The sequence below is a fragment of the Pseudophryne corroboree genome, chromosome 10, assembly GCF_028390025.1.
Source record: "Pseudophryne corroboree isolate aPseCor3 chromosome 10, aPseCor3.hap2, whole genome shotgun sequence".
Taxonomy (NCBI): domain Eukaryota; kingdom Metazoa; phylum Chordata; class Amphibia; order Anura; family Myobatrachidae; genus Pseudophryne; species Pseudophryne corroboree.
This window is the reverse complement of record NC_086453.1, coordinates 130,924,502-131,212,859: the sequence shown is the minus strand read 5'-3', so window position 1 is coordinate 131,212,859 and position 288,358 is coordinate 130,924,502. Positions and strand designations below refer to the sequence as shown.

The 288,358-nt window shown below is 46.1% G+C and overlaps 1 protein-coding gene across 3 annotated transcripts; it reads right to left on the bottom strand.

Moving 5' to 3' along the window:
• Positions 1–82,191: 82,191 nt before the first annotated feature.
• Positions 82,192–227,167, bottom strand: LOC134966228 (pleckstrin homology domain-containing family A member 7-like). Of its 3 annotated transcripts, XM_063942796.1 has the most exons (26): positions 226,833–227,167; positions 224,775–224,925; positions 224,240–224,303; positions 151,617–151,765; positions 143,673–143,780; positions 142,977–143,049; positions 142,711–142,811; positions 142,259–142,374; positions 140,194–140,622; positions 139,004–140,045; positions 137,758–137,838; positions 135,491–135,583; positions 127,939–128,001; positions 125,853–125,933; positions 117,238–117,387; positions 104,104–104,202; positions 103,876–103,984; positions 102,055–102,164; positions 101,517–101,603; positions 100,713–100,764; positions 99,542–99,642; positions 98,654–98,833; positions 95,324–95,698; positions 91,866–91,975; positions 86,942–87,081; positions 82,192–84,617 (listed from the first exon to the last, which is right to left on the bottom strand). In XM_063942796.1, the coding sequence occupies exons 4-26, from the start codon at positions 151,701–151,703 to the stop codon at positions 84,124–84,126; spliced, it is 4,281 nt and encodes a 1,426-aa protein (XP_063798866.1). In that variant the 5' UTR covers positions 151,704–151,765; positions 224,240–224,303; positions 224,775–224,925; positions 226,833–227,167; the 3' UTR covers positions 82,192–84,123. The 3 variants fall into 3 exon arrangements, with proteins under 3 accessions (XP_063798866.1, XP_063798865.1, XP_063798864.1); XM_063942795.1 differs by lacking the exon at positions 224,775–224,925; XM_063942794.1 differs by lacking the exons at positions 224,240–224,303; positions 224,775–224,925.
• Between the last annotated feature and the right edge of the window lie 61,191 nt (positions 227,168–288,358).

Here is a 288,358-nt window from a genome sequence, read left to right as displayed (position 1 = left end):
TACACATTGCGGCAGCCAGGCCCCCTCTTTACACATTGCGGCAGCCAGGCACCCTTTTTACACATTGCGGCAGCCAGACCCCCTTTTTATACATTGTGGCAGCCAGTCCCCCTTTTTACACATTGCGGCAGCCAGTCCCCCTTTTTACACATTGCGGCAGCCAGGCCCCCTTTTTACACATTGCGGCAGCCAGTCCCCCTTTTTACACATTGCGGCAGCCAGACCCCCTTTTTATACATTGTGGCAGCCAGTCCCCCTTTTTACACATTGCGGCAGCCAGTCCCCCTTTTTACACATTACGGCAGCCAGTCCCCCTCTTTACACATTGCGGCAGCCAGTCCCCCTTTTTACACATTGCGGCAGCCAGGACCCCATTTTACACATTGCGGCAGCCAGACCCCCTTTTTATACATTGTGGCAGCCAGTCCCCCTTTTTACACATTGCGGCAGCCAGTCCCCCTTTTTACACATTGCGGCAGCCAGGCCCCCTTTTTACACATTGCGGCAGCCAGTACCCCTTTTTACACATTGCGGCAGCCAGGACCCCATTTTACACATTGCGGCAGCCAGGCCCCCTTTTTACACATTGCGGCAGCCAGACCCCCTTTTTATACATTGCGGCAGCCAGGACCCCTTTTTACACATTGCGGCAGACGGTGTCCCCCTGAGAGAGAGAGGGAGAGAGAAAGAGAGAGAGACATACTTACCTTCTCCCCGCTGACAGGCTCCTCGTGCAGCTCCCTCTCGGTGCAGGCAGTGTGAGGTGAGAAGGAGGAGGAGGGAGGGGGAGCAGGGAGCCGCAGCAGCGCTATTTGATTGGTAGTAAGCGCCGCTGCAGCATCCCCCTCTCCTTCTGTATTGGTTGCCTGGCGCTGCTGTGGATGCTGGAATGAAGGAACCGCATCCCAGCATCCATAGCAGCGCCGGGCAGCCAATACAGAAGGAGAGGGGGATGCTGCAGCGGCGCTTACTACCAATCAAATAGCGCTGCTGCGGCTCACTGCTCCCCCTCCCTCCTCCTCCTTGAACCCGGCGCTGGTCTCTCTCCTCCAGCGCGGCGCACGGCGCACACAGAGGCGGCATGTAATGAGTCAATTTGACTCATTACATGCCGCTGGCCGTTGCGCCCCCAGGGCAACTGCGCTGTGTGCCAAGCCCCCTTGGCACACACGTAGTTACGGCCCTGGGTAAAGGTTCCCCTTCTTCAACAGGGAAAGGGATACTATTCCACAATGTTTGTGGTATCGAAACCGGACGGTTCGGTCAGACCTATATTAAATTTAAAGTCCCTGAACATTTATCTGAAAAGATTCAAGTTCAAAATGGAATCGCTCAGGGCGGTCATTGCAAGCCTGGAAGAGGGGGATTTTATGGTGTCTCTGGACATCAAGGATGCTTACTTGCATGTCCCCATTTATCCGCCTCATCAGGAGTACCTCAGATTTGTGGTACAGGACTGTCATTACCAATTCCAGACGTTGCCGTTTGGGCTCTCCACGGCACCGAGAATATTTACCAAGGTAATGGCAGAAATGATGGTGATCCTGAGAAAGCAAGGAGTCACAGTTATCCCATACTTGGACGATCTCCTCATAAAGGCGAGGTCAAGGGAGCAGTTGCAGATCAGCGTAGCGCACTCTCAGGAAGTGTTGCAACAGCATGGCTGGATTCTGAATATCCCAAAGTCGCAGCTGATTCCTACGACGCGTCTGCCCTTTCTGGGCATGATTCTGGACACAGACCAGAAGAAGGTGTTTCTCCCGACGGAGAAGGCTCAAGAGCTTGTGACTCTAGTCAGAGACCTCTTAAAACCAAAACAGGTGTCAGTGCATCACTGCACGCGAGTATTGGGAAAGATGGTGGCATCGTACGAAGCCATTCCCTTCGGCAGGTTCCATGCGAGATCTTTCAATGGGATCTGTTGGACAAATGGTCCGGATCGCATCTTCAGATGCATCGGCTGATCACCCTGTCCCCCAGGGCCAGGGTGTCTCTTCTGTGGTGGCTACAGAGTGCTCACCTTCTCGAGGGCCGCAGGTTCGGCATACAGGACTGGGTCCTGGTGACCACGGATGCGAGCCTCCGAGGGTGGGGGGCAGTCACTCAGGGAAGAAACTTCCAAGGGTTGTGGTCAAGTCAGGAGGCTTGTCTGCACATAAATATCCTGGAACTAAGGGCCATATTCAACGCCCTGAGTCAAGCGGAGCCCCTGCTTCGCAACCAACCGGTGCTGATTCAGTCAGACAACATCACCGCGGTGGCTCATGTAAACCGCCAGGGCAGCACAAGAAGCAGAGTCGCGATGGCGGAAGCCACCAGGATTCTACGGTGGGCGGAGAATCACGTGCAAGCACTGTCAGCAGTGTTCATTCCGGGGGTGGACAACTGGGAAGCAGACTTCCTCAGCAGGCACGACCTTCACCCGGGAGAGTGGGGACTTCATCACAAAGTCTTCATTCAGATTACAAATCGATGGGAACTGCCACAGGTAGACATGATGGCGTCCCGTCTCAACAAAAAGCTACAACGGTATTGCGCCAGGTCAAGAGACCCTCAGGCGATAGCTGTGGACGCCCTGGTAACACCGTGGGTGTTCCAGTCGGTCTATGTGTTTCCTCCTCTTCCTCTCATACCCAAGGTGCTGAGAATCGTAAGAAGAAGAGGAGTGAGAACAATACTCATTGTTCCGGATTGGCCAAGAAGGTCTTGGTACCCGGAACTGCAAGAAATGCTCACAGAGGACCCATGGCCTCTGCCTCTCAGACAGGACCTGTTGCAACAGGGGCCCTGCCTGTTCCAAGACTTACCGCGGCTGCGTTTGACGGCATGGCGGTTGAACGCCGGATCCTAGCGGAAAAAGGCATTCCGGAGGAAGTTATTCCTACGCTGATAAAGGCTAGGAAGGACGTGACAGCAAAGCATTATCACCGCATATGGCGAAAATATGTTGCTTCGTGTGAGGCCAGGAAGGCCCCTACAGAGGAATTCCAACTGGGCAGATTTCTGCACTTTCTACAGTCTGGAGTGACTATGGGCTTGAAGTTGGGATCCATAAAGGTCCAGATTTCGGCCCTATCCATTTTCATTCAAAAGGAACTGGCGTCTCTTCCTGAAGTTCAGATGTTTGTTAAGGGAGTGCTGCATATTCAGCCCCCTTTTGTGCCACCAGTGGCACCTTGGGATCTCAACGTGGTGTTGGGTTTCCTGAAATCCCACTGGTTTGAACCACTTAAGACCGTGGAGCTAAAGTATCTCACGTGGAAGGTGGTCATGCTATTGGCCTTAGCTTCGGCTAGGCGTGTGTCAGAATTGGCGGCTTTGTCATGTAAAAGCCCCTATCTAGTTTTTCATATGGACAGTGCAGAATTGCGGACTCGTCCCCAATTTCTGCCAAAGGTGGTGTCATCTTTTCATTTGAACCAACCTATTGTAGTGCCTGCGGCTACTCGTGACTTGGAGGATTCCAGGTTACTAGATGTAGTCAGGGCTTTGAAGATTTATGTAGCCAGAACGGCTGGAGTCAGGAAAACTGACTCGCTGTTTATCCTGTATGCACCCAACAAGTTGGGTGCTCCTGCTTTAAAGCAAACTGTTGCCCGCTGGATCTGTAACACGATTCAGCAGGCTCATTCTGCGGCTGGATTGCCGCATCCAAAATCAGTGAAAGCCCATTCCACAAGGAAGGTGGGCTCTTCTTGGGCGGCTGCCCGAGGGTCTCGGCATTACAGCTTTGCCGAGCTGCTACTTGGTCGGGTTCAAACACATTTGCAAATTTCTACAAGTTTGATACCCTGGCTGAGGAGGATCTTGAGTTTGCCCATTCGGTGCTGCAGAGTCATCCGCACTCTCCCGCCCGTTTGGGAGCTTTGGTATAATCCCCATGGTCCTTACGGAGTCCCCAGCATCCACTAGGACGTTAGAGAAAATAAGATTTTACTCACCGGTAAATCTATTTCTCGTAGTCCGTAGTGCATGCTGGGCGCCCGTCCCTAGTGCGGACTTTCTGCAATACGTGTATATAGTTATTGCTTAATAATGGGTTATGTTATGTTGGCATCCATTGTTTGATGCCCTGTTGTTGTTCATACTGTTGACTGGGTAAGTTTATCACGAGTTATACGGTGTGATTGGTGTGGCTGGTATGAGTCTTACTCGGGATTCCAAAATCCTTTCCTTATAATGTCTGCTCTTCCGGGCACAGTTTCCTTAACTGAGGTCTGGAGGAGGGGCATAGAGGGAGGAGCCAGTGCACACCAGATAGTACTAAATCTTTCTTTAGAGTGCCCAGTCTCCCCATGGTCCTTACGGAGTCCCCAGCATCCACTACGGACTACGAGAAATAGATTTACCGGTGAGTAAAATCTTATTTTCAACTACCTTATTTTTATGAATGTCATTGCAACTTAACTGTGGCCCCATCCCTTCTTCTGTAGTAAATACTGAGCAAAAATAATTATTTAGGTGATCTGCTATTGCCTTGTCACCCTCCACCAAATGCTCACTCTCTGTCTTAAGTCTTATTATTCCTCCATTTGATTTTCTCCTTTCACTTATATACTTAAAAAAAAGTTTTGCCCCCTTTATCTACTGACTGGGCCATTTTTTCCTCAGCTTCTGCCTTTGCACGTCTGATCACTTTCTTAGCATCCTTCCGTCTGTCAAGATACACCTCTTTGTCATTATTATTTTGAGTCTGTTTGTATTTCCTAAAAGCTATCTTTTTTGCTTTCACACTAGTTGATACTAGTTGATAAAGTATCTCACGTGGAAGGTGGTCATGCTATTGGCCTTAGCTTCGGCTAGGCGTGTGTCAGAATTGGCGGCTTTGTCATGTAAAAGCCCCTATCTAGTTTTTCATATGGACAGGGCAGAATTGCGGACTCGTCCCCAATTTCTGCCAAAGGTGGTGTCATCTTTTCATTTGAACCAACCTATTGTAGTGCCTGCGGCTACTCGTGACTTGGAGGATTCCAGGTTACTAAATGTAGTCAGGGCTTTGAAGATTTATGTAGCCAGAACGGCTGGAGTCAGGAAAACTGACTCGCTGTTTATCCTGTATGCACCCAACAAGTTGGGTGCTCCTGCTTTAAAGCAAACTGTTGCCCGCTGGATCTGTAACACGATTCAGCAGGCTCATTCTGCGGCTGGATTGCCGCATCCAAAATCAGTGAAAGCCCATTCCACAAGGAAGGTGGGCTCTTCTTGGGCGGCTGCCCGAGGGTCTCGGCATTACAGCTTTGCCGAGCTGCTACTTGGTCGGGTTCAAACACATTTGCAAATTTCTACAAGTTTGATACCCTGGCTGAGGAGGATCTTGAGTTTGCCCATTCGGTGCTGCAGAGTCATCCGCACTCTCCCGCCCGTTTGGGAGCTTTGGTATAATCCCCATGGTCCTTACGGAGTCCCCAGCATCCACTAGGACGTTAGAGAAAATAAGATTTTACTCACCGGTAAATCTATTTCTCGTAGTCCGTAGTGCATGCTGGGCGCCCGTCCCTAGTGCGGACTTTCTGCAATACGTGTATATAGTTATTGCTTAATAATGGGTTATGTTATGTTGGCATCCATTGTTTGATGCCCTGTTGTTGTTCATACTGTTGACTGGGTAAGTTTATCACGAGTTATACGGTGTGATTGGTGTGGCTGGTATGAGTCTTACCCGGGATTCCAAAATCCTTTCCTTATAATGTCTGCTCTTCCGGGCACAGTTTCCTTAACTGAGGTCTGGAGGAGGGGCATAGAGGGAGAAGCCAGTGCACACCAGATAGTACTAAATCTTTCTTTAGAGTGCCCAGTCTCCCCATGGTCCTTACGGAGTCCCCAGCACCCACTACGGACTACGAGAAATAGATTTACCGGTGAGTAAAATCTTATTTTCAACTACCTTATTTTTATGAATGTCCTTGCAACTTAACTGTGGCCCCATCCCTTCTTCTGTAGTAAATACTGAGCAAAAATAATTATTTAGGTGATCTGCTATTGCCTTGTCACCCTCCACCAAATGCTCACCCTCTGTCTTAAGTCTTATTATTCCTCCATTTGATTTTCTCCTTTCACTTATATACTTAAAAAAAGTTTTGCCCCCTTTATCTACTGACTGGGCCATTTTTTCCTCAGCTTCTGCCTTTGCACGTCTGATCACTTTCTTAGCATCCTTCCGTCTGTCAAGATACACCTCTTTGTCATTATTATTTTGAGTCTGTTTGTATTTCCTAAAAGCCATCTTTTTTGCTTTCACACTAGTTGATACTTCTTTTGTGAACCACACTGGCTTCCTTTTCCTGGTGCTTTTCCTAACCCTTTTGATACAAAGATCAGTTGCACTTAGTATTGCACTTTTCAGTTTTTCCCACCTCTCCTGCACTCCTTCCAAGTACCACCAGTCCGCCAATGAATCACTTAAACATCTCCCCATTTTTGCAAAATCAGCATTTCTAAAATCCAACACCTTTGTTTTTGTGTGACAGGAGTTGGATCCTGTCTTTATACTAAACCATACTGCTTGATGATCACTGGATCCCAGGTGCTCACCCACATATATGTCGGATATCCTATCACCATTTGTAAGAATTAAATCTAATATTGAATCTTTGCGAGTGGGCTCCATCACCAATTGCTTGAGAGATGCTCCCTGTAAGGAATGTAGAAATTTGCCACTTGTAGCTGAACTTGCAAAGGACCCCTCCCAATTTACATCAGGTAAATTAAAGTCTCTCATGATTATGACTTCTCCCTTTAAAGCCATTTTAGTGATGTCCAACAATAGGTTCCTGTCCAAATCCTGCCCCTGGCCAGGTGGTCTATAGATCACCCCAATGCGAATAACATCCTTCTCCCCGGTTTCTATGGTGACCCAAAGGGCCTCAGTTTTGTCTTCAATATTTTGTATTAAAGTAGCATTTATGCTTTTTTTCACATACATTGCTGCCCCTCCTCCTATTCTTCCTATTCTATCCTTCCTAAATAAATTGTATCCTGGTATAGCTATGTCCCAGTCATGATTTTCATTACACCATGACTCTGTAATTGCCACAAAATCCAGGTTATCCCTTGTCATTATCGCAATTAGCTCTGGAATTTTGTCTCCTAAGCTCCTAGCATTTGCACACATAGCTTTAAGATTTTTGTCTGTGCATTTGTTATTAGTAGCCATGTCCAGACTGTACAAAATAAATGACAAGTTTAAAGTTGAAATTACCTGTCTGGGGATGTTGCTCAGTGTTTGATATATATATATATATATATATATATTTTTTTTACTAATCAGGAATCACACTGTGTCCTTTACACCATGAATACACCTCCCTAAATGTAAAGATATAGTACACCTGACCACAATGACCAAATGATCAAAGGAGGTAAACACCAGAGTACCGCTCAGTCTCATGCTTGTTCGGTGTTGCGATCTCCACCTGCTGTGTCATAGTCCACCAGGTGACTCAAGCAATTGTGTCTACCTTATACAAGCGCTTCATATCTCTACCACAAGGACAGCGCTTACAGGATACCATCAAAGGATTTGTGAAGCAAGGCTATCCGCAGTGTGGGGGAGCGATTGATGGGACACACATCCCCATTATTGCCCCACGTGACAACCATGCTGACTATTTTAATAGGAAAGGCTGGCACTCCATCATATTACAGGCTGCTGTGGACCACAAATATTGGTAAGTGTTTATTTTTGGGGTGGTGGGATGAGTTGCATGTGTGTGTTTTACATTCTATCTTTTTGAAATTTTACTGTTCTTTAGTTTCCTAGATGTGTTTATTGGCTGGCCAGGCCGATCTCATGACTCCCGAGTTCTTGCCAATTCTGACCTGTTTAACATCGTAGAGGAGAATCAGGGTGGCTGGCTGGCTGTTCCCCAAAGATTATGCAAAGATTGTGAATGGGGTGGAGATCCCTGTCCACATCATCGGGGATGCTGCATACCCTTTACGCCCCTGGATTATGAAAGGCTACACCCAACAGGTCCAGTTAACCCCAGGGAAACAAACCTATACTCACACCCTGAGTTCAGCAAGGATGGTGGTAGAGAACGCCTTTGGCAGGTTAAAAGGAAGATGGCGTTGTTTGATGAAGTGCAATGATGTTGACCTAAAGACCATGCCTAATGTAGTAGCTGCGTGCTGTATACTGCACAACATCTGTGAACTGAAAAATGAAGTTTCTCTAATGTCCTAGAGGATGCTGGGGTCCATATTAGTACCATGTGGTATAGACGGGTTCACCAGGAGCCATTGGCACTTTAAGAGTTTAATAGTGTGGGCTGGCTCCTCCCTCTATGCCCCTCCTACCAGACTCAGTTTAGAAAATGTGCCCGGAGGAGCTGGTCACAGCTAGGGGAGCTCTACAGAGTTCTCTTAGTAAAAGAGTATATCTCTTTTTTATTTTACAGGGAGGCTGAAGGCTCAACGGTACCTTGGTGTGGCGCTTGGGGGGGGGGAAGCTCCCTGGGCCAGCTCCGGACCCTGCACTGGTCGTTTCCTGCATGCCGGGGTCTGCGGATCCAGGTCAGCCAAATCCTCCAGGCCAGTATAATCTTCTTGAGAGCGGGAAGCCGGCGCCATTGAAGGGGGCGGAGCTTCTCCTCAGAGCGGACCCAGCAGCGTTCAGCGCCATTTTTCTTGCCTGCAGTCACTATCCACTGGATCCAGGTCCCTCCAGAGCTTTCTCCAGCAGTCTGTACGGTACCAGGGGGCTGTAGAAGGGAGGGGAGGCTGCATAATAGGCTGTGTCACCTATTAAGGGACACAGTGAGCACTGGGAAGGGACTCCCTTTGCCTAAAAAGTGCTGTGTGTGGGTTGGCTCCAATCTCTGTGTCTCTCTGCCTTTCTTGGGGGGGGGGGGGGGGGACTCTGCCTACATAATACCCTGTGTGTTTATGGGTGTGTGTGTGTGTGTGTGTGTGTGTGTGTGTGGTAACATGTCTAGGGACAATGTGTCATATGCTGCAGAGGATTTGTCCTCCCAGGAGGACCCCATACCATGTAATCAGGATTGCACAGTTTTAGCGCAGATCGCAGGTAGAGAGCCAGAATGATTAGTGTCTCTGAGGGGGACTATTTCCCAGATTTCTGATAGAGTTGTTAGGACTGAGCACGCCACTCAGGTACTCCAGTCCTCTATGGTGGTGTGGTCTGATTCTGCCTCCTCGGGGTCCCCGGCGGTACATTCTCATAAACATGCGCTTGCAATTATGCAGGATGACACGGACATCGACTCTGACAGGGTTCACTACGGCTGGCCGGCGGTCGGGCTCCCGGCGACCAGCATCCCGGCGCCGGGAGCCCGACCGCCGGCTTACCGACAGCGTGGCGAGCGCAAATGGGCCCCTTGCGGGCTTGCTGTGCTCGCCACGCTACGGGCACGGTGGCGCGCTACGCGCGCCACACTATTTTATTCTCCCTCTATGGGGGTCGTGGACCCCCACGAGGGAAAATAAGTGTCGGTATGCCGGATGTCGGGCTCCCGGCGTCGGTATAATGAGCGCCGGGAGCCCGACCGCCGGCATACAGAAGACCACCCCTCTGACACTGCAGACGGTGATGTGGATGTGTTGCATGGGACAACATCACTTGCCAAGGGGGTGCAGTTCATGATTGAGGCTGTTAGGGATGTTTTACACATTTCAGATACAGCTCCGGAACAGGTGGAGGAAGCCTTCTTCACAGATAATAAGAAGCCCCCCCTCACTTTCCCGTCATCCAAAGAATTGAATGCTATCTTTGAAAAGGCATGGGAAACTCAGGAAAAGAAATTCCAGATTCCCAAGAGGGTGTTGGTGGCTTTTCCCTTCCCAGAGGAAGATAGGAAGAGGTGGGAGTCCCCGCCGATAGTCGATGCCTCTGTATCCATGCTGTCCAAACAGGTAGTTTTACCCATCCCGGGATCTCCTGCGTTAAAGGACCTGGCAGATCGTAAGGTGGATGCTACACTGAAATCCATTTACACGGCTTCGGGGGCTATATTGCGGCCTACTATAGCCTGTGCTTGGTTTGCTAAAGCTATTGCCAGGTGGTCAATCACTCTGCAGGAGGATTCATCTACGCTGGACAAAGGTGACGTTGATTTGTTTTTGCGTAATATTCAGGATTCTGCAGGGTTCCTGGTGGATTCCATGAAGGACCTGGATTCCATGGCTGCGGGGATCTCCTCCATGTCAGTCTCGGCTCGCAGAGGTCTCTGGCTGCGCAACTGTTCTGCGGAATACAGGAAGTGTGTGGAAGGCCTTCCATACCAAGGTCAGGCTCTATTTGGGGAGGCGCTGGATGCGTGGATTGCCACGGCTACCGCGGGTAAGTCTCCTTTTCTCCCCTCAGCTGCACCGGCTACGAAGAAGCCCTTTTCATCTAACACGTCACAGTCCTTTCGGGCCGCAAGGCCTAGAAAGAATAAACCTTTGAACACCTTCTTCAGAGGTGGTCGTGCCAAAGGAAAGAAACCTGCTCCCGCAGGTTCCCAGACCCAGAAGGCCGCTTCTCAGAGGCGGAACTACCGCCAGTGCAAGCAGTGCGTTGCACTGGGGCCCGCCTCTGTCCAGGGGCCCAAGCATGTAATGAGTCAAATTGACTCATTACATGCCGCTGTGCGCTGCGGGCAACCGCTGCCCGCAGCGCACAGCCGCCCACAGAGGAGAGGAGCAGCGGCACGGACGGGGGAAGGAGGAGGAGGGAGGTGAAGGAGGGAGCCGCAGCAGCGCTTTGTTACTGGTGGAGGCGCTGCTGCTGCTGCCCCTCTGCTTCACTATAGGCTGTCTTCCGAGAACAGCCTATAGTGAAGCAGAGGGGCAGCAGCAGCAGCGCCTCCACCAATGACACAGCGCTGCTGCGGCTCCCTCCTCCACCTCCCTCCTCCTCATTCTCTACTGCCCGGGAATCGTCAGAAGCTGCACCGAGGAGCCTGAGCCAGCGGAGAGGGTAAGTATAATTCTTCTTTCTTTCTTTCTTTCTTTCTTTCTTTCTTTCCTACAAAAAAGGGGGACTGTGTGCCGCAATGTTTAAAAATGGGGAATCTGCATGCCGTAATGTGTAAAAACGGGGAATCTGCCTGCCGCAATGTGTAAAAAGGGGGAATCTGCTTGCCGCAATGTGTAAAAAGGGGGAATCTGCCTGCCGCTATGTGTAACAAGGACACGCTGTCTGCCGCAATGTGTAAAAAGGGGAAATCTGCCTGCCGTAATGTGTAACAAGGGCACGCTGTCTGCCGTTATGTGAAAAAAGTGTACGCTGTCTGCCGCTATGTTTAACAAGGGCACGCTGTCTGCCGTTATGTGAAAAAAGTGTACGCTGTCTGCCGCTATGTGTAACAAGGACACGCTGTCTGCCGCAATGTGTAAAAAGGGGGAATCTGCCTGCCGTAATGTGTAACAAGGGCACGCTGTCTGCCGTTATGTGAAAAAAGTGTACGCTGTCTGCCGCTATGTTTAACAAGGGCACGCTGTCTGCCGTTATGTGAAAAAAGTGTACGCTGTCTGCCGCTATGTTTAACAAGGGCACGCTGTCTGCCGTTATGTGAAAAAAGTGTACGCTGTCTGCCGCTATGTGTAACAAGGGCACGCTGTCTGCCGTTATGTGTAAAAAGAGGACGCTGTCTGCCGCTGTGTGTAACAAGGGCACGCTGTCTGCCGTTATGTGTAAAAAGGGCACGCTGTCTGCCGTTATGTGTAAAAAAGGGGGACGCTGTCTGCCGTAATGTGTAAAAAGGGGACGCTGTCTGCTGTAATGTGTAAAAAGAGGAATCTGTCCGCCGTAAGGTGTCAAAGGGTCTCTACCTGGTGTAGTGGTGCTACTGTGCGGCGTAATTTGAATAATGGAGACTACTGTGCACCGTTTTATGAATTGGTATTATTTTGTGGCCACACCCCTTCCCCACGAAGCCACGCCACTATGTATTTTTGCGCGCGCCTACGGCGCGCACTGCCCCTGTTTTGCATGCAGGGGTGGGGCTCCAATGCCGTTTCTTGCACACAATGCTAAAATGTCTAGTTACGGCACTGTTGCTAGGTATCCACTTCCCTCAGCAGGTCCCCCCTCACCAGATCCTCTCCAGGGGTGAGTGGGTGGACTTGGATGGGATGGGATGGGATGGGGGGGGGGGGCCCAAGCTATTTTGTCGCACATGGGCCCACCGCTCGCTGGTTCCGCCACTGCCGCTTCTGATACCCCTAAGTCCTCCACATGACGGTGGACAGCTAGGCCTGGAGGAAGGTCAGGTGGAGGCGAGACTCAGGCAGTTCAGCCACGTCTGGGAGTCGTCGGGTCTGGACCCCTGGGTTCTGGATATAGTGTCAAGAGCCCCCGCCTCACCGTTTCTTCAAGTCAGGCTTACAAGCTATGCTGGTGGACAGGACAATTCTTCTGGAGGCCATCAGGAAATTGGTGGTGTCAGAGGTCATTGTTCAGGTCCCTCTTCAGCAACGGAACAAGGGTTATTAATCAAACCTTTTTGTGGTACCGAAACCGGATGGTTCGGTACGGCCTATTCTAAATTTAAAATCTTTGAACCCTTATCTCAAGGAGTTCAAATTTAAGATGGAATCTCTGAGAGCTGTCATTTCAGGGCTGTCGGAGGGGGAGTTCCTGGTGTCCCTGGACATCAAGGATGCTTACCTCCACATTCCAATTTAGGCGCCGCATCAAGCTTATCTCAGGTTTGCGCTGATGGACGATCACTATCAGTTCCAGGCGCTGCCGTTTGGCCTCTCAACAGCACCAAGGATCTTCACCAAGGTGATGGTGGAGATGATGGTTCTCCTCCGCAAACAGGGGGTGAACATAATTCCATACCTGGACGATCTCCTGATCAAGGCATCATCCACAGAGAGGTTGTTGCTGTCCATCGCACGCACGACACAGCTGCTCAGGAAGCACGGTTGGATCCTGAATCTTCCGAAGTCTCATCTGGAGCCGACAAGGCGGCTGTCTTTCCTGGGAATGATCCTCGACACGGAAGTGCAGAGGGTATTTCTCCAGGCAGAGAAAGCATTGGTGATTCAAACAATGGTCCGGGGTGTCCTACGGCCTACCCAGGTATCGGTTCATCAATGCATACGTCTTCTGGGGAAGATGGTTGCCGCCTACGAGGCTCTGCAGTACGGCAGGTTTCATGCTCGACCTTTTCAACTGGACCTCTTGGACCAGTGGTCGGGCTCTCACCTACACAAGAGGATAAGCCTGTCTCCAAAAGCCAGGATTTCACTCCTCTGGTGGCTGCAACTTCCACACCTTCTGGAAGGGCGAAGGTTCGGAATTCAAGACTGGATTCTTTTGACCACAGATAATGTTATGATTCCAGCACTCTGGTCTGAGGAGGTCCTATTGCAAGGACCGGAGCACTGGAACGTAATGCTGGGGAAGGAAGCGGGAATAGAAAGTAGCCCCTGGCGCCCTAACTCCGTTGTCTCGCCCGTGCTGTCAGAAATCCCCTGCGAGACTATGGTTGCTTGAGCCCATGGCAGCCGCGTTTGAAGGGCGGATTATGTCTGCCCAACTCCGATGCCCCCTCAGGTCTTAATGGGAGACAAAGGGAAATCCGAGACAGGGTGATAACAAGGGGCCCTCTGACTAAACAACCAGGCCAGGGGCTACAAGCTAACTGACAAAAGCTGAGGTATGTGCGGAAACCCGCCAGGGAAAAGGACAACCAAAATCCACTAGTCCGTTACTCCTACCCAGCACCGCTGGATACCAGAGTGGATCTGTGGGAGCGGAATCCTCCGCAAAAGCTCTGAAACACAAATAATAAATAATAAATGATAAAGCGGCCAAGCCGCAACACACGGCTACGCCGTGACTCACGAACACCACTGGATGTTCAAAGGTGCTCAGTCAGGACTCCAGGAACAGATGACGACTTCCGAGTACAGGACAACTGAGAACAGGAACGACCGGATACAGCAGGACTGGAAACACTCTCAGCAAACAGATACAGCATGCAAGAAGCTATTACCGGCGTCTGTGAGAAGCCCAGGAAGTGTATTTAACAGGGAGTCCTCCAATCAGCTGTTTAGAGGCTGATTGGATTAGATGACAACAGCTGCCTAGCTGCATGGCCAGGAAACAGGTGTCCTATTAATTAAAATGGACCCAGCAACGGGGAACGCGGTCCGTCAGTGGCGTCCCCGTTGCTAGGGTCCGTGCGGCTCCGTGCGCCCGGCGTCTAGCGTTGCCAGGGAGCCGGCGGCTGTACGCGCACGGCGTCCCTGGTTGCTAGGCGCCGGGCCACACCGACGAGCGGACCCCGGCGCCTAACAGTACCCCTCCCTTGAGGAGGGGTCAAGGAACCCCTAAAGCCAGGTTTCCGAGGAAATTCCCGAAAAAATGCCCTCTTGAGCCTCGGGGCATGGAGATCCTTATCCAGGACCCAAGACCTTTCCTCTGGACCATAGCCTCTCCAGTGCATCAGAAAATAAAGCCGACCCCGGGACAATTTGGAATCGAGAACCTTCTCCACCAAGAACTCCTGATGACCCTGTACATCTACTGGTGATTTCCCCTGAGAGATCTTCCGAGGAAATCTACTGGAAGAAACGTATGGTTTCAACAGGGAGCAATGGAACGTATTTCCGATCCAGAGAGCTCTTGGTAAACGTAACCGGAAAGCAACTGGATTGATTTTTTTAATAATATGAAATGGTCCAATAAATTTGGGGCCCAATCTAGCTGAGGTTTGTCGAAGTTTAATGTTACGAGTCGACAACCATACCCTATCTCCCACCTTAAAAGTGCAAGGACGCCGGAGCCTGTCAGAAAAATTTTTCTCTCGAAATGCCGCTTTTCTGAGAGCAAGGTGCACTTTTTTCCAAATGACTCTGAGATGAGAGGTTAAGGTTAGCGAGGAAACAGAGGAATGTTGAAAAAAAGAATTAGCTCTGGGGTGAAAACCAAAAACTGAAAAGAATGGAGACACATTAGTGGAGGAATGACAAGAATTGTTGTAAGCAAACTCCGCCAAAGGAAGAAACTCGGACCAATCATTCTGGAGTTTGGCTGAGTACAAACGCAAATACTGTTTTAATGATTGATTAACTCGCTCGGTCTACCCGTTGGATTGGGGATGGTAGCCGGATGTTAAAGACAATTTCATCTTTAATGAGGCACAAAAAGACTTCCAGAATTGTGCAATGAATTGTGGACCCCGATCAGAAACAATATCAGTGGGCAACCCATGAAGTCTGAAAACATGGCGGAGAAACAAAACTGCCAATCCCTGGGCAGATGGCAGTCGGGGAAGAGCAATGAAATGGGCCATCTTGCTAAAACGGTCCACTACCACCCATATGACTCGGAATCCGGCTGACAGAGGGAGGTCTACCCCAAAATCCATGGAAATATGAGACCATGGCCTGAGAGGAACATTTAAGGGCATAAGTTGCCCGATAGGCAAGGAACGGGGAACCTTATGCTGTGCACAGACCTGACAAGAAAAAACAAACTCCTTAATGTCTTTAGAAAGACCAGGCCACCATACTGAGCGGGAGACTAATTCCAAAGTCTTAGAGATCCCCGGATGCCCGGCAACTTTGCTATCATGAAACTCAGTCAAAACAGTAGCTCTCAAAAACTCAGGGACGTAAAGACGACCAGCAGGAGTATTTCCAGGAGCTTGATGTTGAAGCTGCTTTAACTGGGTAAATAAATCTTGTGTGAGGCCTGCCCAAATGACTGAAGACGGAAGTATGGGAGTAACAGGACTGTTATTATGAACTGGAAGAAAACTGCGTGACAGGGCATCCGCCTTGGTATTCTTGGAACCTGGCCTAAAGGTGATAATAAACTTGAAACGAGTAAAAAATAAAGCCCAACGAGCCTGCCGGGCATTCAGCCGCTTAGCTGATTCGATGTACTGAAGATTTTTGTGGTCAGTCAATACTGAAATGGTATGTGTTGCTCCCTCAAGCCAATGCCTCCACTCCTCGAAAGCCCATTTAATAGCCAGTAACTCCCGGTTACCAACATCGTAGTTGGATTCAGCGGATGAGAATTTCCTGGACATAAAGGCACAAGGATGTAGTTCTAGAGAGTCCGGATCCTTCTGAGATAGGATAGCCCCCACTCCAACCTCCGAGGCATCAACCTCAACAATGAAGGGCAATTCAGGGTTGGGATGTCTGAGGACTGGGGCTGAGACAAAAGCTTGTTTCAAGGCCTGAAAGGATAACTCAGCTTCACGTGACCAGTTGGTAGGATCCGCTCCCTTCTTAGTCAGTGCCACAATGGGAGCAACCAGGTCGGAAAAAGCATGAATAAATCTTCTATAATAATTCGCAAACCCTAAAAAGCGCTGAATTGCTTTTAAATTGGTGGGTTGCGCCCAACTAAGGATGGCTTGGAGCTTCTTAGGTTCCATACAGAATCCCCGAGGGGAAATAATGTACCCTAAAAAGGATACCTCCGTGACATGAAACTCACACTTCTCCAGCTTGGCATATAGGTGATTTTCACGTAATTTTTGAAGAACCTGACGCACCTGGGTAACATGTTGTTCAATAGAGTCAGAATAGATCAGGATGTCGTCTAAGTTAACGACCACGAATCTTCCTAGAAAATCACGGAGCATATCGTTAATGAGATCCTGGAAAACTGCCGGAGCGTTAGACAAGCCGAACGGCATCACCAGATACTCGTAGTGACCCGACTGAGTACTGAACGCCGTCTTCCATTCATCTCCCGACTTGATTCGGATGAGGTTATACGCTCCCCTCAGGTCAATTTTAGAAAAAATCACAGCCGAACGCAGCTGATCAAAGAGGACAGAAATCAGCGGCAGAGGGTAAGTATTTTTAACTGAGATCTTATTCAGGGCTCTAAAGTCAATGCAAGGTCTGAGTGATCCATCTTTCTTCTCCACAAAGAAGAAGCCTGCACTTAAAGGGGATTTAGATGGCCTGATAAATCCTTTCCCTAGGCTCTCCTTAACATACTCATTCATGGCCGCAGTTTCTGGCCCGGACAATGCATATAACCTTCCCTTTGGCAATGTGGCACCAGGAATTAGCTCAATAGCACAATCATAAGGCCGATGGGGAGGCAGAATGTCCGCATTGCCCTTGGAAAATACATCAACAAAGTCCTGGTATTCCACGGGAATGGGTTCGGGAATGGCAGCAGCTATTCTGACGGGAAATGTAATACATTCCTTATTACAGATGGTACCCCATTGTGAGATCTCCCCTGACTGCCAATCAATGATGGGATTATGAAAGGCCAGCCAAGGGTGACCCAGAACCACTGGAACTGCTGGGCAATGGGTAAGGAAAAACTCAATTTTTTCGGAATGAAGAGCTCCTACCGTAAGTAGTACAGGGGGTGTACAGAGGGAAATAACCCCATTGGACAAGGGACTCCCATCTAAACCATGCATGGTGATACACCTACCCAAAGCTAACTGAGGAATACCCAAGGCCTTGGCCCACGTTAAGTCCATAAAGTTCCCTGCAGCTCCACTGTCAACAAAAGCCGACACCGAAGAACTGAGGCTGCCAAAGGAAACTTTAGCTGGGACTAAAAGGGAGTTATTCGAGGAGATAAGCTGCAGACCAAAGTGAACCCCCTCACAATTCACTTGGTCGAGGCGTTTCCCGACTTATTCGGACAATTACGGGCAAAATGTCCCTTACCCCCACAGTACAAACAAAGACCAGAGTTTTGCCTTCTGGCTCTTTCTTCTGGAGACAGCCGGGAGAGACCCATCTGCATGGGCTCCTCTATGTCCTCAGGAATGGAAAATACACATGGAGTAGACCTGACAGGTGCTCCTTTTTCAGCCCTCCACTCTCTGAGACGATGGTCAATCTTAATAGAAAGCTCCATGAGTTTATCGAGAGTCTCAGGAGCGGGATACTGAAGGAGACTGTCTTTTATAGACTCAGATAAGCCGAGGCGAAACTGACTGCGCAGGGCTGGGTCATTCCAGCCACAGTCGTTCGACCAACGGCGAAACTCCGTAGAATAAACCTCTGCAGGATTTCTACCCTGTCTGAGAGCGCGTAACTGACTCTCAGCGGATGCCTCTCTATCAGGGTCATCATACAAAAGCCCTAAAGACCCCAGAAAGGCATCTACTGACAACAATGCCGGATCCTCAGCTTTTAAACCAAAAGCCCAGGTCTGAGGATCCCCCTGGAGCAAAGAAATAATAATTCCGACCCGCTGAGATTCAGTACCTGAGGAGATTGGTCTTAAACGAAAATAAAGTTTACAGGACTCTTTAAAATTAAAAAACTCCTTCCTATCACCAGAAAAGCGGTCAGGCAAGTGCATTTTTGGTTCAGGGACTACCCTCGGGGAAGTTCGTAAAAGATCTTCCTGCGACTTCACCCGAAGGGAAAGATCCTGAACCATCTGAGTAAGTTCTTGAATCTGGCTAACTAGGAGCTGGCCAGGATTTGGTCCTAAACCAGTGGGATTCATGAGGCCGATAAATCTTACAAAACTGAATAAGGAAAAAATCAAACCCTGTTTAATCTTAAGTTTGGGTGTGGCCGGTAATAATGTTATGATTCCAGCACTCTGGTCTGAGGAGGTCCTATTGCAAGGACCGGAGCACTGGAACGTAATGCTGGGGAAGGAAGCGGGAATAGAAAGTAGCCCCTGGCGCCCTAACTCCGTTGTCTCGCCCGTGCTGTCAGAAATCCCCTGCGAGACTATGGTTGCTTGAGCCCATGGCAGCCGCGTTTGAAGGGCGGATTATGTCTGCCCAACTCCGATGCCCCCTCAGGTCTTAATGGGAGACAAAGGGAAATCCGAGACAGGGTGATAACAAGGGGCCCTCTGACTAAACAACCAGGCCAGGGGCTACAAGCTAACTGACAAAAGCTGAGGTATGTGCGGAAACCCGCCAGGGAAAAGGACAACCAAAATCCACTAGTCCGTTACTCCTACCCAGCACCGCTGGATACCAGAGTGGATCTGTGGGAGCGGAATCCTCCGCAAAAGCTCCGAAACACAAATAATAAATAATAAATGATAAAGCGGCCAAGCCGCAACACACGGCTACGCCGTGACTCACGAACACCACTGGATGTTCAAAGGTGCTCAGTCAGGACTCCAGGAACAGATGACGACTTCCGAGTACAGGACAACTGAGAACAGGAACGACCGGATACAGCAGGACTGGAAACACTCTCAGCAAACAGATACAGCATGCAAGAAGCTATTACCGGCGTCTGTGAGAAGCCCAGGAAGTGTATTTAACAGGGAGTCCTCCAATCAGCTGTTTAGAGGCTGATTGGATTAGATGACAACAGCTGCCTAGCTGCATGGCCAGGAAACAGGTGTCCTATTAATTAAAATGGACCCAGCAACGGGGAACGCGGTCCGTCAGTGGCGTCCCCGTTGCTAGGGTCCGTGCGGCTCCGTGCGCCCGGCGTCTAGCGTTGCCAGGGAGCCGGCGGCTGTACGCGCACGGCGTCCCTGGTTGCTAGGCGCCGGGCCACACCGACGAGCGGACCCCGGCGCCTAACAGTACCCCTCCCTTGAGGAGGGGTCAAGGAACCCCTAAAGCCAGGTTTCCGAGGAAATTCCCGAAAAAATGCCCTCTTGAGCCTCGGGGCATGGAGATCCTTATCCAGGACCCAAGACCTTTCCTCTGGACCATAGCCTCTCCAGTGCACCAGAAAATAAAGCCGACCCCGGGACAATTTGGAATCGAGAACCTTCTCCACCAAGAACTCCTGATGACCCTGTACATCTACTGGTGATTTCCCCTGAGAGATCTTCCGAGGAAATCTACTGGAAGAAACGTATGGTTTCAACAGGGAGCAATGGAATGTATTTCCGATCCAGAGAGCTCTTGGTAAACGTAACCGGAAAGCAACTGGATTGATTTTTTTAATAATATGAAATGGTCCAATAAATTTGGGGCCCAATCTAGCTGAGGTTTGTCGAAGTTTAATGTTACGAGTCGACAACCATACCCTATCTCCCACCTTAAAAGTGCAAGGACGCCGGAGCCTGTCAGAAAAATTTTTCTCTCGAAATGCCGCTTTTCTGAGAGCAAGGTGCACTTTTTTCCAAATGACTCTGAGATGAGAGGTTAAGGTTAGCGAGGAAACAGAGGAATGTTGAAAAAAAGAATTAGCTCTGGGGTGAAAACCAAAAACTGAAAAGAATGGAGACACATTAGTGGAGGAATGACAAGAATTGTTGTAAGCAAACTCCGCCAAAGGAAGAAACTCGGACCAATCATTCTGGAGTTTGGCTGAGTACAAACGCAAATACTGTTTTAATGATTGATTAACTCGCTCGGTCTACCCGTTGGATTGGGGATGGTAGCCGGATGTTAAAGACAATTTCATCTTTAATGAGGCACAAAAAGACTTCCAGAATTGTGCAATGAATTGTGGACCCCGATCAGAAACAATATCAGTGGGCAACCCATGAAGTCTGAAAACATGGCGGAGAAACAAAACTGCCAATCCCTGGGCAGATGGCAGTCGGGGAAGAGCAATGAAATGGGCCATCTTGCTAAAACGGTCCACTACCACCCATATGACTCGGAATCCGGCTGACAGAGGGAGGTCTACCACAAAATCCATGGAAATATGAGACCATGGCCTGAGAGGAACATTTAAGGGCATAAGTTGCCCGATAGGCAAGGAACGGGGAACCTTATGCTGTGCACAGACCTGACAAGAAAAAACAAACTCCTTAATGTCTTTAGAAAGACCAGGCCACCATACTGAGCGGGAGACTAATTCCAAAGTCTTAGAGATCCCCGGATGCCCGGCAACTTTGCTATCATGAAACTCAGTCAAAACAGTAGCTCTCAAAAACTCAGGGACGTAAAGACGACCAGCAGGAGTATTTCCAGGAGCTTGATGTTGAAGCTGCTTTAACTGGGTAAATAAATCTTGTGTGAGGCCTGCCCAAATGACTGAAGACGGAAGTATGGGAGTAACAGGACTGTTATTATGAACTGGAAGAAAACTGCGTGACAGGGCATCCGCCTTGGTATTCTTGGAACCTGGCCTAAAGGTGATAATAAACTTGAAACGAGTAAAAAATAAAGCCCAACGAGCCTGCCGGGCATTCAGCCGCTTAGCTGATTCGATGTACTGAAGATTTTTGTGGTCAGTCAATACTGAAATGGTATGTGTTGCTCCCTCAAGCCAATGCCTCCACTCCTCGAAAGCCCATTTAATAGCCAGTAACTCCCGGTTACCAACATCGTAGTTGGATTCAGCGGATGAGAATTTCCTGGACATAAAGGCACAAGGATGTAGTTCTAGAGAGTCCGGATCCTTCTGAGATAGGATAGCCCCCACTCCAACCTCCGAGGCATCAACCTCAACAATGAAGGGCAATTCAGGGTTGGGATGTCTGAGGACTGGGGCTGAGACAAAAGCTTGTTTCAAGGCCTGAAAGGATAACTCAGCTTCACGTGACCAGTTGGTAGGATCCGCTCCCTTCTTAGTCAGTGCCACAATGGGAGCAACCAGGTCGGAAAAAGCATGAATAAATCTTCTATAATAATTTGCAAACCCTAAAAAGCGCTGAATTGCTTTTAAATTGGTGGGTTGCGCCCAACTAAGGATGGCTTGGAGCTTCTTAGGTTCCATACAGAATCCCCGAGGGGAAATAATGTACCCTAAAAAGGATACCTCCGTGACATGAAACTCACACTTCTCCAGCTTGGCATATAGGTGATTTTTAGAGATGAGCGCCTGAAATTTTTCGGGTTTTGTGTTTTGGTTTTGGGTTCGGTTCCGCGGCCGTGTTTTGGGTTCGAACGCGTTTTGGCAAAACCTCACCGAATTTTTTTTGTCGGATTCGGGTGTGTTTTGGATTCGGGTGTTTTTTTCCAAAAACACTAAAAAACAGCTTAAATCATAGAATTTGGGGGTCATTTTGATCCCAAAGTATTATTAACCTCAAAAACCATAATTTACACTCATTTTCAGTCTATTCTGAATACCTCACACCTCACAATATTATTTTTAGTCCTAAAATTTGCACCGAGGTCGCTGTGTGAGTAAGATAAGCGACCCTAGTGGCCGACACAAACACCGGGCCCATCTAGGAGTGGCACTGTAGTGTCACGCAGGATGTCCCTTCCAAAAAACCCTCCCCAAACAGCACATGACGCAAAGAAAAAAAGAGGCGCAATGAGGTAGCTGTGTGAGTAAGATTAGCGACCCTAGTGGCCGACACAAACACCGGGCCCATCTAGGAGTGGCACTGCAGTGTCACGCAGGATGGCCCTTCCAAAAAACCCTCCCCAAACAGCACATGACGCAAAGAAAAAAAGAGGCGCAATGAGGTAGCTGTGTGAGTAAGATTAGCGACCCTAGTGGCCGACACAAACACCGGGCCCATCTAGGAGTGGCACTGCAGTGTCACGCAGGATGGCCCTTCCAAAAAACCCTCCCCAAACAGCACATGACGCAAAGAAAAAAAGAGGCGCAATGAGGTAGCTGACTGTGTGAGTAAGATTAGCGACCCTAGTGGCCGACACAAACACCGGGCCCATCTAGGAGTGGCACTGCAGTGTCACGCAGGATGTCCCTTCCAAAAAACCCTCCCCAATCAGCACATGATGCAAAGAAAAAGAAAAGAAAAAAGAGGTGCAAGATGGAATTGTCCTTGGGCCCTCCCACCCACCCTTATGTTGTATAAACAAAACAGGACATGCACACTTTAACCAACCCATCATTTCAGTGACAGGGTCTGCCACACGACTGTGACTGATATGACGGGTTGGTTTGGACCCCCCCCAAAAAAGAAGCAATTAATCTCTCCTTGCACAAACTGGCTCTACAGAGGCAAGATGTCCACCTCATCTTCACCCTCCGATATATCACCGTGTACATCCCCCTCCTCACAGATTATCAATTCGTCCCCACTGGAATCCACCATCTCAGCTCCCTGTGTACTTTGTGGAGGCAATTGCTGCTGGTCAATGTCTCCGCGGAGGAATTGATTATAATTCATTTTAATGAACATCATCTTCTCCACATTTTCTGGATGTAACCTCGTACGCCGATTGCTGACAAGGTGAGCGGCGGCACTAAACACTCTTTCGGAGTACACACTTGTGGGAGGGCAACTTAGGTAGAATAAAGCCAGTTTGTGCAAGGGCCTCCAAATTGCCTCTTTTTCCTGCCAGTATAAGTACGGACTGTGTGACGTGCCTACTTGGATGCGGTCACTCATATAATCCTCCACCATTCTATCAATGTTGAGAGAATCATATGCAGTGACAGTAGACGACATGTCCGTAATCGTTGTCAGGTCCTTCAGTCCGGACCAGATGTCAGCATCAGCAGTCGCTCCAGACTGCCCTGCATCACCGCCAGCGGGTGGGCTCGGAATTCTGAGCCTTTTCCTCGCACCCCCAGTTGCGGGAGAATGTGAAGGAGGAGATGTTGACAGGTCGCGTTCCGCTTGACTTGACAATTTTGTCACCAGCAGGTCTTTCAACCCCAGCAGACCTGTGTCTGCCGGAAAGAGAGATCCAAGGTAGGCTTTAAATCTAGGATCGAGCACGGTGGCCAAAATGTAGTGCTCTGATTTCAACAGATTGACCACCCGTGAATCCTTGTTAAGCGAATTAAGGGCTGCATCCACAAGTCCCACATGCCTAGCGGAATCGCTCCGTGTTAGCTCCTCCTTCAATGCCTCCAGCTTCTTCTGCAAAAGCCTGATGAGGGGAATGACCTGACTCAGGCTGGCAGTGTCTGAACTGACTTCACGTGTGGCAAGTTCAAAGGGCATCAGAACCTTGCACAACGTTGAAATCATTCTCCACTGCACTTGAGACAGGTGCATTCCACCTACTATATCGTGCTCAATTGTATAGGCTTGAATGGCCTTTTGCTGCTCCTCCAACCTCTGAAGCATATAGAGGGTTGAATTCCACCTCGTTACCACTTCTTGCTTCAGATGATGGCAGGGCAGGTTCAGTAGTTTTTGGTGGTGCTCCAGTTTTCTGTACGTGGTGCCTGTACGCCGAAAGTGTCCCGCAATTCTTCTGGCCACCGACAGCATCTCTTGCACGCCCCTGTCGTTTTTTAAAAAATTCTGCACCACCAAATTCAAGGTATGTGCAAAACATGGGACGTGCTGGAATTGGCCCAGATTTAATGCACACACAATATTGCTGGCGTTGTCCGATGCCACAAATCCACAGGAGAGTCCAATTGGGGTAAGCCATTCCGCGATAATCTTCCTCAGTTGCCGTAAGAGGTTTTCAGCTGTGTGCGTATTCTGGAAAGCGGTGATACAAAGCGTAGCCTGCCTAGGAAAGAGTTGGCGTTTGCGAGATGCTGCTACTGGTGCCGCCGCTGCTGTTCTTGCGGCGGGAGTCCATACATCTACCCAGTGGGCTGTCACAGTCATATAGTCCTGACCCTGCCCTGCTCCACTTGTCCACATGTCCGTGGTTAAGTGGACATTGGGTACAGCTGCATTTTTTAGGACACTGGTGACTCTTTTTCTGAGGTCTGTGTACATTTTCGGTATCGCCTGCCTAGAGAAATGGAACCTAGATGGTATTTGGTACCGGGGACACAGTACCTCCAACAAGTCTCTAGTTGGCTCTGCAGTAATGATGGATACCGGAACCACGTTTCTCACCACCCAGGATGCCAAGGCCTCAGTTATCCGCTTTGCAGTAGGATGACTGCTGTGATATTTCATCTTCCTCGCAAAGGACTGTTGAACAGTCAATTGCTTACTGGAAGTAGTACAAGTGGGCTTACGACTTCCCCTCTGGGATGACCATCGACTCCCAGCGGCAACAACAGCAGCGCCAGCAGCAGTAGGCGTTACACGCAAGGATGCATCGGAGGAATCCCAGGCAGGAGAGGACTCGTCAGAATTGCCAGTGACATGGCCTGCAGGACTATTGGCATTCCTGGGGAAGGAGGAAATTGACACTGAGGGAGTTGGTGGGGTGGTTTGCGTGAGCTTGGTTACAAGAGGAAGGGATTTACTGGTCAGTGGACTGCTTCCGCTGTCACCCAAAGTTTTTGAACTTGTCACTGACTTATTATGAATGCGCTGCAGGTGACGTATAAGGGAGGATGTTCCGAGGTGGTTAACGTCCTTACCCCTACTTATTACAGCTTGACAAAGGGAACACACGGCTTGACACCTGTTGTCCGCATTTCTGGTGAAATACCTCCACACCGAAGAGCTGATTTTTTTGGTATTTTCACCTGGCATGTCAACGGCCATATTCCTCCCACGGACAACAGGTGTCTCCCCGGGTGCCTGACTTAAACAAACCACCTCACCATCAGAATCCTCCTGGTCAATTTCCTCCCCAGCGCCAGCAACACCCATATCCTCCTCATCCTGGTGTACTTCAACACTGACATCTTCAATCTGACTATCAGGAACTGGACTGCGGGTGCTCCTTCCAGCACTTGCAGGGGGCGTGCAAATGGTGGAAGGCGCATGCTCTTCACGTCCAGTGTTGGGAAGGTCAGGCATCGCAACCGACACAATTGGACTCTCCTTGTGGATTTGGGATTTCAAAGAACGCACAGTTCTTTGCGGTGCTTTGCCTTTTGCCAGCTAGAGTCTTTTCAGTTTTCTAGCGAGAGGCTGAGTGCTTCCATCCTCATGTGAAGCTGAACCACTAGCCATGAACATAGGCCAGGGCCTCAGCCGTTCCTTGCCACTCCGTGTGGTAAATGGCATATTGGCAAGTTTACGCTTCTCCTCCGACAATTTTATTTTAGGTTTTGGAGTCCTTTTTTTACTGATATTTGGTGTTTTGGTTTTGACATGCTCTGTACTATGCCATTGGGCATCGGCCTTGGCAGACGACGTTGCTGGCATTTCATCGTCTCGGCCATGACTAGTGGCAGCAGCTTCAGCACGAGGTGGAAGTGGATCTTGATCTTTCCCTAATTTTGGAACCTCAACAGTTTTGTTCTCCATATTTTAATAGGCACAACTAAAAGGCACCTCAGGTAAACAATGGAGATGGATGGATTGGATACTAGTATACAATTATGGACGGGCTGCCGAGTGCCGACACAGAGGTAGCCACTGCCGTGAACTACCGCACTGTACTGTGTCTGCTGCTAATATAGACTGGTTGATAAAGAGATAGTATACTCGTAACTAGTATGTATGTATAAAGAAAGAAAAAAAAACCACGGTTAGGTGGTATATACAATTATGGACGGGCTGCCGAGTGCCGACACAGAGGTAGCCACAGCCGTGAACTACCGCACTGTACTGTGTCTGCTGCTAATATATAGACTGGTTGATAAAGAGATAGTATACTCGTAACTAGTATGTATGTATAAAGAAAGAAAAAAAAACCACGGTTAGGTGGTATATACAATTATGGACGGGCTGCCGAGTGCCGACACAGAGGTAGCCACAGCCGTGAACTACCGCACTGTACTGTGTCTGCTGCTAATATATAGACTGGTTGATAAAGAGATAGTATACTCGTAACTAGTATGTATGTATAAAGAAAGAAAAAAAAACACGGTTAGGTGGTATATACAATTATGGACGGGCTGCCGAGTGCCGACACAGAGGTAGCCACAGCCGTGAACTACCGCACTGTACTGTGTCTGCTGCTAATATATAGACTGGTTGATAAAGAGATAGTATACTCGTAACTAGTATGTATGTATAAAGAAAGAAAAAAAAACCACGGTTAGGTGGTATATACAATTATGGACGGGCTGCCGAGTGCCGACACAGAGGTAGCCACAGCCGTGAACTACCGCACTGTACTGTGTCTGCTGCTAATATATAGACTGGTTGATAAAGAGATAGTATACTCGTAACTAGTATGTATGTATAAAGAAAGAAAAAAAAACCACGGTTAGGTGGTATATACAATTATGGACGGGCTGCCGAGTGCCGACACAGAGGTAGCCACAGCTGTGAACTACCGCACTGTACTGTGTCTGCTGCTAATATATAGACTGGTTGATAAAGAGATAGTATACTCGTAACTAGTATGTATGTATAAAGAAAGAAAAAAAAACCACGGTTAGGTGGTATATACAATTATGGACGGGCTGCCGAGTGCCGACACAGAGGTAGCCACAGCCGTGAACTACCGCACTGTACTGTGTCTGCTGCTAATATAGACTGGTTGATAAAGAGATAGTATACTCGTAACTAGTATGTATGTATAAAGAATGAAAAAAAAACCACGGTTAGGTGGTATATACAATTATGGACGGGCTGCCGAGTGCCGACACAGAGGTAGCCACAGCCGTGAACTACCGCACTGTACTGTGTCTGCTGCTAATATATAGACTGGTTGATAAAGAGATAGTATACTCGTAACTAGTATGTATGTATAAAGAAAGAAAAAAAAACCACGGTTAGGTGGTATATACAATTATGGACGGGCTGCCGAGTGCCGACACAGAGGTAGCCACAGCCGTGAACTACCGCACTGTACTGTGTCTGCTGCTAATATATAGACTGGTTGATAAAGAGATAGTATACTCGTAACTAGTATGTATGTATAAAGAAAGAAAAAAAAACCACGGTTAGGTGGTATATACAATTATGGACGGGCTGCCGAGTGCCGACACAGAGGTAGCCACAGCCGTGAACTACCGCACTGTACTGTGTCTGCTGCTAATATAGACTGGTTGATAAAGAGATAGTATACTACTAATATTATATACTGGTGGTCAGGTCACTGGTCACTAGTCACACTGGCAGTGGCACTCCTGCAGCAAAAGTGTGCACTGTTTAATTTTAATATAATATTATGTACTCCTGGCTCCTGCTATAACCTATAACTGGCACTGCAGTAGTGCTCCCCAGTCTCCCCCACAATTATAAGCTGTGTGAGCTGAGCAGTCAGACAGATATATAATATATATAGATGATGCAGCACACTGGCCTGAGCCTGAGCAGTGCACACAGATATGGTATGTGACTGACTGAGTCACTGTGTGTATCGCTTTTTTCAGGCAGAGAACGGATATATTAAATAAACTGCACTGTGTGTCTGGTGGTCACTCACTATATAATATATTATGTACTCCTGGCTCCTGCTATAACCTATAACTGGCACTGCAGTAGTGCTCCCCAGTCTCCCCCACAATTATAAGCTGTGTGAGCTGAGCAGTCAGACAGATATATATAATATTATATATAGATAATAGATGATGCAGCACACTGGCCTGAGCCTGAGCAGTGCACACAGATATGGTATGTGACTGAGTCACTGTGTGCTGTGTATCGCTTTTTTCAGGCAGAGAACGGATTATATTATGTACTCCTGGCTCCTGCTATAACCTATAACTGGCACTGCAGTAGTGCTCCCCAGTCTCCCCCACAATTATAAGCTGTGTGAGCTGAGCAGTCAGACAGATATATATAATATTATATATAGATAATAGATGATGCAGCACACTGGCCTGAGCCTGAGCAGTGCACACAGATATGGTATGTGACTGAGTCACTGTGTGCTGTGTATCGCTTTTTTCAGGCAGAGAACGGATTATAAATAAAAGTGGTGGTCACTGGTCACTATCAGCAAAACTCTGCACTGTACACTACTGAGTACTCCTAATGCTCCCCAAAATTAGTAAATCAAGTGTCTCTCTAATCTATTCTAATTCTAAACGGAGAGGACGCCAGCCACGTCCTCTCCCTATCAATCTCAATGCACGTGTGAAAATGGCGGCGACGCGCGGCTCCTTATATAGAATCCGAGTCTCGCGATAGAATCCGAGCCTCGCGAGAATCCGACAGCGTCATGATGACGTTCGGGCGCGCTCGGGTTAACCGAGCAAGGCGGGAAGATCCGAGTCGCTCGGACCCGAGAAAAAAAACATGAAGTTCTGGCGGGTTCGGATTCAGAGAAACCGAACCCGCTCATCTCTAGTGATTTTCACGTAATTTTTGAAGAACCTGACGCACCTGGGTAACATGTTGTTCAATAGAGTCAGAATAGATCAGGATGTCGTCTAAGTTAACGACCACGAATCTTCCTAGAAAATCACGGAGCATATCGTTAATGAGATCCTGGAAAACTGCCGGAGCGTTAGACAAGCCGAACGGCATCACCAGATACTCGTAGTGACCCGACTGAGTACTGAACGCCGTCTTCCATTCATCTCCCGACTTGATTCGGATGAGGTTATACGCTCCCCTCAGGTCAATTTTAGAAAAAATCACAGCCGAACGCAGCTGATCAAAGAGGACAGAAATCAGCGGCAGAGGGTAAGTATTTTTAACTGAGATCTTATTCAGGGCTCTAAAGTCAATGCAAGGTCTGAGTGATCCATCTTTCTTCTCCACAAAGAAGAAGCCTGCACTTAAAGGGGATTTAGATGGCCTGATAAATCCTTTCCCTAGGCTCTCCTTAACATACTCATTCATGGCCGCAGTTTCTGGCCCGGACAATGCATATAACCTTCCCTTTGGCAATGTGGCACCAGGAATTAGCTCAATAGCACAATCATAAGGCCGATGGGGAGGCAGAATGTCCGCATTGCCCTTGGAAAATACATCAACAAAGTCCTGGTATTCCACGGGAATGGGTTCGGGAATGGCAGCAGCTATTCTGACGGGAAATGTAATACATTCCTTATTACAGATGGTACCCCATTGTGAGATCTCCCCTGACTGCCAATCAATGATGGGATTATGAAAGGCCAGCCAAGGGTGACCCAGAACCACTGGAACTGCTGGGCAATGGGTAAGGAAAAACTCAATTTTTTCGGAATGAAGAGCTCCTACCGTAAGTAGTACAGGGGGTGTACAGAGGGAAATAACCCCATTGGACAAGGGACTCCCATCTAAACCATGCATGGTGATACACCTACCCAAAGCTAACTGAGGAATACCCAAGGCCTTGGCCCACGTTAAGTCCATAAAGTTCCCTGCAGCTCCACTGTCAACAAAAGCCGACACCGAAGAACTGAGGCTGCCAAAGGAAACTTTAGCTGGGACTAAAAGGGAGTTATTCGAGGAGATAAGCTGCAGACCAAAGTGAACCCCCTCACAATTCACTTGGTCGAGGCGTTTCCCGACTTATTCGGACAATTACGGGCAAAATGTCCCTTACCCCCACAGTACAAACAAAGACCAGAGTTTTGCCTTCTGGCTCTTTCTTCTGGAGACAGCCGGGAGAGACCCATCTGCATGGGCTCCTCTATGTCCTCAGGAATGGAAAATACACATGGAGTAGACCTGACAGGTGCTCCTTTTTCAGCCCTCCACTCTCTGAGACGACGGTCAATCTTAATAGAAAGCTCCATGAGTTTATCGAGAGTCTCAGGAGCGGGATACTGAAGGAGACTGTCTTTTATAGACTCAGATAAGCCGAGGCGAAACTAACTGCGCAGGGCTGGGTCATTCCAGCCACAGTCGTTCGACCAACGGCGAAACTCCGTAGAATAAACCTCTGCAGGATTTCTACCCTGTCTGAGAGCGCGTAACTGACTCTCAGCGGATGCCTCTCTATCAGGGTCATCATACAAAAGCCCTAAAGACCCCAGAAAGGCGTCTACTGACAACAATGCCAGATCCTCAGCTTTTAAACCAAAAGCCCAGGTCTGAGGATCCCCCTGGAGCAAAGAAATAATAATTCCGACCCGCTGAGATTCAGTACCTGAGGAGATTGGTCTTAAACGAAAATAAAGTTTACAGGACTCTTTAAAATTAAAAAACTCCTTCCTATCACCAGAAAAGCGGTCAGGCAAGTGCATTTTTGGTTCAGGGACTACCCTCGGGGAAGTTCGTAAAAGATCTTCCTGCGACTTCACCCGAAGGGAAAGATCCTGAACCATCTGAGTAAGTTCTTGAATCTGGCTAACTAGGAGCTGGCCAGGATTTGGCCCTAAACCAGTGGGATTCATGAGGCCGATAAATCTTACAAAACTGAATAAGGAAAAAATCAAACCCTGTTTAATTTTAAGTTTGGGTGTGGCCGGTAATAATGTTATGATTCCAGCACTCTGGTCTGAGGAGGTCCTATTGCAAGGACCGGAGCACTGGAACGTAATGCTGGGGAAGGAAGCGGGAATAGAAAGTAGCCCCTGGCGCCCTAACTCCGTTGTCTCGCCCGTGCTGTCAGAAATCCCCTGCGAGACTATGGTTGCTTGAGCCCATGGCAGCCGCGTTTGAAGGGCGGATTATGTCTGCCCAACTCCGATGCCCCCTCAGGTCTTAATGGGAGACAAAGGGAAATCCGAGACAGGGTGATAACAAGGGGCCCTCTGACTAAACAACCAGGCCAGGGGCTACAAGCTAACTGACAAAAGCTGAGGTATGTGCGGAAACCCGCCAGGGAAAAGGACAACCAAAATCCACTAGTCCGTTACTCCTACCCAGCACCGCTGGATACCAGAGTGGATCTGTGGGAGCGGAATCCTCCGCAAAAGCTCCGAAACACAAATAATAAATAATAAATGATAAAGCGGCCAAGTCGCAACACACGGCTACGCCGTGACTCACGAACACCACTGGATGTTCAAAGGTGCTCAGTCAGGACTCCAGGAACAGATGACGACTTCTGAGTACAGGACTACTGAGAACAGGAACGACCGGATACAGCAGGACTGGAAACACTCTCAGCAAACAGATACAGCATGCAAGAAGCTATTACCGGCGTCTGTGAGAAGCCCAGGAAGTGTATTTAACAGGGAGTCCTCCAATCAGCTGTTTAGAGGCTGATTGGATTAGATGCCATACAGCTGCCTAGCTGCATGGCCAGGAAACAGGTGTCCTATTAATTAAAATGGACCCAGCAACGGGGAACGCGGTCCGTCAGTGGCGTCCCCGTTGCTAGGGTCCGTGCGGCTCCGTGCGCCCGGCGTCTAGCGTTGCCAGGGAGCCGGCGGCTGTACGCGCACGGCGTCCCTGGTTGCTAGGTGCCGGGCCACACCGACGAGCGGACCCCGGCGCCTAACAGATGCAAGTCTAAGAGGTTGGGGAGCGGTCGCTCTGGGGGAAACCTTTCAAGGACGATGGTCGGATCAAGAGTCACTTCTCCCAATAAACATCCTGGAACTCAGGGCCGTTTACAACGCCCTTCTGCAAGCAGCACACCTTCTACAGGATCGGGCTGTTCAGGTGCAGTCGAACAACGTGACCACAGTGGCCTACATAAACCAACAAGGCGGAACAAAGAGCAGAGCTGCCATGGCAGAGGTGTCAAAGATCCTCATCTGGGCAGAAAGGCACGCAGTGGCGATGTCAGCAATCTTCATTCCAGGCGTAGACAACTGGGAACCAGACTTCCTTAGCAGACACGATCTCCATCCAGGGGAGTGGGGCCTCCATCCAGAGGTGTTCGAGGAGATAACCGGTTGGTGGGGGGTTCCTCACATAGACGTGATGGCCTCCCATCTCAACAAGAAGCTACGGAGGTACTGTTCCAGGTCAAGAGACCAACAGGCAGTGGCGGTGGACGCACTGGTAATGCCTTGGGTGTTCAAGTCAGTGTATGTGTTCCCTCCACTTCCTCTGATACCAAGGGTTCTTCAACTCGTGAGAAGAACGAAGGTTCTGTCAATCCTCATTGCTCCAGACTGGCCAAGGAGGGCTTGGTACGCGGATATGCTGGATCTTCTGCTGGAAGATCCACGGCCTTTACCTCTTTGGGAGGATCTGCTTCTGCAGGGGCCGTTCACTTATCAAGACTTACCGCGGCTTTGTTTGACGGCATGGCGGTTGAACGTCAGATCTATGCTCGGAAGGGTATCCCAAGTAAGATCATTCCTATCCTGATACAGGCCAGGAAGGGGGTAACGTCTAAGCATTACCATCGCATTTGGAAGAAATATGTTTCTTGGTGTGAGGCCAAGAAGTTTCCGGCGGTGGAGTTTCAACTTGGTCGTTTTCTCCTTTTTCTGCAGGCAGGGGTGGATATGGGGCTGAGACTGGGATCCATCAAGGTCCAGATCTCTGCTTTGTCCATCTTCTTCAAAAAACAATTGGCTGTTCTTCCTGAGGTTCAGACCTTTTTGAAAGGGGTTCTGCACATCCAGCCTCCCTGATGTGGTGTTGCAGTTCCTACAATATGCTTGGTTTGAGCCTCTACAGGAGGCTGATCTCAAGTTTCTCATGTGGAAGGCGGTCACCTTGTTGGCCTTGGCTTCTGCACAAAGCGTGTCGGAATTGGGGGCTTTATCTTGTAAAAGCCCCTATCTGATCTTCCATGAAGACAGGGCAGAACTTAGGACTCATCCACAGTTCCTACCTAAGTTTGTGTCGGCTTTCCACATCAACCAACCTATTGTGGTGCCAGTGGCTACTGACTCCTCAATTACTTCAAAGGCCTTGGATGTAGTGAGGACTTTGAAGATTTACATGAAGAGGACTGCTCGTCATAGGAAAAGTGACTCTCTGTTTGTCCTCTATGATCCAAAGAAAATTGGATGTCCGGCTTCTAAGCAGTCGATTTCACACTGGATTAGGTTCACTATCCAGCATGCTTATTCCACGGCAGGATTGCCGTGTCCGAAATCCGTAAAAGCCCACTCTACTCGTAAAGTGGGTTCTTCCTGGGCGGCTGCCCGGGGTGTCTCGGCGATACAACTCTGCTGTGCAGCTACTTGGTCTGGATCGAACACGTTTGCCAAGTTTTACAAGTTTGATACTTTGGTCTCTGATGACCTCAAGTTTGGTCAGGCAGTGTTGCAGGAGCCTCCGCGCTCTCCCTCCCGTACTGGGAGCTTTGGTACATCCCCATGGTACTAATATGGACCCCAGCATCCTCTAGGACGTTAGAGAAAATAGGATTTTGGTTACCTACCGGTAAATCCTTTTCTTGTAGTCCATAGAGGATGCTGGGCACCCGCTCAGCGCTTCGTTTCCTGCATTGGTTTATGGTTCAGTGTTACCTGGTTCCTAGGTAAGTTCTGCGTTATTTACTGTTTCAGCTGTTGCTGAGTTGTTCCGGCATGTTGGCCGGTTTTCATGTTTGTGTGAGCTGGTATGTATCTCGCCACTATCTGTGTAATTCCTTCTCTCGAAGTATGTCGTCTCCTCAGGCAGAGTTTCTAGACTGAGTCTGGTAGGAGGGGCATAGAGGGAGGAGCCAGCCCACACTATTAAACTCTTAAAGTGCCAATGGCTCCTGGTGGACCCGTCTATACCCCATGGTACCAATATGGACCCCAGCATCTTCTACGGACTACGAGAAAAGGATTTACCGGTAGGTAACCAGAATCCTATTATTCCTTCCTGAGTGGACTGTGCAGGACCCTGAGGTTATAAACCCACTTGTGGAAAGTGCTTTGTTTGGGGCTGCCTCAAACTCCGCTGCAGAACAAATACGTCACACTATTACGTCCAACCTTGCAGCACTGGTACAATAGTCTTTAAGAGACAGCCCAACATGTTTGGTTAATTAAAAAAAATATGTTTTGTATTCCACCTTTGAACTTTGTGTTCATTTATTATGCTTTCCAAAAAAAACACATATCCAGAAACTGTGTATATATGGAGAAACAATGTTGTAGAAAACAAAGAAAACATGGTCTACTGATACGCCCATTTGGGTATATTATGCATAGATTTGCAAACAAGTATATTATTACTGTGTAAAAATTAAATAAATAGTGACACTATACAAAACAGTACAGAACATAGAAAACCAACGAAGAGAATGCACAAACAGTAGTGCATACACACTAACCACACTGTGGTTATTTAACAACAATTGAAATTTCACTGTGAGTGATAATTCACAGCAGCCAAATAGCTCCTAACTCCCATCTGTTTGTAAACTAACATCTGGGTGCTGTTTGGATGCTGCAAGTTATCACTTACAATGAAATGAATCACTCCTAGAAAAACTTCACGGCAAATTGCGTAATACAGTAAACTCCGAGGTTTGGGCGCTAGATGGTGAAGTATTTGGGGCATAGTATGGGCCAGGATTAAATGTGGAAAAACCCTGCTCAGGGTATTGTGAGTTGTGGTGTTGGGTTGGTGCTCTTGAGATATTGCTCAAACGTTCAAAGAACGCCATGTTCATTTGCTGGAATTCCCTGTGGCGCTCATACTGCTCTCTACCCATGCGTTCCTGCATTGTCATGACTTGGGTAAGAAATCCATCATGCATTTGGCATTCGGCCTCTAGAAACCTGTCGAGCCTTGCATCCTCCCGTCAGTGGCGCACCCAGGGGGGGTTTCCGAGCACCCAGAAACCCCCTCCACCATAATAATGCTGCATGAGTATTATTAATGGCTGTCTAGCGTCCTCTGCAGCCTGCTGTCTTCCTGGTGGCACTTGTAAGTGCTTACTAAAAGTTTACTTTATTTTAATTATAGTACATATATATCCATGTGCATACATATATACACATGTATATATATACATACATACATACATATAAACACGCAGACGTGTACTGTATGTATGCATGTTTAATATATATATATGTGTATATACAGTATATATATATATATATATATATATATATATATATGTGGATCGGCACTCCCACTGATGGCCATAGTAAGCATCGGTGCCCTCTTGAAACAAATACTTACAAATACGGAAAGGAGGAAGCGCCACTCTGCGTCTTTAAACAGGCAAAAAGTGTATTCAACAACACATCTACAGGTCCTGTAGATGTGTTGTTGAATACACTTTTTGCCTGCTTCCTCCTTTCCGTATGTGTGTGTGTGTGTGTGTGTGTGTGTGTGTGTGTATGTGTGTGTATGTATATATATATATATATACACACACACACTAGTTTTATGGACCCAGCATATACTAGGTCACCTCAGTCCCCATCCCCGTGATTGGCTCCACCCAGTTCTGGAAACCCCCCCCCATGCAAATCCTGCGTTTGCCACTGCCCGTGCAGACATTGCAGCGTCCATCTCTCTGAGTTGGTCAACAAGTACATTTGACATGGCTTTAGCTACTTGCTCAGCTTTGCTCGGTTTCTTCCTTCTAGGTGGTACGGTGTAAACTGTGAAGAGAAGAAATAAAAAATGAGCGTATATAAAAATAGCAGCGTTTGCAAACATGTGTTTGTAACCCTGAATTAGGGTTTAAACAACACTTATACTGAGGTAGTTATAATATGGTGACTAAAATGGAGTATAAGCATATATATTATTCATATAAAAGTTAATGGATGTTGTAATACTGTATGCATGTTTTGAGGTAAATAATACAGTTCACATATATGTAATTGTATGTACATTGATGTAAATGTAGTGGTGAATACAATTAAGGCTTATTTTATGGTTTCACAGTGTATCTAAAGGGTTAATGTCCTTGGGCTCCTAACTGTCAATCACCTAGTGGGGTGATTGCCAGTGGGCGGGGCATCACCCCAGAGTGGGTCATGTGACTACTAGAGAGGTGCTGTGAGTGTAGCTGGGGGAGAGACTGCATATTCCTTGGTGAGAGGCAGGGCCGGCGCTTCCACTAGGCAGCTTTAGGCAGCTGCCTATGAGCGCAGGGAACTAAGGGGGCGGCACACTGAGACTGTCAGGAGCCCTGGTCATTCTAGTGGTTAGACCGCCTCCCTGTATCCCCCATGAAATAGCAGGCCAGCAGCAGCAGCAGCAGCAGCAGGGTACCAGGCGGCATGGACATTGGACACACTAGTAGCAGCGCTGCGGGGGTAGTCCTGCAACGCTACTAAACCAAGTGACAGCAACTGATGCTTTTTGGCCATTCCAGGCCACTATACCCTACTCAGTGTCCCGGGATCCACCACCGTTTTTCTTTAATTCACCACCTCTCTGTAGAAGATATGCAGTGGCAGCAGAGAGGTGGTTTCCCCCTCGGCCGTTCCCGTTCCCGTGTCCCCTCTCTGCCGGCTCCATAGACTGCTGCTTTGGATTTTTTTGATGCTTTTGTGTTTAAGGGGGCGTGGCCACATATCCGTGATTAGGCCACGCCCCCCGACTTTGCCAGTTCTCCCCGCGGTCTGTCCGTGGCCCTGCCTGGCCTGCCTGCTCTTTGGGAGACTGGCTCCTGTGATCAGAGCTGGAGGTAACTACTGTGGTAGTGCCAGGTGTGTGCCTCCAATATGAGTGTGTGTGTCTCTGTCCCAGTATGAGTGTCAGGGTGTGTGTGTGTGTGTGTGTGTGTGTGTGTGTGTGTGTGTGTGTGTGTGTGTGTGTGTGTGTGTTTGTTTCAGTGTGTGCCTCTGCCTCAGTATGAGTGTCAGTGTGTGTGTCTCCGTATCAGTGTGTGTGTTTCAGTACGAGTGTGTGTGCCTCTGCCTCAGTATGAGTGTCAGTGTGTGTGTCTCCGTATCAGTGTGTGTGTTTCAGTACGAGTGTGTGTGCCTCTGCCTCAGTATGAGTGTCAGTGTGTATGTCTCCGTATCAGTGTGTGTGTTTCAATACGAGTGTGTGTGCCTCTGCCTCAGTATGAGTGTCAGTGTGTGTGTTTGTGTGTGTGTTTCAGTGTGTGCCTCTGCCTCAGTATGAGTGTCAGTGTGTGTGTCTCCGTATCAGTGTGTGTGTTTCAGTACGAGTGTGTGCGCCTCTGCCTCAGTATGAGTGTCAGTGTGTGTGTCTCCGTATCAGTGTGTGTGTTTCAATACGAGTGTGTGTGCCTCTGCCTCAGTATGAGTGTCAGTGTGTGTGTCTCCGTATCAGTGTGTGTGTCTCCGTATCAGTGTGTGTGTTTCAATACGAGTGTGTGTGCCTCTGCCTCAGTATGAGTGTCAGTGTGTGTGTCTCCGTATCAGTGTGTGTGTTTCAATACGAGTGTGTGTGCCTCTGCCTCAGTATGAGTGTCCGTATCAGTGTGTGTGTTTCATTACGAGTGTGTGTGCCTCTGCCTCAGTATGAATGTCAGTGTGTGTGTGTGTGTGTGTCTCAGTTTCAGTGTGTGTGTCTCAGTATGAGTGTCAGTGTGTGTGTGTGTGTGTCTCAGCATCAGTGTGTGTGTGTCTCTGCCTCAGTATGAGTGTCAGTGTGTGTGTCTCCGTATCAGTGTGTGTGTTTCAGTACGAGTGTGTGTGGCTCTGCCTCAGTATGAGTGTCAATGTGTGTGTTTCAATACGAATGTGTGTGCCTCTGCCTCAGTATGAGTGTCCGTATCAGTGTGTGTGTTTCAGTACGAGTGTGTGTGGCTCTGCCTCAGTATGAGTGTCAGTGTGTGTGTCTCCGTATCAGTTTGTGTGTTTCAGTACGAGTGTGTTTGGCTCTGCCTCAGTATGATTGTCAGTGTGTGTGTCTCCGTATCAGTGTGTGTGTTTCAGTACGAGTGTGTGTGCCTCTGCCTCAGTATGAGTGTCAGTGTGTGTGTCTCCGTATCAGTGTGTGTGTTTCAATACGAGTGTGTGTGCCTCTGCCTCAGTATGAGTGTCAGTGTGTGTGTCTCCGTATCAGTGTGTGTGTTTCAATACGAGTGTGTGTGCCTCTGCCTCAGTATGAGTGTCCGTATCAGTGTGTGTGTTTCATTACGAGTGTGTGTGCCTCTGCCTCAGTATGAATGTCAGTGTGTGTGTGTGTCTCAGTTTCAGTGTGTGTGTCTCAGTATGAGTGTCAGTGTGTGTGTGTCTCAGCATCAGTGTGTGTGTGTGTCTCTGCCTCAGTATGAGTGTCAGTGTGTGTGTCTCCGTATCAGTGTGTGTTTCAGTACGAGTGTGTGTGGCTCTGCCTCAGTATGAGTGTCAGTGTGTGTGTTTCAATACGAATGTGTGTGCCTCTGCCTCAGTATGAGTGTCCGTATCAGTGTGTGTGTTTCAGTACGAGTGTGTGTGCCTCTGCCTCAGTATGAGTGTCAGTGTGTGTGTCTCCGTATCAGTGTGTGTGTTTCAATACGAGTGTGTGTGCCTCTGCCTCAGTATGAGTGTCCGTATCAGTGTGTGTGTTTCATTACGAGTGTGTGTGCCTCTGCCTCAGTATGAATGTCAGTGTGTGTGTGTGTCTCAGTTTCAGTGTGTGTGTCTCAGTATGAGTGTCAGTGTGTGTGTGTGTGTGTGTGTGTGTGTGTGTGTGTGTGTGTGTGTGTCTCAGCATCAGTGTGTGTGTGTCTCTGCCTCAGTATGAATGTCAGTGTGTGTGTCTCCGTATCAGTGTGTGTGTTTCAGTACGAGTGTGTGTGGCTCTGCCTCAGTATGAATGTCAGTGTGTGTGTCTCCGTATCAGTGTGTGTGTTTCAGTACGAGTGTGTGTGGCTCTGCCTCAGTATGAGTGTCAGTGTGTGTGTCTCCGTATCAGTGTGTGTGTTTCAGTACGAGTGTGTGTGGCTCTGCCTCAGTATGAGTGTCAGTGTGTGTGTCTCCGTATCAGTGTGTGTGTTTCAATACGAATGTGTGTGCCTCTGTCTCAGTATGAGTGTCCGTATCAGTGTGTGTGTTTCAGTACGAGTGTGTGTGGCTCTGCCTCAGTATGAGTGTCAGTGTGTGTGTCTCCGTATCAGTGTGTGTGTTTCAATACGAATGTGTGTGCCTCTGTCTCAGTATGAGTGTCCGTATCAGTGTGTGTGTTTCAGTACGAGTGTGTGTGGCTCTGCCTCAGTATGAGTGTCAGTGTGTGTGTCTCCGTATCAGTGTGTGTGTTTCAATATGAATGTGTGTGCCTCTGCCTCAGTATGAGTGTCCGTATCAGTGTCTGTGTTTCAGTACGAGTGTGTGTGCCTCTGCCTCAGTATGAGTGTCAGTGTGTGTGTCTCCGTATCAGTGTGTGTGTTTCAGTGTGTGCCTCTGCCTCAGTATGAGTGTCAGTGTGTGTGTCTCTGTATCAGTGTGTGTGTTTCAGTACGAGTGTGTGTGCCTCTACCTCAGTATGAGTGTCAGTGTGTGAGTCTCCGTATCAGTGTGTGTGTTTCATTACGAGTGTGTGTGCCTCTGCCTCAGTATGAATGTCAGTGTGTGTGTGTGTGTGTCTCAGTATCAGTGTGTGTGTCTCAGTATGAGTGTCAGTGTGTGTGTGTGTGTGTGTGTCTCAGCATCAGTGTGTGTGTGGCTCTGCCTCAGTATGAGTGTCAGTGTGTGTGTCTCCGTATCAGTGTGTGTGTTTCAGTACGAGTGTGTGTGGCTCTGCCTCAGTATGAGTGTCAGTGTGTGTGTCTCCGTATCAGTGTGTGTGTTTCAATACGAATGTGTGTGCCTCTGCCTCAGTATGAGTGTCCGTATCAGTGTGTGTGTTTCAGTACGAGTGTGTGTGGCTCTGCCTCAGTATGAGTGTCAGTGTGTGTGTTTCAATACGAATGTGTGTGCCTCTGCCTCAGTATGAGTGTCCGTATCAGTGTGTGTGTTTCAGTACGAGTGTGTGTGCCTCTGCCTCAGTATGAGTGTCAGTGTGTGTGTCTCCGTATCAGTGTGTGTGTTTCAGTGTGTGCCTCTGCCTCAGTATGAGTGTCAGTGTGTGTGTCTCCATATCAGTGTGTGTGTTTCAGTACGAGTGTGTGTGCCTCTGCCTCAGTAAGAGTGTCAGTGTGTGAGTCTCCGTATCAGTGTGTGTGTTTCATTAAGAGTGTGTGTGCCTCTGCCTCAGTATGAATGTCAGTGTGTGTGTGTGTGTGTGTGTGTGTGTGTGTGTGTGTCTCAGTATCAGTGTGTGTGTCTCAGTATGAGTGTCAGTGTGTGTGTGTGTGTGTGTGTGTCTCAGCATCAGTGTGTGTGTGTCTCTGCCTCAGTATGAGTGTGTGTGTGTGTGTTTGTGTGTGTGTGTGTGTGTGTGTGTGCCTCTGCCTCAGTATGAGTGTGTGTGTGTGTGTGTGTGTGTGTGTGTGCCTCTGCCTCAGTATGAGTGTGTATGTGTGCCTCTGCCTCAGTATGAGTGTCATTGTGAGTGTGCGTCTGCCTCAATGTGTGTGTTTTTTACGCTGTGGAGCCCAAAGTGTTATTTTCTTTTTTTCCTGAAAGGGGCGAACGTGTTTGTTATTATATATTCCTGTGGTGGCCAATGGCAGGGTGTTTATTTATTTATTTATTTATTTGGGGGGGGGGGCGGTGGAGGATGAAGTTTTGCCTAGGGTGCCAAGAAACCTTGCACCGGCCCTGGTGAGAGGACATAGTTTTTTGCTGCTCCGGCCGTCGCCCGCATTAGAGCTGAGCGGTATACATTGCGGCGGCCGGAGGGGGCTTAGTGTGTGTAGCCAGAACAGGGCTTCCTTACTGTAAAGGTGGTGACAGCAGCATTGAGACTCAGCACTGTTCATAGAACTCGGCATCAGTGCTAGTCAACTCACCCAGCAGTATTGGAAGGGCGCACCTATGACAGGGAGACAGAGAGAGTTCCTTCCTACCTATTACCGGCACAGACTCTGACAGCCACAACAAAGAAGCCAGGACCAGCAGCAGAGGCTCCATTCTGTGTGGCTGTAAGTGTAAGGGAGGAGTCGGGGGAGCATCCTGCAGCAGCATCACTAGATCGTAGAAGTGCGAGTGCATAATCCAGCCATTTATATTACCCCTACACTAAGCACAGCAAGCCATAGGTGACTATTGTACATAGTCAATTTCATATTGGGACTACGGACTCCAGGGCTAGGCCACAATAACGGCTATTAAGCAGGAGGATAGTAATGGGTCACAGTAGTCAGAGTGACCTATAATTACAGTTCCATGTATGGCTTAATCATAGTGCTAAGGAGGAGGTAAAAAGCTCTGGATATATATATATATATATATATATATATATAACAGGAGGAGTGGAGTGAAACTTGAACTGTTTAACGCTTCATAAATAGTTTTAAAGCTCCCCCATATATCAGCATCACATCAGTCAAAGGAGAGCCAGAGACATTGTTCCGCAGCGCTAAATAGAAAGTAACACCCTAAAGCTGCCACCTAATGTGTGTATTTATGCCCCTGAATTAGCAGAATTAGAGTCAAGGACATTAAAGGTAGCCATACTACAGTGACATTGGATGAATGTTAAAGCCTCTTAGCCACAAAGGATTAGAATATCATCCCGATTCAAGGACTAGCTTGTGGCACTTTAATACAACTGTATTATATGTATATTCGTGAACCCGTAAGAAGGACTGACACGTAAGAGACTATTAGTTTTAAAGTTAAAGGATTTGAGCTCGCTGTGACTATGATAAGAGAAACCATCTCTTGCAGATATATTTAATATAGACTCATCCTAAGAGACAACAATAATTTGAGGCATACAGGATTCGAAAAGTTATATATGCGCTGAAATATAGAAAGCATCAGCTACTTCAAATGGACATGGACACAAGGACGCAGCATAACAAAGGTTTATCATACCAGCTTCTTAGGAGTTTAGTTTAATACTGGACAACTACGGTAACATTTTTACAGAGGAAAGGATACAGATTCCTTGGTAATCAACTGTTGATGTTACTATCTATGAGCTAAATAGATACTTTCTGTTATCTGCCAAGGAGGAACTATAAGTAACCTTGTAGGAGAAAGTAATCGCTACCATAAGTAGACTGAGCCAAACATCTTTCTCTTTAACTGAAGGGAGAACTGATAGTTGATACTAAAACATAGTGTCAGACATTCTGTATTAACTGCTGTTATTTTTAGGAAGTTTATGGGCCCTTATAGTGCACTATCATATTAAGAGTACCCTGGTCACTCTAACACCTAAGGGTGTCTTGAAAAGAAAAAGGAGTTGTTGTATTGCATGCAGGTACTGTGTATAGGCCTAATTGACAGGGGGTTAGCATGGATTAATGACTTAAAGGGGAATGTGTAATTGATGAAATGTTAATGTATACTTAATCCATTTGGTACTGGTCATTAAAGTGTTATACTTGCCATGTGTGTCTGGTCCGTCTGGAAGTTGATCTGAAGATCCTGGAAGAAAGAGACAGGTATATTAGATAATATATCTATGATATAAGGGAATCATCCCCTAAGGATAGAGATCAGGCTTACTCAAGCAAGCCTTAACGGTAGTTAAATACTACACATAGCTTGAGTGGAGGCACAACTATTAGGTAACCATCCCTTAATAGAATACATAGACAGCTCTCGTTCAAGGTATTGAGGGTAGGGTTACATGTTTGTGGCATTTACCTACCTACACACTAGCTACTCTGCAACATTGATCTATATATAAAAATGCAAAGCCCCCCTGGGTGGGGGCAGAAATTGCAAAGCGTGCCACCAGCGTGGCAAGCGCAGTGTTCACGCAAGGGGCTCATTTGCGCTCGCCACGCTGCCGGCACACCGGCCACTCATACTACCCACATAACCAGATGTTTAAAAATTGGGGAAGTGTGCTGTGTGTGTTAAAAATTGTAAACATGTACTTACTGTTTTTCTGCAAAGTTGGGGTGACGGTGACGGCACTTTGCACAGTCCCACTGTCACTGGTCTGAGCATCCACGACGTCATCAATGGTGTCAGTTATGCTGTCGTCATTTCTAGATGTGTTGATGGATGGGTGGGAGGATGTGTCATGTTCGCTGTCCTCAGGTGTGTCGTCAATTAACAGCAGTGATGGCGGGCAGACGTCACTGCTTGTCTGTGTGTCTTCTGGATCTTGACTGCCTTCTGTAATGTGAACTGGAAGACAGACTCACCGGACTGCAGATAGCTGTGTGTCCAAAGATATTTGCGCAGATATCATAGTATTGCCAGTCGATACGGCCAACCCCGCTCTTTTTACGGTTGTTGTCATGCACCTTCAAGAACTGCTTTTTAAGAGTTTTCATTTTGTTTAAGACTTGCTGCTGTGTGCGGATGGATTCCTCTGGATTCAAGCATCTTGGATATGTTTTTATAAATGACTGCATCTTTAACTGTGCCTGTGATTTGCCTCATTATTTCCTCCTCTCCCCTAATGCTCAGCAGCTCTCTCACCTCCTGGTCTGTCCAGGTTGCCATGCTGCCTTGCTCCAACGCTTCCAGGACGCTTCCTTGGGCTCTGAAAGATGACATCATCTTTTCTGAGCCCAAGAAAGCTTCAATCCGAGGCCTTTTAACAGTCCCGGGTAGTGAATCCCGGGACGGGCCCTTTCACACTACCCAGCTTCCCGGGACGGTCCCGGATTCAACCCTGGCCGAGACCTGGTATGAAATCCCAGGATGCTCATCCTGGGAAATTGTCCCTGTACCCTTTCACACTGAGCAAAATCCCGGGGATGATGCGCGTTCATGTGCAATATCTCGGGATATTTTTGCGAGTGTAAAAGGGGTATGTGTGACTCCATTCAACAGCTACATTGTATTTACTTGCGAGTAGTACAGCTACTTGCTGAAAGTTACATTTGTATCCATCTGCAATAGATGAAACTACTGCTGGAGGGATAACTGAGTTAATGTGAATGCTCACGGTGGGGACATTCTATAGCAGCAGCATTTGCGAAGTAATACAAGAGCTAGTAATCTATACTTAATTACATGTCCTCACAATGGGGTATATTTACTAAGGTCCCGATTTTGACCGAGATGCCGTTTTTTCTTCAAAGTGTCATCTCGGTAATTTACTAAGCAAAAATCACGGCAGTGATGAGGGCATTCGTAATATTTTGGAAGTCCTTGGAAAAAATCACGAATCAATACACCATCGGTCAAATACGCCTGCAATTTGGTAGAAATCGGTCATTTACTAAAAAGTGCAAAACACAAACACTGCCGACAATAGCCAAACACTGCCGTGCTAAAATACAAATCGTGAAAAAGTGCTAAAAAAAAACAGACCTGCTTTTTTATCCCGTGTTTGTATAGGCATGCACGGATCCATGAGATCCGTGCATGTTTTTCAGTGGGAAGGGGGGGGAAATGTTATAAATTTTCCAAAAAAAAATGCGTGGGGTCCCCCCTCCTAAACCAAACCAGCCTCGGGCTCTTTGAGCCGGCCCTGGTTGCAAAAATATGGGAAAAAAATTGACAGGGGTTCCCCCATATTTAAGCAACCAGCACCGGGCTCTGCGCCTGGTCCTGGTTCCAAAAATACGGGGAACAAAGAGTAGGGGTCCCCCGTATTTTTGAAACCAGCACCGGGCTCCACTAGCTAGACAGATAATGCCACAGCCGGGGGTCACTTTTATACAGTGCCTTGCGGCCGTGGCATCAAATATCCAACTAGTCACCCCTGGCCGGGGTACCCTGGGGGAGTGGGGACCCCTTCAATCAAGGGGTCCCCCCCAGCCACCCAAGGGCCAGGGGTGAAGCCCGAGACTGTCCCCCCCATCCAATGGGCTGCGGATGGGGGGCTGATAGCCTTTGTTCAAAGTAATGAATATTGTTTTTAGTAGCAGTACTACAAGTCCCAGCAAGCCTCCCCCGCAAACTGGTACTTGGAGAACCACAAGTACCAGCATGCGGCGGAAAACCGGGCCCGCTGGTACCTGTAGTAGTACTACTACTAAAAAAATACCCCAATAAAGACATCACACACACACCTTGAAAGTATAACTTTAATACATACATGCACACCAACATACATACATACTTACCTATGTTCCCACGCAGGTCGGTCCTCTTCTCCAGTAGAATCCATGGTGTACCTGTAGAAAAAATTATACTCACATAATCCATGGTTGAAGGCTCCTCTGCTTGTAATCCTTTTGTAATCCACGTACTTGAAAAAATAAAAAAACGGACACCCGACCACGAACTGAAAGGGGACCCATGTTTTCACATGGGACCCCTTTCCCCGAATGCCAGAAACCCACTCTGACTGATGTCTAAGTGGGTTTCTTCAGCCAATCAGGGAGCGCCACGTTGTGGCACCCTCCTGATCGGCTGTGTGCTCCTGTACTGTCTGACAGGCGGCACACGGCAGTGTTACAATGTAGCGCCTATGCGCTCCATTGTAACCAATGGTGGGAACTTTCAGGTCAGCGGTGAGGTCACTTTCGGTCAACCGCTGACCTGAAAGTTCCCACCATTGGTTACAATGGAGCGCATAGGCGCTACATTGTAACACTGCCGTGTGCCGCCTGTCATACAGTACAGGAGCACACAGCCGATCAGGAGGGTGCCACAACGTGGCGCTCCCTGATTGGCTGAAGAAACCCACTTAGACATCAGTCAGAGTGGGTTTCTGGCATTCGGGGAAAGGGGTCGCATGTGAAAACATGGGTCCCCTTTCAGTTCGTGGTCGGGTGTCCGTTTTTTTTATTTTTTCAAGTACGTGGATTACAAAAGGATTACAAGCAGAGGAGCCTTCAACCATGGATTATGTGAGTATAATTTTTTCTACAGGTACACCATGGATTCTACTGGAGAAGAGGACCGACCTGCGTGGGAACATAAGGTAAGTATGTGTATATGGAGGTGTGGATGGATGTATTAAAGTTATACTTTCAAGGTGTGTGTGTGTTGTCTTTATTGGGGTATTTTTTTAGTAGTAGTACTACAGGTACCAGCGGGCCCATTTTTCCGCCGCATGCTGGTACTTGTGGTTCTCCAAGTACCAGCTTGCGGGGGAGGCTTGCTGGGCCTTGTAGTACTGCTACTAAAAACAATATCAATCACTTTGAACAAAGGCTATCAGCCCCCCATCCGCAGCCCATTGGACGGGGGGGACAGCCTCAGGCTTCACCCCTGGCCCTTGGGTGGCTGGGGGGGGACCCCTTGATTGAAGGGGACCCCACTCCCCCAGGGTACCCCGGCCAGGGGTGACTAGTTGGATATTTGATGCCACGGCCGCAAGGCACTGTATAAAAGTGACCCCCGGCTGTGGCATTATCTGTCCAGCTAGTGGAGCCCGGTGCTGGTTTCAAAAATACGGGGGACCCCTACGCTTTTTGTCCCCCGTATTTTTGGAACCAGGACCAGGCGCACAGCCCGATGCTGGTTGTTTAAATATGGGGGAACCCCTGTCCATTTTTTCCCCATATTTCTGCAACCAGGATCGGCTCAAAGAGCCAGAGGCTGGTTTGCCTTAGGAGGGGGGACCCCACGCAATTTTTTTTTTTTTTTTTTACAAGGTGCACAATGAAGCCCAGCACGGATCTCTCAGATCCGGCCGAGATTCATTGTATTAAAGTCGTCAGTGTTTTACAAGTCACTCACGTAAAACACTGCCAAAAAAAAACGAATGACATCGACATCGGAAAACCCGAAAATGCAGAATACGGCAGCTTAGTAAATTAGTCGTAATTAATTCAAAAAGTTGCATATTTACACTTTCGATGTCATTCGTGATTGAACTTTGACCTCAAACGGGAAAATACGAATCTTAGTAAATTTACCCCACTGTATAGTTGCCAGTAATAAAGGTAATATATGAGCAATAATTGTAGACGAGTTCAGTCACAGGAGATACACTCAGTGATTATATTTATTTACTATATCCCAATTGCTTGCAATTAATGCAGCTACTGCTGAAAGTTACATGTGCATTTATTTATAACAAATAAAGGTAACACTGAAGGGTTGCCGTAATAAGTAATGTACTATGCAATAACACCAGCATTACAGATATCATGTAATTACTGGATAAGAGACTTAATTGTTGCAGAATATCTGGTGACTCTGACTAGCAATAACAAATGTATCCATTTACAATAAATGCAGTTATTGGAGAAGGGATATTACACTGAGTAAATCCCCAAACATTAACTTTGGACTGCTTTTATACAGGTGATTTATCTAGGAATATATATAGATTAATTCAACTGCTACAAACAGTACAATAGTGGCACTCATTTTAGGGGCCACATCAGCTCAATTTCATATGTAAAATGTCTCCAATATTATACTGTATGGGAACCAATTACCGTTATACTCCTAGTAGTATTCACACAGCATTTAGCACTACATTACAAGAATTAATCTCTGGGAATTAACACGAGAATTGTCTAGATACTGAATTTATTAGACTGATTATAGTCTTACTATTACATTGTATATAGACCATTGAATAATTATCCTAGAGCATTCAGATCCGTAGTAAGACATAACAAAATTGAATAAATACAAGATACGACACAAGTAGCAAGCTTTGGTTTTAAAAATTCACTTTATTAAATATTTCATTCACTGTGTGTAGTTAGTGTATTATTTGGTGTATTGTACTGTCTTATTTCGTGTTTGGACAACCTTAACGGATTTATTAAAACTTACATTTTAATTATCTCATGTGCGCTAACAAAGAGACATTCTTTCTCTTCTTCCTTATTAAAATTCTACCCAGAGACCTCCTGCTACATCAGTTAAGACTCTTAAAACTTTTCTTACATTTTGAATAGCGTATTTTGCACTAACTATATGCACTTTACTTGAGATTTTTATTCATATCCATTTCCCTTTTTAAAAAAACAGTCATCTATTAGAGAAACTGTATTTTTATTATGTTATATTTATTGGTACTGTATTTTCTATATACCTTTTAGTGCTGTGAAATAAAAATATATTTTTTTACAAACAAATTTTTATATATATTTAAATATATTGACATAATTTATTTGGTTATATACAAACACCTTAGGTCGCTTAGAACCCCTATCTGGTATCCCTATATATATATATATATATATATATATATATATATATACACACACACAAGAATGGTACCAAATTGCGCTCGGGATATATAAGCAGCACCTCTAGAAGAATCCCTCGTCAGCAAGGATTCCAAAATATTACATACACACCAAACCTAATTGGTGTATATTGAAATCTATAGATGTCAGATTGAATATCCATCCTGTATGGTGATAATGTTATTGACACTATGAAATGGAGATAACATTGTGTTTTATGAATACATTTTTTAAATTATTGTGACTGTAATAGATTAATAAGTCATTAGCGCCCTCAGATTTGGTGTGTATATATATATATATATATATATACATATATATATATACACAGCATACAGACGTGGCACTCACGCTGAAATAAATGAAGTTTCACACCTCACATAAGATGTAACGTTTCAGTGGTCTGCGCCACTGTCGTCAGGCCTTATTAACAGAAAAACATACAACACATACCTTTATACCCCTCATGTGCCTTCCCCACCCTCTTACAGGTGTCTCACACCTTGTGAATTGATTAAAAATCATTAAGCACACACTGAGCTGGAGAAACTAGCAGCCAGCACTCTGACGGCATCAAAGCTACACAGGACAGAGAGTGTAATAAAGTTACAATATTACAACATTGCAATGAAACAGACATCTAGCTGCAAAATGGAAACTGTGTGTCCATCAAAATATACACACAGTTATAACAGTTCATTAATACTGTGCATGCAATCCAATTGCTACTTTGCACTAATATCCGTATTTTAGAAAGCAAGCAGAAGAAATCTGTTCATTTAAACCCCTAGGATGTATTACATCCAGCCTAGCGATCCATCTGGCCTCAAGTTGTAATAATTTTGTGGCCCTGTCACCACCCCTAATATCAAAAGGGACCTGGTCAATCATCCTATAGCGAATGCTATTAAGGGGATGTCTACATGTCGCAAACTGCCTCGCAACAGGCTGTTCACTTGTCCCTGCCTCCAATGCATTCCTAATGGCCGATCGATGCCCTGTCATACGCTCTTTACATTTTCTTTCAGTCTTCCCAATGTAACTGAGCCCACAAGGGCATAAGATTTGATAAACTACATGGGTGGAATTACATGTTAGCAGAAATGTAATCAGGATTTTTTTACCCGTATGTGGATGATAGAAGAAATCTCCTGCCAGTAAAAACTGATACGTTACACAGGCACATCTAATACAGCCAACTCTTTTATGTGAACTAAGAAAGTTAGTTTCTGTAATCAAATTCACACCAGATCTAATTTTAGGGAAGTCAGTTTTCATCAAATAATCTTTAAGATTTCTGCCACGTGAATAACATGGCGTCCATCTTGAACCTGACAGTTGTAATTGTTTGTCTGCTTCAATAATAGCTCAGTGTTTTTTGGCTACCCTAGTGATTATATCAGATTGTTTATTGAATTGATTCACCCAGGGAAACCTTATCTGATGTTCTTCTAGTGGTGGTTTTTTCCGCAGCAGATCCTCCCTGTTCAACAACATCACTTTAGTTTTGTCTGACATCAGTAATTCCTTTGCATAACCCCTGGCCAACAATTTTGTGATCAGACTATCAATTTGTCTGTCAGCAGTTGCTGCATCACTATTAACCCTACGTATTCGGATCATCTGTGCATAGGGAAAGCCTCTTTTCAAAGAGGCCGGATGACAGCTTCGAGCGTGCAGTAGTTGATTACGGTCAGTAGGCTTGGAGAAGACAAAGGTAATTAATTTACCCTCAATGTAATTAATCTTAACGTCTAAAAAACTAATTTCTGTTTGGCTTACAGTGAAGGTAAATTTGATGGATCCAGTACCCAAATTATACTGTTCAATGAGAGACATGAGTTCATTCACATCACCCCTCCAGAGAACAAATAGATCATCTATGTAGCGATTAAACAACACTGCATTAATTCTATATGCAGCATTGCTGTAAAAAGCCACGATGTTGGCATATGTCGGTGCCACCGAAGAACTCATCGCACAGCCTTGGGTTTGTAGGTAGAATTGCTAGCCATAGAGGAAGAAATTGTTGGTAAGGATAAGTTCTCATAGCATAACAATCACCTCAATCTTACTCAATTCAAATACATTTTTCTTCATCAAAAACCGTTTGACCGCAGCCAGACCCAACTCATGAGGAATGGACGTATAAAGGCTATATATATATATATATATATATATATATATATATATATTACACACACATTTATAGACTATTTCAAGAAATATTCATGCACTTAAGTTGAGAGCTCATTGTTGTTCAGTTACAGTAACCTTGATTAAGTAACACATTTCAATATACTGCGATACCCAGGATTCAAACCTATAATATGTTGAACTCTAATCAAACACCCTACTCATACAGCTATTTGATTCTGCATAAAAACTATGGGGGTTATTCAGACCCGTTCGCACGCTGCCTTTTTTCGCAGCCATGCGATCGGGTCTGAACAGTGCATGCGTATGAACCACAATGCACAGCCGCGACGGCCACCGGCAACAGGGATCGCCGGGCAGCGACAGAACTAACAAAGAAAGCGATAGCACCGGTGATCGCAAGAAGATTGACAGGCAGAAGTCATTCGTGGTTGCAGCTCACCGTTTCCAGGGAGTGTCCAGAAAAACGCAGGCATACCCAGCCATGCGGCAGAAGGGTTCCTGACGTCAGCACCGGCCCGGATCGCCGCAGCGGCTGAGTAAGTCCTGGGCTGTGCAGAAACTGCACCAACTTTTGTTTGTGCAGCTCTCTGCACAGCCGATCGCACCCCTGCACAGCGATTACCCCCTCCCCTCTAGGCGGTGATTACCTGGTCGCCTGCGTGCGACCAGGTCTGAATTAGGCCCTATGAACACTATATGAAGCTACTGGTACTTGATCAGCATTGCAATTGAGCAGATCTATGTAGTGTGCAGTCACACATCCAACCTCTTGCAGCCACACACTACATAGATCTGCTCTGCTGCAAAGCTGATCATTTTTTTCACAAAGTAAAATGTAAGCTTCAAATAGTTAGAATTCTCTAGCTTTCTATGCAAGGGCAGATAGCTCAATGAATAGATTTTCTGACTGCAATGCCACAGGCATTGTGTCCCGGGTATGTTAGCATCTTGAAATGTAATAAAGGATAGTGTGACTAAATATCAAAGAAATCTCAAGTTGAGTTCATGAATGCTGTATAGGTATTAGCGACAGAAGGGGTCAGGGTAGGAGACAGCAGTGGTCATGAGATGCTGGGCTTCAAAGAGAGGGAAAGCTGCAAGTGAAATTAATTGAAACAGATTGCTGCCAACAGCGCCCCCTGCCCTGCATCGCTAGTTACATCCCTGCACCCGGGTGTCACCCTCAGATGGGATGACAGCCAAATTACGGCTCCAATGCAGTGACAGGAGCGAGTGCTGCATTGTGTCATTCTCCTGCAGCATCCGCTCCTGTCATTGAAGAGGAGCCAACACTGCAGGAAGCCCAGTCTCCGGTGGCAGCCAGCATCTCCAGAATTTCATCATCGGAATTTCTGCAAGGCCACACCCCACCAATTTAGGCAAAGACCCTTTTTGGCCACGAACGCACAGCACCAAAGGTTACAAAGTGCGCACTGTGACACCAGACCTGGCGACGCGTCTGCTAACACACTAAGGTTATTTTTTCTCAGGAGCAGATTAACCTACCTGTGTATTTTTGGATTGTGGGAGGTAGCTGGAGTACCCGGAGGAAACCCACACAAGCACAGGGAAGGCTGAGGCTTCTTTGGTTAAATATCAACACCTCTCCCATCTGCCCTTAGCTGTTTTTCATCAGTACAGGTTCTTGCATTGCTGTCTACATATTAGAATGGGTACTATTTTAAGGTAAGACCTGGATAAATTGATATAATGGGGGTCATTCCAACCCGTTCACATTCTGCGGTTCATCGCAGTGGTGCAAACGGGTCGGTTCTGTGTCGGGAACGAAGAAAGCGGTCGCAGCGTGGAACGCAAGAAGATTGACAGGCAGATCGGGGCGTATACTCACCGTTTTCCGGGCGTGGAGATCCGAACACAGGCGTGTCGAGGTGTTTAGCAGCCCTGCTATGCTAAAATACACTCCCCTGTAGGCGGAGTCTAGTTTATCGCATGAGCAGCAAAAAGTTGCTACGTGCGATCAACTTGGAATGACCCCCAATGTGTTATAGCATTAGGGATGTTAGGGACCCATCTGATGAAGTTCACCTGGAAATTGTGGCTAGAACTTCACTTAAACTCCATGTTAATTATAAGAATTTAGCAAAATGATGTTGTCTATCTGTATTTTAGTGCTTAGAGTGTACATCATGCATTATACTTTTTCCTCTATGGTACTACAAGTCTCAGCATGGCAGCACCTCTTGCAGTACAAGCCCCCACAAAATCGGTGGATAGTAAATGCACATTTTTACAGACAATGGGCCGGATGTAATGATGCCCGAGTTCGGCGGCCGTGTGGGATGCCGGCCGAATTCAGACAGTTTTTCAAAGGGCAATCACTTACAATTCTAAACCATACCTCGTAAGTGATTGCCCCTTTAAAAAGTAAAGTCAGAATTCGTCAGGCATCATGCACGGTCGCCGAACATCTGGCACAATCTGTCTATAGCCATCAGTTTTGAAACAGACACTCAGTAAATTCACCCTTAAGCCTCAAGAGTGGTATTAGGCTGCACTTCTCTTCTAAACCTATTGAACGGTTGTATGATGTCCTTTCCAATAAACAATGAGACACTGTGTACATGGGATACATAGTACATCGCAGCAGATGGGATGCCAGCTGTCACTGTGCCGACAGCTGCATCCCGTCTGCTGGAATTCTGGCTGCGAGGCAGCGTGTCCCCTTACCACAGGTTCTATTCCCACTCTGTTGGTGGCGTTGGACCAGTGCCGTAACTAGGCATTTTAGCGCTGTGTGCAAGAAACGACAGTGGCGCCCCTTTCCCATGTAAGATAGGGGCAGTGCGCGCCGTAGGCGCGCGAAAAAATATATAGGGGCATGGCTTCATGGGGAAGGGGCGTGGCCACAAAATAATAGCAATTCATACTACGGTGCACAGTAGTCTACATTATTCAAATTATGCTGCACAGTAGCGCCACTACACCAGGTAGAGCCCCTTTTATACATTACAGCAGACAGCATCCCCCTTTTTACACATTGCGGCAGCCAGTCCCCCTTTTAACACATTGCGGAGCCAGTCCCCCTTTTTACACATTGCGGCAGCCAGTCCCCCTTTTTACACATTGCGGCAGCCAGTCCCCCTTTTTACACATTGCGGCAGCCAGTCCCCCTTTTTACACATTGCGGCAGCCAGTCCCCATTTTTACACATTGCGGCAGCCAGGCCCCCTTTTTACACATTACGGCAGCCAGTCCCCATTTTTACACATTACGGCAGCCAGGCCCCATTTTTACACATTGCGGCAGCCAGTCCCCCTTTTTACACATTGCGGCAGCCAGGCCCCCTTTTTACACATTGCGGCAGCCAGTCCCCCTTTTTACACATTACGGCAGCCACGCCCCCTTTTTACACATTGCGGCAGCCAGTCCCCCTTTTTACACATTGCGGCAGCCAGTCCCCTTTTTACACATTGCGGCAGCCAGTCCCCATTTTTACACATTATGGCAGCCAGTCCCCCTTTTTACACATTGCTGCAGCCAGTCCCCCTTTTTGCACATTACGGCAGCCAGTCCCCCTTTTTACACATTATGGCAGCCAGTCCCCCTTTTTACACATTACGGCAGCCAGTCCCCCTTTTTACACATTGCGGCATCCAGTCCCCCATTTTACACATTGCGGCAGCCAGTCCCCCTTTTTACACATTACGGCAGCCAGTCCCCCTTTTTACACATTACGGCAGCCAGTCCCCCTTTTTACACATTACGGCAGCCAGTCCCCCTTTTTACACATTGCGGCAGCCAGTCACCCTTTTTACACATTATGGCAGACGGTGTCCCCCAGAGAGAGAGAGAGAGAGAGAGAGAGAGACATACTTACCATCTCCCCGCTGACAGGCTCCTCGTGCAGCTCCCTCGGTGCAGGCAGGTGAGAAGGAGGAGGAGGGAGGGGGACTGGAGCCGCAGCAGCGCTATTTCATTGGTAGTAAGCGCCGCTGCAGCATCCCCCTCTCCTTCCGTATTGGCTGCCCGGCGCTGCTGTGGATGCTAGGATGGAGGAACCGCATCCCAGCATCCACAGCAGCGCCGGGCAGCCAATACAGAAGGAGAGGGGGATGCTGCAGCGGCGCTTACTACCAATGAAATAGCGCTGCTGTGGCTCCAGTCCCCCTCCCTCCTCCTCCTTCTCCGCTGCCCGGCGCTGCTGACTTCTCCCTCCACAGCGCGGCGCGCGGCGCAGACTTCAGAGGCGGCATGTAATGAGTCAATTTGACTCATTACATGACGCTGGCCGTGCGCCCTCAGGGCAACTGCGCTGTGTGCCAAGCCCACTTGGCATACACGTAGTTACGGCCCTGGCGTGGACCCACCAATCGAGCGGCAATACCCAGCATATGTCGGGATTCCAGGAGTCGGTATTTCACCGGCTGTCGGTTTCCTGAATGCCGGGATCTCGACAGTCGGTTTATTGACTGCATCCCGTGCATATACATCGATGTCATGCAGAAGAAATATAAACACTGATTGAACATGTTCCCAGGAAGTGTGACAATGCATTTGACATCCAAAATGCTTGGGGCCAGAAGTATTTTGGATATTGGAGGTTTCCGTATTTTGGAATATTTGCATACCATAATGAGATATCTTGGGGATGGGACCCAAGTCTACACACAAAATGCATTTATGTTTCATATACACCTTATACACACAGCCTGAAGGTACATTTTATACAATATTTATAATAATTTTGTGCATTATACAAAGTTTCCGTACATTGAACCACCAGAAAGCAAATTGTGTTTCGGATTGTTCCATACTTAAAAATTTTGGATATGGGAGACTCAACCTGTGTTAGACAGGGACCTGCATTCTATTTGCAGTATTTATTTAATATCTGCAACCTGTCCATTGCACAACCGCAAATTCCCATTCCATTTTTTGAAAGAACTGAGTACTTTTATTTTGTATTTATATCTGAATACAATAGCATTTTATATGAGTCCATTCTTTACCCCTTTCTCTTCTGCTCCTACAATTCTCCCTTGGAAATCTCATCAGCTTCTTCAGCCTACAATACATCAATATACTGATGATACTAAAATCTCCCTCTCCTCTCCTGACCTCTCTGTATCCCTTCCTGGATGCACCCATGCTTCCTGAAACATAAATGGCCAAGATCAAGCTCATTCGTTTCCCCCTTCCATCGCTCCCCCCTTTCACTTTCCATTGAGATCAACCCCACTCCTGTCCACAAGTTTGCTGCCTCTATGTCAACCTCAACTCTAATCTCAGTTTTGCCCCACAGTCAAGCCTCTCTTAATCTTGACAATTCCACCTCCAGAACATTATCACTTTGTTACCTGACCTCCTTTTAAGTTGCCTTTCCCCTTCTCAATCTATCTTTAACACTGCTGCTCATCTTATTTCCTGCTTTCGGTATACATTCCCTCTCAGAAACCTGCCTCTATCTAGCGCTGCATACACTCACACACAAAAAAATAAACAGAATACTCACCAGCCCTGCTCCTGCAGAACTAGTTCCGTCACCAAATGGAACTGACGGAATGCAGTTCCAGCTTACTTTAACCCCTGGTCCTCGTTATTACCTTCAACCTACTGTAACTACCTATTCTGCGGTTGTTACCAGTTGTGTATTGTGGGCAGGGCTGTTTCTAGTCAATTTGGCTCCCAGTGCAAGATTTAAAAATGCCCCCCCCCCCCCCCCCCGGCATAAATGTGCCCCCCCCTGGCATAAATATGCCCCCCCACCTAGATTTTTTTTTTGTAAACCTTGTGCGCGTTCCCGGTGAGGGGGCGTGGCCTCATTTAAATGGGCATGGCCTCATCTGAAAAGACTATCAGTTTTTGACCCTGCTCCAACAGATTACGGCCACCATAGGAAAAAAATTCTACCATATTAAGCCCCACACAGTAATGCCCCCTGCACCATATTATGCCACACACCGCAATGCCCCATTTTCCACATTACGGCAGGCAAGAGTCCCCATTTTCCACATTACAGCAGGCAAGAGTCCCCATTTTCCACATTACGGCAGGCAAGAGTCCCTATTTTCCACATTACGGCAGGCAAGAGTCCCCATTTCACACATTACGGCAGGCAAGAGTCCCCATTTTACACATTATGGCACTCAGAGTGAGAGATTGAGAGAGAGAGAGAGAGCATATACTTAGGGGCGATTCCCGCTCTTCGGCCCGCCTCCCCAGTCGTTCCTCGCACCGGCCGCCTCTCCCTCTTCGTAACTTGGTTCCTCCTCCTCCTCCTCCTCCTCCTCAGTACTCCGCTCGGGGGGGGAAGCGGAGTTTCACGGAATGACGCGGTTGCGTTGTGATGTCACAACGCAACCACGTCTTTCCGCGAAACTCCACCCACCCACTGTTAGGGGGGGGGGCGCTGCGCTGTTAGTGCAGCGACGGGTGCCCCGAGAAACGTCCCTGATTGTGGGCCTAATTCATGACTGTACACACATGCTATGCAGCTGCGATTTTCAGGATAAACATCACAAGTAAAGCGGCCACCCAGAAAAGAATATGATGCAATAATGAGGAACATCTATTTCCTGAGTGAGTCTATGATCATGCAGACTGGCCGCGGCAATAGTGACGCTGGTACTATGTTTCTCTGTGTACGTGATAGCAGCTAAAGGCAGATACATGCCCCAAAAACGTCCATGATACGCCTGAGTTTTTGCTGACACTCCCCGTTACTCCTCCAAACGGTCCCTCCTTGTCACTGCTTTTAAATTCTCACTGCAAGCGTCATCACAAAGGTAACTTGGCATGTGCACTGTGCAATTGTGTCACATGTCCAGTGTACCGATAATCGTTCAGCTGTGTGAACATTGGCATTGCATACAAACATGGTCATGCTTACATACCCATTTATATTGCAGTGGGTTGTTGTTTTTTTTATGTTGACCCTATATACAGCATGGTAAACATTTTTTAGCACCTTACAAATAATAGATAATGATAGCATGGTAAATGTGACTTAGCATATATTGCATGCCAGAAGGGCGGATGGCCAGTTCAGCAACACAGGGAGACTAGCTGGCCGAGCAGCACTGCTTCCTGGCACTCTGCTCGGCTGCCCGGCACCTGTAGAAAAAGGATGACAGAGCAGCTCCAAGTCTTGGCATTCTGCCCGGCAAACAAACATACAGAAACATGGTAGCATGGTGCAAGGCCACACCCCCTTTGAGCAGTGACCATGTACACGACTGCTACTATGTTATGGCCCTTGTACAGCCGTCCCTGAGTCTTATGTAGAAGAAACTTCATTAAAGAACTATTTTGTTTAATGCCCATGCGTTGTCTTCGACTTCTTCCTCTTCTATTTCAGGTTCAGACACCGACAGTTTCAAACAAGGGTCAAATAGTAGATGCCATGTGCCTGCTTCTCAGCCTTCACTTGCCACTGAGTCTACTACGGCAGGGGAGCTTGACAGCGAATTGGTGCGGAGAATGGCTCCTCCTCCAGTAGTGGTACCCAGAGCCTGTGGTATAGCATGGTGATAAAACTGCATTGTAGCAACTCTCATGCCACTTGCACTGCTAAACTGTTTCTATATTTTTTTGACATGTTATATAACTTATTAGGCTATTTGCAGACTTGTCTGGGTGAAGTCATGAATGTTAACAGATATCTGCATATAATTCATGCCTTGTTTCATTTGCCTCGGGGAGCATTTTGGTGGTGGTACGATTAGGAGATCAGTTGTAGTCTGGCGTTCAAATCATGGACTTCAGCTGCAAGGACATTGAGGTCTGGTTGTAGGTGATGCAGCTGCTGAGACTTTGGTGGTTCCTGTGCCTGCCCCTGCTTATTTCTCAAGGCTTCCTGCAACCAATATGCTTATAACAATGCCACTTGTGCCATGGGGGTACAATGTTAATTAACAGCTTTGTTTGTGCTATGGTACCCCTTACCCTGTTAGCAAATGCCCCAGGTTATCTAGCCCTTTCCCAATCCTGCTAGGGCCAGTTATGCTCACTAAGCCCAGTCTCTGGTGGATGCCATGCAGAAGTGGCTGAATTGGTATGCGCTATGGCAAGTTGCAGAGTTTTTGCGTGCTGGTTTTACCGAGGGATTTAGGTAAAGTGGCTATCGGTTCCCCATGGAATTTCCTGCCTGTGAACGAGTTGCCACTCGCTGAGAAAGGAAAGGTTGCCAAAGAGGTGCAGCTGGTCCGCATGGTTGGTATCTTTGCTGCATCTTTACTGGCTGATCTGGTTATGACCTCTGTCGGCGTTATACCCATAAAGGCAGCTGAGAAATTTTGTTTAACTCAGCACTTATCTTTCCTTGCTGGGAGGCATGTCGATGATGCCATTCCCAAGCCTATGGCCCTGGCTTGTTATCAGTCATTTGATGAGGCCCTCAAGTACGTGAAGGTGGATGGTTCGGATGTTCTATTGCGTAAAGTCGAAGCGGAGTCTGCTTTCCGCCTCTTTCCTTCGTATCCTGACTCATTTTGGTTTACGGGCTTTAGGATGGTTTCTACATTGCTAAATGCCTCCCCATGCGGTTTTATTTCCTGTGGGTTTTTTTTTGGAGACCTTTAGTGCATTTTTGCACTTGTGTGTTATTGCAGACACAGGTGTGTCTGGAATAGACCACTCTCTCAATGACTTGACTTTGTGTGCAACCAACCCCCCATTGCGCAGAGCTTGTGTGTTCTCTGCAGGCTTTGTTCATAGACTTTGGAGTGTCAATTGTGGCTGATAAGTCTGAGGGCCTCTGTACTCAATTGTCGTACCTCAGCACAGAGATGAATACTGTTGCTTGTTGTTGCCTACTGAGAAAGTAGTGAAGCTCCAGGGGATAATATTGTGCTGGCGCTGGTGGTGTGTAAAGTTACTCTTCATCAGGCGCAGTCTTTGGTAGGCCTTTTTAATTTTTGTGAGGGTTCAGGGGAAGGGTTTTTAGTCATAAGCTTGAATGAGCGATAGCTGGTATGCATGTGTCTCACCATTTCATATGGGTGTCTTTGAAAACTGTCATGGACACCTTTTTCGCAGAGTTTAATGGTATGAGTGTTTGGCTCCTTCCACTGCCTTGATTGGTAATGTTTGCCCTACTCATTGTTGGCCGGATATTTGGCCAAAATGGAGGTTAGTGCATTGTTCGGTACAGAGGCGGAACTACCGGCAGTGCAAGCAGTGCGTTGCACTGGGGCCCGCCTCTGTCCAGGGGCCCAAGCATGTAATGAGTCAAACTGACTCATTACATGCTGCTGTGCGCTGCAGGCAACCGCTGCCCGCAGCGCACAGCCGCCCGGAGAGGAGAGGAGCAGCGGCACGGACGGGGGAAGGAGGAGGAGGAGGGAGGTGAAGGAGGGAGCCGCAGCAGCGCTTTGTTACTGGTGGAGGCGCTGCTGCCCCTCTGCTTCACTATAGGCTGTCTTCCGAGAACAGCCTATAGGGAAGCAGAGGGGCAGCAGCAGCGCCTCCACCAGTAACAAAGCGCTGCTGCGGCTCCCTTCTTCACCTCCGTCCTCCACCTCCTCTACTGCCCGGGAATCGTCTGACGCGGCTGCACCGAGGAGCCTGAGCCGGCGGAGAGGGTAAGTATAATTCTTCTTTCTTTCTTTTTCTCTTTTTCTTTCTTTCATTCTCTTTCTTTTTTCTTGTGCCTGCCTGCCGCTATGTGTAAAAATGGGGGACTGCCTGCCGCTATGTGTAAAAAGGGGAATCAGCCTGCCGCTATGTGTAAAAATGGGGGACTGCCTGCCGCTATGTGTAAAAAGGGGAATCAGCCTGCCGCAATGTGTAAAAAGGGGGGACTGCCTGACGTAATGTGTAAAAAGGGGGAATCAGCCTGCCGCAATGTGTAAAAAGGGGGGACTGCCTGACGTAATGTGTAAAAAGGGGGAATCAGCCTGCCGCAATGTGTAAAAAGGGGGGACTGCCTGACGTAATGTGTAAAAAGGGGGAATCAGCCTGCCGCAATGTGTAAAAATGGGGGACTGCCTGCCGCTATATGTAAAAAGGGGTAATCTGCCTGCCGCTATGTGTAAAAAGGGGTAATCTGCCTGCCGCAATGTGTAAAAATGGGGAAACTGCCTGCCGTAATGTGTAAAAATGGGGACGCTGTCTGCCGTAATGTGTAACAAGGGCACGCTGTCTGCCGTAATGTGTAACAAGGGCACGCTGTCTGCCGTAATGTGTAAAAAGGGCACGCTGTCTGCCGTAATGTGTAAAAAGGGCACGCTGTCTGCCGTAATGTGTAAAAAGGGCACGCTGTCTGCCGTTATGTGTAAAAAGTGTACGCTGTCTGCCGCTATGTGTAACAATGGCACGCGGTCTGCCGTTATGTGTAAAAAGGGCACGCTGTCTGCCGTTATGTGTAAAAAGGGCACGCTGTCTGCCGTTATGTGTAAAAAGAGGAATCTGTCCGCTGTAAGGTGTAAAAGGGTCTCTACCTGGTGTAGTGGTGCTACTGTGCGGCGTAATTTGAATAATGGAGACTACTGTGTACCGTTTTATGAATTGGTATTATTTTGTGGCCACACCCCTTCCCCACGAAGCCACGCCACTATGTATTTTTGCGCGCGCCTACGGCGTGCACTGCCCGTTTTGCATGCAGGGGTGGGGCTCCGATGCCGTTTCTTGCACACAGTGCTAAAATGTCTAGTTACGGCACTGTTGCTAGGTATCCATTTCTCTGGCCCTGAGCAGGTCCCCCTCACCAGATCCTCTCCAGGGGTGAGGGGGTGGACTTGGATGGGATGTGTGTGGGGGGGGGGGGGATGTGTGTGTGTGTGTGTGTGTGTGTGTGGGGGGCCCAAAGCATTTTGTCGCACCTGGGCCCACCGCTCGCTAGTTCCGCCACTGGTTCGGTAGCCCCAATGATGTTTAGGTTGCATCAGAGGTAAGACTGTGTACCAGATATTTTTGCCTTTCATTTGGCGACTTTACATGGCCAGTAAGTCCAGGGTAGTTGTTTTGCAAATGATTGGCAGCGCTAAAAATTTCTTGCGTTTGCACAGTCATCAGGATTTTACTAAAGGTTTCTTGATGCAGGGAGCTGTTAAAGGTTGGGCCCGTTTGGCCCCTTTTCCTGATGATGCAGGCATTCTATTACTGTTCCTTTGTTATCCATTTAGTTTTAGTTCTGGCTGTCATTTGAGACTCATTATGAGAGTGTTGTTCCAGCTCGCTTTTGGGATGGTTTTCCATGGGACATTTTCGTGTCAGCGGGCTGGTTGCCGCACTCAAAAACAAATCAATTGAGGCATGGTCGCTGGGTCTCTCTTGCACCACGTTCCGATTCTAGGATTGACCTGCGGCTTTAGCCAGGGAATATTTGCTGCTCAAGACCACGAGGTCTGGTGCCTGGTTGATGCATGGTGATGGTTCCCCATTGACGGTGTATCAATTTAGGTGTATTTTTCTGCGCAGTATCTCAGCACTTGGTTTGCCTGCCAGCAAGTATGATACCCATTCTTTGTGGATTGAGGTTCCTACCACTGCTGCTTCTTTAGAGATTTTTCAGTGCCTTAGACAAAGGCTCTTTGGCGCTGGAATTGAACGCATACAAGTGTTACGTGCATTAACCAACTGCTGCCTTGTTGGTGTGTATTGGTTTTAATTGAGATTTTTCTTCTTTCTTTAATTGCACATTAAATTTGAAAGCGTAAGGCTGAGGGATTTTGCCCTGAAATACAGAGACTGATTGGCTGTTGTACATTTTCAAGTTTTCACCTCAGGTCAAGTGTAGTCTTTTGTTTTTGGAAAGTGTATTTAAAGGTTTGAGGAAGTTTAGCATAGGTTATGAGGGTGGTCTGTTTTTCTTAGATAAGTAGCTGCACATGGTAGGAAAGAATGTCAGGACAGTAGCTATTTCTCTGTAATTGTATCAGGGTGTGCTCCCCTTCGTATTGAATTACACAGGGTAGGCCGTTTATAACCCTACTGAGATCAGCAGCACCGGCTGACTAGCCGGTCATTTGTATTGGTAGGGGAAGTGGAGACACTACTTCCTTGCCGTTGAGAAGGGCAATTGAAAGTGGATCGCTGTCTGGCGTAAGACATTTAGGGGTCTATTTACTAAGCCTTGGGGTCATATGTACGAAGTCTTAGAGAGCGATCAAGTGAAAAGAGTAAGTACCAGCCAATCAGCTTTCATAACTGCCATGTTACAGGCTGGGTTTAACAAATGACTCTTAGGAGCTGGTTGGTTGGTACTCTATCACTCTAAAGGCTTGGTAAATAGACCCCTTAGTCACTGATCAACTGTCCATTCTTTCTGCCACCATTAGATTATTTTCTTTTTTACGTTTTTTTTTTTTTAAATAAAAAGATTGATAATTTTAAATGCCATGTCATTGTCAGAGTTATTATTTTATATAGGTTTAGTGGTTAAAATCAGTGTTGGCTACATATGTGTGAATGCAGCAAGGTCCAAAATTCAAATAGGGTAGCCACAGCACTGCCCTCTCAAACATCTCCGGCCCGGACTCAGTGGCAGTGTGACTCCCCTATTTGAATTTTCATCCCCACATCTGAAACTGCCACTGCTTAAAATGTTCTACTGCAATAGTGGGTTTGCGATCTGCTGATACGGCGATTACAGTCTTGCTTTAAGGGTTCTGTTCCTCCATCCTAATTGTAGACAGTCGCCCACACAGCCGTTGTTGGACCTGAACTGTGACAATACAAGAATCCTCTGAACAGAAACAAAATAGTTACTGGACCCTTAATAGCCAGCACACAGTGCTCAAAGTGAATGCAGTATTAGGGCACATTCACTACCAAGTTAAAGGGCCTAATTCAGATATGATCGTAGATGTGCTAAATTTAGCACATCTACGATTATTTGCTCAGACATGCGAGGAGACGCCCGGCACAGGGCTAGTCCACCCCGCATGACTGGCCTTAATCCAGATACATACCAGCTCACACCTCAACCATGCCGCACAACATGGCATTCAACAGAACACACGCCAACAGGCATGAACCAATTACAGCAACATGCTGAAACTAATATAACACAACTTGTGTAATTCTAATAACAAAACTGCAGGTAAAGTACGCACTGGGACGGGCGCCCAACATCCTCTGCGGACTAGGAGAAAAAGATTTACCAGTAGGTATCAAAATCCTGTTTTCTCATACGTCCTAGAGGATGCTGGTGTCAACTTCATGACCATGGGGTTTATACCAAAGCTCCAGTATGGGCAGGAGAGTGCGGATGACCCTGCAGCACCGATTGACCGAACTTGAGGTCTTCATCGGCCAAGGTGTCAAACTTGTAGAATTTTGCAAATGTGTTTGACCCCGACCAAGTAGCTGTTTGGCAAAGTTGCAATGCCGAGACCCCCCGGGCAGCCGCCCAGGATGAGCCCACCTTCCTAGTGGAATGGGCCTTCACCGACGTCGGTAACGGCAATCCAGCCGTAGTATGAGCATGCTGAATCGTACTTCTGATCCAATGCGCAATAGTCTGCTTGGAAGCAGGACACCCAATCTTGTTGGGAGAATACAGGACAAACAAACAAAGACTCTGTTTTCCGTATTCGAGCTGTTCTAGCAACATAAATCTTCAAAGCCCTAACCACATCTAGAGACTTTGACTCAGTGAACATGTCAGTAACTACTGGCACCACAATAGATTGGTTTATGTGGAAAGATGAAACCACCTTCGGAAGAAAATGTTGACGAGTCCTCAACTCTGCCCTATCTTCATGGAAGATCAGGTAAGGGCTCTTGTGAGGCAAGGCCCCCAATTCAGACACCCGCCGTGCGGATGCCAATGCCAAAAGCATCACCACTTTCCAAGTGAGAAACTTCAACTCTATCTCTTGTAGAGGCTCAAACCAATCCGATTGAAGGAACTGCAACACCACGTTAAGGTCCCATGGTGCCACTGGAGGCACAAATGGAGGCTGGATGTGCAGAACCCCTTTCACGAAGGTCTGAACCTCTGGAAGAGAGGCCAATTGTTTTTGGAAGAACACTGACAAGGCCGAAATCTGGACCTTGATTGATCCCAATCGGAGGCCCGCCTCTACACCAGCCTGCAGAATATGGAGAAAACGTCCCAACTCAAACTCTTCCGTTGGAGCCTTCTTGGATTCATACCAAGACACATATTTTCTCCAAATACGGTGGTAATGTTTCGACGTTACTCCTTTCCTGGCCTGAATAAGGGTGGGGATGACTTCCTTGGGAATACCCTTTCGGGCTAGGATCCGGCGCTTGACAGCCATGCCATCAAACGTAGCCGCTGTAAGTCTTGATACACGCACGGCCCCTGCTGCAGCAGGTCCTCGCGAAGAGGAAGAGCCCGTGGATCTTCTATGAGCAACTCTTGACGATATGGGTACCAAGCCCTCCTTGGCCAGTCTGGGGCAATGAAGATTGCTCGAACTCTTGTTCTTCTTATGATTTGGGATCAGCGGAAGTGGAGGGAAGACATACACCGACCGGTACACCCACTGGGCCACCATCGCATCCACTGCTATTGCTTGAGGGTCTCTCGACCTGGAACAATGGTGGTCATCCCGAGTTGTTCGCTCATTGCCGATTTTTGCAACGGAGCGATTAAGGCAAAAATGCGCATGCGCATGGTACGCAGTGCGCATGCGCTAAGTATTTTAGCACAAAACTTAGTAGATTTACTCACCTCCAAACAAAGAATTTTCATCGTTGAAGTGATCGGAGTGTGATTGACAGGAAGTGGGTGTTTCTGGGCGGAAACTGACCGTTTTCTGGGAGTGTGTGGAAAAACGCAGGCGTGCCAGGATAAAACGCAGGAGTGTCTGGAGAAACGGGGGAGTGGCTGGCCGAACGCAGGGCGTGTTTGTGACATCAAACCAGGAACGAAACGGGCTGAGCTGATCGCAGTGTAGGAGTAAGTCTCGAACTACTCAGAAACTGCTAAGAATTATTTCATCGCAATTCTGCTACTCTTTCATTCGCTATTCTGCTAAGCTAAGATACACTCCGAGAGGGCGGCGGCCTAGCGTGTGCAATGCTGCTAAAAGTAGCTAGCGAGCGAACAACTCGGAATGAGAGCCAATATTTCTGAAGCTTCTTGTTGAGACGAGATGGCATCATGTCTACTTGAGGAACTCCCCAAAGACTTGTCACCTCTGCAAAGACTTCTTGGTGGAGGCCCCACTCTCCTGGATGGAGATCTTGTCTGCTGAGGAAGTCTGCTTCCCAGTTGTCTACTCCCGGAATGAAAATTGCCGACAGAGCCTTTACATGTCTTTCTGCCTAGAGGAGGATCTTTGTCACCTCTGCCACTGCCGCTCTGCTTTTCGTTCCGCCTTGCCTGTTTATGTACGCGACTGCTGTTACATTGTCCGACTGGATCTGCACGGGATGATCTTGAAGAAGATGTACCGCTTGTTGAAGGCCGTTGTAAATGACTCAATTCCAGCACGTTTATGTGAAGACAGGCTTCCTGACTTGACCATTTTCCCTGGAAGCTTTCTCCCTGAGTGACAGCTCCCCAGCCTCGGAGACTTGCATCCGTGGTTACCAGGAGCCAGTCCTGAATTCCGAACCTGCGTCCCTCTAGTATGTGAGAACTGTGTAGCCAGCACAGGAGTGAAATCCTGGCTCTTGATGACAGGATTATCTTCCGTTGCATGTGAAGGCGGGATCCCGACCTCTTGTCCAACAGGTCCCACTGGAATACTCTGGCATTGAACCTGCCAAACTGTATGGCCTCGTAGGCCGCCATCATCGTCGGTTCCAACTGTGACTTTGGATAATTTAAGATCCAACCGTGTTGTTGGAGTATTGACAGGGAGTGTGATGTTCTGTAACAACCGCTCCCTGGATCTCGCCTTTATCAGGAGATCGTCTAGATAAGGAATTATATTGACTCCTTTTTGACGCAGGAGAACCATCATCTCCGCCATCACCTTGGTGAATACCCTCGGCGCCGTGGAGAGACCAAAAGGTGACGTTTGGAAATGGTAATGGCAATCCTGAACCGCGAATCTCAGATAAGCCTGGTGAAGAGGATAAATGGGAACATGCAGGTAAGCATCCTTTATGTCTACAGACACCATGTAGTCCCCCTCCTCCAGACTGGAAATTACTGCCCTCAGTGATTCCATTTTGAACTTGAATCGTTTCAAGTAGAGATTCAGATTTTTTAGGTTTAGGATCGGTCTGACCGAGCCGTCTGGCTTCAGAACTACAAAAAGGCTTGAATAAAACCCTTCTCCTTGTTGTGACAAAGGTACCAGGACTATAACCTGATCCTGACATAATTTTTGGATTGCCGCTGTTACTGCTTCCTTTTCCGGAAAAGAAGCTGGCAAGGTTGATTTGAAAAAATAAGATTTTAAACCTACCGGTAAATCTTTTTCTCCTAGTCCGTAGAGGATGCTGGGGACTCCATAAGGACCATGGGGTATAGATGGGCTCCGCAGGACACATGGGCACTCTAAAGACTTTAGATGGGTGTGCACTAGCTCCTCCCTCTATGCCCCTCCTCCAGACCTCAGTTAGAGAACTGTGCCCAGAGGAGACGTACAGTACGAGGAAAGGACTTTTGTTAATCTAAGGGCAAGATACATACCAACCCACACCATCCACACCGTACAACTTGGAACATACGAACCAGTTAACAGTATGAAACAAAACAGCATCAGCCAGAGACTGATCAAAACTGTAACATAACCCTTATGTAAGCAATAACTATATACAAGTCTTGCAGAATGTAGTCCGCACTGGGACGGGCGCCCAGCATCCTCTACGGACTAGGAGAAAAAGATTTACCGGTAGGTTTAAAATCTTATTTTCTCTTACGTCCTAGAGGATGCTGTGGACTCCGTAAGGACCATGGGGATGATACCAAAGCTCCAGACCGGGCGGGAGAGTGCAGATGACTCTGCAGCACCGATTTAGCAAACATGAGGTCCTCCTCAGCCAAGGTATCAAACTTGTAGAATTTAGCAAAAGTGTTTGAACCCGACCAAGTCGCCGCTCGGCAAAGCTGTAATGCCGAGACGCCTCGGGCAGCCGCCCATGAAGTGCCCACCTTCCTAGTGGAATGGGCCTTTACCGAATCTGGTAACGGCAATCCAGCCGTAGAATGAGCCTGCTGAATCGTGTTACAGATCCAGCGAGCAATAGTCTGCTTAGAAGCAGGAGTGCCAACCTTGTTGGCTGCATACAGGACAAACAGTGCCTCTGTTTTCCTAACCCGAGCCGTCCTGGCTACATAAATCTTTAAGGCCCTGACTACATCAAGGGACTTGGAATCCTCCAAGTCACCCGTAGCCACAGGCACCACAACAGGTTGGTTCATATGAAAAGATGAAACCACCTTAGGCAAAAATTGAGGGCGAGTCCTCAATTCTGCTCTATCCACATGGAAAATCAGATAGGGGCTCTTGTGAGACAAAGCCGCCAATTCGGACACCCGCCTTGCAGATGCCAAGGCCAACAACATGACAACCTTCCAAGTGAGAAATTTTTAGTCAACTGTTTGAAGAGGCTCAAACCAGTGAGATTTTAGGAACTGTAACACCACGTTAAGGTCCCATGGTGCCACTGGGGGCACAAAAGGAGGCTAGATATGCAGCACTCCCTTTACAAAAGTCTGGACTTCTGGGAGAGAAGCCAATTCCTTCTGAAAGAAAATTGATAGGGCCGAAATCTGTACCTTAATGGAGCCTAACTTTAGGCCCATATCCACTCCTGTCTGTAGAAAGTGGAGAAAACGTCCCAGATGGAAATCTTCCGTAGGAGCATTCTTGGCTTCACACCAAGATACATACTTCCTCCAGATACGGTGATAATGTTTCGCCGTCACCTCCTTCCTAGCCGTTATCAGAGTAGGGATGACTTCCCCAGGAATACCTTTCCCCGCTAGGATTTTGTGTTCAACCGCCATGCCGTCAAACGTAACCGCGGTAAGTCTTGGAACACGCAGGGCCCCTGCTGCAACAGGTCTTCCCTGAGAGGAAGAGGCCACGGATCTTCTGTGAGCATTTCCTGAAGATCTGAATACCAGGCCCTTCGAGGCCAATCTGGAACAATGAGTATTGTCTGCACTCTTTTTCGTCTTATGATTCTCAGTATTTTTGAGATGAACGGAAGAGGAAGAAACACATAGACCGACTGAAAACACCCATTGTGTCACCAGGGTGTCCACCGCTACTGCCTGAGGGTCCCTTGACCTGGCACAATACCTCCGAAGCATCATGTCTATTTGCGGAAGTCCCCAATGACTTGTTATCTCTGCAAAAACCTCCTGATGAAGTCCCCACTCTCCTGGATCGTGTCTGCTGAGGAAGTCTGCTTCCCAGTTGTCCACTCCCGGAATGAAGACTGTTGACAGAGCGCTGATGTGATTTTCTGGCCAGCGAAGAATCCTGGTGGCTTCCGCCATTGCCACTCTGCTCCTTGTCCCTCCTTGGCGGTTTACATGAGCCACGGCTGTGACGACGTCTGATTGAATCAGAACCGTTAGGTCGCGAAAAGATTCTCCGCTTGTCATAGGCCGTTGTATATGGCCCTCAATTCCAGTATGTTGATATGTAGACAAGCCTCCTGGCCTTGACCATAGTCCCTGAAAATTTTTTCCTTGTGTGACTGCTCCCCATCCTCGGAGGCTCTCGTCCGTGGTCACCAGAACCCAGTCTTGAATGCCGAACCTGCGACCCTCGAGAAGGTGAGCACTCTGCAGCCACCACAGAAGAGACACCCTGGCCCTGGGGGACAGGCTTATTTTCTGATGTATTTGTAGATGGGACCCCGACCACTTGTCCAGAAGGTCCCACTGAAACGTCCTCGCATGGAACCTGCCGAAGGGGATGGCCTCGTAGGTCGCCACCATTTTTCCCAGTACTCGAGTGCAGTGATGAACTGACACTCTTTTTGGGTTTTAGCAGGTCTCTGACCATGTTCTGGAGTTCCTGAGCTTTTGCCATTGGGAGAAAAACCCTCTTCTCTTCCGTGTCCAGAATCATGCCTAAGAAAGGAAGCCGAGTCGTTGGAATCAACTGTGATTTTGGTAGATTTAGAATCCAGCCATGCTTCTGCAGCACTCTCAGGAAGAGCGACACGTTTTTCAGCAATTGATCTCTCGATCTCGCTTTTATCAGGAGATCGTCCAAGTACGGGATAATTGTGACTCCCTGCCTGCGCAGGAGCACTATCATTTCCGACATTACCTTGGTGAAAATCCTCGGGGCCATGGAAAGCCCAAATGGCAACGTCTGAAACTGGTAATGACAGTCCTGTACAGCGAATCTCAGGTACCCCTGATGAGGGGGATATATGGGGACATGAAGGTATGCATCCTTTATGTCTAGTGACACCATAAAATCCCCCCCTTCCAGGCTGGAGATAACTGCCCGGAGAGATTCCATCTTGAATTTGAACTTTTTCAAGTACAGGTTTAGGGATTTTAGATTCAGAATGGGTCTGACCGAGCAATCCGGTTTCGGGACCACAAACAGGGTTGAATAGTACCCCTTCCCCTGTTAGACTAGGGGAACCTTGATAACCACTTGCTGTTGACACAGTTTTTGAATTGCAGCTAAAACTATTTCCCTCTCTGTGGGAGAAGCTGGTAAACGCCGACTTGAAAAATCGGCGAGGAGGCACCTCTTCGAATTCCAGTTTGTAGCCTTGGGATACAATTTCCATCGCCCAAGCATCCACGTCTGAAAGAACCCAGACCTGGCTGAAGAGTCGAAGACGTGCCCCCACCGGCGCGGACTCCCTCAGTGGAGCCCCAACGTCATGCGGTGGATTTAGTAGAAGCCGGCGAGGACTTCTGCTCCTGGGAACTAGCCATAGCGGGATGCAATCAGTTTACCTCCAATCAAAATCCCGACGTTCAAAATCCCGACACCAATTGACCGATGGTCAAAATCCCGACAAGGTCAAAATCCCGACATGGACAAAATACAGACATTTAAAATGCCGACAGGTCAAAATACCGACATGAGTTATTCATGATTTTTTTCATTGAAACCGACTTGTTCATACTTTAGCATCTCAGTGGACCTGGAGGGGGAATATAATAGTGTGCCGAGCGCAGCGAGGCACCGTGCCCGAAGCATGGCGCGCGCAGCATACTTTATATGGTGTCCATGTTGACTTATGTCGACATACACACACCAAAAAAAAAAACTGCATGTCGGTATTTTGACCTGTCGGCATTTTACATGTCGGTATTTTGACCTTGTCGGTATTTTAAATGTTGGTATTTTGTCCATGTCGGGATTTTGACCATCGGTCAATTGGTGTCGGGATTTTAAACGTCGGGATTTTGATTGGAGGTATTTCATACCGATCCCGCCGTAGCAGGCATTCTTTTCCCTCTACCCTTACCTCTGGCGAGGAAGGAAGAGCCCGACCTCTTCTGGACTTATGCGACCGAAGGACTGCATCTGATATTGTGGTTTTTTCATTTGCTGTGGGGGAACATAAAGGTAAAAAAGAAGATTTACCCGAGGTAGATGTGGAAACCAGGTCCGCGAGACCCTCCCCAAATAAAACCTCACCTTTGTAAGGCAAAATTTCTATATGTCTCTTTGAGTCGGCATCACCCGTCCATTGGCGGGTCCACAGGGCTCGCCTAGCAGAAATTGCCATGGCGTTGGCTCTTGAACCTAACAGCCCAACGTCTCTCGCAGCATCTCTCATATATAAGGCTGCGTCTTTAATGTGACCCAAGGTCAATAAAATGCTATCCCTATCTAGGGTATCAATATCAGATGACAAGTTATCTGCCCATGCTTCTACTGCGCTACATACCCAAGCCGACGCTGCCAGTCTGAGCAAATTGATTTTAAGGTAGTTTCCCATCTGCGATCAGCAGGATCCTTGAGGGCTGCCGTGTCTGGAGACGGTAGCGCCACCTTTTTGGACAAGCGCTTCAAAGCCTTGTCCACCCTGGGCGAGGATTCCCACCGTAACCTGTCCTGTGCGGGGAAAGGATACGCCATAAGAATTCTCTTGGGAATCTGCAGTTTCTTACCTGGAGTTTCCCAAGCCTTTTCAAATAAAGCGTTCAGCTCATGAGATGGGGAAAAGGTTACCTCAGGTTTCTTTTCCTTAAACATGCATACCCTCGTGTCAGGGAAAGAGGGGTCATCTGTGATATGCAAAACATCTTTTATTGCAATAATCATATAATTAATACTTTTGGCCACCCTTGGGTGTAACCTCGCATCATCGTAGTCGACACTGGAGTCAGAATCCGTGTCGGTATCAGTGTCTGCTACTTGGGACAGGGGACGTTTCTGAGACCCTGAAGGGCCCTGTGATACAGCCAAAGCCATGGATTGACTCCATTTTTTTCCCTGGACTCTGCTTTGTCCATTCTCTTATGTAATAAAGACACATTTGCATTTAAAACATTCCACATATCCAACCAATCAGGTGTCGGCGTCGCCGACGGAGACACCACAATCATCTGCTCTACCTCCTCCTTAGATGAGCCTTCCGCTTCAGACATGCCGACACACACGTACCGACACCCCCACACACTTAGGGATATATATCTATATGGAGAGTCCCCCAATAAGGCCCTTTGGAGAGACAGAGGGAGAGTATGCCAGCACACACCCAGCGCCACCGGACACTGAAATAAAATCCCAGTCAGTACAGCGCTTTATATATATATATATATATATATATATATATATATATATATATACACATACACACACACACACACACACACACACACACACTGCGCCAAATAAATGTGCCCCACCCCTCTTTTTTTGCCCTCTGTACTTGTGTTCAGCAGGGGAGAGTCCGGGGAGCCAGCTTCTCTGCAGCGTGCTGTGGAGAAAATGGCGCTGGTTAGTTCTGTGGGATCAAGCTCCGCCCCCTCAACGGCATGCTTCGGTCCCGCCCAAATCTTTATACTGGCGGGGGTTTCTGCAATATACTGCCTCCGCAGTGTGTGTGTGTGTGTATGTATATATATATATATATATATATATGCCAGTGTCCCTAGAGGTTTATAATTGCTGCCCAGGGCGCCCCCCCCCTGCGCCCTGCACCCATACAGTGCTGCCAGTGTGTGTGTGTGTGTGGGAGCAATGGCGCGCAGCGTTACCTCATTGAAGATCTGAAGTCTTCTGCCGCCTTTGAAGTCTTCTATCTTCTCATACTCACCCGGCTTCTATCTTCCGGCTGTGAGGACGACGGCGGCGCGGCTGCGGGACGAACGGTGAGGGTGAGACCTGCGTTCCGACCCTCTGGAGCTAATGGTGTCCAGTAGCCCAAGAAGCAGAGCCTATCATTTAAGTAGGTCTGCTTCTCTCCCCTCAGTCCCACGATGCAGGGAGCCTGTTGCCAGCAGCGCTCCCTGAAAATAAAAAACCTAACAAAAGTATTTTTCAGAGAAACTCAGTAGAGCTCCCCTGCAGTGCATCCAGTCTCCTCTGGGCACAGGATCTAACCGAGGTCTGGAGGAGGGGCATAGAGGGAGGAGCCAGTGCACACCCATCTATAGTCTTTAGAGTGCCCATGTCTCCTGCGGAGCCTGTCTGTACCCCATGGTCCTTACGGAGTCCCCAGCATCCTCTATGACGTAAGATAAACCGGCATGGGGGAACGTCTTGAAACTCCAGCTTGTATCCCTGGGACACTATTTGCAACACCCAGGGATCCAGGCCAGACAGAATCCAACCTTGGCTGAACAGTTTGAGATGTGTCCCCACCAGAGCAGCCTCCCGCAAAGAAGCCCCAGAGTCATGCTGAAGATTTGGCAGAAGTAGGGGTAGACTTCTGCTCTTGGAAACCTGAAGTCACTGTGGACTTCTTTCCCCTTTGCTTTTTTGTATTTATTGGGCCGAAAGGACTGCATGTGTGGGTGATGCGTCTTTTTTGCCGATGCAGGCGCAGAGAGCAAAAATGTCGACTTACCTGCAGTAGCCGCCGAGGCTAACACATCCAGTCCATCGCCAAATAAGGCCTCACCTTTATATGAGAGAGCCTCCATATTTCTTTTGGAATCTGTATCCGCGTTCCACTGGCGATTCCACAACGCCCGCCGAGCCGATACTGCCATGGTAGTGGCTTGTGAACTCAAGAGTCCAATATCTTTCATCGCTTCTAGCATGTATGCGGCAGCGTCTTTGATATTCCCTAACTTAAGGAGTATCTCATCTTTATCAATCGTGTCAATTTCTGATGACACACTTTCTGACCATTTTTCAATAGCGCGACTCACCCACGCGCAAGCTATAGTGGGCCTGAGCAGCGTACCATTGGCAACATAAATGGATTTCAATGTAGTTTCCATCTTTCCGTCTGCCGGCTCCTTTAGTGAAGCCGTGCCAGGTGCAGAGAGAATTACCTTCTTTGTCAACCTGGACAGTGCACTGTCTAACACAGGGGGTGTCTCCCATTTTTTCCTGTCCTCCTCCGGGAAAGGATAAGCTATCTGAATTCTCTTGGGAATACGAAATTTCTTTTCGGGATTCATCCACATCCCTTCAAAGAGAGTATTAAGCTTGTGGGAAAGTGACCTTGGATTTCTTTTCTGTATATAAATAAGTCTTCTCCTGAGGTACAGGAGTGGCTTCCGTAACTTTCAGCACTTCCCTTATAGCTACAATCATATAGTGTATATTTTTTGCCAATTTATGATCTATTTCTCTGGAGTCACTATCGTCGACACAAGAATCAGTGTCCGTGTCGGTATCAGTATTCACAATATTCGCAAATGGTCTCTTATGTGACCCAGAGGGGTCGCCTGCGGATTGAAGAACAGAGCCCTGAAAAATCACATCTTCCACAGATTTTCTCCAGCACTCAGCATGAGATACAGACTTATCTAATCTCCTATTGATATGATGCATACTATCACGTATTTCTTTCACCCATGCATGCTCTTGGTGTGCCGGCAGTGCCACCACATTACAACTCTGTGTCCCTAAAATGCCTTCCTCCGGGGAGGAACTCCCTGCCTCAGACATGTCACACATGTGTACAACACACACTCAGACATACTGGGACTTATAGGGGACAGACCCACAGTAAAATCTGTCAGAGGGACAGTTTAGGAGCAGCCAGTTCACAACCCAGCGCCAAAGAAAAAATCCCAGTGCCGCGTACTTTGTACACAGAAACCTTTAAGCGCTATTATATTATGAACAATATGATTTAGCACCCAGGTCCCCCCTTTTTTCACCCTGATACTTGTTCAGAAGTGGAGGAGAACCAGCATCTTCTCTGCAGTCTGTGAATGAGAGAAAAAATAGGATTTTGGTACTTACCAGGTAAATCCTTTTCTTTGAATCCATAGGGGGCACTAGAGTACTCTTGGGATATGGACGGCTTCCAAAAGGAACAGGGCACTGAATATTCAAATTCAGTAACACTCCTCCCCTCCATACTCCCCGATTACCTCAGTGTTTTTTACTGAGCCGAACAGGAGCGATAGAGAGGTTGACACTGGAGAATTACCTATAACATAACGGACAACCATAAAGTTGACACATAACGTAACTGACAACGAAACAGTTGACACCATAACCGATAGAACTAGAAAATTTGAACCAGTCGGTGAAAACGTGTTACCATAAGATCCGCTGAGCTTACTACAACCCAGGTAAAACTGCTCTGGGTGGGCGTCCAGTGCCCCCTATGGATTCAAAGAAAAGGATTTACCTGGTAAGTACCAAAATCCTATTTTCTTTTTCATCCACTAGGGGTCACTGGAGTACTCTTGGGACGTACCAAAGCTTCCCCCGTGGGCGGGAGAGCTGTTTGACACCTGTAACACTAGGCGGCCAAAGCTAGATGCTGATGCCGCAAAACGTATCAAACTTGTAAAAGCGCACAAATGTATGCACTGAAGACCATGTAGCCGCACGGCAAAGCTGCGTCGTAGAAGCTCCACGACCAGCTGCCCATGAAGTTCCCACAGAACGTGTGGAATGAGCTGTTACTGATGTATGCGGCTGTAACCTAGCATTAAGGTAAGCCTGACATATAGTCAGTTTTATCCATGTGGATAAGGTCTGTCTAGAAACTGGGCAACCCATCTTGGCCGCATCATAGAAGACAAACAACGTATCCGTCTTACGAACTGTAGACGTTCGGGAAACATAAACGCGTAATGCGCGTACCACATCCAGAGTTCCAGAATGTGCTGTTAACACAGGAACTACTATTGGTTGATTGATGTGAAAAGATGACACTACAGTTGGTAAGAAAGCGGGATTCGTTCAAAGTTCCGCTCTGTCATTATGAAACACCAAATACGGTGGCTTGCATGACAAAGAACCCAAATATGAAACACGCCTTGCCGAAGCTAAGGCTAGAAGAAAAATAGTTTTCCAAGTGAGAAACTTTAAATCCACTTGCTGTAAGGGTTCAAAATATGAAGACTGTAAGAAATCTAAACCCAGATTCAAGTGCCATGGCGCTGTAGGTGGAATGAATGGAGGCAGTACTCTGAGGACACCTTGTAGAAAAGTGTGTACCGATGGCAATAGAGCCAATGTCTTTGAAAATAAATTGACAACGCAGATACCTGCACCTTTAGTGTAGATAAACGCAGTCCTCCATCTAACCCCGTCTGTAGAAATAACAAAAGACGGCATAACTTGAAAGATGATGTCGGAAACTCCCGAGCTTCACACCAACCTATATAGGCACGCCAAATTCTGTAATAATGAGCTGCCGTAACCGGCTTCCTAGCTCGTAACATGGTTGGTATAACAGATACTGTAATGCCCTCTTTTCTTAAGAGGGCGGTCTCAACAGCCACCCCGTCAAACGCAGCCGCGCTAAATCGGTGTAAAAGAACGGACCCTGTTGTAACAGGTCTGTACGTAGTAGGAGCGGCCAAGGATCGTATGCGAGTACTCCGCGGAGATCCGAGAACCAAGCTCTCCGAGACCAATGAGGCATCACTAGTATGACTGTGACGGACTCTCTTTTGATCCGTTTTAGCAACTGAGAGAGCAGCGGAAAACGGTGGAAACAGATACACGAGGCTGTACGGCCCCGCGATTGTGAGAGCATCCACCGCCACTGCCCTTGGATCTCTCGTTCTGGACACATACTGGGGCGTTTGTAATTGTGGCGAGATGCCATCAGGTCCACCTGAGGATAACCCCCCCTGTGGACCAGCCTTTGAAACACCTCTGGATTTAATGCCCATTCTCTTGGATGAAAATCCCGACGGCTGAGATAATCCGCCTCCCAGTTGTCCACTTCCGGAATGAACCCTGCCGACAATATCACCTGGTGGTATTTTGGCCAATTGAGGATTCGAGCTACTTCCCGCATTGCCATGTGGCTTCTCGTTCCTCCTTGCTTGTTAATGTATGCGACTGCCGTCGCGTTGTCTGACTGCACTTGGACAGTCTGAGAGGGAAGCATATATAATGCTTGTCGTAGTGCATTGTAAATTGCGCGGAGTTCCAGTACATTTTTAGACAGCAATTTGTCGTGATCCGCCCAGAGACCCTGTCGCTGACAATTTTGAACTACAGCTCCCCAACCTCTGAGACTCACGTTCGCCGTTAGAATTATTCAATTCCAGCCGCCGCCTGCGGTTAAATTGTGTACCTTGAGCCCCAGAGTAGAGACACCCTCGCCCTTGCCGACAACCTCACCCTGTGGGAAATCTACAGATGCGAGGCCGACCACTATTGTTGAAATGGACGGGAGGGAAAACTTCCGAACTGAAGCGCTTCGAAAGCCACCACCATTGTTCCTAATAGGCGAATACACAAATGTACCGAGAGTGTGCGTGGCTTGAGCACTTATTGTACCAGATGAATAATCCGTACTTTCTGTTGTAGTAGGGAAAATTCTTTGATTTACCGTAACGAGACTCATATTGAAGTCGGAATTAGATGAGATTTCTTGAAATTGACACTCCAACCGGGGTGTATGTTTAGCAGCGCAAGTTGGAGAAGCATCTGTTGAGACGGAGCTTTCATGAGCAGATCGTCTAAGTACGGAACGATAGTCACTGCCAGGGATCTGAGATGAGCTATTATCACAGACATCACTATGATGAATGCCCGAAGCGCTGACGAGAGGCCAAACGGTAGAGCCTGTGTGGCGTATTGCAAAACGCAAGAACCTCTGATGAGGTGACCAAATCGGAATGTGTAAGTACGCTTCCTTGAAATGAAGCGCAATCATGCAATCTTGTGGCTTCAAATCTGCAAATACTGACCGCAGAAATTCCATCTTCAATCTGTAGTAAGTGACTTACTGATTGAGACTGACGGAGCCCTCCGAAATCGGTACCACAAACAGACGGGAATAATAACCCTGACCTTGTTGGCGTACCAGGCTGGAATTAAAAACTGCTGAATCCAGCAGAGACTGAATGGCAATCTGCCAAAACGCCTTCTTGTCGTCCGACAGAGACAGTCCAGTTTTGAAAAAGTGCAGTGGCGGAAGACAGCTTTCTTTTAACACTAAATTGCGGATACATCCATCAGTGGATGTCTGGAATCCCGGCAAATGTAACATCTGAAGGTGCGCTCCCACAATTGGAAATCCAAAATGGCCTGGGAGCCCGTCAAGCTACTGGCTTGTTTTAGCGCCCTGGTGTTACAAGGCGTGGCTGTACCACAGCCTTGACAGGACTGAAGTCTAAAGTGAACGCTGGACCAGAGTATTTCCGTCTTGGTACCGGTGGAGGCAATGGCAGGAAACTAGACTCTCCCCCCCCTCCGCCTTGGCCTGAGAAATGCATTTGTCAATTTTAGGACCAAACAACTTCTGGCCACCGTATTCTTTTGACCTCTGACTCCGCTTGCCAAGAACGCAGCCAGAGAACCTGTTGTGCTGTAACTAGCGACGATGAAAGGCGAGAAGCGTGCTAATAGCCGGCAGCAGAAGCTGTACATAGCTACTGAGCAGCTTCTCAGATTTGATTAACGATAAGTATAACGTGATCGTCATTGTTTCCATACAAAGAGCGCCTTAGTGACCCAAATCTATCTTATCTGAAGGGTCTTTATAAGGTTTGACACAGACTAATCCACCAATGGCGGATTCTCCAATGTAGATGTCACTGTGTGGAAACGGGTAAATAGAATTAAATTTGTGAGGTATAGAACCGGTTATTCGGTTATTTTGTATTTCTACTCACATCTTATTAAGATATCCTAAATAAGAACCCCATTGCTCCTTAGTCTCTGTAAACTTCAGAGACTGACGCACTGGTCATTATCAATGTCTGGGCTGTCAAAAAAAAAACCGCACTTCTGACTGCTGGTCTAATGTGCCCTCCTCACCCTTATTTAGCGCCGTGAGGTTTGGCATAGAATTGTCAGACCGCAACATAGCAGAAACGGTTAACGTATAAGACCAATTAAATTAATACCGTTACCCAAAGTGAAGTCGGACTTTTGCAACGGCTGAGACTCCTCCGTTAGATTTGGCGATCTTCTCCGAGACTCGGATCTTGCCGCTCGTGTTGAACGGTGGCCAATTCTAATTGCAACCCAGCCATTACATTTGCGTAGCATAGGAATGAAACCTGGCTCCGGAGTGGAAACCTACAAACCATACGGAACATGTGGTAGATTCATGTACAGACATTTGCAGTAAAACGTCTTTTGTAGTCTTTGCTGGTGCCGTACTCCTTACGCAGACAGACCACACAATAAACAAAGACAGACACTTGCACGCTCAGTAAAAGTGTTACTTAAGGTGTGCCATATACATATATATATGGCCGAAATGCATTCACTTGGCCAGCCTATATAAAACCTGAAGCAAAAATTCCCACTAACACCCCTGCGCCTCCGGTGGAGTAGTGTTGTAGGACAGGAACGTTCTGGAATTACAAGCAGGAAAAAACAGGAAGCATGGTTAAAATGGCCCCCATGCCATGCTTACACTGATAATCACAGGCAGGGTACAATACATGCCTCCTGTGTTAATATAGGCTCAATAGTCTATTATAAAGTGATATCACAGGTCAGGTTATTAATATAACCTAGGAATGTGGCAGCCTGTCATGCAGCATATTATAAGTTTATCCTCCCTTGCAGCAGCGCTGCCTGTGGCTTGTCCCCGCCCCCCCTCCCCCTGTGCTCCGTGTGTCTCAGCGGGGAGCGGGAGCTGACCTTGCCGGGAGGCAGGGAACGTTGTGAGGAGAGCGGCCGAGTGTTCGGCTGGCTGGAGCAGTGTACAGCGGCTTCCGGCGGCGCTAGAGAGCGCTGTGCTGCGGCAGTCTCCCTGGCTTTGAAGTCCGTACAGTACGGACGGAGCGGCTGGGGCTGGCGCTGTATTAGCGGCGGGTGCGGGCGGTAATAAAAACGAACCCCACACAGCGGGGCGGCAGCGCGCGCTGACCGCCCCGTCCCCCCCAGCATACCTTGTGTAGGGAGGGCTGCGACGGGCTTCTTCCGTCCAGCTGTTCAGTTCATGGCTGCGACGGGGCTTCTTCCTGTAAGCTCCGTCCAGCTGATCACTCCTTCCTGGCTGCGACGGGGCTTCTATCTGTAAGCTCCGTCCAGCTGAACACTCCTTCATGGCTGCGACGGGGCTTCTTTCTGTAAGCTCCGTCCAGCTCTTGCAGCATTTAGTGTGCTTCGTGTGGCTGTGAGGGTGCTCTTTGTGAGGACCGACACGCCATGCGCTGCTCCATGCAGCGGCACCATCCCGGACCCATGTTTTTAGAAGAAACTGGGAAGGGATGTGTGCATAAGTAGTAAAAATAAAAATAAAAATATTCACAAAGTGTGGGATCCCCCCACACCAGCCCTGTTGCTCCGACGAGCACAGAAAAAACACTGAGGTAATCGGGGAGTATGGAGGGGAGGAGTGTTACTGAATTTGAATATTCAGTGCCCTGTTCCTTTCGGAAGCCGTCCATATCCCAAGAGTACTCCAGTGACCCCTAGTGGATGAAAAAGAAATGGCACTGAACAGTGTGCTGGCTGCCTGAGAAGGAAGCTCTGCCCCCGCAATGGCACATTTCTCCTGAGATTTTTCACATAATATTTATACTGGCGGGGGTAGGGCTGTGCCTTGGCATCTTATGCCCCCTTTTATCCAGTTTACGAGGTTATTTGCTGCCCAGGGCGCCAACCCAGCGCCCTGCAGTGCCTGTGTAAGAGTGGACAGCAATGGCATGCTGCGCTTTCGCCAGCCGCACGGTACCTCAGCCGTCACTTTACTTGCTTGAAGATCTTTCTTCTTACACTCACCTGTCTTCTGACTCTGTGAGGGGGGTGACGGCGTGCTGTGGGAGTGAGCATCTAGACACGGCTAGCGTTTAGTTCCCTTCCGGAGCTAATGGTGTCCTGTCAGCCAGAAGCAGAGCCATGAAACTCTTCAGGAAGTTGGTTCCTACTTCTGCCCCCTCAGTCCCACGAAGCAGGGAGACTTGTCAGCAGTTCTCCCTGAAAATAAAAAACCTAACATAAGTCTTTTCAGAGAAACTCAGTAGAGCTCCTCAGAGTGCATCCAGTCTGCCTGGGCACATTTCTAAAACTGAGGTCTGGAGGAGGGGCATAGAGGGAGGAGCCAGTTCACACCCACTGAAAAGTCTTAAGAGTGCCCATGGCTCCTGCGGGTCTATACCCCATGGTCATTAAGTGGACCCCAGCATCCTCTAGGACGTATGAGAAATATCAAGTACTTTTGTTTGCTGTTTGGAACTGCATACACACCCCAGCATGCCCAGCTAAAGTTTTGCTGTTAGGACATGCCAAAACTGGGGCAAGGTATGCCAGGATGTGTTAGAATTTCACTTGGTGTAGTCTCCCTGATGCCTTGAAAAATTCTGGCACTCTTCCAGGTGGATTCGGTATGGTTACCGCCAGACGCAATGCCAGCAGTCAGTATACCAACAACAGCATCCAGTCTGTCGGAATCGCGGCAGCGAGTCCCCCCGCATGCTCTCCACAGGTTATATTCCCACTCGGTTGGTGGCGTGGACCCACCAACCAAGTGGTAATTCCAGGCAGTGGTCGTGATTCCAAAAGTCGGCATTCACTGACTGTTGGGATCCCGGCGTCGGTCTCCTGAACGCCGGGATCCTGACAGCCGATATTTTAACTGCATCCCCTCCAGATCAGTCTATCATTGTACACATATTAATAATCAGCCAAGCAGGAATAAAACCAAAAAGCCAGGCAACTCATAGCTATATTCTCTGCCACAGGCTTCCTTATTTACAGGAACTTTGCCAGGCTCCCATGCGGGTTAAGCAGACAATGGATGCCTGCAGCACATGTATTGCTAGGAGCAGGTGCTGTTAGCAGTTTTCTTTTTTAACCACTTGCCTGGCATGGTTGCATCAGATGCGACCATGCCTGCAAGTGCTCTATCTGACCTGGTCGCACAGGATGCGACCAGTCAGATAGAGAGTGTTAGCAGCGGTAGGGAAGATAAACTTCCCTCCGCTGCTGCTGTCCCTCTGCCTCCCTGCTCCCTATATACCTGCAGGCTGTCCCGGCTTTCAAAAAAAGCTGCGATGGTCGCGATGTTCCCGATCGAGGTTTAACATTTTTTTTTTTTTTTTATAAATACATAGGTTTTCCCTTCATTTGCAATAAAAATTAAAAAAAAAGCTTGGTCACAGTAAAGGTCTTTTTGAATAAGTTGTTGCAAAATGAAGATTCCGGTTTTTTGTTTTGTTTTTTAAAGATTTCTCACTTCTGCTCTTCCCATGCAGTGAAGCCATATTGTATATATAGAAAACCAACATTGTAAATAGTGCAAACAACTTTGATGAAACATTATTGCAATATTAAATCTTCAGTATTATTCTTCTTCTTCAAATGAATACAGAAACATATATACTTTGTTGCTTTATTTGCACATTGCAGCTTGCATAGATTTTACAATACAGCATAAAGCCTTAAACACATTCCCTTGTAAGTTTCAATCTTCTCCTTTATAAAAAGATAAAAAATGGTTAGCAGAGATCTGCAGGTACTATAATACAAATAAAATTGGTAATAGCTAAATATGGAGATTGGCATAAGGAATGGTTACAGCAAAGACAGTATTAGGCATGCTAATAAGGCAACAGACCGTCCTAATATTTGGTTTTAGTGGCAATTAACAAAAATAAAAATTAAAAAAAATATGGCATGGGTGTAAGTTAAAATGATACAGGCCCTTCTTAAGAACAGCAGAATAACACAAGACAAAAACTGAAAACCCTAGTTGACTCGTCAAGGCACTGCAATGAAAGTAACAAGACAAAAAAAATTGCGTATGATTTAAAAATATAAAAATGACTAGACAGTTATGTCATAGGATTAAGTTGGTCTATTGTTAATGAAATATTTCCCTTGAACATATATCTGTCACTCAGGCCCTGTGAGAGAGGAGGCCTTGTTGTATTTATATCAACACTCTCCTTGGAGGGATGGCCATCGGTGGCTTAAACATCAAGGGTTACCATTGGTGGTTAACATCGATGGTATAAAACTATCGACCGGTAAACCAACAATGGTTTCATCTACCGATGGTCATCCCCTCCTCTATTACTCACTGGACTGTGGGCCAACAGCTGGGTGTGGCGCTTTCCATGTGCATCAGGGGCGTAGCTAGAACCTGTGTCCTGATCCCAAATAGAGAATGGAAAAGCCCCACTGGTGGAAAAAAATATCTGCCATTGGTGGTTAACCATCAATGGTTTTTTACCATGGATGCTCAAAGGCCAACCTTGCCTCGTTGTATTTCCCATATGACATTTAGGGAGATTTATGATCTCTCAAGCTGAGTACACACTATGCAATGTGTACCCAGCTGATATGCCGGCCCGGCAGGCAGATCAGATCCTGGGTACTTACCAGAATGAGTAATGAAGGAGGGAGCAACATATCGCGCCATCCTTCATTTACATATAACTAGGTCGCTAGCATGGTCGTTAGCCGTGCAGCAGGGCCGACCAGGCGCTGCCAAGATTTGATAAATCATCCCCTTTCACTCTAGTTAACTGTCTGGGCATCACAAATGTGCAGCTTACCAGGCATTGTGCTTGAACAAAAACCATTGTACTTGTTACACCATATACACACATATACTGTATGAAATTAACCAAGGAAAAAAAAAATGAAATTCCATGACCTCACTACTCTATACAACAGAGCGTTTAAACATTTTGTTTTTAAAAAAAATCTTATATAGTTAACGCAAGTTACCACAGCTTGTTTAACCAACTGAAACAATTTGCATACACTTCCACGGACAAACGTGAAAACCCCCTTCATATGATAAAGTCTACTTACTGTACTTCACAGCGGCACCTTCTACATACACAGAACTTTGTTTTTTGCTAATGCAACCGTTCTTATAAAATAATCCATTTTCCAACAAATCCATTCTGTTTACACTATATTTGACCAGCGCTAGTAATTCTCTTTACACTTTGCGCAATGCTCCATTCTCTCTAGTGAAACACTTACTACCAGTGTCCCTAAACAACATTCCTTGATCTATCGGGGCACTTCCTTCAATCTTTATCAACATTTTTACAGTCTCACCTTAGTTCCACCTCTGATTACTCCCTATGTATATTTATTTACATTCACAGACACTCTTTACAACAACATATCCATATCAATTCCAACTTTCTATATGAACCTTCAATATATTTTCTGTAATTCTACATAAATTGTTCCAACTTCATTAAAACATCCTTTGCCTCCAGAGTTCCACCTTATCATCAAATCTGTAGCATCCCTCTTCAACTCCATTCACAAGAGCCCCATACAAACTAAAAGCTGGACTGGAGGAGTGTGATCCGGATAGGCTCCCGCTCCTCGTTACAGTAGTCAGTGACTTTGCTTATGCTCAATGGGTTATAATGCAAGTCCTCTATGAGGAAGTCATAGTTCGCCACCTGTCCATTACATTTGGAAACTGCAGAACTGTCCTGTTTCGTGACTGAGCAGTGATCTCTGCTGTCGCTCTGTTTTTGGGCTGGCCAGTTCTCATAGTGTTGATTGTCTGAATGCAGATTATTAAATCTCTCTTTGGCTGTGTCAGGAGAACGTTGGTTTGACCCGTTTGAGAAACAGCAATGTTCATCTTTACTTGTATATGATCTCTCTTCTGGAAGGGAATGGGTCGTGGCTTTGACTTGGCAATGCTCCTTGGAGTCACGCTGTTTTTTGCTACAGGTATCTTGCAGAAAAAAATCCCAGGGATACATTTCATCTGATGTGGAGATATCACTGTTTGTATCGCATTCATCTGCCAGCGATGTAGCTGTAGGAGTAAAAACAACATTGCTTAGACATCATTTTGTCATTTCTGCCATCAATCTCTTTTGGCCTATCCTGAGCGGAGAAACAAATCTCTCCCTTACGGGTTCCAGTCACAATAGAAGCACTACTAAAGTTATCCAGATATAACCATGTACGGTTACTATATTCACAGTTTCATTTTATGGTTAAATATTAATTTCTTCTGAAAGCGGAACAACAACAACAACAACATATGAAGAAAAATGCTATTTGCACATAAAAAGGTAACTTAGAGTGTCTACCATTATGTATTTAATAATCATTCCTCCTGAAAATGCATAAAATTATTACATTTAAAAAAAATTTTTTTTATGGTTTGTGCTTTCTGGATTAGGGAAATATTTTTGAGACTTCTTATTAATACAGGTCTACTTTTCACCCTCAATCCTTCCATGTGCAGACATATATTGAGTGCTGTTTATGCATAATACTGTTTGTATGTATGTACAGGCATCCTCCAGCAACCATAGAAACAGAGTTGTGATGTATATTAGATGTTGGACCTGGAGCAAGCTCTCTAACTATCTCCAAGTTTAGCTTTTATAGTACACTAAAATAAGCGAAAGCAGGAGGTGCCTGTAGCAGGGACGTGCAGTCAGCGGAGGCAGTGCCTCCCCTATCCTAATGATTAAAGTAATACAAAGAAGATATTTACAACACAAATTCTGTGTCATAGCTATCTTTGAATTATTCTAAAACATTTCCCCCCTTCAAAATGCCTGCATTTGGGGATGGGAGGCAGCAGGAGAGGTGCCTCCCGCTGACAATATAAAGTTTGGGAAGTGGGGTGCAGGGCCAAGCCATGGGCTGTAAAAGTCCATTGAAAAAGCACAGAAAAGCGGCACCTATACATGTGCCTCAATGACAGGGGCGTGCATTCAGCCCACATTAAAGTACCCCCCTGTCAGTCCTGCAGATGTGCTTGGACCAGTGGATCCACTGGTTGCACTGGCCAGCGGGCACATGCAGTGGTGCGACACGGCAGGGGTTGTGGGCATTCGTGGCGGCGGGACCCAGCGGAGAAAGTGTGGCTGGTGGCAGACCTGAATCCAGTCCCTGCCAGCCATTCTGCAGAGTTCGGCAGCAGATATCCGGATACCCACTTTAAAAATAAATAAAAATAAATTGCTCCTCAGCGTCTTTTTAAATTCAAGATGGCTGCTGCGAGCCAATCATGGCTTGCTGTGTCATTGCCCCACCCCCTCAACTAGCCTACATAAGCAAGCGGCGTGGTGGTGGCTGTCAGTCCGCCGGCGGGGAGCGAGCAGGCAAGAGCTTCCGAAGATAGAAGAGGCAGCGGCCATGAAAAAGAGCTTAAAAGACCGCCGCCCCCGGGTGAGGACGATGGAAGCCCTGGAGAGGCGGCGGCCATGAAAAAGACCTTTAAGGCCGCCGCCCCCAGGTGAAGATGCAGCATAATAAACCATTAAACCATCAGGTGTTGTGTTTTTATTTTAATATTTTCTTTACAGGCGGACTACGGGTACCAGCAGGCCCTTAGTGTCCCGGCATGCTGGCACTTGTGGTTGCAGACTGTCACTCACCAACAAAGCAGGACCCAATCTGCACATGCTCAGTACAGATCCTGTGCATGCACAGTTCAACATATATCAGAGATGTACGTAAACCATTGGGTTTGGGTATATCTCTGAATTAAACCCTATGTGCGCTCCTGGGCTAGCTTCCTGTATGCTTCACAGCTCTCTTGTAGTAAAGTCTGAAAGACATACAGCATGCTTTGTAAAGTGCACTTGCCTGGGTGAGCACAAGGCATTATGTCATAAAGCATAAATAAGCCATAGAACCTAGTGCCCGGGTCATCTGTAAAGGCCCGTACACACTGGTCGATATATCGGCCGTTCTCTTGAACGGCCGATATATCGCGGGACCGTCGGCCAGTGTGTACGGCCGATAAGTCTGTGAACTCCGTCGTTCACAGACGTATCGCGTCGGCCGCGCAGCACAGCCGATGGCCAATATATCTACCGATATATTGGCGCGTCGCTGTGTGTGTACGGGGCAGTCGGCCGACCGCCCGTACACATGCTGCGGCGGCCGGCGGTGATTGACAGCTGAACTGGGCGGGCGTGCCCAGTTCATGACGTCAGTCCCCGACGGATCGAGCAGTGTGTATATGCTCAACACACTGTCCGATCCGTCCATAGATATATCTGCAGATCAATTGATCTGCAGATATATCCATTAGTGTGTACCCACCTTAACCCTCAGTTGAATGGCAAAGTTAAAAGTTAGTTTGTTGAAGTCAAACAGAAATAATAAAGTTACCTGTAATGATTTTGCTGCGTTCTGAGGCCTCTGTTGCGAGTGTATAGGACAAGCTGATTATGCGATCTCGCTCCCCCTCCATTGGGATGCTGTAACCTTCATCTGAAACTCTGCTGAAATCCCCATGGGTAGGAGCAGAGCTGAAATGATAAACAGAGCAGTGCTGTTTTAGGGTGTGACTGAATAAATGAATGCCAGCCTCTGATCAGCAAGTTACTTAAAACTAATTAACTGACGATTTTTCCCTTCAAAAGCGTTAACAACATTGTTTTTTTAAATTTATTTTATTTAATAAAGATGAAAAAATATTTTTTAAAATATTTAAACATTATATTATGCACATCTGCAGAACGTATCTCTTCGTCAAAAATGGGGGGACAGGGTGGGACGACGCAGTTGCATGAAATCTGACCATGCCAGTTAAGTGGTTAAAACACAAAAATACAGCATTTTTTTGCCACCACTGAACATTCTGCCCTAGCTTCCTGCTAAAATGTATAAAATATAAGAATTTACTCACCGGTAATTCTATTTCTCGTAGTCCGTAGTGGATGCTGGGAACTCCGTAAGGACCATGGGGAATAGACGGGCTCCGCAGGAGACTGGGCACTCTTAAAAGAAAGATTAGGTACTATATCTGGTGTGCACTGGCTCCTCCCTCTATGCCCCTCCTCCAGACCTCAGTTAGGGAAACTGTGCCCGGAAGAGCTGACATTACCAGGAAAGGATTTGGAATCCAGGGTAAGACTCATACCAGCCACACCAATCACACTGTACAACTCGTGATAACCATACCCAGTTAACAGTATGAACAACAACTGAGCCTCAGTAACAGATGGCTCATAACAATACCCCTTTAGTTAAGCAATAACTATATACATGTATTGCAGAGAGTCCGTACTTGGGACGGGCGCCCAGCATCCACTACGGACTACGAGAAATAGAATTACCGGTGAGTAAATTCTTATTTTCTCTGACGTCCTAGTGGATGCTGGGAACTCCGTAAGGACCATGGGGATTATACCAAAGCTCCCAAACGGGCGGGAGAGTGCGGATGACTCTGCAGCACCGAATGAGCAAAGGCAAGGTCCTCCTCAGCCAGGGTATCAAACTTGTAGAACTTAGCAAATGTGTTTGAACCCGACCAAGTAGCAGCTCAGCAAAGCTGTAAAGCCGAGACCCCTCGGGCAGCCACCCAAGAAGAGCCCACCTTCCTTATGGAATGGGTTTTTACCGATTTAGGATGCGGCAATCCTGCCGCAGAATGAGCTTGCTGAATCGTGCTACAGATCCAGCGCGCAATAGTTTGCTTTGAAGCAGGAGCACCCAGCTTGTTGGGCGCATGCAGGATAAACAGCGACTCAGTTTTCCTGACTCCAGCCGTCCTGGCTATATATATTTTCAAAGCCCTGACTACATCTAGTAACTTGGAGTCCTCCAAGTCCCTAGTAGCCGCAGGCACCACAATAGGTTGGTTCAAATGAAACGCTGATACCACCTTAGGGAGAAATTGGGGACGAGTCCTCAATTCTGCCCTGTCCATATGGAAGATCAGATAAGGGCTTTTACACGACAAAGCCGCCAATTCTGACACACGCCTAGCCGAAGCTAAGGCCAATAGCATGACCACTTTCCACGTGAGATATTTTAGCTCCACAGTCTTAAGTGGCTCAAACCAGTGGGATTTCAGGAAATCCAACACAACGTTAAGATCCCAAGGTGCCACTGGAGGCACAAAAGGGGGCTGAATATGCAGCACTCCCTTAACAAACGTCTGAACTTCAGGCAGTGAAGCCAGTTCTTTTTGAAAGAAAATAGATAGGGCCGAAATCTGGACCTTTATGGATCCTAATTTTAGGCCCATAGTCACTCCTGACTGTAGGAAGTGCAGGAATCGACCCAGCTGGAATTCTTCTGTAGGGGCCTTCCGGGCCTCACACCAAGCAACATATTTTCGCCATATACGGTGATAATGTTGTGCTGTCACGTCTTTCCTAGCCTTTATCAGCGTAAGAATCACTTCATCCGGAATGCCCTTTTCCGTTAGGATCCGGCGTTCAACCGCCATGCCGTCAAACGCAGCCGCGGTAAGTCTTGGAACAGACAGGGCCCCTGCTGTAACAGGTCCTGTCTGAGAGGCAGAGGCCATGGGTCCTCTGAGATCATTTCTTGTAGTTCTGGGTACCAAGTTCTTCTTGGCCAATCCGGAACGATGAGTATAGTTCTTACTCCTCTCTTTCTTACAATCCTCAGTACCTTGTGTATGAGAGGAAGAGGAGGGAACACATAAACCGACTGGTACACCCACGGTGTCACTAGTGCGTCCACAGCTATCGCCTGAGGGTCCCTTGACCTGGCGCAATATTTTTTTAGCTTTTTGTTGAGACGGGACGCCATCATGTCTACCTGTGGCCGTTCCCAACGATTTACAATCAGCGTGAAGACTTCTGGATGAAGTCCCCACTCTCCCGGGTGGAGGTCGTGCCTGCTGAGGAAGTCTGCTTCCCAGTTGTCCACTCCCGGAATGAACACTGCTGACAGTGCTAGCACGTGATTCTCCGCCCATCGGAGAATCCTTGTGGCTTCTGCCATCGCCATCCTGCTTCTTGTGCCGCCCTGTCGGTTTACATGGGCGACCGCCGTGATGTTGTCTGACTGAATCAGCACCGGTTGGTGTTGAAGCAGGGGTTCAGCGTGACTCAGGGCGTTGTAAATGGCCCTTAGTTCCAGAATATTTATGTGAAGGGATGTCTCCTGTGACTGCTCCCCAACCTCGGAGGCTTGCATCCGTGGTCACCAGGACCCAGTCCTGTATGCCGAATCTGCGGCCCTCGAGAAGATGAGCCTTCTGCAGCCACCACAGCAGAGACACCCTGGCCCTCTGGGACAGGGTGATCAGCCGATGCATCTGAAGATGCGATCCGGACCACTTGTCTAACAGATCCCACTGAAAGATCCTTGCATGGAACCTGCCGAAGGGAATTGCTTCGTAAGAAGCTACCATCTTTCCCAGGACTCGCGTGCAGTGATGCACAAACACCTGTTTTGGTTTCAGGAGGTCCCTGACCAGAGATGACAATTCCTGGGCCTTCTCCACCGGGAGAAACACCTTCTTCTATTCTGTGTCCAGAATCATGCCCAGGAAGAGCAGACGCGTCGCAGGAATCAGCTGCGACTTTGGGATATTCAGAATCCAACCGTGCTGTTGCAGCACTTCCCGAGATAGTGCTACGTTGACTAACAACTGCTCCTTGGACCTCGCCTTTATAAGGAGATCGTCCAAGTACGGGATAATTATAACTCCCTTCTTCCGAAGGAGTATCATCATTTCGGCCATTACCTTGGTAAATACCCTCGGTGCCGTGGACAGACCAAACGGCAACGTCTGGAATTGGTAATGACAGTCCTGCACCACAAACCTGAGGTACTCCTGGTGAGGTGGGTAAATGGGGACATGCAGATAAGCGTCCTTGATGTCCAGCGACACCATAAAATCCCCCTCTTCCAGGCTTGCAATAACCGCCCTGAGCGATTCCATTTTGAACTTGAACTTCCTTACATAAGTGTTCAAGGATTTCAAATTTAGAATGGGTCTCACCGAACCGTCTGGTTTCGGTACCACAAACATTGTGGAATAGTAACCCCGTCCCTGTTGAAGGAGGGGAACCTTGATTATCACCTGCTGAAGGTACAGCTTGTGAATAGCCACCAGCACTACCTCCCTTTCCCTGGGAGCCGCTGGCAAGGCTGATTTGAGGTAACGGCGAGGGGGAGTCGCCTCGAACTCCAGCATGTATCCCTGAGATACCACTTGTAGAACCCAGAGATCCACCTGTGAGCGAACCCACTGGTTCGCTGAAGTTCCGGAGACGCGCCCCCACCGCACCTGGCTCCACCTGTGGAGCCCCAGCGTCATGCGGTGGACTTAGTGGAAGCAGGGGAGGATTTTTGTTCCTGGGAACTGGCTGTCTGGTGCAGCTTTTTCCCTCTACCCCTGCCTCTGGGCAGAAAGGATGCGCCTTTGACCCGGTTGCCTTTCTGAGGCCGAAAGGACTGTACTTGATAATACGGTCTATATGAAACTAAATAGTTGGTCCAAAAGGCACATATTTAAAAAGGTATTATTGCAAAGAGTTTACTACTGATTCCTGGTCATGAGTTGTGAATCTAGTTGAACATTTTTAAAACTAAATGCCCAAAATACAATTACAATTCTCATCTTATATAAGGCCAGCTTATACAAACAATTATGACAAGGAATGTAACATAATAAAAATGGTGGCCTATAAATACATTTTAAGGCCCTCATGAGTTAAGTGTGTGAATCTGGATTGGGTACCACAGCAATTGTTTATTCCAATGAGCACAGGTGGTGTTACAGGATATTCTAGTAGAAAAATTAAATGTGCGCATTTATAAAACAGTAATAAATTGGCACAGCAACACTGTATATTTCTCTCTAGGGAATGCTGTAAGTAATGTTTCATAGGTTTGTCTTGATTAAACAAGTTACTTTCAATAATAATCTCTAGTGTGACTAAAGGTGGGCACACACTTAGCGATAAAGTAAACGACATCGCTCATTTTGACCCTTCCTGAGCGACGTCGTTTACTTTAATCGCTAAGTGTGTATGCTGACGAGCAATGCGCGGCCCCCTCAGGTCGTTAGCTTCCCTCGGTGTTGGCCCTGCATGCAGCTCAATTTGGACTCCTCGTCCAAAACTGCATGCTCTGGCCGGCCGCGGCATGACATCACTGTGCAATATCATTAGTGATATCGCACAGTGTGTATGGCCGCCGCCGGGCACCCGGCCCGGGAGGGGAAACATTACATGACGTCGCTCATAGAGCACATAGCCTAGTGTGTACCCACCTTCAAATACCATATTGACTAGGTTTTTCTGCTAGTAGATCACAAAATTACCTGGTCCTAGACACAGTAGTTTTGCTTTTTTCAACAGTTTTTGGTTTCAGTTCCAGTTGGTCAGGTTGATGGGTGGAATTTTTCTCTGAGGCTTCTTGACCGGGTCGGGGCTGAAATGAGAAGAAATCTTCAGTACTCACAAATGTGCCATTACAGCACTCCACCCTGACTCAGATTACCCAACACACCTTTCTTTGTGTAATGTCAGTGCTGAATTGTGAAGACGTTAATACTGTCCACTATACAGTGCAGATACACCTATTGTGCAGCACATAGCACACCACAATACTTGGAGTACAGAATAGCATAAAGCAGAGGTCCCCAGATAAGCTCCTCAAAGAACCCAAACGGTCCAGGTTTTAAAGATAACCATGGCTCAGCAGAGATTGCTAACTCAAATTAACTGAGGTACTAATTAAGTCACCTGTGGTCAAGCACAGCTATACTTAAAACGGGTGTACTACGTCTGGCCGGTGCTCGGGATCCCGACGCCCAGCATACCGGCGCCGGGATCCCGACCGCCGAAAGCGAGCGCAAAAGAGCCCTTTGCGGGCTTGCTGCAGGCATGGTGGCGTGCTATTCTATTTATTCTCCCTCCAGGGGTGTCGTGGACACCCCAAGAGGGAGAATAGCTGTCGGTATCCCGGCTATCGAGATCCTGGCGCCGATATTCTGAGTGCCGGGATCTCCGACAGCAGCTATATCGAGTGTTACCCACTTAAAACCTGGACCGTCGGGGTACCTTGAGAAAGCATTTGAGAACCTCTGGCATAATAAAATACGGTTTATAGTAGGCCGTCGGCTACCATATAATCCCAAACCCCAGCGTACTGCCCAGTGCTGTACATCGCACACTCAGGATGTTGAGTCGTAATTATGGGCATAAAGCCAAGATGTCTACCACATACATTTACAATCCCTTCACATGGTGCATTAGGCACCTTAAATATATAAATGCACCCTATGCCCACATTTCAGCTATGGGCCTAACATAATACACCATCATAGCAACTTGTGGCCTATTCATCAACCCCATACCCATCAAATTCCCATATCCACTAAAGCTTCATGCCCACACATTACTGTCCACTAAAGTTCTAGGAGGCCAATTTTTTCACAGTTGTGCGATTATGGGCCCATTGCTCATGTGCAATGAGTATCAACCTCCTGCCCCATGCACACCATATACACAACCCTGTCCCTGCTCACATAATACAGCCCTATACCAGTGTCCTTTATCCCCTCCCTACATTTCAGGCCTCTTGGTGGCAGTTAGTATTGCGGCCACACCTGCAGGGATGAAAGCATTTCAATCTCATCCAATGAAATTACAGACGTTTCCACTCTAACTCATTAAAGCTCACACAATCAGTCCGTAGAGGCTTTATATGGGGTTTCTATACGCAGTAACAACTAGGGAGACCACTTCTGCAGGAAGAATCAGTCGGCGAGACCAACTGCCTTCACAGGTAGCGGTAGTGCAGACTATTGTGTAAAAGGTCGCTACTGGAGCCCCTTTCCCAATGCTTCTAGAGATAACTCTCCGCAGGAGTTGTTCATTTTATGCCCCATAACTGTGCCCTAGCTAATTTTCTGAACCATAGTAGTCTTCGTTCACATTATGTCACACTGTAGGGTGGCCAGTACATATTATGCAACACAATACCCCCAATTCACATTATAACATACAGTGACCTCAAATTATGACATACAGTACCCCAGTAGAAGCGGATTTAGACCTCATGGGGCCCTAAGCAAGATACCGCCTTAGGGCCCCCCTCTCTCAAACAATCCATAGCACTATACAAGAATTCCTGATTTATGCCTAATACATTATTTGTTGTTTTTCCTCCTTATATTCTATTACAGTATATTACTTTCCACCCTTCACTGATTGCACCATGTCCATTCACTGACTACATTTTATATCAGCATTTTATAATACCCATTATTACCCCCTTCAGTCAGTGTGACTGCATGGATTATATATCAGTGCCCCACTGATTGCAGCAGGCAGGTCCCCATCGTCTATACACAATAGTGCAAAACACTTAACTGACGATTTTTCCCTTCAAAACTGTTAATAACATTGTTTTTTTTAAATGTATTTTATTTCATAAAGTTTAAATATTTAGAAAAATACTTTTTTAATCATTATATTATGCACATCTGCAGAATAGATCTCCTCATCAAAAACGGGGGGACAGGGTGGGACAGCACAGTCGCATGAAATCTGACCATGCCAGTTAAGTGGTTAAAATAGACTATAATAGCATATTGATATATCAGTTAGTGTGCCCCCTCCCCCGCCCTGAATGTAGCAGGCGGGTGTTATACACTACTTAAAATAACACTGCCCCCCCCCCCCCCCCCCCCCTGCCCGATTGGAATTTGAAGCAGGTGGATGTTTTACAAAATTAACATAAGTACTGCAATAAAGTACACTGGGAGACCTTGTGTTTTTCTCTATGCGCGTCTCGATTCCTCTCTGCGCATGTGACATCATAAACACGTGTTATGATGCGTCACACACACACACACAATACTGCAAGACTGGAGACACAGGAGTGCGCTGGATCCAGCCCCAACAGCTGTCTCATTACTTGCAGCTTGCCGGGAGTATTCAGCCAGCCCAGCGCTCTGACATTTTTGGCAAAGGTTGCGGTCCACCGGAAATGCCCTCCATACAGCCTTATCCATGGGACCCACAGGGCCACAGACACCTACAGGACCCTAAGCAGACGCCTTGGTTGCCTTGTGGTAAATCCTCCTCTGGACCCCAGTTCATACTATGCAACACTATAGTGCCTCCACTTCATATTGTGCCACATTACAGTGCCCCAGATCATATTATGAAATATTATAATCCCCTCTAGTTCATTTTATACCACATTATGATGAGCAGGTCCAGAGGCATACATAGATATATTGTAGGCCCCAAAAAAAAGGTTTGAAAGGGCCTCTATGTATCAACCAATGGTGAAACATGTATATAACACATGTAACTTTGACTGGGCCCCCTAGCAGCTGAACTCCCTGAACCTATGATAGCAATGCCTGTGCCCATAGTATTCTCAATCACACTTGCAGAACTTTTGTCAGGATCTACCAAAGGGGTCTCATGAATGCTAAATTTGCAGTGTAGTACATTCTATTATGAATTACCTCTTTTGGGGTCAAAGAACAATGCCACAGTGACACGTGGAGTGCCCTAGCAGCTCCAACTGGTCACACCTATGCATTTTCCCCACACAAGTGTACAATTTCTTCCAACTTCCTCGCTGAATATTCGATTATAAGGGCAGATAAAGCGGACAGGAAGACGCTCAGACTTCAGTGCTGCCTACAATTTCTATATAAAGTGTTATCTTCAAGTTCTATATAAAGTGTTATGAATACACATCTAGATACTGAGAAATACGTATATGCCATGTACGTAACTATGTGTAAACGCTTACCCCATGTTTATCATGGCTGCCATCTTGCATATCTTTTTTCAGTTGCATGCAGGCGGCAGTGACAATTTTACTGCTGGTTCTCAATGGAGGAGTGACTTTCAGCACAGGGGAGATCTCATAGTTTGTTGTGGAGATGACCTTGTCAGTCTGAGGTTCCATTGCAACACTATATATGGGCTCCTCCTGCACTACACCAGGGGAAGGTTTTTTGCCATTAACACTTCCTGGTTTTCCTTGCTGCGGAGTGGATACTGTGCTGGGGTAAAAGGAGGCTGTGACCCTCACCAGTGCTGGTTTTCTCTGTTCTACAGGCGCCTTCTCCGATAGCTGAGAACTCGTTCCAGATTGGAAAGAATCCGAGGAAGATGATCTCAGCTGCATAACGAGGGGAGACCACAAATTAGCAGCGATCTGAGCTATAATTACTACCATGCCAAACTGGCAATTACAGATTAAAGTAAATATGATATTCACAGACACAGCAGTTATAAACATGGACCGGTACACCATTATTTGAGCAAATAAAACTATATTATAAAAAAGCATAGAATAGAACAAAAAGATACAATTTGAAATTTCAAAACAAAAACAGAAAATAGTAAATGAAACAAAAGTTCATGGGAGGGGGAACACTTTAAAAATATACTACCCAATATTTAGCAAACCGCACAGAGCTTCACATAGAATCTTAAAAAGGTCTATGATGTGAGCAATGAAAGACAAACTAATATATATCATATAAACATTAAATGCAATACTCCAGGGGCTCCAAACCTTATCCTTCTGGTCTCTGATACTCATTTTCCACCGTAAACCTGGGTCCGACGTGGGTGACTAAACACTGGTTTCAAACCATGTCACAGTGACCTGAAACCCTGTTCACACTGCAGGCTGGACCCGAGTTAGTGGCGGGTCTTCCCTCTGCTGGCACTTGGAGAGGACATCTCCAAGACCTGCCAAGTAGCTTTCCCCATAGGGTTTTAACAAAACCTGGACACCTGGTAATTGGATTCCCTGGTATATATGGACCCATTTCCACTGAGCCCTGAAGCGGGTAGATCCGGCAATAACCCAGGTTACAGCAACAGTTAAAAAGTATAAATAAATTTGTAGCTCACTGTTGAGTTTTTATTTAAGAATACACTTTGCTGTTTCCTACAAATGATGAATCCTTATAAAAGTGATAGAAAACAGGATTAAAATAAGTCACCAAGAACCTCCCTAAATACATGTCCCATACCTTGGCAGCAAGTCCCAGGTTAAGATTTACAGAAAGATTTTTAACTCTTTTGCTATTGAGAGTTCTCTCGCCTTTCTCATGTTTTAGTTTATCAAATTCCAATATCAATGGTTTATATAGCTTGATTTTTTCAGAAGAATTGATACTTTCAGAAAATACGATGGCTTAAAAAGTCCTGCAAATTAATTATTTATGACCCTCATCCTGGCATTAACTCACCTTTCCAATATTGCAACCAGACAGTGGCAATTGCTCAATCATTCCTGGAGAGAATTATATATCAGGTGTTAACAAGGGGGAGGGGTCACAAACAAACAGCAGACAGAGATATATAGAAATATACCTGATACAGGTTGAGTATCCCTTATCCAAAATGCTTGGGACCAGAAGTATTTTGGATATCGGATTTTTCCGTATTTTGGAATAATTGCATACCATAATGAGATATCATGGCAATGGGACATAAATCTAAGCACAGAATGCATTTATGTTTCATATACACCTTATACACACAGCCTGAAGGTCATTTTAGCCAATATTTTTTATAACTTTGTGCATTAAACAAAGTGTGTCTACATTCACACAATTCATTTATGTTTCTTATACACCTTATACACACAGCCTGAAGGTCATTTAATACAATATTTTTAATAACTGTGTGTATTAAACAAAGTTTGTGTACATTGAGCCATCAGAAAACAAAAGTTTCACTATCTCACTCTCGCTCAAAAAAGTCCGTATTTCGGAATATTCCGTATTTCGGATATTTGGATATGGGATACTCAACCTGTATATAATTATCTCCAGGAATGATTGAGCAACTGCCACTGTTTGTCTGCATGTGTGAGAAGGCATTGAAAAGCATTTGGAAGGCATGCTGTTCCTTGTAGTGCTAATGGGAGATCCTGGGGTGGCTCCCGGGTTAGTCCTCTGTCTGGATGCGTTTTAGTATGAGCCTTCCTCATGAGGCCTTACTGTAGACAAATCACATGGCCCTATGGGGGCACTGCCATTATGTAGTGTTAGGACTGCTGATATCGGAGAAGCCTTGACACGGCCAGCAGCTAAACATGTCTTTCCAAACGCATGTGACCAATTTCTCTGAAATTCTATTACCAGATAGGTTCAGGCATTGTCACAGGTGATTTTTAATGTGCTGGGGGGATGCCGGGTGGGGGTGGGGCATAGGGGGGAAAGCGCCCCTCCCCCTCTGTCCGTAATATTGCAACCAGCAGTAGGTTTTCACACTCCAAAAAAGGAAAATAAATTTATGTATGTATGTATGTATGTATGTATGTATGTATGTATGTATGTATGTATGTATGTATGTATATATGTATGTATGTATATATATATATATATATATATATATATATATATATATATATATATATATATATATATAAATCATTCTCAGATTAAACGCCAAACATGAGAAGGTATAATAATGCTGCACAACAAAGCCTACCATTTCTTAAACTAGGAAACAGACCACATTGAATGGAGAGAGACGTATTGTATTTTACAGAATATAAGGGAGGGCTGGGCTTTAAAACATACTGTAGGTATCCCACCTCTCTAGTTGCCTGGGTGGGGGGGGATACTGGGACTTACAATCTCGTCCCCATTCCCTGACATTTTTCCTTTTTGTATTTTTTTTTTTAATGTCACTAGTCTGAGACTGCCACCATGGCCGCCTGCGGCTCCCCATCAGCATTTAGTACCTTTTGGGAGAAGGTAGGAGGTTTATTTTTGCTGTAGGACACTTCACTGCAGATGACGAGGCCAATTCCTCCGCAGTTTTAAGATACATCCAGAGGATGAGCCCCACTAGTCCTCCACAGCAAACAGAGGAATGGTCTTCCAACCATAAATGCCTTTTCAAATTAGAAAGGATCAGTAAATACTGTAGTTCTTTGCCAAATTTCTCCACTCATCCAATAGGAGGCCTAATATGTAATTTATTAATTTGAGCGAAACCATCACGTGATTTAGCTGCACACTGAATTATAAACCATAAATCAACAATGTGGTTTACAACTGGAGATTAGCCGGGAAGCATGTATCACATACAAGTAAGGCACACTCACCCTGCCACCTACTGAGCCTGTCGTAGACCTTTGAGAATTCTGACGTTGTGCCGTGACACCAGGTTTAGGTTTCTCATGGATCTGAGCCTCCTGGTGTCGCCGCATCCTCTCCAGCTGCTCCTCAGCACTCATCCGTTGTTTTCGAACAGTGCCCACCTCTGGAACATTAGGGGGTGAAGCCTACAAAACAATACAGTTGGCAGAAACGATTGTAGCTTCTTTAAAAAGTATAGACTGCAACAACACTCACCCCGTTTGAATGCTTTCAAGAAACTTTGAGGTCTATGTACTAAACCTTTCAGAGTGATAAAGTATGAGCCAATTAGCTCCTAACTGCCATACTACAGGTTGTGTATGAAAAATGAGCTAGTTGGCTGCTACTGTATCTCTCGCCAAGGTTTAGTACATAGACCCCGTAGAGACAAACCATAAAAAATGTGCAGGAGCACCCCAATATATATTCCCTATACCTGGTGTGCTGTGAGTGGACCTAGGCCTCAGGCCATAAGCAGGATTGACACTGCCAGTGAGAAGTGTTACCAAGCATGGTACTCACACCATTAATTACTGAAACATTCCTTTGTCATACAATTGTTGCACTTTATAAAATCTGTCCCCTTCTCGCCTTGGCAAAATAGACCTGTTTGCAGGAGGAACGCAATGGAACATACCATTCACTGCGTTGTGTTTACCCAGTTTAGTAAATGTTATTTAGAGACCAAAAAGATCTGGTGTCACTACGGTTCCCTGTTTCTTCTGAATATTGGATAACTGAATTGTGTGTATGCTACACTTTGAAATGATAGATGCTATTATTGCTAGCCAGAGCTGTCAATCATGTCATTCGTGATCACTTTGCTTAAACAATAAAAGATATGCATACTGTACCTTTGCCTCTAGAATCACTTTGTGAGACGAGGGTATGGATACGGGGCAGGATGATGGAGCTGGGCGAATGTCTGCTATATTTTTACTGGGCGATGCTGGATCTACAACAAAGGGAGAAATAGGTATATAGAGCTACAGTAGGTGCATACGTGGGTCACAAAATACTGAATACTAAAGAGACAGACACAATGCAATCTACACTAGGATACGTTTTGTGTTGCCAAGACCCCAGTTTATAATACACAACAAACAACGCTACAGAAAACAATTGTAAAAGTGTTATTCTCTTTGGGGTATCGCCTTGTATTTCAGTAGTGAATGATCCAGTTAGTGTTTGAGCCTGGGATAATAGGCCAAGGAAAGTACAGGGGAGTCTCATAGAAAATGATAGTTGTAGCTGCAGAAGTGCATAGAGGTGGCAGAATTTGTACAGACCACAGGGTCCTAACACTTCATTGTGTGCAATCCACAGAGTAACCTTCTTGTGTTTAAAGGTGCATTTAACAGACAACACTGCAGCACAGCAACTTTCTGATTAGCAGTTATTGCAACGCGTATTGTGCCATTTTACTGCAAAGGAACCAACATACAATTACTTTGGAAAATGAACGTTCCCAAACTTATAGGATTTGGATATTATCAGTTACTAATGTTTCCAGTTAACTTTTTATAGGAAAATAAGCATGTATTAAAAGAAGGTTTCAAACCCATCTACTTGTTAACTGGAGGTTTCTGCAGTCATGTTTCAATTAAGTTGGAAAAATATATTCAGTGGCAGAGTTCGACAGATCAGTTTACTCTTAGGGGTTGTAACACTGCCGTCATCATCGGCTAAAGTTACTCTTTAGTGCAGACAATATAAAGATCATGCCTTTTACCTTAAAAGGGACACAAAAAACAATATTGAGATTTGCAAATCAACTAAATAGTCTTTGGAAAATAAGCCAAAAGATAAGTCTTTGGAGGATAAACTGGCCTACGGACAAAATGTGTACTTTTATAGAATATAGCAAACTGCTCAAAAGATTTGTGGTAGGTGAACGCAGAACGGGGATGTAATCGTTTTTTCCAATTGTCCTCCATAAAAAAAAAAAAGGGGGGGGGGGGTTGGTTTGGAGATAAAATGAAAATACAAAGAAAAGTAAATAAGCGCAAAAACCACACGACTCACCACTTGGTGCAGATGACAAGGGAATTGCCGTCTTGCTCTCAGGCTGCTCATTCTGATGTTCCATTTTGCCATAAAAGACAAAGACCAGACAACAGCAATAATTAATTATTGAGTGTTCATTAAGCTGTAGTAAACATTTCCGTACTTTGCTTAGTATCCAGGCTTTAAGAGGACCCAGGTTACATCTGCAAGGGATATCGGATGTCTCCTGCAATGCTGGCAGCCTGGCACATACAGTATATGAATAGCCACAGCATCCATCTAAGAGCATAGGAAAACCATTGTCCCACCAGTTTCCCTTTCAAATTTGTGATGGGAACACTTTAGCAGCCTAATCACATAGTAAGAACCCCCCATAAAAGTAATAAATTAGAGCACAGGTTCTCAAACTTGGTCCTCAGGACCCCACACAGTGCATGTTTTGCAGGTAACCCAGCAGGTGCACAGGTGTATTAATTACTCACTGACACGTTTTAAAAGGTCCACAGGTGGAGCTAATTATTTTACTTGTACTTCTGTGTGGAGACCTGCAAAACATGCAATGTGTGGGGTCCTGAGGACAGAGTTTGAGAACCTATGAATTAGAGGATAGATGGGAGGCCAGAATAGACAGATTATGCTTTAGTGGGATATATTGCTTGCGTCATATGCATGATAGTGACCCATTTGTTTATACTAATTAAATAACAATAACACTAAACGGTCCACAGATATTTAATAGTGTGTATCAAATTTGAGACTTCACTTTAACAGTTTTCTGTTTTATAGAGTTTGGTTGAACATTTGAAATAGAATTGTACTGACCTGGTCATTGGGCTGTCCCTCTACCCCATCGGTGGATGCCTGGTTATCCTTAGGGAGAGGCGGTCTGGGCGGAATAGCTTCAGATTCCTTTAGAGATTTAAATACACTCATGATAAAAATCAAGGTCCCTCAACAACGGCCAACAAAAGGACCTTGGAAATGCAAAAATAAAAGCTGCAATAGCCTAGATGTATAGGCTTTTTCGCCATTAAAAAAGGGATTTAAAAGATACTGCAAATAAAGAAAAATACCCCATCCCTTTATAAACTATGGGTAACAAATTCAGGTGCAGATAGGAGCAGCTCTAAATGAAGCTTCGATCTCAACCCATCATGGTCTTCATTCATGGATGCTGGAAGATGGACAATTACCCTATCTGGCCTCCCCAGAATGCTGCATTGGTTTGCAGACCATTAGCCACAGACAAGAAAAAGAACACAGAAAACAAGAAAACAGATCTTTTCTGGTTATGGAGTGACTCCCCCTACGTCTGATGATTTCACTATAAATAGAATCCTGCAAGAGGTATAGGACTTACACTATGATTTTCTCTTGGACCAAGAGGATGGAGCCCAGAATGATGATAAATAAAGTTTCTCTGGTAGGTTGGCGGTGTCTCACTGGCTGGAGCAGGTGGGTTCCCCATGGCTAAATTCCATAGGATAAAAAATAAATAAATACAATACAATTAGTAAAGAAAAACAGCAATTACATTAATCAACAAGACTTGGTGGTGAGAGGTTTTTTTTTAGGTTTGTTAGCAAACCAATAATGCACACTAATGGGCAAACCCATGTTGCACTGCAGGTGGGGCAGATGTAACTTGTGCAGAGAGATATAGATTTGGGTGAGGCGTGTTCAAACTGAAATCTAAATTGCAGTGTAAAAATAGAGCAGCCAGTATTTACCATGCACAGAAACAATCTCACCCAAATCCAAATCTCTCCGCACAGGTTACATCTGCCCCACCTGCAGTGCAACATGGGTTTGCTCATTAGTGTGCTTTATTGGTTTGCCAACAAACCTGAATAACCCCCTTGGGCAGATACTTAATAAGCTGTGGTAATTTAACGCAGCTAACTGATTCGCCGGGGGCTTCTCAATTAGCCCCGATACCCAGCACTTTCGGGTATTATGATTCAGGTGCCTCAGGCACCCAAAGCATAATCCCCAATAAGCAGCCCTCGGAGCAGCGGTAACACATGGGTGCAGAGACTTATCCCGAATCCCATGTCTTATAGCACGATACTGGGACATTTTTCACCCAAATAAAAATGGGCTTTAATTGAATAGCTCAATAATGACCATCGGCCAAAAATCGAGAGAAAAATTAACAGAGCTAATTCAACACCGGCCTAAAGGTTAAATTCAATTAGCTTTGAGCACCGATAGAATGACATTTGTGGGTTAGGTCTCAGAGGCTGGTTTCTTCAGAGGCTTTGAGGTGCGAGCAACAGTCACTCTACCATAATTGGCCTAAGGACGCTCAAACTCAAGCTTCTAATGCTGCACATTGCCTATTCAAGTTTTGAAACCATTAATATGACATTAGAAAAGTAATCTAGATCTGCAAGTTAATAGAAAGCTTGAACATATTAAAAACGTCACAAGTGTGAAAGGTGTGTCCATGATCTGGGACAATCCACAGACTCTGGAGTTTGAGTGACCCTACAAGATAGCTGTATCTTCAGGTCACCCATATGTGTTAAGGAGCCCATACACCTAAAGATTTATCTTCTATTCTGGCTGGTTGGAACGAAAATCTGGTAATGGATGGGAGCAAATGATAGTTGACCATTTCAAATAGTCAACTGTCATTTGCTCCCATCCATTACCAGATTTTCGTTCCAACCAGCCAGAATAGAAGATAAATCTTTAGGTGCATGGGCACCTTAAGTCAGTACCCTAGTGGGAGATGTATCAAATCTTCTAAAGGGGACAATTAGAGACTTTAAACATAGAAACTGCCAATCAATTAGATTTTAGCGATCATTTTTCAGAATGCACTGGATAAATGATACCAAGAATGTGATTGTGGGCAACTTCGTCTTTGCCTGTTGTGTCTAAGGCTCCATACAAGGGGTAAACACTGACACGATACACAAGTACAGACTGTAGACACAAAATAAATATACAATACAGTGTCTAGGCATTTGTGTACAATGTAAAGGCAATTTAAAGGTTAAACAACCAAAGTAGCTGAAGTGTAAACGCTGCGGAATCGTGACAATATATAGATTTATACAGAACACACGCGGACTGACTCAATTTCTGCAAATAAACCTCAGATCTGGATAAAAATGAACTCTAATATGAATGCAACCAGAGATAAATAATCCAAATATATACATTATCATACCAGGGTGTCTTGCAGAATCTGGGATGATATGAAAATTGGTTTTGTTAAATCGAAGACCAGAAATGATATCATTGATCATCCAAAGGTCTCTCTGAGCGGCTACTTGGTCCTGTAATAAAAACACATTAAAACAAATTTCCATAAGCTTTAATGTTTTGCAGTAAAATATTCGGTAAAGAATGCATGCCATGTGACTGGAGGTAGGTTGTCGTTGTGCCTAATACATACCTGTGGATGTCCAATCTGACCGACACGCTCCAAAGTCTCCCTCACTGTATGCAGTTCATTTTCAAGAACTCTGTACTCCTCCCATGCTCGTTCCCTCTCCTGGGTAAGTAAAAGTAAAATATATATGAGCCTATACTTTGGGGTTTAGGAGCATTTAAGAGGGGAAGCAATTTTTAAGAGACAGACCGTCTTATCATGGTCACCAGGGGAACGAGTCTACATTTGTAATATAAAGTCATAATCCATTACTAGTTTATGATCACATCATTATTCTTATCTTTTACAGTTGGTTTAGCTTCATTTGGTATTTCAATACAACACAGCATTTAAGAAGTTTCTATGCATAGTATTACTCAAAGTGTGCCCAGATATGAGCCTTTCCACCAAAGTGCTACACTATGTAGACAAAAATAATTGGATAGTGACAGCAAATAGATCAGAGATTTTATGGACATCAGTACTCTGTAGCTCCACCACGTGCAGTGATTACTGCAGACACCCTTCTTGGCAAACTGTACACAAGTTCATGGACAACAGCAGGCAGTATGTTTTGCTATTCCGCCTTAATTACAGTGACCAACTGCGACACTGAAGAAGGTCAATTCGGTCTAGAACGCACCCCACGCTCCAATTCACCCCAGAGGTTCTCAGTGGTGTTAGGATCTTGACTCTGAGCTGGCTAGTCCATCCGAGTTACTGAATTTTCTGCATACCAGTCCAGCATCACCCTGGAACAGAGCCGGATTAAGGGGGGGGGGGGGGCCCTGGGGGTTAGTTCCCCAGGCCCCCCTTTCTAAAAGGGCCCCCCTGCGCCCGCACACAGATCGGACCTCTGATCTGCGGCACTGCGCTTCCGGCGGCTCTCCATAGGTTGCCATGGCAACCTAACAGCCGCGGCGCTGGCATTGTACAGAAGTGCAGGACAGCTGAGCGACGGCTCAGCTGTCCAATGGAGTGTAAAGGTGCAGCCTGCGGCTTAGTCATTGGCTGGGCGCGCAGGCTGCAGTGCATGGAAGAAGTGTGGACTGTGTGGAGCCGCCAGCGGAGGGTGCGTGAAAGAATAAACGAGCACTCACTCTCCTGTCACTTTCAGCCTGCCAGCAGCAGAGAAAAAAGTAAGCTGGCTGTTTTGTTTTTTGTTAAATTGGAATGTTTAGTTCTGTGTTGTGATGGCTTGGTGTGTATGTGGTGTGTATGTGTATATGAAATTTTTTCATTCAGCCCTCCTGGGCTGATGGTGCCCAGTTCAAAGATCCATTTGGATTCAATGTGTAGTAATCCCGCAGCATCCGAGGAGGGGACAGGGATCGAAGATTACTACACATTGAATCCAAATGGATCTTTGAACTGGGCACCATCAGCCCAGGAGGGCTGAATGAAAAATTTTCATGGAATATATTCATATAATTCTATGCTGCCATGTTCCACTCTGCGTTCCGGGGTGACCCAGCCACTCACTGCATGTTTCCCCATCCTGGTCCAGCCTGACACACAGGGCGCGCACATTGAGTCCTTAGCTGGCATCTGACAGAACTCGGTGAAAGCAGGTCCCCCTCAGCAGCATATACGGCTCACAGGTGGAGCATGTTTTTTCACCAGCAGGCACACCGGTCATACAACCAGCCCAGCCATCGGGTTTCATGCCCATGCGCACCACAACGGTCGCAGTGCCAGGCCGGCACGAGCCGCAGTCATTACCAGGGCACACGGTGGATCTCAGGAGTCTATATTTCCCACAGACCACAGCATGTTATCACTTTTATTAGCTTTGAGGGTCCAGCTCCCACCGAGTCCTGCCACAAGCATGCAATATTGTCCCTCTGCGCTCGGATCACATTGTGCCCCACGGAGATGTTGGGTTCCCCAGGCACTATTACACGTAGTCTTTTTTGCACTCTATGCATCACCCTGATATGGTCACCAGCTGAGTTATCATCACAGTTTTCGGCATCAGGCGTCCCAGTTGCCATAGCTACGAGCACACGCACCCGGACGTCACGTAGCCACGGACGGCTATTCGGGCGTCCCAGTTACCACAGCAACGGGCGCAGTCTTTCAGACGTCACAGAGCCGCAACCGGAAGTCCGGCGGCTCCACCGCGTCTCCGTTCACACACCTGCACTGAGTTGAACTTCACGGGGATATAAGGTAAGCCTTCACTCCTACACATTGTTATACACCTTGACAAAGGGGCATGTAAGCCCCGAAACGTCGGCCTCTTGTAACCCTTTTTTTGAATACAGTTTACTTGTTTCATTAAATCCTCGAGTGCCGCTGTTTTCTTCTGGATTGCTATATATATATGTACATATATGTGTGCGTGTGTATAGATGTAGACATACACTGTATATGCATGTGTAATATTATATATATATATATATATATATATATATATATATATATATATATATATATATATATATATATATATATATATATATACACACACACACACACACACACACACACACACATACTGGATGCGGGCAGCACAACCATTAACTACAAATAAAGTCCCAGTGCCCTCTGGAGGTACTCACACTGATGAGCCCATATACAACACCCATGGACGGCGGCACTTGTGTAACAAAACCCACAAACTGCAGAATACTGCAACGTTTCGATGTCGTCAGGCACATGTGCCTGACGACGATGTAATTAATACATTGAAACGTTGCAGTGTTTTGCAGTTTGTGGATTTATTACCGAAGTGCCGCCGTCCATGGGTGTTATAAATTATATATGTATATAAATAATTCACCTGCTTCCTTGTTAGGGGCCATGCTGTTTGAAGTGCCCCGGGCCCCCCATAGCCTTAATCCGGCTCTGCCCTGGAAACACGACATTATGCAGTCTACGATGATCCCTTTTTCAAACTCAGTTAGCTCCTTCCGACAAGCCATTTCATTAGTAAATGATCTAATCAATGCCCCTCTGCCAGTTTTATACCTACACACACGTGTCTGCTGCAGGAGCACGCCATTTCACTTATTTTTTTTTGTGTAAACTGTTTTTTATTAAGTAAAGCAGCAGACAAAACATTACAGCAATACTTTTCCAAAAAGAAAGAAGGGGGGACAAAAACATCACATATCATATATGTCAGTCCAATATACATAAAGCGCCCAGAGTAGAAAAATAATTTGTCTGCTTCGCTTACAACATCAGAGCTTACAAATGAGAAACATTTTAACAAAAAAGTATAGGAAAATGGGAAAGAGGAAAAAGAGAGAGAAGAGAAGAAGAAAAAAGAAAAAGAGAGGGTAAATTAAGACGGGTAGAGTCAGGTGTGAGAGTCTGCACAGTGGGGACAGGTTGTTTGGGGGACGGAGGGGAGGGGATCTCCACCATTTGAGGGTTTGAGCCATATTAAAGAGACATCATAATCGAAATATGAATATGGATATGAATATGAATATGAGGGGGGTTATGTCGTCATATAGGACCGATACAGAGGTGTGTCTTTAAAGTCGTACCAGGGAAACCAAATAGCTATAAAGTTAACGGTTTTCCCGGATGAGAAGGAGACAAGGGGGTAAATTTACTAAGATTCGTAATTTCCGAAAAAAGGTCAAAGTTCAATCACGACTGACATCGACAGTGTAAAACTGCAACTTTTTGAATTGATTACGATGGATTTACTAAGCTGTCGTATTCGGGTTTTTCTTTTCTTCCGATGTCGATGTCATTCGTGGTTTTTTACCTATTTTTACGGCAGTGATTAGCAAAACACTGCCGACTTTTTTTACAATCAATCTCGGCCGGATCTGTGTGATCCGTGCTGGGGTTTTTTTTTTTTTTAATTAAACACTGTAAAATAATAAAAAAAAATGCGTGGGGTCCCCCCTCCTAAGCATAACCAGCCTCGGGCTCTTTGAGCCGATCCTGGTTGCAAAAATATGGGGAAAAAAATGACAGGGGTTCCCCCATATTTAAGCAACCAGCATCGGGCTCTGCGCCTGGTCCTGGTCCCAAAAATACGGGGGACAAAAAGAGTAGGGGTCCCCCGTATTTTTAAAACCAGCACCGGGCTCCACTAGCTGGACAGATAATGCCACAGCCGGGGGTCACTTTTATATAGTGCCCTGCGGCCGTGGCATCAAAAATCCAACTAGTCACCCCTGGCCGGGGTACCCTGGTGGAGTGGGGACCCCTTCAATCAAGGGGTCCCCCCCCCCCCAGCCACCCAAGGGCCAGGGGTGAAGCCCGAGGCTGTCCCCCCCCATCCAATGGGCTGCGGATGGGGAGGCTGATAGCCTTTGTTGTAAAAGAAAAGATATTGTTTTTAGTAGCAGTACTACAAGGCCCAGCAAGCCTCCCCCGCATGCTGGTACTTGGAGAACCACAAGTACCAGCATGCGACGGAAAAACGGGCCCGCTGGTACCTGTAGTACTACTACTAAAAAAATACCCAAAAAAAGACAAGACACACACACCGTGAAAGTATAATTTTATTACATACATACACACATACATACATACTTACCTTAAGTTCCCACGCAGGTCGGTCCTCTTCTCCAGTAGAATCCAAGGGGTACCTGTTGAAGAAATTATACTCACGAGATCCAGGGGTCCAGGCTCCTCGGGAAATCCAGGGGTAATCCACGTACTTGACAAAAAAAACAAAACGGTGTCCCGACCACGAACTGAAAGGGGACCCATGTTTGCACATGGGTCACCTTTCCACGAATGCCAGAAAGCCACTCTGACTTCTGTCTAAGTGGGTTTCATCAGCCAATCAGGGAGCGCCACGTTGTAGCACTCTCCTGATCAGCTGTGTGGTCCTGTCCTCACTGACAGGCAGCACACGGCAGTGTTACAATGTAGCGCCTATGCGCTACATTGTAACCAATGATGGGAACTTTCTGCCCTGCGGTTGACCTAAAGTGACGTCACCGCTGAGCAGAAAGTTCCCATCATTGGTTACAATGTAGCGCATAGGCGCTACATTGTAACACTGCCGTGTGCTGCCTGTCAGTGAGGACAGGACCACACAGCTGATCAGGAGAGTGCTACAACGTGGCGCTCCCTGATTGGCTGATGAAACCCACTTAGACAGAAGTCAGAGTGGCTTTCTGGCATTCGTGGAAAGGTGACCCATGTGCAAACATGGGTCCCCTTTCAGTTCGTGGTCGGGACACCGTTTTGTTTTTTTTGTCAAGTACGTGGATTACCCCTGGATTTCCCGAGGAGCCTGGACCCCTGGATCTCGTGAGTATAATTTCTTCAACAGGTACCCCTTGGATTCTACTGGAGAAGAGGACCGACCTGCGTGGGAACTTAAGGTAAGTATGTATGTATGTATGTGTGTATGTATGTAATAAAATTATACTTTCACGGTGTGTGTGTCTTGTCTTTTTTTGGGTATTTTTTTAGTAGTAGTACTACAGGTACCAGCGGGCCCGTTTTTCCGTTGCATGCTGGTACTTGTGGTTCTCCAAGTACCAGCATGCGGGGGAGGCTTGCTGGGCCTTGTAGTACTGCTACTAAAAACAATATCTTTTCTTTTACAACAAAGGCTATCAGCCTCCCCATCCGCAGCCCATTGGATGGGGGGGACAGCCTCGGGCTTCACCCCTGGCCCTTGGGTGGCTGGGGGGGGGGGGACCCCTTGATTGAAGGGGTCCCCACTCCCCCAGGGTACCCCGGCCAGGGGTGACTAGTTGGATTTTTGATGCCACGGCCGCAGGGCACTATATCAAAGTGACCCCCGGCTGTGGCATTATCTGTCCAGCTAGTGGAGCCCGGTGCTGGTTTTAAAAATACGGGGGACCCCTACTCTTTTTGTCCCCCGTATTTTAGGGACCAGGAGCAGAGCCCGATGCTGGTTGCTTAAATATGGGGGAACCCCTGTCATTTTTTTCCCCATATTTCTGCAACCAGGATCGGCTCAAAGAGCCCGAGGCTGGTTATGCTTAGGAGGGGGGACCCCACGCAATTTTTTTTGATAAAATAAGCACTTTCCCACCCCTTCCCACTGATATACATGCACGGATCTCATGGATCCGTGCATGCCTATCCAATCACGAATAAAAAAAGCAGGTCTGTTTTTTTTTTAGCACTTTTTTACGAGTTGTAATTTTTCACGGCAGTGTTTGTTCTTTTTTTGCTTTGCACTTCTTAGTAAATGACCGAGATTCATACTTAAACAGCCGCGTTTTGACCGATGGTGTATTCATTCGTAATTTTTTACCTGAACTTGCAAAAAATTACGAATGCCCTCATCACTGCCGTGATTAGTGCTTAGTAAATTACCGAGATGACACTTTGATGAAAAAACGGCATCTCGGTCAAAATCGGGAGCTTAGTAAATATACCCCAAGGTCTTCCATATCTAAAAAGTAATCGACCTTTGAGATCCATAATTTAATCGAGGGTGGTGAGGTGGATCTCCAAAGGAGTGGAACAACCGCTTTTGCTGCGTTGCTAAGGTGTCTCAACAGTGAATGTTTGTAGGAGTGTGTTCCCGTGGGGGTGTGATTGAGGAGCCAAAAACCTGGGTCTTTCGGGATCTTATCTCCCACTATCTGTTCGGTGCATTTAAATACCTCTGCCCAAAATGGGGTTATGAGAGGGCAGTCCCACCAAATATGTATGAAGCTTCCTGGGGCATTTTTGCATCTCCAACACAGGTTCGAGAGAGAGGGAAACATTTTATTAAGAACACGAGGAGTCCTATACCACCTATATATAAGTTTATAGAGGGTCTCAAGTGTCGATAAGCATAGAGAACTCGCCTGGGCGTTCTTAAATACGGATTCCCAGTTAATCTGCGAAGGTAGCCCTGATAGTTCCTTCTCCCAGGAAGCCAGAAAGGTAGGGGGTTGCGGGAAAAAGTTTTCCATGATAAGCACATAGATTTGTGAGATTGTATGTGTGGGAGAGCTGGGAGAGGTGCATAGGCTTTCAAACGCGGTGAGGTCCCTGGTTATATCAGAGAGGTTCTTAGAGGATGATATAAAATGATGAACCTGCAGGAACCTCCAAAACTCAGCACTATGTAGGTTCCAAGAAGACTGAACATCTGAGAAGGAGCGCACCCTACCCGAGCTCACCAGCTGACCGACTCTAAAAATCCCGGCTTCCGCCCATGGAGCGAAAGCTGTCCCGTGAAGGCCTGGAGCAAACTCGGAGTTATAGAGAAGGGAGGTTAGAGGGGACCATTTGGAGGATATGTGGCTCTGGGATCTCAGCGTGGCCCATAATTTGAGCGTAGGGGAGACCGTGGGGTGTGAAACCTTCGGAAAGGGTGGGGAGCCAAGGTGCAATTTCAATATAGTGTGGGAAACAGCCCTCCTCTAGTAGGACCCATTGTTTGCGGTCTTTAGCACGTGTCCATTCCAGAATCCTATTCAAATGTACTGCGTGGTAGTAGTTAGGAATATGTGGGAGTTGTTGCCCTCCGTGGTGTTTTCTCCTAAATAAGATGTCGTGTTTAAACCTGGGTGTCTTACAGCCCCAAACAAACGCACGAATAAGATTCTGGACGTCTCGGAGCCAAAGCCGGGGGATGTGTATCGGAAGTGTCTGAAGAAAGAATAGTATCCTAGGGAGGGTATTCATTTTGACTACGTTAATCCTGCCGAACCAAGACAGTCTTAATTTCTTCCATTTCTGGAAGTCCAGGCGGAGCTTAGCCAATAGGGGAATAAAATTCAAGGAGAATAATTTGGATAAATCGTTGGTCAGTAACACCCCCAGGTATTTTAATTTGTGATCATGCCAAGTAAAAGGGAAGGCATGTTTCAAGCCCTCTACTGTATCAGGAGGAGTAGTTAAATTCATGGCAATAGATTTAGAATAATTTATTTTGAAGTTAGAGAGGGCTCCAAACTTATCAAATTCTTCCATCAAGTTTGGCAAAGAAGTGACCGGTTTTGCGATTATAGCGAGTAGGTCGTCGGCATATAATGCCAGTTTGTATTCTGTCCCGTTAACCAACAGGCCTGAAATACTCGGGTTCGCCCTAATGCTTCGAGCTAATGTTTCCATGCAAAGGACAAAGAGCAATGGGGATAGTGGACAGCCCTGTCGCGTGCCATTAGAGATTGGAAAGGAATCAGAAAGGGAGCCATTAATCCTAATTTTGGCGGACGGGGAGGTGTAGAGAGATAAAATTCTGTGAAGACAGGCGTTGCCAAGTCCCAGATGCTTCAGTATACCAGCCAGAAAGTCCCAGTCCACTCTGTCGAATGCTTTTTCGGCATCGGTCGACAGTATGATTGATGGGGATGAAAGCTGGCCGGCATAATGAATCATGTTGAGCACTTTAGAGGTGTTATCCCTAGCTTCTCGGCCTAAAACAAATCCCGCTTGATCACTATGTATCAGACCAGGTAATAATAGTTTGAGGCGGTTTGCAATCAGTTTAGCAAAAAGTTTTATGTCTATATTTAACAGTGAGATTGGCCGGTAACTGGAGCAAAGACTGGGGTCTTTACCCTCTTTGGGTAGAACTGCAATATGGGCTTCAAGAGATTGTGGGGAAAAAGGCGATTGATCTGATATGGTGTTAAAGGCTCTCGTGAGCATAGGGACTAATTTCTCTTTAAAAGCTTTGTAATAGGCAGTGGTGTATCCATCGGGACCAGGGCTCTTGCCGTTGGGGGAGGATTCAATAGCTTTCTGAACCTCCTCAGTAGAAAACGGGGCGTCTAGATCTTCTACTTCTTTTGTGGATAGTGTGGGGAAGTCTAAGGCCCGTAAGTAATCAGCTATAGCTGTTTGATGAGACAACTTATCAATTCTTCCGGTCGGGCCGGAGAGGTTGTACAGGGTGGAATAATATGCCCTAAAGGCCCTAGCGATGTGGGGTGTCTGGTGTTGGGATTGTCCGTGGCTATTTTTAATCGTGTGAATAAAAGTAAGAGCACGTTGTTCCCTAAGGGCTTTGGCTAGTAATTTCCCAGGTTTATTGCCCCATTGATAGTATCTGCTACGGCACTTCCGATAAGAAAACTTGATTCTATCAGAGAGTAACTTATTCAGATCTGCCCTAGCAGCTTCAAGATCGGCATAATGTTGTGTGGTCTGGGATTTTTTGTGTAGGAGCTCGAGAGATTGTATTTTAGACAATAAATCACCCCTAAGTTTCTCCCTCTGCTTTTTGCGGAAAGAACCTATCTGAACACAAACCCCTCTAATGACACATTTGTGAGCTTCCCAGACTGAGACTTTGGAAATATCATCTAAGTCATTAGTACTAATATAAGAATCTAAAGCGTTATCGATTCGGGACCTACAATCTGCGTCCTGCAGAAAAGTGTCGTTAAAGCGCCAGGACCATTGGCCACATTAAGAACAGGCAGGTGGCGAGCCAATAATATAGCTACGCCCAATGTCTTACCAGTAGAGTTATTAGACAGGAAAACATGAGGAAAGTAGTGGCATTTTAGGGACGGCACATGTCCCATCTTGAAATGTGTTTCCTGAATAAAAGCAACGTCAGCTTTCTCATCTCTAAGCCATTTAAGAAGTTTAGACCTTTTCTCAGGAACATTCAACCCTTTGACGTTAAGGGTAGTTACATGTAGATCGTTCACCCCCATTATCAGGCGGATCTAATTGCTTCACAATAGTCTTTCCTACGGCAGACATTTGGGGAGGGAAAGGAAGAGCAGCAAGGGAAAGAAATAGGAGAAAAGGGAAAGAAGAGAAAAGAAGAAAAAAAAGATGCAGCGTGGGAATCCACGCCGTAAAATACTTTGACAATAAACAGAGATGATAATACTATAAGAAGGACTGCTGCAAAAAGGACAGGAGCGGAATCCTGCCGACTCCCAGTCCAAAGAGACAGGGGATGCAGCATAGTGGGGGTCTTACGGGGGGCCCAGGACAGCGACCAACCACAAGATAGAATCTAATCAAATGTGTGGTATTACTGAGGTGTGTACAAAGGCATAAGTGACACAAAAATAAAAAAATATAAAAGCTTATATAAAAGTGTACATATAATCCTTAGACTATCAGACCAGGTTTCATGAAGGTTGGTCAATTGTGTATGTGAGTATCTTCAACAAGATAATGAATTCGGTATAAAATTAAACCGAAATAACATGTCGACGATACCACATCGCTTATCTTTGAAACCATGGCAACTGCATACTATTACTAAGTTACAAAAACCGATCTCACGTGTGAGCGACACATGGCATTATTTAGGAAAAAAAACAACAACAACAAAAACTCAGTGTGTAGCATGGGTAGCAAGTAAGTTTACGTCCACTCGGAGCGAAACTTCCCATTCAGGGAGGCTCTGAAGAACGTGGACCAGGATTAGCTCCCCGCCTCTGTGGGGAACGAACTTGTTGCCACGCGTCGTCTGGAGGGAGCACAACAGGCAGTTCCGGTAGGTGGTGAAAAGCGTCCCAATCTGGTAACGGTACCGGAGGAATTCCTAAGATCGTGAAGAAGGCCTGTGAATCCGTAGGTCTGGAGAGCCTCGCGACTTTGCCACCATGAGAGACCTGGAGGGAGAAAGGGAAGCCCCATCTGTATTTTAGCTCGAGTTTCCTGAGAGAGTCTGTAAGAGGTTTCAGGGCTCGACGTTGTTGTAAGGTCGACCAGGCAAGGTCAGGAAATATCTGAATCTTGTCTCCTTGAAAGTCAATGCTGTCCAGCTGACGGGCCGACCTCATTATTTCCTCTTTTTGGACATAATAATGGAGCCTGCAAATCACGTCTCGTGGTCTATCGGAGGGTAAGCCGCGAGGACGGTGGGCTCGGTGAGCTCTATCAAATATAATGTCCTTATTCGGATCCAGGTCAATAAGTTCTCCAAATATCGTAGTTAAGGCGGTTGTCAGGTCAGCCTGTTGGACACTCTCAGGTAAGCCCCTGACTCTGATATTATTTCGCCGGCCGCGATTATCCATATCCTCAATGCGTGATTTTAGAAAAGAAATATCGTCCCGTTGTTGAGATAGCGCCTCCCGAAATTTAGTCAGAAAGTCCACAGTAGACGATTCATGGCGTTCCAAGACATCAACACGAGTCGCAATTTGGGACATATCTTGTCGGAGCGCTGTCACTTCCTGAGTGATGGTGGAAAGTAAGCGAGACTCCAAGGCTGAGAAATCTTGCTTCGTGGGGAGCGATCTCACATGAGATAATATCTCGCTTATCTCCGCAGACAGAGAGGGGGCCTGTGGAGGCCCGGGGGATGACATGTCGTCCGCCGGACTGTGTAGATTCGGGGAGGTCGGGACAGTTGAGGAAGTAGTGGGGATTGAGGTTGGAGTAGATAAGAACTGACGTAGGTCCGACGAATGACGAATCGCAGGGGATGGGATCGCGTCCGGCTTGGTCTTGGCCTTATTTTTCTTAATCCCTCTCACCATGAGATCGGTCTTCTAGTAGAGCAATATAGAATTACACTTTCACATATCCTCAGCAGTATGCAGCATGTGGATTGTCACCGTGCAAGGACCCCCACGTGGCCTCGGGGCTACATTAGGCAAGCAGACACATAGCTAGGGAACCAATGGCCCTGCGGGTCCGCAGGCAGCGGGAGAAGGTGTTCAGGGCACAGAAAGTCAGGAGGAGGAGAGTTCCTCACCGCACCATCGACGATCCGCAGCAGTGACAGTGCAGCTCCCGTCTCCGGTCTTCTGAGAGCAGACTGCAGCAGTGGAGGTAAGATGGCCGCTGGTCGGTGTGAGGTGCTGGGGACGCAGTTTACAGCTCAATCCTCCGGGTGGCTGGGGCAAGGCAGTTCTGTTTGCCTTTGAGGTCCAAGGAGCCAACTTTATCTCTTATGAATGATCTCAGTATAGAGGGGCCCGTATTGCATGGAATAGCGTGGGCCAGCAGTTATGCAGGGGCTTCAGACTGTGGAGGTGATATAAAGGTAAAGGTACCCTGTCAGATTAAATTCGTGAGGGGAGTGGGGGTGATACACTATCTCCCTTTTCAATAGCGCAGCTCTGAGGTCTCCACTGCACCCGTCCCCGCAGGTCCGCCTGCGGTGTATCGCTGAGCGCCAAGTGCGGGAGCAAGCTCCGAGCTCGGATCAGGTCTCCCGTCACACGTGACCGCCGGGCGCCGCTTCTCTCTGACTCATGCCTGGCGGCTCCGGCTGGCCAGGGACAGGGCACGGCTGCCGGTCTCCAGTGGCTGCCTCGCGGAGCACGTAGTTGCTGCTCCGTCACCAAGAGGTAATGGGGGGAGGAACCACAGTGCCACTTCACTGGTTCCGGAAGGCCTTCCGCTCTGGGGAAAAATTGAGGTCCCGGTCCGGAGGACGCCCGCAGGCCGCAATACGCGGGAGCTCCTAAAGGTGCTCCCCGATTCCGCGGCTCCTTCAGGGGCACCTCTGGGTGGTCGGGAGGGGCCGGAGTCAACTCTGCTGAAAATAGGGACAGCAAAGGGCTATATAATAGAATACATATACTGCTAACTGCAGGAGCTCATGTAAGGCACGTCTGCTGCCTTCAGTATCCAGGCCACGCCCCGCCATTTCACTTATTACAAAAAAATAAACTAACATGTTAAGTATGGGAGAAGGCTATGTTTACAACAAATATTGAGCCACTGGAAAAAAAATAATAATTTTGTGTGCCAATGGCCAGATGGTCCAGTCTGTTAAACAGAGAGCGGGGCTGGCCGAGCAGAGCAGCCTCCCGGCACTCTGCTTGGCCATCCGGCATACAGATAGATGGTGGAACGCCACGAGTCCAGGCCCCCATAACTTGTGGCAACGCCCCTGTGAACCGTACACATGCTCCCTTGAGCCCTAGTAATGTACTAGGTCTGTATTACAGCCCCAGTCCGTACCGGATTACCGCTGTCAAATCCACCCTTTTGCGTCCCTGCAAGTGCCACAATTTTTTTTATATAAAATTGACAGTTTCCAGAATGTCAAGCAAACTTGTAGGTGCAAACGAATGCAAAATAAATAGGAGTTGAGGATTTGTACTTTTCAATGATTATACTGTAAATGCATGTTATTGAATATATTTGACATTAAAGCATTCTCTATCTTACTGTAATATATACACATTTATATAATAAAAAAACTAAAATATTAGCTACATTCAAATTTGCTTTATCACCTTAATGTATGTGAATACCACAAATAATTAGAGTAGGTTTTGCCAAATCCTATGACTAGCTAAACTATAGGTATATACCCACCAGAGAGAGGTCACACAGCCTGGCCCGCACATACACTAGGTCATCCTGCAGTAGCCTCTGCTGGTACCAGATGTTCTCAATCACTTGCTCCTGACCCTGGAACTCCTCAAGGTGTTGATGTGTTAGTTGAAGAGCATCCTCCAGTTTCTCCTAAAAAGCACAACATAAAACATCAATAAAAATGTCAAACTGTAAAATAGAAATGCAAAAAATAGGATTTTAATTACCTACCAGTAAATCCTTTTCTCGTAGTCCATAAGGTATATTGGGAAATTAGTACAATGGGGTGTAGATGTGGTTTAAAGGAGCCAGTGCACTTTAAATTTCTTCATCTGGGTGTGCTGGCTCGTCCCCTCTATGCCCCCTCCCTCAGGCAGTTATAGGTAAAATAGTGCCCGAATGAGAATGGACATACTTGAGAGAAGGAACATAACGAGTGGTGAGATTCACACACCAGCACACCAACAACAGAAAACGACCAGCAACGGCTGGTAACAATACAGCAACAGCTGAACAGGTAACCATATAAGAGAAAACCTGCAGAAAAGTCAACGCACTGAGGCGGGCGCCTAATATCCCTTAAGGACTACGAGAAAAGGATTTACCAGTAGGTAATTAAAATCCTATTTTCTCTAGCATCCATTGGGGAATTAGGTTGATGGGGACGTCCCAAATCTTCCATAACGGGCGGCAATGTGCGGAGACGTCTGCAGCACCACTTGCCCAAACTGGGTATTCTCTTTGGCCATGGTATCAAACCTGTAGAACTTCACAAAGGTCTTCTTCCCCGCCCAGGTAGCAGCTCGGCATAGTTGCAAGGTTGAGACTCCACGGGCAGCCGCCCAGGAAGACCCCACTGATCTCGTAGAGTTGGCCTTCAGAGACTGTGGAACGGGCAAAGCTGCCGACACATAGGCCTGTTGGATAGTAAGCCTAAGCCAACGAGCAATGGACTGCTTTGAAGCAGGGCAGCCCTTTTTCTGCGCATCATAGAGCACAAACAATGAATCCCTCTTTTTGATCAGAGCAGTTCTCTTGATATAGATCTTCAAGGCTCGCACAACATCCAGTGCCTCCGGAGGAGCAGAAGTGACAACCTGCAAAACCACAATAGGTTGATTTAAGTGGAATGCAGAGACGAGCTTCGGCAGGAACTGCTGCCTAGTCCTGAGCTCTACTCTGTCCTCATAAAAGACCAAATAGGGACTTTTACACGATAAGGCCCCCAATTCAGAGACACACCTAGCAGAAGCCAGGGCCAGTAACATCACAGTCTTCTGTCAAGTACGTGAGGTACTTGTCTTCTACCGTCATCACAGGTTCAAACCAGGAGGAGGACTGTAGAAATTCCAACACTACATTCAAATCCCAGGATGCTGTGGGCGGCACAAAAGGAGGTGGAGTAGACCTTGCAAGAAGGTCTGAACTTCTGGCAACACTGTCAATTTCTTCTGGAAGAAAGTTGAGAGAGCCGACATCTGGAGCTTAATGGAACCCAGACGTAAGCCCTTATCCACACCAGCCTGCAGGAAACGTAAGAAACGTCCCAAGTGGAACTCTGCAGGCGGATACGTGCGTTCCTCGCACCAAGAGACATATCTTCTCCAGATATGATGTGTTTTGACGTCACAGGCTTCCTGGCCTGAACCATGGTAGCAATAACCTTTTTGGAAAGGCCTTTGTGAGCTAGGAAGTTGCGCTCAACCTCCATGCCGTAAAACGAAGTCGCCGTAAATCCGAGTAGACGAAGATCTCTCCTCATTGGCAGAGGCCAAGGGTTTTTGACGGACATGTCCAGAAGATCCGCGTAGCACGCCCTCCGAGGCAAATCAGGGGCAATCAGAATTGCCTGGACTCCTTGATTCCCGATTCGCTTTAGCACCCTTGGGATCAATGGAATTGGAGGAAACAGGTAGACCAGCCGGTAAGGCCAAGGCAACGTCAGTGCATCTACTGTCCTCGTCTGAGGGTCCCTGGTTCATGAGCAATACCAGTGAAGCTTCTTGTTGAGTCGAGAAGCCATCGTGTCTATTTGTGGGCAGCCCCACCGGTCAATGATCTGCTGAAACACCTGATGGTGGCGCCCCCACTTTCACGGGTGGAGATCGTGACGACTCAGGAAGTCCGCTTCCCAGTTGTCCACTCCCGGAATGAAGATTGCAGACATTACTCTTGCATTTCTTTCTGCCCAGAGGAGTATCTTTGACACTTCTCGCATGCAGGCCCTGCTTTTAGTCCCTCGTCAATTTATGTACGCCACTGCTATGGCGTCGTCCAACTGAATTTGGATCGTGTGATCCCCGAGTAGAGGAGAGGCCTGAAGCAGAGCATTGTAGATCGCCCGAAGTTCCAGAATGTTGATCGGAAGTAGAGCTTTGTGGGCTGACCACCTGCCCTGGAACTGAGCCTCCTGGGTGACAGCTCCCCATCCTGTCAGACTCGCATCTGTCGTGAGGAGGGTCCAATCCTGAATCCCGAAACTTCGACCTTCCAGCTGGTTTGAGGACTGTAGCCACAACAGGAGGGAAATCCTGGTCTGAAGTGACAGCCGTATTATCCAGTGCATCTGAAGATGTAATCCGGACCACTTGCACAGGAGATCCATGAAATGTTCTGGCATGGAACCTTCCATACTGGATCGCCTTGTATGAGGCTACCATTTTCCCCAAAATCCACAGTGTCCAGCAACATTCCCAGGAACAGGAGCTGCTGAGTTGGCTCCAGGTGGGACTTCTGTAAATTGAGGATCCACCCATGGTGTGACAGAAGTTGGATAGTGTGGTCTACATGGAGCAATAAAAGCTCCCTGGATCTCGCCTTTATCAAGAGATCGTCCAGGTAAGGGACAATATTGACCCCCTGGACCCAGAGTGGGAACATCATCTCCGCAATCACCTTCGTGAACACCCTCGGAGCTGTGGACAGGCTGAAGTGTAGAACCTGGAACTGGTAGTGATCGTTCAGCAGGGCAAACCGCAGGCAAGCCTGGTGAGGTGGCTAAATCGGGATATGGAGATAGGCATCCTTTATATCCAGTGAAACCATGAACTCCCGTTCTTCCAGGCCCACAATCACTGCTCGCAAGGATTCCATCTTGAACTTTAGGTAAGGGTTCAAGGATTTTAAATTCAAAATGGGCCTTACCGAACCGTTCGGTTTCGGAACCACGAACAGGTTGGAGTTGTAACCCTTTCCCTGTTGTTGCAGTGGCACTGGAACAATGACTTGGGACTGGACCAATTTTAGGATGTCCTGTTGCAGCGTAACAGGCGTATCCTCCAAAGCTGGTAAGCTTGATTTGAAAAATTGTTGGGGAGGAGCGCTGTCGAACTCCAGCTTGTAGAAATTAGGTCCTTTACCCAGGTATCCTGGCAGGAGCTTTCCCAGATGCGGCTGAAGGGACGCAGCCGGGCTCCAACCCTCGAGATCCCCTCGGGGTGGGTGGGCACCATCATGCTGAGGCCTTAGTGGAAGATGAACTGGTGCTCTGTTCCTCAGAACCTGCGGTTGCCGGTTTTCTTGTCTTACCTCCGACGCCTCTAGTCGCATTGGAGGCACCACTGGCCCTAGATCTAAATCTGTTAGACTGAAAGGACTGAGCAGATGGCGCCGCTAGTAACGTCTAGCCGGCGGGGCCCCAAAGGGGAGAAACATGGATTTCCCCGCAGTAACTTTAGAAATCCACGTATCCAATTCAACCCCGAAGAGCCAATCCCCTGAAAAAAAAAAAAAAAGACTCTACACTGCGCTTGGATTCTGCGTCCGCTATCCACTGACGCAAACACAAAGCTCTGCGCGCCAACACTGCCATAGCAGTGGTCCTAACATTAATATTGCCTATCTCCTTGAGAGAGTCACACAGGATGCGTGCAGTGTCTTGAATGTCTTTTAGGCGAATCAAAGTAGTGACCAGGGACATATCCGCTGGGAGGCACTCTTGAATTTGAGTAGCCCACGTATGAATGGCATGAGTCATCCAGAAACCCGCTATGACCAGTCTTTGTGATATACTAGCCGCTGTGTAGATAGACTCTAGTGTAGTCTCTATTTTTCTATCCCCAGGGTCCTTTATGGTAAAGGAGCCCGGAGCTGGCAGTACCGCCTTTTTAGATAGGCGAGAGACGGATACGTCTACAGCCGGGGGTTCTTCCCAGAGATTCCTGCCTTCATGAGCAAATGGGAAAGTGTGCAAAAACAGTTTGTCACTTGGTATTTCTTATCTGGATTTTTCCAGGCTAACTTAAACAGATCATCCAGCTCTGCAGAATCAGGGAAAGTGACAGAGTTTGTTCTGTGTGAAGAAAAACGACTGCTATGCTGCAGCGTCCTCTAGAGGGAGTTTTAACACATCCCGCATAGCAAGAATGAGGGGCTCAATACCCTGTGCAGAAGGGGAATCCCCAGTAACAAAATCCAAGTCCTCCCCCTCCTCCTGCATCTCCTCATCAGGGTCTGAGAGTAAAGCAGGTAACCCACGTTTTTGTGGTCCTGATCTAGAAACGGGGGGCTGTTGAACATCTGCCCTTGCAACAAGGTCTGCAACAGCCTACTGCAGTTGTTGACTTTTTTTTTGAGTATTAGCAGTGAGCTGAGATGACACATCTGACATCATGGATTTTATGGCACCTAGCCAGGAAGGTTTTTGACCCTCCCCCAGCTCCCTCACTGAGTTGTGAGGACTGGCTGCATTGTTCACATGATATGGAACCAGATGTAGAGGGAGAGAATCTGGTGTGACATACACTGCATAATTGGTGTTTTACCATTTACAGTAAACAACACACATACAAGTAATAGCAAGCCTGCCCTTACTGTATGTGAAAGGGAGACACCCAGCTGGCCCTGCTCTGAGGAAGCTCCGCCCCTGTAATGGTGCCAGAGCTTCATAGATGTTTATACTGGCAAAGTCTCCATATAAGTGTAAAAACATCACAGAAGTGTTCGTTTCCACCACCACTGCCAGTGTACACAGGGGAGTTATAGCGGGTCCCCCCGGGAGGGTCCCATATGCCGCCCCTGCATTTGTTTCACACCAAGAACTGGGGGACCCCCCTAGCGGGGCCCCCGGTTTGTACTCTCCACTCTTCTCACCTTTAGGCTACTGTTAGGGGTGTGCTGCGATTGTGACAACTAATGCGCAGTGCCCCGCTGTACAACAACCTCTCAGGACGGTGGTCCTGTAGCAGGGAAGCAGCTCTAATGCCTGAAGAGACCAGTAACCGTCACCCCCCTAACTCCCATGGTGCATCCTCTCCTGAGGGCACTTTTTTCTAAACTGCCTGTGGGAGGGGGCATACAGGGGAGGAGCCAGCACACCCAGTTGAAGACCCCATCTATACGCCATCGTACTAATTCCCCAATATACCTAATGGATGCTAGAGAAACTAGATATAGGATGTTGACACCATGGGGCTTGGAATTATCTTTTGTCTGTTTTTGGATCATAAAGAGGTGTCCTAATTCACCTAGCGTTTCTGTGCTATATGGTGCGAGACGCTTGGCAGGACTTAGTTGCTCCACCATAGGTATGTATTTGTTCTGTCCTAAATTTTGGGTGACAGTTTATCAGGCACCCTAAATCATTCTTATCAGAACAATGGAGGTCATTCAGACATGATCGCTCGCTAGGGTTTTTTGCACTGCTGCGAGCACATAGTCGCCGCCCATAGTGGAGTGTATTTTTGTTTTGCAAGTGTTCGATCGCATGTGTAGCCGGCCGGTACAAAAAGGTTTTGTGCAGTTTCTGAGTAGCCCAGAACTTACTCAGCCGTTGCGATCACTTCAGCCTGTCCGGGGCCAGAATTGACGTCAGACACCCGCCCTGCAAACGATTGGACACGCCTGCATTTTTCCAAACACTCCCAGAAAACAGTCAGTTGCCACCCACACACGCCTTCTTCCTGTCAAATCTCCTTGCGATTGGCTGTGCCAATAGATTCTTCGTACAATCCATCACTGGGGCAACGATCCGCTTTGTACTTGTACAACGCGCCTGCGCATTGCGGAGCATACGCATGCGCAGTTCTGACCTGATCGCAGCGAACAAACCTAGTGTGCGATCAGGTCTGAATGACCCCCTATGCCTTCTGCCTTTTTTACCCAGATTAGTGGCAGAGACACACAGAAGTACATGAGCTGCCAGTGCCAGTAGTCCGTGTACCCTTGCATTGTACATTTGTTATCAGTGATGTGAATAAGATGCATTATTTGAGGGGGGGGGGGGGGGGGAGAATAAAACTCTGATGGGACACTTGCAGTTAAGTCGCAAAGTACCTGGCATGAGCTGGAGTGTATATGGACACTTCTGTATCGTTCGTCTGATTGCACCAAGATTGGGGCAGAAAACTAACTTATGTAGCCAAACTTCAGGAAGGGAGCATTCTCAAAATCCAATTTTCTCAATTGGACGCAAGCAAAAACATGCAAAGTAAGAGGTGTATCTTTTGCACCTAGTAGAAGTGCTACTGTAGTACTTGTAGCAAGCCAGGTGCATATGCTACATACACAGTGATAGATGTGATTGTATCTGTAGATGATTCAAGCTCTGCCTCTGGCAAACACATGCATTTGTAACATGCATAGTTTTTTTTAAGCAATGTATGCAGATTTACTTTGAACTCCGCATCAGCCTCTAAGTATGCAGCTGTCAAACACTCATTTTAAAAAAGGAGTTTCCTGCTGCATTTTTTTTTTTTTAAGAATGCAGCACGTTGGACTGAGTATTTGAGACTACACTAGATGCACTAGAATGTCAATGTGGATGACCAGCGCACTTAAAAAGATTCACGCTTACTCTCCGCACACTACAAGGTGTCAGGAGAGATGGAAAATATACTTTTGCGTGTGACCAATCACAGCTTTAGGGGATGGCCACTGGTGTGGCATCCATCGATGGCTACCATGCGCATGCACGGCAGCTGGCTCTGCTTCTGTGTGAGAGCTGGGGGCGGGGCTGAGATGTGAATGACAACTCAGCCTGTGTAGGAGGCAGGACATCCCATTCCCAGCTCTTACAAACAATGCTGCCGACTGACCGCTTAACACAGACCAGGCCAATCTGTGGCTCTCCAACTGTCATGGAACTACACATCCCAGCATGCCCTGCCACACAGTTTTAGCATTCCCTAATAGCAAAACCATTTTGCATACAGATACCATCAATGCCAGGAAACAATTCGGTTCTCTCCCATCGATGGTGAAAGGAAGGGGCGTAGCTACCATAGGTGCAGGGAGTGCAGCGGCTATGGGGCCCAGAGCAGAGAGGGGCCCATCTTCCCTGTCAAAGTTACATGTGTTATATACATTTTCACCATTGGGCGGTACGATGGGGTCCTTTCAAACTTTTTCCTTTGGGCCTGCAATATATCTAGGTATGCCCCTGGACCTGCTCATTGTAGTTTGGTATAAAATGAACTGGAGGGCATTTTAATGTTATATAATATAAGGGGCATTGTAATAAGGCACAATATGAACGGGAAGCACTATATATGATAATGTGATTTGGGGGGTACTGTGCGGCATAATGTGTACTGGCATCTGTGAAATGTTACATAGGGTGAGCTTAAGCACTACTGGGATTCATAAAAGAAAGTAGGGCACTACTATGGGGCATAACATTAAATAAGGCTCCACTATGGTACAGAAAATGATCTAGGGCACTATTATAGGGCATAAAATTAACAACTGCTGCAGAGAATTGTCTCTCTAGAAGCATTGGGACGGGGGCCCCTTCAAAATGTTGCTATGGGGCCAAAAAGTTTTGGCTACGCCCCTGGGGGAAGTATTCAACATCTGTAATAAACCATCAATGGTTTTGAACCATCGATGTTCACCCCAAAATAGCTTTCATTCAATTTAAAAGTTTGTTTTTGTCAGCTGAAAGCTGGTTCCAAAGGTATTTTACGCACAGCAAAGAATACTCAAAAATATGCACCATTTACATGCGTCCCTACAGCTGTTGTGAAACTACACATCCAAGCCTGTGTAGTTCCAGCTGGAGTGAATACCCATGTAATAAACTTTTTCTACACTGATGTGCCCACTTGAAGACTTAAGGCCAGTACTCACGGGCCGATGTCAGAGAGATGTGTGCTGAGCGAACCGCTCAGCACACATCTCTCCCGGCGCTCAGCACAGCGCGATCTGTGCTGAGCGTGCGGGGGGAGACGGGGGGGCCGCTCACTTCACCCAGCGGGTGAAGTGAGCGACCCGCTAGATTGGCCAATCTAGCAGCAGCGATAGCGATGCGCGGGGCTGCGCATCGCTATCGCTGAGGGGGCTACACACGGAGCGATCGTGCTTAAAATCTAAGCAATCTAGTCAGATTGCTTAGATTTTAAGCAGCGATCGCTCCGTGAGTACCCCCCTTAAGGTATACGCTTTCCCTTATAGTTTGTGCAGACTTGCAGAACAGATTATCTGTAACCTGAGGAAAGTATCACTGATTCTCCTACACTGGATAAATAGATCTCTCACCTTGTAATTGTTTAGATGCACGTGTACTATCATGTATGCTGTCCAGTGTGCCTGTGTATGTAACGCAGTGTTTGTGTCAGTATAACCCCGTTTCAATCCTATGGTGTTTCCAGAACATTTTCATAAAACAGACAAATTACCTTTTCAGATCGAAGGTGAGAAGATTCCTCTTCAATGCTAATGAGTAGTTTATCCTGACCACACATCTTATTTAGAAGAACCTATTAAACAAAATTGAAACATTATTTGATGAAATATAACTTTTATAGGCCTAGTTATAGTACAAGTATTAGTGTATTACTTAGCAGGTTTTTTTCCTCCTTTTAAAAAAAATAATCAGCTGTTTTATCATCATCATTTGAATGCATCACGTGTTACGCAGTTTTTGTGCCGTGGTGTATGCTGTGTTGCCTCTATTTAGGGCTACGAGGACAGATGTACTAAGCTAACCAACCAGCTCCTAACTGTCATTATAAATATGACCTGTGACATGGCAGTTAGGAGGCGTTTGGTACAATGGGGTCTACTCGTAAAGCAGAGAAAAGCCCTGTTTTGTGGAAAACAGGGCTTTACTCTGCTTAGTGCTATTCATGAAGTGGGTTCCAGTGGAGAAGTTCCTGACTTCTCCAGGAGCACGCCGGCTCTGTGCCTGAATCGCATCACAATACTTTAGTATGGGGAGTGCGATTCATGAAAGGATTCACCATCTCAGGATAGAGTTACCGGCAGGGAAGCTCCATGTTTCCCTGCACCTCCACCCCCTGAACTCCCAAGCAGGTCCCTGCAGCCTCCAGGGACCTCAGCTGCCTCACATGCGCAGAAGGGTCCCACCGACTGACTCCAAGCACCGCAGAGTGGACGCAGGAGAAGACAGCACTGCTGGAGCCCAGGATACCGTATCGCTTGCCAGAGAGGAGATTATACATGAATTGCTAATTATCAAAGCTATATATGATGTATAGTTATAAGTAACAATTTAATTTTCGTTCTGTACACGAATAGACCCCTTTCTCTCTCTCCATTAATTACTATCAAAGTCTTAATACATCTTCACTGCAGTGAGGTTTTAAAAGATCATGTTGCATAAAATGGAAAAATTCAGCACATGCATTATTTCTTTTTGTTTTATTAAGGCAGGCCTGCCCAACCTGTGGCCCTCCAGCTATTGTGAAACTACACATCCCACCATGCCCTGCCACCAGTTTAGAATTTCCTAATAGCAAACCTATGGCAGGGCATGGTGGGATGTGTAGTTTCACAACAGCTTGAGAGCCACAGGTTGGACAGGCCTGTACTAAAGGGTTCCAGGTTTTCCACACAAAGCCCACTTCCGGAATTAGCCTATGGAAAGCATTGGAACATAATGATGGCTGACAACCCTGAATTCAAATTGCATGTTAAATTGCCATCGCAGTTTTCTGCTTAAAAAACCACTAGTTTAAAATGGCTTATATAAACAGTCTGTACCAGTCTCAATACAGAGCTAAGGGTCGCTGACATGAGACGTAAATATTAACACCACACAGCTGCAAGTCTTCCTTTGACAAAAGCCTCCATTGTTGTGGCTTACATAAAAACCTTGTAGTTACCCCTTTGTTACCAGGTATAAGCTGGGACAGAATCGCAAAGAAGAGAGAAAGGAGGCTACGTTGCCAAATGCAAGATTGGAGACTAAGGGGAACATGTACTAAGCAGTGATAAAAGTGGAGAAGTGAGCCAGTGGAGAAGTTGCCCATGACAACCAATCAGCATTGACGTAACATTTATAATTTGCATACTAGAAATGTATACAGAGCAGCTGATTGGTTGCCATGGTCAACTTCTCCACTGGCTCACTTCTCCACTTTTATCACTGCTTAGTACATGTCCACCTAATTCTAAAATGCAAAATGCACTTGTTTCAAAGGGAAAACTTCACTAGAAAGAAATACATAAGTTTGTAGCTGGATAGAGGCACCTTCTAACATGGTGGAAGCACTTTCTCCTATGCACACCAAGGCTTCTCCAAGTAGGCTTACAGATGTACATGGCATTGAGATTTCAAAAGGGTTAAACAGTTTAAAGACAACAAAAGCTTACACACAGGACATTGTTACAAACCATCCACCAGTGCGTGGATCATAATATTATTCTGTAACATGCTGCCACTTAGAACGGCAACAAAACAAAATCTATACAGAAAAGGTTTTTGTTCTTCAGGTCAGTTGTACAGACTAAAATACTCACATCAATACTTTGCTCTGCCATGCGTGCTGGATATTGTGCCCTATATGGTGTCGGCCCTGACGGCTAAGAAAAAAAAAAAAAAGATAGATGAGGTTGAAAGAATGTAAACCAACTTTGTTAACAGCATAAAATGCTTACAAGTATTTGACACCTGTTGCACAGAAGCATAGATCTTTTCTAAACTGCAACAGTGTACAGAGAAACAAAACATAATAAAAAAACCCAAAACACAACATGTTTATTTATTTATTAACAGTTTCTTATATAGCGCAGCATATTCCGTTGCGCTTTAAACATGTGTACATTTATAAATGCTGACAATTGACAGCACTAAAGACGGTACCAAACGAAGGGATATATTCAATTCTCTGATGAGCGGACGTACATCGCTGTTTAAATATAGCAGACAATGTTTAGTGTGCAAGGAAACAGTAGCAACGCTCTTAGTCATATACTGCAAGGAAGTGAATAGCCCCCTGAGAGTCTGTGGATACATATTATACAATGTATAATTACATTTATCTTCAAAATCAGGAATTTATTTATTTATTACTGTAACACGCTATGGAGTTACTAGGTACAGAAATATTATTAGGCACACCCAGAGCAGGTACCTCTGGGAAGGTTACATTCTGTGGAAGCGGTTTTAAGATTTTGGATAATCTAGGAGTATAACATATACAAATATCCTACAAGAATTACAATAGTAAATGGTCTCCATTGCAGCCACATTGTTGGTAGTTCCAATTCTCATCTACACAGTAAGTGCTATTTACCCAATTTTCCTAGAGGTCATGTTAGCAAAATTAAAATGGTTAAGTAAAAGAAAACCATTAAGAAAGAAAAACTACAGTACACTAAATTCTATGCAGTTAAATGAAAAAAAAAAAAAACAAAACCCATCACTAATACACCATAAATAAGGAACATTTCCAAAACTACTTTTCTCTAACCCTGAAGGCTTGGGAGACGCTCATTACCACCAATGTCTGCCTCAAAAAATGTGTGCTCTATATAAATAACTGGTAATAAATAAATAAATAAATAAATAAATAATAAGATTTTACTTACCGATAAATCTATTTCTCGTAGTCCGTAGTGGATGCTGGGGACTCCGTCAGGACCATGGGGATTAGCGGCTCCGCAGGAGACAGGGCACAAAAATAAAGCTTTAGGATCAGGTGGTGTGCACTGGCTCCTCCCCCTATGACCCTCCTCCAAGCCTCAGTTAGGATACTGTGCCCGGACGAGCGTACACAATAAGGAAGGATTTTGAATCCCGGGTAAGACTCATACCAGCCACACCAATCACACCGTACAACTTGTGATCTGAACCCAGTTGACAGTATGACAAACGTAGGAGCCTCTGAACAGACGGCTCACAACAATAACAACCCGATTTTTTTTTTTTTGTAACAATAACTATGTACAAGTATTGCAGACAATCCGCACTTGGGATGGGCGCCCAGCATCCACTACGGACTACGAGAAATAGATTTATCGGTAAGTAAAATCTTATTTTCTCTAACGTCCTAGTGGATGCTGGGGACTCCGTCAGGACCATGGGGATTATACCAAAGCTCCCAAACGGGCGGGAGAGTGCGGATGACTCTGCAGCACCGAATGAGAGAACTCCAGGTCCTCTTTAGCCAGGGTATCAAATTTGTAGAATTTTACAAACGTGTTCTCCCCCGACCACGTAGCTGCTCGGCAGAGTTGTAATGCCGAGACCCCTCGGGCAGCCGCCCAGGATGAGCCCACCTTCCTTGTGGAATGGGCCTTGACAGATTTAGGCTGTGGCAGGCCTGCCACAGAATGTGCAAGTTGAATTGTGCTACAAATCCAACGAGCAATCGTCTGCTTAGAAGCAGGAGCACCCAGCTTGTTGGGTGCATACAGTATAAACAGCGAGTCAGATTTTCTGACTCCAGCCGTCCTTGAAATATATATTTTCAATGCCCTGACAACGTCCAGCAACTTGGAATCCTCCAAATCGCTAGTAGCCGCAGGCACCACAATAGGCTGGTTCAGGTGAAACGCTGACACCACCTTAGGCAGAAAAGGAAGACGCGTCCGCAGTTCTGCCCTGTCCGAATGGAAAATCAGATATGGGCTTTTATACGATAAAGCCGCCAATTCTGACACTCTCCTGGCTGAAGCCAGGGCCAGTAGCATGGTTACTTTCCATGTAAGATATTTCAAATCCGCCAATTTGAGTGGCTCAAACCAATGGGATTTGAGAAAATCCAAAACTACATTAAGGTCCCACGGAGCCACTGGGGGCACAACCGGGGGCTGTATATGTAGTACTCCTTTTACAAAAGTCTGGACTTCAGGAACTGAAGCCAATTCTTTCTGGAAGAAAATCGACAGGGCCGAAATTTGAACCTTAATGGACCCCAACTTGAGGCCCATAGACAATCCTGTTTGCAGGAAATGTAGGAATCGACCCAATTGAAATTCCTCCGTGGGGGCCTTCCTGGCCTCACACCACGCAACATATTTTCTCCAAATGCGGTGATAATGTTGTGCAGTCACCTCCTTCCTGGCTTTTACCAGTGTAGGAATGACCTCTTCCGGAATGCCTTTTTCCCTTAGAATTCGGCGTTCAACCGCCATGCCGTCAAACGCAGCCGCGGTAAGTCTTGGAATAGACACGGTCCCTGCTGAAGCAAGTCCCGTCTTAGAGGTAGAGGCCACGGATCTTCCGTGAGCATCTCCTGAAGTTCCGGGTACCAAGTTCTTCTTGGCCAATCCGGAGCCACGAGTATCGTTCTTACTCCCCTTTGCCGTATAATTCTCAGTACTTTTGGTATGAGAGGCAGAGGAGGAAACACATACACTGACTGGAACACCCACGGTGTTACCAGAGCGTCCACAGCTATTGCCTGAGGGTCTCTTGTCCTGGCGCAATACCTGTCCAGTTTTTTGTTGAGGCGAGACGCCATCATGTCCACCTTTGGTTTTTCCCAACGGTTCACAATCATGTGGAAGACTTCTGGATGAAGTCCCCACTCTCCCGGGTGTAGATCGTGTCTGCTGAGGAAGTCTGCTTCCCAGTTGTCCACTCCCGGAATGAACACTGCTGACAGTGCTATCACATGATCTTCCGCCCAGCGAAGAATCCTTGCAGCTTCTGCCATTGCTCTCCTGCTTCTTGTGCCGCCCTGTCTGTTTACGTGGGCGACTGCCGTGATGTTGTCCGACTGGATCAACACCGGCTGACCCTGAAGCAGGGGTTTTGCCAGGCTTAGAGCATTGTAAATCGCTCTTAGCTCCAGTATATTTATGTGAAGAGACATCTCCAGGCTTGACCATACTCCCTGGAAGTTTCTTCCCTGTGTGACCGCTCCCCAGCCTCTCAGACTGGCATCCGTGGTCACCAGGACCCAGTCCTGTATGCCGAATCTGCGGCCCTCTAACAGATGAGCACTCTGCAACCACCACAGAAGAGACACCCTTGTCCGTGGCGATAAGGTTATCCGCTGATGCATCTGCAGATGCGATCCGGACCATTTGTCCAGCAGATCCCACTGAAAAGTTCGTGCGTGGAATCTGCCGAATGGAATCGCTTCGTAAGAAGCCACCATCTTTCCCAGGACTCTTGTGCATTGATGCACAGACACTTTCCCTGGTTTTAGGAGATTCCTGACAAGTTCGGATAACTCCTTGGCTTTCTCCTCCGGAAGAAACACCTTTTTCTGAACCGTGTCCAGAATCATTCCCAGGAACAGCAGACGTGTCGTCGGGGTCAATTGAGATTTTGGAAAATTCAGAATCCACCCGTGCTGTTGCAGCACTATTTGGGTTAGTGCTACTACGTCCCCCAGCTGTTCCCTGGACCTTGCCCTTATCAGGAGATCGCCCAAGTAAGGGATAATTAATACGCCTTTTCTTCGCAGAAGAAACATCATTTCGGCCATTACCTTGGTAAAGACCCGAGGTGCCGTGGACAATCCAAACGGCAGCGTCTGAAACGGATAATGACAGTTTTGCACCACGAACCTGAGGTACCCTTGATGTGAAGGGCAAATTGGGACATGCAGGTAAGCATCCTTGATGTCCAGGGACACCATAAAGTCCCCTTCTTCCAGATTCGCTATCACTGCTCTGAGTGACTCCATCTTGAACTTGAATTTTTGTATGTACAGGTTCAAAGATTTCAGATTTAGAATAGGTCTTACCGAGCCGTCCGGCTTCGGTACCACAAATAGTGTGGAATAATACCCCTTTCCCTGTTGTAGGAGGGGTACCTTGACTATCACCTGCTGAGAATACAGCTTGTGAATGGCTTCCAATACCGTCGCCCTGTCTGAGGGAGACGTTGGCAGAGCAGACTTTAGGAACCGGCGAGGGGGAGACTTCTCGAATTCCAACCTGTAACCCTGAGATATTATCTGCAGGATCCAGGGGTCCACCTGTGAGTGAGCCCACTGTGCGCTGAAATTCTTGAGTCGACCCCCCACCGCCCCTGAGTCCGCTTGTAAAGCCCCAACGTCATGCTGAGGGCTTTGCAGAAGCCGGGGGGGGGCTTCTGCTCCTGGGAAGAAGCTGCTTGGTGCACTCTCTTACCCTTTCCTTTGCCTCGGGGCAAATATGACTGTCCTTTCGCCCGCTTGTTCCTATAGGAACGAAAGGACTGCAGCTGAAAAGACGGTGTCTTTTTCTGTTGGGAGGGGACCTGAGGTAAAAAGGTGGATTTCCCGGCTGTTGCCGTGGCCACCAAATCCGATAGACCGACCCCAAATAATTCCTCCCCCTTATACGGCAATACTTCCATATGCCGTTTGGAATCTGCATCACCTGACCACTGTCGTGTCCATAAACAACTCCTGGCAGATATGGACATCGCACTTACTCTTGATGCCAGAGTGCAAATATCCCTCTGTGCATCTCGCATATATAGAAATGCATCCTTTAAATGCTCTATAGTCAATAAAATACTGTCCCTGTCAAGGGTATCAATATTTTCAGTCAGGGAATCCGACCAAGCCACCCCAGCGCTGCACATCCAGGCTGAGGCGATCGCTGGTCGCAGTATAACACCAGTATGTGTGTATATACTTTTTAGGATATTTTCCAGCCTCCTATCAGCTGGCTCCTTGAGGGCGGCCCTATCTATAGACGGTACCGCCACTTGTTTTGATAAGCGTGTGAGCGCCTTATCCACCCTAAGGGGTGTTTCCCAACGCGCCCTAACTTCTGGCGGGAAAGGGTATACCGCCAATAATTTTCTATCGGGGGAAACCCACGCATCATCACACACTTCATTTAATTTATCTGATTCAGGAAAAACTACAGGTAGTTTTTTCACACTCCACATAATACCCTTTTTTGTGGTACTTGTAGTATCAGAAATATGTAACACCTCCTTCATTGCCCTTAACAAGTAACGTGTGGCCCTAAAGGAAAATACGTTTGTTTCTTCACCGTCGACACTGGAGTCAGTGTCCGTGTCTGTGTCGACCGACTGAGGTAAAAGGACGTTTTAACGGCCCTGACGGTGTTTGAGACGCCTGGACAGGTACTAATTGGTTTGCCGGCCGTCTCATGTCGTCAACCGACCTTGCAGCGTGTTGACATTATCACGTAATTCCTTAAATAAGCCATCCATTCCGGTGTCGACTCCCTAGAGAGTGACATCACCATTACAGGCAATTGCTCCGCCTCCTCACCAACATCGTCCTCATACATGTCGACACACACGTACCGACACACAGCACACACACAGGGAATGCTCTGATAGAGGACAGGACCCCACTAGCCCTTTGGAGAGACAGAGGGAGAGTTTGCCAGCACACACCAAAACGCTATAATTATACAGGGACAACCTTTATATAAGTGTTTTTCCCTTATAGCATCTTAATATATATAATTATATCGCCAAATAAGTGCCCCCCCTCTCTGTTTTAACCCTGTTTCTGTAGTGCAGTGCAGGGGAGAGCCTGGGAGCCTTCCCACCAGCATTTCTGTGAGGGAAAATGGCGCTGTGTGCTGAGGAGAATAGGCCCCGCCCCCTTTTCGGCAGGCTTCTTCTCCCGTTTTTCTGAGACCTGGCAGGGGTTAAATACATCCATATAGCCCCAGGGGCTATATGTGATGTATTTTTTAGCCAGAACAAGGTATTCTCATTGCTGCCCAGGGCGCCCCCTGCAGCGCCCTGCACCCTCCGTGACCGCTGGTGTGAAGTGTGTGACAACAATGGCGCACAGCTGCAGTGCTGTGCGCTACCTCATGAAGACTGAAAAGTCTTCTGCCGCCGGTTTCTGGACCTCTTCACTTTTCGGCATCTGCAAGGGGGTCGGCGGCGCGGCTCCGGGACCGGACTCCATGGCTGGGCCTGTGTTCGATCCCTCTGGAGCTAATGGTGTCCAGTAGCCTAAGAAGCCAATCCATCCTGCACGCAGGTGAGTTCACTTCTTCTCCCCTAAGTCCCTCGTTGCAGTGAGCCTGTTGCCAGCAGGACTCACTGTAAAATAAAAAACCTAAAAACTTTTTCTAAGCAGCTCTTTAGGAGAGCCACCTAGATTGCACCCTGCTCGGACGGGCACAAAAACCTAACTGAGGCTTGGAGGAGGGTCATAGGGGGAGGAGCCAGTGCACACCACCTGATCCTAAAGCTTTATTTTTGTGCCCTGTCTCCTGCGGAGCCGCTAATCCCCATGGTCCTGACGGAGTCCCCAGCATCCACTAGGACGTTAGAGAAAAATAAATAAATAATAATAATGTATTCTTCAGGAATAGCTTCGAGTAGTGTAAATCTTAATAGGATATAAACCAGGGTGTCGATTCATGGCTACATCCATTTATCCAATCAACGCTGCAAGCTGGATGAGATTTGGACAAATTCAAGCCATTTAGTTGTGATAAATAGAGTTCAGCTGGAGGTATCCTTAGAACAGAAGCAATCGTATATCAAATCTGAAAGCTCACCAAGAAATAAAATGTGTTCCCCATATAGTCTTAAAAACTTCAAAACCATCTGAGATGGAGATTGAACTAAAACTGCTCTAGAGAAGCAGAGCTTTAGGTCCCTTCTCCATGTCTTAAGCCATCTGGCTACAGTCATATCCAATGGAGCTGCCACAAACACTGGAATAAAACCGGATTAAGCTGCATAGTCATAGGGTGGTCCAAAAGTCTCCATATATAGGGAAACACTAACATAGGGAAAATTCACACTTGACAACATGGAACTTTATTTACAAGATGATTTATATGGTTTTCATTACTTTGAAAACACATAAGGATTAGACTCATTTTGAACTCCGTTAATACATCTGAGAAACATTGCACAGGTGTGGTTGGCAGAATAGGGTTTATAAGAAAAATAACAAAAGCGGTCATTTTTAGTGAAAACCAAAAATTGCGCCAACAGGCTTAACATAATTATAGAAGTCACGTAAAAGTGCTACAAATATAACATTCTATCATCTAATATTTACAACATATAAAGCCAATTTAAAAGAAAACATTTTTATGTTTGCAAAAGTTTTCAAACGTAACTTAATATATGCACAAATTCAATATGCCTATATCATGTGACCCTCACCACAGCACTCAGCGACATCCTCTTTCCTGCAGGTAGATGTGGACGATTGGAACCAGGAGGTAATGGAGGCAACTGTGAGTAACTAGCCGAGCCCTGTAAAAATGACAGGTTTGTTTAAGAAAAATAATAGATAAATTATATTTTATTATATACTGCTTAACAGGCTAGTAAGTTATGTGTAAATCCCAAGCTCCTGAAAACCTGTGTCCAGGTTTAATAACCGATCACAAGCAAAATAAATGTAACATGATAAATGCCATATTTGCACCAATATCAGGACGTGAAAATAAGCAGACATGGAATAAAATAAGATTATTGGATTTCTTATACCCCTTGCACACTGCACAAATAACCCGGTATCGACCTGGTATATTGCCAGGTCGACGCTGGTCGATGTGCGGTGTGAAAGGGTCACTCTAGAGATACCGGGTCGCCTGACCCAGTAATTCAACCTGGGAATAAAGAAAGTCAGGTGCAGTGTGAACAGGTTACCCGAGTCGATGAGACCAGATACCCGTTCACAGCATAGGGAGAGGCGGCGCGGAGATAATCTCATCTCCCAGCGCCGCATCCGCCCCTTATGCTGCCGTGGTCCCCGCCCCCGACGGCACCTGACCCGGCATATTGCAGAGTCGGGAAGCCAGTAGAAATGGTCCAATGCCAGGTCGCACCAGGGAAGGACCCGTTTACAATTCCCGGGTGTGACCGGCATTTGCCATCTGAAAGCAGTAATAGAGAGCATTGCAACAAATAATACATTTAGTATGCATGATTTTATTTATAACCCTTGTTCTCCACCCAGACTAGTAACACTGGTGTACATCCGTCACCTCCATTAGGACCAGCTGCAGGCTACGTGCAATGTAACAGAGTGGGAAGCATGGACAGGAAGTGCACTGGTATTTTAATTATAGATCAGGGTAAAGGGGGTAATTCCAAGTTGATCGCAGCAGGAATTTTGTGAGCAGTTGGGCAAAACCATGTGCACTGCAGGGGAGGCAGATTAACATGTGCAGAGAGAGTTAGATTTGGGTGGGGTGTGTTCAATCTGCAATCTTATTTGCAGTGTAAAAATAAAGCAGCCAGTATTACCCTGCACAGAAATAAAATAACCCACCCAAATCTAACTCTTTCTGCACATGTTATATCTGCCTCCCCTGCAGTGCACATGGTTTTGCCCAACTGCTAACAAAATTCCTGCTGCGATCAACTTGGAATTACCCCCAAAATCTCCCAAAATGAGAACAGCACCATCATGTGACTGGTTTCCCATATAGTATGGGAAAGTTGTCGGCAGTGCGCACGTTATTGTGAATGTATCAGACATTATATTTATAAACATGCTGCATATTTCTTACACCAGTCTGCTAACAGTATGGATTTTTCCATTTACGCTCAAATCATATGGAACCCATAGGAAATCCACATCTATATCAGTCACAGGCAACCTGATGCACTGTATGGGCAACACTGACCTTTATAAAAAAGACCACAAATTACACTTAGGGGCCCATTTTTCAAACAATGGGGCTCATTTATCAACGAGTGATATAACTCGCTGTGAATGATAAAAGGCGCTGCAGCAATCAGCTCCTGTCATGTGTTTGAAAACTGACAGCTAGTAGCTGATTGGCTGGGGCACTATTTATCATACACAACAAGTTTTATCAATCACAATGCGTTATTACTCGTTGATAAATGGGCCCCTGAATATCTAATAAATGAAAACAATAAATGTAATCAAATACAGAGACCTATCTGTAATGATCACCTGCCATTTTACACAAGCGATATCAAACACACGGCCTGCATATTGCCACTGGACCCCCCCCTTAAAAACTGGATGGTTAGGAAGCCTCGAGGACAGTGGACCCAAGTCAGACCTGATCGTAGCAGTAACTTTGTTAGCAGATGGGCAAAACCAAGTGCACTGCAGGGGGGCAGATATAACATGTGCAGAGAGAGTTAGATTTGGGTGGGTTATTTTGTTTCTGTGCAGGGTAAGTACTGGCTGCTTTATTTTTACACTGCAATTTAGATTTCAGTTTGAACACACCACACCCAAATCTAACAAAGTTGCTGCTACGATCAGGTCTGAATTCTGCCCGCTATTCGGGAACCACTGGAGTAAGTAAAAAAACTGCCAGATACAAGTGTTAATAAAACACAGCTGAGTTTTCGCATCAGCATTCTGCTATTAATGATCTTTATATTACAGACGTGTGTCTATTGACCATGTCCATTATCTCATACAACACGCCACTCACCATTTTGGACAGGTGCCTCGGTGAGCAGCCAAGACCCCGGCCAGAACATACTGAAGGAGGGATGAATGACCTCTCGGAATACTGTTGGCAGAAGGAGATGGAAAACTTATCAAAACAGAAAAACAATTGTATTCAAAGTCTTTCCATTGATTTCACTTTCTGTAGCACTACTACAGGAAACAAAAGCTGTTTGTAGGATATGACCCTCGTATCTAGGTGTGTTTTTTGTACTTTCGGTCCACTATGAATTCCATGAGTTGACATATTAACCACTTCACTGGCTAATATGTTTTTCAAAAACAACCCACAAATGGTCAGTTGTTTTTTTTATTGATTACATAATCTATTTAAAAATAAAATAAATGAACCAACAGGATTTTATTTAAAAAAATATATATATTTTTGAAACAGCAATAGCAATTTTTATGGTAGACTATGTTAACTTGACCGATTTAGGATAACTGGCCATCTATAATTGGAGGTCTCGTATTAATATTCTTAATCAATATGGAATAGCAATTATGAAACTCATCCATGAAAGCAGTTTACATCTGTTTCCCAATATTACAATAAATAAAAAAGTATATATTTCCGTGGCAGCAGTATCCCCAATGTTTATCGATGGTCAGGCAGCTATGCACTGCGGAAGGCGCAGAGGTGTTGGTAACTTTACATTTCCCCGGCAGCTGCTGCCGGTATGCATACTGGCGGGAGCTCTGTACCAGCAGATGCTCCTCTCTACAGCCACCGGTAGTAACAATGTGGGCAGTTTCTGACTCGTCATATCAGTTGCGACAGTGTCAGGTAAAGCCCAGCTTGGTATGAGGCCATCACGCCAAGTCAGTGGTTAAGCAAGCAGTATACCAGATTTTTTTTTGTCTTTTTATACCTTAAATCAGTTTTTACATTGTATTTTTTTAGGTTTTTCCTTACACTATGGATAACAATGTATTCACCTGTATTTTTGCTTTTCCAAATACAATTAGATTTTTATTTCTTTTTTTACATCTTTTGTGCCTCTTATGGAGGGAGTATGGAAGACGGCTGAGCACATTGTGTGCTATATGAAGTACAGAATGTGAAAATAAAATGATTACAGATTATAGTGAATATGTTGGCCAATACCACTAGATGCTTTCAGACATTGGATAACGGTCTTTATTTTGAACAAGGCTTTCTAGGTCAAATACATTTTAAAAATAAGAACACGCAACAGAATTGCATTTCCACAAAGACGTTCACCTACCCTTGGTCCTGTGCTTCTGTGTCTTCTTAGCGAGGGAGTAAGAGACAGTTCTGTAGAGTATTCTTCTACTATTATCCTGTCGGATGGAGCATTTGGTCTTATTTGCATTCTACTGTTGGGATATCCATGAGCTCTAGAAGGCAAAGTAACACCACATCCATCCACTAGCCTTTCATCTTCAGCCCCTAAAGGCTGAGACCTCCTAGCATATCGATTAGAACCCTTTGCCATTGTAGATGCAGAGAAAGGGTCATCAGATGGCAAAACATCATACCTATCAGATGGAGTTTGTGGTCTTGAGGCAGACTTAACCATGTTATTTCTGGTTCTGGAGCTTGTTACAAAGTACTCGCCTACTCTTTCATCTTTATGTCTTATAGTTGCAGAATTTGGAACTCTGTCTTCTGAAGGAATTATGTCTACCCTCCCAATCGGTGTATTGGATCTGACTGTTATCCTACCCTGGGATGGAGAACCAGTCACAGCAACAAACACATCCTCATTTGAAGTGGTTCTATGCTGATGAGATTGTATTTTTGTACTGAGACTTGGAGTTAGAGGCATGTCTTTTTTGGTAGGACTGCCAACAGGTGATGTAGTAGTGTTTTCTACATAATGGGGAGATTTCTCGCAAATCAAAGGGCTTCCATACTTCATATTAGGAGGAGGACTTCTTTTAGTGATTCTGTGTCTGGACACTTCTGAGGGAGTTGGTGGAAGAGATTGAGATCTTGAAGCCTTAACCAATCTCTGAACTACATATTCCACCCTTTCAGGTGAAGGACATGTGGTGGCCATTGATGGCGAGCAAGAAAGCGGAGTAGCATTCCTTCCATCTTGCATTTCAAGGGGCTCAGTTTGTGCTATTAGTTTGTCATTTCTCGAGTTCCAGTTCCTTTCAACAACGTCCGCTCTATATACATGAATAGGGATAATGGCAGGAGATGAAGGAGTAGAGTGTGAGCGAGGAGATGAATATTCATCATGTGGACATTCAAATCCCTTCTGAAGATGTCTAGGAGGACTCCTAGCTTTGGGGGACCTGAGAAAATATAAAATCATAGTTAAAAATGCTAACATATATAGACCTCTAACACTAGACTGTGCAACACCGAGTTCACAAAGAAGCTTTTTAGACACACTTTTTATACATTATTAAGCCATTCATGTTCTAACATAACAATGCTTACTCTATGGAGGGCTGATCCTTATGAAATGGAACCCACTCTTCGTCTTCAGGAATAGAGTCCTTCCCCTCTTGAGACATTTTGCTTTCTACTTCTTGTCTGCTGTAAGTGAACTCCATGTTCTTTACTGTGCTTTCTGGTGTTGGTGGTGGGACAGGTCCATTCAGGGATATAGATGTGTAGTGTTGTATAGCATCTGTCAAGGACTCCCTGAGTCCACTGAACAAACTATCTTTCTCCAGGTCTCCATTCCTGTCTTGTTCTGGGAGACTAGAGCACTCGTCGTTTGATCTGGTATCAGACAGGTGAGCAATCTCCAGAGACTCCGCACTTTTTCCATCTTCACCTGCAGTATTTATTTCAGAGTGGGAGAAATCCTCATAGCTGGCATAAAGTTCATCCTGAGGATTCATGCAATGACCATGGCTATTCCTGCAGGATGGGAAAACAACAGTATGCCCATCATACACCAGCATCTATTCTAGTGAATAGTAAAACAATAAGATCAGTACTTCAGACAGGGCTGTACCTAGTGTTCTGGCACCCCTTGCCAAGTGAAGGACTTGACACTGCCCCCCTACCTCACCATATAATAATTTTTCTTATTATATATTTCCTTGGCTATCGGTACTGTATAGAGCATATTAAACTTTATGTAAAAGGAAGGGTAATATACATTAGAAGAAGATGGTAAAGCAATGGACTTAGTGGTTTTTAGGAGAACTGAGGTAGATGACACTGTGCAGTATCAGTGGCAGGGCGATAAGGGTGTTGGGCAGGAAGGATGGGGAAGTGAGAGTACAGAATAGGTGTAGTAGGATAAAGGATGGGGGGGGGGGGGGGGGGGGGAGATATGGAGTAGAGAGGGTCGTGACCTGAAGCAGAATCAGTAGAGGGGGCATCACTTTGAGTCCAAGCAACATGAAGGCAGTGCTGCACAACGCAGTCTGAAAAAGGATTCATACTATTCATGACCTGGTCATGCCGGGCCCTCTAGTGGTTGGCAGGCTGAGCCAAGTGGTGACCTTGAAAAAGTTGTGTGAACACAACGAAACGCGTTGGTGTGAGCTGCCTTCCTGCATCACTCCCTGGACACCCACCATCTGGAGATTGGACGACCTGAACCAAGTTCCCCCCATTCACCGTGACTCCAGAGACCCTAATTGGAGGTATACCAACTGAACTGTGGACATTGCTCAACCGCTCATTTTACTGAGGGACTGCAATACTGCGGATTGCTGAGCCGCTTAAATCATCCTTGGATACACCGGCGGTAACTATTAATGTCGACCTTCGACTACTAATTGGGTCTATGGACTTTTGAAGGGGACTATATTATAGGAACAGGTCCTATTATCTCCACTATTGCTTGATCCATGCATATGGGAGTTTTTACTTTAAAATCCTTTCAATAGGGTTTTTTTTACATTTTATTCATTGTCCATTGTTATTCCATATGGATGTTATATTGATTTTTATTATGAATTAAATATGCAATTTGACCTACGTATCTCATCTATGACCTATTAGCGCTATTCTATTTGATTGTTTATTGTGTGTGAGGTCTGACCAACCTCTATATATAGCTGCTGTGTTGAACCTCCCCAATCAGCGCCTGGAGAGAATTACCATTTGGTAGGTTCGCTTTTCTTTGCATGAGCCAAGTGGTGCCCCTGGTGAATGTCATCCTGGCAATCCCCTACATATGGCCCCGACTTCAGGAGCCATACACAATAGTTATCCAAAAGCATATTCTTGAAAAGTCATTTATGGCATTTCAAGGTTAAAAAAAAAAAACCAAAAAAAACCCCCACACATACAATTTCAGCAGTGTTTGCACCCTTCGTGGACAGGAAAGAGTGCAAAGGTGGTAAACAATCCTCACTCCCACAGTTATGCTCCGTTTCTGCACCGAGAGCTACTTTATCATTTTCTTTCATCAAGTTTACTCCCAGTTTCATTAAGAATCTGACTGTGAGCCAATGTGAAACTATAGGAGATGCTCTATTCAGACTTCAGTGGTCTCGCAAACATGTCCAATATCAATCAAGAAACGGAATATTCATACTTGTTTTTGTGGTCACCGACTACCAAGGCAGACTGATTCATGGCTCGGATCCAGGCATTCATATCTTCTTGTGTGTCGGCTCCAAAGTAATAGGTCCTCATGCCAGGGTGTTCCGCCTGGAAGATTGGAGTACAATAAGATTGGTTACAAAGTTCTTGGTGGTGGTATTCTTTGTTGGCAGAAAGGGATAAAAAATATTTTTGCCCCCTCTCTTTGGAAGGTTCATTAACAAAAGAGGCAGTTGAGTGCACAATGTGATGACCACAAACATCACATTGAGTAGCTGCGTTAACCATAATATACACAAAGAATGTGCTTGTGTAGCTGCACCTGTAAAATCGTGGTTAATACCATGTAGACTATATAAAATCACTAAACAAACTGCAAAACTTCACCATGTAAACCTCTGAAAAAATATTCTAAAATGTAAAATATTTGTAGGAAAAACATACCTTAAAACTGAACCTTCGATTCTTCACTTCCCTTGGACTGGCAGGTAAGATTTCATAGCTCGGTAACAGGATGCTCCCGAGTACAGTTTCCTCACGGCTGTCTGAAAGATAAAATAAAATTACAATGACAAACCATAAAAAAAAAAAAAAAAAGTTTTGAAACACACAAAACCCTCAAAAAACAATGCGTAATTATACTGAATCATGTTATACTTCATATTTAGTGTTCTGGCAATAGACATAATATCTGAAAACTTTCACTTTACCTCGGTAATAAAAGAGGCAGAAATCTGACAGCACAAACCACCTTCTCTTCCAAAGCCGCAAACCTGAGCTATCCTACAAGAAACACAGGACAGATGACTTTCAGAAAACAATTCTCAAAAAATAAACAGCATTTAAAGGAAATAAATGTTTGTTTGTTAGATGGCCCTATGTTTCCCTGTACAGTATTCAATTTAAGTGTAATATACATTTAGCCCATGTAATTTTTTAATCCAACACTAGAGGGTAACCTAGTACAGTTAGTAAAGTTTCAGAAAATTCTCTTCAATCAACCATAACAAAAAATAAATATTTGTGGGGAACTGGGGTATTACCATGTTTATCCCATGGCTTAGAACCATTGATGAAGCTTAACGTAACAGACAAAAGAAACTCACTGATGTTGCAGCAGTCCTTAGACCACAGATTCTCAAACTCTGCTTTCAGGACCCCAAACCGTCTCCTCACAGAATCACAAGTTAAATAATTAGTTCCACCTGTGGACCTTTTAAAATGTGCCAGTGAGTAATAAATACACCTGTGCACCTGTTGGGTTACCTGGAAACGTTGACTGTCCTGAGGACCAAGTTTGAGAACCTATGACTTAGACTATATTCATTCCTGTGTAAATCATGTATCCAGTAGAGATTTATTTTTCATCAAACCAAAGTGTTATCTATGGATGCGAGTTCACTGACCTGTTTATAAAGCCAGCCTCTGATCACTACTGGCGAGTTAGGGTCTCTCTTAATAGAATATTCTCTTTTTCCAAATGTGTGCACCCGTTTTACTGATCTGGTTGAAGGCTAGACAAAAAGACAAAAACTGGTTAATATCCAGATTTGATAGCAATATTAACGACCAATTCATTCCTGGGATTTGTAAATGATTACATGTGTGAGCTTTTGGCAACTATCTGTGAGATTGCTAAAAATAAATAAATTAATTGAAAAAAAAAAAAAATTATAAATCAGGACCTTTCATTTGGGATGAAAAATAAATAAATAGGATTTTAATACCTACCGGTAAATCCTTTTCTCCTAGTCCGTAGAGGATGCTGGGGACTCCAAAAGGACCATGGGGTATAGACGGGATCCGCAGGAGACATGGGCACACTAGAAGACTTTGAATGGGTGTGAAATGGCTCCTCCCCCTATGCCCCTCCTCCAGACCTCAGTTATAGGAACTGTGCCCAGGGAGACGGACATTTTGAGGAAAAGGATTTTTGTTAAACTAAGGGTGAGATACATACCAGATCACACCACAAACACACCGTACAACTGGATTACCAGGAATACCAGGTAACAGTATGAACGAAAAACAGCAACAAGCTGAACATAGTCAATACACAACCTTCGTGTAACCGAAAACAACAACTAACAGTACAACTGCAAGTAACAGTACAACTGCAAGTAACAGTACGCACTGGGATGGGCGCCCTGATTCCTCTATGGACTAGGAGAAAAGGATTTACCGGTAGGTATTAAAATCCTATTTTCTCTTACGTCCTAGAGGATGCTGGGGACTCCCAAATGACCATGGGGTCTATACCAAAGCTCCAGACCGGGCGGGAGAGTGCGGACGACTCTGCAGCACCGATTGAGCAAACATGAGATCCTCATCAGCCAGGGTATCAAACTTATAGAACTTAGCAAAAGTGTTTGAACCCGACCACGTAGCTGCTCGGCAAAGCCGAAGTGCCAAGACCCCTCGGGCAGCCGCCCAAGATGAGCCCACCTTCCTGGTAGAATGGGCCTTCACTGACTTCGGCAACGGCAATCCAGCCGTAGAATGAGCGTTCTGAATCGTATTACAAATCCAGCGTGCAATAGTCTGCTTGGAAGCAGGATTTCCAATCTTGTTGGAAACATACAGGACAAACAGAGCCTCCGTTTTCCTAACAAGAGCCGTTCTGGCGGCATAAATTTTCAAAGCTCTTACGACATCGAGAGATTTTTGCACCGCCACGGTATCTGTAGCCACAGGCACCACAATAGGTTGATTTATGTGAAACGAAGAAACCACCTTCGGCAGAAATTGTTGACGAGTCCTCAATTCCGCTCTATCCACATGGAAAATCAAATATGGGTTCTTGTGAGACAAAGCCGCCAAGGCCAAAAGCATGACCACCTTCCAAGTGAGAAATTTCAACTCAACCTTTCGCAAAGGTTCAAACCAGTGAGACATAAGAAATTGCAACACCACGTCAAGATCCCACGGTGCCACAGGTGGCACAAACGGAGGATGGATATGCAGAACTCCCTTCACGAAAGTCTGAACTTCAGGAAGGGCGGCCAATTCTTTTTGAAAGAAAATAGATTAAGCCGAAATCTGCACTTTGATGGAACCCAATTTCAGGCCTGCATCCACGCCTGCCTGCAAAAAAAATGGAGGAAACGACCCAGCTGAAACTCCTCCGCAGGAGCTTTCTTGGCTTCACACCACGACACATTTTCTCCAAATACGGTGATAATGCTTCGCCGTGACCTCCTTTCTAGCCTTAAGGAGAGTGGGGAAGACTTCCCAGGGAATACCATTTCGAGCTAGGATTTGGCGTTCAACCTCCACGCAGTCAAACGCAGCAGCGGTAAGTCCTGAAATACGCATGGCCCCTGCACAGGTCCTCTCTGAGAGGAAGCGGCCAAGGATCTTCTATGAGCAATTCCTGAAGATCCGGATACCAGGTCCTCCGTGGCCAATCTGGAATGACGAGTACTGCCGGAACCCTTGTTCGTCTTATGATCCTCAACACATTTGGAATGAGGAAGTGGAGGGAATATATATACCGACTGAAACACCCACGGAGTTACCAGGGCGTCCACTGCACTGGCTTGGGGGTCCCTTGACCTGGAACAATACCTCGGAAGCTTCTTGTTGAGGCGAGACGCCATCATGTCTATTTGAGGAATTCCCCAACGCCTTGTCACTTCTGCAAATACCTCTTCATGAAGAGCCCACTCTCCTGGATGGAGATCGTGTCTGCTGAGGAAGTCTGCTTCCCAGGTTGTCCACGCACGGAAGGAAGACTGCTTACAGAGCGCTCACGTGCTTTTCCGCCCAGCGGAGAACTCTTGTGGCCTCCACCATCGATGCTCTGCTCTTTGTTCCGCCCTGGCAGTTTACGTACGCTACCGCCGTTACGTTGTCCGACAATCAGGACAGGTAGACCTCGAAGCAGGTGTTCCGCTTGCAGAAGGCCGTTGTAAATGGCTCTTAACTCCAGAACATTTATGTGGAGACAAGCTTCCTGGCTTGACCATTTTCCCTGGAAACTTCTTCCTAGTGTGACTGCTCCCCAGCCTCGGAGACTTGCATCCATGGTCAGCAGGACCCAATCCTGGATTCCGAACCGGCGCGTCCCTCTAGAAGGTGAGAACTTTTCAGCCACCACAGGAGAGAAATTCTGGTCCTGGAAGATAGATATATTTTCCGGTGCATGTGCAGGTGAGACCCGGACCATTTGTCCAGCAGGTCCCACTGAAACACCCAGGCATGAAAACCTGCCAAAACGGAATGGCTTCGTAAAACCTCAACCATCTTTCCTAGCACTCGAGTGCATTGATGAATCAACACTCTTGCCGGTTTCAGAATCTCCTTGACCATGCATTGGATTTCCAGAGCTTTTTCCGTTGGTAGAAACACTCTCTGCAGTTCCATGTCCAGGATCATGCCCAAGAAAGTCAGCAGAGTTGTCGGAATCAACTGAGACTTTGGCAAATTTAGAATCCAACCATGATGTTGCAGAACAGTCAGGGAGAGTTCCACATTTCTTAGCAACTGCTCCTTCGATCTCGCTTTTATCAGGAGATCGTCCAAGTACGGGATAAATGTGACACCTTGCTTGCGTAGGAGTACCATAATTTCCACCATAACTTTGGTGAAGACCCTTGGGCCGTGGAAAGCCCAAACGGCAACGTCTGAAATTGATAATGACAATCCTGCACCGCAAATCTCAGGAAAGCTTGATGTGGAGGATATATCGGGACGTGTAAGTAGGCATCTTTTATGTCGACTGACGCCATTATATCCCCCCCCTTCTAGACTGGAGATCACTGCTCGAAGAGATTCCATCTTGAACTTGAAAGTTTTCAAATACAGATTGAGGGATTTTAGGTTCAGGATCGGTCTGACCGAGCCGTCCGGCTTTGGTACTACAAAAAAGGCTCGAATAAAACCCTCTTCCCACGTTGGGACGGGGGTACAGATACAATGACATTCTGTTGACAAAGCTTTTGTATTGCAGCACTCACTACTTCCCTTTCTGGGATAGAAACTGGCAAGGCTGATTTGAAAATTGGTGGGGGGGGGGGGGGAGGGCACCTCCTGAAACTCCCGTTTGTACCCTTGGGACACCATGTCTAACACCCAAGGATCTAGGACCGAGCGAAACCAGACCTGACTGAAGTGCCCCCACCAGCACGGACTCCCGAAGGGGAGCCCCAGCGTTATGCGGTGGACTTGGCAGAGGCCGGGGAGGACTTTTGGTCCTGGGAGCCTGACACAGCAGGCGACCTTTTTCCCCTTCCTCTACCTTTTGAAGTAAGGGAGGACGAGCCTCTTCCTTTTTTGTATTTATTAGGCCGAAAGGACTGCATCTGATAATGGGGTGCCTTTTTCTGTTGTGCTGGAACATAAGGAAGAAAAGATGACTTACCCGCTGTAGCGGTAGACACCAGGTCGGTGAAGCCGTCACCAAACAAGACACTACCTTTATAAGGGAGAGCTTCCATAGCTTTCTTGGAGTCGGCATCAGCATTCCATTGATGAATCCACAGCGCTCTCCTGGCCGAGACTGCCATAGCATTGGCCCTTGATCCCAAGAGGCCAATATCCCTCGCCGCATCCTTTAGGTAAGCTGCAGCGTCCCTGATATAACCGAGAGTCAAAACAATGTTATCCCTATCCAGGGTATCCATGTCAGATGCCAAATTATCAGCCCACTTAGCAATAGCACTACTCACCCATGCCGACGCCACGGCAGGTCTGAGTGCACCCGTAGTGACATAAATGGCCTTTAAAGTCGTTTCCTGCTTACGATCTGCGGGATCCTTGAGGGCAGCAGTGTCGAGAGACGGAAGCGCCTCTTCTTGGACAGCCGGGAAAGGGCCTTGTCCACATTGGGAGATGACTCCCACTTTTCCCTGTCATCAGAGGGGAAAGGATATGCCATAAAAATTCTCTTGGGAATCTGCCACCTTTTGTCAGGCGATTCCCAAGGGCATTCAGTTCATGAGAGGGGGGAAACGTCACCTCAGGCTTTTTCCCTTTATATAAACAAACCCTTGTATCTGGAACAGCAGGCACTTCAGAAATATGTAAAACATCTTTAATTGCCACAATCATGTACTGAATACCCTTAACCACTTTCGGATGTAAACTGGCCTCACTAAAGTCGACACTGGAATCAAGAGTCCGTGTCGGTATCCGAATCCACCATCTGGGTAAATGAACGCTTTTGTGACCCTGAGGGGGCCTGTACCTGGGATAAGGCTTCCTCCATGGATTTTCTCCACGTTTGTGTCTGAGAATCAGATTTATCCAGCCTCTTAGACAATAACGCCACATTTGCATTCAATGTACTCAACATGGCCACCCAATCAGCAGTCGGCGGTGCCGACAGAGTCACTCCCAAATCTTTCTCTGCGCCCCCAGTAACCTCCTCCGGGGAGGAGCACTCAGCCTCACACATGTCGACACACCGTACCGACATACACACACTCACGCTGGCAATAGGGGACAGACCCACAGAGAAGCCTGATAGAGAGAACACAGAGGGAGTATACCAGCTCACACCCCAGCGCCCATATACTACAGAAAAAATAATATATGATCACTGCGCCCCCCCTGCGCCCTGTGAGTGCCTTTGGTGTATGTGTGGGAGCATGGTGCGCGGCGCGACCGCTGCGCTGTACCTCCGTTACTGAAGTCTTCTGCCGTCACTGAAGTCTTCTTGCTTCTGTACACTCACCCGGCTTCTTTCTTCGGACTTCTGTGAGGGGGATGACGGCGCAGCTCCGGGAACAAGCAGCTAGGCGCACCAAGTGATCAAACCCTCTGGAGCTAATGGTGTCCAGTAGCCTAAGGAGCAGAGCTCTTAACTCAGAAGAAGAAGTAGGTATGACTTCTCTCCCCTCACTACCACGAAGACTGTAGCCAGCAGGTCTCCCTGAAAATAAAAAACCTAACAGAAAGTCTTTTCAGAGAAACTCAGTAGAGCCCCCCTAGTGTGTGTCCAGTCTCTCTGGGCACAGAATCTAACTGAGGTCTGGAGGAGGGGCATAGAGGGAGGAGCCAGTGCACACCCATTCAAAGTCTTATAGTGTGCCCATGTCTCCTGCGGATCCCGTCTATACCCCATGGTCCTTTTGGAGTCCCCAGCATCCTCTAGGACGTAAGAGAAATAAAAATACTAGACAGTCTAAACACTGGCGAACCTACATAGCTAAATATGTGTGGCGAGTTATCAAGGGTAAATTTAAATACTTTACCTGTATGCAATGTTAATCCTACATTTGTCAGTGGTTTTTTTTTTGGTTTTTTTTTTAAACAATTTGTTTTTTAGAGCATCAGAAGCCGGATTAAGGGCAGCCACCATGTGGGCCCTTGGGTTGATAATGTTCAAGGGCCTATACCAAGAAGGGGCGGAGCTGTGACCAGTGCTGTGTGGGTGTGGCCAGAGCCAAATGGGTGTGTACATTATCAATCCCAACGTCTCCCTAAATATATAAAAACTGAAAAATTGGCAAAGTTTGTAATTAAACCAGAAATAATTTTTTCATGATTTATAGCCGACTGTGTGGACAACTGGTCATCCGCATGCTATAACGATGCCGAGCCTATTTTTATGTGTAGGCCTGGAGCTCTATTTGCCCCATTGTTAATCTGGACGTTTGAAGAACAGATACTTGTGTCTGGAATAACGAAAAATGAGGACCCTTTTCATTGGGTTAAAAACAAAATTATAAAAGGATTGTTGATTTACACAGTTTATTCATACAATGCTGCTAAATTATACAGCGTGTACAGTCACATAAACTTGAGAGATGCATCAATGTGTCTAAAAAAGACAAGTAGAGAAGTTGCTCATAGCGATAACGCTATCATTTTCAAGTACACTGTATGAAATGACAGCTAGAAGTTGATTGGATGGTATGGGCAACTTCTCCACCTGTCCTCTTCAGCAGATTTATTTATTAACAGTTTATTTATTTATTATTTATTTATTTATTTATTAAACATGTCTCTGCCACACATGGGTCCATTTTTTTTGTCCGCAATCAATTAGTCTACCAGTATGTTTTTGGACTGCAGGAGGAAACTTCAGAAGCGCGGGGAAGAGCCGTCAAACTCCCCATCTGAACTGAACCCTGTGTCTACAAATAGCAATGCTAACCACTATACAACCATTCTGTCCATTAAATGGTTTGCTCAAAATAAGAACCAAATAGCTCATACTGTAATTCTATTGTGTTAGACCGATACAGATTTATTCCGTTAAGGACAAGCACTGACAATGCCATATAGATCATTCATATTTAACATGCAGCTGGTACAATGGAAAATGCACAGATAGTCAAGAACTAGTTTATCTAAGATTATACGGTTATTTACTACTATCCATTACTAATAAAGTGGCAGCATATTATGTAACATTTTACTTTAAGGGGATCACGGTACACATAAGTATTATAATTAGAAGCTAGATGGCCTTGTCTAAAAAAACGTACAACCGTAAGGTGCATACACACGGTGAGATTCGGGCTAAGCCCGATTCTCACTATGCAACAGGGGCTAGGTCAGCATCGCAAGCACATAATGACTGTGCTTGTGATACTGACTATGTGCGATTTTTGCTAAGTGTCAATTTTGACTATCTCTTCTATAGCCTGCACGGTCTATCTAGGCTTGCGATGCCGACCGCGCATCGGCATCGAATCGGAATTGCAAGGCGACTTTCACCTTGCGATCTGCACTAACTTTTCTTACTATTTTGACTATATAGTCAAAATCGTAAGAAAAGATCTCACCGTGTGTACACACCCTAAGAGGTGTGGGGGAACAATGGAATCATAACGCCATAGTACACTATGTAGACCAAAGTAATTGGACACGGACAGCAAATAGATCATATATTAGATTTTACTGACATCAGTACTTTGCAGGTCCACCACGTGCAGCGATCACTGCAGACACCCTTCTTGGCACAATATCCACAAGTTCCTGTACAACAGCAGGTGGTATTTTTTGCCATTCTGCCTTAATTACAGTGACCAACTGCGATACTGAAGAAGGTCGAGTAGGTCTAGAACGCACCTGTTGCTACAATATATCCCAGAGGTTCTCAGTAGGGTTAAGATATGGCCACTCCATCCAGGTTACTGAATTTTACTGTATACCAGTTCAGCGTTGCCCTGGAAACGCGCCAATTAGTTAACAAATGATTTCTTCGTGCCCCTCCACCAGTTTTATACCTTCACAAACACGTTTGCTGTAGGAGAACATCATTTCGCTTGCATGGGGGGGCAATTACTTTGGTCTACATAGTGTATAATAACTGTAGCTGGTGTTTGGCAAAGTGTGTCTGGCAGCTGTAAGGCAGAAGCATTATCAGAAGATTACTTTGTTTTTAAAACTACACTCACCCTTGACCCAAGGTTGACAGAGGCCGTTGTTGCTACGCTGCTTGCCACACTGAGCCCACTCCTAGGACGCTCCATCTCTTCAGTCATGGTTCGTAGCTTCTAAAGAGAAGGGGATTTTCACTTGCTGGGTCAGGAGTTCATAAAAGACCCTGTAATACAAACATTTCATTAATGATCGATTCCCAGTTACTCAGCCAGAAAGCAAACATTTTAAAAAGGGCTGAACGTTTCATTGACTTTCACTAAACACATTTAAGCTCAGAGAACACAGAATTAGGAGGGGTAACTCAAGGCCCTAAAATAAACCTCTCTGTGGCCTTACAAACTCTTCAGAGGGCTAAATATTTTGCTTCTGAAAATTCAGCTCCTGCATCAAGTTTGAGGTAATGTCTGTATGAATGGTTCTAAGAACAGGAAGCGGTTAAAATACCGCTAGTCGGGATCCAGTCATTCATATTGAATCCCTAAGAACAGCCTCCTCCTGACCAGTAGAGCTTAAATTCCAAGAATGACATTTATTAATTCTGATGCTCATAGAAGACTCAGGTGGATGTTACCTAAAGTGATAGGACAACAGCAATGGCACATTCAATCAAGAACAACAGGTGACAACGTAGGTCTATCAGACCTCCACCCACTCTAGAGTTCCACAGGAATTACTACTTAATTGAGAATAATCTAAAATAAATATATGAATGGCATCTTAAATTGAGGGGAATTAGAAACCACTGTTGTGCGCCTCTTAAACAGCATTCATAAGAGATCTGTGAACCATTGACAATGAAGCCTTGAACAAAGCAGTTAAAAACCACCAATAACAGATCCCCCCCCCCACCCCACACACACACACACACACACACACACACACACACACACACACACACACACATAACCTTTATGTGCGCTTTTGGATCACTTTTTAGGATTCTATTGAACACGTCAACAACAGGAATATACAAAGACAAAAGAGGAGCTGTGCCCTAACACCACATCCACTCAGAAGGGCTATATGGAAGACAAACATTATTGAAAGGTGGGGAACATCTGTACTGACGTGATAACAAGTACAATAGGAGTCAACACAACTGTAATGCAGATAAAAAAAAAAAAAAAGTATTGAAACCACAACTGTTCTGCTTTCAGAGAAGAGATACGGTAGCCATTATTAGAGTGACAGGCCGTGAACCAACCAAAGTCTCCATGCACTAGCTGTAAGTGTAAAACAACGACACAAAGATATTTTTGGAAGTTTTATTTATTGCACTGTACAATTGGGAGTTACAGCTAGGACACACGATTGTAGAGGCACAAACAGAGCAACTACTGAGGTACAGGAAACTTTATACTCCAAATCCTTAAACAATACAACCATTTATAATACACACTTAACGTCATAACAAATGGCGATTAATCACTTGTGATCAGCTTTTTCCCCTAGAAGACCATTAGCAGGCATTAAATAGACCCACTTTTCAGTATGTTAAATGTATTTAGCCATCAGCAAGATGAGTCGCATTGAATTAGTCCTACATATTAGGAGGAAAGCATGGAGTTAATGCCTACTATCTAGGCCTCTCCTCATTTCAGTACCAGGGAGATAAACTCATTTCATGGAGCAGCACTGATAGGTACACAAGAGTTCCAATCAGTGTCAGGAGATACAGACCGACTAGAATAAACCACTGTCCTCACAGTTCAGCCATTATTTTAGGAGTGTGAAGAAAAAAAAAATATATATATATAAAAAAAAATAAAAAAAAAATGTAAAGGCAGAGAAACTGCGTTACAGATTCTAAACACATATTTAAAGGAAAAATAACTTGTGTTAAAAGAAAGAGCCTAACACTGAAATCCGGTAAATCCATAAAATACAGTAAATAAGATTTTACTCACCGGTAAATCTATTTCTCGTAGTCCGTAGTGGATGCTGGGAACTCCGTAAGGACCATGGGGAATAGCGGCTCCGCAGGAGACTGGGCACAACTAAAAGAAAGCTTTTAGACTACTGGTGTGCACTGGCTCCTCTCACTATTACCCTCCTCCAAGCCTCAGTTAGGATACTGTGCCCGGAAGAGCTGACACAATAAGGAAGGATTTTGAATCCCGGGTAAGACTCATACCAGCCACACCGTATAACTTGTGATACTATACCCAGTTAACAGTATGAAATATAACTGAGCCTCTCAACAATAACCCTTAGTTAGGCAATAACTACATACAAGTATTGCAGACAATCCGCACTTGGGAAGGGCGCCCAGCATCCACTACGGACTACGAGAAATAGATTTATCGGTGAGTAAAATCTTATTTTCTCCGACGTCCTAGTGGATGCTGGGAACTCCGTAAGGACCATGGGGATTATACCAAAGCTCCCAAGCGGGCGGGAGAGTGCGGATGACTCTGCAGCACCGAATGAGAGAACTCAAGGTCCTCCTCAGCCAGGGTATCAAATTTGTAGAATTTTGCAAACGTGTTTGCCCCTGACCAAGTTGCAGCTCGGTAAAGTTATAAAGCCGAGACCCCTCGGGCAGCCGCCCAAGATGAGCCCACTTTCCTCGTGGAATGGGCTTTTACTGATTTAGGATGCGGCAATCCAGCTGCAGAATGCTCCAGCTGAATTGTGCTACAAATTCAGCGAGCAATAGTCTGCTTAGAAGCAGGAGCACCTATTTTGTTGGGTGCCTACAGGATAAAAAGCGAGTCAGTTTTCCCGACTCCAGCCGTCCTGGAAATATAAATTTTTAAGGCCCTGACTATGTCCAGTAACGTGGAATCTTCCAAGTCCCTAGTAGCCGCAGGCACTACAATAGGTTGGTTTAAGTGAAAAGCTGATACCACCTTAGGGAGAAACTGGGGACGAGTCCTCAATTCTGCCCTATCCATATGGAAAATCAGATAAGGGCTTTTACATGACAAAGCCGCCAATTCTGACACACGCCTGGTCGAAGCCAAGGCCAATAACATGACCACTTTCCACGTGAGATATTTCAAATCCACAGTTTTAAGTGGCTCAAACCAATGTGATTTTAGGAAACTCAACACCACGTTTGAGATCCCAAGGTGCCACAGGAGGCACAAAAAGGGGGCTGAATATGTAGCACTCCCTTTACAAATGTCTGAACTCCAGGCAGTGAAGCCAGTTCTTTCTGGAAGAAAATCGACAGAGCCGAAATCTGGACCTTAATGGAACCCAAGTTTAGGCCCATAGTCACTCCTGACTGTAGGAAGTGCAGAAAACGACCCAGCTGAAATTCCTCTGTTGGGGCCTTCCGGGCCTCACACCACGCAACATATTTTCGCCAAATACGGTGATAATGGTTTGCGGTTACTTCTTTCCTGGCTTTTATCAGCGTAGGAATGACTTCCTCCGGAATGCCTTTTTCCTTTAGGATCCGGAATTCAACCGCCATGCCGTCAAACGCAGCCGCGGTAAGTCTTGGAACAGACAGGGCCCCTGCTGTAGCAGATCCTGTCTGAGCGGTAGAGGCCATGGGTCCTCTGATATCATTTCTTGAAGTTCTGGGTACCAAGCTCTTCTTGGCCCATCCGGAACCACGAGTATCGTTCTTACTCCTCGTTTTCTTATTATTCTCAGTACCTTTGGTATGAGAGGCAGAGGAGGGAATACATAAACCGACTGGTACACCCACGGTGTCACTAGAGCGTCCACAGCTATTGCCTGAGGGTCCCTTGACCTGGCGCAATATCTAGTTTTTTGTTTAGGCGGGACGCCATCATGTCCACCTGTGGCCTTTCCCAACGGTTTACCAACAGTTGGAAGACTTCTGGATGAAGTCCCCACTCTCCCGGGTGTAGGTCGTGTCTGCTGAGGAAGTCTGCTTCCCAGTTGTCCACTCCCGGAATGAACACTGCTGACAGTGCTAAGACGTGATTCTCCGCCCATCGGAGAATCCTTGTGGCTTCTGCCATCGCCATCCTGCTTCTTGTGCCGCCCTGTCGGTTTATAAGGGCGACTGCCGTGATGTTGTCTGATTGGATCAGTACCGGCTGGTTTTGAAGCAGAGGCCTTGCCAGACTTAGGGCATTGTAAATGGCCCTCAGTTCAAGAATATTTATGTGTAGGGACGACTCCTGACTTGACCAAAGTCCTTGGAAATTTCTTCCCTGTGTGACTGCCCCCCAGCCTCGAAGGCTGGCATCCGTGGTCACCAGGACCCAGTCCTGTATGCCGAATCTGCGGCCCTCTTGAAGATGAGCACTCCGCAGCCACCACAGTAGAGATACCCTGGTCCTTGGAGACAGGGTTATCAGCCGATGCATCTGAAGATGCGATCCTGACCACTTGTCCAAGAGGTCCCACTGAAAGGTGCTTGCATGGAACCTGCCGAATGGAATTTTGCTTCGTAAGAAGCTACCATTTTTCCCAGGACTCGTGTGCAGTGATGCACCGATACCTGTTTTGGTTTCAGGAGGTCTCTGACTAGAGATGACAGCTCCTTGGCTTTCTCCTGCGGGAGAAACACTTTTTTTCTGTTCTGTGTCCAGAACCATCCCCAGGAACAGTAGGCGTGTGGTAGGAACCAGCTGTGACTTTGGAATGTATAGAATCCATCCGTGCTGTTGTAGCACTTCCCGAGATAGTGCTACTCCGACCAACAACTGCTCCTTGGACCTTGCCTTTATAAGGAGATCGTCCAAGTACGGGATAATTAAAACTCCCTTTTTTTCGAAGGAGTATCATCATTTCTGCCATTACCTTGGTAAAGACCCTCGGTGCCGTGGACAGTCCAAACGGCAGTGTTTGGAATTGGTAATGGCAATCCTGTACCCCAAATCTGAGGTACTCCTGGTGAGGATGGTAAATGGGGACATGTAGGTAAGCATCCTTGATGTCCAGGGATACCATGTAATCCCCCTCCTCCAGGCTTGCAATAATCTCCCTGAGCGATTCCATCTTGAACTTGAATTTTTTTATGTATGTGTTCAAGGATTTCAAATTTAAAATGGGTCTCACCGAACCGTTCGGTTTCGGTACCACAAACAGTGTGGAATAGTAACCCCGTCCTTGTTGAAGTAGGGGCGCCTTGACTATCACCTGCTGGGAATACAGCTTGTGAATTGCCTCTAGCACAGCCTCCCTGCCTGAGGGAGTTGTCGGCAAGGCAGATTTGAGGAAACGGCGGGGGGGAGACACCTCGAATTCCAGCTTGTACCCCTGAGATACTACTTGAAGGATCCAGGGATCCACCTGTGAGCGATCCCACTGATCGCTGAAATTTTTGAGACGGCCCCCCACCGTACCTGGCTACGCCTGTGGAGCCCCCGCGTCATGCGGTGGACTCAGAGGAAGCGGGGGAAGAATTTTGATTCTGGGAACTGGCTGACTGGTGCAGCTTTTTCCCTCTTCCCTCGTCTCTGTGCAGAAAGGAAGCGCCTTTGATAATACAGTGCTTTCTTAGGCTGTGAGGAAACCCGAGGTAAAAATTTTTCTTCCCAGCTGTTGCTGTGGATACGAGGTCCCAGAGACCATCCCCAAACAATTCCTCACCCTTATAAGGCTCTATGTGCCTTTTAAAGTCAGCATCACCTGTCCAGTGTCGGGTCTCTAATACCCTCCTGACAGAATGGACATTGCATTAATTCTGGATGCCAGCCGGCAAAATATCCCTCTGTGCATCCCTCACATATAAGACGACGTCTTATGTTCGCAAAATAGTATCCCTGTTTGACAGGGTTACAGACCACGCTGCAGCAGCACTATCTGCAGGTCTCAGTCTAGTACCTGAGTGTGTAAATACAGACTTCAGGATAGCCTCCTGCTTTTTATCAGCAGGTACCTTCAAAGTGGCCGTATCCTAAGACGGCAGTGCCACCTTTTTTGACAAACGTGTGAGCGCCTTATCCACCCTAGGGGATATCTCCCAGCGTAACTTATCCTCTGGCGGGAAAGGGTACGCCATCAGTAACTTTTTAGAAATTACCAGTTTCTTATCGGGGGAACCCACGCTTTTTCACACTTCATTCACTCATTTGATGGGGGAACAAAACACTGCCTGCTTTTTCTCCCCAAACATAAAACCCTTTTTTAGTGGTACTTGGGTTAATGTCAGAAATGTGTAACACATTTTTTTATTGCCGGGATCATGTAACGGATGTTCCTAGTGGATTGTGTATATGTCTCAACCTCGTCGACACTGGAGTCAGACTCCGTGTCGACATCTGTCTGCCATCTGAGGGAGCGGGCGTTTTTGAGCCCCTGATGGCCTTTGAGACGCCTGGGCAGGCGCGGGCTGAGAAGCCGGCTGTCCCATAGCTGTTACGTCATCCAGCCTTTTATGTAAGGAGTTGACACTGTCGGTTTATACCTTCCACCTATCCATCCACTCTGGTGTCGGCCCCACAGGGGGCGACATCACATTTATCGGCATCTGCTCTGCCATCACATAAGCCTCCTCATCAAACGTGTCGACACAGCCGTACCGACACACCGCACACACACAGGGAATGCTCTGACTGAGGACCGGACCCCACACAGCCCTTTGGGGAGACAAAGAGAGAGAGAGAGTATGCCAGCACACACCAGAGCGCTATATAATTTAGGGATTAACACTATATTGAGTGAATTTTTCCCAATAGCTGCTTGTATATACAATATTGCGCCTAAATTTAGTGCCCCCCCTCTCTTTTTAACCCTTTGAGCCTGCAAACTACAGGGGAGAGCCTGGGGAGCTGTCTTCCAGCTGTACTGTGAAGAGAAAATGGCGCCAGTGTGCTGAGAGAGATAGCTCCGCCCCTTTTTCGCGGACTTTTCTCCCGCTTTTTTATGGATTCTGGCAGGGGTATTTATCACATATATAGCCTCTGGGGCTATATATTGTGATATATTTGCCAGCCAAGGTGTTTTTATTGCTGCTCAGGGCGCCCCCCCCAGCGCCCTGCACCCTCAGTGACCGGAGTGTGAAGTGTGCATGAGGAGCAATGGCGCACAGCTGCAGTGCTGTGCGCTACCTTGGTGAAGACTGATGTCTTCTGCCGCCGATTTTCCGGACCTCTTCTTGCTTCTGGCTCTGTAAGGGGGACGGCGGCGTGGCTCCGGGAACGAACACCAAGGCCAGTTCCATGCGGTCGATCCCTCTGGAGCTAATGGTGTCCAGTAGCCTAAGAAGCCCAAGCTAGCTGCAAGCAGGTAGGTTCGCTTCTTCTCCCCTTAGTCCCTCGATGCAGTGAGCCTGTTGCCAGCAGGTCTCACTGTAAAATAAAAAACCTAAAATAAACTTTCTTTCTAGGAGCTCAGGAGAGCCCCTAGTGTGCATCCAGCTCGGCCGGGCACAGAAATCTAACTGAGGCTTGGAGGAGGGTCATAGTGGGAGGAGCCAGTGCACACCAGGTAGTCTAAAAGCTTTCTTTTAGTTGTGCCCAGTCTCCTGCGGAGCCGCTATTCCCCATGGTCCTTACGGAGTTCCCAGCATCCACTAGGACGTCAGAGAAAATAATTGTTGTTTAGTGATAACAGCATACACACAGATATGATCTATGTACCAAGCCTTGGAGAGAGATAGTAGACAGAGAAAAATTACCAACCAGGTACTGTCATTTTCCAAACACAGCCTGTAACATGACCGTTAGTGTATAGTGAGGAGCAGATTGGCTGGTACTATCACTTTTCAAGGCTTAGTACATCTGGCCCTTTATCTATCTCCACAGCTTAGTACATAGAGCCCATGGTCACCAAGTGGCCTCTCCTACAGGTTCGGGGAGGAGCACTGCTAAACAATATAACGAAGGGGGCAATTGGCCCGATTCAGAGTCGCACATAGCAGCGTCTATGTATTTTGCCAGAATCGCGTGACATCTATGCCTTTACAGTAATGGTGCTACAAAGCCCTTCCCTTGTGTACATCCATGTAAGGACTCAGACACCGACTTTCTGCATCCGTAAGCACCAAAATACTGCATCGTTGTAACTTGCACCAGCTCTATGGTGGGTGTAGAATACCCATCTGAGTATGGTCTCATGTGTGCAATGCAATGTCCATGCACACAACCACTATTAGTGACACTTCCATATGACGTACCATCTCCATGCGTCTGTTTAGCCACCTATTACCTCCCAGTTACCGACAAAGGATGAAAAGTTTGATAAAACCTAAAACCCTGAACAAGCTTTAGGCCTCCAGACTTTTTTCAAACTACACGAGTGTAGTGTAGTGTAGTGTAGTGTGAGAGAGAGCGCGAGTGTGCGCGTCCAATTACATTAGGTACAAATGCTCTGCTCCTGGACTTCCTTGGGATTCAGTATGGTATCCTGGCTGTCAGAATCTCAGCGGTCAGGAGGCAGACACTGGGATCCCAATAGCCAGAATACCGGCGGTGAGCACAGCGTGTCCTCTTGCTGGTTCGCCACGCTTCGGGTTTGGTGGCGATCCCCTTGTGTGGTGGCGTGGACTACCCCCCAAGTGGGGATTCCGGACGGCGGTCGTGATTCCGACCTCCGGTATTTCAGCGGGTGTCGGGATTCCGCGCTTGGTATCCAGACAGCCCGGGATCCTGACAGCCAGCAAAATGAATGCCTTGCCTTCTTTGCCAGTGGCAGTTCATAATTCAAATAGGGGAGCCACACCAACTCTCGGACAGTGATGTAGCAGGTAATATGGCTCCATTATTTGGATTTTCACAGTGATTTATGTCTGCAGCTCCGGCCACTGTGGGACTTCGGCGGGGTAAGCATAATTATATGGGTGTGTGGTGTGGGACCCATGTGCATTGCACATCCTGCACCCATTACAGATATGCCAGTATATCCATCTATACGTATATCTAGATAAATGATGGCTAAAATGTGAAGTTTTCAGAAGTTTTTCTGTAGCTGCCATGAGTACATGTTTACACAAAAAAAAAAAAAAAAAAAACAACACTTCAGATTTTGTGAATAAGAGATATTGGGAATAAAAAGTAAAATTATTTTTATAATTTGCAAAGGCCAAATACCTCCTCTGGTTGGACTTCTGAAAAAGCCCTGCTTGTTTAGGTCAAATGACACCATGACGGAATGCATGACCAATCACAAACAATCATTGCAGATGCACAGTGCTTCTTTCTGCATGCAGTCGTACCTACTTATCCGCGTAGTGTATATCATAGTGCATGCCAACACATGCCTGAAAATGGGCTTGGTGGACACTGTAAAGAATCACTGCTAAATTCATCTTATCTATTTTTGCTCCAAAAATACTTTCGCCTCATTAGTTCTTAAAGTCATCACAAGAGGCGACAGAGGGTCTTGTCTTTGTTTATACTCCCCAATTTATGAAGGACTGTCATGCTATCCCTATAGGCAGCATACTTGTCCAGACTCCAGGCAAGATGGGAGAAAGGCAAGCAGGTGGCTCACAGCATTTTAATTCAAGCTATCAGGGAAGGAGGATGGCCTAGCGCTTCCGATTAGCCAAGCAAAACCTGGGACCTGTTATGTGCATTATTCCTCCATCATCTCAGACTGCTTGTCCCACCCAAGAAAAAAAATAAAATGTTTAGATTAGGGATAAGAAAAATCAATAACCGATGGTTGCAGCCATCAGTGTTTTTAATCAGACAGTTTTGGCATTCAATTCCAGGATTGCGATCAGGGCCTCATCTAGGATGCACAAGCTGTGCCTTGGGTTCAGGGCCCTGGGGACAGTACTATTGCATGATACCTGCAACAGCACATTACAGCCAATAGAGCCAAAGGATGTTCTAGACAGTGCTCCTCTTCCTGATGCCGATAGCCCACCCCCTTGGCGCGACATCACATGTTCAGGGAGGTGAGTCTGGCACAGGGCATAAACTCTGTTACGGCACTGACTGCGATATGCTACCAGGATTGGAGAAACACCGACTGCTCCTCTGTCTAAGCGGAAACCAGTTCTCTCTTGAGATTTTGTAGAAATGATGGTTACATGCAATCTTTAGGCATTTAATGATGGCAGTGAAAATTTAACCATTCGATGCCACTCTTCCAATGATCATCCATAGTTGAGAGGTAGGTTGTCTTGGTCACCAGTGTCAGTTACATTAAACTGGATGAGATATAGTTAAAAGCATTATCCCACAGAAGTGGGAGTGGAAAGTACAAATACAGGTTTGCACTCCCAATCTTGACCCTTGAAGTGCATAGGATTCCCCTGCAAAACAGTATGCAATTGTGCAAATGTAGCTGCATGGCCACACAAGTGTGCGTTTGCACTAGTGTTTTACACTTTTGCAATATTTGTAGATTACCATAATAGGGATGATCTCATACGACAAATATGGCATTTATTTTTTTATGGGAATTTATTTTATTTTTTTATCATTCCCATCCGTTAAGAAATACTATATAGCGAAACGCAAAAGTTCCTTTGAAGAGAATGTAGGAACACTGCTCCAGCAGTAAGTCTGGGGAAAGAATTTGTAAAACAGTGAATCACACGTAGTGGAGGCAGTGGTACATGCTAAGACACCTTGTTGTTTCAGCAGCTCTGAAGTGACCCGCTGACCCTTAGCCATGAACGGAGGTGACTTAGTGTGTGAAACTGTATCAGGAAACGCTGCTTGCCAGCAACTTCCAACAAAGTTGAAACACAATATACACAAGCGAGAGAGGGAGGCAGATTGAGACAGGGGCTGTCTCTTGGAAAAGGAGTAGGTCAAAGTAATGGTGTATCCAGGGGGTAGTGGAGAGGTGAGAAAGAATTTTTATACATTCCACAGAAGGGATATATTGCAGTTTCACTGCTCAGACTGGCTAGTATTTCAGTATTCTTCACAGACCATACACTACCATTAAAAAACTGCAGGTCCTGATTGCGCTCTAGTAAGCATTATCATTTTCAGAGACAAACACTAGGTAGAATGCAATTGTAACAAAATAATATAAGTAAGTCAACGGACCCCTGATCTGCAAATGTTTCAGAATTTCAGTTGCTGCTCCCAAATGATTGAACCCCCCCCTCCCCATGAGTTTGTTGAAGCTTGATGGAAAACAGTTAATGGCAGAACGAAAAAAGAAAAAAAAAAGGAAAAACAGCAATAGCTGCCTGCCAAGCTCTAATAAGCAGCAGAGAAAGGATGGGTAATTCTGTTGAAATGCTAACCATCCATTATTACCCTAACCTGACCCTTACCAGCCCTTTACTCTGTTACCTGAATGAAGATAGCTCAGCAACGTTGGGAGAAAAGAGAGCACACTGCAAACCATCCATAACGCTTCACTAGGGCTCTATTTAACCTGTTTTTGGCCAAGTGGGTTGTTGTTGTTTTTTTTTTACCAAGCACTTTAATAGTTCATTATATCGGGGCCCCGGGAGGGAGAGGGAGTGAGTGGGTTACACCAGATTATTCTCAATTGGGACAAAACTAGTCTTCCCTCAAGAAATCTAGAAAAATGGGTAGAAAAATGGGTAGAAAACTACCCACCGGGGCCAAAACGGGTTACTGGTTACAAAATTGAATAAAAAGAATTAAGTGTTATGGATGGAAAAGCTCATAGATTCAGGTAACATGGGTACAGTGGCAGGAATCATCCCAGTTAGCTAAACTCGGGAAGCGGTGTTAATTAAGAAGAGGTTACTCAAAGTGAGCACTTAACATAAACTGTTATCCCATCTCAAGGGAGAATAAAGGAATTTCACAAAAAAGATAAAGTAGACGAATACACAATTAAGAGTATTAAAAAAAATATAGCAAAAAAAAAGGAAAAACATCATTTTGGGTGACATGATTAAAACATGGGCCAACAAAATGGCATCAGGCAGATTTGTACACTATAAAATCAATTCAACAGCTCCAAAACATGATGGTGAGTTCACAAATTTGCAAGAGAAAACAAAAAACACACACAACAGACCCCAAACTTATTTGGTTAAAAAAAAAAAATGTTGTCCACAAGAGCTCAATACCACCTATGAATATACAATGATAATGAACAAGAATGAGTGCAAGGCCTGATTTGTGTAAAACAAGCTGGCAGGCATTCAGACACTCTCACTGACCGGCCCACAATCGGAAGACAGCAGACGTTTTGACGTGTGTTAGTAGCCCCTTTGTGTGCGACAGCCCAGTCTAGAACTCCAGGGCCCATGTACAGGATCAAGAGTGTGTGGGAAATGGTGTCAAAAACAAGGACCCTTAAACAATGGAAAGAATGTTCTCCATTTACAGATATAAAAAGAGTTAAGGGTTGAGATTGGGGAAAACCGTGAATGCCCTATTCATGCAGACACGAGAAAGGTCAGCGCTAGCTACCATTACACTGAACTTCTCTGCATGCTACAGTAATAATACTGTAATAGAAAATGGCCCATTTACATTAAGTTAACCATGGGGTTAAAATGGTTCAACTACAAAAGTTCTCCATCTTCATTTTATGCATGAAACCAACAAGAATGTAGGAAATATTTCAGTTATTAGTAAAAAAAAAATATAACTATGTTAGGAAAAAGAAACCTGAAACCCCACAAGGAGCACAACATTTACAGATGCCTACTCCCTGCACATAATGTAGATGACGGATGTAAATTTAAAAAAAACAAAAAACGATTAGGCCAAATTCAGTTATATTTCCCAGAACAAGAGGGACATTTAGCAAAGGATGGAGAGATATTTAGGGGTCTATTTACTAATCCTTGGATGGAGGTAAAGTGGACGGAGATAAAAAACTACCAATCAACCAGCTCCTAACTGTCATTCTTCAAACCCAGCCTGTGACCCGGGCCGTCTTTTCGTATGGACTCAATGTGCTCTTGTCCAAGGGCACCAGGAGTATAATGGCCCAAAGCTGATGCTGAGGGTCCCCTCTTTCCATGGGTACCAGATTTTTTAAAATCGGCCCAAGGGAACTGGAGATATCAGACTTAAAAGCAGTGGTCCCCATCCAAGCCTGTTAATTGCTCTTCTCAGCCAGATATCTGGGTTCCGTCTTACCTAGACTCTCCCCTTTTGGTGGACACTGGCAGCTTGTCTCTACTATGCCCAGAACCAGAGATATCAGCCTTCAAGCAGCTGATCCCTGCTCCAGCTCCGCATGCCCAATATGCAGTTTTAGATTTCCATTGGTGAATTGCTCTGGCTCCTGAACTCTGATCCCCAAGTCCCCAGAACCTCCTGAAAGCTGAGACTCTCTAGCTTTGAATGGGATAAAAAAAAAAACTAAGGAATATATTTTCAGGAACTTGAGATATCTGCAGTCAAGCAAGCTACCCTCCCACCGGAAAATGAAAAATATTAAGCCCACTCCACTATCCACCCCTCGCCTACATATTACACACCCCCTACCACCCTGGAAGTCATGTACCAGGGCTTCTTCATTCAGCCCAATGCCCCCTTCTACAGTTTAGCCCCATCTGTGCAGTAAAGGAGTAATTAGCAGAAATTACTGCTTCAGGTCTTACATGCTGAGCGGAAGACAGAACACACCCTACCGCCCGCAGGACATCAAAGCTGCAGCTTATAGCACCCCCCACCCCTACTGCTGGAGGATGGGTAGGGGGCCCAGTGCATTGCTGTGCACAGGGGCCTACACTGCTATTAAGACAGCCCTGCCTGTGACATGCAGTTAGGAGCTGGTTGGTTGGTACTTTTTATCTCCATCCAAGGCTTCGTAAATAGACCCCAAAGTACCAACCAATCAGCTCCTGTCATTTTCAAGCACAGCCTGTAACATGGCAGTTAGAAGCTAAATAGCTGGTACTTTTTCTCATCAAGGTTTGAAAAACCAGCACATTGCACTGGGTAGAAATCTATCTAGCACTTGTCTGCACAATCAATATTTCAGAACGATATGCGAACAATCTACATGATTGTGTCAGTGCCAAATACATTTCATGCACAAGTGATCATTTTGTTAAACTTTATTAAATATTCCGCAGCCACCTTATTAGATGCAGAGATAAAAGGGCCTACACGTCCCATCTTAAATTAAGCATCAGTTTTTTGTTTTTTTTAGTAGAGAGGAGTGAGGCTATTAGGTCACTTACCCACAATCAATAGGAATATTAAACACATGCAAAACACTATTGCATTTGACAAGTGATGTGTAACTGGCACTTTAAATCTGCATTGCTGAAGTCAGTGAAATGCACTCCGGACCACAGGCACAAGCTGAAGTGGGTATGGGGTCAGTGGAAACAATAGGTTTCATCTTGCTATACCTGTTTGCATGCTTATTTGGGCGTAAAAAAAAATAAATAAAAAATATATAGTAGTAGAAGAAGTTATTGTATTTTTAAAACACTGGCAGGTAACCAGCCCTAAGCCCGGGTTTCTGTTGAGCGTTAATTGATTTACAATGTCAGTTGCTATTTTATGGGGGAATAGAAAAACTAGAAATATATATTGAAACAAAGCAGTTAACTATTTGGAACTGCATTTTAGATTTGTTTTCTAACCCTGGAAAAAAAAAAAAAAAGAAAAAAAAAAGGAGGGGCTGGGGGGGGGGGGGGGGGGGGGGGGCAATATGCCGGGTTGGTGAGCGCTGTTGGAAAGGGGGCTATAGCACGGGTCGCAGCCGTGTCAGGCTCCCGGCTGCGACCTGTGCTACAGGTGGAAAAGGGGTACAAATTACAGAGGTTGTCCTAGAACGTTAGGCAAACTGGATGCAATTGAAATAATTATTCCTGCAACAGTTTAATAAAAGCCATACAACCATTACTATGTACCAGGGCATAACTACTACAGGTGTAGGGAGTGCAGCTGCTATGGTGCCAACCTTCTTGGTCAAAGTTACATGCAATATATACCAGTGATTCACCAAACTGAGTGCCGTGGCACCCTACACACCACACGTATAGGAGTGCTACGGAATTTGTGATCCAAAATAAAATTCAAACAATTTAAACTCAGTGCGACAGGTAACACCAGTGCTGCCAGCTGCCAATCATAACATGTGGACAAACAAAAGCACAGCCCTATCTACCACCACATAACTGAACCCAAGGATGACAGGTCGGCACAATTTACAAAACTTAAGTTTTTTGCTGAATTTCTCAAATGGAGAAACTTTTGGCCTGGGGATGCCATGCAGAAAAAAATTCTGATACTATAGGGCACCATGATTCAAAGTTTGGGACCACCGAAATACACATTTTTTTTACCATATGGGCTCTTATAATCTATTGCTATGGAAACTATTAGTCTCTTGCCTGCATAGAGGTGGTAAATTTTCAGAAATTAAAACAGAACCACCCACACCAGGCGGCATAGCATTTCAATTACACCCATCCAGTAGGACAATCATCTCTAAACATATCTCTCCTCGGGACAGGACAGTAATAGGACAACTTCCAAGGCAGAGATGCAGTAAGACAACAGCTGTATCTTAACCAAACATATTATGGGTGTACAGCTAAAATACAAGAAGTTGTAGATCGGTCACCGTGCACACAGGCTTGAGAAATACCTACATTATGATCATTGTGGTGTAGTGCCCTCACACTGCAGAGGAATGATGTGGTATCTAAACCAGTGTGATTGGTATTATAATAGCAAGGGCATCAGCAGCTACTACAAAAAAAAAAAAATATATGCATTCCAAATACAGTATCAGTCAGTACTATAAAATAAAACACCTATTGTTTTCAATAGTAGTCTTCTCTTTCAAGTCCATGGCCAAGAATCTAAAAACACACACAAAACCACACCTTTAACCCAATAAGAGTACTGTAAGGATTCCAATTATAATCACATGTTAAATCTGTACCTATGCCAAGCTTTAACTGTAAATTTAACATTGGTTCAAACTGAAATCTATACTTTGAATGTAAACTTAAATCAATCTTTAATGCTGGCTATTCACTTAACGATAACAGTTCAGTTCTGAACACTGAAAAATGGTCAAGATCGTTTGATCTGACTACCAAACATGGTCATTCAGCCAATCCTATGCAGTGAACATTATATGGGGCCCATATATATTGTTTCGCGTAAAGCAGCATGGCTATTTGTAACCATCTCTCAGCCTCCTCTGCAAGATTAATAGGATGATCTGACTAAATGGCAGACTTCCAGGTAATAAAAATAAGCTCTCTTATGATGCCCATACACTTGTGAGATAATCGGTGCTAACCTTCGATTTCGATCTCATCTGTGAGAGAAATCGAAGGGTTGTATGCACATTTTAGGTACCTTGAGACGCGATGCGCGGGCACACCGCTCGAATGTCGCATCTCAAGATATAATTTGCTGCACTTAATATCTCTCACATCACAGTGCGATCACATGTGGTTTTAAAACCACATGAGATATCGCACTGCGATGTGCCATGGGCACCCTCCGGGAGCGGCCAGAGGCTGCTCCCACTCGGCAGTGAAGTGTCTATCACGTGATTACCATGCGATCTATTGCATGATCGCATGGTAATCACTTTGGCAGTTCAGGTGCGATGAACTGCTGCTGCGATGCCCCGCGATGTGGCGTCGCACAAGTGTATGGGCACCATTAGAATTAACAAAACAAATAAAAAATCTGTGTCTAGCACTATTCAGATTATTGCTGTGAAGAGACCTTGCATAAAAGGGAAACAGTGCACCTGTCCTAATCAGCTTCATCTAAAGACTCATGTTAAGACAGACACGGGTTTATTATCTGTCCATCAGGACAGAACCTGGGACGGGATTCTTGTGAAAATTGTATGCAGTGCTTTGATCCATTAATTCTGACTGGTTTTCTTTTCGCATGCTCATGTATGATCTCGCGGACTAGGTGTCATCACATGCAGGGGCATCAGAACGTTTTTTGGTTGGGGGGCCGGGGCCAGAATAAAATCTCAGTTTGGCGCCCCTAGCTCCTGGCCACCTTAGACAGGTCTCTATGAAGCAGCTGGGAATGGCTGCTTGCACAAATTACACCTGGTAGATCCCCTTATACACATTATGCCAGGTAGAGCCCATTACACACATTACGCCTGCTAGAGCCCCTATACACATTACGCCTAGTAGAGCCCCTATACACATTATGCCAGGTAGAGCCCATTATACATATTATGCCGGATATAGCCCCTTGTACACGTTACGCCTAGTAGATCCCATTACACACATTACGCCTGGTAGAGCAGTGTTTACACATTACATCTAGTAGAGCCGCTTGTACCACATTACGCCTGGTAGAACCCCTATACACATTACGCCTGGTAGAGCCCCTATACACATTACGCCTGGTAGAGCCCCTATACACATTACGCCAGGTAGAGCCCCTATACACATTACGCCAGGTAGAGTCCATTATACATATTATGCCGGATATAGCCCCTTGTACACATTACGCCTAGTAGATCCCATTACGTCTGGTAGAGCCGCTTGTACACATTACGTCTGGTAGAGCCGCTTGTACACATTACGCCTGGTAGAGCCGCTTGTACACATTACGCCTGGTAGAGCCGCTTGTACACATTACGCCTGGTAGAGCCGCTTGTACACATTACGCCTGGTAGAGCCGCTTGTACACATTACGCCTGGTAGAGCCGCTTGTACACATTACGCCTGGTAGAGCCCATTATACATATTACGTCGGATATAACCCATTATACACATTACATGGAGGAGAAGGACAGAGGTACAGATGGCATAGGGAGCAGAGGTAAAGAGGGGGAAAAGGGGGGGGGGGGGGGGGGAGTATCAGACACAGAGAGGGGACATAGCATGGATGGAGAACATGCCATAGATATACAGACTGTACAGTATATAAGAAAGTGAGCAGAGGCACTAATGGGAAAGAGGACTGAGGCATAGAAAGGGGAGGGGTAAAGGCACAGTTGGAGGGGTGGGGAAAGCGGTGCACATGGGGACACAGGGGAAAGAGGCGCACATGGGGACATAGGGAGAAGAGGAAGACATGTGGATATAGGGGAGAGAGGCACACATGGGGACATAGGGGAAAGAGGTAGACATGTAGACATAGGGGAAAGAATCACACCTGGGAATCTTGTGAGAGCCTCTATCCAGTCCAGCCAGTGGATGCAGGAGGAGGAGGAGAACGGAGGAGCAGAAGGAAACCTGGGGGTGGGGCTACATGCAGATGAGTGAGGAGAGGAAGTTGAGCTTGTCGGGAGATCTAAACATTCCCCTGCGAGGCTGCTACTCCAGAGTGAGGGGGGCATACAACCCCCATGCCGGTAACTACAGTCTGCATATAATGATATAGTGCTGGCAGAGGGGGGCCGCTGGCATTAATAATCCCAGCTCCGAGCTGCTCCTTCTTACCCAGACGAATGTCTGCAGCAGGAACATCAGGGGCCCCTGTAGACCCTGTGCTTCCTGTAAACCCCCCTCTATTGCTTTGACTTCAGTCCCACTCTCAGCTGTACAGCGTTGTCTGCGAGGGGAGACCCAGCCGGGGATCGTGGTGAAGTGCTCTGCTCCCTCCTCCACTGCTGTAGCTTGCCACATCCCGTCAGTAGTGTGACAGACGCAGCAAGCAGCGGAACGGGGAGAGCGGCTTTCCAGGCAGGCGCCTCCCTGCATCACGGGCCACACTGAGCGGCTAGCGCCAGCTCTGCTGCTGGGTAACGTGCTGCTGCTGTATTAGCAATGGTGCCGGACACACTGCTGCTAATACAGCAGCACGGGCAGCGCTGAACTAGCGGCTGCACAGGCGTCCGGGTGGATGGCGCCTCTTTTGGGGGGAGCAAGCTGCCCCCTTGCCCCCCCTATTCCGACACCCCTGATCACATGTATACATAATTTTGAAAACAGACATACAAACAAATTTTTTTTTCGTTTTTCAGACAATTAAAATAAGATTTTACTCACCGGTAAATCTATTTCTCGTAGTCCGTAGTGGATGCTGGGAACTCCGTAAGGACCATGGGGAATAGCGGCTCCGCAGGAGACTGGGCACAACTAAAAGAAAGCTTTTAGACTACCTGGTGTGCACTGGCTCCTCCCACTATGACCCTCCTCCAAGCCTCAGTTAGGATACTGTGCCCGGAAGACCTGACACAATAAGGAAGGATTTTGAATCCCGGGTAAGACTCATACCAGCCACACCAATCACACCGTATAACTCGTGATACAATACCCAGTTAACAGTATGAAATATAACTGAGCCTCTCAACAGATGGCTCAACAATAACCCTTAGTTAGGCAATAACTACATACAAGTATTGCAGACAATCTGCACCTGGGATGGGCGCCCAGCATCCACTACGGACTACGAGAAATAGATTTACCGGTGAGTAAAATCTTATTTTCTCTGACGTCCTAGTGGATGCTGGGAACTCCGTAAGGACCATGGGGATTATACCAAAGCTCCCAAACGGGCGGGAGAGTGCGGATGACTCTGCAGCACCGAATGAGAGAACTCAAGGTCCTCCTCAGCCAGGGTATCAAATTTGTAGAATTTTGCAAACGTGTTTGCCCCTGACCAAGTTGCAGCTCGGCAAAGTTGTAAAGCCGAGACCCCTCGGGCAGCCGCCCAAGATGAGCCCACTTTCCTCGTGGAATGGGCTTTTACTGATTTAGGATGCGGCAATCCAGCCGCAGAATGCTCCAGCTGAATTGTGCTACAAATTCAGCGAGCAATAGTCTGCTTAGAAGCAGGAGCACCTATTTTGTTGGGTGCCTACAGGATAAAAAGCGAGTCAATTTTCCTGACTCCAGCCGTCCTGGAAATATAAGTTTTTAAGGCCCTGACTACGTCCAGTAACTTGGAATCTTCCAAGTCCCTAGTAGCCGCAGGCACTACAATAGGTTGGTTCAAGTGAGAAGCTGATACCACCTTAGGGAGAAACTGGGGACGAGTCCTCAATTCTGCCCTATCCATATGGAAAATCAGATAAGGGCCTTTACATGACAAAGCCGCCAATTCTGACACACGCCTGGCCGAAGCCAAGGCCAATAACATGACCACTTTCCACGTGAGATTTCAAATCCACAGTTTTAAGTGGCTCAAACCAATGTGATTTTAGGAAACTCCACACCACGTTGAGATCCCAAGGTGCCACAGGAGGCACAAAAGGGGGCTGAATATGTAGCACTCCCTTTACAAATGTCTGAACTCCAGGCAGTGAAGCCAGTTCTTTCTGGAAGAAAATCGACAGAGCCGAAATCTGGACCTTAATGGAACCCAAGTTTAGGCCCATAGTCACTCCTGACTGTAGGAAGTGCAGAAAACGACCCAGCTGAAATTCCTCTGTTGGAGCCTTCCTGGCCTCACACCACGCAACATATTTTCGCCAAATACGGTGATAATGGTTTGCGGTTACTTCTTTCCTGGCTTTTATCAGCGTAGGAATGACTTCCTCCGGTATGCCCTTTTCCTTTAGGATCCGGAATTCAACCGCCATGCCGTCAAACGCAGCCGCGGTAAGTCTTGGAACAGACAGGGCCCCTGCTGTAGCAGATCCTGTCTGAGCGGTAGAGGCCATGGGTCCTCTGATATCATTTCTTGAAGTTCTGGGTACCAAGCTCTTCTTGGCCCATCCGGAACCACGAGTATCGTTCTTACTCCTCGTCTTCTTATTATTCTCAGTACCTTTGGTATGAGAGGCAGAGGAGGGAATACATAAACCGACTGGTACACCCACGGTGTCACTAGAGCGTCCACAGCTATCGCCTGAGGGTCCCTTGACCTGGCGCAATATCTAGTTTTTTGTTTAGGCGGGACGCCATCATGTCCACCTGTGGCCTTTCCCAACAGTTTACCAACAGTTGGAAGACTTCTGGATGAAGTCCCCACTCTCCCGGGTGTAGGTCGTGTCTGCTGAGGAAGTCTGCTTCCCAGTTGACCACTCCCGGAATGAACACTGCTGACAGTGCTAAGACGTGATTTTCCGCCCATCGGAGAATCCTTGTGGCTTCTGCCATCGCCATCCTGCTTCTTGTGCCGCCCTGTCGGTTTACATGGGCGACTGCCGTGATGTTGTCTGATTGGATCAGTACCAGCTGGTTTTGAAGCAGAGGCCTTGCCAGACTTAGGGCATTGTAAATGGCCCTTAGTTCCAGAATATTTATGTGTAGGGACGACTCCTGACTTGACCAAAGTCCTTGGAAATTTCTTCCCTGTGTGACTGCCCCCCAGCCTCGAAGGCTGGCATCCGTGGTTACCAGGACCCAGTCCTGTATGCCGAATCTGCGGCCCTCTTGAATATGAGCACTCTGCAGCCACCACAGTCGATATACCCTGGTCCTTGGAGACAGGGTTATCAGCCGATGCATCTGAAGATGCGATCCCGACCACTTGTCCAAGAGGTCCCACTGAAAGCATGGAACCTGCCGAATGGAATTCTGCTTCGTAAGAAGCTATCATTTTTCCCAGGACTCGTGTGCAGTGATGCACAGATACCTGTTTTGGTTTCAGGAGGTCTCTGACTAGAGATGACAGCTCCTTGGCTTTCTCCTGCAGGAGAAATATTTTTTTCTGTTCTGTGTCCAGAACCATCCCCAGGAACAGTAGGCGTGTGGTAGGAACCAGCTGTGACTTTGGAATGTATAGAATCCATCCGTGCTGTTGTAGCACTTCCCGAGATAGTGCTACTCCGACCAACAACTGCTCCTTGGACCTCGCCTTTATAAGGAGATCGTCCAAGTACGGGATAATTAAAACTCCCTTCTTTCGAAGGAGTATCATCATTTCTGCCATTACCTTGGTAAAGACCCTCGGTGCCGTGGACAGTCCAAACGGCAGTGTTTGGAATTGGTAATGGCAATCCTGTACCACAAATCTGAGGTACTCCTGGTGAGGATGGTAAATGGGGACATGTAGGTAAGCATCCTTGATGTCCAGGGATACCATGTAATCCCCCTCCTCCAGGCTTGCAATAACCGCCCTGAGCGATTCCATCTTGAACTTGAATTTTTTTATGTATGTGTTCAAGGATTTCAAATTTAACATGGGTCTCACCGAACCGTCCGGTTTCGGTACCACAACCAGTGTGGAATAGTAACCCCGTCCTTGTTGAAGTAGGGGCACCTTGACTATCACCTGCTGGGAATACAGCTTGTGAATTGCCTCTAGCACAGCCTCCCTGCCCGAGGGAGTTGTCGGCAAGGCAGATTTGAGGAAACGGCGGGGGGGAGACGCCTCGAATTCCAGCTTGTACCCCTGAGATACTACTTGAAGGATCCAGGGATCCACCTGTGAGCGAGCCCACTGATCGCTGAAATTTTTGAGGCGGCCCCCCACCGTAACTGGCTACGCCTGTGGAGCCCCCGCGTCATGCGGTGGACTCAGAGGAAGCGGGGGAAGAATCTTGATTCTGGGAACTGGCTGACTGGTGCAGCTTTTTCCCTCTTCCCTGTGCAGAAAGGAAGCGCCTTTGACCCGCTTGCTTTTCTGAAGCCGAAAGGACTGTACCTGATAATACAGTGCTTTCTTAGGCTGTGAGGAAACCTGAGGTAAAAAATTTTCTTCCCAGCTGTTGCTGTGGATACGAGGTCCCAGAGACCATCCCCAAACAATTCCTCACCCTTATAAGGCTCTATGTGCCTTTTAAAGTCAGCATCACCTGTCCAGTGTCGGGTCTCTAATACCCTCCTGACAGAATGGACATTGCATTAATTCTGGATGCCAGCCGGCAAAATATCCCTCTGTGCATCCCTAGTCTAGTCTAGTACCCGAGTGTGTAAATACAGACTTCAGGATAGCCTCCTGCTTTTTATCAGCAGGTACCTTCAAAGTGGCCGTATCCTAAGACGGCAGTGCCACCTTTTTTGACGAACGTGTGAGCGCCTTATCCACCCTAGGGGATATCTCCCAGCGTAACTTATCCTCTGGCGGGAAAGGGTACGCCATCAGTAACTTTTTAGAAATTACCAGTTTCTTATCGGGGGAACCCACGCTTTTTCACACTTCATTCACTCATTTGATGGGGGAACAAAACACTGCCTGCTTTTTCTCCCCACACATAAAACCCTTTTTTAGTGGTACTTTGGTTAATGTCAGAAATGTGTAACACATTTTTTATTGCCGGGATCATGTAACGGATGTTCCTAGTGGATTGTGTATATGTCTCAACCTCGTCGACACTGGAGTCAGACTCCGTGTCGACATCTGTGTCTGCCATCTGAGGGAGCGGGCGTTTTTGAGCCCCTGATGGCCTTTGAGACGCCTGGGCAGGCGCGGCTGAGAAGCCGGCTGTCCCACAGCTGTTACGTCATCCAGCCTTTTATGTAAGGAAGTTGACACTGTCGGTTTATACCTTCCACCTATCCATCCACTCTGGTGTCGGCCCCACAGGGGGCGACATCACATTTATCGGCATCTGCTCTGCCACCACATAAGCCTCCTCATCAAACGTGTCGACACAGCCGTACCGACACACCGCACACACACAGGGAATGCTCTGACTGAGGACAGGACCCCACACAGCCCTTTGGGGAGACAGAGAGAGAGTATGCCAGCACACACCAGAGCGCTATATAATTTAGGGATTAACACTATATTGAGTGAATTTTTCCCAATAGCTGCTTGTATATACAATATTGCGCCTAAATTTAGTGCCCCCCCCTCTCTTTTTAACCCTTTGAGCCTGCACTGTGAAGAGAAAATGGCGCCAGTGTGCTGAGGGAGATAGCTCCGCCCCTTTTTCGCTGACTTTTCTCCCGCTTTTTTATGGATTCTGGCAGGGGTATTTATCACATATATAGCCTCTGGGGCTATATATTGTGATATATTTGCCAGCCAAGGTGTTTTTATTGCTGCTCAGGGCGCCCCCCCCCCCCAGCGCCCTGCACCCTCAGTGACCGGAGTGTGAGGTGTGTATGAGGAGCAATGGCGCACAGCTGCAGTGCTGTGCGCTACCTTGGTGAAGACTGATGTCTTCTGCCGCCGATTTTCCGGACCTCTTCTTGCTTCTGGCTCTGTAAGGGGGACGGCGGCGCGGCTCCGGGAACGAACACCAAGGCCAGTTCCATGCGGTCGATCCCTCTGGAGCTAATGGTGTCCAGTAGCCTAAGAAGCCCAAGCTAGCTGCAAGCAGGTAGGTTCGCTTCTTCTCCCCTTAGTCCCTCGATGCAGTGAGCCTGTTGCCAGCAGGTCTCACTGTAAAATAAACCTAAAATAAACTTTCTTTCTAGGAGCTCAGGAGAGCCCCTAGTGTGCATCCAGCTCGGCCGGGCACAGAAATCTAACTGAGGCTTGGAGGAGGGTCATAGTGGGAGGAGCCAGTGCACACCAGGTAGTCTAAAAGCTTTCTTTTAGTTGTGCCCAGTCTCTTGCGGAGCCGCTATTCCCCATGGTCCTTACGGAGTTCTCAGCATCCACTAGGACATCAGAGAAATAGAGACTAAACCTGCATCACCAACACTGTCTAATTTAATTGTGCCACTAGAGGTGTGCGGGAAAGTTGGCGGTTTTGGGCCAACGTAATATGTGGTATGGTATGCATCCACACATCGCAACCTGACATCCCTGAGAATCATCAAGGAGTCGAGGAGGAGAAGAATTGCCCAAGGAGTCGAACACTGCCACTGTTATGCAAGACCAATCAGTTTAGTGAGCTTCTACTGTGTATAAGCTAAAGGATATAAATAATTCAAGTGGCAAATGGAGAGATAAGGAACACGAGGAGAAATTCCCTATGTAAACAGTCTGTAACAGCCTCTTTTTTAAACAGGTGCAAAGACTGTTGTACACTATTTCAGTAGAACAGCTGTTAATGACTTGGCCTTTTCCTCTCCTTGTCCCCTCATTATCTTTCCTTCCCACTCTTTCCATTTGCAGCAGTGAAAGGCAGCCAGTGGAATGTGTGTCCTGTATTCGCCATGGGAACTATCCTCACCTCTTTCCGGAGTGAAGTAGTTACAGAAACACATATCGTAGCACAGGCATGAGCTCTTCCCTGTATCACTGCAATACACCCAACTTCTGGGTTCGTAGCCCTCTCAATCCTTTCCATCCAAACTGTTAGCTCTGATGTCCAAGAATAAACTCCCCCTAATATATCCCAGAGAAATTAGTTTGACACCGAGATGAATGGAACAGAAGGTGGTTTGCATATTTCTGCCTAGGACTGACAAAAGATCTTTGACCTACAGAACTGGGGGGTGTTACCATGCGTTTTGGTTTCTGGTCATAACCCCTTGTACGCTCAAGTTGCAGTATTCCAGTTCTTTAACAGGTAACTGCTAGGTAAAACACCATTGTACAATACATATACAGGTTGAGTATCCCTTATCCAAAATCCCAAATTTGTGTGTCCCCTACTGAGATAATGACATATATATTATATGTTGTTATGTGTACACATAGATATATTATATAGATATATAATATAATATACATATATGTGTCATTATCTCAGTAGGGGAACCAAAAATGTGTGATTTTGAATTTTGGATAAGAGATACTCAACCTGCACTTAAAAATACTAAATGCCAAAATGTATATTTGCATAAAAAGGTAAAGAACACAGTTTAGTGTAAATCTCGCAATACTTCTAAGGGCCCCATGTACCGCACAATGGCAAAAATACTCACATAGGGGGAGATGTATCAAGCCTTGGAGCGAGATAAAGGGAAGTTGCCCAAAGCAACCAATCAGCATCTCTCATTTCAAAGACTGTGCTAGATAAATAACCTGTTCGAAGCTTATTGGTTTCTTTGGGCAACTTCTCCACTTTCTCTCTCTCAAAGTCTTGACATTTCATAGAAACACAAGGCAGATAAGGATGACAGGCCGTGGACCCCATAACAGATGCACCTTTGGTAGTTATGCCTTTGCCACCCTATTCCATTACATCTCCTGCATGATTAGTACAGTCAACACCACTTTGGGAATCTCCTTTACATGATGATGCACCCCACATTGGGCAGTGTCATGCTACATCACAGACCATCCATTGATCTCACAAAAAACAAAAAAAGCTTTGATTGGCTCACGGACCGGCGCCTAGAAGAGAGACACAGCCGCCGGAGAGTGAGGGGCAGGAGAGGCGCACGCTGCGCTCTCCTCCCCTCACAGACAGCAGCAGCACGGGAGTAGGGGAGGCCAGGGCAGTGGTGGCCAGGAGCCGGCTGAGCCGCGGGTTGGCCACCCCTGCGGTAGTGCATGCCTTTCCAGCTGTTGTGAAACTATACAACCCAGCATGCCCTGTCTCAGTTTTAGCATGCCCTAATAGCAAAACTGTGACAAGGCATGCTGGGACTTGTAGTTTCGCAATAGCTGGAAAGCCACAGGTTGGCCAGGCCTGCCGTGGGACATGGTTGTCAACCCCAGTCCCCAAGTACCACCTTCGGGTCATGTTTTGTGGATTTCTTTATTCACACACACACACAAGTGAATATATCTAATTTTGCTGGGTCAGCTTCCACAGGCAGAAATCCTCAAAACATGACCTGTTGGGAAAACCTGAGGGCTGAGATGGAGAACCACTGCTGCAGGAAATTCACAGTTGCTTTGTTGCAAAGCAGCCTCCCTCATAACATGGTAAAAGTAATGAAAGAAAGCACAGCATACTTATTTAGTCAATTATAAAAGCGCCAGTTATTGCAGGTGCATGATTAAGCTCAACAATCGAAAGCCTTTGATATAAATTAATACCAGTCAGTGAATTTACTTGTACTTTAAAGGAAATAGGTTTACCTCAGCTGAGCCGCTAACCCTTTCAACTCCCGGCAGACACTTAAACTTGCAGTTTTATTGTGTACACATTCATGAAAGACTACAGTGCTTTGATCAAAGGTACATAAGAAACTGTGTGTTCCTGGTATGAGGAAAGAAATGTATTATCACATTGATTGCTTGGGAAAATGTTACACTACCCAATCTCATCTCTTCTTCACAAACCCATGGCTTCATTACAGAACTGTAAGGGCCCCTTCTTACAGTATAAACTGCATTAAAAAAAAAAAAAACCTCAACCACATAATATGAATTTTTAACGTATTTTAATATACATTTTACATGCAATTACTCAAATTGCAGTTTCTCCCATATAAACTATTGCGCTAGTAACACGGGAGGTCACAGCACTTCAAAATTGACAAAATATGCCCTTAAGAAAGCTTATTAAATGCTGTTTTCAGAAGCGGACAGCCAAATACACTGTGCATAAAATTATTATAAGGCTTAGTACACACTACGTGATTTAATGTTTTTTACAACCGCCAAACGATATATATCACAAAGTGCATCGCCTCCTCTGTACAGCCAACAGGTCTGTAAAGGGAATCGTTCACAGACATATTGCGTCATCTATTCAGCATGGCAGATACAGATATATCGTTACACCTGTGTACAGGTGTCCAACTGGCAGAGCAGACACTAACCTAAATGATGCGCTAGGCAAGATTTTGGCTGGTGCTTCCTAGCACCAACGCTAGTTCCACCTCTGACCCTGCATCCTTTTTCCAGCACCATCACCCCTCACCCATAGCAGTCCTCATTTTGGTGTTCCCACTCCCTATATTTTAAACAGGAACATTGCGCACATCTGGCACACAGCCCAAAAAGGTGTGTGTTTTTGCTGGCAAGTAGTGCAACTTTATTCACAATTTATCATGTGATAGTGTCCCTAATTCATGTTATATCACACAGTAGTACCACTTTACCTTATATACGTTACTCCTCACAGTAGTGTACCTTATTCACATTACATCACACTGAATTGCTCCTTATGCACATTACACCACACCATATTGCTCTTTATTCACACTAGACCACACAGTAGTGCCGTTTCTATATGTTACGCCACACAGTAGAGCATCTTACACACATAATGACACACATTAGTAATGCATTTATACACATAATACCACACAGTAATGCCCCTTACATATATGACACACATTATTAATGTCCTTATAAGCATAATGTGCCTTACACATTATGCCAACCTTTATTAATTCCCTTATACACATAATGTCCCTTACACATATGCCGCACATTATTAATGCATTTATACACGACACACTTATTGCCCCTTACACATATGCCGAACACTATTACACAACCAACCCACTCACACAAACACAGCACTCACATGGCCACTAACACTGTGACCTCTGCTTGGATACAGATGTGTCCTGATAAATCTTGCCTTAGTGCGCCATGCAGCAGGAGATGTCTGGTGTACGTCAGCTGGCAACTCTAACAGCAGGTGCCTGTTTTTGATGAAAATGTATCTCATTTGCATTGCTATGTGGCTAGGATATGCATGCAGCTTCGGATTAAAATGATATGCAGCATGCCTATATACTGTGTGCGACTGTGGCTGTATCTGCATACGAAATGCTACACACAGAATATAGGCATGCCGTATATCAGCAGAAGCTGCTTGTGCCCCTAGGCATGCCAAATGCCATAGGCAGTTGCCTAGTTTGCCTATGCCTAGGGCCAGCTCTGCCAACTGGATATGCTGGCCACAGGAACTGCTGACAATGACATCACAACTGGGCAGGCAAATGTAAATGCCTGCCCACTTGATATGTCTGGCCAGACCTATCAAGTGACCGATGGCAAAACATCTCTGCTTACCACGTCAGTCGGCCGGCCAGCAGGTGGGTCGGTTGGTCACTTAAGTACCAAGCCTTTACTTCTAATGGGACAGATCTGTGTTTTAATAAATCAAACCAATGCTCTTTGCAATTCTAGAAAGCATTTACCACGTAAAAGTGACCCATTTAAAAAATAAGAATTTACTTACCGATAATTCTATTTCTCGTAGTCCGTAGTGGATGCTGGGGACTCCGTAAGGACCATGGGGAATAGCGGCTCCGCAGGAGACTGGGCACAAAAGTAAAGCTTTAGAACTACCTGGTGTGCACTGGCTCCTCCCCCTATGACCCTCCTCCAAGCCTCAGTTAGGATACTGTGCCCGGACGAGCGTACACAATAAGGAAGGATTTTGAATCCCGGGTAAGACTCATACCAGCCACACCAATCACACCATATAACTTGTGATCTAAACCCAGTTAACAGCATGATAACAGAGGAGCCTCTAGAAAAGATGGCTCACTACAGCAATAACCCAATTTTTTTGGTAACAATAACTATGTACCAGTATTGCAGACAATCCGCACTTGGGATGGGCGCCCAGCATCCACTACGGACTACGAGAAATAGAATTATCGGTAAGTAAATTCTTATTTTCTCTAACGTCCTAAGTGGATGCTGGGGACTCCGTAAGGACCATGGGGATTATACCAAAGCTCCCAAACGGGCGGGAGAGTGCGGATGACTCTGCAGCACCAAATGAGAGAACTCCCGGTCCTCCTCAGCCAGGGTATCAAATTTGTAGAATTTTACAAACGGATTTGCTCCTGACCAAGTAGCTGCTCGGCAAAGTTGTAAAGCCGAGACCCCTCGGGCAGCCGCCCAAGATGAGCCCACCTTCCTTGTGGAATGGGCTTTTACAGATTTTGGCTGTGGCAGGCCTGCCACAGAATGTGCAAGCTGAATTGTACTACAAATCCACCGAGCAATAGTCTGCTTAGAAGCAGGAGCACCCAGCTTGTTGGGTGCATACAGAATAAACGAGTCAGATTTTCCGACTCCAGCCGTCCTGGAAACCTATATTTCCAGGGCTCTGACAACGTCTAGCAACTTGGAGTCCTCCAAGTCCCTAGTAGCCGCAGGCACCACCATAGGTTGATTCAGGTGAAACGCTGAAAACCACCTTAGGGAGAAACTGAGGACAAGTCCTCAATTCCGCCCTGTCCGAATGGAAAATCAGATGAGGGCTTTTACAGGATAAAGCCGCCAATTCTGACACGCACCTGGCCCAGGTCAGGGCCAACAGCATGACCACTTTCCATGTGAGATATTTTAACTCCACATATTTAAGTGGTTCAAACCAATGTGACTTTTGGAACCCAAAAACTACATTTTGATCCCAAGGTGCCACTGGAGGCACAAAAGGAGGCTGTATATACAGTACCCCTTTCACAAACGTCTGAACTTCAGGGACTGAAGCTAGTTCTTTTTGGAAGAAAATTGACAGGGCCGAAATTTGAACCTTAATGGACCCCCATTTCAGGCCCATAGACACTCCTGTTTGCAGGAAATGTAGGAATCGACCTAGTTGAAAATTCCTCCGTCGGGGCCTTACTGGCCTCCCACCACGCAACATATTTTCGCCAAATGCGGTGATAATGTTTTGCGGTTATATCTTTCCTGGCTTTGATCAGGATAGGGATGACTTCACCTGGAATGCCTTTTTCCTTCAGGATCCGGCGTTCAACCGCCCTGCCGTTAAACGCAGCCGCGGTAAGTCTTGGAACAGACAGGGTCCTTGCTGGAGCAGGTCCCTTCTTAGAGGTAGAGGCCACGGATCCTCCGTGAGCATCTCTTGAAGTTCCGGTTACCAAGTCCTTCTTGGCCAATCCGGAGCCACGAATATAGTGCTTACTCCTCTCCATCTTATAATTCTCAGTACCTTGGCTATGAGAGGCAGAGGAGGGAACACATACACTGACTGGTACACCCACTGTGTTACCAGAGCGTCTACAGCTATTGCCTGAGGGTCCCTTGACCTGGCGCAATACTTGTCGAGTTTTATAAACATGTGGAAGACTTCTGGGTGAAGTCCCCACTCTCCCGGGTGGAGGTCGTGTCTGCTGAGGAAGTCTGCTTCCCAGTTGTCCACTCCCGGAATGAATACTGCTGACAGTGCTATCACATGATTTTCCGCCCAGCGAAGAATCCTTGCAGCTTCTGCCATTGCCCTTCTGCTTCTTGTGTCACCCTGTCTGTTTACGTGGGTGACTGCCGTGATGTTGTCCGAATGGATCAACTCCGGGTGACCTTGAAGCAGAGGTCTTGCTGAGCTTAGAGCATTGTAAATGGCCCTTAGCTTCAGGATATTTATGTGAAGTGATGTCTCCAGGCTTGACCATAAGCTCTGGAAATTCCTTCCCTGTGTGACTGCTCCCCAGCCTCGCAGGCTGGCATCCGTGGTCACCAGGACCCAGTCCTGAATGTGCGGCCTTCTAGAAGATGAGCACTCTGTAACCACCACAGGAGAGACACCCTTGTGCTTGGTGACAGGGTTATCCGCTGATGCATCTGAAGATGCGACCCAGACCATTTGTCCAGCAGGTCCCACTGGAAAGTTCTTGCGTGGAATCTGCCGCATGGGATTGCTTCATAGGAAGCCACCATTTTTTCCAGAACCATCTCATTGATGTACTGAGACTTGGCTCGGTTATAGGAGGTTCCCGACTAGCTCGGATAACTCCCTGACTTTCTCCTCCGGGAGAAACACCTTTTTCTGAACTGTGTCCAGGATCATCCCTAAGAACAGAAGACGAGTCGTCGGAATCAGCTGCGATTTTGGAATATTGAGAATCCAATCGTGCTGCCGCAACACTACCGGAGATAGTGCTACACCGACCTCCAACTGTTCCCTGGATCTTACCCTTATCAGGGAATCGTCCAAGTAAGGGATAACTAAAATTCCCTTCCTTCGAAGGAGTATCATCATTTTGGCCATTACCTTGGTAAAGACCCGGGGTGCCGTGGACCATCCATACGGCAGCGTCTGAAACTGATAGTGACAGTTCTGTACCATAAACCTGAGGTACCCTTGGTGAGAAGGGTAAATTGGGACATGAAGGTAAGCATCCTTGATGTACCGAGACATCATGTAGTCCCCTTCTTCCAGGTTCGCAATCACTGCTCTGAGTGACTCAATCTTGAATTTGAACCTCTGTATGTAAGTGTTCAAAGATTTTAGATTTAGAATCGGTCTCACCGAGCCGTCCGGCTTCGGTACCACAACAGTGTGGAATAATACCCCGTTCCCTGTTGCAGGAGGGGTACCTTGATTATCACCTGCTGGGAATACAGCTTGTGAATGGCTTCCAAAACTGTCTCCCTGTCAGAAGGAGACATCGGTAAAGCCGACTTTAGGAAACGGCGAGGGGGAGACGTCTCGAAATCCAATTTGTACCCCTGAGATATCACCTGAAGGATCCAGGGGTCTACTTTCGAGTGAGCCCACTGCGCGCTGAAATTCATTGAGACGGGCCCCCACCGTGCCTGATTCTGCTTGTAAAGCCCCAGCGTCATACTGAGGGCTTGGCAGAGGCGGGAGAGGGTTTCTGTTCCTGGGAACTGGCTGATTTCTGCAGCCTTTTTCCTCTCCCTCTGTCACGGGGCAGAAATGAGGAACCTTTTGCCCGCTTGCCCACGAAAAGACTGCGCCTGATAATACGGCGTCTTCTCATGTTGAGAGGCGACCTGGGGTACAAACGTGGATTTCCCAGCTGTTGCCGTAGCCACCAGGTCTGAAAGACCGACCCCAAATAACTCCTCCCCTTAATAAGGCAATACTTCCAAATGCCGTTTGGAATCCGCATCACCTGACCACTGTCGTGTCCATAACCCTCTACTGGTAGAAATGGACAACGCACTTAGGCTTAATGCCAGTCGGCAAATATTCCGCTGTGCATCACGCATATATAGAAATGCATCTTTTAAATGCTCTATAGGCAATAATATACTGTCCCTATCTAGGGTATCAATATTTTCAGTCAGGGAATCCGACCACGCCAACCCAGCACTGCACATCCAGGCTGAGGCGATTGCTGGTCGCAGTATAACACCAGTATGTGTGTAAATACCTTTTAGGATGCCCTCCTGCTTTCTATCAGCAGGATCCTTAAGGGCGGCCATCTCAGGAGAGGGTAGAGCCCTTGTTCTTACAAGCGTGTGAGCGCTTTATCCACCCTAGGGGGTGTTTCCCAACGCACCCTAACCTCTGGCGGGAAAGGATATAATGCCAATAACATTTTAGAAATTATCAGTTGTTATCGGGGGAAAACCACGCATCATCACACACCTCATTTAATTTCTCAGATTCAGGAAAACTACAGGTAGTTTTTTCTCACCGAACATAATACCCCTTTTTGGTGGTACTCGTATTATCAGAAATGTGTAAAACATTTTTCATTGCCTCAATCATGTAACGTGTGGCCCTACTGGAAGTCACATTTGTCTCTTCACCGTCGACACTGGAGTCAGTATCCGTGTCGGCGTCTATATCTGCCATCTGAGGTAACGGGCGCTTTAGAGCCCCTGACGGCCTATGAGACGTCTGGACAGGCACAAGCTGAGTAGCCGGCTGTCTCATGTCAACCACTGTCTTTTATACAGAGCTGACACTGTTACGTAATTCCTTCCAACAGTTCATCCACTCAGGTGTCGACCCCCTAGGGGGTGACATCACTATTACAGGCAATCTGCTCCGTCTCCACATCATTTTTCTCCTCATACATGTCGACACAAACGTACCGACATACAGCACACACACAGGGAATGCTCTGATAGAGGACAGGACCCCACTAGCCCTTTGGGGAGACAGAGGGAGAGTTTGCCAGCACACACCAGAGCGCTATATATATACACAGGGATAACCTTATATAAGTGTTTTTCCCCTTATAGCTGCTGTATCTTTAATACTGCGCGTAGTTAGTGCCCCCCTTCTCTTTTTTAACCCTTTCTGTAGTGTAGTGACTGCAGGGGAGAGCCAGGGAGCTTCCCTCCAACGGAGCTGTGAGGGAAAATGGCGCCAGTGTGCTGAGGAGATAAGGCCGCCGATAAGGGGGCGGAGCCTATCTCCCGTTTTACTATGTATTCTGGCAGGGGTTAAATTCATCCATATAGCCCAGGAGCTATATGTGATGCATTTTTTGCCATCCAAGGTGTTTTTATTGCGTCTCAGGGCGCCCCCCCCCCCAGCGCCCTGCACCCTCAGTGACCGGAGTGTGAAGTGTGCTGAGAGCAATGGCGCACAGCTGCAGTGCTGTGCGCTACCTTGTTGAAGACAGGACGTCTTCTGCCGCCGATTTTCCGGACCTCTGTCTTCTGGCTCTGTAAGGGGGCCGGCGGCGCGGCTCTGGGACCCATCCATGGCTGGGCCTGTGATCGTCCCTCTGGAGCTAATGTCCAGTAGCCTAAGAAGCCCAATCCACTCTGCACGCAGGTGAGTTCGCTTCTTCTCCCCTTAGTCCCTCGATGCAGTGAGCCTGTTGCCAGCAGGTCTCACTGAAAATAAAAAACCTAAAACTAAACTTTTCACTAAGCAGCTCAGGAGAGCCACCTAGTGTGCACCCTTCTCGTTCGGGCACAAAAATCTAACTGAGGCTTGGAGGAGGGTCATAGGGGGAGGAGCCAGTGCACACCAGGTAGTTCTAAAGCTTTACTTTTGTGCCCAGTCTCCTGCGGAGCCGCTATTCCCCATGGTCCTTACGGAGTCCCCAGCATCCACTTAGGACGTTAGAGAAAAAAGGTTTCCAATAAAAAGGGCGATTGGGAGATTTCAGGAAAACAACCTTTCTTCAAGAACTTGTCAGAATTACAAAAATAGGAGGGTATTATATGAAGCATATTTATTGTGTTTTATTTCACACAAGACTTCCCGGCTGTATTCAGACGTAAGAGCACCATATGCACATCTACCCATATGTGCTTCAAATAACACTTAAAAAGTAAACGTACTTAATTCACTATTGAATTGCATTTTCCATTATACTGTAGTTAATAAACTTTCCAAACTATTCAAACAAAGAAAGGTGTGAAATCAGTACCAGCAGTATTCTGGAGAATGCTAAACGGCAATAGGTATGGTAACACTTACTAATGTAAATGAGTCTCTCATTTCATCATTCGCATCACAAAACGACCAGTCTGAATGAGGCCTAATGTGAGCACACGGTTGTGTCTATTTTCTCTTCGTGGCAAGGACTAGGAAGTGACAGACGAGGGTGGAAGTTCTCTATTGCCCTTACAGCACGTTAATGTTTGTTTTTGAGTATTTCGTTTTGTCTATGCACCACTGTACCCTCGAGGGTTCGCTTTGCTTGCCACAGGTTATTATTACAAATAGTTTGTGATGTGGACCCAGTGTATTATGGGAAAGGTCCTTTCCACGAAGGGAAACAAAACGCAACCGTGAGCACACCCCAAACCAAGTCTTACCGCTCAGCCCATGGCCAGATAGCTGGGCGTGTACAATCCCACTCTCCAAACACACATGTAATCAATCTGCTCCAAGATGAGCAAATTTGGGATAGTTATGGACATGTAGCAGCTCTGTGGTGTCATTTAAACTTTATATTATAACCGATCAACACTACATATGACTTACTGATTTATTGGTCCACTCAGATTTAGGAATACGAAGATAGATAGAATTTTTTCCCCCTCTATTTCAGCATCTTTTTGGCTTTGCGCAGCTAAAGAGACGCTTGATAAGTGGATCCAGAAGTTCTAAGCTTCATACCAGCTGGACTTCTCAGTTCTGGCTCTCTAACCTTTGCTTTGAAACAGAATACATCAGGATTCCAATACAAAATTAACATAGAAACAGAGACAAAGAGGAATTATGATCCAAATAGTCTCTCCCTCCCACGGCATTGTTGTAACAGTTCCAAACAGAAAGATGTTATAGTGAAAAGTGTTAACTGACATTGTGATCATGCAGAGAAACGAAGGAGATTATACCCAGCCCACCATGCATACATTTTTTTTTCTGCCTTTGCTACAGAACAAAAGCTCCTGTTTTTCTGCATGTCCATTTGTAAACACTTAAATGTCATTTAGAGAGGCCAGACCACATAGGAAAGTTCTGGAGGTAGTCAGCCATGCATAAGTTGGTGTTTCAACATTACCCGCATAATAGTTTTATTCAGTTAACAATTTGCCAGAGCAATTTCAGCTCAGAAGCAACATGAACGCAAAACAGTAGAACATGCTTACCTACTCAAGATTTTTCGGGTACTCTCCCGCACCCCCAGATGAGTGCGTACCCTCCAACATCCCACCCTCTTCCTAGTGAAGTGGGCAAGATAGGGAGATAATGCCGGAAATAGCAGGTCTGTATGGAGGGGCAAATATTATGCAAATCGCCGTGATGGGCTCCCTACTTACCTCAGCTACACCTCTGATGGTGTAATGAGAGATCAATCATGGGGGGTGCGAAACGAAAACGTACAGCAACGTTCAGGTCTGAATTAGCCCCTAAGAACATATCTGCTTACGCTGAACTGTAAGGCCGTCTTTTTCAAATACTCAGGGGTCTATTCATGAAGCAGTGAAAAGTGTGGAGAGGTGAGCCAGTGGACAAGTTGCCCATGGCAACCAATTAGCTGCTCTGTATACTTTTATAGAATGAAAATTATAAAATGTTATGTCAATGCTGATTGGTTGCCATGGGCAACTTCTCCAGTGGCTCACTTCTTTGCTTTTATCACTGCTTAGTACATCTCCCCCTCTGTCTGGTTTTAGCACAGTGTTGATTTGCACTGCAGAGTACATGGCCATTATATTATATTTTGATATCTGCACGTTTTTCAGCAAATATTTTTATGTGGACATGAAAAGCCAAAAAGTCAATCAACAGGCATTTCATATTCAGGTCAATAATCCGCTCATCTTAACTGAAGACACGCCAAATTCCGGGAGAAATCTGCACACATGTAAACAAAACCTTGTGGGAGGAGATATTTGCATGTGTCATTTTTCCCCAGGTACAACTGCTCTGAAAACAGTACTGCACCTGCCAAAAAGATGTATTTGTCCAACTATATACAGGAACAATGCAGCTTTTATTTTATGTGCTTAAAATCAGAGCATGCATAGAAAACGTTGCTGCCAGGGAACGCGAGGGCCAGCAACAAGCCTTGGAGGGCTGCATCTGGCCACAGACTGCCCAGATCTGGAATACCAACACAAGAGGCACAGTGTACGTTTGGGTTTCCTTATACAATGTACCCCAAATACTAGTGCAAATGAAAGAAAGTACTGAGCAGTACTGAAGCAGCAGATTTATGTGGTCTCAATTGTGCAAGGAGCCAATTAGCGTAAATAAAGTTTGGCACATGAAGAAACAGTCGGCACTTGGATTAAGTAAAAAGGTTTTAATAGTGCATGGGAAGTATGGCTGGAAAATCACATACACTGACAGCAGTACAAAAATAAATTAGCAGAAAAAAGTCCATCTAACTGCAGTTAGGCAAGCTCTTACAAAGAAAAACCTTCAACCACTTGTGATAAAACGAGCTGTGTAAATATAAAAAACACATTAGTTGCCCATCCTTGGGATGTCAGATGGACTCGGTGATTATGGTGTGACCTGCTGAATGAGTGGGTAACTACCTGAAAGTCACAGCATGTCTCGTAACCACATCCTAAAGCCCAGTGGACACTATATAGATGTCAGAAAGCCGTCCACACTCATTACTGAGCATAGATACAGAGAAAGAAAAAAAAAAAAAAAAAAAGAAAAAATTATAATATATATATATATATATATATATATATATATATATATATATATATATATATATATATATATATATATATATATATATATATATACATACATACATACATACATATATATACATACATACACACATATATATATATATATACATACACACACACACACACACACAACGATACAATACCTAAAATGTGCCTGATTTCAGCAATCAGTATAGCTGTTAGCGGATTTCAGATAAGTCCTTTTAGAAGGTACAGCAGCTGTCCTCGGGTAGAGTGCTTGGTATCCGGACTCCAGATCGACAGCAAAAAGGTTGACAACCCTTAGGTCGACATGGACAAAAGGTCGACATGAGTTTTTCACGATTTTTTTTCTTTTTTGGAACCTTTTCATACTTAACGATCCACGTGGACTACGATTGGAACGGTAATCTGTGCCGAGCGAAGCGGTAGCGGAGCGAAGGCACCATGCCCGAAGCATGGCGAGCGAACGCGGTGCACTAATTGGGGTTCCCGGTCACTCTACGAAGAAAACGACACCAAAAAACCCAAAAAAACACTGTCGACATTTTTCCATGTCGACCTTGTTCCTGTCGACCTTTTGTCCATGTCGACCTTTTGTCCATGTCGACCTAAGGTGTGTCGACCAATTGGCGTCGACCTAAGGTTTGTCGACCTTTTTGCTGTCTATCCTCAGTCCCAGACCCGAGTGCTTTTGCCAGTTAGGACCTGAAAAGCTTCCATAGTTGTTATTCCTGCAGAGCGCTTAGTGTATCAAGAGTGCTTTAGTGGCTTAAAGACCGATTTCTTTTATCCAATTCGTAATAATCTTATTCCCTTTTTAAAGGTGGTCCACAGATGAGTTTTCTAAACGAAGACCCTCATACCAGAGTAAACACATCAATCAATACCTTTCCATTTTTTTTTTTTATTTGATTAAAAATACAAATTTGATTAATAATAGTTCTTACATCACATAACATACTGTATGTGTTAAGATTAAAAAACAGCCAATTTATCCCACTTTGGACTCCCGACCATCTTCTAATGCGTTTCATTATTCACAACTTCGTCAGTTGGGTGTATTAATTATGCGTGGAATGTATTGCTTTCAGCTTGAACAACATCTATATGATCAACAACATAGTAGAATGGATTACTTTCTGAATAATGCTAGACGATTCCTTGATCCAAAAATCCTAAATGGACAGGCTCAAGAGTAATCTGTCGCATTTCAGCACAAATTTTTATCACCGTCACAGCATTAAGGCTCCCACATAAGTCAGCTGCCACAATTCTTTGATTTCTCAACCCAGCAGCACCACCGATCAGATTCACCGACTGGCGGCCAGCAATGATCAACGATCAGTTGGGGAAATGAAACATGTTAAAAATGCCTGAATCCCCTATCAAAAAAATGTTTTGATTGGGTAATCAGGGATTTTCAACATGTTTAATATTCCTGATTCCCTGACCCAGCTGTCGAGGGATTGGGACATTGCCCCAACACATCTGAGATTTACAGGGGTCTTTAGTTCCATCAATAGCCCCTAAGTGCGCATCTCTATTTACAGGCTCTGCTTTCATACAGCAATATCATTTGAAAATAGCAACAACTAACGTTCTGTACGAAAAGGCTTTAAAACATATCCATTTCCATTTGCAGGCAGTGCTACAGTATTGTCCCTTTGTGACATGCCTACCAAGGTGCTAATACTATATAAAATAAGTATCACACAGACTGTTCTAATCCTCTATCCTACTTTCACATGCCACCAATTTTCCATGTAGTCATGCTCTGTGTGCAGGCGTCTTCACCCAGCACTGTACCGACAGGAACATCTTCGGTCAAAGAAATTATTCAGCACCCACAATCATTCACTCATCGGAACACCAGGCTCTGTCTGCTAATGAGTGGCCAGCTGGAGACAGGAACCAGACAGATCCCCTTTCATAAAACTCCTACCACCATCTTCAATCCAGGCTCCACCACCCTCAGGAAATGAACAGCTCAGCAGAGCAGAGAAGCAGCACCAGATATGCTCCTTTGCACTGTGACTGCATTAATGCACACATTACATACAAGTGACACACACACACACACACACACACACACACACACACACACACACACAATGGGCAAAGGGACTGACATGACTATGCCAGACAGATACAATACATCTCTAAATAAAGGATATGCAGAAAAGGTTGCATTGTTTTTATAACGTGTTTTATATGCACTAATGCCAGGATTTCCAAAATCAAGACAGTCCTAATAATATCAAAAAATAAGAAACCGAATGTACAGCTGGGTACATACTAGACAGCATGCAAATTATACAATGTCGTTAACTATTTCCCTTGAACTCCCGGATAAATTCTATTGTGCGTACACAGTGAGCGACTTTACAAACAACCAAATGATATACGCGAGTCATTCGACAATACCAAATTGTTTCAGCCGAATTTAACATTTTGTTCGTCGTTGGTAGTGTACACCCTGGACGATTTGCACCTAGTCGTTAGTGACATTTTTGAAATTGCGTTGCATGTACAGACGGCAGACCTCGCTAGCAATCCATGGGAGCGCACATTGCTAGGGAGATTGTGGGTACACACTGGATGATAAAACACATTTGTCGTTACAATGTGTCGTTATCGGCAAATACATTTAAAATGTCGTCTGGTGTGTACCTAGTTTAAGTTTTAAAAAACAAGGGCCCTCCCAGTGCCAACAAATCTCTGCACCAGGATCCCATCTTCCTCCCCCGTCCCTGTTAGGTTTCAGTGTAGGATTTCTTATTTAGTATGTTTTTTCTGTGCAGTTATGTAATTCTATAAACAAACCTGATGAGCAGGAGCCAAGACTTCTAAAGATTGGAAAAGTTGCCCATAGAAACCAATCTAGCTAGCATTAAACAAGTGCATTCTGTAACATGATAGGTAGCAGCTGATTGGCTGCATCACCACTTGACCACTCTTTAGTAGGCTTGATGAATATCCTCCCAAGTATCTGTAATCCTGGTACACGGGATCTTCTGTGGCAACAACTAAACACCCACCACTTACATCTGTCTAATAATCATTATGTCTAGTGTATGGCTGACAATTGTAAATCAGACTCTTGAACGCAGATACAGAATTCTGCAACAGAACGCATAAACTCCGTATAAAAATTGGATAAGCATTTGTCTTTATACTTTCAGCTGTGATTATCAGGCTTAAAGTTCAATCAGAAAGAAAACCAAATAAAAAACAGCAACCACCATTCCTGCTGGAAACCTAATGAGAAGTGGCAGTCTATAAAACTACATAAACCAAGTTCAAACAAGCAGCATTAACAGGTTTTAAAGCTACAAAAGACTTTACGCTGAGATATAAAACAGTTGCTAAATTCCTCATCTTTATGCAATTTTTAATATTCAGGCTCTTTGAAGATATTTAATTGCCTATTGTGAATGTTTCTATTAGAATTATTTAATGTTCTCATATGACAATGATATACTGCAGAATAAGAACACAAAGGGTTATTTCGCTATAGCAACAAAATAGTAGGATTGAGGCAGTAATTGCATAATAAAAAATATTTTTATTTATATAACGCTTTTCAGGACTTTACAAACATCTCAAACATAACACAGCGTATTAAAGAAAGAAGACAACAAAACGACAATACACATAATGGGTACTGTGTAACATAATGCAGGGTTAGTGCAGCCATTTTGGTAATAACTTTCATGGGTTATAAATCCAACCCCTGAAGGATACCGGCTAGGCAGACATTTTGGGTGCACTACATAGATTACCCTGGGTGGAATATACAATGCCTAGAAGAGGACACAAAAACGAGCAGTTTGCGGTCTATTAAAGCTCGGAACAAGATCCTTACATAGCCATCAGATCCATGTATTTTTATATCCCATACACAGGCGTACCAGATGGGGCAGCCATCTTAGGCACGTTACAAAAGGTTACAGTGTGTGAGTTAAGCCATACAAATAACTATGGCATACACCTGTAAATTAAATGTATATAAAATATTATACACACTGCATGCATAGATCCACGTGTTGTTCATCCTGCCCAAGAAAGGCATGGATAATATAATGCAATACACAAAGAAATAAAAACCCACCATCACAAATTGTTAATAGTTACATAGAATTTGGGAATGAGCAAACCATAACCGACCCCAAGTTGTCCCTTATACAGTATATAGGAGGAACAAAATATTACAAGCAAATCAGGAGTGAGTGTGGCCACAGTTCACAGCATTATTAAATCCACATGAACATATTGTTCATGTAGGTTTAAAGAATAATTCCTTCAAAATGTATTATATCAATATGAAATCCAAACCCAAATGCGGGGTATGGAAAAAAGAATGTAGTCTGCATCTTTAGAATTCTGTCATCATTCACTTCACAAAATGAAACCACCCAATACCAGCTTAGGTTTCATATTAAAATCCAATCATAATTGATGTGTAATATTAATACCCACTATCATATGACTGATATCTATTCCTGCAATGTGACCAGCTCACATTCGTGTCATTGTGCATTACTGAAATTCTTGGGATCCTTTTAATCTATAACTAATGGGGGACATCTGCAGTCCATTATGAGAATGTCCTAATACCAGAAGGCACAGTTGTGGTCTACAGAACATAAATATAGAAGAATCCCTAAGGACCATTCCCTATCCATGGCCAGGATGCCTTACTTCACGCAGTGCACTAGGCTCACTTATACCATTTGTGTTACAGATGTTTAACTACTTCACCTGTACAGTATATGGGGCATAAATCACCCAATGCTTTGTGTAGAAGTGAAGCATCCAATGAACCATTGTTCCTGTTCTTACAGGGCAGGTCACCATGGGCTGGAGAGGTACCTGCAACAATGAATTCTTGACCATTCTGCTGTTCCAGGAAGTTCCCTGCTCTTCTGTCTCTAGATCTCTGCATGTGGGGCTCTTGACAGGGGTGGATTAGAAGCAGTTTGACATGGATAATATACACAGTGCTGTCCCTTGCACAGTCTAACCTTTTTATAGATGCTGTGAGACAAGGTTACTGAAGGAAATACTGAAGCACTGGATTTAGCAAAGTTGCAGCAAATTTTAATTTTGCAGATTTAGCATAGGAGCATAAAAAAAGTTTACAACAATAGGAGTCAATCTACATGGTCAGGATGCCCTTGCAGGTGAGCATGTATGTCAATGGACTTGCCCTCCTTAATTAGTGCACTGTGACCGTTGCTGAACTAGAGTATTTACCTTTGTCCTTTTGAATATAAAGTACATCTACAGAATTTAGCACATTGGTGGTGTTTCTAAACCAGAAACCACTTTAAGCAGTTTCATTACATTATGTACTTTTAGAATTTAGACACGCTCACCTCCACAGCACCCACAGACTCATCACCTGCTCATGCTGATTTATGACAGCCAATGTTGTATCATCTTATCCAGCTGTGATGTAACCAGCAAAGCCAGGGATGAGTCACCATGATTCAATGCAAGAAAAGATTATCAATGTCCAGTTCATCACAACAGGTGGCCTGTAAGCAAGATTCCACTTGTCATTACTGGAGTCATATAGTAAAGCTTTAAACTAAAGAGGTTATCAGCATTCTCTCTTTTATATGTAATGCATCAGAGAAAGGAGTGAAGCCAGGGTGAAAACTACTGCCCAGTCACATTTTGGACAAAACCTCTTTTAGAAGAGAGTTTATTGTAGAACATAAATCAACAGCAGATCATGGCTTTTTGTTAGGCTCAGCATTACGCTAGCTCTATTGATCACCGATTGACACTAGGGAATGTGTCCAATCCATTGGAAATGTTATAATGGCCATCCCTCAACACGCAAGTCCATTTCGATAAATTATAAATTTGTTACACATCTCTAGACGGGATGCGGAATCCTGACACATGGCCAAAATCCCGGCGCTGGAACGCGAACATCACCTTGAATACTGACTGCCGACATATGTCTCCTAGGTTTTAGCCGGGGGTGGACTTGCTATGTTTAGGCTGCGGGGTGAGGGTTAGAAGGGTAAGCATACTTTGGGGTTCTGGCCATCTTATGACCGCCAGCATCCCATCCACCGGTATTTTGTATCACACCCCTCTAGAGTTATTAGGACATGGCTTGAGGTTCTCTTGTGATCTCTAGCTACTTCCTCTTGTACTATTACAGCCATAAAATTATAAAGAAATGTCTTATAATTTATATCATAAGGTATGCTGGTCTCCAAAGAGGCGCTTCTAAATTGGTTTGACCACGGATAATAAATGTCCACAGTGTGCAGCTCCTATGGCTGATTTATTCCACCACTATTAAACATTTTTTGGGTTAATGTTTGAAAATTTGTAATCCATCATTTAGTTAGTCCCTTCCCTCACTCCGGAGTGAGCCATATTTGGTCTACTGCTTGAGGGTTCCTGTGTTCAGAAAGGCCCAAAACTATTATGATTAGCCGTATCATCAGCAGCTCGTAAGAGTGTATTACACATGTGGATATAAAACTCTCCTCCTAAAATGTCCCTTTTTAGAGCAAAATTATATTACATATTCTGTATGGATTGGCCTGAGGCCTCTTCAAAAAGAAGAACGTGTACAACAATGGTCTCATACATGGGAAAGCTTTACTGATACACTCCCACCTTCCATTAAAGCCCAACTTCGTAAAGGTTTTCAATCTATGATGTAGTTCGAAACCAGATTGCTTCTCTTGGAAGATCCAATAACTCCTTCTTCTGAATTTTGCTTTCTTCCTCTTTTTCACACTTCGATATCCCACAATTTGCTATATTATTTATCTTACAATTGTCTTTAATAATGGTACTAATGTGTCATGTTACTTCATTTCTGGCTTAGAAATGGGGCTTGATTTTGATTCAGAGCCCTGATATAATGGTATAGTGTATATATTATTGTTTTGCTCTCAAAAACATGGTTCTAATTTTTGAAAGTACTGAACAAATGCTAAAAAAAACAAACAAACAAACAAACAAACTACTGCCCATTGCCCTTGTGAACAGACGAGTCAACTCCTTCACAATACAAATAAAAACATGAATAAAAGAACTACAGAAAAGGCATTTGGTGACCACAAAAAGAACACAGCCATAAACTCATACAGAGAACAAAATGACTAGGCTGCTTTAGAATCAGGAGAGTACGAGGCTGGATGAGGGTTCCCTTCAGGGATGCTGCTCTTGGCGTTGGTAAACCTGCTAATGTCAACAATTGTCAGTAATGAAAACATGAGTAACGGAAACAGCTGCAGGCAGACATTGTGGTTGTCTGAGGCACTGGAGTAGCTTACTGTTGCAGATTCATGCGTTAAGAAGAACACACACTTTCTGGGGACTTATTTCCTGGTGGTTAACATAATATATTTAAAAAAAGTCAAAGACCCAGATACTTCAGCAGAAAGCAAAAAAAGGTCAGGCCCTGATTTGCACATAAATGAAAGCCTGAGTGACACCACTAAAACATAATAAAAAGACAAAATGACTGGGGATGGCCATCAACCATAATTGATTTGACAAGGTGACCATCGGTGGGTAAAACCCATCGATAGCTCCCTTACAGATCATTTTACACCATCGAGGTTATCCATCAATAGTACCTTCGATGGGGATCATCAATGGATAACCTACCGATAGCCATCCCGACAAATGACTAGAGGAGGAGATCTACTGTACCAAACCTTTAAGAGAGAAAATGTGGAGAATGGCCAGAGCAACCAGCTAATAACTGTCATTTTATAAAACACGCTAGATAAATGTCAGCTAGGAGCTTATTGGTTGCTATGGCCAACTTCTCCACTTTATTTCTCTCAAAGATTTTAAACATCTCCCCTTAAAAATGCTTTTCAAACAAAACCTGGTGAGGGGGGAGACTTCTGAATTAAAATCAAATAGGATTCACAACATTTTAGGTGAGATGCTCCAGTCACCTTTACACTATTATTTTTCAGCTGCATCCCAAATATTGTGGTTACCCGCCTCAACATAAATCACTCCGGTTTATGGTAAGGTTCTTTTTACTTTACTTATTTTCTTCAAAATAGAATTAATGAGTTATAGTTTGCCCTGTGCAACAACAACCATGGCAACCACAGTCGCATGACATAACAGAACGAGCCAAGTCACTTTATAATGCCTCTCTCCTAAAGTATGCTTTTTCCATCATGAAAAGAGCACCGCTTAACATCTGCTAAGTGTCTTAGACCGGTATCTCCATAAACTACATGTGGGGTAGGCGGCTATAAAGATAATAATAATAATAATAATAATAATAATAATCCCTTACACATCATATTACACAACTATAAATATGGGATGTGCGTTCAGCATAGCGTAGGTAAAATGAGAAGTATTACTGTGCAGTGAATCCAATACTACTGCACACATTGGACAACTACAATTTGTGGGCTGATATTCATAAGTAAACCCATCAATTTACCAGGAACTAATGATACCACCAAAGCATGAGACACCAAACAACGGACCACGTGTGGTTTTTGCTGCCATAAATGTAACTATAAATTAGACTCTGGATTTACAAAAATTACATGTTAAGATAATTTGTGGAAATAGGATCTTAAATAGCTTTTACTGCCTTTGGCACTTAAACAGAATGATGTGGCTTCAAAATAAAGAGTAATTTCTCAAGGTTGTGTCAGAGGCATTGAGAATGTTGTAATCAAATCCAGGAGATCCTCTCATCACAGCACAGACTCTCGCTGTGAGCAGTTTACACATTGCAGTGGCAGCGATTTAGGTCTTAAAGTGAGCGGGCGTGACAAGAGAGGCCGGGGTAAAAGCGCAGTCCTGAGCGGATTTGTTGGCATAGGTGTATAGGGTGTCCACTTATTTGCCTTGAGGAAACAACTTTATCTTTAGCAAGTAGGGAAAAAACACACACACACACACACACTGACTAGTAAGAAATTCTGAGCGTGGGCTGAAGAAACAGACCACCACAAACCCAAATGTAAAGCAAAGGGATAGAAAAAAAAGTTGACACTGATTATGATTTATGATCAGAGGTTCTCTGATTTTGTTTGTAATAGATGCTACATTTTGCAAAGGCAAGTCTGACATCTTCTACGGGCTTCCTAGAATATAGGGTTGTTGTTGTTTTTTTTAAAGAAAAAAGTGTCACTAATTACTACACTCAGAAACACACTTGTTGGCATCAGTCCTGTAATACTGACTGGTTTGGGGATCGGTAGAAAATCACCTAACCCTGGAAGATGTTTCGCTGCGGCTTAGCGTGGCTATTTTCTGCAAGCCACACATATCATAAAGAAGTCTTACACAGTTCAGTAATCATCCCACAATAAAAGGGACAAGCTCACTTAAAATATATAATAAATAGAATAATTATTATTTATATAGTGCTCTTTCTCCCATGGGACTAAGGTGCAGGCTGAGGGGTATATTCAACTGAAGTCGAAAACTGCCGTCTGTCGAAAAGACAGCAGTTTTCGACTTAAGGTTGACTCCTGATTCGATCTATTCAATATATCCCTACATTTTTTGACAAGTCGATGAATTCGACTTGTCGCAAAGCATGTAGATTGGCGGAATAGCTGCCGATCCACGTGCTTGTGTCAAAAACGTCGGTTTTGGCCCCCTTTTCCACCCTCTCAGTCCGACATAAAAACATGTCGGACTGAGATGAGGGATTAGAGCAGGAGGGAGGGGGGGGGGGGGCGAGCCGCAGGGAGACGGGGATGGGGGACACATGCGGCCAGGCAGGGGAGATCAGCGCTACAGCAGGATGTCACACAGCCACGCCGCTCACGACAGCTTCCACCCGGCTCCAGCAAGTGAGATCACGCTTGCTGGAGCCGGGTGGACACTGCCGTGAGGTCGGGCGGCTGTGTGACATCCTCCTGCAGCGCTGATCTCCTGCGTCTGCCAGCGGCTGTACCCCCGCCCCCCCTCTCCTCCTCTGGGTCCCTCATCTCAATTCGACTTGAAAAAGTCGAATTGAGATGAGATTTGAATAGGGCAGTGATGGCTAACCTTGACACTCCAGATGTTGTTGAACGACATATCCCAGCATGCCCTGCGACAGTTTTGTTATTTGGCCATGCTAAAACGGATGCAGGGCATGCTGGGATGTGTAGTTCAACAACAGCTGGAGTGTCAAGGTTAGCCATCTCTGGAATAGGGGTTGTCGGATCTATTCCGACAAATGCATGTTGGAATGGATCAGACTTCAATTGAATATACCGCTGAGTCTCCCAAACCCAAATACAGAATTTTTTGAGCATGACAGATAGTGAAACCTTTGATTTCTGATGTCTCACTGTATCCAAACTTTGCTTAATGCACATAATTAAACACTTTGTATAAAATTACCTTCAGGCTATAATGTATACAATATCTATATGAAACTGCATTCTGTATGTAGACTTGGGTCTCATTTTCAAGATATGTAGTTATGGTATGCAAATATTCCAAAATACAGAAAAATCCAATATCCCTAAATACTTCTGGTCCCAAGCATTTTGGATATGGTAGACTCAACCCGCAACTACAAATAATAGTTTTAAAGTAAGTAATTAAAAGAAAGTAACAAAAATTTCCGTCAATACCACGGACATAACTACCTGCCTACTTTTCTATGTCTGGAAGACTAACATTTCTGGGATCTGTCCTTAACACCCGAGTATGCTAGCCTCCTATCTCTGCCCACTTCCAATAGAGAAATAGTACAGGGGGACCATTGCGTCACACTCCCCCCATTTAGCACCTTACCTCAGAACACACCTAAAAAAAAAAAAATATATAACACTTTGGCAAGTGAGCCAACAGACCATATTTATGAAAGATGCCCTATTGCAGATATACCTGCTCGGTTATGGTCAACCCAGGATGGTGACCACAAAATAAATTCAAATGCTTTATAATTTGAATTAAGCCTTTTTTAAATGCATAAAGGTTTCTTTAAATGAAAATGGAAATACATTTTATCTACCAAGAGAAACAAAGTCCAAATCTGGGCTCAGGCAGGCATACAAAAGAATCTAGCCAGGCCAAACAACTCCTACCACTCTGCGCCAGTGCAGCCGATTTCACCTTCATCACATGACCGCTGGCATCCCAAAAGCCGGGATGTTGAACGCATCTCTATATGACCTGCATCAGTGATATTATTTTCATAAGCTGCAACATAGAATTCGAAAATAAAGCCAAACTTATCACTGCAAATGGATTTTAGTAATACATAGGCCACCAAGTCTTGCCTGCAGTGTTGCTGTAAGTCTGAAAGTATGGAGAAAGAAGGATGTTTACCCCCTAAAGCATGATGCTATAACATCTATATACCCCAGCCCAACACAATACAATGTACCACATATTTCTTTCCAGTTTGATCAACAAGACATCTATATTTCTCAGTGGCCCTATTGTATATACAAGGAGACATGTGCAAATTTGCACAAGCGGAAGACATCTGCTATTTACACTTCTTTTCAGAAAACAAATGTTACTGCACGGCGATTCTATGTGATATACTAATTCTAGCCTGCCAAGTACAATGGCACATGACTTATATCCAGCAGGCCAAGACTGCAGGATCACTGCACTGTAAGAGTTCTACCTGTGCTTTGTTGTTTGGGTGCCAATTGAGTTTCTGTTTTATAGTCTCCGTGGTGTAAAACCAGATACACAGTCAACAAAATTGGGTAATAAAAATACATCTCCACTATATAAAACAAGTAAACAAAACAGGAATTATACGGCATGGGTGCCGCTCCTATGTAATACTAACAAATCAGCTTTATACCCGATGACAAACAATGGCAAGAAGCATCACACTTACACTTGTTATGGCTCAGAATGGTTTTGGAGCATCTAGCACTTACTTTCGATATAACGTATAAGTATAGTTCTAAGTACCAAACGGCTTTCATGGAATACCCTGCATGTTGTTTTTTCTGGCTAGCGTTGCAGGGAGAAAGCCGTAGATACATTCACTCAGTAATTAAATGTTTGCTGCCTGCAGAGTTTGAGGATGAGGACATAAGCGATGCTGCAGACTGTAAAAATAAATATACCCCACGGTGCACAGAGAACATGCTGGCCAGACCCCCACCCAGTCTTCTTGTTACAAGCCTGTTAAAGCAATATAGAACTAAACGCCTTCCCCAAGATACCACACTATATATCACATCAAAGCACACAAGCGACAGTCCTATAAAGGAGCACATGAACATGGCAGTGACGTCCATGCGTTTTGTTTTACTGTTATTGCTAAATATAGATTTTCACACGGAGAACAGTAAGAGAAAAACAAAAAAAAGAAAAGAAGTCAACTATGATGTAATGAGAGTTTGTTTGTTACATTGCGTCATTACATGGGTACCGTAGAAAACAAGGAAATGATCATGTGATCCTGATCACAATTACTCTGTGGTCTAGTTCTCAATCTCGGTCCTCTGGACCCCACACGGTTCATGTTTTGCAGGTCACCTGCAGATTTTTAAAATGTGACAGATGGTGATACACAGAGCACCTGCTGGGTGATACGGAAAACGTGAACAGTGTGGGGTCCTGAGGACCGCGTTTGAGAACCACTGGAGGCTTTAAATTTGATGGGAATTTCCTTTGCAAGTCTGCTTAGGAGCATGGCTTACAAATTGTAATTACTGGTCTATTTATCATTGGTGGCTAATACCTCTTTCAGACTAGCATAAATATCTGCGCATCTGTCACTGGCCTAGACTGAGAATGTTGTGGACTCGGGGATTCTTCCGATGGTTGGGAAGGGGAACCACTACTGAGCCGGAACAGGGGCGGCCTAATATAGGATCTCCTCATACAGGACGCTGACAGTAAGGTTTGGTGAAATATTGAAGAGTTTTATTGTAGGAAAAGAACAACTTAAAGTCATATATCATAAAGGAACTTATGAGGGAATGTCCAGACCCATTGAAGGGTTTAGTGAGCAATTTTGGAGATGCTGGTGACTAAAGGAACTGTGGGTGATGTTCAAAAGTCACTGATAACTCAAAGAACTTGTAAATGTGGTTAAAGACACAGATGGTTAAAGAACTTGTGAGCGGAGGTTAAGACACTGGTGATTTGAAGGATTTAAGTGCAGGGGTTTAAGACGCTGTTGATTTGTAGAACTTGAGAGCGGTGACTGAGACGCTGATGATGTGAAGAACTGAAGTGCAGGGGTTTAAGACGCTGGTGATTCGTAGAACTTGAGAACGGTGATTTAGGGACCGCAGTCCACGCTGATTCCTAGGAGCACTGGTGACTGGACCGCAGAGAGATACACCGGCCGCTGAATTCACTGGAACCGGTGCAGCGAACTGGCACATGGAAATGCCGGAGACACTGGAGTACAACTTCAGAGAACCTTGTCGGGAACAAGAGCGCTGGCATCCACGTCAGGGAAAGACGATACTCAGGCGCTGAGGCTCTGTCCGGCGTCTGACTTTGAATCTCCCGCCACCGCTGGATTGGCGGAGCAGTCTGATGACGTCACCTGCCCCCCGTCCACGTGATGCCATGGCGGCGCCCATGCCCTGGAGAACCGCCGGGAGCCGCGCCAGCCAGACGCCGGAGCCCGCGGCCCACCAAGGTGGAGGCCGCAACACAGACCAGCAGACACACAGGGGTAAGCGGGGCGAACGCCGCCTCTGGCGTGTGACAGCATCAACCTGGTATTTTGCTTAATCTGAAATGGTCCTTAAGGAATATCCCGGGTCGAGCGTCCTGGCATTTCACCCCAGGTTGCGACCTGGGTTGAAGCCGGAATCGGCCTGGGATGCGTGCAGTGTGAACGGGTAAACCTGGTCAAGGCGACCCAGCGACCAGTCTCTGCATAAGAGGCAGCAGCACTTGGAGATGATCATCTCCAAGCGCCGCCGCCTGTAGCGTTGGCGTCACCAACCTGGCAATATGTCGGGACGGGCCGCAAGTCTGAAAGGGGTCTCAAGCCAGATTGCACACGTGTACAAATTCCTGGTTGCGAACTGGCTCAGCTAATCCGAAAGGAGTATAAATGGCTGCGCATAATGTACCGCTGCTATTTAATGCCTTTTAAATAATTTCCTTATTGTAGCATCAAATGTAGTCTTCCCACTGATGTTCACCATGCCTTGGTTACTCTGGGTGTCTCTTCTGTGAGGGGTTTTTGTTTTTTTTACTTACACATGCAGCCTATCGTTGCTGGCATAAGGAGGACATGCTGGACACCATCAACAAGTTAATCTAAAAAGTCATCCTGAGAGACGGTGTCAGTTTAAGGCCTTTTTTAGGTCTATGCAGTTCAAGATTTTGTTTTTTCAATGTCAACCTTGCGTTGAATTGCAAAACAGTAACAGAGCCTTTCATGTTGGCTTTTCCCCACTTCTTAAACCCCCCCCCCCACCCCCCAAAGAAAAACCAAAAAACAAACAAACACAACAACCTTCAATTATAATGAATATGAGAAGTATTTGACTAGCAAGTAAAGCCTAGTGGTGTTTATTTTAGAAGTTTTGTTTTATTGGCTTTGTGTCTTGTTTTAACGTAATTTCTGCATATACAGGGGCAGATGTACTAAGCCTTGGAGTGTGATAAAGGAGAGAGAGCGAGAGAGAGAGCGAGAGCGAGAGCCAAGTCTAGGAGCTGACTGTCTGGTACTTCACCCCTCTTCACTTTCTCTTTCTCTCCAAGGCCAAGTACATCTGCTCCACAATGTGATGTCAGAAATCAATCATTGTCTGTAGATTACAGGCTATTTCCTTGTAGTGCGGTATATATGCTGGACCAGTGGTTCCCAAACTTGGTCCTCAAGAAGCACAAACGGTCCAGGTTTTAAAAGATACCCATAGCTCCGCACATATTAGTTAAATCAAATATTTCGAGGTACTAATTAATGGCTCTATTTACTAAGAATTGGATGGAGATAAAGTGTACGGAGCTAAAATACCAGCCAATCAGCTCCTAACTGCCATGTCACTGGCTGGGTTTGAAAAGTTACAGTTGGGAGCCAGTTGGCTGGTGCTTTATCTCAGTCCATGGCTTAGTATATTGACCCCTAAGTCACCTGTGGCCAAGCACGGATATCCTTAAAACCTGGCCTGTTAGTGCTTCTTGAGGACAGAGTTTGGGAACCACTGTGTTAGACAATCACAATGTCATGCCAACATGAGAATGTTAACATGTTCATGATATTGACATTTAGTATGTCAATGCTGATGTTATGTTGACATTGTTAGAATGTCAACATACTGGTTTTCTTCTTAATCTGTCACTACACCTAACCCTAAATCTCCACATTCTGCAGTTGTTGACATCATCAATGCTGACATCACTTCTTGACTACTTGCTGTCGATATACTGAATGTCGACCGGGTGATCAGCAACATCGCAACTGTATATCATTTTAAGGGGTGGTAGCGCTTGTATAGTGCTATGGAAACCCTGTGGCATCTCCTATATAAAAATGAATAAAAAAATAATAAAATATCCAATGTGTGAATTAAAAGGAGATGAACCCGAACCATTACAGGGCTCTCCCTATTGAATCTAGTAAGATCACTCCACCTTCTCGGGGGGACATATTTTGGAGGCATTGGTGGGGAGGTACAAGTGGGGCATTATCTGCATGCATGATGCAATGCTGTCCCAGGACGCAGACCCTGTATTGGTGGACATGTACTTAGCTACTCCTGCTTAAGAGTATCTGGTACCTCAGTTTTCTCCCTTGCAGATGTTTCCCTCTGAAGTCAAGGTAAAAGCTTATTCTTATATGGCCAGGTAAATAAGCCCAGGTATGAAGATATAAAGGCTATCTATGCAGAATGTAGGTAAGCGCAAACGTAAAAAACACTCATAACAGCAGCAGTATTAGAACATCAAACCCAGCGCAGTGCTTTAAACAAATGCTTTCAAGGAGAGTGCAGGGCAGAAGCTTGGCAGCATGCCAGTCTAGGAATCAGTGGGCAAGTATAAGGTTCAACATTGTATTGTTATGAGGGTAGGGGGGGGATTTAAATAACTGAATTCCTGCTGCATTCCTATTTACACCCTTGTAGGAACGCCCACCCACGCAGCCAGCATATTTATTAATGTTAGTAAATAACTGCTTTTAGCTTTTTATACTAAAGTCTGTAGTTGCTCATGTAGCCAGGTACGGTAGCGTAGAGTTACGACATGAATGGCTGCATGAGTGGGTACACAGCCAACATGCTTGGTGCAAATCAGTTAGCATAACAGAGTACAGAACAAACCATTTCAGTATAGAAAGTTTCATTTGTATAGAAATTAGCTAACCTGGTATCCAGATTTATCCAATTCTACAAACCAGGCTTTAAAGGGCTGCCAATGACATACTCAAGTGGAGAACAGTAATTATGTTCCCACATTAATTGGGAGACATTTTTGAAATAGCAGCGATGCTAGTTTGCCTGGTGGAGAGGGGGGGGGGGGGGGGGGTATCTTTGATTTGTCATGTTTGATGAATGCTAAATAATCTTGAATCCTGAAAATAATTACAAGCGACTGAAACCCCTGCTTAGAATGTATTTCACGGTCTGGTTTGAAGCCTATGTAAGCTTTAATTTTGTAAATAAAAAGGGACCACCATAAGTAATTCATTAGGTACTCTGCTGGAAGTGATTCTCCGAACAGGTGTCCTGTAGGGAGAGGCCGAAAAACATTATTACAGAGCGGACCCCTGCCCTGTGTCAACATGATTTACATCCATTTTGGTTTTGAAGTACTGTAACCTTGAAAGATTCAAGAACCAAAATAAAAGGAATATTTGGAGGTCTACAACAGCAGTCAGAAAAACAGTTTGCCAGATTGTGTTCAAGTCCAGTATATAACCATTTTTATTTTAATTGGCTATACAGGTTGAGTATCCCATATCCATATATTCCGAAATACGGAATATTCCGAAATACGGACTTTTTTGAGTGAGAGTGAGATAGTGAAACCTTTGTTTTTTGATGTCTTAATGTACACAAACTTTGTTTAATACACAAAGTTATTAAAAATATTGTATTAAATGACCTTCAGGCTGTGTGTATAAGGTGTATATGAAACATAAATGAATTGTGTGACTGTACACACACTTTGCTTAATGCACAAAGTTATAAAAAATATTGGCTAAAATTACCTTCAGGCTGTGTGTATAAGGTGTATATGTAACATAAATGCATTCTGTGCTTAGATTTAGGTCCCATCACCATGATATCTCATTATGGTATGCAATTATTCCAAAATACGGAAAAATCCCATATCCAAAATACCTCTGGTCCCAAGCGTTTTGGATAAGGGATACTCAACCTGTATCAGTGGTTCCCAAACGTTTCCTCAAGGCATCCAAACAGTCTAAGTTTTAAGGCTATCCATGCTTAGACATAGGTGTCAGTTAGATTCTACCATCTGTGCACAAGCAGAGAGATACCTAAAATTTGTACTGTTGGGTTGCCTGGAGGACTGCGTTTGGGAACCACTGTGCAAAATGGAGAACACAATTTGATAGGATAATAATGATTTCAATATCAACGTGGTATGCTGTTCTGGAACAGCACCTTGAGGCTGTAGATTGCCAACATATGGTAACTATTAGAAGATTTGAAGACAGCTACTAATAAAATAATGAGCCTGTATTTGATATAAAAAAAAAATGGGATTTTAATACCTACCGGTAAATCCTTTTCTCCTAGTCCGTAGAGAACTTAGCAAAAGTGTTTGAACCCGACCACGTAGCTGCTCAGCAAAGTTGAAGTGCCGAGACCCTTCGGGCAGCCGCCCAAGATGAGCCCACCTTTCTGTTAGAATGGGCCTTCACTGACTTTAGCAACGGCAATCCAGCCGTAGAATAAGCGTGCTGAATCGTATTACAAATCCAGCGTGCAATAGTCTGCTTGGAAGCAGGATTTCCAATCTTGTTGGAAACATACAGGACAAACAGAGCCTCTGTTTTCCTAACAAGAGCCGTTCTGGCGACATAAATTTTCAAAGCTCGTACGACATCGAGAGATTTTGGCACCGTCACAGCATCCGTAGCCACAGGCACCACAATAGGTTGATTTATGTGAAACGAAGAAACCTTCAGCAGAAATTTTTGATGAGTCCTCAATTCCGCTCTATCTACATAGAAAATCAAATATGGGCTCTTGTGAGACAAAGCCGCCAACTCCGACACCCGTCTGGCAGACGCCAAGGCCAAAAGCATGACCACTTTCCAAGTGAGAAATTTCAACTCAACCTTTCGCAAAGGTTCAAACCAGTGAGACATAAGAAATTGTAACACCACATCAAGATCCCACGGTACCACAAACGGAGGATGAATATGCAGCACTCCCTTCACGAAAGTCTGAACCTCTGGAAGGGCGGCCAATTCTTTTTGAAAGAAAATAGATAAAGCCGAAATCTGCACTTTGATGGAACCCAATTTCAGGTCTGCATCCACGCCTGCCTGCAAAAAAAATGGAGGAAACGACCCAGCTGAAACTCCTCCGTAGGAGCCTTCTTGGCTTCACACCACGACACATATTTTCGCCAAATACGGTGATAATACTTCACCGTGACCTCCTTTATAGGCTTAAGGAGAGTGGGGATGACTTCCCCGGGAATACCCTTTCGAGCTAGGATTTGGCGTTCAACCTCCACGCCGTCAAACGCAGCCGCGGTAAGTCTTGAAATACGCATGGCCCCTGCAGTAACAGGTCCTCTCTGAGAGGAAGCGGCCAAGGATCTTCTATGAGCAATTCCTGAAGATCCGGATACCAGGCCCTCCGTGGCCAATCTGGAACGACGAGTACTGCCGGAACCCTTGTTCGTCTTATGATCCTCAACACTTTTGGAATGAGAGGAAGTGGAGGGAACACATACCAACTGAAACACCCACAGAGTTACCAGGGCGTCCACTGCACTGGCTTGGGGGTCCCTTGACCTGGAACAATACCTCAGAAGCTTCTTGTTGAGGCGAAACGCCATCATGTCTATTTGAGGAATTCCCCAACGCCTTGTCACTTCTGCAAATCCCTCTTGATGAAGAGCCCACTCTCCTGGATGGAGATTGTGTCTGCTTCCCAGTTGTCCATGCCCGGAAGGAAGTCTGCTGACAGAACGCTCACGTGCTTTTCCGCCCAGCGGAGAACTCTTGTGGCCTCCGCCATTGCCGCTCTGCTCTTTGTGCCGCCCTGCAGTTTACGTACGCCACCGCTGTTACGTTGTCCGACTGAATCAGGACAGGTAGACCTCGAAGAAGGTGTTCTGCTTGCAAAAGGCCGTTGTAAATGGCTCTTAACTCCAGAACGTTTATGTGGAGACAAGTTTCCTGGCTTGACCATTTTCCCTGGAAACTTCTTCCTTGTGTGACTGCTCCCCAGCCTCGGAGACTTGCATCCGTGGTCAGCAGGACCCAATCCTGGATCCCGAACCTGCGTCCCTCTAGAAGGTGAGAACTTTGCAGCCACCACAGGAGAGATATTCTGGTCCTGGAAGATAGACTTATTTTCCGGTGCATGTGCAGGTGAGACCCGGACCATTTGTCCAGCAAGTCCCACTGAAACACCCGGTCATGAAACCTCCCAAACGGAATGGCTTCGTAAGCCGCAACCATCTTCCCTAGCACTCGAGTGCATTGATGAATCGACACTCTTGCCGGTTTCGGAATCTCCTTGACCATGCATTGGATTTCCAGAGCTTTTTCCACCGGAAGAAACACTCTCTGCAGTTCCGTGTCCAGGATCATGCCCATGAAAGGCAGCCGAGTAGTCGGAATCAACTGAGACTTTGGCAAATTTATGATGTCGCAGAACCGTCAGGGAGAGTTCCACGTTTCTTAGCAACTGCTCCTTCGATCTCGCCTTTATCAGGAGATCGTCCAAGTACGGGATAATTGTGACACCTTGCTTGCGAAGGAGTACTATCATTTCTGCCATCACTTTGGTGAAGACCCTCGGGGCCATGGAAAGCCGAAACGGCAACGTCTGAAATTGGTAATGACAATCCTGCCCCGCAAATCTCAGAAAAGCTTGATGTGGAGGATATATCGGGACGTGTAAGTAGGCATCTTTTATGTCGACTGACGCCATAAAATCCCCCCCTTCTATACTGGAGATCACTGCTCGAAGAGATTCCATCTTGAACTTGAAAGTTTTCAAATACAGATTGAGGGATTTTAGGTTCAGGATCGGTCTGACTGAGCCGTCTGGCTTTGGTACGACAAAGAGGCTCGAATAAAACCCTTCTCCCCATTGGGACGGGGGTACTGAGACAATGACACTCTGTGGACACAGCTTTTGTATCGCAGCACTAACTACTTCCCTTTCTGGAATAGAAACTGGCAAGGTTGATTTGAAAAGTCGGTGGGGGGCACCTCCTGAAACTCCAGTTTGTACCCTTGGGACACTATGTCTAACACCCAATGATCTAGGCCCGAGCTAAACCAGACCTGACTGAAGAGTCTGAGACGCGCCCCCACCGGCACGGACTCCCGTAGGGGAGCCCCAGCGTCATGCGGTGGACTTGGCAGAGGCCAGGGAGGACTTTTGGTCCTGGGAGCGTGACACAGCAGGCAACCTTTTTCCCCTTCGTCTACCTTTTGAAGCAAGGAAGGATGAGCCTCTTCCTTTTTTGTATTTATTATGCCGAAAGGACTGCATCTGATAATGGGGTGCCTTTTTCTGTTGTGCTGATACACAAGGAAGAAAAGATGACTTACCCGCTGTAGCGGAAGACACCAGGTCAGCGAGGCCGTCACCAAACAAGACACTACCTTTATATGGGAGAGCTTCCATAGCTTTCTTGGAGTCGGCATCAGCATTCCATTGATGAATCCACAGCGCTCTCCTGGCCGAGACTGCCATGGCATTGGCCCTTGATCCCAAGAGGCCAATATCCCTCGCCGCATCCTTTAGGTAAGCTGCAGCGTCCCTGATATAACCGAGAGTCAACAGAATGTTATCCCTATCCAGGGTATCCATGTCAGATGCCAAATTATCAGCCGACTTAGCAATAGCACTACTCACCCTTGCCGACGCCACGGCCGGTCTGAGGAGTGCACCCGTAGTGACATAAATGGCCTTTAAAGTCGTTTCCTGCTTACAATCCGCAGGATCCTCGAGGGCAGCAGTGTCGGGAGACGCAAGCGCCACCTTCTTGGACAGTCGTGACAGAGCTTTGTCCACATTGGGAGATGACCCTGTCATCAGAGGGTAAAGGATATGCCATAAAAAAAAAATTATCTTGGGAATCTGCCACCTTTTATCAGGTGATTCCCAAGCCTTTTCACAAAGAGCGTTCAGTTCATTAGAGGGGGAAATGTTACCTCAGGTTTCTTTCCCTTATACAAACAAACCCTTGTATCCGGAACAGCAGGTACATCAGAAAATAAGATTTTACTCACCGGTAAATCTATTTCTCGTAGTCCGTAGTGGATGCTGGGGACTCCGTAAGGACCATGGGAATAGACGGGCTCCGCAGAAGACTGGGCACTCTAAGAAAGAATTAGTACTACTGGTGTGCACTGGCTCCTCCCTCTATGCCCCTTCTCCAGACCTCAGTTAAGGAAACTGTGCCCGGAAGAGCTGACATTACAAGGAAAGGATTTTGGAATCCAGGGTAAGACTCATACCAATCACACCGTATAACTTGTGATAACTTACCCAGTTAACAGTATGAACAATAACAGAGCATCAGACAACCTGATGCAAACATAACCTAACCCTTAGTTAAGCAATAACTATATACAAGTATTGCAGAAGAAGTCCGCACTTGGGACGGGCGCCCAGCATCCACTACGGACTACGAGAAATAGATTTACCGGTGAGTAAAATCTTATTTTCTCTAACGTCCTAGTGGATGCTGGGGACTCCTTAAGGACCATGGGGATTATACCAAAGCTCCCAAACGGGCGGGAGAGTGCGAATGACTCTGCAGCACCGAATGGGCAAACACAAGGTCCTCCTCAGCCAGGGTATCAAACTTATAGAACTTTGCAAAAGGTGTTTGAACCCGACCAAGTAGCTGCTCGGCAAAGTTGTAATGCCGAGACCCCTCGGGCAGCCGCCCAAGAAGAGCCCACTTTCCTTGTGGAATGGGCTTTCACCGATTTTGGATGCGTCAAACCAGCCGCAGAATGAGCCTACTAAATCGTGTTACAGATCCAGCGAGCAATAGTCTGCTTTGAAGCAGGAGCACCCAGCTTGTTGGATGCATACAGGATAAATAGCGAGTCAGTTTTCCTGACTCCAGCCGTCCTGGCTACATAAATCTTCAAAGCCCAGACTACATCAAGCAACTTGGAGTCCTCCAAGTCACGAGTAGCCGCAGGCACCACAATAGGTTGGTTCAAATGAAAAGATGACACCACCTTCGGCAGAAATTGCGGACGAGTCCGTAATTCTGCCCTGTCCATATGGAAAACTAGATAGGGGCTTTTACATGACAAAGCCACCAATTCTGACACACGCCTAGCCGAAGCTAAGGCCAATAGCATGACCACTTTCCACGTGAGATACTTTAGCTCCACGGTCTTAAGTGGCTCAAACCAGTGAGATTTCAGGAAACTCAACACCACGTTAAGATCCCCAAGGTGCCACTGGTGGCACAAAAGGGGGCTGAATATGCAGCACTCCCTTTACAAACGTCTGAACTTCAGGAAGCGAAGCCAGTTCCTTTTGAAAGAAAATGGATAGGGCCGAAATCTGGACCTTTATGGACCCTAATTTTAAGCCCATAGTCACTCCTGACTGTAGGAAGTGCAGGAACCGGCCCAGCTGGAATTCCTCTGTAGGGGCCTTCCTGACCTCACACCAAACATATTTTCGCCATATACGCTGATAATGTTTTGCTGTCACGTCCTTCCTAGCCTTTATCAGCGTAGGAATAACTTCATCCGGAATGCCTTTCTCCGCTAGGATCCAGCGTTCAACCGCCATGCCGTCAAACGCAGCCGCGGTAAGTCTTGGAACAGACAGGGCCCCTGTTGCAACAGATCCTGTCTGAGAGGCAGAGGCCATGGGTCCTCTGTGAGCATTTCTTGCTGTTCCGGGTACCAAGTCCTTCTTGGCCAATCCGGAACAATGAGTATTGTTCTCACTCCTCTTTTTCTTACGATTCTCAGCACGTTGGGTATGAGAGGAAGAGGAGGAAACACATAGACAGACTGGAACACCCACGGTGTTACTAGTGCGTCCACAGCTATCGCCTGAGGGTCTCTTGACCTGGCGCAATACCTTTGTAGCTTTTTGTTGAGGCGGGATGCCATCATCTCCACCTGTGGCAGTTCCCATCGATTTGTAATCTGTGTGAAGACTTCTTGATGAAGTCCCCACTCTCCCGGGTGGAGGTCGTGCCTGCTGAGGAAGTCTGCTTCCCAGTTGTCCACTCCCGGAATGAACACTGCTGACAGTGCTTGCACGCGATTCTCCGCCCAACGAAGAATCCTGGTGGCTTCCGCCATCGCTACCCTGCTTCTTGTGCCGCCCTGGCAGTTTACATGAGCCATTGCGGTGATGTTGTCTGACTGAATCAGCACCGGTTGGTTGCGAAGCAGAGGCTCCGCTTGACTCAGGGCGTTGTATATGGCCCTTAGTTCCAGGATATTGATGTGCAGACAAGCCTCCTGACTTGACCACAGCCCTTGGAAGTTTCTTCCCTGAGTGACTGCCCCCCATCCTCGGAGGCTTGCATCCGTGGTCACCAGGACCCAGTCCTGTATGCCGAACCTGCGGCCCTCGAGAAGGTGAGCACTCTGCAGCCACCACAGAAGAGACACCCTGGCCCTGGGGGATAGGGTGATCAGCCGATGCATCTGAAGATGCGATCTGGACCACTTGTCCAACAGATCCCACTGAAAGGTCCTCGCATGGAACCTGCCGAAGGGAATGGCTTCGTATGACGCCACCATCTTTCCCAGGACTCGCGTGTAGTGATGCACCGACACCTGTTTTGGTTTTAAGAGTTCTCTGACCAGAGTCACGAGCTCCTGAGCCTTCTCCGCCGGGAGAAACACCTTTTTCTGGTCCGTGTCCAGAATCATGCCCAGGAAGGGCAGACGAGTCGTAGGGATCAGCTGCGACTTTGGAATATTCAAAATCCAGCCGTGCTGTTGCAACACTTCCTGAGAGTGTGCTACGCTGATCAGCAACTGCTCTCTGGACCTCGCCTTTATGAGGAGATCGTCCAAGTATGGGATAACTGTGACACCCTGCTTTCGGAGGAGCACCATCATTTCCGCCATTACCTTGGTAAATATTCTCGGTGCCGTGGAGAGACCAAACGGCAACGTCTGGAATTGGTAATGACAGTCCTGTACCACAAATCTGAGGTACTCCTGATGAGGTGGATAAATGGGGACATGCAGGTAAGCATCCTTTATGTCCAGAGACACCATAAAATCCCCCTCTTCCAGGCTTGCAATGACCGCTCTGAGCGATTCCATCTTGAACTTGAACCTTTTCAGGTAAATGTTCAGGGATTTTAAATTCAATATGGGTCTGACCAAACCGTCCGGTATCGGAACCACAAACATTGTGGAATAGTAACCCCTTCCCTGTTGAGGGAGGGGAACCTGTACCACCACCTGCTGGAGATATAAATTGTGAATTGCCGCTAACACTACTTCCCTTTCTATGGGGGAAGCAGGCAGGGCTGATTTTAGGTAACGGTGAGGGGGCATCACTTCGAATTCCAGATTGTATCTCTGAGACACAATCTGTATAGCCCAGGGATCCACCTATGAGCGAGCCCACTGGTGGCTGAATTTTCGAGGGACGCGCCCCCACCGCTCCCGGCTCCACCTGTGGAGCCCCAGCCTCATGCGGTGGATTTAGTGGATCTTTTATATGCCCCAGGGTCAGTAAAATAGTATCCTTGTCCAAGGTATCCAGTTCCTCAAACAGTGTATCTGTCCATGCTGCTACAGCACTACACATCCAGGCCGACGCAATTGCCGGCCGCAGTATGGTACCTGAATGTGTATAAACAAACTTCAGGATACCTTCCTGCTTCCTATCCGCAGGATCCTTTAGGGAGGCCGTATCCTGTGACGGCAGGGCCACCTTCTTAGATAAGCGTGTCAGAGCTTTGTCTACCCTAGGGGAGGATTCCCAGCGCATCCTGTCCGTTGGCGGGAAGGGGTACGCCATAAGTAACCTTTTAGAAATCAGTACTTTCCTATCAGGAGAATCCCAAGCTTTTTCACATAACTCATTTAACTCATGTGAAGGGGGAAAAGTCACCTCCTGCTTTTACTCCCTAAACATATAAACCCTCTTGTCAGGGACAGGGTTTACCTCTGATATGTGCAATACATCCTTCATAGCTACAATTATGTAGCGGATGGCTTTAGCCATTTTAGGCTGCAATTTTGCATCATCGCCATCGACACTGGAGTCAGAATCCGTGTCAACAATATGGGATAGTGGGCGCTTCTGAGACCCTGACGGCCTCTGCGCTGTAGGATCAGGCATGGGCTGAGACCCCGACTGTCCCAAGGCTTCAGCTTTATCCAACCTTTTATGCAAGGAGTTTACATTATCATTAAACACCTTCCACATATCCATCCAATCAGGTGTCGGCGCCGTCGGCGGGGACACCTCATTCATCTGCACCTGCTCTACCTCCACATAGCCCTCCTCGTCAAACATGTCGACACAAACGTACCGACACACCACACACACAGGGAATGCTCTATATGAGGACAGGACCCCCACAAGGCCTTTTAGAGACAGAGAGAGAGTATGCCAGCACACACCCCAGCGCTATATGACCCAGGAATCGCACAGTAACTTAGTGTTTACCCAGTAGCTGCTGTATATATGATTATTGCGCTAAATTTATGTGCCCCCCCCTCTCTTTTTACCCTCTTTCTACCGTGAGTCTGCAGGGGAGAGCCTGGGGAGCTTCCTCTCAGCGGAGCTGTGGAGAGAAAATGGCGCTGGCGAGTGCTGAGGAAGAAGCCCCGCCCCCTCAGCGGCAGGCTTCTGTCCCGCGATTTGGTGTAAAAAATGGCGGGGGCTCATGCATATATACAGTGCCCAGCTGTATATATGCTGCTTTTGCCAGGAGGTACTCAATTGCTGCCCAGGGCGCCCCGCCCTGCACCCTACAGTGACCGGAGTGTGTGGGTGCAATGGCGCACAGCTGCAGTGCTGTGCGCTACCTCATGTGAAGACAGGAGTCTTCTGCCGCTGATTTTGACGTCTTCTTGCTTCATCCGCCGGCTTCTGTCTTCTGGCTCTGCGAGGGGGACAGCGGCGCGGCTCCGGAAACGGACGACCAAGGTTAAGTTTCTGTGTTCAAACCATCTGGAGCTAATGGTGTCCAGTAGCCTAAGAAGCGCAACCTAGCCGCAGTTAGTAGGTTTGCTTCTCTCCCCTCAGTCCCACGTAGCAGAGAGTCTGTTGCCAGCAGATCTCTCTGAAAATAAAAAATCCTAACTAAAATACGTTCTTAATAGCAAGCTCAGGAGAGCCCACTAAAATGCACCCAGCTCCTTCCGGGCACAGATTCTAACTGAGGTCTGGAGGAGGGGCATAGAGGGAGGAGCCAGTGCACACCAGTAGTACTAATTATTTCTTAGAGTGCCCAGTCTCCTGCGGAGCCCGTCTATTCCCCTGGTCCTTACGGAGTCCCCAGCATCCACTAGGACGTTAGAGAAATATGTAAAACATCTTTAATAGCCACAATCATGTACTGAATACTCTTAACCAATTTTGGATGTAAACTGGCCTCACTATATATATCCGTATCAGCTATTTGGGTAAATGAACGCTTTTTCTCCACGTTTGTGTCTGAGAATCAGATTTATCCAGCCTCTTAGACAATAACGCCACATTTGCATTTAATGTACTCAACATATTCGCCCAATCAGCAGTTGGCGGTGCCGACAGAGTCACTCCCAAATCCTTCTCCGAGCCCCTGGTAACTTCCTGCGGGGAGGAGCACTCAGCCATGTCAACACACCGTTCCGACACACACACACTGGCTATAGGGGACAGACCCACAGGGAAGCCTGTTAGAGAAAACACAGAGGGAGTATACTAGCTCACACCCCAGTGCCCATATAATACTGAAAAATAATATATGATGAGTGCACTGTTATGTAGCACCAAATTACCCCCAAATACTCACCCGGCTTCTTTCTTCTGGCTTCTGTGATGGGGTTGACGGCGCGGCTCCGGGAACAAAGCTAGGCGCACCAAGTGATCGAACCCTCTGGAGCTAATATTGTCCAGTAGCCAAAGAAGCAGAGCCCTTAACTCAGAAGAAGTAGGTCTGACTTCTCTCCCCTCACTCCCACGCTGCAGGGAGCCTGTAGCCAGCAGGTCTCCCTGAAAATAAAAAACCTAACATAAAGTCTTTTCAGAGAAACTCAGGAGAGCCCCCCTAGTGTGTGTCCAGTCTCTCTGGGCACAAAATCTATCTGAGGTCTGGAGGAGGGGCATAGAGGGAGGAGCCAGTTCACACCCATTCAAAGTCTTCTAGTGTGCCCATGTCTCCTGCGGATCCCGTCTATACCCCATGGTCCTTTTGGAGTCCCCAGCATCCTCTAGGACGTAAGAGAAAAAAAATAATCTGTAGTTTACTGAAAAATATCTGTACTATATGGGCACAGATTGGTGGATTGGGTAATCTTTAAAGTGGGAGGGAGGGGGTGGGGTTTACAGAATCAGATTTTTTTTGTGATTGCAGAGTTTTGGGGCCCTAAACTCAAAAAGTGGAAACAAATTTACTTACCAATTCAATTCACATTTTGATCAGAATTTGCAGGCTGTTAAACCCATACATTGCAGATTCTTTTTCTTTACATAATCATCTGCAAAATGCCCCAACTGATTGCTGACATATGGGGCCTTTACACAGAAACATTACTAGGTTGTACAGACAATGTTTTGCTCAGGAACACAGCAAGGTTAGGAGACTTGCCAAAGATCACAAGCAGATAAAGGGAATGAGCGAGGCTTCCCTACTGTGGGTCAGCATGGTTACAACTGAAGCCACTCCTGTTCAGGAGGATTATCTTTTATTTATGAAGCTACACTGTTCCACAGCACACTATGTGGTTTTATTTTGGCCAAACTGCAAAGGATAAATGATCCACATGTAAAACGATGGTGTACAAAAGAATGCAGAGGCACATGAATTTATTTAGGGTAATACACTATGGGGCAGATTGTATGACTGAGCACTGTCTTGCGCAACTATCTGCAGTATTCACAAAAAATCCTCTTGCCGGGACAGTGAGCCCATCCTGGCTATGACTGATTAAAAACTGGCATTCTTACGTCGCATGTGTGGTCGAGCCGCATATGCGCACAGCAAAGGCTGCCAGGATACAGTGGTCTTTCTCCAGTAAAGAGGCAGCCTATGTGCTCCATTCGTGACCGCTATCACAGGGTGTAGTACGGCTGACCGGCGGTCTCCTGACCGCCGGTCAGCTTACCGACGCCGGGATCCCGGCAGCATACCGACGCCGGGATCCCGGCGGGGAGGGGCGGGTGCAGCAAGCCCCTTGCGGGCTCGCTGCGCTCGCCACGCTGCAGGCTCGGTGGTGACCTGCGGTCGCCACGGGTTCTATTCCCACTCTGTGGGTGTCGTGGACACCCACGAGTGGAAATAGTCCCGGTTGGTCGGCATGCCGACCATCGGGACAGTGACCCGTCGGGCTGGTGGAGGAGGTCATGTGACTGTCGGTCAGCTGACCGGCGGTCACATGAATACCACCCCTATCAAAGACAAGCTCTTAAACGCATTTGGCCTACAGCGAAGTTTCCATAGAGGTCTTTGGCAATGGTGGTGCTCTAGAGGGCCTTAACGCAGACGTTATCTACTGTACCACTTAACCCAAATTATACAGGTTCCTGGAAATTGCACCCTTATTACATATACCCCAAGAAAGGGCCATCTGGAAGTATAGGCACACTGAATAGCTGCCAAGGGCCCCACAATTCTAGGGGCCTTTGAGCAATGGCGGTCACACAATAAGAAGAGCAAGGCAGCATTCTCTACTTGCCTCCCAGCCAGACAGTGAATGGGTGTCAGCATGCTGATTGGTGGATAGCTCCAGCCATCTACCAGAGTGCTAACAGCAAATCACTGCATGGAATCATGCAGAGAGAGGGTATGGAACTGCAGACGGGCCAAGGTATGTTTTTATTCAGTTAATTGAAGGGGTATCTAGGGGGCCAATTAACAGTTATTTATATAGCGTCCAATGCATTGCTTTGCCCAGGGCCTACAATGCTGTTAAGACTGCCATGCCCCAAGATGTCCTGTGGACTTTCATACATCAAAATCATCATCACAGGTCTTTTATACCACTTTTACACTCGCACTCCCGGGTCACTCCCGGGATGCTTCCCGGGATGCATTCCCGGGACTGACCCCTTTCACACTGCATTAAGACCTGGGATCGACCCGGGACAGCCCCATTTACACTGATCCCGGGATATCCCTGCAAATGCATTAGTATGTCATTAGAAATGGCCTTGGGCTCAGAAAAGATGACATCAGCTTTTCTGAGCCCAAGAAAGCTCCAATCCAAGTCCTTTTAACAGTCCCGGGATAGTGAATCCCGGGACGGACCCTTTTACACTACACAGCTTCCCGGGACGGTCCCGGGTTCAACCCTGCTTTTGACCTGGGATGAAATCCCGGGATGCTCGTCCCGGGAAATTGTCCATGTACCCATTTACACTGAGAAGAATCCCGGGATGATGCGCGTTCACGTGCAATATCCTGGGATTTTCCTGCGAGTGTAAAAGGGGTATTACTAGCACAGAGGTTCTCAAATGCAGTCCTCACAGCACCCCAGCGGTTCAGATTTTAAGTATAACTATGGCTCAGCACAGATGGTTAAATCAAATTGTCTGAGGTACTAATAAGTCACCTGTGGTCAAGCATGGATATACTTAAAACCTGGACGATTGGGGTGCCTTGAGGACCACATTTGAGACCCACTGTATTAGTACCATGGATGTTTCATTTAAAGCAGGGATTCCCAACCACTATCCTCAAGGCACACTAGCAGTCATGGTTTCAAGGCCATACCTGCACACAGTTAACTTAGGGCCTAATTCAGACCTGATCGTAGATGTGCTAAATTTAGCACATCTACGATCAGTCACACAGACATGCGCTCAGCACAGGTCCAGTCAGGCCCGATTCCCCCCCCCCCCTACCCACACACACAAGTACCAAAGCATCGCACAGCAGCAATGCTTTTGTACTGGTAGGGAGCTACTCCTTGAGAACGGCTCCTGCGCGCTGGCAGGAGCTACTCGTCGCTGTGAGGGTCGCAGCTGCTGCTTGTGAAGTCACGCAACCACCACGGCCCGCTCCCCCAACGGCCTGCTTTGCCCGGCCCGTGCCCCCTAAACGCGGCCAAACACCAGCGGGCCGCGCCCTCCTACCCAGCGACCGCCTCGGCCTGTCAAACAAGCAGAGGAGATCGCAGGGCTGAGACAGCAGTCGGCTGTCTGGCATGCGGGATGAAGAGGATAACAGTGCTGGCGGGCTAGTGCCAGCCAGCACATGCTGCCCGGGGGATTGCCATTGGTGGGTTATCCATCGATGGTCACCAGCATCGATGGATAACCTTGATGGTGTAAAACCATCTGGAATGGATCCATCGATGGTCATCCTTAATTTAGTACACATGTGGGCGGACCAGGGGCGTGGATTAGTGGGTGCCAGGGGGCGGCGCTAAGCTCCGTACCATGAAACTTTTAGGAAAATAAATAAATAAATAAAAATCTATTTGGTAGTACTGAACCATCGATGGCGGAAAACCAACTGGTTCTCCACCATCGATGGTAAAAGTATTCAACATTGGTCATAGACCATCGATGATTTTGAATCATCGATGGTCAGTGGCCATCCCTAGCTACCCCTAGGCAACGAGCATCCCCGTGGCAACGAGCATGGATCCCAGAGCATAAAACCCCTGGCAAAAACCATGACACAACATGCTAAACCCCTGGCAACGCGCAGGTGGAAAAAAAATAAATAAATAAATTTAAAAACCTGCCCTGGGAGGTATGACCAATTCGAAAAACCCGCCACTGAAGGGGTTAATCAGTACCTCAGTTATTTTGAGTTATCCATCTGCGCACAAGCATAGATATCACTAAAACCTAGACTGGTATTGAATGGCCGATATATCGCGGGTCCGTCGGCCAGTGTGTATGAGAGATATGTCTGTAAACGACAGCGTTCAGACATATCGCGTCGACAATGCAGCATAACCGATGGCCAATATATCTAACAATATATTGGTGCATCGTGCTGTGTGTACGGGCGGTCAGCCGACCGTCCGTACACTTGCTGCAGATGCCGGCTGTGACTGACAGCTGAACTGGGCGGGCCCACCACCCAGTTCGTGACGTCAGTCCCGACGGATCAGGCAGTGTGTATGCTCAACACATTGCCCGGTCCGTCTGTAGATATATCTGAAGATCAATTAGTCTGCAGATATATCCAATAGTGTGTACCCAGCATTAGTGTGCCTTGAGAACAGAGGTTGGGAAACACTGATTTAGAGTAAAACTAACACCAAATACATGTGTTTCCTCATATATTTCATAGTATAGTAATTTCACAGGAGCCACAGCTGTTAAGGGGGGTACACACGGAGAGATCCGTGCTTAAAATCTAAGCAATCTTGCTAGATTGCTTAGATTTTAAGCACGGATCTGCCGTGTGTATGCCCTCCAGCGATAGCGATGCGCGGCCCCGCGCATCGCTATCGCCGATGCTAGATTGAGCTGCATGCAGGCTCAATCTAGCGGGTCGCTCACTTCACCGTTGTGTGAAGTGAGCGGCCCCCCGTCGGCTTTCCCCCTCGCTCAGCACATCGCGCTGTGCTGAGCGGGGGGAGAGATGTGTGCTGAGCGGTCTGTGTTAAGATCGCTCAGCACACATCTCTCCCGTGAGTACCCCCCTTTACAGACAAAGTCTGGTCAGTGTTGCTAAAGTTTTCCTTAGCATAGCCTGGAGCCCTAGACAATAACCGATACTTGACCACTATACAAGACACTAATAGTTGAAAAGAAAACAAAGAAAGGGCTAAGAGGAGAAACGTTATTCTCTCTCACAACAAAACAGCTGGTGCGAGAATACGCCAAGAAATCTGACTAGGGGGCTAATTCAGACCTGATCGGTGCTGACATGCAGGGCGGACTAGCCCTGTGCTGGGTGTCCCCCCGCATGAGGTCTGAATCACCCCCTAGATTGCTTAGAAGTTAAGCACGGATCTGTCCATGTGTGTTCCGATAGCGATGCGTGGCCCAGCGCGCTGCTATCGCCGGTACTAGATTGCCCTACATGCAGACACAATCTAGTACATCGCTCACTTCACCGCTGTGTGAAATGAGCGCCCATCCCCACGCTCAGCACACATTGCACTGTGTGCTGAGCGTTCTGTGCTAGATCGCTCAGCACACATCTCCCCGTGTGTACCCCCCTTAACACTAATTGCCTTTCTTCTGTAACATGGTGTGGACACCATTTACAGCAGGTTTAGCGAACCTGTGGCTTGCCCGCTGCTGGTGAACAAATATAGCATGCCATGTCAGTTTACAACTGGCAGTGCATCCCGAGACGTGTCTTACCAGCTATTGTGGGACTACAAAAGTTCCATAGTCTGACTTAGACCATTGGAAGTTAGGGGTCTATTTAATAAGCCTTGTATGGAGATAAAGTCCCTGCCATGTCACAGGCTGGGTTTGAAAATGTCAGTTAGGAGCTGATTGGCTTGTACTTTATCTCCAGCGACTTTATCTCCGTCCGAATCTTAGTAAATAGACCCCTTAAGGCCCATATAGACGGGCCGATGCAGGAGAGATGTGTGCTGAGCGAACCGCTCGGCACACATCTCTCCAGCCGCTCAGCACAATGTGTGCTGAGCGTGTGGGGGGAGACGGGGGGCGCTCACTTCACCCAGCGGGCGAAGTGAGCGACCCGCTAGATTGGCCTGCATGCAGGCCAATCTAGCAGCAGCGATAGCGATTCGCGGGGCTGCGCATCGCTATAGGGGGTACACACGGAGCGATAATGCTGAAATTCTAAGCAATCTAGTCAGATTGCTTAGAATATCGCTCCGTGAGTACCCCCCCTTTAGTCTTGTTTTTGTAGCTGTACAATATCAACTCCTAACCATTTGATACACATCTCGTATTACATACAGCAGACTTCAAACAAAACACAGAACGATGGTCATACCCATGTAAATGCCTCTTCATCAGATGATACAACCAACACCCAGCATAGAACAGCACAGGAATTCCACAAAGAATCCTAGCTCTTTCTGGAATGAGCTAAAAATTCAAAAACCTCAATATGGATCACAAGAAGGACAAACATCTACTACTACAGCAACATGTCCTTGTCTAAATCAAAATTATGTGTAGACTGCTCAAAATAATCATGCTATAATAAAAAGGACTTTTTTAAATTGATTTTGTCGCCTACGAACAGGCAGCAGCAATTTTCATGAACATCGCAGAGTGACCTCGGGGATGCCACACGGTCCTAGTAAACGAGGCAGTATGCTCAGAAATATTGCTTAAGGTCACAAAATAGCTGCCTCCACAGCGTGCGACAGGTGCACATTAACTGCTTCTGGAATTTAGAAATTTCCACAGAAACAAATATAGAGCACACGTGATCTCTGATGTAGTAAACCACAGAATGGCTCTCTGGTGCAACCCAGTAGTCATTATTGGGAACACATTCCCCAAATCTTGTAGAACCTTGAACACCTAACCAAATGCAATCGTGATTTGCATGATGGTTGTATATTAAGGCCCCCATTTATCAAGCCTTGGAGAGTGATAAATAGCACCGTGATAAAGTACTAACCAATCAGCTCCTAACTTCTATGTCACAGGCTGTGTTTGAAAATGACAGTTAGGAGCTGGTTGGCTGGTACTTTATCACTTTCCAAAGCTTGATAAATATGGGCATAAGTTATTTATATAGCGCACAAATCCAGCAGCACTTTACAGGAAATATTTCACGATCTGTTTTATATTCACATAACACATACATACCAGGGTTATTTTTCATTTACATTATTTGGGAGGTATAATTAACCTACCAGTAAGTTTTTTTTTGGAGTGTGGGAGGAAACCTGAGCACCCGAAGGAAACCCCTGCAAGCACAGGGAGAATATACAAACTCCACACACACAGGGCGGAATTCAATTACCCGCAGTAATTTACAGCGACTAATTGACTTGCCCAGGGCTATCCTACTAGCACCAATGCTGGCACGTATCGTGGATTTTGTTTTGCCTGTTTCAGGCAGGCGTAACCAAATCCCCGATAAGCAATCATTTATACTGCGATGACTGCCGGGGAAACACATAGGTCCTTTGCTTTTAGCGGATCCTGAGCTAGATGCATCATCGCTTGGAGAGTGAAAAAAAAAGTATCAGCCAGTCAACTCCTAACTGCCATGTTACAGGCCCCGTTTGAAAAATGACAGGAGCTGAATGGCTGGTAGTTTATCAATTTCCAAGTGGTGGGGCAGTACGGATGGTGTAATGGTTAGCATTACTGCCTCACAGCACTGAGCTCATGGGTTCGATTCCCACCATGGCCATAACTGCATGGAATTTGTATATTCTCCCTGTGCTTGAGTGGGTTTCCTCCGGGTACTCTGGATTAATCCCACAATCCAAATGTATACTGGTAGTTTCATTGGCTCGCAACAAAATTAACCCTAACATGTGTCTGCGTGTACATGTGGTAGGGAACATAGACTGTAAGCTCCACTGGGGCAGGGACTGATGTGAATGGCCAAATATTATCTGTAAAGTGCTGCGGAATGTGTGGGACAGTTATAAATAACTGGTAATAAATAATGAATTTAGCCTTATGCGTTTCCGTGCAAAAACAGGTAATTGGCCGCACAAAAGAAATGGTCTATAAATGGATAGCCAGATAATGAAATGTCAAAGAAAAAGAAAAAGAAAAGAAGCAATAAAAGGCCCCATAGTCTTGTCAGGAAATGAGCTCCTGATCTCAGCACTGTGCGGCAGCAATGCTAACCACTGGGCCAACCCTATTGCCGATAGTTATTAGACTGTTGCCAATTCATTCATTGCCTTGGAGAGACTCATGAGTTGCAAATCCACTAGACTAACGGTCTCTGCTCTGTGGACTTGGCCTAGGATATTAACCAGGATATCAGCAATAGAATATTAACAATGTCCACATTCGGGCAGCTGTCAAACTATTTTAAAAAACCAACAACAAAAATAAATGGACCTTCCACCTTCATTCTATCACAATCTCTCCCCCTCCCTTCATCAGCCACAAACAATGATGATGGGTTTAGTGGAACCTGTTTTTGGTCAGATAAATACTGTATAGCTTTGTGTACTAGTTAGTGGACATATATTCAGCAAGGTTGATAAGAAGCGAAGGTAATTATAAAGCTAGGTGATCAGCCTGACCTTTGCCAAAGCTGCACTGACTCACCAGTCTGTAGATAAGACCCAGTCTTCTTAATTGAGTGTTCACAATAGCAAGTGAGTCAGAGTATCTGTAAGTACACAGTAAGTTAACAAATAATTTTTATGAATGAAAGCACTGTGCCAATTTAATGTCTCTTTGCACTGCTTATCCTATGTTAGTTTTGATAGGGGGAATAAAGATAATTTGCATATTAATTCAATCTTACAGATTGTGCCAACCCGGATCATTTTACACCCTTCCTCCTTAAAATCACTTTTGAGACAGGCAAACATCCATTAAGGATTTACCAGGTTTGCTTTGGAATAAAAACATTTTTTTTTAAAAATATGGACAAGTGCTTTTGTAATACAACGTCAGAGGGGAAGAGGAAAGGAAAGAATGGTCAAATATAATTCACTGCCATTCTAAAAATCATATGCACATTCCATACAACTCCCTGCAAAGCTATTGCCGTTTATCAGGGTTGGGTAAGACGATCGCTCATTACTCAGTCTAGCATGCTTCCAATGGAAATAAGATATAAAAACTAGCTACACACCTGTTTGAGAAGAGGAATGCACAGTCCTTACAACAGCCACATATCCACAAACATTGAGTGCGTCTTGGCATTTACTAATGGGTGTCATGATCTACTGGAAGCTCCCTACTGTTGTTTTGTTTCTCATCTTCCTCTTAGACAATAGAGGTCACTAAATAAATAAACAAATGGCTATTTCCACAAAAATAACACATGTGCACAGACAACAGCATTTCTCAAAGCTTGTAGGGATCATTGTTCCTTGTTATAAACAGAATCCACCCTCACTGACTTTTCAGAAGAAGCAAAAAACAATGCACGAATACTTCACCCTCAGGCGTCTAAAACCCCCCTGTATTTGGACTATGAATGGTCACTACTGAAGCTCACTTTGTGCTCCCAATTTCCATATCTGCAGGGATAATGCACATGAACACCAACTTATGCCCAACAAATGCTGAAAATAAATATAGAAATACTGGGGGGAATTGAAAATGTATGTATTATATATTTTTTTTTTTTTAAGAAAAGGTTCTTTTACAAGAGCACTAATAGTTATGTTTAACATGGAGCCACAACGCACCTATGCACACATACCAACACAGCCGCTAGCAGTATAAAGTGACCAATTACCCTGAAGTGCACTATACTGCTGAGAACTCCCCTTGTATAGACATTACACATGTAGCTTGCTACAGTTTACGTGCAAATGCCAGAATCATATCATATAAAATATGGAAAACTTGCTTATAAAAGTATAACAAACCATCAAAATGAAAAGGTCACATATGACAAACCCATGTACAGAAAGAGAATATTCCCATTGCAGGTTTAAGAATTCATTGTCAGAATGCATCTAATGCTTCTAAACCGGCACCTGGAAATGATTTCCTATTGTTTTTGTGACCCCCTCCAACTATAACACATAATAACAGAGTATGCATTATGAATCAGACTGTCTCATCACTACAGCTCAGTAGGTGTATTAACAGACATGCCCCACAGGCAAATAGAGGAGTGTTCTGACGGGAAGGCAGATTTCACTCTGTAGAATGTTTTTTTCCTTTAGTAAAACATTTAATAAGTACATATATTATCAGGACCGACGGAGGAAAATTTATTATAACTTTATTCATAACTAATAATACCAGGGTACCTTTGGCAAGATTGCTTTGAGTGGCTCAGTTAAAGGATTTGGGGATCATTTGTAGAAGGATTATTTATTTTAAATAAAAAAGGGGGAAGGAGAAATATAAAGTGATAGGAGAAGATAAGATGTATGACATGTGCTCTGAGGCTGCTTACATTACTGCACTCCAGGCTAACAGGTGTGTGAGGGAACAAAGCTTTCCTCTATGTTTCCATCCATACCACCTTTATTAAACCAGGCTGACACTCAACAATGTGGTAAGTGATTTAACCCTTGTTGTGCTACTAAAACTAGTAATATAAAGAAGTTTCCAAGGAGACAGAGAAAGGCGCTGCAGGGCGAGAGGCAGTCTGTGCAGGACCTAGGGTGCATGTGTCTCCAACACTGGATTAGTGGCTTGTTTACAAGGCTCAGTTCCAGGCTAGAGAGAGTGGGGAGGGGGCTGCCCGTGCCTGGTGCCAAAAGTCGCCCCACTGTCTGCTGGATGGAATAAGGGGTAGCCACTTACACATGTGCAGTGCACACAATCCCCGCAGTGCCAGTCCGGCCTGGCCGTCCCTGTAACGCGAGCTAGGTTAGGTCTATCCCTGTAGTGCCAGGCAGCCAGCCAGGTCTGTCCCTGTAGCGCCAGCTATCCCAGGTCTGCCACATGCACAATGGTAACCTGAATAAAACGATCGCGTTACCTAGTGTAGAACTATAGTTACGTCACATAGGTTGAGGTTTACAAAATAACAACAAACAAACCAGCCCAAATGCGACACTTTGTAACAATGTAAGTGAACGCTGCATGGTCACATATGGGCAGGCAGGTGGTTAGTAAGGCTGGCGGCAGACTGGCAGTGAAATGGTTACATTTCCGAACAGTGCAATGAAATCATAGACAATGCAACAATGTGAAATCAGCTCAGGGTATTGTCCATTCTTACCGGGAGAAGTGGGGGATGCCTGGGCAACCTTGTCTACTGTCCCAGATGAGCTCCCATTAGGAACAGCCAGCACCAGCCTTGCTTCCTCCGCTCTCAGACTTGTTCAGCAAATGTTCCCGGCCAGCCAGTGTCCTGCCAGCCTGCCCCCCTCCCTGCTCCCCTCCCGAACCATGCTGTGCTTACTTTCTGCTTGTCTTTTGATCCTCCTCACTCCCTTTTGTACTTCCTTTCCCCCTTCCTCTCATTCACTTCACAACTACCTAGTTAGCCACTAGTAGTGGCACTCTCTGCAGATGACCTCCCCCTTGCTGGGAGTCACTCCTGCTCCCCCTCCTCTGGGCTGCACACGGGGAGAGGCAGGGTCTCGCTCTCAGAACAATCGAAAGGCCAGCCTCCAGGAACACCCAGATTCCAAACGACAGGATTAGGTTTCAGCCCGTCCACTCCCTCACTGTGGATCCCAGACTTGTCTCAGGAGGCAACAAAACATGCCAAAAAATAGGAATATATCTAGTTATTTGCATCCAGTGGTTTTACATTCCTGGTATCCAGGGGAACTATCTCAGACTGCACATTTTGTGGCCATCTCTGGAGGTTTTTCCAGGAAACTATTGTTAGCTACTGCAAAACCTGATAATCTGGTTTTATACACATCCACTTGGGTTAGATTCACCCCTACTTCCCCTCAAAAAATAGTGTGTGCGTTTGCACTTCTTTACTTTTCAAATAGGTGCAACAGTACTGTACCTGTAACACACCTATCCTCCAGTGTCCGGTGCCTGCTCCTCTGTGCCCCCTGATGGCTAACGCCCGGCAGCAAGAGTCTCCACTGCCTCCGGGAGTTACGCCACTGCTGGGGTATCCAGTCACATGGTCCCCAGACGGCACCATGTCGGCATCCTCAGAATGTAACCTGGATTGTACAGTCGATTGGGTGTGGATTATTATGTCGACCTGGAAAAGGTCAACAGTGTCTAGGTCGATATGGGAAAAGGGACGGCATGGTTAAAAGGTTGACATGAACAAAGTCGACATGGTTTTTTAAAAATGTTTTGTGTCGTTTTTACTGTAACAGCACAGGGTACCACAATTAGTGCAACGCATCCCGCACATGGCTCGCTTCGCTCATCATGCTTTGGGCAAGGTGCTTTGTGCGCTCGGCACAGGTTACTATTCCCAATCGTAGTCCAGGTGGATGGTAAAGTATGAAAAAGTTGAAAAACTTTAAAAAAATCCTTGTGTCGACATGCAGTGTCAACAATTGCCATGTCGACCCCTAGTGGTTGACCTATTGACTGTCGACATCATTACTAGTGACCTATCTTCCGGATACCCAGTGGATTCTCTTTTGTCTATTTGGTGCTGATGCACAACTGAATACAAGTCCATTTGCAGAGCTTATATACTGCACATGCTCCGCAAACCAAACATGCTCGGCTATGTGCATTGCAGAGCCGCACTTCTCAGGTGCATTTCCACTTCAGGCACAGTAGGAGTAATTGGGCAGAAATGGTGTGTCAACACAAAGGCTAAATAAACTTGAATTCCCCCACAGAGGTGAGGAGAAGCGTTAGCCTTTTATTATATAGGAGATATAGGAGGTCATTCCGAGTTGATCGCTCGCTAGCAGTTTTTAGCAGCTATGCAAACGCATAGTCGCCGCCCACGGCGGAGTGTATTTTCACTTTGCAGGAGTGCGAACGCCTGTGCGGCAGAGCGGCTGTAAACACATTTTGTGCAAAATAATAAGATTTTACTCACCGGTAAATCTATTTCTCGTAGTCCGTAGTGGATGCTGGGACTCTGTAAGGACCATGGGGATTAGCGGCTCCGCAGGAGACTGGGCACAACTAAAGAAAGCTTTAGGACTACCTGGTGTGCACTGGCTCCTCCCACTAAGACCCTCCTCCAGACCTCAGTTAGGATACTGTGCCCGGAAGAGCTGACACAAATAGGAAGGATTTTGAATCCCTGGTAAGACTCATACCAGCCACACCAATCACACCGTATAACTCGTGATACTATACCCAGTTAACAGTATGAAATATAACTGATCCTCTCAACAGATGGCTCAACAATAACCCTTTAGTTAGGCAATAACTATGTACAAGTATTGCAGACAATCCGCACTTGGGATGGGCGCCCAGCATCCACTACGGACTACGAGAAATAGATTTACCGGTGAGTAAAATCTTATTTTCTCTGACGTCCTAAGTGGATGCTGGGACTCCGCAAGGACCATGGGGATTATACCAAAGCTCCCAAACGGGCGGGAGAGTGCGGATGACTCTGCAGCACCGAATGAGCAAACTCTAGGTCCTCCTCAGCCAGGGTATCAAACTTGTAGACTGTTGCAAAAATGTTTGAACCCGACCAAGTAACAGCTCGGCAAAGTTGTAAAGCCGAGACCCCTCGGGCAGCCGCCCAAGAAGAGCCCACTTTCCTCGTGGAATGGGCTTTTACAGATTTAGGGTGCGGCAGTCCAGCCACAGCATGTGCAAGTTGAATCGTGCTACAGATCCAGCGAGCAATAGTCTGCTTAGAAGCAGGAGCACCCAGCTTGTTGGGTGCATACAGGATAAATAGCGAGTCAGTTTTCCTGACTCCAGCAGTCCTGGAAACATATACTTTTCAGGGCCCTGACTACGTCCAGTAACTTGGAATCCTCCAAGTCCCAAGTAGCCGCAGGCACCACAATAGGTTGGTTCACATGAAAAACTGATACCACCTTAGGAAGGAATTGGGAACGAGTCCTCAATTCCGCCTTATCCATATAAAATACAGATAAGGGCTTTTGTATGACAAAGCCGCCAATTCTGATACACGCCTGGCCGACGCCACGGCCCACAGCATGACCACTTTCCACGTGAGGTATTGTAGCTCCACGGATTTAAGTGGCTCAACCCAATGCGACTTCAGGAAATCCAACACCACGTTGAGATCCCACGGTGCCACTTGAGGCACAAACGGGGGCTGACTATGCAGCACTCCCTTAACAAAAGTCCGAACTTCAGGCAGTGAAGCCAGTTCTATTTTGGAAGAAAATCGATAGAGCCGAAATCTGGACCTTCATGGAACCCAATTTTAGGCCCATAGTCACCTCTGACTGTAGGAAGTGCAGAAATCGACCTAGCTGAAATTTCTCCTTTGGGGCCTTCCTGGCCTCACAGCACGCAACATATTTCCACCATATGCGGTGATAATGGTTTGCGTTCACTTCTTTCCTAGCTTTGAATAGCGTAGGGATAACTTCCTCCGGAATGCCCTTTCAGGATCCGGCGTTCAACCGCCATGCCGTCAAACGCAGCCGCGGTACGTCTTGGAACAGACAGGCCCCCTGCTGCAGCAGGTCCTGTCTGAGCGGCAGAGGCCATGGGTCCTCTGAGATCATTTCTTGGAGTTCTGGTTACCAAGCTCTTCTTGGCCAACCCGGAACAATGAGTATAGTTCTTACTCCTCTCCTTCTTATTATTCTCATTACCCTGGGTAAGAGAGGCAGAGAAGGGAACACATACACCGACTGGTACACCCACGGTGTTACCAGAGCGTCCACAGCTATCGCCTGAGGGTCCCTTGACCTGGCGCAATATCTTTGTAGCTTTTTGTTGAGGCGGGACGCCATCATGTCCACCTGTGGCCTTTCCCAACGGTGTACAATCATTTCTCAGTTGTCCACTCCGGGAATGAACACTGCTGACAGTGCTAACACATGATTTTCCGCCCATCGGAGAATCCTTGTGGCTTCTGCCATCGTCATCCTGCTTCTTGTGCCGCCCTGTCGGTTTACATGAGCGACCGCCGTGATGTTGTCTGACTGGATCAGCACCGGCCGGTGTTGAAGCAGGGGGCTAGCCTGACTTAGGGCATTGTAAATGGCCCTTAGTTCCAGAATATATATGTGTAGGGAAGTCTCCTGACTTTTCCATAGCCTTGGAAGTTTCTTCCCTGTGTGACTGCCCCCCAGCCTCGAAGGCTGGCATCCGTGGTCACCAGGACCCAGTCCTTTATGCCGAATCTGTGGCCCCCTAGAAGATGAGCACTCTGCAGCCACCACAACAGCGACACCCTGGCCCTTGGAGACAGGGTTATCCGCCGATGCATCTGAAGATGCGACCCGGACCACTTGTCCAACAGATCCCACTGGAAAATCCTTGCATGGGACCTGCCGAATGGAATTTCTTCGTAAGAAGCTACCATCCTTCCCAGGGCTTACGTGCATTGATGCACCGACACCTGTATACGTATTAGGAGGTCTCTGTCTAGAGACGACAACTCCTTGGACTTCTCCTCCGGGAGAAACCCTTTTAATCCTGTTCTGTGTCCAGAACCATACCCAGGAACAGTAGACGCGTCGTAGGAACCAGCTGCGACTTTGGAATATTCAGAATCCAGCCGTGCTGTTGTAGCACTTCCCGAGATAGTGCTACTCCGCCGAACAACTGCTCCCTGGACCTCGCCTTTATAAGGAGATCGTCCAAGTACGGGATAATTATTTCGGCCATTACCTTGGTAAATACCTCTGTTGCGGGGACAGACCAACGGCAACGTCTGGAATTGGTAATGACAATCCTGTACCACAATTTTGAGGTACTCCTGGTGAAGAGGGTAAATAGGGACATGCAGGTAAGCATCCTTGATGTCCAGTGATACCATGAAATTCTCGAGGCTTGCAATAATCGCCCTGAGCGATTCCATTTTGAACTTGAACCTTCGTATATAAGTGTTCAAGGCTTTCAATTTTAGAATGGGTCTCACCGAACCGTCTGGTTTCGGTACCACAACATTTTGGAATAGTAACCCCGTCCTTGTTGAAGGAGGGGTACCTTGATTTCACCTGCTGGAAGTACAGCTTGTGAATTGCCGCCAGTACTACCTTTCTCCGAGGGCAGCAGGCAAGGCTGATGTGAGGTAACGGCGAGGGGGAGTCGCCTCGAACTCCAGCCTGTATCCCTGTGATACTATTTGCAGAACCTAGGGATCCACCTGTGGGCAAGCCCACTGGTCCCTGAAGTTCCCGAGACGTGCCCCTACCACACCTGTCTCCACCTGTGGAGCCCCAACGTCATGCGGTGGACTCAGAGGAAGCGGGGGAAGATTTTTGATCCTGGGAACTGGCTGCTGGTGCAGCTTTTTCCTTCTTCCCTTGTCTCTGTGCAGAAAGGAAGCGCCTTTGACCCGCTTGCTTTTCTGAAGCCGAAAGGACTGTACCTGAAAATACAGTGCTTTCTTAGGCTGTGAGGAAACCTGAGGTAAAAAATTTTCTTCCCAGCTGTTGCTGTGGATATGAGGTCCCAGAGACCATCCCCAAACAATTCCTCACCCTTATACAGCAGAATCTCCATGTGCCTTTTATAGGCAGCATCACCTGTCCACTGCCGGGTTTCTAATACCCTCCTGGCAGAATGGATATTGCATTAATTCTGGATGCCAGCCGGCAAATATCCCTCTGTGCATCCTTTATATCTAAGACGACGTCTTTAATATGCTCTATGTTAGCAAACTATTATCCCTGTCTTAGAGTATTAATATTATCTGACTGGGTATCAGACCACGCTGCAGCAGCACTATTTATGCTGAGGCAATTGCAGGTCTCAGTATATAACCTGAGTGTGTATATACAGACTTCAGGATAGCCTCCTGCTTTTTATCAGCAGGCTCCTTCAAGGTGGCCGTATCCTAAGACGGCAGTGCCACCTTTTTTGACAAACGTGTGAGCGCCTTATCCACCCTAAGGGATATCTCCCAACGTGACCTATCCTCTGGCGGGAAAGGGTACGCCATCAGTAACTTTTTAGAAATTACCAGTTTCTTATCGGGGGAACCCACGCTACTTTACACACTTCATTCATTCATCTGATGGGGGAACAAAACACTGGCTGCTTTTTCTCCCCAAAAATAAAACCCCTTTTATGTGTTACTTGGGTTCATGTCAGAAATGCGTAACACATTTTTCATTGCCGAGATCATGTAACGGATGTTCCTAGTGGATTGTGTATATGTCTCAACCTCGTCGACACTGGAGTCAGACTCCGTGTCGACATCTGTGTCTGCCATCTGAGGTAACGGGCGCTTTTTTGAGCCCCTGATGGCCTTTGAGACGCCTGGGCAGGCGCGGGCTGAGAAGCCGGCTGTCCCACAGCTGTTTTACGTCATCCAGCCTTCTATGTAAGGAGTTGACATTGTCGGTTAATACCTTCCACCTATCCATCCACTCTGGTGTCGGCCCCACAGGGGGCGACTTCCCATTTATCGGCCTCTGCTCCACCTCCACGTAACCTTCCTCATCCCACAAGTCAACACAGCTGTACCGACACACAGCACACACACAGGGAATGCTCTGACTGAGGACAGGACCCCACAAAGTCCTTTGGGGAGACAGAGAGAGAGTATGCCAGCACACACCAGAGCGCTATATAATGCAGGGATTAACACTATAACTGAGTGATTTTTCCCCCAATAGCTGCTTGTATAAACAATATTGCGCCTAAATTTAGTGCCCCCCCTCTCTTTTTAACCCTTTGAGCCTGAAAACTACAGGGGAGAGCCTGGGGAGCTGTCTTCCAGCTGCACTGTGAAGAGAAAATGGCGCCAGTGTGCTGAGGGAGATAGCTCCGCCCCTTTTTCGTGGACTTTTCTCCCGTTTTTTTTTTTATTCTGGCAGGGGTATTTATCACATATATAGCCTCTGGGCCTATATATTGTGATGATTTTGCCAGACAAAGTGTTTATATTGCTGCTCAGGGTGCCCCCCCCCAGCGCCCTGCACCCATCAGTGACCGGAGTGTGAGGTGTGCATGAGGAGCAATGGCGCACAGCTGCAGTGCTGTGCGCTACCTTGGTGAAGACTGAAGTCTTCTGCCACCGATTTTCCGGAACACTTCTTGCTTCTGGCTCTGTAAGGGGGCCGGCGGCGCGGCTCCGGGACCGAACATCAATGGCCGGTTCCATGCGGTCGATCCCTCTGGAGCTAATGGTGTCCTGTAGCCTAAGAAGCCCAAGCTACCACCAGTTAGGTAGGTTCGCTTCTTCTCCCCTTAGTCCCTCGCTGCAGTGAGTCTGTTGCCAGCAGATCTCACTGTAAAATAAAAAACCTAAATATTCTTTCTTTCTAGGAGCTCAGGAGAGCCCCTAGTGTGCATCCAGCTCAGCCGGGCACAAGAATCTAACTGAGGTCTGGAGGAGGGTTTTAGTGGGAGGAGCCAGTGCACACCAGGTAGTCCTAAAGCTTGCTTTAGTTGTGCCCAGTCTCCTGCGGAGCCGCTAATCCCCATGGTCCTTACGGAGTCCCAGCATCCACTTAGGACGTCAGAGAAAAGACCAGCCTGTAGTTACTTATCCTGTGCGATGATTGCTGCAATGAGTGACACGGTAATGATGTCAGATACCCACCCAGCAAACACCCGGCCATGCCTGCGTTTTTCCAAACACTCCCAGAAAACGGTCAGTTGCCACCCAGAAACTCCCTCTTCCTGTCAATCTCCTTGCGTTCGGCTGTGCAATTGGAATCGACGCTAGAACCAGCGCAAAACCACGAAGGACTTCGTACCCGTACGACGCACGTGCACATTGCGGTGCATACGCAGGCGCAGATTAGCCATTTTTTTCACTGATCGCTACGCAGCGAACAACGGCAGCTAGCGATCAACTCGGAATGACCCCCATAGAGAGAGAGAAAACTAGGATGAGAACAGCGCCTTCTAGTGCAGTAAATCATGATTCACAAATAGAAACCTTCACCAGCTCCAAAACACCATCAAAATGAATAAGTACCATGTGAAGTGGATATATCCACTTTTTATTCGCTTGCGTTTTGGGTCACAAGGTGAGTCCAGCAATCTAACAGGTTGGTTCAGAGATATCCAGCAATAAAAGATCATGAATTTTCAGTCAGTGAGACCATTCAAAATGTGCAGGGAGTTGTATGCGGTCACAATGCCGGCTCCCCACTCGTCAGAGCGGATCCAGCGCTCACAGGGCCATGACTGGCGGCTATCTTTATGGAGTCCATGTACTAGGTCCCGGCTGTAATAATTATATCATCCACATCAATAAGAATGTTAATATATATTACAAAATTAAATTAAACCAGTTGAAACATCAGGGAAAAATAGAGCATTTGGAAGAGATATATTACAAAAAATGAAGATAGAAATATATATATTTATCCTTCAAGCCATTAGAAACCAGGGTATTCAATTCGAAAATCCAATACATTTCACGTCTGGATAGCTTGTTTTTACGATCCCCTCCCCTTGGTCCTGCTGTTCTAACTCTATAGCTTTAAACAAAAAGACAGTGAATATCTGATGCATGGAAAGTATTAAAATGTGTATATATATATATATATATATATATATTATATATACACACACACATACATATATATACGTATAAAATGGAACACACACATATACATCGAAAAATACACACACACACACACTTTCTTTTGGACCCTGAGGGAAGAAGATGCCACAGGAGCAGAAGGTCGTTGATGGAGATCTGGGAAGGGCACTTTTCATCATTATGCCCCGCCCCCCACAGGATAATGCTGTGATTCTCAGGCTTGTGGTAAGGGAGTGGACCCAATATGATGCCATTCTATGAGAATTATGGCTGCAGGACCACGGCTCAGTTCAACAACCACTTATATGGTTGAATATATGAACTTTGATCTGGGCACACAATTTGGGAGCAATTACAGACTTGCACTCAGCTCTGCATTGGCTCCATTGTTGTCTACTCTTATGGGATGTTCAAGAGACTCTCAGGACAGACAGCAGGTAATTCTCCCACTTGGTACGTGCAAGGTGGGAAGGGACGTGCCATCTTTACACAAAAAGTTATCAAACGCCACCCACCTAAGTAAGCATGAAGTGGACAGAGCAGTGATGAAGACACAATTAGGGTTTATACCCTGAACCCCTCCTTCACTGATGATGATAATGCTGTTATCAAGATGTTACAACATCTTTATTTCCCAGATACGTCATATTGAAGTTAGTAAGACTATCCATTGCTATGTTTCGTGTTTAAGGGTAGCATCGTTGGTGTGGTGTAGGTAACATTTCTTCCTCACACCACTGAGGTCTTGGTTTCAATGTCCACACAGGTCCAGTATAGAGTTTGTATGTTTTCCTGTGTTTGCGTAGGTTTCCTCCAGTTTCGTCCCATAATCCAAAAACATATTGGTAGGTTAATTGTTTCTCCCATGGGCAGCGTTACACGGCTTGCTCACGAGTTAAAAGCCCCAAGCATCTTTTTGTGCTAATCCCTGAAGGAAAAACTGCAAATATTGTAATATTGTTTACAGATACATTTTGTGATCAATGTCTACAGTATAAAATATACTTCACAATATTAGATGGCACTACTGTCTTTGTGACCAATAACAGACACCCACGCAAGCGAAGCCGCAGGCAAACACTAGTGTAAAAATAGGTTAATGGGAAGTGCTTGCAAAAATTTAGTTGAAGTTCCTTATGGTGCAAAGTTGAAGATAAATATTTTGGTATGTTTTGCTGGGACACCAGATGTTTGGAAGTGGTGTTCTAGCTCCTCTAGATTGATAAATGGTTCAGGAAAAAAAACACATAAAAAAAATATTATTGTTGCGAAAGTGGCAATAAAATAAGATAGCTAATGAGCTAAAAATGTGATTATTTTTTTTTTTTAAAGTTAGTCTTGTTCATGATCAGTATCAATGACTTATCTATGAGTGAAGGGTGTGCTGTGCACACAGGCTCTGGGTCCAGGGATGCTCATACCGCACAGCCTGCACCAATGTATAGTTATACTAACCAATCTGCCATCCTCGGAGTCTTGTGTCGGCCAGCGGGCCATTGCAGGGAAAATGGCACAGCTGTCATTATTCTGATGATTTGCACATGCGCAGCAGAGAAGTCCTCGAGAACAGTGCATGTACACCACTCTGTCACTGCTTCTCTGCATAGAGCTGCAGTTAATGGATGACATGCACATCCACATAGTGCAGGAAGAGGCTGGGGGCTGCCCACCATCTCCTGGAGCACCGGCAAGTCCTCTGCACAAAACCTGAATGAAAATGGCCCTTAGTAGAAATGTTTTTAATATCTAACAAATGAAAAATTGTTTGTCAATGGCCCTGGGATGATGGGCACAATATGAGCCAATGACAGTGTTCCACATTCCACGCAACCTCACCTGGAAATGTTTACGCTTGGCAAATTGATATAAATATGATCCGGAGGTGATTCAGATTATGGACCTAAATCAGTAAGGATAGCAAATTCTGCAAATTAGCAGAATTTGCTATCCTTTTCCTAGTATGCTGAGGGCCACCCATCGCTGGGCAAGGCCGCCCAGCATGCTGACGGCCGCCTCCCCCCCTTCAATAAGCAGAAATTGCGATCACATCGCAAATTCTGCTTGTTAGCAGAAGCAGAGGATGGCTCCTGCCGCCATGTTCTTGATCGCGGCGGCTGCGTGTGATGTCATGCAGCCGCCGCGATCATGCCCCTGACATGCCCCCCGTTTGGCCGCCTCCAGCCCCCGTTCGCACTGCCCCCACAATGCTTCCGAGCATAGAGCAGAGAACCATGAGTGTCCGGGGGGAGCTGCTGGCTGTACATGCTTAGCCACAGCAGCTCCCTCCGTACTCACACACACTGCCGTTCATCTGCTCCCGCCTCCTAGTCCCAGCCCCTGGTATGTATAAAATATACAGTACTGTATGTACTGTATATGAAGTTTGTGTGTGTATGTATGTATGTATGTATATGTGTGTGTGTGTGTGTGTATGTATGTATGTATGTATGTATGTGTGTGTGTGTTAGTTTGTGTGTATGCATGTATGTGTGCCATACTTACCTACTCTCCCGGAAGCTGCGGGAGGCTCCCGTTTTTTGGGGTAGCCCCCCGCACTCCCGGAAAAGTGGGCAGGTCTCCCGCATCCTGCTTGCACCCTAGTGATGCGAGCAGGATGGAGAGATAACCTCCCGCATTCGCGGGTCCGTCGGGTGGAGAAGGGGTTAAAATGACGCAAATCGCGTCATTTTAGCCCCGCCCCCTTCCCGCGGACCCGCGAATCGCGGCATTTCCCGATGCGGGGGGGGCTTAGTGATGTCACAGTCCGGCCCCGCCCCCCGAAGACACCTGCAGCGTCTCCTCTCCGGGCTTCTCCCGGAGAGGAGAAATACAATGTAGGTAAGTATGATGTGTGTTTGTATGTATAAATTAATATGTGTGCTCTATGTAAGTATATATACTCAGTAAATATATATATATATATATATATATATATTCTATATGCACACACTACATGTGGAAACCCCCCTGACTAAATCCTGCGTTTGCCCCAGGTTTGCAGCGCCGAAAAACTGAAGCAGTGCCAACAAAGAAAAAGCTATAGAACCAAAGCTGCACATACTGTCATAATATCAGTAATGGGGAAATGATCATACAGCAGGGAAGAGGGACCTGTTACAGAGAGTTTACAATCTCTTATTCATATATACAGGGGTGACACAGAGGGAGGAGCATGGAGCAGTGAGCTAGGATGAGTTCTGGACAACTTAATAAAGAAGAGGGTTTTGAAAGCCAGAAATAAAGAGGAAAAGAACAGCAGCGCTCGTGAGAACAGAACAATTTGAATGGAGAGCTGAATTATAATGAATATAATATAATAATATAATAGTATTTAATAAATTCAATATTGAATCAACAGACAAATGTAAACATCAATAAAACATATAATAAAAATTACATGTAAATGCACTGAGTTCCCATAGCTGAGTATATATATAGAACTTGTAACACTTGTCATGTGCCAATCCTTAGAATTGAAAACTGTGATGATAAATTGATAGGCACCAACTTCCTCACTGAGAAGCTGGACTGATTGGTGTCCACTGGAAACTGTAGCAAGTTATTATTATTATTATTATTATTATTATTATTATATGTTTTATTGTGTGTTTTATTGATGTTTACATTTGTCTGTTGATTCAATATTGAATTTATTAAACAACCACGTTTGTGAAAACCAAAAAGCACAAAGAGAGAACCAGACTTCCAAATGGAAACTGCCCTCTTCACATAGATACGGAGAGCCCGTACCACGTCCAAAGACCGCTCTTTGGTTGACAATTCAAGAGAGATGAAGGCCGGAACCACAATCTCTTTGTTAAGGTGGAAAGAAGGCACCACCTTAGGTAGATATCCAGGGCGTGTCCGATGGACTGCCCGGTCACGGTGAAAAATCAGATAGGGAGACCGACAGGATAAGTCTGAAACCCGTCTAGCAGAAGCAATAGCCAGCAGAAACAAAACCTTAAGAGTGAGCCACTTAAGGTCCGCAGACTCAAGAGTTTCAAACGGAGACTCTTGCAAGGCCTCCAGAACCACCGACAAATCCCAAGGAGCCACAGGCGGGACATAAGGAGGTTGAATCCGTAACACACCCTGGCCCTCATTCCGAGTTGTTCGCTCGGTAAAAATCTTCGCATCGCAGCGATTTTCCGCTTAATGCGCATGCGCAATGTCCGCACTGCGACTGCGCCAAGTAAATTTGCTATGCACTTAGGAATTTTACTCACGGCATTTTCATCGTTCTGGTGATCGTAATGTGATTGACAGGAAATGGGTGTTACTGGGCTGAAACAGGCCGTTTTATGGGCGTGTGGGAAAAAACGCTACCGTTTCCGTAAAAAACGCGGGAGTGGCTGGAGAAACGGAGGAGTGTCTGGGCGAATGCTGGGTGTGTTTGTGACGTCAAACCAGGAACGACAAGCACTGAACTGATCGCAGATGCCGAGTAAGTCTGGAGCTACTCAGAAACTGCTACGAGGTGTGTAATCGCAATATTGCGAATACATCGGTCGCAATTTTAAGATGCTATGATTCACTCCCAGTAGGCGGCGGCTTAGCATGAGCAAATCTGCTAAAATCCGCTTGCGAGCGAACAACTCGGAATGACCTCCCCTGAGTGAATGTATAAACATCAGGCAGAGTCGCAATTTTTCTCTGAAACCACACCGACAAGGCAGAAATATGAACCTTGATGAAGGCCAGACAAAGGCCCAAGTCTAGGCCCCATTGTAGGAAGGCCAAGAGTTTTGCGTACTAAACTTGTAAGCGTCAGGATTGTTAGCTGTGCACCAAGCAAAGTAAGAATTCCAGACCCTATGATAAATCCGAGCAGAAGCTGGTTTATGGGCCTTAAACATGGTTTGAATGATCACCTCCGAAAATCCTTTGGCCCTCAGAACGGAAGCTTCAAGGGCCATGCTGTCAAAGCCAGCCGGGCCAAATCCTGGTATACACAAGGGCCCTGAACGAAGAGGTCTGGGCGTTGTGGAAGTAGAAGAGGACGCTCTATTGAGAGACCCTGTAGGTCTGAGAACCAATGCTGTCTGGGCCATGCTGGAGCAATCAGAAGCAGGATTCCTCCTTCTTGCTTGAACTTCCTTATCACCCTGGGCAGAAGTGACACCGGAGTGAACACGTACGGCAGCTGAAAGTTCCATGGAATTGCCAGTGCATCCACGAATGCTGCTTGAGGATCCCTTGTACTTGCTCCGAAGACCGGAACCTTGTGATTGTGTCGAGACGCCATCAGGTCTACATCTGGTAGGCCCCACTTGTCCACTAGGAGTTGAAATACTTCTGGATGGAGGCTCCACTCTCCGGCGTGTACATCCTGACGACTGAGGAATTCCGCTTCCCAGTTGAGGACCCCCGGAATGAACACTGCCGATATGGCTGGTAGATGGCGTTCCGCCCACTGAAGAATCTTTGACACTTCCCTCATTGCCATGCGGCTTTGAGTGCCGCCTTGATGATTTATGTACGCCACCATGGTGGCATTGTCCGACTGTACTTGAACAGGCCTGTTCTGTTTCAGATGCTGGGCCAGGTTCAGAGCATTGAACACTGCCCGCAATTCCAGAATGTTTATTGGGAGGAGAGAGTACTCCTTGGTCCACCAACTCTGAAGGGAGTGTTGCTCCAACACCGCGCCCCAACCCCCAGACTGGAATCAGTCATCAGAAGGACCCAGTTTGAGATCCAGAAGGGACGACCCCTGCTCAATCGTTGGTCCTGGAGCCACCAGTTCAGTGACAGATGAACCTCCGGAGACAATGAGATCATGTAAGACCTGATCCGGTGAGGCAGGCCATCCCACTTGGCAAGAACCAGCTTCTGCAGAGGACAGGAATGATATTGAGCGTACTCCACCATGTCGAAAGCCGACACCATGAGGCCTAGTACTTGCATTGCCGAGTGAATCGACACTCGCGGACGAGAGAGGAAGCATCAAATTCTGTCCTGAAGGTTCAGGACCTTCTCCTGAGACAAGAACAACCGCTGATTGTGAGTGTCCAACAATGCCCCCAGGTGAACCATGCTCTGAGCAGGGACCAAGGAAGATTTCTTCCAGTTGATGAGCCACCCGTGGGCTTGCAGAAACTGGACCATCAGATACAGATTACGGAGGAGAATTTCTGGGGAATTCGCCAGGATCAGCAAGTCGTCCAGATACGGTAGGATTCTGACACCCTGATGGTGGAATAAGGCCCTCATTACTGCCATGACCTTCATGAAGACTCGCGGAGCTGTGGTCAAACCAAAAGGTAAAGCCCGAAATTGATAATGGAGATTGCCAATAGCAAACCGCAGGTACTGCTGATGCGACATGGCAATAGGAATATGAAGATAAGCATCCTGCATGTCCAGAGATAACATATAGTCCCCAGGCTCCAAAGCTAGAATAATAGAGCGAAGAGTTTCCATCCAAAACTTGGAGACTCTCACCAATTTGTTCAAGGACTTGGTGTTGAGAATGGAGTGGGAGTAACCATTCGGTTTTGGGACTAGGAACATCGGTGAATAGTACTCCTTGCCTCTCTGAGCCAGAGGCACCGGTACTACCACTCCTGTGTCCAGGGGGGATTGTACCACCAAATTAAGAGTTTTTGCCTTCACCTGAACCAAAGGGATGTCTGTCAGGCAAAATCGATGAGGGGGACGATTCTTGAAGGACATTGCATATCTGTGAGTGACGACTTCCCGCACCCAGGTGTCTGAAGTGGTCTTCAACCATTCCTGGGTAAACCTTAGAAGTCGGCCTCCCACCCTGGGATACCCCAGGGGGAGGCCCACCCCGTCATGCAGCAGGCTTGTCTGATTTCGAAGCAGGCTGATGGGCAGCCCAGGCACGTTTAGGTTTGGGCTTAGCGGTTTTGGAAGTGCGAACCTGTTTCGGGTACGCCTGACCTTTTACTTTACCTGGAGGATGAAAGGAACAAAGGGAAGTACTCAACCTTCGGGACCGAAGGAGCAGTACTAGGTAGACATGCCGCCTTAGCAGAAGCTAAGTCAGCCACAATCTTGTTGAGATCCTCATCAAACAGAATGTCTCCCTTAAAAGGGAGCACCTCCAGGGTTGTCTTAGAGTCCAGATCCACAGACCAGGACCGTAACCAGAGAATCCGACAAGCTAAAATGGATGTAGTAGAAGCCTTGGCCGCCAAATACCGGCATCAGAAGCCGCCTCCTCTCTGCTTCCACCTCCTGTGCCCATGCTTCAATAGCTTCTGCAGCCCAAGTATCTGCAATAATGGGTCGATGCACAGCTCCTGCGAGGGTGTAAATAGCTTTCAAGCAACCCTCCACGTGCCTATCTGTCGGTACCTTCAGAGAGGTGAAGGTAGTTACAGGTAGAGCAGAGGACACCACCAGCCGCGCCACTTGCGGATCCACCGGCGGGGGTGTTTCCCAATTCTTACTTAGCTCCGCAGCGAGGGGATAGCGAGCCAGCATCTTCTTGTGAGGTATGAATTTCTTTCCTGGATTTTCCCAGGATTCCTGACGTATGTCAACTAAATGGTCAGAATGAGGCAAAACTTGTTTAACAACCTTTTGACGTTTAAACCTATCCGGTTTCTTAGAGGTAACAACAGGTTCTGGGTCATCATCAATTTGAATAATCAGCCTGATAGCCTCCAATAAGTCAGGAACACCCACCTGCGAAACAGATTCCCCATCAGAAGCATCTGGGTCAGTGTCTGAGGGGTCAGTATATATGCCATTCTTCATCAGACGAAGTGTCTGGAACATGGGTGGATTGTGAGGAAGTAGTGGCCCGCTTAGAGGACCCCTTGGTCTTAGGCGGGCGAGGGTTAGGTTTTTGTCTGTTCAGTGAGTGATTCAATTGCTGTAACTGAGTGGACAGGAGATCTGCCCATGGTGGATTAACCGCAGGGACAATATGTGGCTGTACCGGCACCTGAGGTCCCATAGGGGGCGTAAGTCTAGTTACCAGCATATTTAGTAGAGAGGAAAAAGTAGCCCAAGGTGGGTCATTATGGACCCCCGTTGCTACGGCCCTACTGGGGGGCATGGAGCCCCCAGAAACTGAACCCTCTGCTGCTATGTTTTGCTCCAATGTGTCTGCAGCGTCCCCACCACACAGTGTGGGATCAGCCGCAGAACCGCCGCCCCTTTAAGCTGACATAATATGAAAGCGTGAACCACGGGCAACACAGTACAATGGCCCTTATTCCGAGTTGTTCGCTCGCAAGCTGCTTTTAGCAACATTGCACACGCTAAGCCGCCGCCTACTGGGAGTGAATCTTAGCTTATCAAAATTGCGAACGAAAGATTCGCAATATTGCGAAAAGACTTCTCTGTGCAGTTTCTGAGTAGCTCGAGACTTACTCTTCCAGTGCGATCAGTTCAGTGCTTGTCGTTCCTGGTTTGACGTCACAAACACACCCAGCGTTCGCCCAGACACTCCTCCGTTTCTCCGGCCACTCCCGCGTTTTTCCCAGAAACAGTAGCGTTTTTTCACACACTCCCATAAAACGGCCAGTTTCCGCCCAGAAACACCCACTTCCTGTCAATTACATTATGATCACCAGAACGAAGAAAAAACCTCGTAATGCCGTGAGTAAAATACCTAACTGCATAGCAAATTTACTTGGCGCAGTCGCACTGCGAACATTGCGCATGCGCATTAGCGACTAATCGCTCCGTTGCGAGAAAAAAATAACGAGCGAACAACTCGGAATGACCACCAATATCAGCAGTATAATACCTAATCAAGAACCCCCTGTGATAGCACAAACAGAGGATTCAAGAGGTATATGGTGACTGAAAATCACAGAGAAAAATGCACAATAAGTATGTCCTGTGAAATACCTATATCAAATAACCCTGATGCACTCAGCCCCCCTCAGAGTACAGAATATAGAGATAGCAATCTGAGTGAGATACACGAAATAGAAATCACGCAGCAGCTATATGCACACACACATAGTCACATGTACAATGCAGAAATTATGACAAGCAATAAAACTGCACTGGACTAGCAATACTAAGTAATACTAAGTAAAGCTATACAGATCAATAGATATATCAATGCACAGTAAAGACTGAATGTATAACACAGGGTACTTGTACTACATAACCCTGAAGTAATGTACTGTTTCTTAACTAACACTGTCAACAGACATGTAGAATACTCAAGTGTCCTGTAAAATGCACAGCGCGGACATGCAGGCGGCTTTACAGAGGAGGTTTTTCCCAAACAGTCCCAGGATCAGCTCAGCATGCAGTAATGGCGTCCAAATGCTGACAAGGAGTGAGGAAGAGAGAGAGAGATGCAGCTCCAGGGCGGGAACATTTACTCTAAATGGTGCCCTGGGGCTGGGGGAGGGGCTACAGGTCAGAGCCTTATCCCCTGCGGGACTTCACCACCGACCTGTGCCCCTGCCCTGGTGGTCTAGTGGGGTCCCTGTACTACCACCGTGTCCACGCCAGCGGGTGCGGCCCGCCTTGCCCGATCGCGATTTCCAGGGAGTACCGCCTGGGGAACCGTCTTATCTCCTCCCTGAGTGCGGCCACGTGATCCCGGAGAGCTGCGGCTGGTGTGTGTGCCTGATGTAGAGAATCGGAACCTCCGCTGTAAGTACCTGGCAACCAGGGACACGGGAGTACACAGCGCCGCTGGGGGAGGTGATGGAGCTGCAGCAGGAGATGTCAGACTGACATCTATAGCACATATAGTGCCTCTGCTGAAGCCCTTTAAGTCTTCAATGTTCACTTTTTTAAAGCTCTTTCAGGGCTGCCTGTTAGCTGCCTGCACTGCAGACACCAACTTACAAACTGAGCTCCTGTGCATGGAGGCGGGGTTATAGAGGAGGCGGCGCTGAGCATCTTGGGAACAGTCAAAGCTTTAGCCTGTTGGTGCCTCGGATCAAGATCCTACTCTACACCCCGATGTTATTCCCTGTGGAACCCAGTGTACCCCGCTGCAGAAACATTAACTGTTTGGGGTTGTGAGGTCCAAGTTTGAGAACCACTGGTATAATAGCCATAGGAGGGGAAGTAATGTCATAATGAAACACTGCATAATGAGAGGAGACTGGGCATTAATGGTGACAGGGGTTGACTAATGTATATTATTATAGTAGGTATTACTAGTCTTTTAAGGTACAATCCTTTCCTGGGCTCTCTACACCTATAAAACATACACATGTGGACATTTAATGATGATATCTAGTGTTATGTCATGGCAGATTGGTGTATTGTTATATTTTTACATAAAGAATTTCAAACACATACCTCTTCACCTGCCCTACAGGAAAGTGTTTTACACAACTGACCTAATCAGTGAACTTGGCTTCTCCTTGAATACAGCCTTTGTGAAGTGAGCTAGGGAGCTGGAATTGATCTCCGATATTAGGACTGTCCCAGAAAGAGGCTGTGTGCTGAAATTAAGAAGATCACCACTTAATCACTTACTGATGATTTTTTTTATTTTCACCAAATAATTACCGGTATATGAAATTGTTTTTTTTTTTTAATAACGTTTAAAAGCATTTGTAATTATATATTTAAATCATTTATTTAAAAAATATATTTAACTAGGAAGTGTTTTGCAAATCCCCCCATCAAAAATAGCCCTCCAGTAGAAAAAGATCCCCAGAATTATCAAGCCCCACCACCTAGTGGTAATAGATCCCAGTGTCCCAGCCACCAGACTACCCCGTGTCTATGGCCCCACTGATTAGTGCCCTCCTCCCTCCCCATGTGTCACTATACATTTCATGTATTATTTTAAATATATCCACTCTTCTCCCAGTTAAAAAAAACAACAACTTTTTATTGGGCAGCAATCCCAACCCCTACACACCCCCAGTGCCAAGTGATGACCCCCATTACTCTCCACCCCAACATAGTTCCGCCCCCTCACCTTATAGCAGAGCATGATCATCAGTCCCCCTGCTGCAGCTGATCTCTGCACATGCAGAATTGTGCTAGGTGATGGACGATGGCAACCCTCCTCACACTTTTAGTTTAGGCGCATACGCTCCAGTATGCCACTCGTATAGCATTCTTGGGTGAGATTGTGGGAGTGATGTCGCCAGGGACAGACCGCAACATCACTCCCAGGGGGCTGCATCAGGAGGAGGAAATCCATTCTGCACCTGTGCAGAACAGATTTCTTCCATAACAGGCAGGGAAGCAGTAGAGAGTGCTGGACATAGCGGGTCATTCCGAGTTGATCGCACGCTAGCTGTTTTTAGCAGCCATGCAAACGCATAGTCGCCGCCCACAGGGGAGTGTATTTTCGCTTTGCAAGCGTGTGAACGCCTGTGCAGCCGAGCTCTGCAAAAACATTTCGTGCAGTTTCAGAGTAGGTCTGAATTTACTCAGCCCTTGCGATTGCTCACTCCAGTCTTTTTGGTGCTGGAATTGATGCCATACACCCGCCATCCAAACGCCCGGACACTCCTGCGTTTTCCCTACCACTCCCAGAAAACGGTCAGTTGACACCCATAAACGCCCTCTTTCTGTCAATCTTCTTGCGATCGGCTGTGCGATTGAATTCTTTGTTAAATCCATAGCTCAGCAACGATCCGCATTGTAACCGTATGACGCGCGTGTGCGCATTGTGGTGCATACGCATGCGCAGTAGAGACCTGATCACAGCGAAAATCGGCAGCGAGTGATCAACTCGGAATGACTCCCATAATGGGATACAATCAGGTCAGGTAACGCACTCCTGGCTGCAGTCATATCTCATAGGTTAGTGCCCGGCAAGTGGTTAAAGTGAAATTTCCTGCATTAGCAAGTATTCTCTTCGAGTATGAGCTGGTTTATCCATGCCCCCTAATTTCCAATCTATGCACTCACTGTAACTTGCTATTGTCTCAGCTCTGAAGACCCTGCAGATAGGAGTCAAAAGCTGCCAATAGGGATTTAGCACTTGAATTGTCACCAATGGCAAATAAGCTACGATAAGATAAGAGGTCTCTTTCCATACTTCTATGTATGCTAAGGATGCCTAATGGGGTGTCATTCAATTTTCAGTAAGTATTGTGTGTACTGACTGTTATAAATGGTAAGGGGTGTAGGTGTATTGGATGTTATACAGGTAGGAAGGATTGTGTGTGTGGTGGATGTTGTACTGGGGACAGTGTAATGTGGCATACGCTGAACAGGCTGACACTGTCATGTGGTATAATACAAGCTGGGGGGGCACTGTTATGTGACATAATATGAACTGGAGGCACTGTGATATAGCATACTATGAATTGGAGGCACTATAGTATGGCATAGTATGAACTGACAGCACTGTAATGTGATATCATATGTACTGGACCACTGTAATATAGCACAGTATGAACTGGAGAAACTATAGTGTGGCATAATCTAAGTGGATGCACTGTAATGTGACATACTATAAACTGTAGGGCACTTTAATGTTTCACAATATGAACTGGAAGCACTATAGTGTGTCATAACATGAACTTGGTTATTGTAATGTAGCACAATGTGATCTGGGGCATTATAATATGGTATACTGTAATATGAACTGGGGGCACTGTAATGTTGCATATTGTGCACTGGTGCACTACAATAAGCTATAATGTGAACTGGGGGCACTATAAGGTGGCATAATATAAAACAGAGCACAGTGATATAATGAGATCTAGGGCACTACTGTGGGGCATGAAATGAACAGACGCTGTTTTGAGAGGTGTCTCTCTTGAAGAATTCGGGTGGGAGCCCCTTCAAAATGTTGCTTTGAGGCCCGCAAAGTTCTGGCTATGCCCCTGCTATCAGGGAATGGGGAACTGAATGGAGAACTACTCTGTCACACAGCAAGCTTTCAAAACCTCTTATCACACCCGGCACTGCTGGTTTATCAGCTGGCATATGTCCACTGGCTAGTTTCACCATAGTGCACCTATTAACACAGCCTAAGGCCTGTATGATGTAATTATCTAAAAGTGGCACTTACTTTGATCAGCTGACTATTTGCAACCAATCACAGAGGGTTCCGTGTGATCTATGCATCCAATGCTGTTCCAGAGTGCCCTATTTGAACTTCTCAGATGCACCTGCTCATTGTCAGTACAACCTGTCTACATTAGTTCCTGGTTCCAGAGTCAGCAGCTTTTTTCTCTGACTACTGCATTTTTTATTAGTGATCCCCCGCAAGACTTTTGATACCACTTCCTGTACCATTTGTTCCATGGACTCATATATCTATGTATTTTGTTACAGACTTGCCATGTTCTAATCATTGCAATACTATTTGGGATGTAGTTTTAAAAAATGACCTACTTCATTCCACTGAAAGAACTGCCCTCAGCTTCTGTGTTAGCTCAAATCTTTGTTAAATAGATCTTTCATTTACATGGGTGTCCAGAAGAAACTATTTTGGGCCGTAAAGTCCAAATTGTGGCTAAGTTCTGGTGTTCTCTATGTGCTGCTCTTCAATTTAAACTCAAGTTTTATTCAACTTGCCACTCCCAAACAAATGGATAAATTGAAAGAGTCAATCAAGATTTGGAGACCTTCCTACGATTTTATGTATCTTCCTCTCAAGGGGGTTGGGCTGAACTATTACCTTGTGCAAATTTCACTAATCTTCTGGCAAATCTCCATTTCATTCTGTACATGAACTTCATTCTCGGTTACCAACATTTATGCCACTTCCAGTAGTCTCCAATCCAGATTCAGACTCAGCACTAAGTTTATTTGCAGATAATTGGAAGAAAGTTCAAACGGTTCTGCTTGAAGCCTCTGAACATTGTAAGTTGGAAGCTGATATAAATTTGCAAGCTTTTCCTATGCTGAAACCTGGGCAATGGGTTTGGCTCCTATATCAGGTGTTAAGGGTCCCATCCATGGCGGCTCCAGAGGTGTGGGTGCAGCGCATTTCAAAATTAAAATAGGGGAACCATACCAACTATCAGTGAGTCCTAGTTGTCGATGTTAAGGCATCATTTGGAGTGACAGCTTGTGTGACTCCCCTATTTGAATTTTGGACTGCGCTGCTGCCCCAACTCTGGATCCGCCACTTGGGCTCCCATCCATGAAATCCGCTCCTTTATTCATTGGGCCATATACTATTACACAAGTCATAAATCCAGTGGCATATAAACTGCCTTTACCATCACCATCCACATTTCATCACTTAAACTTCTAATAATTAATTGTTTCTATTCCAGTATTCCCAAGTCACCTCGTGTATAAACAGAAAGAGTAGTGGAGTATGAGGTTAAAAAGATTGTGGATTACCATTGTTATCAAGCGCAACTTTAGTATTTAAATGACTGGACTAATGATTTTAGACAAAAGCCACTGAAGTTCACACTCCATCAGAAGTTTCCCTTTAAATTACAGAGGTGTCCAGGGGTCACCTCTAGGGGTGGTGTGGGGGTTGGGGGTACTATAACACAGAGGGCTCTCAGACCCTCTTACTGCATCTGGCGCTGTCGATTCATCAGCAGGCATATCTCCACTTGCCAGCCTCCCAGGGCACCTGTTGTGACAGCCTAATGCCAGTGTGATGTCATTTCTGAAGACCACTGCTGCATGGGTGCTAGTTATGCCCCCTGTCAAAGTCAGAAAAATATCATGATGCACACTGCCATATTTGCACCTCATATGTGTCCCCGCTGCGCATGCGTGCGCTCTCCCGTGCGTACGCATACCCGCTGTTACGTGCACCCGCAGGCGCACGGTATGCGCATTTACGGTAGAGTTTATGTGCGCCTAGCGTGCGACTCAATTGTTACATATTTTCACCATATAATGTATTTTGTAGATTATGGTCCCTTTGATAGAATCTGAAAGTTTAGTTAATGTAGCATGTTCATAAGACAGAGAGATCCCTCTTTGTTTGATACGAAGGGTCAGACAAGGGTTATACAGTGGTGTTTAGTATCCATCGGAAGAGTATTTAATTAGCAATATTCCGGTGTTGGTTTGAAGCAGATTAATCGCTCGTGCGAATAGTTATGGACTTAAGAAGTTTATGGACATTTACTATTATTTGCACTTTATTATCCATGCAGCGGGAAACCTAGTTTCCCACCCACCTGAGCAGTTGGAAATAGTCACAGCCCACCTGTATGAATCAACCTATGACCTTTTGTTATAATACGAAGAGGAATTCCTGTGTCCAATGAACAATAAGAATATAGGGACCATTGTACTGTATTATGTGTAGGGCATAAATAGACAAGCCGATCTGATCCAGCTCCCATTCTACTCTATTCTCTTCAACGGTTCTCATTGCTGATAATCGGGAGCTGGATATCCAGAGGCGCATGCGATTGTTTCCCTTGAGCGTAAGTTTTCTCCGCAATCATATTGTCTTTCTTGTTATAGTGAGCCATATATCTCTCTCTCTCTTCTCTTTCTCTCTCGTTTCTCTTATATTGTTATTGTACTGCTATTGTAATTTATGTGTAGTTATCTGGTTAGGTAGTCTATGTTATATTGGTAGTGTATGACTTGTATTGTATTATTCTTTTTGAACGTTCATTCATTTCCTTAAAAGGCGTTAGACCCTTAGACCGGTATTGTGTGTGTTCATTATATTGCAGTGGGTAATAGGAGCGTCTCTATCGCTCAAACAGCTTTAGTGTAAACAAGGTTACACTGTGTTGCATTTTCACCTTATCACTGCACAAGGGTTTACAGTATAAGTACATTGTTTATGGTATAGTTATAAAGGTTTAACATTGTGAGCGTCTGCGCCGCTGGTGATCTCCTCGTGGTCCCGAGCGTCCGCTACGCTAATAGCGAATCATTACGTTAGTCGGCAGCCAATAGCGTGCCTGCCTGTGATCTCTTGGCCGTGAGCGAACGTGACGCTTGAGCGTCTCGACCACGGCTAAGCGATTGTTACGCAACGTGCGTACCCTTACGGTATACCATACGCCAATAGCGTACTGTGTTCTTTGACCTCTTAAAGGATTTTAAGTAAGATAAATATTAGGCTTTATCAATTGGCTGCTCGTCCGTCCTTCACATATCTGCACTAGGTAATTTCAGCAGACATTATCCATCAGCAAAGGGCGGGAGGTCATATTCCTCGTAGTGCTGTCTGGATAAGCGTCTGCTTCGCTTAGTAAAGGGTGCTGAAGGAATCCGTAACCGGAGGTAAGAACAACACGCTAGTGTCTTTTAAAACTGTTTATTTCTGTCTTGCGTACGCACGCACGCATATATCTGCATTTCTTTTCATTCGTGTATTTTCATATCACTCTCCTGTTTGCCATTTCACAATTGTTAACGGGCTAAGAAAGATTTGTTGCTATCAGTAGTTAAAGAGTAAAGGTAATACATTTAAGGGGTAATTTGTAAAGCACGCACACAGCTTTGCCTAAGATACAAGGAGAGACTTGTGTGGTGCTCGGTAGATGATCGAGGATCACCTACATTGATAAACGTGTTAATTGTGTTACGGTGGATACCTGCCTTGCGTACACGTGTCTCTAACAAAAGACTGAGACTCGCGTACGCAACCCAAAGGCCGACGCACGCAGCGTATATTACGCAACGGAGCGTCTGGGTACGCCCACGTCACAAATCACACGATAGTGTTATTTTAACAGGCGAAAAGGTGGCAACGCGATAAATAGCGCAAGTCAATTTTAGTGTCTGAAATTTAAATTAATAGATCCTTCTCTAAATTTACGACTCATCTGGTCTAAAGGAAAGAAATTTCTGCGCAGAAATAGAAATAGAAACAAAAGTAAAGTGTACATGTGGTGAGTGAGTGTTTGCATATATAAGTTTCTACAATTTTTTTGAGGTTGAACCAAAGGAAATTCGAGTTCTCGTGAGGTACATACATGTAAGTGACGTGCATGGTGGCTAGGGAGGCATCCCTTGTTAAACATAAAAAAATTTGAGCATTAGAGTATAGCAGACCAGGAGGTCTACTGTAGCACAGACCAGGAGGTCCAGAACAGACCAGGAGGTCCAGGTACAGCAGACAAGGAAGTCCGCTATAAATAGGTAAAGAGCACAACACCAGGAAGGGTTGGTGCAGAACCCATATAGGCCATTGAAGCTCAGGCTGAAGGAATTCGCAGCCATAATTTTCGATTCCACTGGTCGCTCCGCACATAAGATTAGTTGCTTATGTGCAGACTGATTGTACCACACGTAATTGTGTGCATTAGTTAGTAATTTGACCCAGTACCATTTGCGTACGAAAGGGGTCATAAACGCTATTTGTACATTCTAACGTGATTTGTGTAATTTTTTTATTTTAAGGGAGGTTCGCTGGTCACTCAGGAACTATCCAGCAACCAATAGTTACTGGAAAGAGTAAGTGCTCTGCGGATCACCCTCACATGTTCCAGTAAATAGCGGTTCAGGTCGCAGGGGCCCTGGGTCGAGTACGCCAGCGTTAAGGCAGTGTGTGGGCGTATTGGTCGGCGTGGGCGAGTGAGTGGGGTACTCGGTAAACCGCCACCGTCGGCCTATCTTGAACATCTTGGTTTTTGTAAGGGTTCGCTAAAGTAAAAGCAACACCTGCAAGTTATGGGGGCCAGTTGTTCAGGTAGGGGGCGATCAACCTCGGTTCGGGTTGATTCAGTAAACCGACCAATCGGGTCGGCAAGGTATGTAATGTGTGAAAAATACGGTTCACACTCAGAGGTTTTATGTGATGAATGGGAAAGAATGACTGTACATGACGGGGAGAAGTTCCCAAGAGTAGGCAGCTTTAGCCCAGATGTGTTACTAAATCTAAGGAGAAGGATATGTCTCATTAAATCAACAAAGAGACGGATCAAACATTATGATTATTTACAGTTATGGCAACAGGAGGGTGAAATACAGAGAGGATTGGCTCAGGCGGCGGGATCTAACCCTATCAGGAAACTGATAGCCACGGCACCACCGCCACCTTACATAACGGGAGAGAAATTGGTTGCGGAGAATGACGCACTAGGGTGTAATAAACAAGCATTTAGTAACTGTATAAATGTTAAGGATAATGTTAATAAGTTAACTAATGCAAATATTAACCCGTGCAAGTTGTACCCTGTTCTAAACTTTCCCCAGGAGTGTGATCAAGAGGACGAATCGACAACAATATCGGCGCTCTCTCTAGCAGCCACCATATCAGAAACAGCAGTGGGCACGGCCCAACCCGTAAGATTAGTATCAAAGGCCCCTAGCGGAGGGACAGGTGAGGTCGTATCAACGGGTAAGTACGGCACCATACACTATGCTGAAACCATTTCACCACAAGCTGTAGAATCTATTCAGAACGATGTAAGTAGACTTAATCCCGTTAGGGTAATAGCAGTGCCAAATGGGAAGACTGACACTTCAGGAATCACTCCTGTCAGAAACATTGCCATGCACTGCCCATTTTCCCGAATGGAATTAAGATCAATAGTGTCTGAATTCCCTGATCCTAGAAAAGATCTAGTTGCTAGTCAGAAATACATCAGAGATCTAGGGAATACTGTAGAGCCCAATAACAAAGACTGGCAGATATTGCTGAGGGCATGTTTACCCTCCAATGTCGACTCAGCACAATTCTTAGCTGACTGTAAATTAGATGAGGATGTACCCCTTACGGATGTGTACAACCAAGACATTGTAAAGAGAATACATTTACAGTTAAAAGAGTATTTCCCAGCTGTTGTCAAATGGAACAAGATTTTCTCCATTAAACAAAAGGAGTCAGAAACAGCTGCTGACTATTTTCACAGGGCATTACTAGAAATGGCTAAATACACAGGCATTGAAGACATCAAAACAAATGTAAATCATAGAGAAGTAGCAGTATCTGTGTTAATGGATGGTTTAAAAGAAGCATTAAAGACAAGGGTACAGACCACGTAACCATGTTGGCGAGGTCTGTCGGTTGCTACTTTGAGAGAGACCGCTGTTGATCATGATCGCAATATCACCAGACACAGAGAGTCACAAAGTGATAAGTTAATGGCCGTAAGTATACAGGCCCTGACCACAAGGCAACCTTTGTATAAATCTCCAAACCCTGTGGGTAAGTCAAATGTGGTAACTTGTTATTCCTGTCATAGAGAGGGACATTTTGCACGAGACTGTAAAGTGAAAAACATACAAAAATCATATCAACCCCCTAGACAACGACATGACACACGAAATTGGGATCAGGGACCGCAGAGACGGAGTCATGAGCCACATGCAGGGGAAACAAAAAGGTATCCCCCAAAAAGAGACTGGCAGGTCTCGGGTAGTTCCCAGTTACCCCCTTCTCAAGTAGTTGCTGCCAGCGCGATTCAGGGAGGTCACCATACCCAATAGGGGTGTGGCCATACCTGTAATCTGCAGCCAGTGAAAATGATTGCAAGCCTTGGAAGTGAACCCGAGGTCACAATTGATGTAGCTGGTAAATCATTAAACTTCCTTGTAGATACGGGGGCAGCCAAATCAGTGATAAATTCGACAGTGGGCATGAGAACTACTGGTAAGACAATTCCAGCCATGGGAGTAACGGGAGTAGTCCAGCACTACCCTGTTAGCAAACCAGCAGAGATTACAATAGGGCCTTTGCATACCAAGCATTCCTTTTTGCTGGCGGCATCGGCACCGACTAATCTCCTGGGAAGAGATTTATTGTGTAAACTGGGGTGCGTCATTTATTGTACTCCTGAAGGTGTATTCTTAGACATACCTGAGAATCACGCTCAGGAAGTGCGAGACATGTTGGACTCCCCATCAAAATTAATGTCCCACACTGTTATATTAAATAGGAATCCATCCCAGGTAGAAGAAATGACATCCCAAATACCAGAGTCACTGTGGACTAAAGATGGACAAGACACTGGATTAATGGCAAACGTAGCTCCAGTAGTTGTGCAAGTAAAAGATGGTAGGATAGCTCCAAAAATCCCACAATACCCTCTGAAGCCAGAGGTGGAGTTAGGAGTTTACCCAGTAATAGAGCGCTTGCTACAGCAGGGCATTCTGGTAAGAACATCCAGCACTGCCAATAGTCCCATCTTCCCTGTGAAAAAGAGTGGGGGGAGGGGTTACAGGCTAGTGCAGGATCTAAGGGGGATTAACAAAATAGTTGAGAGTCAATTCCCCGTAGTGCCAAATCCAGCTGTCATCCTTATGCAGATCCCTCCCACTGCGAAATTTTTCACTGTTATTGACCTCTGCTCCGCCTTCTTTTCGGTACCTCTGCATCCTGACAGCCAATATTTGTTTGCATTTACATACAGAGGAGTCCAATACACATGGACTCGATTACCACAAGGTTTCATAGACAGTCCAAGTATATTTTCCCAGGCTCTGCATGATTGTTTACAGTCTTTCCAACCAGAGAGTGGATCAATATTGATACAGTACGTAGACGATTTACTACTGTGTTCAGATTCACTGGAAGCGTCCCTGAGGAATACGAAACAGCTCCTGTTTCATCTTTCAGACACAGGACACAAGGTTTCCAAAGACAAACTACAATTATGCCAGCCTAAAGTAAAATATCTGGGACACTGTCTAACACAAGGACTGAGACACCTGACCGCTGATAGAATTCAAGCAATTAGAGACATGACTCTGCCACAAACCCAGCAACAGATCAGAACGTTTTTAGGAATGTGTGGGTATTGCCATAACTGGATCCCAGGATTTTCCATTCTAGCATTACCTTTGCAGGAGATGGTCTCATCAAACAAACCTGATCGGATTTCGCATACAGACGAATCCGAGATGGCATTTGAGAGACTTAAACAGTGCCTAACGCAGGCGCCAGCATTAGGTATGCCAGACTATGGGAAACCCTTTGAGCTGTACGGCACAGAAAGTGCTGGTTGCGCGGCAGGCGTCCTAACCCAGAAGCACGATGGTACCAGCAGGCCGGTAGCATACTACAGCGCTCAGCTAGACACGGTAGCGCGATCCCTCCCCACATGCTTGCGAAGTGTCGCTGCGATAGCATTGCTAGTTACAAAAAGCGAAGATGTAGTGTTAGGACACAACCTCACAATTCATACACCACATGCAGTGTCAGCCTTGCTAAATTCTGCCCAAACCAGGCACGTCTCATCAGCGCGGTTTACAAGATGGGAATTGGCACTAATGGCCCCCGTAAACATCACCATAAGGAGATGCAGTGCATTAAATCCTGCAACATATCTCCCAGGTGTGCCTGGACAGGCACAAAGGGTGGAGGATGAGAGTGGTGGGGAAGGAGGATTTAATACAAAGGATGACACACATGATTGTATGGAATATTTGACCCAAAATTTCACGGCAAGGCCTGACATCAGTGACAACCCACTGGAAGATGTAGATTTTACTTTCTACACTGACGGTAGTTGTCACAGACAGTCAGACTCGGGAGACTTGTGTACTGGATATGCAGTCGTAGATGACCAAGGCACCATAGAAGCAGAACCGCTAGGCCCACCTCACTCAGCCCAGGTTGCTGAACTGGTCGCCCTAACCAGAGCATGTGAATTGGCTAAGGGCAAGTCAGCCAATATCTACACCGATTCTAGATACGCCTTCGGGGTAGTCCATGATTTCGGAGCCCTATGGCGCCTCAGAAATTTCATGACGGCAGCTGGTACACCGATAGCGCATGCAGCTCACATCAAAAGGCTTCTAACAGCGATACAGGAACCCGACAGAGTGGCTGTTATCAAGTGTAAAGCACACACATATAGCCAGGACCCAGTATCAGTTGGTAACAGCCGAGCAGACGAAGCTGCTAAGTTAGCAGCTGGTACCCCCCGACAGACAGACACCACACAACTGATGGTATTTTAAACCATCAACACACAGAAGTTGTGTGAAATGCAAAATTTGTGTTCCACACAGGAAAAGGCAGTCTGGAAGGCAAAAGGATATGGCCAGGAGTCCTCAGGACTCTGGACAGATGGACAGGGTAAACCAGTGGCCCCCAGAGCATATCTTCCATGTTTAGCTGAGGCAGCACACGGGCTGACTCATCTGGGCAAGGAGGGAATGTGCAAGTTGGTAAGAGCATATTGGTGCGCCCCAGGATTTTCTTCCCATGCGGGAAAGAGAGCAATGTCATGCCTTACCTGTTTGAGGAAGAATATCGGAAAGGCAATACCAACAGAACCATCTCATATCCCACCTACAGGCGGCCCTTTTCAGGTAATACAGATTGATTTTATACAATTACCCCCTTGTCGAAATTTGAATTATGTACTTGTTTGTATAGATGTATTCTCAAATTGGGTCGAAGCATTTCCTGCGGCCACGAATACCGCTATGTTTACTGCTAAGAAAATTGTGCAGGAATCTGTGTGTAGATATGGTATCCCTAGAATAATTGAAAGTGATAGGGGTACCCATTTTACAGGTGATGTCTTTCAAGGAATGTGTAAGTTGATGGGAATTAATAGTAAGCTGCACACTCCATATCGCCCCCAGGCGAGTGCGAAGGTGGAAAGAGTGAACAGCACTATTAAAAATAAACTGAGCAAAGTTATGGCAGAAACAGGATTGACATGGCCAGAAGCTTTACCCATTGTACTATACAGCATCAGAACCACTCCCAGGTCCCCTCTTAATCTGTCCCCCTTTGAAATCTTGTTTGGTCGACAACCGCATGTTATGATTAACCCTCAGGATGATTTGAAGTGTAACAATGAAGTGACTGTAAAATACCTGGTTAACATGAGTAAACAGCTAAGGAATCAAAATGACAATCTGAAGTTAGTGATTCCTGATTTGCCAGATAGTAATTGTCATGACATTGAACCTGGGGATTATGTAATGATACGGAATTTTCTACGCTCAGGTTGCCTTATTGACAGATGGGAAGGACCATACCAAGTCTTATTGATTAGCACGACAGCATTGAAGGTTGCCGAGAGAGAGACTTGGGTTCATTCGTCCCATTGTAAGAAGGTTGCTGATCCAGAGAGGTCTCGTGATAAAGAACAGACGGTAGAGGAAGTTGTATCACTGGAGTGTCTGTTTCAGGAGAACTGTGACGGCACCTGAGCATTGAAAATAATAAGATCGGAGGCAGTTGTCGATCCCCTGTTCCCTTTTATTGTTTTTCTCCACTTCCCATCCCATCTCCCTCAATTATTTCTTTCCCCCTTCTCATTTTTCTCCATTTCCTCCTATAAGATGGACTTGCCCCAAGAGACTGTGATCCGGATTTTTCTGTTGACCATGATGTTGACCAGAGCAGTCTGTTCCGGCGAGAGTACCATGGAGGTTGAGAGAGGTTCTGGAATGGGTTCTGATGACAGAGATGGAGGCGTAGATTCCTAAGAACAACATAATCTCAGAGTAAAGGCGAGTATCAGAAAACGATCTGGTAGCATTGACCATAGAAGGAATTGTGAAGGATTGTTAGCTGAAGAAAACTGTATCTGTAGGCTCTGTGACAATGTAGTTGAGGATGGGTGCATCAAGAAATGTCAGTCCAGTTTTAATATCCACATGGACCGGCATCCATTGAGTGACTATCACTCCTTAGTGGGTAATGTGTTAAATCAGACAAATTGTTGGGTATGCTCTCAAGTACCTCAAGGCCATAGCAAATCAGGATTAGTACCATTCCCTTTAACGGTAGGGGAGGTACTTGAGCTAAGTGGTGGGAGACCGGTGGACAGGAGGTTTAATATCTCCAGTCCTCCTAGTTTGAAGCTCCACCAATATCATGTGGATAGATCCCTAGTATGTTTTAACATTTCCAATCCCCGAAAGCCGGGAAATTGGGAAGTGTCATGGAATAACCAAACCATGACCTTTTCATACAGAGCCGATAGAATGCCAACAGATATAGAACTTATACGCCACATAGCTGGTAGTGGAAAATATTTCCGATATAGGTATACCCTAGGAAGTAGGATCATGAGAGTTGGAGAGGTATCACCAGGATACTGTGCACACATCATACAAACAGATACGTGTACTAGACAGATGGGAGAATTAGGGTTAGGAGATTTCACATGGAAAATGTGTAATATGGTTATGTCCTACTCCGTCCCATATGTTCTCCCCGATGATGCATATTTCATATGCGGGAGGTAGGCGTATAAGTGGCTTGCCCCAAACTCAGAAGGGTTGTGTTATATTGGAAAAGTACTGCCTGAGGTAATGACTGTATCACATACTAAAATGAAAGATATTCACCGCAGTGCCCAAGCTCCTTATACTCACACTCATTACGAGCACATCGTTAAACGGCACCTGATAGAGAGAACAGAGCATCCGGCCTCTGACCTGATCAGTGAATCCACCGAGATTCAATTCCTAATCGCGTTAGATATCACTCGTACCGCCAGGGGAGTGATAAATTATAAATATATATCTGCGCTTGCAAATTTAATAGACAATATCACTGAAATGTATGACGACACATTCAGGTATACTGGAAGGGAGCTCCAAGCTTATAAAACAGAACTGGTTCAGCATAGGATGATTCTCAATTATCTCACAGCTGTGACGGGTGGGTATTGTGTCACACTGGCAACGCAGTACGGCGTGAAATGCTGCACGTATATTACGAATAGTACCGAGGATCCGGTCGAGATCATAGACCAAAAGATGGACGACATTCTCCAGTTAAAGTGGGAATTCCGCAGGAGACACAATCTCACCCTTGCCGCTGTGGGTAATGAGCTGACCAGTTGGGTGTCATGGTTGAACCCGCAAAATTGGTTCTCTGGTTTAGGAGAATGGGCTCAAGGAGTCATAATGGATGTAGGGAAGTTTCTTCTATGTATCCTGGGTGTTGTCATATCGATTGGTTTGATATTTAGATGCGTTCAGGCTTTAACGAAGTGTAAACGAAGTACTAAGGTGATGAGTTTAAGGAGTGAGGACATTATAATTCCAATGGATTTGATTTATGACCCAACGATAGAGACAATGTTGTGATGAAAATGTGATTTCTACGGTCCGTTTCTTTCACCTGTTTCTCGTTTTTTCTCCAAGGTAAAAAGACCCACTTGGACGAGGAATTTGACGATCCTGTATACAGACAACAGATGGGTTAAAGAAGAAGTTTTGACAACCTTGTACACAGATAATTGATGAACTATGCCATAGACCCCCAGTTTCCCTAGAAATTTAAATTTACGCTAGCCCAACACTTTTGTAAGTCTATGGACATTGACAAAGCTTTTTGCCCGCACTTTTTGGCAAAAGCCCAAAGAAGACTGCATTCAACAGACACCAGACAAGACTTCAACCGACAAATGTTCATTAACCTGACATAGAATACCACTGCATTTACCATAATTGTTTCTTATCTTCATCTCTACAACCTTCAGGTAAAGCACACACATAGTCGATAGGGAATACAGGCACGGATATCAGCAATCACATATTCCCCCATTCATGTATCATCAACTAAAATGTGCTCCCCCATTTTGTTGCAATCAAAAGCCGAAGAGAGCTCGGTAAAGTTTGACAGCCCATCCACAGACCCGTACCACGGGATAAGAAGGAATTCAAATGTATACTTCGCAATACCTCGAAGCTTGATTTAAAACACGTACGGCACGATGATACATGACCCCTCCAAACATGGATTCATGCACACATGCTTCCGCTATCTCACTAGGTCATACCCTTTTCCTACCTTCTCCTCTCCTCCCCTACCCAATCATAGAAATGTATTTACACATGACATATATTTTTCTCTTTTTAAAATGTTTTAGAAAGTGGCAGTTATTTGTGACTGCCAAAGGGTGGACTGTCAAAGTCAGAAAAATATCATGATGCACACTGCCATATTTGCACCTCATATGTGTCCCCGCTGCGCATGCGTGTGCTCTCCCGTGCATACGCATACCCGCTGTTACGTGCACCCGCAGGCGCACGGTATGCGCATTTACGGTAGAGTTTATGTGCGCCTAGCGTGCGACTCAATTGTTACATATTTTCACCATATAATGTATTTTGTAGATTATGGTCCCTTTGATAGAATCTGAAAGTTTAGTTAATGTAGCATGTTCATAAGACAGAGAGATCCCTCTTTGTTTGATACGAAGGGTCAGACAAGGGTTATACAGTGGTGTTTAGTATCCATCGGAAGAGTATTTAATTAGCAATATTCCGGTGTTGGTTTGAAGCAGATTAATCGCTCGTGCGAATAGTTATGGACTTAAGAAGTTTATGGACATTTACTATTATTTGCACTTTATTATCCATGCGGCGGGAAACCTAGTTTCCCACCCACCTGAGCAGTTGGAAATAGTCACAGCCCACCTGTATGAATCAACCTATGACCTTTTGTTATAATACGAAGAGGAATTCCTGTGTCCAATGAACAATAAGAATATAGGGACCATTGTACTGTATTATGTGTAGGGCATAAATAGACAAGCCGATCTGATCCAGCTCCCATTCTACTCTATTCTCTTCAACGGTTCTCATTGCTGATAATCGGGAGCTGGATATCCAGAGGCGCATGCGATTGTTTCCCTTGAGCGTAAGTTTTCTCCGCAATCATATTGTCTTTCTTGTTATAGTGAGCCATATCTCTCTCTCTCTCTCTCTTCTCTTTCTCTCTCGTTTCTCTTATATTGTTATTGTACTGCTATTGTAATTTATGTGTAGTTATCTGGTTAGGTAGTCTATGTTGTATTGGTAGTGTATGACTTGTATTGTATTATTCTTTTTGAACGTTCATTCATTTCCTTAAAAGGCGTTAGACCCTTAGACCGGTATTGTGTGTGTTCATTATATTGCAGTGGGTAATAGGAGCGTCTCTATCGCTCAAACAGCTTTAGTGTAAACAAGGTTACACTGTGTTGCATTTTCACCTTATCACTGCACAAGGGTTTACAGTATAAGTACATTGTTTATGGTATAGTTATAAAGGTTTAACATTGTGAGCGTCTGCGCCGCTGGTGATCTCCTCGTGGTCCCGAGCGTCCGCTACGCTAATAGCGAATCATTACGTTAGTCGGCAGCCAATAGCGTGCCTGCCTGTGATCTCTTGGCCGTGAGCGAACGTGACGCTTGAGCGTCTCGACCACGGCTAAGCGATTGTTACGCAACGTGCGTACCCTTACGGTATACCATACGCCAATAGCGTACTGTGTTCTTTGACCTCTTAAAGGATTTTAAGTAAGATAAATATTAGGCTTTATCACCCCTCTGCAGGCTCACTTCAGTATTGGGATGACCCAGTAGCGTGCACCTTCATTACCTTTAGATATATGTATATAAAGAGCACACAATGGGGTATATTTACTAAGCTCCCGATTTTGACCGATTTGGTGTTTTTTCATCAAAGTGTCATCTCGGGAATTTACTAAACTGTAATCTCGGCAGTGATGAGGGCATTCATATTTTTTTTGAAGTCAAAGAAAAAAAATACGAATGAATACACCATCGGTCAAATACCGCTGTTATTTGATACAACTCGGTAATTTAGAAAAATTCTATTTCACAAACACTGCCGGCAAGAGCCAAACACTGCCGTGAAAAAATAAAAATCGTAAAAAAAAGCAGTGTTAAAATAGACCTGCTTTTGTTTACCGTGTTCTGATAGGCATGAACGGATCCGTGAGATCCGTGCATGTTTATCAGTGGGAAGGGGTGTGAAAGGGTTAAATTTAAGGAAAAAAAATGCGTGGGGTCCCCCCTCCTAAGCAAAACCAGCCCCGGGCTCTTTGAGCTGGTCCTGGTTGAAAAAATATGGGGGAAAAAATTACAGGGGTTCCCCCATATTTGAACAACCAGCACCGGGCTCTGCGCCTGGTCCTGGTGCAAAAAAGACTGAAGATACAATGTAGCGCATAGGCGCTCCATTGTATCCAATGGTGGGAACTTTGCGGTCAGCGGTTGAGGTTACTCGCGGTCAACCGCTGACCGCAAAGTTCCCACCATTGGATACAATGGAGCGCCTATGCGCTACATTGTATCTTCAGTGCGCAGCCTCACTGACAGTACAGGAGCGCAGAGCCAATCAGGAGAGTGGCACGACGTGGCGCTCCCTGATTGGCAGAAGGGACCCTCTTTGACAGGAGTCAGGGGGGGTCCTGGCAGCCGGGGAAAGGTGTCCCATGTGTAAACATGGGACCCCTTTCAGTGCGTAGTTCGGGTTTCCGGTTTGTTTTTTTGCCAAGTACGTGGATTATAATAGGATTTTAGTACCTACCGGTAAATCCTTTTCTCTTAGTCCGTAGAGGATGCTGGGGACTCCAAAAGGACCATGGGGTATAGACGGATCCGCAGGAGCCTGGGCACACTATAAAGACTTAAACTGGGTGTGAACTGGCTCCTCCCTCTATGCCCCTCCTCCAGACCTCAGTTAGAAACTGTGCCCAGGAGAGATGGACAATTTTGAGGAAAGAATTTAATGTTATAAACACGGAGAGTGTCCTACCAGCTCACACCTCAAACACACCGTAGAACGTGGCATTCAGTAGAATACCAGCCCACGGCATGAACAAAACACAGCCACATGCTGAGAGAATATATGACACAACCTGTGTGTCCCCCGAAGCAAAAATAAGACCCCTCATGCCATGTCATGAACAACGGTAGCAACCGCCAGACAGAGAAGACACACCACCAGGGTGTAACCAAAAGCAATAACTGCAGACACCGTACGCACTGGGACGGGCGCCCAGCATCCTCTACGGACTAAGAGAAAAGGATTTACCGGTAGGTACTAAAATCCTATTTTCTTATACGTCCTAGAGGATGCTGGGGACTCCAAAAGGACCATGGGGATTATACCAAAGCTCCAAAACGGGCGGGAGAGTGCGGACGACTCTGTAGCACCGAATGAGCAAACATAAGATCCCCAAAAATCAGGGTAGCAAAACCATTTTACCCCGACCACGAATCCTCTCGGCCAAGTTGAACCGCCGAGACTCCTCAGGCATCCGCCCAAGAAACACCCATCTTCCGGAAAGAAGGAACCTCTACCGACTTCGGTGACGGCAAATCAGCCGTAGAACCACATGCCCAACCGCATCACCGATTCAGCCTGTAACAGACTGCATAACGCAGCCTCCCAACCTAAGCTGGGAACATACCAGACAAACAGGGCCTCCGTTTCTCCAAACTGAGCCAAATTGATGACCTACATACTCAAATCCCTGGCTAGATCAAGTGAATTTGAACCAGCGAATGCCTAAGTAACCCCCGGCATCAAAATAGGTCGATTTCTGCGAAACCCAGAAACCACCCTTGGTAGAACTACCAACCGAGTACTCCATTCCTCTTTATCCACCTGAAAGATCAAACAAGGCTCTTGTGAGACAAAACCACCACTTCCGACACCCGCCTTGCGGACGTCAAAGTCAATAGCCTGACCACTTTCCAAGAGAGAAATTTCGCAAAGAAACTTATCAGGCTTGCCTCCACATCGGCTTGTAAAGTATGGATAAGCACGACCTAGCTGAAAGTCCTCCATAGGAAGCTTCCCGGATACACACCGAGACACAGAAACACTGCAACAACGGTGGTAACGCTGTGCCGTTAGTTCTTTCCTAACCGGAAGAATTGAAGAAACGACTTCCCTGGGAACTCCCGTTCGGCTTAGGATATGACATTCAACCGTCCCGCCGTCAGACGCAGCCGCGGTACGTCTAGATACATGCCCTGACCTTGTTGTAACATTACCTCACGTAAAGGAAGAGGGCAGTCATTTTCTATGAGTAAACCATGAAAAACTGGATAGCCAACCCTCGCTGGCTAGACCGGATTTAAGAAGATCTTCGGAACCTTCGATTATCTTACGCTTACCACTGTCAGAAAAGTGAAAGCGGAGAGGTCACCTAGACCGACTAAAAACACCCACGGTGTCACCCGGATGTCCACTGCTAAATCTTGAGTGTCCCTTGACCTGGAACAATCTCCTCGAGGCCTCTTGTTGAGGCGAGACTCCAACATGTCCAATTGCGACACTTCCTCAAGGATTTGCCACGTCTGAGAAAACTTCTCGATGATGACAGAATTTTCCCCGGCTGGATATCGTGTCCGTAGAGGAAATCTATTTCTCCGACGTTTATCTCCGAAACGAAGACTGCTAATATAGCGTTTACCAGACTTCCCACTCGACTGCAAACTGTGCATCTTCTGCCATTGCCGCTCTGTCCTTGTTCCGCCCTAGCGGGTTACTTACGCCATTGCTGACAAGTCGTCTGGCAGAAATAACACGGGCAGAACATGAAGAATACGTTCGTCTAAAATAGCTCTTAATTCAAGAAAGCTAACAGCAGACAAGTTTCCCAACTTGACCTCATCCTCTGGAACACGTCCCCTGCCAAGGACTGCTCCCCAGCTTCGGAGATCTGTATGCATGGACACCAGGATCTAAACCTGGATCCCTAACCTTCATTCCTCTATAAGGAAAGAACCGAGCAGACACCACAGGAGCGATGTCCTGGCCGTTTTGATTATATTCCGGTGCATGCTCAGGTGAGACCCGGACCACATTTCCAACTGGTCCCATGAAAACCAATCTGGTATTAAACCTGCTCATCGAAATAGGCCTCTGTCTTATTAATGGAAAATGCCGTCTGTCTTATTAATGGAACCCATTGAAGAGGTGTCACCTCAAAGCCGATCCAACTCTGGATCCTCAGACCTCGTTCCACAGGAAAAAACACCGAACCTTAACCGGTCAGTATCTACTCTGAAACCCCCTTCTGACATCAGCGTCGTTGGGAACGACAGCCAATCCCTGCGCCGAAGAACAGTCAGAGATAAACCACGATAAGCACCTTTAAACAGGGACAACCAGACAATGTCCTGAACCTGACGCACCTCTGTATGGCGTCGCATACTTCCTCCCCTTCCATAGGGGAAAGGCAAGATCTAGTAGAAAAAACAGCAAGGTGAAACAACCGTAACACAGAATGTTCCCCTTTGGCTTCTATAAATAACTCACAGGTCCTAGTCTATTCCTGGACTAACTGAAAAATTAGTAGATAAGTGGTCACCGGATTGGGGACCCGCCAGATAGACTCAGCGACAAGTGGTGTATGTAGTGGAAACAGAACACTACGTCCACTTCTGCGAACCTAACCAGGCTGCAGAACACTTACCTTTTCACCTTCCACTGTCTACACAGAAAAGGAAAACAGAACGGTATCGAACCAGTTAAAACGTCTGCATCCCACAAACGAATGCGTCCCCAACCGTTGTGAAAGAGGCTAACTCACGAATTCAGACTTACCAGCGGAAACCGCCGAGATTAACTGAACCGAGGCCACACCAAACAGCTGTATAACTCTCACCAGCAACTCCCGGAGACCTCCTCCGCATTCTTCCGGTCACACCACCTGCTGTCACGTGGCAGCCTGCTGTAAAGTTATAAGGAAACATAAACATAGGCAAGCCTACGCACTCTGGGTAGGATAGTTGTATCGAATGCCTACCCGACTACAATACTCCCTCAAGTGCATACAGTGCATACAAGGTCAAAGTATAGAAATAAAAATTTCACTTAGCTGCCTGTGTATGATCCCTTGCAACCGGGCTCTGCGTCGACCAGGAGATGACTGTCATAATTTTCTCTCCGCGTTGTGAAGAGAATAATATTCGGACTCCCTGAGAGGACCGAAACCAACTCGTCCCGACCAATCTAGAGCTTAATCAACAAAGCGATCAGCACATGATAAGAATACCATTATTTCAGCATTCATGGATAAACATCATGTAATACACAATAAAACACATACATCCCAAACCTGCATATATAAACATATATCTACATATACACCCATATAGATATAACCTACAGTATACGCAAGTGGATTGTCCAGACCTGTGAGGTTCATAGTGACTGTAATGTGTTGTGAACGTGTATGAACATGTACCGATATCAACCAGGAAGGTTAAGGTCGACATAGAACATAGCAAATGTCGACCGGCAGGAATATTAAGTGACAAATAATAATCTTGGGAGCCCGAGGGGTCTGGGGAAAGCATTAGAGATGAGCGCCTGAAATTTTTCGGGTTTTGTGTTTTGGTTTTGGGTTCGGTTCCGCGGCCGTGTTTTGGGTTCGAACGCGTTTTGGCAAAACCTCACCGAATTATTTTTGTCGGATTCGGGTGTGTTTTGGATTCGGGTGTTTTTTTCCAAAAACACTAAAAAACAGCTTAAATCATAGAATTTGGGGGTCATTTTGATCCCAAAGTATTATTAACCTCAAAAACCATAATTTACACTCATTTTCAGTCTATTCTGAATACCTCACAATATTATTTTTAGTCCTAAAATTTGCACCGAGGTCGCTGTGTGAGTAAGATAAGCGACCCTAGTGGCCGACACAAACACCGGGCCCATCTAGGAGTGGCACTGCAGTGTCACGCAGGATGTCCCTTCCAAAAAACCCTCCCCAAACAGCACATGACGCAAAGAAAAAAAGAGGCGCAATGAGGTAGCTGTGTGAGTAAGATTAGCGACCCTAGTGGCCGACACAAACACCGGGCCCATCTAGGAGTGGCATTTTTGTTCTCCATATTTTAATAGGCACAACTAAAAGGCACCTCAGGTAAACAATGGAGATGGATGGATTGGATACTAGTATACAATTATGGACGGGCTGCCGAGTGCCGACACAGAGGTAGCCACAGCCGTGAACTACCGCACTGTACTGTGTCTGCTGCTAATATATAGACTGGTTGAAAAAGAGATAGTATACTCGTAACTAGTATGTATGTATAAAGAAAGAAAAAAAAACCACGGTTAGGTGGTATATACAATTATGGACGGGCTGCCGAGTGCCGACACAGAGGTAGCCACAGCCGTGAACTACCGCACTGTACTGTGTCTGCTGCTAATATATAGACTGGTTGATAAAGAGATAGTATACTCGTAACTAGTATGTATGTATAAAGAAAGAAAAAAAAACCACGGTTAGGTCACTGGTATATACAATTATGGACGGGCTGCCGAGTGCCGACACAGAGGTAGCCACAGCCGTGAACTACCGCACTGTACTGTGTCTGCTGCTAATATATAGACTGGTTGATAAAGAGATAGTATACTCGTAACTAGTATGTATGTATAAAGAAAGAAAAAAAAACCACGGTTAGGTCACTGGTATATACAATTATGGACGGGCTGCCGAGTGCCGACACAGAGGTAGCCACAGCCGTGAACTACCGCACTGTACTGTGTCTGCTGCTAATATATAGACTGGTTGATAAAGAGATAGTATACTCGTAACTAGTATGTATGTATAAAGAAAGAAAAAAAAACCACGGTTAGGTGGTATATACAATTATGGACGGGCTGCCGAGTGCCGACACAGAGGTAGCCACAGCCGTGAACTACCGCACTGTACTGTGTCTGCTGCTAATATATAGACTGGTTGATAAAGAGATAGTATACTCGTAACTAGTATGTATGTATAAAGAAAGAAAAAAAAACCACGGTTAGGTCACTGGTATATACAATTATGGACGGGCTGCCGAGTGCCGACACAGAGGTAGCCACAGCCGTGAACTACCGCACTGTACACTGGTTGATAAAGAGATAGTAGTATACTCGTAACAACTAGTATGACTGACTATGACGGTATAAAGAATGAAAAAAAAACCACGGTTAGGTGGTATATATTATAATACAATTATGGATGGACGGACTGCCTGCCGAGTGCCGACACAGAGGTAGCCACAGCCGTGAACTACCGCACTGTACACTGGTTGATAAAGAGATAGTAGTATACTCGTAACAACTAGTATGACTGACTATGACGGTATAAAGAATGAAAAAAAAACCACGGTTAGGTGGTATATATTATAATACAATTATGGATGGACGGACTGCCTGCCGACTGCCGACACAGAGGTAGCCACAGCCGTGAACTACCGCACTGTACACTGGTTGATAAAGAGATAGTAGTATACTCGTAACAACTAGTATGACACTATGACGGTATAAAGAATGAAAAAAAAACCACGGTTAGGAGGTATATATTATAATACAATTATGGATGGACGGACTGCCTGCCGACTGCCGACACAGAGGTAGCCACAGCCGTGAACTACCGCACTGTACACTGGTTGATAAAGAGATAGTAGTATACTCGTAACAACTAGTATGACACTATGACGGTATAAAGAATGAAAAAAAAACCACGGTTAGGTGGTATATATTATAATAATACAATTATGGATGGACGGACTGCCTGCCGACTGCCGACACAGAGGTAGCCACAGCCGTGAACTACCGCACTGTACACTGGTTGATAAAGAGATAGTAGTATACTCGTAACAACTAGTATGACTATGACGACGGTATAAAGAAAGAAAAAAAAATACCACGGTTAGGTGGTATATAATTATACAATTATGGATGGACGGACTGCCTGCCGAGTGCCGACTGCCGACACAGAGGTAGCCACAGCCGTGAACTACCGCACTGTACTGTGTCTGCTGCTAATATAGACTGGTTGATAAAGAGATAGTATACAACAATATACTACTATACTGGTGGTCAGGCACTGGTCACCACTAGTCACACTGGCAGTGGCACTCCTGCAGCAAAAGTGTGCACTGTTTAATTTTAAATTAATATAATATTATGTACTCCTGGCTCCTGCTATAACAACCTGCAGTGCTCCCCAGTCTCCCCCACAATTATTATAAGCTTTTATACATTGATGTGCAGCACACTGGGCTGAGCTGAGTGCACACAGACTGAGTCACACTGTGTGACTGCTGTGTATCGTTTTTTTCAGGCAGAGAACGGATATAGCAGAGAACGGATATATTAAATAAAAGTTAACTTAACAACAACTGCACTGGTCACTGTGGTAAACTCTGTCTGCACAATCTCTCTCTCTCTCTCTCTCTCTTCTAATCTATTCTAATGGAGAGGACGCCAGCCACGTCCTCTCCCTATCAATCTCAATGCACGTGTGAAAATGGCGGCGACGCGCGGCTCCTTATATAGAATCCGAGTCTCGCGAGAATCCGACAGCGTCATGATGACGTTCGGGCGCGCTCGGGTTAACCGAGCAAGGCGGGAAGATCCGAGTCGCTCGGACCCGTGAAAAAAAAAGTGAAGTTCGTGCGGGTTCGGATTCAAAGAAACCGAACCCGCTCATCTCTAGAAAGCATACCAAACAATTTGATAAAATTCCCTCTACATATCCCTATAAATATACATATATACATATACAGGTATAGGGCAATAACAGCCTGATAATTTTTTTACACGGGAAATACCGGTGATGCCGACAGGACATCCACCAACTACTGTATCTTCGCTATCGTGTTTTATGTTCAAGACATGCTAAATGCTACTACTTCATTTCCCGAGTTAAGCTTCGCCATGCCCTGCGAAACCGACAGCTAACCCCACAGCAGCTCATGACCAAGCCCTCACATCTGCCTACTTATGTCGACCAACCATAGTGGGTTAACAAACAGGGAAACAGGGAGAATATGCCTTACTACAAGGAATATGTATCCAATCTCACACTTAATGCTATATGCCACCCCTATAGCATTAAAACTGTGCCCCCCTTCAATCTTCCTTTACAGCAAGTTCTGGCGGGGATCTTGAAGAAAATGGCGCTGACGCCTCAGAGAAAGCTAAACTCGGCCCCTTCCCGGTGCCTTACCGCCCCTTATCAGTATATTATCTGGCCCCATATATATTCTAACAATGGCCCTCATTCCGAGTTGATTGGTCGCAAGGCGAATTTAGCAGAGTTACACACGCTAAGCCTACGCCTACTGGGAGTGTATCTTAGCTTCTTAAAATTGCGACCGATGTAATCGCAATATTGCGATTACAAACTACTTTGCAGTTTCTGAGTAACTTCAACCTTACTCTGCCTGTGCGATCAGTTCAGTGCTTGTCGTTCCTGGTTTGACGTCACAAACACACCCAGCGTTCGCTCAGACACTCCCCCGTTTCTCCAGCCACTCCTGCGTTTTTTCCGGAAACGGTAGCGTTTTCATCCACACGCCCATAAAACGCCGTGTTTCCGCCCAGTAACACCCATTTCCTGTCAATCACATTACGATCGCCGGAGCGATGAAAAAGCCGTGAGTAAAAATACTATCTTCATTGTTAAATTACTTGGCGCAGTCGCAGTGCGAATATTGCGCATGCGTACTAAGCGGATTTTCATTGCGATGCGATGAAAAATACCGAGCGAACGACTCGGAATGAGGGCCAATGTCCCTCAGGGCGCTCCCCCCTTGCGCCCTGCAACCGAGAAATTAGTTGGCGTGTGGGAGCACCGGAGCGGGACCGCAGCTATGGGGGAGAAAAAAGGTGCACAGTGGCCTAACCCGCACCGTCGAGGGTCCGGGACATGGAACCCCGGGCCGCGCCAATCGTCCGTTCAGGGCGCTCCCCCCTCCGCGCGCTGCACCCGTGGGAAGCAGCGGCGGGGAGGAGAAAGCGCGTCGCACACAACACGCGCTGTCGGGGGTCCGGGACACGGAGCCCCCGGCCGTGGCATAACAAGTAATAAGCTTTCTTCTGGCTTCTGTGAGGGGGTTGACGGCGTGGCTCCGGGAACAAGCAGCTAGGCGCACCAAGTGATCGAACCCTCTGGAGCTAATGGTGTCCAGTAGCCGAGAAGCAGAGTCTTGAAACTCACAGAAGTAGGTCCTGCTTCTCTCCCCTCACTCCCACGCTGCAGGGAGCCTGTAGCCAGCAGGTCTGCCTGAAAATAAAAAAACTAACATAAAGTCTTTCAGAGAAACTCAGTAGAGCTCCCCTAGTGTGTGTCCCATCACTCCTGGGCACAAAGTCTAACTGAGGTCTGGCGGAGGGGCATAGAGGGAGGAGCCAGTTCACACCCAGTTTAAGTCTTTATAGTGTGCCCAGGCTCCTGCGGATCCGTCTATACCCCATGGTCCTTTTGGAGTCCCCAGCATCCTCTAGGACGTATGAGAAAAAGAGGACACTTGCTACGCTGGATTATGTGAGTATAATTTTTTTCACAGGTACCCCGTGGAGTTTACATGGAGAAGTGGACCGAGCCTCGTGTGAACATAGGTAAGTATGTGTGTAGGTAGGTGTGCATGTATGTAATAAAGTTTTACTGTCACGGTGTGTGTGTCCTGTTTTTTTGGGGGTATTTTTTTGTAGTAGTACTACAGGTACCAGCGGGCCCGTTTGTCCTCCGCATGCTGGTACTTGTGGTTCTCCAAGTACCAGCTTGCGGGGGAGGCTTGCTGGGACTTTTAGTACTGCTAAAAAAAAACAATATTCTTATTTTCTCACAAGGCTATCAGCCCCCATCCGCTGCCCTTGGATGGGGGGGACAGCCTCGGGCTTCACCCCTGGTCCTTGGGTGGCTGGAGGGGGTGGCCCCCTTGATTTAAGGGGTCCCCACTCCTCCAGGGTACCCCGGCCAGGGGTGACTAGTTAGTGATTTAATGGCAGGGCCGCAGGGACCTATATAAAAGTGTCCCCCGGCTGTTGCATTATCTCTCTGACTAGTGGAGCCCGGTGCTGGTACAAAAAATACGGGGGACCCCTACGCTTTTTGTCTTCTGTATTTTTTGCACCAGGACCAGGCGCAGAGCCCGGTGCTGGTTGTTCAAATATGGGGGAACCCCTGTCATTTTCCCCCCCATATTTGTTCAACCAGGACCGGCTCAAAGAGACCGAGGCTGCTTTTGCTTAGGAGGGGGGACCCCACGCATTTTTTTAAATTATTTTTAACACTTTAATTTAATTTTTTTTAAAGGTGCACAATGAAGCCCTGCACGGATCTCACAGATCCGGCCGAGATTCATTGTGTTAATGTCGGCAGTGTTTTACTATTCACTCCCGTAAAACACTGCCTGAAAATACGAATGACATCGACATCGGAAAACTCGAAAATGCAGAATACGACAGCATAGTAAATGAGTCGTAAAAAATTCAAAAAGTTGCAATTTCACACATTCGATGTCATTCGTGTTTGAACTTTAACCTCATTCAGTGAATTACGAATTTTAGTAAATATACCCCCATGTGTTACCGAGCAGTGCACAACAAGCCCCACCTCTCCTCCTCTACTCTTCAATTGAAAACCTACACTCTGATGACAGGAAAGGATTAGATTATTCACCTCAGTGGCGGATCCAGGGGGGGGGCACGCGGGCCCGTGCCCCCCCTGTCATGTCTGGCACTTTAAACAAACAATCATTTGTTCACATCTTGGACAGGTTAACGGAGTCCGCCGGCGAAGTTTCCGTACAAGCCGCTATTAGCGCTAAGCGGCACTGTTCGGGATCAATGAGATCTGTGATCTGGGGACGGTTAGGCTGTGATCACAGATCTCATTGATCCCGAACAGTGCCGCTTAGCGCTAATAGCGGCTTGTACAGGAGCTTCGCCGGCGGACTTCGTAAACCTATCCAAGACGTGAACAAGTGATTGTACCACCAGAGCCTGGCAACTGGACCACCTTCAAGGGAGTCAAAGGTACACACCACCACACTGTTGTTTGTGGACACTTTACCCTGAGAAGCAGCGGGGGTTAATATCACAAACTGGCAGGAAAATCCTGTTCACTTAGGATACCAACGGATTCTGGTTGATCTTGATATATACCAGTACTGCCCGGAGCTCAGCCTTAGACAGTGTGAGACTCCGACATGGCTGCAGCAGCGGCCACCATCCATTTAGAGGCTGGCTGCTGGCAGAGGTAGCGGCTCCTCTCAGGATGTTCTTCTTGCGTGGTGGGGTTGCTTGAGAGGAAGCACATGGTGGTGACAGCGTTTTCACTACTCAGCGGCATAATGTGAATTTTGGCTCATACCGTGTGCTATAATGTGAATTTCGTCTCATACTGTGTGCTATAATGTGAATTTCGGCTCAAACCGTGTGGTATAATGTGAATCTCGGCTCATATTGTGTGCTATAATGTGAATTTCAGCTCATACCGTATGGTATAATGTGAATTTAGGCTCATACTGTGTGGTATAATGTGAATTTAGGCTCATACTGTGTGGTATAATGTGAATTTCGGCTCATAACGTGTGGTATAATGTGAATTTCGGCTCATACTGTGTGCTATAATGTGAATTTTGTCTCATACTATGTGCTATAATGTGAATTTCGGCTCATACCGTGTGCTATAATGTGAATTTAGGCTCATACCGTGTGCTATAATGTGAATTTCGGCTCATACCGTGTGCTATAATGTGAATTTCGGCTCATACCGTGTGCTATAATGTTTGTTTCCCCAGTGAATCTTTCCCTTCATGCCTCTGTAAACCTCACTACAAATGTCTCACTACTCCCTCTTACTCCTACAGAGACCTTAGGTACCCACTGCCTCTCCCTGTACCGCTCTCCTTGTTACCCACTGCCACCTCCCCCTGGCATCACCCACTTTTTCCTCGTCACCCTTTCCCCGGTGTTACCCACTCTGCCTCTCACTGTCACCCTCTCTCTGTCACCCACTGCCTCTCCGTCTCCCATTATGTTTCCTTCATCCACTGCCTCTCCCCTGCATCACTATAAACCCATCACCCTCTCTCTCCTGTCACCCGCTGCCTCTCCAAAGTGTCACCCTCTTCCCGTCTTACGAATACGATGTTCCCTTTGAGTCTATGACCCTTGTTGCTAGGTCATGCCCTTGTTGTGAGGCCACGCACACCTTCATGGACCGCACGCCTTCGGCATGCACAAGGTGCGCCCCCTGTCATTTTTTCCTGGATCCGCCCCTGATTCACCTCCATAGTGGCCCAATACCATAGCATTGTATTTAACCATTTATGCCTATTTTATACATCTCTTAGTGTCTTTATCAAAATGAGCAGCCCTTATATTTTGTGGATAATAAATTCCTCTTGTAAAAACAACTTAAAATGTAAACAGCAGGTTGGCCTGTGTGTGGGCAGGCTTTAGATGACATTGGGTGGACAGAACTTGCTCCTTTACGTTACACTCCAGCTTCCTAGTAAAGTTTAATAGCAAAGAAAATTTGATTTTGGCACAGTGTATTTCTGAAATTATGTAGCAAGAACAGTGCGTCCGGCCCCACTCCCTCAATGGCTGACCCATATGTCTAGAGCGTTCAAGACTGAGGTGTGGTCACTGTAAAATCAATTCTAGAGCTGCAGGGATGGGACTGCAACATTATGGATAGGAAAGTCTCTAACATATGCTTCATCTTATCTTTCTGTATTATGCATCTACTTATTTATTTAAACATTTTCCGACTGAGAAAACAATCATTAGGAGGACATGGTGTCATGGATAAACTGGCCCCGCGGGGGAGAGCAGCTGCACATACAAAGGGAAATAAAACATCCAGGATGAAGAACAAACAGTAAGAGAATAGCGCAATCTAATCCCAGTGCTAGGTATAAAGAAACCTACTGTCTGTTTGCTAACAACGCTTCAAACTTGAACATTTTCAATCACCTGCAATGCAATTATATTTTACGTTGACAGCCGCACACAGCAGGTCACAATCAAGTTAATTGTTTTAGGTGATCCTCATATGTAGGCGTCCAATGACAGATATACTGTACATACCTTATTTCAGTAATCTGACAAAACAGGTAGGCAGGGCCTGTTCAATGTGTATGTACTGTATGAATTATAGACACATCATGTCACATCTAAGGAACCAGCCACTATAAAAAACAGTAACCTTTCCTTCCATAAATCAAATAACGAATTTATGTAATGGATAATGTACTCCCTAATATAAATTGTTAGGAGATTAAAAGTTACCAAGGTCTTCTTATAGAATGTGTACGTTTTCTACTCGGAATTTGTATTAAGGCCACCCACGTTGAAATGATTGGCAACCGGAACGGAAATCATAGACTGGCTTTGTGTCCGGCAAGTCGAGCTGACAGTTCATGGTAACGACTTACGTCTGTTACACTCATTTATTCCAAAATCAGAATTTATTTTGTTGCCCTTTCTTCAATCATAAAGTCATAAATATGTCAAATGTCTATTGCTGCTCCTCCTGCCAGGGCCGGCCCTAGCCAATTTGATGCCCTAGGCATGATTTTGTCTGGTGCCCCCTAGGACCGCCACTAGTACCACATCTGACCCAGCAACACTCAAGCAGTGGGGCCCACCAGAGGTTAATCCTGTGGGCCTGTCCGGGCCTGTCCAACCCTGCATAATGCCACACAGTAATGCGCATTACACATATGCCCTACATTAGTAATGCCCATAATACACATAATTCCACACAGCAGTTCGCATTACACATATACCCCACATTAGTAATGCCCATAATACCCATAATTCCACACAGTAATGCGCATTACACATATACCCCACATTAGTAATGCCCATAATACACATAAATTCCACAAAATAATGCACCTTACACATATGCCCCACATTAGTAATGCCCATAATACACATAATTCCACACAATAATGCACCTTACACATATGCCCCACATTAGTAATGCCCATAATACACATAATTCCACACAATAATGCACCTTACACATATGCCCCACATTAGTAATGCCCATAATACACATAATTCCACACATTAATTGCCCTTACACATATGCCCTACACTAGTAATGCCCATATTACACATAATTCCACACAATAATGCACCTTACACATATGCCCTACATTAGTAATGCCCATAATACACATAATTCCACACAGTAATGCACCTTACACATATGCCCTACATTAGTAATGCCCATAATACACATAATTCCACACAATAATGCACCTTACACATATGCCCTACATTAGTAATGCCCATAATACACATAATTCCACACAGTAATGCGCATTACACATATACCCCACATTAGTAATGCCCATAATACACATAATTCCACACAGTAATGCACCATACACATATGCCCTACATTAGTAATGCCCATAATACACATAATTCCACACAGTAATGCACCTTACACATATGCCCTACATTAGTAATGCCCATAATACACATAATTCCACACAGTAATGCACCTTACACATATGCCCTACATTAGTAATGCCCATAATACACATAATTCCACACAGTAATGCACCTTACACATATGCCCCACATTAGTAATGCCCATAATACACATAATTCCACACAGTAATGCACCTTACACATATGCCCCACATTAGTAATGCCCATAATACACATAATTCCACACAATAATGCACCTTACACATATGCCCCACATTAGTAATGCCCATAATACACATAATTCCACACAGTAATGCACATAACACATATGCCCTACATTAGTAATGCCCATAATACACATAATTCCACACAGTAATGCACCTTACACATATGCCCTACATTAGTAATGCCCATAATACACATAATTCCACACAATAATGCACCTTACACATATGCCCCACATTAGTAATGCCCATAATACACATAATTCCACACAGTAATGCACCTTACACATATGCCCTACATTAGTAATGCCCATAATACACATAATTCCACACAGTAATGCACCTTACACATATGCCCTACATTAGTAATGCCCATAATACACATAATTCCACACAGTAATGCACCTTACACATATGCCCCACATTAGTAATGCCCATAATACACATAATTCCACACAGTAATGCACCTTACACATATGCCCTACATTAGTAATGCCCATAATACACATAATTCCACACAGTAATGCACCTTACACATATGCCCTACATTAGTAATGCCCATAATACACATAATTCCACACAATAATGCACATTACACATATGCCCCACATTAGTAATGCCCATAATACACATCATTCCACACAGTAATGCACCTTACACATATGCCCTACATTAGTAATGCCCATAATACACATAATTCCACACAGTAATGCACCTTACACATATGCCCTACATTAGTAATGCCCATAATACACATAATTCCACACAGTAATGCACCTTACACATATGCCCTACATTAGTAATGCCCATAATACACATAATTCCACACAGTAATGCACCTTACACATATGCCCCACATTAGTAATGCCCATAATACACATAATTCCACACAGTAATGCACCTTACACATATGCCCTACATTAGTAATGCCCATAATACACATAATTCCACACAGTAATGCACCTTACACATATGCCCTACATTAGCAATGCCCATAATACACATAATTCCACACAGTAATGCACCTTACACATATGCCCCACATTAGTAATGCCCATAATACACATATTTCCACACAGTAATGCACCTTACACATATGCCCTACATTAGTAATGCCCATAATACACATAATTCCACACAGTAATGCACCTTACACATATGCCCCACATTAGTAATGCCCATAATACACATAATTCCACACAGTAATGCACCTTACACATATGCCCCACATTAGTAATGCCCATAATACACATAATTCCACACAATAATGCACCTTACACATATGCCCTACATTAGTAATGCCCATAATACACATAATTCCACACAGTAATGCACCTTACACATATGCCCTACATTAGTAATGCCCATAATACACATAATTCCACACAGTAATGCACCTTACACATATGCCCTACATTAGTAATACCCATAATACACATAATTCCACACAGTAATGCACCTTACACATATGCCCTACATTAGTAATGCCCATAATACACATAATTCCACACAGTAATGCACCTTACACATATGCCCTACATTAGTAATGCCCATAATACACATAATTCCACACAGTAATGCACCTTACACATATGCCCTACATTAGTAATGCCCATAATACACATAATTCCACACAGTAATGCACCTTACACATATGCCCCACATTAGTAATGCCCATAATACACATAATTCCACACAGTAATGCGCATTACATATATGCCCTACATTAGTAATGCCCATAATACACATAATTCCACACAGTAATGCACCTTACACATATGCCCTATGTCACAACTGAGGGCCTGAGCTGACGGGAGGCAGCCTCAGTTGTAGGGGCTGAGATGTACCGGAACCTGGGAGGTTGTATCAGACCCCTGGACATGTAAGTAACATGAATAATAACTGCCCGAAGGCGTGACCACGACAACTTGGATAAAAGTCAATGATGTTTATTATGACAACTCCGCAACACAGCAGCAGTAAAAGAAAACATAAAAGTCAGCAAAGAATAAATACAGTTCCTGGGTACTACAGGGAGGCAGGAGCCACAGGGCACTGGTAGTGTGAGATAGTTCTTATAATCTTCTAGATGGAAAGTCCTTACCAGGCCCGACTGTAGCAATGGAGATAACCCAGGATTGTACCAGCTGGTGTTCCAGGAAAAGCTGGGTTGCTGAAGATAAAACGGCTGCTGTGGATACTGGCTGGAACCAGACTGTTGTTAGCACGGAGTGGATACTGGCTGGAACCAGTTAAATAATAAATGAACTTGGGAGCGATGAAATATGAACTGAAATGTAGAACTTGAGAGCGGAGAAATAATAATACCGGTGGAGAGTGGTAAAGTGTAGAAAGGACACCGGCCCTTTAAGAGAAGCTGTACTCTGCTGGAAGCTGGGCTGGAAGCAGGTAATGTTGTAGCTGGAAACAGATGAATCCACAATGGATTGGAGAGTCAGGCTACACCGCAGGTGGAATGCTGGTGCGGGTCTCTATGGTGGAAGTCTTGAGACAGGAGCTGGAACCTGGAAGACAATCACAGGAGAGAGACAAACAGGAACTAGGTTTGACAACCAAAGCACTGACGCCTTCCTTGCTCAGGCACAGCATATTTATACCTGCAGCAAGGAAGGGGTTGGCTAGGCAATTATGCAGATTAACAATACAGACAGCAGATTGGTGGAAATGTTCAGATGACAAAATCCAAGATGGCTGCGCCCATGCAGACACTTGGAGGGAAGTTTGGTTTGTAATCCATGTAAGAATTGAAACAGCAATGGCGGCGCCGGCCACAGGAGACAGGAGACGCCAGACTGATGATTGCACATCTAAACCACGCGGGCACAGCGGAGGCCGCGGCTGACGTAATCGCCACTCTGACACTCTGCATGCAGGAACTCAGGGACAGCGGTGGAGGCCGCGGGGAACGCTATTCCAGATGTTACATGGCGCCGCGGTGACCGCGTCTCAGAGTGACAGGAGAGGAGGCAGGAATGTGGACATCAGTGTAACGGATGGGATCCGGTCCTGGAACGCTGAGCCAGCCTCAGGAGGCATCTGAAGGGTAAGTAATGGCGTCCAGATACCCGGATCGTGACAGCACCCCCCCCTTTAGGAGTGGCCCCAGGACACTTCTTAGGCTTTAAAGGAAACTTTGCGTGGAAATTTCGGACCAAGGCAGGAGCATGGACGTCTGAGGCATTGGTCCAAGAGCGTTCTTCAGGACCATAGCCCTTCCAGTCAATGAGGTATTGTAACTGACCGTAACGGAAACGTGAGTCCAAAATCTTGGCCACCTCGTACTCGACTCCCCGTTGAGTCTGAACTTTGGGAGCTGGAGGAAGTGCGGAATGAAACCGATTCAGGATCAGCGGTTTCAACAAAGAAACATGAAATGTCCTGGGTATTTTCAAGAAGGATGGTAACTGTAACCTGTAGGCAACAGGATTGATGACTTGTTCAATCTTGAAGGGTCCGATGTAGCGAGGTGCAAATTTCATGCTGGGAACTCTCAACCTCAAATTCTTCGTGGACAGCCACACACGATCACCCACCTTGAGAGCAGGAACCGCTCTACGCTTCCTATCGGCAAACTTCTTATACCTGAATGAGGCTTTAAGCAGGGCTGCGCGGACGTTCCTCCAGTTATTTGAAAACTGACGCAAGGTGACATCCACTGCTGGAACAGAAGTTGCGGGAAGCGGTTGGAATTCTGGGACTTTAGGGTGGAATCCATAATTAATGAAGAATGGTGTAGAAGAAGATGAGGAATGGTATTGATTGTTGTGGCTGAACTCGGCCCAAGGAAGGAGTTGAACCCAGTCATCTTGAGAGGAAGACACATATATACGGAGGAAGGCCTCCAAGTCCTGATTCACCCTCTCGGTTTGACCTTTGGTCTGAGGATGGTAAGCCGTGGAAAACTTTAACTTGACTTGGAGGGCTTGACACAAACTTCGCCAAAATTTGGCTACAAATTGTACTCCACGATCCGAGATGATCTCTTCAGGAAGACCGTGAAGTCGGAAGATCTCTTGTATAAACACTTGAGCCAACTTGGAAGCTGACGGAAGACCGGTGAGAGGGATGAAATGTGCCATCTTGGTGAACCGGTCAACTACCACCCAGATGGTATTAAACTTGTTGCAGATAGGTAGATCGGAAACAAAGTCCATCGACAAATGGGTCCAAGGTCGACGGGGAACAGATAATGGAACCAGTTGCCCCGCAGGCGACTGGCGGGAGACTTTGTGTTGGGCACACTTTGGGCAGGAGGCAATAAATTCCATAACGTCCTTCTTCAGAGTTGGCCACCAGTAGGACCTAGAAATAAATTCAAGGGTTTTCTGAATGCCTGTATGTCCAGAAAAACGGGAAGCATGGGCCCAATGCATGAGCTTCTTCCTTAGAACTGGCTTAACAAAACTTTTCCCTGGTGGAGGCGTAGAGTCCATCCCTACCGTGGAGAATGCCAACGGATTAATAATAGGATGCTTGTCTGCAGACTCGGACTCATTTTCTTGCTCCCATGAGCGGGAAAGGGCATCGGCCTTACGATTCTGAGAACCCGGACAGAACTGGAGTTTAAAGTCAAACCTAGAGAAGAAAAGTGCCCATCTGGCCTGACGAGGATTCAGACATTGTGCGCTTTTGAGATATAAAAGATTTTTGTGGTCGGTAAGTATGGTGATTGAGTGGGAAGCTCCCTCCAACAGGTATCTCCACTCCTCCAGAGCGAGCTTGATGGCTAGCAACTCCTGATCGCCAATGGCATAGTTGCGCTCAGCTGGGGAGAACTTCCGGGAGAAGAAACTGCAAGGATGTAGATGTCCATCTTTGGCCCTGTGGGATAACACTGCTCCTACTCCAACGGAGGAGGCATCTACCTCTAAGATAAAAGGAGAGTCGGTGTCGGGCTGTTTCAGAACTGGTGCAGAGATGAACCGTTGCTTCAGAAGGTGAAAGGCCTGTGTAGCTTCCTCGGACCACTTGGACGGATTAGCACCTTTCTTGGTTAATGCAGTGATAGGCGCCACAATGGTGGAAAAGTCTCGTATAAATTTTCTATAATAATTGGCGAACCCTAAGAACCTCTGGACCCCTTTGAGGCTTAAGGGTATAGGCCAATTCTGGATTGCTTGGAGTTTCTCAGGATCCATCTCTAGTCCGGAACCGGACACAATGTAACCTAGAAACGGAATGGTTTTAACTTCAAACACACACTTCTCCAATTTACAATAGAGGTTATTGACACGGAGACGGGAAAGAACCTCTTTTACCCAGAAACGATGATCTTCGAGATTATTAGCAAAGATGAGGATGTCGTCTAGATAAACCACGACATGGCGGTACAAGATGTCCCTGAAAATCTCATTCACGAAGTGCTGGAAGACTGCTGGAGCGTTGCTCAATCCGAAGGGCATGACGAGGTACTCATAATGTCCGTCACGGGTGTTAAAGGCGGTCTTCCACTCGTCACCCTCACGGATTCGGATGAGATTGTAGGCACCTCTCAAGTCCAGCTTTGTGAAAATAGTTGCACCACTAACTCTATCAAAGAGCTCGGTAATCAGGGGTAAAGGGTATCGGTTCTTGACGGTAATGTCGTTCAGACCTCTGTAGTCGATGCACGGACGCAGACCACCGTCTTTCTTCTTAACGAAGAAGAAGCCTGCGCCGGCTGGAGAAGAAGATGGTCGGATGAAACCCTTCGCCAGGTTCTCTTTGATGTACTCTTCCATGGAGTGTGTCTCAGGCAGAGACAACGGATAAGTTCGGCCTCGCGGTGGAACCTTTCCTGGAATGAGGTCGATTGGGCAGTCCCATTCTCTATGAGGAGGAAGGATATCAGCAGAGGCTTTACTGAACACGTCCGTGAAGTCTTGATATGGAGGAGGCGGAACATCAGATGACCTGGGGAAGGAAGAACAAACAGGAAGAACTTTGGCTAAACAAGTCTCAGCACAGGAGGGACCCCATGCCAGTATTTGCGTAGTAGTCCAGTCAATTGATGGGTTGTGGAGACGGAGCCATGGAAGGCCTAAAACCACTGGATGTGTGGCTCTTGGAATCACTAAAAAAGAAATATACTCAGAATGAAGAACTCCCACTCTCAGACGAACTGGAAGAGTCCTTAAGGAAATGACTGCGTCAAAAATCTTGCTGCCATCCACGGCAGTCAAAGAGATGGACGAGGACAGTCTCTCGGTGGGTAGGGACCACCGTTTAACATAAGCTTCGGTTATGAAATTCCCAGCTGCTCCGGAATCAAGGAGGGCAATGACGTTCCTGTAACATTGAGCAATTTGGAGCGACACTGGGAGGTTACAGTCATGAGGAGATGGAGAGGAGATCATTACTCCTAGCCGGCCCTCTCCTTGGCGAGCTAGGATCTGGAGTTTCCCGGACGTTTGGGACAGGCATTGATAGTGTGCGACGGAGCTGCACAGTAGAGACAGAGAGACTCAGAGAGACGTCTTCGGCGCTCAGCGGGAGATAGACGGGAACGACTAATTTGCATAGGCTCATCCTTGGATGGAGATGGTTGACGAGGAGGAGGAGCAGAAGATTTAGGAGTAGATGATCTTCCTCGCTCGGTTGCTCTCTCTCTGAAACGTAGATCAACCTTCGTGCAAAGAGAAATTAGCTCATCCAACTTAGAGGGCAAGTCTCTGGTAGCTAACTCATCCTTGATGCGTTCTGATAAGCCATGCCAGAATGCAGCATACAGGGCCTCGTCGTTCCATGCCAGTTCGGATGCCAGGATTTTAAACTGTATAAGATACTGTCCCACAGTACGTGTTCCCTGGCGTAAACGGAGAATCTCAGATGAAGCAGATGTTATCCGGCCTGGCTCGTCGAAGATGCGCCTGAATGTAGCTACAAAGTCAGTATAGGAGGATAGCAGGGGATCAGACTTCTCCCATAAAGGTGATGCCCAGTCAAGGGTTGAGCCACTGAGAAGGGAGATGATATAGGCAATTTTGGTACGGTCACTGAAGAAATTGCCAGGTAGAAGCTCAAAGTGGATTTCACATTGATTGAGAAATCCCCTGCAGAACCTTGGAGATCCATCAAATTTTGCTGGCGTTGGAAGATGAAGATGTGGACTGGAAATGGGTAAGGTGGGTGGGGTTACAGCTGGTGTCACTGTAGTGGACGCACCGGACGTGCCAGGTCCACGGAGGGTCGTTTGAATCCCATCCAGCCGTGTAGAGAGATCCTGGAGACAGCGGATGATGTGGCCCTGTGCAGCCTCCTGATGTTCAGGTCGGGCTGCCAGTTCTTGCATCGGCCTGGCCGCTTGATCCTGGTCTCCGGCTGGATTCATTAGGTCAGTGCTTACTGTCACAACTGAGGGCCTGAGCTGACGGGAGGCAGCCTCAGTTGTAGGGGCTGAGATGTACCGGAACCTGGGAGGTTGTATCAGACCCCTGGACATGTAAGTAACATGAATAATAACTGCCCGAAGGCGTGACCACAACAACTTGGATAAAAGTCAATGATGTTTATTATGACAACTCCGCAACACAGCAGCAGTAAAAGAAAACATAAAAGTCAGCAAAGAATAAATACAGTTCCTGGGTACTACAGGGTGGCAGGAGCCACAGGGCACTGGTAGTGTGAGATAGTTCTTATAATCTTCTAGATGGAAAGTCCTTACCAGGCCCGACTGTAGCAATGGAGATAACCCAGGATTGTACCAGCTGGTGTTCCAGGAAAAGCTGGGTTGCTGAAGATAAAACGGCTGCTGTGGATACTGGCTGGAACCAGACTGTTGTTAGCACGGAGTGGATACTGGCTGGAACCAGTTAAATAATAAATGAACTTGGGAGCGATGAAATATGAACTGAAATGTAGAACTTGAGAGCGGAGAAATAATAATACCGGTGGAGAGTGGTAAAGTGTAGAAAGGACACCGGCCCTTTAAGAGAAGCTGTACTCTGCTGGAAGCTGGGCTGGAAGCAGGTAATGTTGTAGCTGGAAACAGATGAATCCACAATGGATTGGAGAGTCAGGCTACACCGCAGGTGGAATGCTGGTGCGGGTCTCTATGGTGGAAGTCTTGAGACAGGAGCTGGAACCTGGAAGACAATCACAGGAGAGAGACAAACAGGAACTAGGTTTGACAACCAAAGCACTGACGCCTTCCTTGCTCAGGCACAGCATATTTATACCTGCAGCAAGGAAGGGGTTGGCTAGGCAATTATGCAGATTAACAATACAGACAGCAGATTGGTGGAAATGTTCAGATGACAAAATCCAAGATGGCTGCGCCCATGCAGACACTTGGAGGGAAGTTTGGTTTGTAATCCATGTGAGAATTGAAACAGCAATGGCGGCGCCGGCCACAGGAGACAGGAGACGCCAGACTGATGATTGCACATCTAAACCACGCGGGCACAGCGGAGGCCGCGGCTGACGTAATCGCCACTCTGACACTCTGCATGCAGGAACTCAGGGACAGCGGTGGAGGCCGCGGGGAACGCCATTCCAGATGTTACATGGCGCCGCGGTGACCGCGTCTCAGAGTGACAGGAGAGGAGGCAGGAATGTGGACATCAGTGTAACGGATGGGATCCGGTCCTGGAACGCTGAGCCAGCCTCAGGAGGCATCTGAAGGGTAAGTAATGGCGTCCAGATACCCGGATCGTGACACCCTACATTAGTAATGCCCATAATACACATAATTCCACACAGTAATGCACCTTACACATATGCCCCACATTAGTAATGCCCATAATACACATAATTCCACACAATAATGCACCTTACACATATGCCCTACATTAGTAATGCCCATAATACACATAATTCCACACAATAATGCACCTTACACATATGCCCCACATTAGTGATGCTAGTAGCTGTTTTTTTTTTTTTTTTAAATAAAACTTACTTTTGATAGCTGGCTTGCTGGCAGTTAGTGTGTGCACTCATGTAGCTCCCTGGATCTGTCACTGCGCTTTGTGATGTGGGAGTGGCAGGATGGGTGGGTGCATGCTTGTGCTCACACCCGTTAAAGGGGCATGTCCTCACTACAAGGGATGTGACCTCACAGGGTATGCCATCCTTTGCAAGCCTCACCCTTTATTTTAGCTTGCTGTTTGGACACAGATAGCCAGCCCAACTTGCTGGATGGACATAGATGGCAGCAATGTCCAGATACTGCCATACTTGCTGGTTATACAAAAAGACCAGTAACAAAAATGTACAGGAGCAACTGTCCATTCTCTTCACTGATCAGTGTGTTTGCTGGTGTCTGTTACTCCCGGCAACTGCATGCCCTTTATTTTATACAGTGGGAGGGACATGCTCTGCCCTCCAGTCTGACACATCCAAAAGTCACGCTGCACTGACGTTTCATATAGAAATAATGCAACGCAATTTACTGACCACGTTACAGTGCTGGGTGGCAGGGGAATTATATGGCTTGGACTGACTGAGAAATAAAGTGTGGGGAGAACACTGCCCATGTTACGTCCCTGCAGACACATGGGGTATGCACAGGTATAAGGGATACACACAGGATGGCAGGGTCCCCATCCACATGTGCACACCTTAAGCACAAGCATTAAAGATGATGTCAGTATTATGTGGAGCAGTCTTTCTAAAATACACATGTGGTATCATAAGGAGCCATCCAGTAATAACCTTATATAGTGGAAATGTCACAGTGAGGTCCAGGAATTGCAGTTATCGGGCTTGTACTGTCTCTGAGGTCTTACAAGTCATGGTCATTCAGGCATGTCTGCAGGATCTAATGCTGGGAGGGAGTTTAAGGGACTGTCTGCAATCTACTTGACAAATGTAATCAGCAGTGTATAAAAATAGGATTGAATACATTTGGAAAGTATCAGATAGTTTACAGACTGTCTCTCCCAGCATGAGATCCTGCAGAGACATGCTTGAATGTCCATAGACATTCCAAATGCCTTGTGCTATGCTTATCCTGCCTATACCTAAGGCTGGCTCTGCCTCCTGCAAGATCCTAGCCAGAAACTGATCTAAAATGGACCATATACAAGACAAAACATGAAAGTATTGATAAACTGCACCCCCAAGTATGGCTGGATTGCCCATCTGGCAAATGCCAGAAGGGTCGATGGTCTGATGGACCGGTATGGCCATGCAGAGAGACTTGGGCTGGCCAAGCACTCTGCCCGGATGCCCGGCTCACATAGACAGGGTCTAGCCGAGCAAGCTCCTTCTCCCGGCGTTCTGCTCAGCCACCCGACATACTGAGACACAGGGGCTAGCCGCAAGGCCAGGCTCTTGTGACTCGCAGCACGCTTCCATGAGCAATAAACATGCACCCTCTTCGTGTGCGCACATGCATAGTACAATGACACGACTGTTAAGGGGGGTACTGACGGGAGAGTTGTGTGCTGGGCGATCTTAACACAGACCGCTCAGCACACATCTCTCCCCCTGCTCAGCACAGCGCGCTGTGCTGAGCGAGGGGAAGGGGGCGACGACGGGGGGACGCTCACTTCACACATTGCTGGCACCGGCGACAGCGAGACTATCACTGGGGGGCATACACATGGCAGATCCGTGCTTAAAATCTAAGCAATCTAGTCAGATTGCTTTGATTTTAAACACGGATCTCTCCGTGTGTACCCCCCTTTAGAGAGCCCCAGTCTGTCCATGTCCCAAAGTGATGTTTGTTCTTTTATAAGTATAATTCACTTCACATTAAAAATTTGGTTATCCCATGATAGAATATAACACTACTGGCTTTTGTTTCCTCAAAACCTATCCTATGTGTATTTTTTTTTTCAAGTAACAGTTACCAGTAGTAAACTGATGGACAGTTTCTTGCAGATGGACAGTTAAAAAGGAGGCTTATATATACTGTTGCTTATTGCTTCTGAGTGTTGGATTAAGAAGATGACAGGGGTGGTTGCACAGGGGCCCTCGCACATTGCTACATCACCAATGTTGCAGTGGCCAATGAGCGTAGAGAATGCAGGCTGCAACAACTGATGCAGTGACAGGCAACTTTATCAGTGTAGGCAGGAGGAGCAAGAAGGAGGGTGGCACCTGTGCTATGGCCGTGGTGTATCAGACAATCCTTTAGAGATACTGCTGCAGGCTGCATGTTCCAAGATTTGCGATTACAAGGAGATGAGTGTCAGTGGGACTGCATAATGTGACCTGGAGGCACTGGGCAGCATAATGTGACCTGGAGGCACTGGGCAGCATAATGTGAC

Excerpts from the sequence above, each read along its gene's own strand:
- LOC134966228 (XM_063942796.1), bottom strand. The coding sequence starts at position 151,703 with ATGACTGAAGAGATGGAGCGTCCTAGGAGTGGGCTCAGTGTGGCAAGC. Across the intron at positions 104,203-117,237 it reads GGCTGTGTGACCTCTCTCTG|GAGAGGGAACGAGCATGGGA; the intron begins GTGGGTATATAC and ends TTACTTACCCAG. Across the intron at positions 84,618-86,941 it reads ACGCAGCAAAATCATTACAG|CTACATCGCTGGCAGATGAA; the intron begins GTAACTTTATTA and ends TTACTCCTACAG.